General features: G+C 45.0%; 9 protein-coding genes and 4 long non-coding RNA genes across 30 annotated transcripts; 5 read left to right on the forward strand and 8 right to left on the reverse strand.

Annotated features, from left to right (window-relative positions):
- Positions 1-3808: 3808 nt before the first annotated feature.
- LOC309537370 lies at positions 3809-8886 on the reverse strand. The gene is made up of 2 exons (XR_014221836.1): positions 8472-8886; positions 3809-4833 (listed from the first exon to the last, which is right to left on the reverse strand). It is a non-coding gene; the product is annotated as an uncharacterized lncRNA (long non-coding RNA).
- Positions 8887-13897: 5011 nt separating this feature from the next.
- UBXN11 (UBX domain protein 11) lies at positions 13898-41099 on the forward strand. Of its 3 annotated transcripts, none has more exons than XM_082231736.1 (15): positions 13898-13987; positions 16005-16098; positions 16498-16535; positions 17298-17402; positions 20426-20526; positions 22413-22467; positions 23002-23081; positions 23544-23658; positions 24554-24765; positions 29753-29830; positions 33152-33275; positions 34603-34706; positions 35877-35944; positions 36578-36724; positions 37770-41099. In XM_082231736.1, exons 2-15 carry the CDS (start codon positions 16034-16036, stop codon positions 37927-37929), a joined length of 1452 nt encoding a protein of 483 aa, XP_082087862.1. In that variant the 5' UTR covers positions 13898-13987; positions 16005-16033; the 3' UTR covers positions 37930-41099. The 3 variants fall into 3 exon arrangements, with proteins under 3 accessions (XP_082087862.1, XP_082087864.1, XP_082087863.1); XM_082231737.1 differs by lacking the exon at positions 13898-13987 and adding an exon at positions 14016-14213; XM_082231738.1 differs by lacking the exon at positions 29753-29830.
- Positions 40977-46040, reverse strand: SH3BGRL3 (SH3 domain binding glutamate rich protein like 3). Its single transcript, XM_082232239.1, has 3 exons — positions 45881-46040; positions 44874-45041; positions 40977-41889 (listed from the first exon to the last, which is right to left on the reverse strand). The coding sequence occupies exons 1-3, from the start codon at positions 45926-45928 to the stop codon at positions 41824-41826; spliced, it is 282 nt and encodes a 93-aa protein (XP_082088365.1). The 5' UTR covers positions 45929-46040; the 3' UTR covers positions 40977-41823.
- A 2612-nt stretch (positions 46041-48652) lies between these two features.
- CEP85 (centrosomal protein 85) lies at positions 48653-65633 on the reverse strand. 4 transcript variants are annotated; one of them, XM_082231602.1, is made up of 13 exons: positions 65459-65633; positions 63218-63299; positions 59613-60292; positions 58530-58663; positions 57942-58059; positions 57460-57645; positions 56280-56432; positions 55909-56063; positions 54410-54527; positions 51967-52017; positions 51771-51878; positions 51030-51255; positions 48653-49826 (listed from the first exon to the last, which is right to left on the reverse strand). In XM_082231602.1, exons 2-13 carry the CDS (start codon positions 63270-63272, stop codon positions 49663-49665), a joined length of 2148 nt encoding a protein of 715 aa, XP_082087728.1. In that variant the 5' UTR covers positions 63273-63299; positions 65459-65633; the 3' UTR covers positions 48653-49662. The 4 variants fall into 4 exon arrangements, with proteins under 4 accessions (XP_082087728.1, XP_082087729.1, XP_082087731.1 ...); XM_082231603.1 differs by lacking the exons at positions 63218-63299; positions 65459-65633 and adding an exon at positions 60619-60777; XM_082231605.1 differs by lacking the exons at positions 63218-63299; positions 65459-65633 and adding an exon at positions 60520-60542.
- A 932-nt stretch (positions 65634-66565) lies between these two features.
- LOC309537395 lies at positions 66566-198773 on the reverse strand. Its single transcript, XR_014221880.1, has 3 exons — positions 198517-198773; positions 196796-197217; positions 66566-67422 (listed from the first exon to the last, which is right to left on the reverse strand). It is a non-coding gene; the product is annotated as an uncharacterized lncRNA (long non-coding RNA).
- On the forward strand, positions 69113-80212 carry LOC309537397. Its single transcript, XR_014221882.1, has 3 exons — positions 69113-69772; positions 70351-71544; positions 79173-80212. It is a non-coding gene; the product is annotated as an uncharacterized lncRNA (long non-coding RNA).
- CNKSR1 (connector enhancer of kinase suppressor of Ras 1) lies at positions 73084-107646 on the reverse strand. Of its 4 annotated transcripts, XM_082231569.1 has the most exons (21): positions 107509-107646; positions 105271-105428; positions 104332-104534; positions 103206-103290; positions 96758-96799; positions 93364-93483; positions 91969-92028; positions 91027-91098; positions 89252-89386; positions 88109-88194; positions 86165-86286; positions 83856-84046; positions 83173-83203; positions 81866-82038; positions 80222-80295; positions 78627-78698; positions 78064-78137; positions 76942-77006; positions 76037-76175; positions 75677-75858; positions 73084-75033 (listed from the first exon to the last, which is right to left on the reverse strand). In XM_082231569.1, the coding sequence occupies exons 1-21, from the start codon at positions 107558-107560 to the stop codon at positions 74812-74814; spliced, it is 2358 nt and encodes a 785-aa protein (XP_082087695.1). In that variant the 5' UTR covers positions 107561-107646; the 3' UTR covers positions 73084-74811. The 4 variants fall into 4 exon arrangements, with proteins under 4 accessions (XP_082087695.1, XP_082087696.1, XP_082087697.1 ...); XM_082231570.1 differs by lacking the exon at positions 91027-91098; XM_082231571.1 differs by lacking the exons at positions 103206-103290; positions 104332-104534; positions 105271-105428; positions 107509-107646 and adding exons at positions 98364-98409; positions 101349-101455.
- LOC309537376 lies at positions 107839-120862 on the forward strand. Of its 2 annotated transcripts, none has more exons than XR_014221842.1 (3): positions 107839-107974; positions 114052-114200; positions 117483-120862. It is a non-coding gene; the product is annotated as an uncharacterized lncRNA (long non-coding RNA). The 2 variants fall into 2 exon arrangements; XR_014221843.1 differs by lacking the exon at positions 107839-107974 and adding an exon at positions 112949-113630.
- ZNF593 (zinc finger protein 593) lies at positions 122656-126140 on the reverse strand. The gene is made up of 3 exons (XM_082232153.1): positions 125904-126140; positions 124855-124917; positions 122656-123194 (listed from the first exon to the last, which is right to left on the reverse strand). The coding sequence occupies exons 1-3, from the start codon at positions 126098-126100 to the stop codon at positions 123062-123064; spliced, it is 393 nt and encodes a 130-aa protein (XP_082088279.1). The 5' UTR covers positions 126101-126140; the 3' UTR covers positions 122656-123061.
- Positions 126626-138274, forward strand: LOC309537322 (uncharacterized protein C1orf232). Of its 3 annotated transcripts, none has more exons than XM_082232174.1 (4): positions 126626-127089; positions 134299-134385; positions 135644-135741; positions 137662-138274. In XM_082232174.1, the coding sequence occupies exons 2-4, from the start codon at positions 134317-134319 to the stop codon at positions 137960-137962; spliced, it is 468 nt and encodes a 155-aa protein (XP_082088300.1). In that variant the 5' UTR covers positions 126626-127089; positions 134299-134316; the 3' UTR covers positions 137963-138274. The 3 variants fall into 3 exon arrangements, with proteins under 3 accessions (XP_082088300.1, XP_082088298.1, XP_082088299.1); XM_082232172.1 differs by lacking the exon at positions 126626-127089 and adding an exon at positions 131532-133151; XM_082232173.1 differs by lacking the exon at positions 126626-127089 and adding an exon at positions 133239-133536.
- On the reverse strand, positions 144507-155790 carry FAM110D (family with sequence similarity 110 member D). 5 transcript variants are annotated; one of them, XM_082231898.1, is made up of 3 exons: positions 155665-155761; positions 154377-154518; positions 144507-147412 (listed from the first exon to the last, which is right to left on the reverse strand). In XM_082231898.1, the coding sequence occupies exon 3, from the start codon at positions 147082-147084 to the stop codon at positions 146032-146034; it is 1053 nt and encodes a 350-aa protein (XP_082088024.1). In that variant the 5' UTR covers positions 147085-147412; positions 154377-154518; positions 155665-155761; the 3' UTR covers positions 144507-146031. The 5 variants fall into 5 exon arrangements, with proteins under 5 accessions (XP_082088024.1, XP_082088025.1, XP_082088026.1 ...); XM_082231899.1 differs by lacking the exon at positions 154377-154518 and adding an exon at positions 155394-155530 and having other exon boundaries at positions 155665-155758; XM_082231900.1 differs by having other exon boundaries at positions 154377-154431; positions 155665-155752.
- PDIK1L (PDLIM1 interacting kinase 1 like) lies at positions 170823-180760 on the reverse strand. Of its 2 annotated transcripts, none has more exons than XM_082229151.1 (3): positions 180238-180760; positions 175883-176184; positions 170823-174281 (listed from the first exon to the last, which is right to left on the reverse strand). In XM_082229151.1, the coding sequence occupies exons 1-3, from the start codon at positions 180290-180292 to the stop codon at positions 173541-173543; spliced, it is 1098 nt and encodes a 365-aa protein (XP_082085277.1). In that variant the 5' UTR covers positions 180293-180760; the 3' UTR covers positions 170823-173540. The 2 variants fall into 2 exon arrangements, with proteins under 2 accessions (XP_082085277.1, XP_082085278.1); XM_082229152.1 differs by lacking the exon at positions 180238-180760 and adding an exon at positions 179094-179272.
- Positions 198774-202058: 3285 nt separating the features above from the next.
- TRIM63 (tripartite motif containing 63) lies at positions 202059-218473 on the forward strand. 2 transcript variants are annotated; one of them, XM_082231892.1, is made up of 9 exons: positions 202060-202381; positions 208115-208284; positions 209943-210111; positions 212182-212277; positions 212564-212797; positions 214308-214330; positions 215206-215330; positions 216687-216758; positions 217823-218473. In XM_082231892.1, exons 1-9 carry the CDS (start codon positions 202223-202225, stop codon positions 217831-217833), a joined length of 1059 nt encoding a protein of 352 aa, XP_082088018.1. In that variant the 5' UTR covers positions 202060-202222; the 3' UTR covers positions 217834-218473. The 2 variants fall into 2 exon arrangements, with proteins under 2 accessions (XP_082088019.1, XP_082088018.1); XM_082231893.1 differs by lacking the exon at positions 216687-216758 and having other exon boundaries at positions 202059-202381.
- Positions 218474-221128: the final 2655 nt, after the last annotated feature.

Raw genomic sequence — 221128 nt, forward strand, 5'->3', positions numbered from 1 at the left:
TACATAACACAGCAACAAACAAAAACAATAACCCTCATGCAATTTAAAAGGCCATAAATTGTTTAATTAGTCAGAGGCCTGGGAGAAGAGGAATGTTTTTGCCTGGCACGTAAAGGTATGTAATGAAGGCACCAGGTGAGCCTTCCTGGGGAAAGCACCCCGTAAGTGGGGAGCCACTGCAGAAAAGGCCTGTTCTTTTGTTGCCTCTCAGAGGAGGCACATGATGAAGAGCCTCAGATGAGGATCACGAGGTCCAAGTCGGTTCATATGGGGAGAAGCAGTCCTTGATGTGTCAGGTTCTTCTGCACTGCATAAATTCTGCTCCTAAAGGAATCCATGCTCGAGTCCTTTGGAATCTGCTTCCATACCCAGAGCTTTATGAATCAGTAGTCTGACTCACTATTAGGCAAACCCCCATATTTATTCATCACTGACACATGTTGCATTGATGGTTGTTAAACCAGGACCAGCTTCTTCCATGTGCTGGTTCTCAGAACCCTTGCCTCACTTTTCATAGCCGCAGCTTTGGGGGCTAGGGGAAAGACATCTATTTGCAGTGAGGAATTGTTGCTGCTATTTCTCATTTCCACCACTAGAGGGTTCTGTTTTCTTCAACAGCGCGTTCTTCCTCAGTCTTTTTGTGTGAAGGAGCAGGGTTTCGTCAGGAAGCCATTTTGCATGTAGATATCAAATAAAGGTGCTTACACTTTTCACTATATGTACATCCCACAAGACTCAGCAGAATCAGAGCTAGCAGTGGTTCCTTGGATGGATGTACACATTCTGAAAATAAATGCATGCATCTTCCTCCCCTCTTTATGGGATTCGTTTGTGGCACATACTAAATCTTTTAACAGGCAGTTGCTAAAAGTATGCAGTCGTGCATTAGGAGTTTAACAAGATCAATTATTTAACCAATGTGCAGCTGGAGGGCATAGTGGAAATAGCAGCGGCTTGGCATAACAAATTGTCCCTCCTGGAAGTTTTGTTTTTATGTATGAAGCCAGCCCATTTTCTTGGATGCAGGCAAGGGCCATTGATTTGTCTAGCCTCCTTTGGAATATTTTTGCATGTGGTTATTTCTGGGTGGGGCTTCTCCATGGGTTTCAACCGTTGCTTCAGTTCCCAGTCAAGAAAGGAAGGCAAAGGCGCAAGTCCCTTCCCACTACTCAGGTAAGGGAAGAAAGCCCAGAATGTAGGGGGTGTGGCCTCTTTGGCAGACGGTCAGGACTGAACCTGAGCCACAACTTAGTGTGACTGGGCCCCAGAGCCTGTTATGCCCAACAGGGGTCAAGTGCAGAACATATAAAATATTGATGTGCTTCCAGTGCCTTGGGAAGGTCAAATCTCCTATACCATTAGGAACAGTTTGGGATGTGGAATAGAACCTCTCTCCCTCCTGGACTGTGTTGTCCCTCCCAGGAAGGGAACTCAGCCAATGAAGAGCATGCTTCCTGATGAGCGGCATAGCCCAGAAGTTAGTTTGCTAAAGAGAATGTGAAAGAGGGTCTTGACTGCTAATAGGGAAACTGGTTTTCCCGCAGCATAGCTTTTATGCAAAGCTTTGCCTGGAAGTGTCACAGGTATCTTTGGACAAGATATTTGATTTGGTCCGCATTCAAGGCTGAATCTTATCAGATTTGCACTTTCTGAAACAAAGATGTGAACCTGTTCAGAAAGATGACTTACCTCGGTTACAACAGGAAACCCACACTTATCTGCATGCAATCTAAGACTGCAGACTGTGGCTTTCACATGTTTAGAAGGGAAATGAAACATTGGTGTCTAAGCAAGGTGGGTGGGATATATGAGTATCCTGTTTTAAGCAGAAAAATAAAAGATTTTGTTCAGGTGTAATAAAGCAATTGTTAGCTTTACTTGGGGGGGGTGCCCTTTTACAGTTTTTCAGCTAAATGCAAACTTACTGTTGTAGCATTTTGCTCAAAGGGGCATAAACATTAATTTGAGACAGCAGATGCTAAAAGGGAACCCTAATGCCCAGGCCTCATTGCCCTAATACACTACATCAGCTAGCATGATGCTCTACCAATGTTTTGGACGACAACTCCCATCAGGCAAAAGACCTGGCCTTTTTGTGACTAGGGATGTGAACTTTTGAACCAATCTCAAAACAGCAATTTAATCTGCACCATCTAGCAGGTTATCATATTTAGCTCCGTTTGCCAATGACATTTTTTAAAAAGCTTCAACTTTTAGCATTTGTATATTAGGTAAAGGTAAAGCTAATTTGTATATTCAGCCACTGTTGAACAGGAGCCAGCTACTCTGAGCCCCACCCCAAAATAAAACCCCTCGGCCACGGCCGTTCGGGAACCTATTTGTTCTGCTTCAACCTGATCTGCGGAAATCAGTTCTGTTTTTGTTTTTCATGGCATGGAGTTGATTGCCTACTGATACCTTGTAAGCCAAGCTGGGGGTGAAGGTCAGAAAAAAACAATCCCTCTCACATACGAGAATGTAAGAAGAGCCAGTTGAATGAGGCCAATGGCCCATGCAGTCCAGAATCCTGTTCTCACAGTGGCCACCCAGATGCCTGTGGGAAACCTGCAAGCAGAATCAAAGTACAATAGCACTCTCTCCTGTGGCTTCCTGCAACTGGCATTCAGAAACATCATTGCTTCCAGTGAGTAGCCATCATGGCTAGTGATAGTCTCGTCCTGAGGAAAATAGTGTTCATGTGCATGCACACACACACAACTGCTATTTGCATTGGGAAGTCTCCTTTGGCACCAAAAGGGCACTTTAAAATATAGCTTTCAACAGGAATTAGACAAATGTATGCCGGAGAAGTCATTCCTATATAATATAAAGGTAAAGGGGCCCCTGACCATTAGGTCCAGTCGTGACTGACTGGGGTTGCGGCGCTCATCTCACTTTATTGGCCGAAGTACAGCTTCCAGGTCATGTGGCCAGTATGACTAAGCCACTTCTGGTGAACCAGAGCAGCACACGGAAACGCCGTTTACCTTCCCGCTGGAGCGGTACCTATTTATCTACTTGCACTTTGACGTGCTTTCAAACTGCTAGGTTGGCAGGAGCAGGGACCGAGCAATGGGAGCTCACCCTGTTGCAGCGATTCGAACTGCCAACCTTCCGATTGGCAAGTCCTAGACTCTGTGGTTTAACCCACAGTGCCACCCGCATCCCCCCTATATAATATAATCCACTATTAATTTTGGAAAATTACTTGCCTATGCATGTGGACGCCTCTTAAGATATTGTAATCAAATTTTGCTCATTGGCACCTGAGGTCAAGGAGCAGGTTTTTGTCTATGTTTGGATACAATTGGTCGCCGTGTTTTTAATCAAGATGGTGGACCGAGCCTTTCCAAACTGCATTGATTTTAATCACTGATTTCAAACCAGCATTGATTTTTTTGGTTTCTTAGAATTCCTGAGCAATGCCAATTATGAGGCTGCTAATGTATAATAACAGTGACCTCATTTTTAATAGTAGATCCCACGTTTCCCACTACAAGAGGAAGGAGTCAGCAAACATACTTGGGCAGAGAGCAGAAGCAGTGTTTTATAAGCACAAAAGGTGGGGGGGGGCTAAAAGTGTGGGGTGGAGAGCAGACCTTTAAACACCTCAGTGAGGACTGAGCATGCTCACTCAGAGAGCAAGAAGTACTGACTCGCTGCTTTTTTGGTGATAGGAATGGGGAGGAAAACCAGAATGAAAAGGGAATGGAATGGGATATTCTATAATGGGACATGGCTGGCTGGCTGGCTGGCTGGCTGGCTACAGCCCTGCACAGGAACAGTCTAGACTACAACAAAGGCAGGCTTTCCAGCCAAGAAGCTTTTATTTCATTCATTGACCCACCCTGCGTGGGGGATTGCAGAAAACAGAGGCAGAACATTTGCAAACACTGCTTTTTATCTTGCATGGTTTATCTTCCTGGACCATCTTCAGCCAACTTCTTGAGGTTTGCCACTTCAAAGGGTTGACAGTCCACACCTGAATTTGCTGCGATTCAAGAGGTGACATCCTGAAGACCAGGAAGCGACCTCAAATGATTCCTGAAGTTGGGTGGGTGCGCGGGATGCTTCACACAGGATAGCATGGCATTAACTGAAAGGCTCACAGAAACAAGAGGTGGGTGGTCATCTTCTGGGACCTTGGATGACAGATTTAGGATGCCCATTGAGGGTGGCAGACTAGGAGGCAGAACTGAGCCACAATGCCTCACGACAGTCTCCTGACAGAACTAAACAGGAGCCTTGCAGTGCTTATGCACAGTTCCTGTTTCTTCCTGGAGGGCCTGACCGAGCAAACATCCCAGTGGATTTGTGCCTCTTGTTAATTAGTGCACATGAGTAGGTGACACTTGGGTTGCCTATCTCAGGGAACCGATACGTCTTTGTGAAGATGCATTCTAGACCTGCATGCATCGCCTGCTGAGAAGACCATCTGAGCATGAGCCCACACATCTGGATCAAGTTCAAGAAGTCCTTCTGGTTTGCCTCTCATTCTGCAAATAAAGCAGCCATTGTGGTGAAGATGAAGCCAAAAGCCTTTGGACCATGAATATTGCCACATGGCCCAAAATTGTGGGTTGGTTGTAGCTGGAGCATAGATGCTGGCTGGATCATTGGTGGAGGGAAGGTTTCCCTAAAGGCAGAAAATAGATGAATTCACCCTCTAAGGAATACCCTCATAGGAGTGACTCTCCAGGCTAAGTAAACTCAGACGAGATGAATCACAACCATCAGGAGTGGTAGCAGAAAGCAAGCTGGGCCATTGAGGGACATGGCTCTGGAAGCTGGTGTAGAAGCAGAAGTCGTGGTTTGGGGAGTGTTTGCTGCGACCTGAAGAGCAAATGAGAACAGTATATGATACGGGGTCAGAGAAGTTCTCAACAAAACTGAAGGTCTGCAGGGTACTTTGTTACGTTTGTTGACACAGTTGATACCTTACCAACATAGGAAGACTCATTATACCAAGTCAGGCCCAATGATCCATCTTGCTCAGTATGGTCTACACAGCCTAGCAGCAGCTCTCCGGGGTTTCAGGCAGGGGACATTTCCAGCCCTACCTGAAGATACCAGGGATTGAACTTGTGATCTTCTGCATGCAAAGCAGCTGCTCTACTACGGAGCTACACCCCTTTCCTTCAAACAAAGCTCTCTTCCGCCTTGCATGAGAAAACTGCTCTCCCTGCATTCACATGCATCTTGACATGCTTTCGTTCTTTTCTGGACCAAATAGAGGAAGTGCTGTTTACTCGCACTGAAGGGATCACAAACTTTTGAACTTTGCTTTTGACATTATGCTAGTGCAACAGCCCTTACACTGGCAGTCAGAGAACGCTGAATCTGGGCCAATGGGTTGTTTCCAACGCTAACCCATTTAAATGACTGAACATGACTAAGTTAGGGTACATTACTTTTAATGGGAAAACTCTGCACAAAACTTACTTGGATGCAGCCTAATGGTCTTCCCAGATTGGTTCTCTTTAGATTGGGGATGGGGAACCTGATGTCCTTCATACGTTGTTAGACTCTTACACCCATCACCAGGCTCCCCCCTTGTAGACTGCTCTCCCCAGGGAGGCTTGCCAGGCGCCATCATGACATAGCTTTAGGCGTCAGGCCAAGGCATATCTGTTTCGCCAGGCCTTTGGCTCTTAACTATCTGTGGCCTCCTTGAGTGGGTAAAATGTTTCAATCCTGCCTTTTAAAAACAGGATTGCCATTGGGCGTTTTCGTTGTTTCTATTCTGTGCTGGTCTTAATGTGTGTGTTTGTTTATAGATTACAAGTCCCTTTGCATTACCTTGGTCAAAAAGGGGACCAACAGATTTCATAATTAGAACAACAACAACTGGAGAGCCTCAGATGTGACATCAGTGTTATGTCAAGTACAGTCGCACCTTGGTTTTCAAACAGCTATAGTTCTCGAACGTTTTGGCTCCCGAACGCTGCAAACCTGAAAGTGATTGTTCCAGTTTGGAAACTATTTTTTGAAGCCGAACGTCCAACGGGTCTTCCGTGGCTTCCAATTGGCTGCAGGAGTTTCCTGCAGCTAATCAGAAGCTGCGCTTTGGTTTCCGAACGTTTTGGAAGTCGAACGGACTTCCGGAACGGATTCCGTTTGACTTCCAGGGTATGACTGTACTTCAAAATGTGGACAGCCAACCCAAAACAGACCTGGAGACAAAGGCTGGTGAAGCAACAGAGGTACATTTCCCACCTATGTGCAGTAGCTTGTGGCTACCCCCCCCCGTCCTTCATCCAGAGAAAAAGACATTTTTCAGAGTTCAAGAACACATTCAGGCAGTGGGGGAGCAGGGCCTGTAAAGGATGAGGCCTCGGTAGAGTCCACAGGAAGTCCAAGGGCCTCATTTTGTTCTCAATCCTAAGGTACCTTACTTCTGTTTTTAGATACCACAATGAGAAAGATACCACAGTAGCATGGTACCACAGAAGTTTGCTGCATATGTAATGTTCTCACCCTTATAAAAAGTTATTTTTCACTGCTATCTAATTGGAAGTTTTACAACTGACTGACTGCCTCTCCCCAGCCGGCCCCCAGCAGCTGATGTTCTGGGCCTTGAGGTTGGCAGGCAAGCAGTAAGGAATGACAGGCCCTGCTCAAGGCAGCGCCAGCACCTGAAACCTGTTTCCTGTTATTCTAGCAGAGAAGGAAACCCAGGCAGAAAGCGATGCAATGTTCTGAGAACTGCAGCGGTGGGAAGGAGACCGCGCCCCAAATACCAGGGAAATCGGATCTAGCTAGTACATCAGCCTTCTGCAACCTGGTGCCCTCCAAATGATCAGGACTATAATTCACACCAGCTCCAGTCTGCACTGGTTATACCCTGGGAATAAAGTCCACTGGACTCAGTGGGACTCCACTATATATTTAAAGCAGCAGCATGCAACTTAAAAAAGTAATGGCTTCCCCCTAATAATCCAAGGAACTGTGGTTTGTTAAAAGTGCTGAGAGTTGTTCCCTCTACAATTCCCAGAGTTCCCTGGGAAGAGGGACTGTTAAAGCACTGAGGGAACTGCAGTTCTGTGAGGGGAATAGGCATCTCCTACCAAGTCTTAGTACCCTTCACAAACTACAATATTTTTTCTAAAGACTGAAAAAAGTCATATTAAAAATTATTATAACCAGCATATCCAATGGTCAGGGATGATGGGTTTTGTAATCTAGAAAATCTCTGAAGGGCCACAAAGTCCCCCACCTGTTTTATCTCCCAAAAGATGGAAACATTTTGCAGGCATATTTTTACACATGAGCTTTTCGTTAAAGGTGTAAAAGTAGGCTATGTGGGATGGGTTGGACAGCTTCCCCTTGGTCAGATGGTAATCTTCACAGATATGTCTTCTTCTTTACACATATTTTTGTAAGGATCAAAGAAACATATCTCCCTTTGAATTCACCAGGGGTTATTTGTAAGGAGACCTGCACATTTATGTGTATGTGCCGTGTTAAAAGTCCAACCCAACCAAATACACAGGACTCGCTTCCAAAAAAAAGCGGGGGGACTTTGGACTACATTGTACATTGGACTACAAATTTCTGACATTTTGAACCACTTAATTTCTCCTCCATCCCTATCAGTTCACATTTAGAGTCAAACCTATCTAATTTTCACTTTCCATAACAATACACGAACAAAAACACAACCACCCCTTGAAATACACACATCTCTGTATTTTGCAATGCAGTTCTCCAGTCAAGTAGTGTATACAAATATGCATATGCTGTAACAACATTTACACAAATGTGTATACTATTGAAAATAACTCACCAAAATGCATTATATTAGGGGAAATTGCTTTGCAAAAATGGGTATGTTAGGCAAAATATATTAGGAGAAATGTGCACTAAAATGCTAACAAACTTGCATTAACTTCTTTTTTAATTGTAAATGTGAAGAACTGAAGTTAAGCTTGGGAAAATGAACAACTGAGAGAAACCAAAATTGGCAGAGTTCGATCTACAGAAACCAGCAGAGTCTAAGGTTACTTAACACTGGCTGGAGCATGCCTTTGCAAAATAAAAATTCCAAGTCCTACTCTAGAATTGCTTCCTACATCCAATGTACGACTCAGACTGCATTCCCCATGTGAACTCACTTGGGACAGGAGTAAGCACTTTTGAACTCCGTGCAGGACATACATCCAAGGAAATATGCACAGGACTGGGCTTTACATTTCAGAAACAGGTGGTATTAAATATGTTCAATTCCTATGTATGAATGCCACCTCCACTCCCCCAAACTGCAGCCACTACAGGACATACATCCAAGGAAATATGCACAGGACTGGGCTTTACATTTCAGAAACAGGTGGTATTAAATATGTTCAATTCCTATGTATGAATGCCACCTCCACTCCCCCAAACACAGCCTTCTTTCAGTACCCGAAATCAGGGTTTTGAAGCAACTGAAGATTCTCATTTCAATTGTCACATCCAATAAGACCACTCCTTACCTCAGTGGCAACAGCCAGAGTCAGATTCATCAGTAGCACAATACCAATGATCAGGATGGCCTTCATGGTGAAGCTGTCTCAGAGTTCTGATGGATGGAACTTTTTGCAAGGGGAGCTGCCTTCTCTGAGATAAGACACTCAAGAGGTTTCACACTGTAGATGGAAAAGAGGCAGGAGGAGTCCACCAATCACAAACTCCTCTGCTTGCTGCTTCCTACATGGCTCTCTAACATTAGCTGGTGATGTGTGTGTGCGTTTGTGTGTGTTCTTTATAATAGATTTACGGGGGGGGGGGGAGACTCCAAAACTTCCTGTAAGACACTAGAATTCTGCTAACCTAAATGGAACATAATAGCAGCAACTCAGTGCTCTGAATTCCAGCAAATGGATAAAAAAGTCTCTGATACGCAAGAGGGCTCCTTTGATAGTAGATTTTAGTTTTATTTGTAGCCTGTCCTAGTGGGACAGCTCCAGCTGTTCAACAACAACTCTCTCTTCGGAGAGCTCTATGTACTGCTGCTAATTCTGGGGTTTTTGTCTCTATAGCACTTACGTTCTGAGCTTTGCCATCATGCTTCTTGTTTTGTACAAAGTCTACAAGTACAATTGTACTTTGCCATCAGCCAACATATATACTGATAACTACATTGTGTTTTATTTAGCAAGGTTGTTGTGTAAGTGTCTGAATGCTCCCTTTTCTATTGGGTTTGTTGTAGTATCAGGATGGTTATACACAATTCTGCTTTCAATTCTTGTTCTGCTTGCAAAAATTTCTGGGTGGCCACACTGCTTCTTTTCCAATCAGCACATGTCCCAAAACTCCATGTTGCAATCCTGTAACAGTTTACACCACAAATGTTCCAATTTAGCTTTTTGACCCACGTTTGTTATGGCAATAATGCAAGGAGCGATCAGAAGTGGTGTCTGCAACAAGATACTGCAGTGTGGAGTGCTCCTCTTCAGGCAGCAGCGGGTGGCATGGTGGGGCTGAGATATCTTACCTTACCTCCTGATGAGTCAGTCGTTGCTGCTCACTGGGGGTTGGGGAGCAAGGGAGTGGAGGAGTCAGTGCAGTGCAAACACACCAGCAGAGCCATTTAGGTGGTCCTCCTAATGTACTTGCACTACCTTCCCACCTGCTTCACTTCTCTCCTTCCCTGTAAGCAACAGTAATGCACCTGCAGGGAAGTCAGGTAAGTGTCCCTGGCCCACTATGCCATTCACTACTATGTTCAGTGTTCCAGCCAGTTGCATCCTCTTCCAGGATATTCCATTCCACCCCTCTCCCCAAGTTTTCTGTTCTGTTCTGCTCTCCCTCTGCCCCTTCCACTCAACCGTAAGTCGGCATTCCCTGGCCATTCACTGAGCATGCTCATTCCTCTTTGGGCTATTTTTAGTTGCCTATCCTTAGGGCAGAGCTTTCCAAACTGTGTCATGACGCATTAGCGTGTTGGTTGCAGTGTGTAGGTGTGCTACGCAAACGCTCCCCGTGCTCAGCGTTAGGGTTTCCCCCACCCAGACTGCTGCATGTCTGCAAAAGCTCGGGGGTTCCCCAAGCATGCTGATACCTCTCTTGTGGGTGGTGGCATTTTAGGTGGAATTCATCGTGCTAAAACCATTGGTCCATCAACACAAGCATTTCTGCTTGCTAGATGGAACAAGCTCCCCTCTCTTGCCCTATGAGCTATTCTGGAAGTTCTCCCAATCTTCTAGAGTGTATCTGGGGGAACTGGAAGGAGCACAGGGGGAAAGGGAGGTAGGAAAGGCCTGTTGTGCTAGCAGGAGTTATTGGCTGACTCCTGCTAGTGCACCAAGTTCACTGAATCCAACCCTTTGGCCAGGGCCATTTTTAGATGAAGAGAAGCCCTAGGCTACTCGTGAGGCCCCTCCCAATCCCCCACCCCAGTGGCGTAGCATGGGGGGTCAGGGGGGGCCGGCCGCACCGGGCGCAACATCTGGGGGGGCCCTCGCACTCGCAGCTCTCTGCCCCTACCTGGCTCACTCACTCTCCACGGGTTAGGGGGCGCAAATTACTTGCCTTGCCCCGGGTGCTGACAACCCACGCTACGCCACTGCCCCACCCTCACGACTAGAAGAAAATGGAAGAGTGCTATAAACAAAACTGAGTGAAGCCAAGGATGATGATGGGTATTTAAAATTCTGCAACTCACAATTTCTCCTCTAAAGGACATCAGAAAACTTAATCAAAATTTGTTTAAGTTTGTCACTTCCAATGTACAGAATGCTCTTGAGACATTGTGGCTCTTAATTCATTTTTTATTCTTTTGAGTCTTGAAAAACTCCTCTCTCCCGGGCAGTTTGTGACCATAAAGCTAAGAAATAGCCACAAAATTGCTTCCATGTTAAGAAAGGCCATCTGAATTTGATAAAGGTCTATATGAGAGAGTGCTCTGCTGTAAGCCTATGGCTTTGTCTCACATACAGGTGAAAGTGCAAAAGTTCATCAATAAGTTTCAGGTCAATATCTTCTGGGTATGCTTCCATCAACAGTTCAACACCCTGCTGAATTTCTTGCTTAGATGCTATCAGAATAGCAAGGACGGAAAAACAATTGTGCAACATCACTGTACACAGTACTTCTTTTTAAATTGGCTTCAAGTGCATCTAATATAGAAATAAAGGATTTATCCTAAACTTATCTCTTGAAGAAAGTGCATCTAAGGCATCAGGTGCACTTCTGTCATTTCTTTGCCGTTTCCTCACTGTTTCCTTGTTTTGTAGTTAACATTTGGCAAGGTGGCTTTTGCTTGTTTCTCAAGCTCATCAAAATATTCTCTAATTTTCCTTTAAAAATCCAGAACTGTACAAATTTGCACAAGAACTCAGTTACAGGTCTGATTTCTGAAGGGCTTTGCTGACCTTGTGAAAATGACCTGGCACACAGATTTATATCTCTAAGATTCTGCAGACTTTGGCTGTGAACTAGGGCCCCACAAAAATATTTCAAGTTGGGCCCCAGGGTTTCATATTGGGCCCCACTGGCTGGCTCTGAGTCTCATAGTTGCTGGGTCCGAGTTGCCCTGCCTTCACATGAAGTCTTGGGTTTGCAATTTTGGGAGAGGGGAGAGCCTACGTAGCACTGCCTTTGGCTACATATGGAACAACACTCAAGATGATTGAGCTTGCTGTTAGTACACATGATGCAGGGGTATTAGGAAGGAGGAGCACCTTAAGGTCATTCGTTTTTGACAGGATTAGATATGGTGCTCAGAGTTGCCTTATCCATTTCAGTGATGAGGAAGTGGTGGCACTCAAATGTTCCTCATTCCTCATTCCTGGTAGCACTCAAAAGACAACAGAGTCAATGCTAGGCAACCTTGCTTGGGGATGACACTCTATAAATGGATCTTTACTGCTGACAGACAAATATATTGAAGCAGCTCAGTTCTGATGAAGATGCAATTTGGCACAGGGTGGTGGCAGATGAGTTTATTTTTAATATGTTTTTAGTGCAATTTAAATTTACAAATATCCACTCCATTAAAGTTCTTAATATAGGTTAATAGCAGCCAATGCTGCTTGAGAATTGTAAGAAACCCAAAAAATCTGTGCAGGTTTGAAAATGGTGGTCAAAGTCTGCAGTTTTGAAAGATTCAGTATGCCATCTCAGTACACCACCTTGATTCAAAATGGTGTCCAGCTGTATCCAGATATAATTGAAAACATGCTCTTTGATCTCCAGAACCATTGTGCAAAATTTGGTTATGATATCTTAAGAGGTGTCCAAATGCATAGGGGGAATTCCCCCCCCCCGCTCAAAGATTATTGCTTCTCAGTATGCTACAATTTTACTATAGTCTTTAGTAGGCCTTTGATATCTTACCAGTTTCATTAGACTATTCATTTTTATAGCAATTTCCCCCCTGGTCTGGCAGAATTTTTTCATGTACTTGCAAAGGTAACCCAGCAGTTGTTATTAAATATAACACACAACCTTGCATAGAACTAATTATCTAAACATGCGGGCAAGCTAGTCTGGGATGAGACACTCCTTAAAGTATTTTTATGACACATTCTTACACAAGAGAAAAGTCTACATAACAAACATCAAACTGACCCTACTTTTTGTCTGAATAATGCTGGAGGGACTGTGTGCATAGAAGTCTCTATATTTTCAACATTCAAGTTGTGAGTGCCATTGCAAATGTAGTCAAAATGACACCATCCGCATGCAAAAGAGGGAAGTATCAGCAAAGTTTGCAGAAGTAAAATAAATAAGGAGGGAAGCCCTTTAGAAGTGGGTGTGCATGTGGGAAGCAAATTGGGGAAATGTAGTGGTAGAAATGGAACATCCTGAAATAGGGCATGGCTGCATCATAAGAAAAGCCAGTTGGCCCATCTAGTCCAGCATCCTGTTCTCACGGTGGCCAACCAGATGCCAGTGGGAATCCCACAAGCAGGGCCTAGGCACAAGGACATGCACCCCTCCTGCTGTTTCCAGCCATTGGTATTCAGAAGCATACAGCCTCCAAACATAGCGTATCTAGTAGCCACTGGTAGCTGTTGCCTCCATAAATTTGTCTAAGCCACCTTTGAAGCTATCCAAATTACGGGCCATCATTGCCTCCTGTGGAAGTAGGGTTGCCATACATCTGGAATTTCCCGGACATATCCGGAATACTGCAGTCGCAAGCAGTGTCTGGGAGGGAATTGGTTAAAGAATTGCCCAGGAAAATCCAGATGTATGACAGCCCATGTCGGCAGTGTCATTTTTGCCGATTTCCCTCAGAAATGGCTCAAAAACGTCCAAAAACCCAGCAACTTTGCAAAACAACAACAAAACCTCAATAATTTTTCTGTCCAAATTCTCATTTTTTGAAATCTGGGAATACCATGGTTTAGCTATGTGCTGTAAGACTATGTACTTTCTTTCACCTGTCTGCAATCTTCCAACATTCCTCTTCCTTGGCCACAAGTTATAATGTTCTGAGAGAAGTAGAACAACTTTTCTCTAGCCACTTTCTCCATGCCATGACACCTCTCTCCTGTCCCCTCTTACTTGCCTTTTCTCTAAACTAAAAAGCCCCCAATGGATTTGTAAAAATGTTACATGGGGAAAAAATACGAGGCATTACACTTACTTCTGTAAAACAAGAAAATCCTTAATAAAATATTAGGGGGGGGGGGACAACAACTAAAAAGCCCCCAACGCCACAAGCTTCCCTCACAGGGGAACTTCTTGAAGACCTGAACATGTTGCTGTCTGCCCTACTTTTATGCAGCCTGAAATCCTATGCTCACTTGCCCGGAAGTAAACCCCACCGAACACAAGGGGGGCCTTATTTCTGAGTAAACATGCATATAGCATTGCGCCGCCAATTTGAAGGGCAAAGAAAGAAAGAAAGAAAGAAAGAGGAAAGAACTGGTCCAGGAGCGCTGAATCCTGGGAATTGTAGTCTCCTGGCTCTCCCTCCAGGCTCTGGCTTGGAGTCGTTACCTAGGCAACCGAATGTAAACAAGATGGCGCCGCCGGCCTGAAGCCTCAAGATGGGCGGGTGAGTCCCTTAAACTGTGAAGATCAGGCAAACTGTTAAAACGGGTCGGGAGGCTGCTTTTCATCCTCACAGGCGCGGCTCCTACCTAATTCACCCAGGAACCGGCGTTAAGTCTCTTGCAGCAAAAACACTGCAAACCTTCGTGGCACTTTAAAGACAAATTATGCCAGCCCACGTATTTTACTCAGAAGTAAGCCCCACGGGATTCAGTAGGAATTTATTCTAGGTAAGTGGGTAAAGGATAGCAGCCCCCACAATCCTGTGGACATGCTTGCTCAACATCCTTGCCCCACTTAAATTTAATGAGGTTTTCTTCTCTGGTAAGTGTGCAATCCTTTGGCTGCCACCCCAATCCTCCTTACTAGGGAGTAAGAGTGAGACTTACTGCTGAGTAAACATATACTGTATATAGGTTTGTGCTATTAAACTGTAATCCCATGTGCATGAAGCGGGGAGCTTGTGGTGCTCCCAATGTCCTTGGGCTTCACCTGCCATCGGCCCCAGCCTTAGGATCCAAATCCCATTGAAATCAGTAGGCTATACTGCTGAATGAACAGGGTTTTGCTGTGGAAGATTCATAGGTCAGAAGCTTTCATGGGCTTCCTTCAGCCTTCTTCATCAAATGCAATCTTTCTCAGTGGGCAGATATGAATTGTATATTTTTGCACTCTGCAGACTCACAGATAAGCATAAGAAGAGTTCCTCTGGGTGAGACTAACAGCCCATCTAGTCCAGCTTTCTGCTCACACAGGATGTCTTTACACAAGCAGGACATTAGTGCAACAGCACTTGCCAACTTAGATTCCCAGTTTCCCAGAAACTGGGATTTAGAGGCACACCACCTCTTAATACTGGAGGTGCTATATAGCCATCATGATTAGTAGCCACTGATAGTCTCATCCTCCATGAGTTTGTCTGATACCCTTTTAAAGTCATCCAAGTTGGCAGCCAACTGTGGGAATGAATTCCACAGGTACAACTTTAACTATGTGTTGTGTGAAGAAGTACTTCCTTTTTGTCTTCTAGAATTTAACTTCATTGAGAAACCCCTGATTCTCGTATTACTAGAGAGGGAGAAAACCTCTATCCACATTCTTCACACCATGCATGATTTTATATATTTCTACAATATCACCCTTTTTCTTAACTAAAAAGCACCAAACATTGTAACCTTTCCTCATAGAGGAGTTTCTCCAGTCCTTTGATCATTTTAGCTGTCCTTTTGTACACCTTTTTCTACTCTGCAATATACCCTTACAGTTTTCTTTGTGATTCCTTTTCTAATGATCTACCACTTACATTGCAGGTCTGGCTTTACTGTACAATATCTCCTCCTCTCCACTGCCCTGTATCTGTGTGTATGGTATGATATGCCACCTGTGGATAACACTTCATGCACCTAACAAAATGACCCCAAGTCCACAAAATGTTACGCTCTGTGTTCCTTTGCATCTGGCCACATAATATTTGGTGCTTTCTCCCCAGATATTTTTCCAGTGCTGCCCCTCCATTGTTATTTTGGCACATTGGTGCACGGCCCTTTCCTCAAGGAGCTCAGGCTGGAGTACATCTAAAAAAATTCTCATTTTGTGCTCACAAAAACGTGAGATAGAAACAGATGCAGCCATATTTGTAACTGACTTTAGTGCTCTATGGGCTGTCAGCCAGATTCAGATGGTATTTCAGTTTGGTACTAAATCTTACAGTCAGGAGTGCGAAGCGTTTCTTTGGCAAAAGATTGTATCGTTGTAGTTTACACATTCCTTGAGCTGGCCTTGCAATTGTCAAGTCAGTCATGTGGATGGATAGAGTGTTGGCCTAGGTTGACCCCTCACTCCATCCAGTGTGTTTGGACTGTGAGTTCAGAGATGCTGTAGGAGTCTATCACATCTTCAAAAATTAGCAATGTGCAGAGATGTGTGCATCATATAGATAAACCACATGGGAAATTCTGAGTTGCATATGTATGCCACAAATTGTAATGCATTTCTATCTCTCCTCCCCCCCCCCACCTTAGAATTTAAAACTGTAAATTCATGGTAAACGATGACGTCTCCTCTTTCCTCTCTGGGGAAGATTCGCAGGATGCCACTCCAGTTGCAGACACCAGGGTAAGTGAGGGCTCATTCATACAACCACCTGGACATGTGGGAGCCACAGAGAAAACCAGGGCCTGTTAGTTTTCTAACAGAGAATCCAGCTTTCAGGTTCATTCCAGCATTGTACGTACCTCACACCAGAAGTTGAAACTAGGAACGGTTCTATGTGTTTACAGTGTAGTTATCTAGGGGCTTTGTGGCCTTTACTCACATCACGCTCTTGAAGTCACTCTTTTCATTATGTGTGCTCATATCAGAAAACCAAAGGGCTGTGGCATGACTTCCCAACTGTGGTGTAAAATTGCAAGCATGCTCTTTATCAGTTATGTTTGCAGTATACATTTACATGGATTATCATTGATTTCTTGCCTGTTTTATAAGTGACAACTCCTGATTTCTTCTGGATTTCAGAAAAAGGACAGCACCTTTCAAAGAGAGCATTCAGAATGGTGAGTGGTAAGATCCATGCCATTGCTTTGTTTACCCTGTTCCAAATAATTATGTATATAGCAGTGTATGATCTTTCTAATTTCTCATCAGTTCCTACATAAACTTGTGGATTATTCTTTCCCCTTTACAGGCAAAGAATTAGGCTGAGAGTGTATGAAACCTAAGGCTACCCAGGAGTCAATGGCAGAGTTGGAAATTCAACTGTGCTCCAGTCAGCTGGCTGTGAGATGGGGGTGCCTGTTGTCTTTACAATCCTTGCTTCATTTGGCTGTGGTAACTAATGAGGCTCAGGGCCTCCCCCTCACCCCCCAGCAGTTACTCAAAAAATTGTCTATGTTTTAAATATACCATTAGAGATATATGAGCATTTTTACTAATTCTGAAAAAAAATCTAGTAAGCTGCAGTTTCTGGGTGCTATTAATTAAAGTGGAATAACTCTAGAGAGCTCTGGATAGGTTCCTCAGGGGAAGTAGAAGATGTAGTTAGTCTTGACAGGATCTTGATGCAGGATCTTACATTGAAAGTCCACCAGCTTATGTTGATCTAGAGATTGGCTCACTTTTTTTTTACAGCTTACTTTACTTCTTGTCAATTAGCCTTCTCAATGGAAATTGGTACAGTTGGCAAGTCTAGCTACTTTGTCTCCTCAAGGCAACAGACATTTCTGCTTGCACACACATACACATGCGTACACCCACCCACACAGCAGAGGAAGTCCTTTTTGTGCTCCTCATAATGATTTGATCACTTTTGTTCACAGAGGATGAAGCAGCAATGATGGATGAAATCCTGGGGCCCAGAGCTCAGATTCCAATCAGCAGGCCTTCATGCTCAGATGGAACTGCAGAAAAACCAACGGCATTGGGTATGAGTGGAAGGGCTGGAGATGAGATTGGTTTTGGGTAATGCCTAACATCAGTCATGCAAATTCAAGGTCTGGGATGGTAAAGGCCACAGCACTTTCCACTATTTCCTGTTTTTCTGTTTCCGTAGCTAACTCAGACATTGTGTGCTCTATGTTCTCCTTACAAGGGCTGTTTGCCTTTTGTGGTTCCTCATGTATAGATCACATTGGGTAACTGGGACAGAATTTGAATTCATGACAACCTCAGCTTTGAGTCTCTATTACTTCTAGCACTAAGGATAGTGGAAATACTTTTGAAAATGTCCAAACTCAGGGAACTCTGGTTAGTAAGCATGCTGGGATAATAAACCATGCTTTAAACCTGGCTTCTCCAAACTAACCATAATTTAAACTAGGGATGGATAACCTGTGACCCTCCAGATGTTTCTGCACTATAGGTCTCATCATCTTTTGCCATGGTGGCTGGGACTGATGGGAGTTGGAATCCAGTAAGATTTGGAAAGCCACAGGTTCCCCATCCCAAACTAATAATAGTTTTGCAGTTTGTACATAATGGGGAACTCTGGTAAGTTTGAAATTAAAAGCAGAAGCTTTAATCTCACCCTACAGTGTTTAGCATTAAATCGGACAAGATCCAGTGTTTTTCTTTTCAAGGTTGAAAGCCTTGTTGTTCGTTGTGTGAAGTCACACAGGTTCTACAGGAGTTTATTTTAGTATTTTTTAAAAACCTGCAGAACCTGCTTTTGACCAGAGGCAACAGTGGGGCAAAACAAAGATAAGTACATGTTGTGGGAAGCAAAACCTCCCTCCTACTTGTTTTCAGTTCTCTTAAAACCCATTGTCTGCCTGTAGCCTAAGTTTAGAAAGAACCATGCATACTGAGAAAGTGTGTGCAAAATCTCAGCACAAATGACATTGATTTGTGTGATGTAGTTTGATTGTGTGATTGTAGTTTGATTGTGTGATTGTAGTTTGATTGATTATTTAGAACAGAGATGGGGATCCTTTCTCAGCCTGAGGGCCACATTCCTGCCTTAGCAGCCTTCCGGGGCCACATGTCAGTGGTGGCTGGGAACAGAGACCAAAAAGGGCAAAGCAATCAACACAAAGTTTCCCTTTATACAGCAGGCTAGTTTTTACACACACCCCTCTGTAGCCTCCATTCAGGCCTCATCAGAGTTGAAGGGCACATTCCCGCTCGACAAAAACATTCAAGGAGAGTAGGGCTGCGGAAGGGTGTGGTTCAGAAAGAGCCTCAAGGGGCCTTGATCTAAAATATGAAATTGATTTGCATAGAGTATGGACAGCATTGCTGATGAAGATGTTTTTGCTCCCACGCTAGGCCAAGTGACCCACACTAACGTTGCCTCTGAGATTAAAGGATTTAGGTCCTTTAAGCGGAACTGAATTCTGGGACCTCACACATGTCTGTCCAATAAGCAACACTCTTCTTTGCCAGCATCAACACACTTTGCCACATGCCAGTGAAGCCACATTTACAGAGTTTTCCAAGTTCACCCTCTTGTTTTTTTCTGCCCATGACAAATTCTGCGCATAATTTCTGCTTCTTTTCTTAACCAGGCCCTGAAAAACATTTCCTTTTATTTTTAGTTAATCAGGTGACTAATGAACAGATAGAAACCCAAATGTTCATGCAGCACATTTAAAAATAAAAAACCTCGCAGCCCACCAGAAGGATTGGGGGAGGGGGGCTGATGCCTGAGTCAGCAGTGCAACAGCCAGCCTGCACATCTCTTACTTAAGTTGAAAAGCCAGGAGTAAACAAGATTTTCTCTGTAGATGGGGGATAAAAATTAAATAAATAGGGGTACTCAAAAGAATTAAGATTGTACAGCTGGGCAATGTAGGATCTATGTCAGGACAAATGAAATTCTGTAACCTGTATAAGTTATGGAAACAGAACTTTTGCATAACTTATTTTATTTTGCATATTTTTCTTGCACTTTTAAAAACAAAGTTGCATGTTTTTATTCTGATTTTGCTTGTCACAGGGGTTGGCAAGGAGCTTTTCAGGGCACTAGGTCTCGATCTCCAGCCACCAGAATTATTATCCAACCACCTCTCACTTCAACATGCCTTGCTCACTTTCAACCATATCTTTGCAACCACAAGGTCTAGAAACTTAAAAAAGCACCAAAAACCAAAAGCTGAGTCTCAGGAAACTGAATTCTAGGTCAAATACCTGTACATTCTGTTCTTTCTCTTCATTCCTTAAGAATCAAGGCATACAGTGGTACCTCGGGTTACATATGCTTCAGGTTACATACGCTTCAGGTTACAGACTCTGCTAACCTCGAAATAGTTCCTCAAGTTAAGAACTTTGCTTCAGGATGAGAACAGAAAACATGCTCCGGCGGCAGCAGGAGGCCCCATTAGCTAAAGTGGTGCTTTAGGTTAAGAACAGTTTCAGGTTAACAACGGACCTCCAGAACAAATTAAGTACTTAACCCGAGGTACCACTGTATATGTGAGTTGCATCTAGCTCCAGTTGTATCCATTCCTTCTTCTCTTTCCTTTTCCGCTCTTTTGGGTATCCAGAAGGAGGAAGGGAGGAGTGACAGACTAAGTTTATGCCACGGTGAGGAACATTGTTCCCTGGCTTCCTGTATGTTTTGATCCTTCTGAGTACAACATAGAAAATCTAGGGTGGTTGGCAATAGCCATATTCCCATCCTAGAGAGAGAGAGAGCATCTACAGATGTGTGCATTTGTGCAGAGAATCTGTGGAAAATAGAGTTTACCACCTACCACTGAAATGTCAGCCTATGTCTGGGATCCAACATAGCTGCACCTCCACAGTCTTCCCCCATTGGTGACCCAGATACTAGTCCTCTGTTGTTTCCCCCAAGGATTTGGGCAGAGAGCCGACACAGACGACATACCAAGCATTCTGGCCCGGTGCTCCATTTCCAAGGAGCACAACATGCCATTGTGGGGTCGGCATCTCGATAGAACATTTGACACCAAATTGTTCTCACGATCTGTTGACTTTGTGCCTTTAGGGTCTGCTCCCAACGATATGGAGCTGATGGCCTCCATGATGCAGAAGATTGCGTCCTTGGAACAGAGCATCAAGAGCCAAGCACGGGCAATATACCACAAGGTGAAAATGCCAGGCTTCAAAGGAAGTGCATTAGCGTGGCAACAGTTCAAACTGGTCATAGTTGATCTCAGAATCATGCTAAGATTTTATTTATTCAAGTGTTTATTATTTAATTATTTTTTCCTATATTGCATAAATCCGTCTGGGTGGGTGGGTGTCTCACAACATGGTATGCAAAAAAATCTGATAAAATTACAATCTGATAAAATTACAATCATTTACACTATGTATAGTGTAATGGGTATGAGTTACTCGTGCGTAAACTGGTGCCTTTCTTGTTTAATTTGCCTTGTTAAAACTTTCTGACTGCACAGCCTCTCCTCATGGTGGCTGCCTCAGTCACTGGCAGAATCCGTCAGTGGGCGTTTCTTGAACCTCTTCCAACATAAAAATTGTTTGACACCCAGTCTCCTCCTCCTCTCACTGCGCGGGAGTCTTCTGCGCAGGGAAGGCGTGGGTAGCGGAGGACCTGGGCTCTCCTCACTGATGTCCAGTGAAGAGTCCTGGAGCCCTCTCTCCACTTCCCCCGTCTGCCTCCCTTTATCCCCGGTGTTGCGCTGATTGGCTTCCCCCTCTACTGAGCTGTTTCTCCCCCTGCTGCTGGGTCCTTCGCCAGCATCATCTGGGATACTCCCCTCCGCCTCTCGCTCCGATGTCAGTTCCCTGACATATAGGCTGCCTTATAACAGAGTGATCTGTGATTGGCTAAAACAGCAATTTTTTAAAAAGCCATATGGGAATAAGAATGCAATGCCTCAAGTAAAAACACACCAGATAAGGACAAAAATATACATTATAAAAAAAAAACAGATCAGAAGAATAGAGAAAAACAATATTGAAAGAAACATAGCGTAATTTTAAAAGCCTTGGAAAATGAAATGTCCTTGCCTAGTGTAAAAAAAGAAAAGAAAATTAGCAGAGCAATCCAAACCCACAATCTTCTGCTTTTGTCCCTGCTGCACTGCTGAAAATGCAAGCAGGCACTGGCTGTTGTAGGCAGTATCCTTGCTGGCGGTCAAGAATCTTTGGATCCTAAGCTGATCCAGATACCAGCAATGTTCCAAATTTAGACCCCTCTGGTACACCATCCTGGAGCTGTTGCAGCAGAAAAAGGGGCAGGGGAGGAGGATCAAGCTGCCCTCCATCTCCCACCCAGGACAGTATAAGTGGAGGGGCTTCAGGTATGGCAGTAGCTCCAACTGTTCTGCTTACAGACTCCAAAGAGTACAGCTTACCTGAGGAGGACATTCCACAGCCGGAGAGCCACGATGGAGAAGGCTCATTCACTCCTAGCCACTACCAGTAAACTCACAGTGGGAGGAAGGATGGACTGATCAGTCTGTTTCTGATCATGTGTGTTGATTCATAGCAATATATGAATCCTAGAAAGTATAATTTGTTAAGGGCGCTGAGAGTTGTTATTCCCCTCACAGAGCTACAATTCCAGAGTTCCTGGGAAGAGGGATTGATGGTTAAACTACTAGGGGGATCACTCTGCAACACAGAAGGGGACACCCTGCAGATACCGTCATATCTGAAGGCCTGCTTCATAACATGAAGAAATCTTGCCTTTATTGTGGCAGCACCTACTCTTTGGAACCCCATGCTCCTACATATCCTACAAATGTATTTTTAGGGTCTGTTGAAGACTTTCCTCTTTGAGCAAGCTTCCAGAGTGGAATCTTATCCCAGTCAACATCTGTATTGGTTTTGAATTTGGTTTCCTATATATGCAATTGTTCTGCTTGTATTGATGCAATTATTTTGTATATGATTTTATTCTGTTGTGAAATGGCTTTGAGATGCTTCATAGGAAGCAGTTCATATATGACATGGAATTAATAGTGACTGGTAATAAATTTTGCCTTTTATATTTGGATCTGCAGGATAAGAAGATCGAGGAGCTTGAGGAGCAGATAAAAGTCCTTAAGAAAGGAAAAGGTAACATTGTGGCACATGTCTCAATGCTGCTTCTTTTTCTCTTCAACAAGAGGCAGGTGCCAGGTTTTGCTAGACTTGAGGGATGTGTCGCTGAAGGGCAGCCTCCAGGCCACAGCAGGGTGTGTATGAGCATGTGGAGAGAGCAGCTTTCGAGGCCTCACCATAATGCAGGTCATGTTTTAAGCTCTAAGGCAGTGTTCCCCAACCTTGGGCCTCCAGCTGTTTTTGGACTACAACTCCCATCATCCCTCGCTAGCAAGACCAGTGGTCAAGGATGATGGGACTTGTAGTCCAAAAACAGCTGGAGGCCCAAGGTTGGGGAACACTGCTCTAAGGCACCAGTAAGTCCAGAACCAGCCAGAATTGCCCATTGGAAGGGCGTTCGAAGGTGAAACACTAACCTTCTCTTCCATTCTGAGTCAGAACATTAATTTATAACAGAGACTTGGATTATTGCTGCTCTTTGTGCAGTTTAATATTAATCAAAATGAGGAACCCCTACATATCTTTGGGTGTGTTTTTTTCCTCTGCAAGCTGAATCTTCTTGGGTGAGCAGAGCAGAGGAACTGGAAGTGATATGCCTTAAGTTGCAGCATCAGGTCTGGGAAATGGAGGTAAGATTAATGGGAGAGAGAGATTATTATTATTTCTCTATGAATCTGAGCTTAATTTCTATTCATTCTATGGGTGGCTACTGGGTTGGACGTGAACAAGAGCCTTTGAACCATCCAACCTCTCACCATGGTTCCAGGCAGAAATGGGAGGGAGGGGAATCTCTCTTTTGCCTTTTTTTTTACTCCTTAACACAAGGAGACAATGAGAAGCGGGGGAAGTAAGATCTCTAAGTTCTGGTTGCCCTCAGGTCTTCCAGATCCCCAGGGTTTGAATATGAGTTGGGCTCTGAGGAACTTTCACATCATCCTTATTTAAAATTGAATTAATTGGGTTGCAGCCTTAAATAAAAGTTCCTTTTGGGAAAGTAGCAATTTTATTTTTCCTTCAGCATTTTTCTATTCTCACCATTGGTTAGGCTATCATCCTTCCTGTCTAAATTGTCCCAATTTCCCCCTATGCAGCTGTTTCTGAATGACTATGGATTGATCTGGGTTGGAGAAGGGACAGACTCTTTGGGAGAAGTGGCGGCACAAAGTGATGAAAGCAGTGAGCTGTCAAAGCGTTACTGGAAACCAGGTTTGCCGGGACAAAAGACTGCCCTGTTTTAGATACCTTAAGACAACAGAGCATGCTTTACTTCCATTTAGACTGTAAGCTCCTTGGCGTAGAGACCAGTCTTTTCGTTTACAGAACTCAATAATATGCTATGCACATTGATGGCATTGTATACATCATAAATTATCCCCATTGTCATTCATTTAATAACCTTACAAATCAGCATTACCAATATTCTCATAGCAAATAATGCAAACTTGTCAGGCACAAGTGGTTTTGGAAAAAAAGTTTTCAATTTATTAATTTTAATTAAACTGTTTTAGTCGTACCATAAGCCAGTTTCTGAAAGCTTTTGCCTTGAAAAGCAGGGCATAAATGGAGAAAAACTCCTAATAACTATCCTGAACCTTGAGGTATCATGTACCCTGCTTTGCAACACCTAGATCACAAAATCCATATTTGTCCTTATGGGTTGTACACAGTGTATGACTAAGTAACTTGTTACTTTAGCACAAGGATTTATGCTTGTGCAACAGAACTCCTCCCTCTCCTTTCTGTTTGTATTCCCCAAATTTGGAATAATAATAATAATAATAATAATAATAATAATAAATTTGTTCTTGGGGGTTTCCCCAACCCTCCAGAGCAGATTTGGGGAGGGCACCGGGCATGTCCAGGAGGAGGAGAGGGTAGAAAGTTCATTTGAACAAGCCTAAGTCCTTGCACTAACAGAGCAAGTGCATTGGATACCACCCTATGTAATCCAACACTAATAGTTGAAATATTGTCCTATTGACAATATTCCTCTATTACTTTGTCACGGAAATTGCTTTTCTTGATGCTGGAAAAGATTTTGCAGTTAAAATGCAATGTTGAGAGTTTCCCTTCCCCTTAGTCATTTCTCCTTTTGTCATAGGTGAATCCATCGTTTCAGAAACCAATTTTGATTTAATTTTTGCAAACCTGAAAGATTTAAATGCTTTGGCTGGGGAAGGCATGTCCCAAATTGAGCACACGGCAGGGGGTGCTAGGCTGAAGCAGCTGGACTCAATCCCCCTCACCTTCTATCAAAATGGGATTGTCATGTTCAAAGGGCCTTTCCGGTCATATGAAGAACCTTCCACGCAGGTATGAATCAATACTTAAAGAAATTTAATCACCAACTGTCTGGTTGGCTGGCAGGTGTACCCATAGCAATGGCTACATGATGACAAAGCAGACATTCTTGTGTGTGTTTCCTGATAGCACAAAATCCCTGCTTTCTGCCCAGAAATAAGTTATAGCATTTATGACTCCTTCCATTTTCTCGTAAGAAGCCTGATAAGACGACGAGATTATATACAGTTATGCATAATTAGGGCAGTCAAGGTTCAGTGGAATTGCACTCATTCACTTTGGACGGGTGCAATCTTCTCTGAAAGCTAGTGCTCAGAGCTTTGACTGGTTCTGCTAGTTTCTAGCAGAAGCTGGCTGTGCATAGTGCTGATTGGCCGACATCATGAAAGCACATCTCCCACTCTCTGCAGCAGTTTTTCTTGTCTAAAAATGATTGACTTGTAATAATAGTAATAATTTGGCACAAGCATAGACCAAATTGATGCTTTTGCAAGGTGCTTGACCTTTTTAAAAAACGAAAGCCTGCCTGAGGCATGGGTGAGGGGAAAACGAGAATAACCATAACTGGATTCAGATGCAATACCTATGTAATGTGACGGATTTTGGGCTTTAACATTTCAGTGACACCCTGTGCAATGCCAAAATTCGGCACCTCCTGCCTCTTGCCATCCATTATTTACCATTGTTGCAGCTCCCCCTGGGGAGCCCTCTCGGCTTGGCGCCCAATGTGGGCGAACTTGTTGTGCTCCCCTAAATCCGCCTCTGATGTGAGGTGGGGATGATGACAGCCAAGCTCTTTTTACAGTAGAAAAATATATATGCTGCCTTATGCTTGCACATACATCTGTATGCACCACAATTTTCAGGAGCTCAGGTGGATGGTGAAGTGGTAGGCTACTAAAGTTTGCTTTCTCTCAGACTCCAGCTTATTGGCTAAATGGGGAATCTGATCACCTAAATCCTAACAAACCAGAATCAGTGGCTTCTACAAAATCATAATCTGGGTAAACATGGGATAGGCCATCTCAGGCCCAAGGACCAAATGCTGTCTTCTAGGCTTCCCTATCTGGCTGTCAGAACTCTCCCAGACCACACACTCTGTCCCTAGGCCACACTGCTCACTGGCCCTTCTTCACACACACCCCCAAGTGTTTTTGCTGTGCTGGAATGTGTCCATGAACTCCAATGCCTGGATGGAGAATAGAGAGGGCTTTGGGAGTGTGTGTTGAAACTGGTCTCCTGTACAAATGATGAAATTTATATTTCATGCCCTGCCCACTTTTGCCTCTGGCCCCACCCAGCACTGACATGTGGCCCTCAGAAGATTGCTCAGAAGGGAATGCGGCTGTCAAGCTGAAAAGGTTCTCCACCCCTGGAACTGAGAAGTAAATCATGAAGAATTAGGGGCTGGGGCAGGAAGAGTATAGCAGGGAAGAGATAAAAGAGAAGGAAGGTATTGAACCTTGCAGGGTAGGGACATGGTGAAGGAAGCAAATAAAGATTCAGAGCTGCAGCATAACCAAATTCCCTTTCCACTGCAGAGGGCAGAGGAAAGGACTGCCAGGACGAGTATTCATAGTGATCTTGAAATAAGAGAAACTATTTAGCATCTGTCCATGAAGAGACAAGAGATGAGAATTCAGTCTCTCCCAAGGGAATTGTTCTATTAGGCTGGAGTGGGCAGGAAGTATACTGTGGCCCGTTGGCCCACTTCCAGTGGGTCGCTTAGTACCAGCTGGATGCTGAGATTCTTGCAAATAATGTTGGGCTAGATAGACTTTGGCTGGATCTTGAACAGTATCTTACGTTCTTAAGTGGGAGTGCGTAGTCAGGGTCACTGAACACAGATCTGGAGCATGCACTCTTGCTTTATAAATTTAAAATGTGCGATTGAACCATGAGATTCATCTCATTTTTTAAAAAAGAAAAAGGTAGACTACAGAATCCGGGAGTCATCCTGCCCTGATCTAAGGCGCTCCTTCAGAAACACGATATGTGCCTCCTTGAAAGATGCTACCAAGGCTCTTCAGGCCCACGTTAGCAGCATTTCTACGTGCTGCTTGAATATATTCACAAATCACACAGAAAGATGGGTTGGGTGAGCAAAAGGGAAATGAGGGGGGTGAGTGCAGTACCCTCTCCTGCCTGTGGTCTGCCCTTGCCACAACCCCTTTCTCTGGGGTTTTTACTTGAAAATTGTATCCTGCATCCCTCTCTGTGTATGCGATTGGCACAGTTTCAACCTGAAGGAAGTGCCCCCATCATGCTTACTGTGGCCATCATTCTAGAAATGAGTTACAAGTTAAGGAGGAAGTAACGGAAAGCAAGAATGAGCACAGGGCTGTTCTGCTTCTGACTTTGAAACCATTCCAACTTCCGCCCTCAAGCACAAAGTCCCACCTGCTGCCTCTGCAACTGTTTGAAAGTTGTCCTGTATAACTCACACATGGGACCTTTCTGTTTGCGGCCATTGCAGCTCCCTATGCATAATGAGCAAGCTGCTGGACTCTTCACCACATGTAAATCCTTGAATTTTGAACATCCTTCTTCAGCCCCCGCAGAGATGGTTTGCAGCAGCAAGCCGGTTGCCAGACTTTCCTCCCAGTGAATGAGTCAACTATTGGCTGAACATTTAAAAAAAGCAGTACTGTGTATTTTTGAACACTCAGTTTTGTAACTGCCCAGTCTCTACAATTTTTTACCAGGAGAAACCTGTGGTGAATAGGGAGTAGGTTCTTTTCTAGCAGATGCCTGAAAAAAGCTTGATTTTCCTTTTTTTTAAAAAAAGTTGATAGTTCTTATGGCTGAAGAGAAAGTTTAAGCTTAAGTCTCAGTCCCTGTGAAGGGAAGACATGGAGTCTAGTGACTCACACCCTCTTTTGGGAGAATGTACTTATTTTTAAGAGACTTCAGGCTGTACTCCAGTTTACACAACTTTCAGACTTGCACTGTGTGGGACTGTGTCATAGAGCCACATGTAGGGTACCCAAACAGTGTCTCATCTGCAACCTGACCAGGCCAGATGGCTTAGCTTCTGCAAGGTAACTGGGCCATGTGCCTTTAGATCATACCCTAGTACCTAGCTTGGTCTATATGCAAGTGTTTTCACTTTACAAAGATCTGAATGGTATAGGTGAGCTATGTGGAAGCCAGGGAGGTCTGTAAGCAGAGTGCTGGATGTGGGCCTGGCTTCAAATCTGACTTTTCATAATAGGCTCATTGTATGGTCTTGGGCAGATCTCAGTGGCTTCCATGCTGCATCTGTAAACATGGGGTAACAACAATTAACCTTTGTGGTGGTGGTAATGATAAATGAAATAAGGGAAATGAGCTGAGTAAACCGAAAACTAATTTGCTCTTCAAAATTATCTTCAAAATTATTTTCTGAGCATTATGATGTAAAATGTTCCCTGGCTGTTCCCTGAATATTTGATATCAGTATTCAGTGATATTAGATAACTGACAAGGACATGCAGTGAGATTTAGATGTTGTGTTTGACACCTGCTAGAAAGGAAAGCTGTCTGGAGATACCTCCAGATCTAAGGATGGGTCCCCACAATATGAAATAGAAGGCTGCCCGCCTCCCCAAATGGCAGCCCTGTATTGAGTTCCCCCTGACCACCATCCCATAACCTTTGCTGTATCCTGGTATCATTATTCTCAGCATTAACCAACCCCAGTTGATGGTGTGAGGATAGGGAAATATGCTCAGCTTTGTGGTTGTACCCCAAGGAGGAGGAAGTGAAACCCGACAGTGTTATGACCCAGACTGCCAGCAGCACCCTGAACACTGACTTGGGGAGAGTAGATAGCTGAACCAGGAAGCATTGATTGGGGCCCTGACGTAATCTGAGTTCTGCCATCAAGGCCCTTCTAAGCCAGGCATGCCCAAATCTGAAATGTTTGAGCCACTGACCCCCAGTGGCTGCAGCTCCAAGGTCAGACACCAGCAACCTAGTCTCAAATGTGCCTCCAAGCCTGCTCACCACAACAGGCAGAGGTAACGGAGTGTCAGGCTCCAGGCAGAGGACTGTCTCTTTAAAACCTATCACCCTCTTGACTAAAATGTGCTGGGTCATCTTGAGGTGGAGAATGAAATCAAGGAGGCGTCCAGAGCAAAGGGCTGGTGGGACCTGGTTTGTACCTACACTCAGGCCCAAGGGCTATAGCTCAGTTAGCACCAGCAGTCCTTGGAGCAAGTGGTCTACCCCCTAAGACCTGTGGCTCTGATCTGCCTGTCAGTCCCCTGCTTTTGCTACCTGCTACAGACCACTGCCAGAATTGCTGCCACCAGATGCTCCTGTGGGCTCATGCTCACCAAGACTGGGCACTCAGAGCTGCCTCCCAAAATTGTAGTCTGCTTCTTCCTTATTGTGGGTTTCTCGTCCCTGAACTGTTTTGAATTTGAGCGACAATTTCTCTTTCATATTTAATATTTTGCAGTCAGAATTGGATTGGTGAAATGGGGGTTGTTGGCACATTTACATTTCTTTATGTGCATTTTTTGTTTCACCTCCAGCTCTGGTAAGAGAGTATTCTGTAAATTGAAATAAATGAGAGGTATTCCTTTATCTGGACAGCTTATTGTGGTTGTTCAATCACCAGACAGCCCTGGGACCTCTACTGTGCTATTGCACCCTTAACCCTGCCCTCCTACTCTCTTAGCACCTGCCAAAGCCTCTGTTCCTCCCAGTGTTTATTTTTACTTCAAAATTTTATTTTATTTTATTTCATGCTTTTTTGGCATATTCTTTTCTGGCTGTTTGGTTGGTTCCTTTTTCCATTTTTATCTTGATTCGTTTTAATTCTGAGGGGGCTGTAGGTTTTTTAGTTGTTTCAGTGTTCTGAGCATCACCAGTTGTTCATCTGTGAAATTTGTATTTTGTGGTTCTCGTGATAGTCTCTTAAACTGGTCCCCAGACCCAAAAAATGTTTAGGGGCACTACCACCCTCAGTATAGAGAAAAATCTGACTTGTGGGCCCTGCTTGTGGTTTCAGCAACTCCTACGAGATATCATGGACGGTTACTTCCCTTCTGAGCTGCAGAAGCGTTACCCAGATGGTATCCCATTTCAGGTATGCCACCCCCTGCTCTCCTACAGCTTCTTGTTTACTGAGTTCTTCGTTTGCAGAAGTTTCATTTGCTTATCAAAAATGTGGTCTGAAGTTAGAGCAGCTCCATTGTTTAAGCAGAACTGAGAACCTCTCTTTACTCTAAGCAGTTATAATGTTTTTTCCTCTTTCAGGAACTGATTGTTCTATATATGAGGAACTAAGAGTGCTTTTTGCTTAAAAAAACTGGAACACTTTTCAGTTCTTAAAAATGGAGATTCCCTCCTTTAAAAAAAAAATATTTTCTGCGATCATCATTGGTTGTTCTGTGTGCAGTAATAGATTATCACTGACTGTGTGGATGAACATTCTCTGGAGAAAATGAGTCTGTGTTTCATTTTGAGACCCAAGAAAGGAAGAGGAATGGGAGAAGAGAGCTCTCAGGCAAATGGGAAGAATAATAGGACATGATCTCTGAGAAAAGGGCAGACCAAAAAGCCAGAAAATGTTAGACAAGATGTGGGGAACCTGTGGATCCCCAGATGTTATTGGACTCCAGCTCCCATCAGCCCCAGCAAGCATGATCAATGGTCAGAGATGATGAAAAGCATACAGGTGCAAGTTACCACAAATTAAGAAATATGTTATGTTCTGCAAAATGACAGTGCCTGAAAGTGGTTATCATATTTGGTAGGCTTGTCCCCAAGTTGTGTTTGCTTTATGGAAAGTTGAAACTGTGATAATAAATGATCTCCTGTTGTGCACAAATTCTTCTTTTAGATTATGCCCAATATTATACAAGGCAAGTAAAGAATTAGAGATTAACTTGCTATAAACAGCCAAGTTCGAAAAAGCATGTGACTGGAAAGTTGCCGCTTCATCTATTGAGAATTGATTAGAAGAGGATTAAATATATCACTTGTGGTAAAACCTAACTGATTAGGGGGCCATACTAAGCTCCCCGAATGGTCATTGGATGTTGTGGATCTCCCTCTCTCACTACAGAGAGGGAGGTCTGCGAGTAGAGAAGGTCTGCCATTGGAGACCTTCTTGGGGGAGCCATGGAAACTACACTAGGTAAAAGGTAAAGAATCCCTGGATGATTAAGTCCAGTCAAAGGTGACTATGGGCTTGCAGTGCTCATCTCGCTTTAAGGCTGAGGGAGCCAGCGTTTGTCCACAGACAGCTTTCCGGGTCATGTGGCCAGCAGGACTAAACTGCTTCTGGCCCAACGGGACACCAGGACGGAAACCAGAGTGCATAGAAACGCTGTTTACCTTCCTGCCGCAGCGGTACCTATTTATCTACTTGCACTGGCGTGCTTTCAAACTGCTAGGTTGGCAGGAGCTGGGACAGAGCAATGGGAGCTCACCCCCATCTGTGGGGATTCAAACCGCCAACCTTCTGATTGGCAAACCCAAGAGGCTCAGTGGTTTAGACCACAGCGCCACCCACGTCCCACTCTATTAATGCTCTGATGCAACTGAGGAAAGGGTGTGTGTTGGAGGCAGATTGTGGGAGGCCCTAGCTTCACAGGATACAAGGCCTTTTGTTCCCTGAACATGCCCTTGACTAGGAAGTAATATTACACTCTTGAAGCTGGTGTAGTTCTTTCCTTTTCCATTGAAACCAGTTGCAGCAGGAATGGGGGGGGGAGAGAAAAAGTAAACAGAGAGGGACTGCCACCCATCCTTTGACCAGGCCAGTGCTAGCCCAGGGGTGCTCCCTAATAAAGTGGGGCCATAGTCTCTTCTCCCACCCCTACCACCTTCCATGGGATTGCTATGCCCTTCTGTTTTAGAGAAAGAAGGGAAATGAGGAAGTCATTTATCAATAAACTATTTTTAACTTTCTAGCGTAGTGTATTCGGGTGGAACTACTGATACAGCATTGGTCTGATCCTTGTCAGCAGAAGTGACTTATTAAGATGGTGTGTTTGCTTTGTTTGGAGGCAACTGGAGCAGTTTCTTCCAAACAGGTGGGAGGAAAGTGTATTGCTTTCTTGCCCATTATTCGTAAGTAGGTGGAGGAAACTGTGTTTCTTTGTTCTCATTATTCATAGATGAGTGGAAAATGTTTTACATAAAAGAGAAAAGAACAAGAACAAGGAAATGTGGTCTGGGGTTTCTGAAACCAGCCCCCATGAGGCTGCTGAAGGGAAGCACCTGCTCCCTTTCCTTTTGCAGGTGAAGTGTGGGGATTGCCAGAACTGAACAGTCAGTTAGACTCAAGCAGGGAAGAGTGCACAAGCCGCAGGGTCCAAATGTTAGCTGGGGCAGAGGATCGTCTCCAGAGGATCATACAGTTAGAGATCCAGAACACGTGACAGCTGGGCCTCTTTGGCTTCATATACCTTTCTTGTTTCCCATTTGCTCTCACCTTCTAGTTTCTGAGAGATAGTTATAGAACCAAGTAGTGATGTATTTTTGTACGGTACTATGCTGGGTTGCCAGAGGGAATGTCTGTGTGTCATGGGAGAAAATTCACAGCACAAAGGAAAGTAACGCATTATGTAGCAGGATAACCAGAAGCCTTTCTCCCACCATGCTTATTTTCAGAGCACATGCAGAGTGTTTTTTCTATATGTGTGTGTTTCTTTCTTTTTCTAGGATAATGTTTCAAATATGCAACCCACTTCTTCTTCCCAAAGCCCAGATTGGGGCAGCCTGGAAATGAGCTGCCACTTGATTTTGTGGATTGCATAAACTGGCCCCGAGTTTGCTTCTGGATTTTAAGTGGTGGCTCTCCGATTAGATTCATATAGCTTTTCTGATAGAAGGAAAGAACAAGGGGTGGGGCCCTCTTTTCTTTTATACAGCAGCTGGTCTGGTAGAGGCAGTGGCACATCTTGGATCATTGAGACTCCTCACACAAACACATTGGTTTATGATGGCTGCAGAAAAGGCCTTGCTTGTGGTGGCTCCCAGCCGAGGGTTGTATCCAACCTAAGTTTTACTCAGAGTAGTCTCTTGAAATTACTGGACACTACTTAGACATCCCAGTCTACTCATGAGTAGGACTAGATTTGAATACAACCCTGAATGTTTTGCTTTGAGTGAACCCTTTTTGACCCACCTCTCTCCAAGTGTGGTTTATTGAGTTTTGATCAAGCATTGCCAGCTTGATAGGCAGTGCCACTGTGGCAACTGTCCTGCTGATCAGGTTGAGGCATCCCTGCTGACTGATCATTTGTTTTGCAGTTTCTGCACAAGGAAAGGATGACTTCTCTTCCATCCTCCATTTGTCACTGCTGCCAACATTTACTAACACTTCCTTGCCTAACACTGAACTCTGGAGTTTGGGGTTAGGTAGGGCATTGAATAGCAATACGGGTCTCTTCCATAGGTCACCGACAAGAGAGACACCGTATTTCAGGAGAGGAGGCTGCAGCACAAAAGTTTTCCAGGCCAGGGCCACGTCATTGGCCTTGCCAGACCAAGCGGATTAAAGGAGACAAATGAGATACCAGGTGAGATGGTGGTTAATGGTGAGTGTAGGAAGGACCCTAACTCAGCAGCAGTATTTGCCTGGCATGCAGAAGGTCTCAGGTTCAATCCCCAGCATCTCTAGGTAGAGCTGGGAACGGTCCCCTCTCTGCTGCATAGCTGCTGCCAATCAGAATAGACAGTACTGATGGACCATTGGTCTGACTCACTATAAGGCAGTCTCCTATGTTCTCGTTCTTCTTTGTTTGATTTCCTTTAATCTCTCTCTCTCTCTCTCTCTCTGTGTGTGTGTGTGTGCGTGTGTGTGTGTGTGTGTGTCATTCAGTGTTTTAAAATTCTGGTCCTCAACTTATCTCATTATTTTCTTACAACCACTCAGTTAATCATGGCTCCATTTCATGTATGACAAAACTTTTGACATTGCATTGTGTTGAATGACATTTTGTGTTATATGCTGCTTGTGATGGAAAGGACCCTTTGTTTTCCCCCACCAGTCAAACATCTTGACAAGAAGAGCTTCAGAAAGGCTTTTTGGAAAGAAGTCAATTACTAAAAATGAATGAATGAAAAAACAATGTATATACTACTACTAACAACAAAAATAGTGTAACATGCTGCACAGGGGTGGGGGGTGAGACAAAGAGTGGTTTCCAAAGTGGCTTACATCAGTAAAAGGTACGATTCAGAGCTGATGGCAGGCACTGTAACTAAATCAAAACAAGACGCAGGTCCAACCCTCAGGCTCCCAAATGAAAATGACAAAGAAAAGAGAGTGGAGTAGAGGACAAAGACAGAGGAAGATGATCCTGTCTGCCAATGCCAGAAAGGAGGGATGAGCTGTGAAACAGGCATTTATATTGACTGTATACTAGGCTGATCTCCCCTTGCTGGCTTTCTTACCTGATGAGAAGTAGCACTTTGGCCGGTGGCAGAGATGGGCTGTGCTTTGGTCAGTTGTCAGTCAGTCTCAGCAAATGGCTTGGAGCTCTTTCTTTTAGTGGCTGGCAACCAGAGAGTAATTATCTCTCACTTCTCCAGCCACTGGTTGGCAAGATCTTAGTGCAAAGTCCCAGTGTTATGCCTAGGGCTCTTTCTTTGCCTATCTACTAAAGCAGGTGTGTCTAAAGTCCATTTGGGGGGCCTAATCCAGCCCCCTGAATGGTTTAATCCAGCCCCCGTGGCAGTTTCTTTCTTGGGGTAAAATCCAAAAAAAAGCTCAACAACCTCAACCCTAAAAAAACACATCTCAACAACTTTGGTTGGCCCACTTCATCAAATCTGGCCCTCTCTGAAAAAAGTTTGGGCACCCCGTACTAAAGCATTTACTCCCACAATCCTCTGTTATGGCAGGTCCTAAGCTCACCATGGAGCAGTTTTTGAATAAGCTTCCAAAGTCACGGATTCAAGATGGGCAAGTGATCGATATCCGAGGAGAAATTAAAAAAACCCTCCAGGTAGGATGCAACTCCTTCTCCAGCCTCCCTGTAATGGGGTTTGATTCTGGGGTTCCTTCTTCTGGTCAGCACTTCTGCTAATAGCCAATACTTTGCAGCAGTATGGGCTTAGGTACCATATCCCTACCTAGAATCCTTCTCCCTACCAGAATTTAATTTCATGACCAGGATGTACCAAAAGAATATAGGATGCACATGTGGAATACCTGCCCTTTTAGGGTTTCCTTCCTTGTCCACCTAAAGCCCAGCACAAATGATACACAATGATAATTGTTCCCCTTCTGCCTTCATTTTGAGAATCAATGCTGACATGGTAGCCAAGCTGTTTTACTACAAAGGAATTTCAGAAATAGACTGGAAAGAGAAGCTGCTGAATTGCAACTCATTACCAAACCTAAAACCATGGAGAGACCTGGTTTGAACAAAGACATTGGATTCTTATCCCATTATACATGACTAAGCCATTTTTCACCTTCTCACCCCTTGCCTTTTCCTGTAAGACCTATTACAGTCGTTAAGAGTCGTCAACAGGCTCATCTCAGCTATCTGCCAATCTCCCATTCCCACCACCCTTCTGAGTAATACCCCTCCCCACCTTCTCACTATATAGAAGGATCTGGCAACTTCTGTTTCAGTGTATCTGAAGAAGTGTGCATGCACACGAAAGCTCATACCAAGAACTAACTTAGTTGGTCTTTAAGGTGCTACTGGAAGGATTTTTTTTTATTTTGACTATGGCAGACCAACACGGCTACCTATCTGTAAATGGTAGCCAAGGTTAGGGGAGAAAGCACATCTCTAATCCCAAGTATCAGAAGGACAGGAAATTGGGGTTCATATGGTCATCTTCTCACTTCCCCAAAGGCTATATATTATTGGCATTCAAATAGTGCCATCAAGCTAGTGTGGTGTGGTGTAGTGGTTAGATTAAGGGTTGCCAGCCCATGGGCAGCTTCCCCAGACTCTGAGCTTGGAGTATGAGCTGAGTTTGGAAGTTTTAATTAATAGCCAAGGACCCAGGACCAAACCCTTCAGTTCTAAACAGTACAACAAAAGACAGCTTTGCTTCGTCACTATGTTTGGATGTGCTGAGATGAGCAGGGCAGCTGATTCTGTTTACATTTCTCAGGACAGTCAGATTTTGACACAGATTTCCTCCTTTGGTTCCAGGGCTCAGGTGGAAAAAGCCACGAAGTGATTGTGGTGGAGACCCCTAGTATTACAGCAATGAAGAAGAGGTAAAAAAGAAAAGGCAATTTCCTCTCTTCACATTAATGGCTGTGGCATCGTGCAGTCTCCTCACGCTGCAGTGCAGGAGGGGGAACCTGCAGCACTTCGGATGTTGCTAGACTACAACTCCCATCCTCCCTGACAACTGGCCACGCTGGTTGGGGCTGATGTGAGTTGGAGTCCAGCAGCATCTGGAGGGCCACTGTAGCACTTTCTTTCACGCTGATGCCCTTTATTCAGAGCTGCATGGAGAAGTATGTGATTTGGGTTCTCATAATTCACCTTTGACAGGGGACAGACAAGTCCCTTACTCACCTGATTCCTTGAGGGTTTAAGACCCATCAGCTGCCTTCACTTGGTTTAGCTGGCCAGTTGAAGCCACTTCCTGGGGTTTGGCCACTGTCAGCTTCTAGGAGCCACAGGTGAGAACTGAGTGCACCAAAGGCGGTCAAACTACTGCACAAACTGTCCCCCACCAGACATACTGCTCCTTCCTTAATACCCCATATGGGTCGAACATGTTTCTGCATGTTCTGTTGAGGGAAATGAGGGGCAGATGGGGCTCGTCAACCTGGGAAGGTTTCCCCACCCTCTTCAAAGAAAGCATTGTCCCTTCTCTAACCAGCTTTTCTGATCTTCAGGTTGGAAGGGAATGAAAAAAAGAAGGCCTCCAACCCCAATGTCGCAACTCTTCGGATAAAGTCAGAGAATGGGGAGAAGACCTATATCATCAAGATGCCATTCACTGAGACCATCGGAGACCTGCGCCAGCATCTTGCCCAGAGCAGGTAGTAACAGGGATCATTCTAGCAGATAATCTTTTGTAGAAGTTTCTGGACCTTAAACTCCTGATTCTGCAACTAACATCAGCAACAAAAGTCTGTGCTCACTATAAACAGATAGGGGGAAAGTGTGTGTTTTTGCTTAATGTTGCCAATTTATTCAGATTGATCTCCCACCTAGGACCAAGCCTCTGCAATGCAATATGGGGAGTAAATGTTTGAGGGCGAAGGGCAAATAATAAACACTTTCGGGGTTATGATTGACTTTCAGGTTATTGGGGAGGGACAAGGTAGGAAAGATTCCTTGGCTTTGGGGGAGTTGATCTATCCCATCAAACAGGCATCTAGGTTCCTTGCTCACCTTCCAGTTAATTTTTCACCATTGTGTATCCTACTCCTCACTATCTGCCCTTATTTCCTTCTGGTTTTGACCTCTGCTGAGTTCTCCAGTTTCTGCCACAACTCCATAGTGGAGTTTGTACAAGGAATAAATAAAAGTGCCTGTGAGATCACATACCACGTCAGCTTCTTCCACTTTGGCATTGCACTTGTATTTTTGGTTGGGGTCATGATACCATCAAAGCAGGTAAGACTACTGCCAAGGGATAGTAGTAGTGAGGATCCTGGAAAATCGTGCCATAGGCACTGTTCATTCCATGCCCAGTATGTGTGGCTGAACCCACAGAGATTGTTATGACCACAGGAAACAGGGTAAGCTGCATTGCTCAGATGTAGAGGTACTAGGGATCATGCAAAGAATATTCATTCTTGAATGTAAGGAGCCTCTCTAGAGAATAAATTGAAGTGCGGTGTTCTGCTGTCTTTTCCTTAGAGAATCTTCCAGTGGTATTATTGTCTAGGTCCTGCGGTGACATAGCATAGTTTCTGAAATGCCTCCCAAAGCCAAAGCAACAAAGATGCTGATAAATTTAAAACAATTATTCAAAAGGTGTATTCAAATTTTAAATTTTTGCATTAAACAAATTATTTGCATTTGAATGTAAAATTCCAAATCAGCTTGCTTACAAGCACTATTCTGCTCATTTCCTAGGGGAGAAGAAATGGAACCTTACGAGATCATCAGCACTTTTCCTTATCGAGTGTATAACAACAACTTCATGACGCTGGAGGAGTGTGGGCTGGTCCCCAATGCCTCACTTCGGCTGCAGAAAAGGGCCCCGTCAACCAAATCACAAGGGCAACAAGTGTAATGGTTTACAGTGGATGATTCATCAGGCTTGGCTGCCACTCAGCTAGGGAGTAGTGTGCCTTCTTCAGGAGAGCCTGTGCAAAAATGACATCCTCTAGTCAGAGAAACAGGGAAAGACTGACCTTTCCACTTACCCAAGCTCCAACCTTTGCGGCTATTCTCAGCACTCCAGTCAAAGGAGAAAGCCGGGGTTGGGGTGTAGTTGGAATACTGGGCATAGACCCTCCCTTTGTTACCCAGCTTGAGTGGGGCTTAGCCCCAGGTCTAGGTTATCATTAGCCTCAGATGGATGAAGAGACTCTGGCCCTTGTAGAGCTCTCATCAGAAACACCAAACCCTCACTCCAAGAAAGAGCACACAGTTGGGCTACTGGTGCTAGCATGAAGTTTCCCTTTTCTAAGCTGCTGCATCACCAAATGAGCGCCAAGTCCCAGACCATGCACTGGTGCACACCATGTGCTTGATAGCACCCACCCTGTTCCTTTAGCCTACAAGGGACTAAAAAATGGGGTTTACCAACTAGTTGGTGGGGTTAGGGGCACCTGTGATGCAAGCCTGTTAATTCATCTAATGCAGGGGTGCAGAAACTTCAGCCCTCCAGATATTACTGAACTGTAATTCCCATCATCCCTGGCCACTTGCCGAGGCTGATAGAGTTATGGTTCAGCAACATCAGAAAGGCCCATGGTTCTCCACTAGTTCTAATGGGAAAGGGAGATGAACATTTCTTGCCTTTCCTGAAGCTGAAAAGGACCTGTGCACCCAACCATTGAACTTTGTGTGGCCACAAAGGCAACTCAGCCACATATAAGCTTCTTTTCCCCTGTGCAAGAGGCTAAACAGGGAGTCCCAACTTCAGCCAGCCCATACACTGTGTGTAATGCCCCAAAGCTTAGTGAGAAGTGCCTCCCCACCACCACATAGCGTGGATGCAGTACCAGAGCAGCCCATCCCTTGTCTTTGGCAGGAGTGGGGAGTCTTTGTCCCCCTGGATATTGCTGAACTACAACTCCCACCAGCCCCAGTAAGTCTAGCCAGTGGTCAGGGATTATGGGAGTTGCAGTTCAGCAAATGCTGGAGGGACTAGGTTCCCCACACATACACTCTGGCTATGGCCAAACATGGATGTCCTGCAGTTAAAAACCAGCCAGTGTATGGGAGAAATTACCTCTAGCAGGTCTCTTTTGAGGCCACAACAAAACACAGTTAGTTTCTCTTGCTCTGGCGAGTTATATGCAAAGCTGACCACCTTAACAGCAACCCACCTTGTTCAATACAATGTCCCTTGTTATTGTTTCCCTGTTTGCCCAAGGCTTGCAATATTAGGTAGCGAGTTCTCCCACCCCCTAACTGATCTTTGTAGTTGTTCAGTAAAGAGGGCCTTGACAGCCATGTTTCAGGGTGTCATTCCCTACGCCTTCTGGGATGGAATTTGCATGTTTCAGTGATCAGTCCATGTCAAAACCTCCCTTCCTCCAGAAAATTAGCTGACCAGAGAAGGGTTTTAAAATAATTATTAAGCCACAATTCTGCTAAAAAGTGGTGTACTGAATGGGCTCAGCCTTTTTTTTGACATGGAGGAAGGACTCAAGCATATCCAATTCCTCTTCATCCCCACCTTCTTAATTGTGCCCAAGTTATGAAGTTGTACTGTTCTGTGAAGACACCAGATGCTTTTTCTGACCTGTTAAATTGGTTCTTAGTGCTTACTAATCCATGACTGCCTTATCTACTTAATTGTTACTGGTTGCATGCCACAAGGAGAGATCTCCAAAGTTTGGGTGATCTGCAGCTTTTCAACAGGAACGCCAATGCATCTGGCTTTCCCTCTGCATAACACAGCACCTCTCACCCCTAAAATCACCAATGCCCAGGAGGTCCACAAATCTCAGCTATTTGTGCTCATTGTAAAACTCTGCCTCTTCTGATTTGAAGCTTTGTCCTGAGTCTCCACAGCCTAGCACCAATACAGAAACAAGACCCCAATCTCCCCTCCTTGGTGCCAAACTGGGAGATGAGGACTACTTTCCTGCCAGACTTAGGCCCATCTGCACTATATATTTAAAGCTGTATCCTGCCACTTTATACTGCCAGGGCTTCCCCTAAAGAATCCTGGGAACTGTGGTTTGCTAAAGGTGCTGAGAGTTACTAGGAGGCTGCTATTCCCCTCACAAGGCTAGCTTCCAGAGTTCCTTCCCTCTGGAGAGGGACCAATTGTTAAACCACTCTTGAGTACTGAGCACTGAATGCTGAATGATTGATGGGGAAGAATAAAAAACACAAAGCCTGGGGAAAGTGGGAACATGAAGGCATATCCCGGAAAAGAGTATGCTGGCTGGTTGGCACCCTGAGCATAAGGAACACACACTGCAACATTTTGTTGCAGTTCCCATTTGCAGTCTCAAATTAAGAAGAGCTCAAATGAGTAAGCTGACATTTTACACCGGCTTACTGCCTTCCTCTGTGGGAGGTGAGGAGAACTCCACTTAAAGAAGTAGTGCATGATGAGTTAAGGGCCTCTTCTTGGTGATCACTATCAAGGGTATTTTTCCCTACTAGCACCTTCTGCATGGTATTGTTTTCACTGGCAGGTAACCCCACACAATGAATGAATCAATCTTGCCACTAAATAGACAAATCGCAACAAAGCCTCCTTCCTAGAGACAACCTGACTGTAACTAGAAACAATTCAGTGATGCCACAGCTCCTATCATACATCCACGGCAAAACAATCCTGGGTTCAGTTCAGAAGTCTTTACAATTTACGCTTTTGTGATACATCCACTTCAGTTATTGAGGAAGGGTGCAAGGATACTATTTTAGAAATTTATGGGTATTTGATGCAACTGTGCTCAAACCATCTCAATATAGCCTACAGGGCTCTGCAACCTGTCCAACGCTTGGTCCAGGAACAAATCGTTTTGTGCTGAGGAATAGTAAATGTGATCAACCCAGCTATTAGGAAGGCTGGAAAATGGATTTCTGAATCAATAATCAGGATGGTGCTCAACTTTTATCTTCCAGTTAAAGATACACACAAAGCCACAGTTGAGGTTTTTAGCAACATTTAATAGCATCTCAAATGAGATGGCCATTTTTACAAATTTTGCTTTTAGCAAGGAAAAAAACCTGAAAATGCACTTGGTCCATATTTGCAAAAAGCCAGTTGTTGTTTTTTTTTTAAAAAAAAGAAAAAGTGTGAAACAGCTGATGCAAGAACAGACCTAGCATTCTATATACGTCCCATATGAGTTGGGGTGGGAACGCACTAATGGAGTACAAGATCTGCTCTCACCATCCTCTTGGAAACCGCTTTTCCTAGGAGAGTCTGAGCTGCACTGAAGTAATTTTTAAGACACACGTACAACCTTACCCCATCTCTCTGTCAGAAAATGAAATTTCAGCGCATCATCTTGTGCAGTACTTTTGCATTGGTATATAACAAAGTAATATTAATTATAGCAGACGGCTGCTGCTCTCATTTCCTGGGTAGGAATGAAAGAGGAAGTGTGGAAGCCAGCATTTGCAACTGGTTATAAGACAAGAGGCAACGCCTCCCCTTGTTCTTATCTCAAGGGCAGGCTCGGCACAAGGGGTGGGGGGAGGAGGTTTGGGGAAAGCTCTGCTTTCCAATGTCCTTGGACTGGTAGATTTCTCATCCACAGAGGCACGAGGAGCAAGGCCCAGCAGCATTCAAAGGAATGTGCAAAGTGTTTCTCTTTTTGACCATGCTGAGAGGGAAGCAGGCAATGAAAGGGAGCTGGAGAGGTGTCTGGTCACACAGGGCCAGGCTGGGGCTGACAAGGACATAGGAGGTTGGGTAGTGATCCATTTGGAATGCAAAGTCCAGGTTTGGGGTAGGGCAGAGGGTCAAGGGTCAAGGAACAAAGCATGCTCAGGCTAGCTTGAGGAACTCCTGCAGGGTCTTCTGTTCCACTGCTTCCACAAACAGTTCGTAGTCCTGCCGGATGGGAGAAGCAAGAAACAAAACTCAAATACAGAATCAATAATAAGGCAATATGTAATAGAAAGCTAGGAGCCTCTGAGGCCCCATCTGCACTATAAAGAAGTCTCATGCCACTATGAATAGTCACGGCTTCCCCCCCAAAGAATCCTGGGAGCTGTAGTTAGTTAAGGATGCTGTGAATTGTTAGACCACTCATTTCCCCAGAGCTACAATTCTCAGAGTTCCCTGGGAGGAGGGGATTGATGCTTAAACCACTCTGGGAATTGTGGCCCTCAGAGGGGAATGGGCGTCTCCTAACAACACTCTGCACCCTTAACAAATTACAGTTCCCAGGATTCTTGGGGGGGGGAGCCATCATACCTGTCTAAAGTGGTATGATACTGCTTTAAATGTATAGTGCAGTTTTTGAGTTTCTTGCTACTAGGGCAAGAAGCTCAACAAAACTCTTTTCTCATCAAGGCACAGGAACATGACACAGGAAGCCTTTGAACAGAGTACTCAAACAAAAGTCAAGAGAGTTGTAGGAAGAATCCTGCACCAACCACCGAAGAAGCCTCTGTGCTCCCAAATTTAGCTTGCTCCATTCTGCAACCTGCTCACACACTCAAGAGGCTCATCAGAAGCAGAAAGAGTTGGGACCACAGTTAACCAGAGGCTCATTATTAAAATTTTGTTTCAGAAAAAGTGGTTGCTGTAAACAATGGACATCACTTCCTGTCAATAAAGACAGGCAGAGTTTAGAACAGATGAAGTGACCCAGAGACTAAGCAAGCACTGGTGTGTGGTCAGGAACAAGGGTTGCGGAGGGAGGATAACCACAGAATCAAGCACCTTGGCTTCAGAGTTTTCAAAAAACCGTCCAACAGAAAGCAACTCTCTTTCAAATCTCTCTCACCCCCCAGTCCTAAAGCATAAAAGTCATTCAGAACTTGGCCCAGGTACCACGCTGGAAATCTGTCCCCAGACAGAGAGGGTGAAGCTTATTTATATATGACACAATCCCTTTTCACCATACAAGGCTTCCTATTAGCTGGGTATTACAAAGGGAGCTTTCACAAGTGACACAGGAAATGACTTCTGATCTGGAATCTGTCACTTCTGGGTGTTGTTAACATGGCAGGGAATTATAGCCTTGGGATGGGACAACACAGGCTGATAGATGGTCCTTTGGCACCTCCAATGAAGGAGAACCAAGCACTGTCTGCAGCAGTCTTGTTTCCATTTATAGAGGCTCCCCATACCTTGAGGCTGGAGAACCTGTGGCCAGGATAGGGCTGACACGGACTTAGGAGGTTGGGAAGTGATCCATTTGGAATGCAAATACAGCTATCATCATCCCTGGCCACTGAGTAGGCTGGCTGGAGCTGATGGGAGGTTCAGTAACCTCTGGAGGCCCACAGCTTCCCTGTCATATCAGGGAATCCTCAAGGTGGGGAGGAGAAAGAGGACCCTTATGATCCCAAGATCTATTCCAGACAGGGAGGGCACAGTCAGCAGTCCACTGACATATCTACCTAGAAGAGGCTCAAGAACAAAGTTTTGTTTTAATATTAAAAAACACAGTTTAGCCTAGCTCTGATTCAAAAGGGGCCCTGTTGGTCAACTAGATGGCTACGGGATAGCTACAAATAGACCCAAGTGCAACAGCAACTCTTTCCGTTTGTAATTCCCAGCAGCTGGTCTTCAGAGGCACATTGCCTCTGATTCACTTTTATTTCCTGACTTAACCTGCTGCTCGCCACACATTCCGAAGCACTTTGCAACAAGCAGCTGATGACAAAAGGAGGGCACGAACCTTTGCTTGCTCCCAAGATGTCAGGTGGCAACGGCATGTCACCTCAAAAGAGCAGCACCCCAGGGATGTCATAATAATAGCAAATGCCATTTTAAGTACACAAATGTCCACAAATAGCCAGGGTAGGCTTTTCACCCAAGGGGCATTCAAAAAAGCCCATCTGGGGGAGAAGGAGCCCAAAAGCTCAAATGTTGGTCAACTTGCAAATCTCTAAAATAATACAACGTGACTGCTCATATACTACATTTGTAATTTTTGCAGTGAGCATTTATACTAATGAATAGAAAAAAGCATGAGACTCACATATAACCCAACTCACACCTGAGCATTATACATGCATTACCCACAAATCCAATTAGGTCCATTCAGGCATATGGGGCACCACCCCATCAACACTAGCCTGCCCTCAGCCAGCCAGCCAGCCCTACCTGCCTGCCGCATTCTTACTTACAACCAGACATGGGGTGGGGGCTCTGCCTGTCACTGGTCTCTAGCCCCACCTAGTGTTAGTCTCCCTGCCTTCCATCCTACCAGCCACCACAGCCTGCTAGGGCATAACCATGGACAGACTACAATAGGGCTAGAATGACAAAGCAGGCCTTGCCTTTAAAAGCTGTAAGTGCAACTCATGCATAGGGCCATAAAGAACCTTGTACATAAACCAGGGTAGGCATCCATTAAGCCACGTTTTTGTGTGTTTGTGTGTACGTGTGATCTTTTCAGATTGAGGGCCAGAAGAAAAAATGGGCAGGGCAACAAAAAGTTTACACATATAGCTCAGTGTCGGAGCATTGGCCTTGCATGCAGAAGGTCCCAGGTTCAATCCCCAGTAAAGTAGGGAAAGTCCCAAGGACCAGGGGCGGGGGGAGGAGGGAGGGAGGCCTGGAGGCTTGGATTTGGTCCCTGACTTAAACAACAGGCCTACTCTTTTAAGGCACACAGGCCTACTCACACATGTATTTGCATACATAGGTCTGGTCTGCATTCAAGGCTTCAAACTAAAGGCCTCTTGAAGGCCATTAAATATATGAACGGTCTTACAGGTTTCAGATCTATAGTTATATATTAGAATTTGTCCTGGAGGGGGGCACACCAGTCACACCTCTTGTGAACAGCCAACTCTTCTCTTCACTACTAGCCTTGACCAGGGAGAAAAATAACTTTTTCTGCACCAACCACTCACCCCACAGTAATGGTCCCCATTGAATATCTGGGGAGGGATGGCTTTTGGGTTGCCCGATTTGGCCCTCATTTCGTCCCGCAGGGCGTTATCCTGGGAGATATCCACCAGGGTGTATTTGATGTTCTTTCCATCCAAGATCCTGGTCACTTCGCTCTGCTGAGATTTGATCTGCAGAACACACAAAGGGGGAGGGGGGTGAGTGGGAGATTAATCACCCTGTTCTGGGATTTGATACATAGGGAAGAAGGTCACACATGGGAACACAGCCGGCTCATATTGCTCAATGCAAAACAAAGAGCCAGAGGCAGGGATTGCGAGACCAGCCATGCTTTGTGAGGGAGGAGGTTCCACTTCTCTCCAAATACAGACCAAGCCCAGTAGGTACAAATGCCAGCGCTGGCGGGATTCTAGGCATCAAGGAGAGGGCAGGGCCGCTTCAGAAATGCGGGGGGAGGGAGCTGCTGCTTCAGACTGCATCTGGAAGGGAGGAGCCACCTCTAGAAAAAACTGGTCCCCTCCAGATGTTCTGGACTACAACTCCCATCAGCCTGGCGTTGTGTTGTTCAAGGAAGACACTGGGCTGCGGGGAGAAATCCTCTTTCAAATGGGAAGGGAGATCTGGACCTCTCATTCTGGTTCGTTCCGCCATCAGAGAACTGGAGGGGCTCCCAGTTTGGATTCCCCTCCGGTTTATCATAGATCATCCGCGGGGTTTGGGGGGGAGAAAACAAGATGACTGTAGCATCTGGATAGAGAAAGAATTCCCCATGGAAGAGAAGCCCGTCTAGGGAGCTAGAAGGGAGGGAGCAAGAAACGGGGGGCTCAATTCAAGCGGGAGGACGGGGGGGGGGGTTGAAAAGGCAGCCAGCTGCATGGGGGCGGGGAAGGGAGAGGGAGCAAGAAAGGGGAGCGCACGCTGCAGACGGATGGCGGAAAAGCTCCGCCTCGGAGTGCCAGGAGGGCGGGGGAGAAGCGAGGCAGCTCACCTTCCCTGGCGCGCCACTCACCTCTCTGGAGCCTGTCACCGAGGTGCTGTAGACCGTGAGGCTGGCCATGATGCTGGGCTTTGTCGCCGCTCCCTCTCTGCTTTGGCTGCTGGGTGGGTGCCTGGAAGGAAGCGGAGGAAAGGGGTGGAGAGGGAATCGGCTTCCTTCCCAGCCCCGCCCAGCATGTGATCGCGGAGGCCAATGGGGTCTACAGCCGCGGGCATGCGGGGCGGATAGTCTGCGATCCGGCCGCCAGGCGATGCTTGGGAGGCGGGTCGCTCGTTGTCCCCAAGCATTCGGTTGGGACTCGCTTTCCTTCAGGAGGCGCGGAGCCTCAGCCCAGAGGCTCTCAGGAGGAGTGTGTGTCTCTGTAGATCTTTCACGATCCACTTGCTGCTGGTCCTGGAAGTCTTAACTTGGAAGGAAGCCCCTTCGCGCGCAGACTTGCTCTCGAGGAAAGAACGCGCAGCCTGAGGTTTACCACCATCGACCGTGCATTGTTGGACAGCAGAAAGTTGAAAATACCAACCATTACTCTCCACTAAAGTATAGTTTATGGTCCATGAACTACATTGTATCGGTCCTTTATCAGTAAGGAAGAAACGTTTAATTGGTTTAAAAAGCTCGACTTAAAAAGCTTCCCCAGTTAATCAAGGAAGAATGAACTCTACAAGCAGGGATAAAAGTGCTCATAAAAATTCCAGCTGGCAAACGCCATCGTGGAAAGAGACACTCCCTGCTTTGAGAAAGAGAACACCTTTTATGATGCATAAAATATGGCAACAAGTTTGCCTCGGAATTCATACACATATTAGTATTTACTCAGCTAATAATTTGTTTTCTGTGTAATACTACCCCTGCATACATAACAACTCTAGCACTGCCAGCATGTACATTTCTGTACACCCACACCCGATATGTGGGTTTGCTTGAGCAACAAAATAACACCTTAAGTTATTTCATTGTGTTAGCATTACCTAGACCAGCAAGCGTGGCCACCAGGCAGGGATGATGGAAGGTGTACTTTCAGTAACACCTGGAGGGCCAAAGGTTCCTCACAGAGAAAATGGTATGAATACAATAAATTAGTGCCAAATTGGATTAGTCTATTACTCATGAAATGGGAGGGTAGCAGGGCAGGGCGAAGGCGAAGTGTGGCAGAGGTAAGTCCAGGATAAAGGCACTTTTTAAAAAGCAGAAACTCCACTTTATTTTGTAACCAAAATACTAAGTACCAAGTAGCCTGGCAAAGTAAGCTTTCTTTAGGTACAAAATCAAAATCTGTGACTCAGATATTTTAAAATTATAACCAAGATTTTTCTTTCCGGTAAACCTGTGGTATAATAATAATAATGATGATGATGATGATGTTTTCTTCCTTTGGCATTTTGCAGTGAGTTTGCCATGACAACAAAGAAACTATCCCTTCACTGGCTGGAGTCACACAACTCCCACTTCATTAGGAAATAGCTTTGGCAGGGGTAGCAGTTGCCAGTGGGCAGAATGTCATGTAAATGCCACATTTCCATTAACTGTCAGAAATTCAGCACTTTCATTATTTTCTGTTGGTTAAGGCTCTTTGTGTAGCAGCCTAGCATCAACAAAACTATATTCTTGTCCCAATACACAACTTTGGATGTTCCAGCTTTTCATGCTGACAACAGATTCCAAACCTGGTACAGTAATACCTCTGCAAACGTCTGCCTCGTCTAGCGTCCACTTTGGCGAACGTCTGCAGAAAACCTGAAAGTACCAGAACAGGTTACTTCCAGGTTTGCCACTCGCACATGTGCAGAAATTCAGACGCGGTGCTTTGCCTTGCATCCTTTTCAGCTAGCGGCTGGGGCTCTGGAATGGATCCTGGTGGCAAAACAAGGTACGACTGTACTTGATCAATCCATTCACTAACCTAAAGCTGTATTTTAAATCCATTTTTTCAGCAGGCTTAAAATGATTCCTCCTGGGAAGAAGTTCTAGCCACAATAAACTATGAACAAAATATTCAATTTCTACATTATCTGTTCTCAATAACAAACAGATCTAGGCCTTTGAGATGGGTTGTGTGTGCCTAAAGTTCTGCAGGTTCAATACACAGACACCTACCCTTTTCACACTGAAGCCTAGATAGATGGCTACCAAGTTCCTCACTTTCTACTTCACAATGCTCTCTCCTCCTCTCTCATATACCGATACATCTTTATTAGTAGTTTACTCAGTTCTTTATGAACGATTTAATGCACCTCAGATGGATTCAGAGATATGTAACCCACCACTTTAGATGATAGGAACTTTAAGAATGCATACATAGAAAGGGACCGCTGGTGGGATGTTAGTCAGCCAATTGCATGTTGAGGCAGATTTTTAAAAAGTACGCTTGGCGTTATATCCAGGGAGGTAAGGGAGAACAGCAGCTAGAGGCAACAAATGCTCTTTGTTAAGTTTGCAGTTAACTGCTTGTTAAGTTGGCAATTCCATGTGTATTCATAAACCTTAGAACAAGTACATGCATTGCACCAAGAGCAAAAAACATCTGGGCTACATGACTGAACATTCTTCCATATTATAAAGTTCCCATCTGTGTAAAGAAAGAGGCATAGGTTTCTTGCCAAGATCTTAAATGTTCTAATCGGAGGTTTGATGTTTTATTTTGAAACATGAGGGGCATTCAAAAACTCCTCCTCTACCTACATTCCTTAACTTGTACAGATCAGCTTAGTCATAATAACTAACCACTGATGGATCTCAGTATTTTTGCCCAAGTCAGATCCACATGATAGATCGAAAGAATCCAAATTCTGCAATACAGCCACACACCTGTAAGAATGCAGCTGATCTCAGACAGTTTATTTCTAGGAATTAAGGCACACAAGTATGAAAATCCACACTTTGGAATATATAGTAAGTATGTGCATAAAGAACAGAGACATACAAAAACAGTTTAAAAGGTGCATTTGAATGGGAACATTTTAACCCATTAAAACAGGCACTGTGAAAGGCCTTTTTACTGATGTAGGTTATAGCCCCCCTGCCCCAGTTAGACATGTGGAGAACTAATAAAGGCTTTTAAGACCAGACTCCTTGGTAGCAGCTGTACTTATAAGGCTTTTGAGAGTAAATGCATCAAGGCTTTTTAGAACTCCCAACATTGTACTCCTGCTTCTTTGGGGGTCCTTTCTAAACCCGAACAGTTCAGAGTACTGAAAAATTTCAGAACATCTTTATCCAGACCAATTTAAATGTTTCTACACATACACTGACGTAGTGGCTCCTCAGTCTTGTGCATGTCCACAATTGCACTAATATTTTTTTGCGTAAGCTGCAGTACACAGTAGCCAGAGTGATCCCTATGACTATGGTATCTAGAAAAAGTGCTGCTGCAAAAATCACAGAAATGACTTTCAGCTGTAACCATGTACTACTCCATTCACATACTTCCTCATGAAATTGCAGGCTACAAGCTGAAGAGAGGGTGCATTTACTGGCATGTGATTGCAAGCATGAACTAGCCCTGGAACTGCAATTATGTCACTGCTGAGAACTCACAGCTGGAAGGACCAGCTATTTGGTAGCCTGCCCAAAATCTTAACCAACTGCAAATAAAAGGGAAGTGTGTGCCAAACACAGACATTTTCTTCAGAGAACCTTCCTGGCAAGAGAAACACTTTGATTTCTTGGTGCAGGAAACACGCTCCACTTGGCATCAAATCAGAAGTATAATATATTGAAGGAGCTTTGGAAAATCCCACCCTATAGCAGCTTTCATGGAAGTGGAATCTTAGTCCTTGGGTCCCATCATTTTGCCTTCATTGCGTGATACAGTTATCCCCCATATCCTGTGCATATCTGTCAGAAATAGCAGTCCGTAAATCTTCAATCTCTTTGCGCAATTGTTTTACATCCTCCAGCTTCTTCGCTATCATGCCCGGTTTCTGTAAGTCATCCTTTTCTTTAACTGAACAGTGCACAGCTGTGATATTGGAGAACAAAATTATAGATGAGTGAGGTAATATTCAGGGATTGCAGATATCCCATTTAAGGCTAGAAACAGGTTTATCCCCCCCCCCTTTAAAGCACATTCTAGCTCTCACTATTATGAATACACATTTGGGTATGTCTCCAAATGGTTAAGAAAGTATACTGAGAAGTGTTGAATGTCAATGGTCTAGTGATTCTAAAACGGTATTGCAAGTGAAGCAAACATAACTGAATGATTTTGATGTCAGCAAAACAATTTACAAGATATCCTCAGCATAAAACCCCAAGCTGCCAAAATGGGGGCACCATGAGACTCTTTTCCTACAGACGTTTCCTAGTGCCCCCCCAATACTCTCCATAACCTTTGTCATTAGGAGGCAAGGGTGGAGGAAGTGAGCTACCCTCTCCTGCATTTCTTTTTTCAGTTCCACAGGCTTTTCAAGGCTTCAAGCAGCACCCAAGCAGCTAAAGGGGGGGGGGGGCTCGGGAGAGAAATTAGGGTGCTGGAGTCAGGAGGGAGAGAGGAGTGCCAGGGAGAGCATGTGGGTGCACACACCACATGTAAAATGGATCCTCTTGAAATTGCATAACGTTTTTTCAGTTCCTCACAGATCATATGTCCATTTAATGAGCCATAAGATTCATGGATCCAGTGTTTTCCAGCACTGCCATGGTGCAAACACATGGATCTAAGGCTTATGGATCATCATTTTTTTCAAGAGATCCCCTTAAAGTCACCATTGTGTGTATGATTAAAATTTGTGATTTGTACCCTTATTTAAGCAGTGCTGGCAAGCAGCTTGTATGTAATTTTTACTACACAGGCTACCAATGCAAGCTTTACTTTGAATATGCTTTTTGAGAGCTCTATGTAAGTAAAATCAGGCAAATTTATGAGGCTGTTTCAGTTCTACTGGATCTCAGTTTTACATAGACCTTACAAAAAAGCAAGGAATTTGTTTGTGCTCCTCTGTCCATTGTGGGAGCAGAATGACCCAGGGGAGTGAGGAGACACGACTAAGCCCACAAAACTATCTCAAAATGCCAAATATGCCCACAGACCTAGAAAGTGTTGGCAACCCTTGTGCTATCAACAGGCAACCAATAAAACAGGAGAAGCATTACATCTTCAGAGCCCCAAAGAAAGAACATTCATCTACTATTAGCTGCTGAAAAAACTTATCGTTTTACTTACTGCAAATCCCCAACAATAATGACAAGTTGGGATCCTTTCCTTGAGCCCTCTGAGTTACAACGCTATAGACAGACTGCAGGTCCTGCAGGCAGCTGGCTAGCTCTCTATGCAGCTCTTGAATAAGGTGGGCTGTTTCATCAGACAGTAGCTGACCCGGCTCAATCTGCCGGAGGTGCTCCTGAAGAGTCAGATTTTTTTCCATCAGTTCCTGGTTCTGTACAGAAAGCTAAAAAGGAATGGGGAAGAGAAGCTGGAGCATTAGAGAAGATCTCTATCACCCCCTAGTGTGAGACTGCAATTCTACAGTATGTCTTCTATTTTGGAAACCTTCAGATTGGCGGCAGCACCCACTTTCTACTGTCGTTATAAAATATCAGAGGTCACTGTGTGATATCAATTCTAACCATAATTACTGGGGAGGTGGGAATAAAAGAGATACTAGATCCTGAGCTACTTGATATTATGCTTTTGTAACCAAAAGCCGCCGCAAGCTACAAATTGCTGTACAGCCCTAGGAGCACCAAAAACACTAAACACTATTTCTATATGGGTATAACAAACCAAAGGGAAGGTGGATTCAAATAAGGCTACAAATCTGAGAAGTAAAACACAGACTTATTAGGCAATCAAGGTGCTCTAAAGCAAAAAAGGGAGGGAGGGACTAGGAATGGAGATCCTACTACATAGTTGTTTGGCTGGTTAATCTGTTTAACAGATGCCAATATTTAAAAGGGAGACTACCTCTTTCACTGCTATGCGCAGTTGTTGCATTACATTCTCCTGCCTCAGTGCTTCTACTTTGAGAGCTTGACCTGTGTCTTCCTCCTGAGCAATCCGATTCTCTAGATCCTGGAATACAAGAACAAACAAGTGCTGATTATCCTGTTGATGATTTGGATACATGAACCATATATCCAATCCTTCAATTTGAACTCACCTTTACTTCTGAAGATAACCGATTCATCTTCTTCTTCTGATTATCCACAATCTGAAAAAGATGAAAACCTTCCCATGTATTTATTAGCACCCTTAGATGTACTCTTAGCAAAATAATAAAAACTGAACGTTTATTGCTTTAACAAATGCATTTATGAGCACTGCACTACTGTGTATGATCCCCATATTTGCAATTAGAGAGATTACATTCTGATCTTACTCTCAACCCCAAATCGTTTGTGGACTCTTCAGAAGAGATCATTCATCCTCAAATATAACTATTCACAGGAATACACCACTAATTCAGGACCATACTTGCAGGAAGTACTAGATTGTTGATCTTAAGATTTCATTATTTAAACTCTTCCCTCTTCAGATGCTTATCTGTAACCATGGTTCCTCACGTGGTCATTTGTAGAGTCACATACGAGTTCTGCGCTAGGGTCGGGCAATATATCGTCTTATATCGATATAAAGAGCAAATTGTGATAACCATTTTTTTAAAAAAAATATCTGGCAATATATCGTAAATTGTGTGTGCGCTTGTGTGCAATAGTCAAAAAGCACAACACTGCAAAACTCAGGAAGCCAATGCTTCTTCCTGTCCTGTGCAGCCGTTACTATAGCTAACTCTGCCTCAGATGCTCTTCTGTGCCTCCTATAGCAGCAGCTTTTTCGCTTTTTGAGAAATTGTGTGTGAACTGCAGGGTAACTCTCTGCCTTAGTTCTCTGTCTCCCCTGCCTGCATCCTCAGCGGCAGGCAAAAATCCTCCTTGGAGGTATTGTGTGTGCGAGTGAGTGTGCAGCCTAACGTCGCCTGAGCAGGTGGAGCTCAACAGCCTGCAAGCAGGAACTTCCTTAGAGACGCCAGTCTCTTGCTGAAAGGTAGGCACCAGGCTGGTAGGTGGCTTAGGTAGAAGGCATGGCTTCTGGAATCTGGAGCCCCTTTCCTCCTCCTGTTCTCACATAAAAATATAAACTGGGGTAATAGTAAAAAAGAAAAACACGCTGCTCTGGCCACTTCCCTCTTTTCCCCATCTGCATGTGCTTCTTGTTGGTTTGTGTGTATGCTCAATTGTCTCTGTCTCTCCCTCATTATGCTCCTCATTTTCTCCTCCAGACCCTCTCCCTACCCTATAACTCTTCTCAATTCTCCCTTTGCCCCCATGGTTTCTCACAAATTTGTTCTTACTAATAACAAATTAATATAATAACATTAATATATTCTCCAGAAATTTGTAATGTTAAAGTTGAAGCACACTATCATTGAGTAAATCTTCATATAATTAAATGCATCAAATTTTCCTTGCAAAAATATTTATGTTTGTTTAATAATTTTTTATTTTGTAAAATTTTATCCATTCTTTCTGGTTTGGCCTGGTTTATAAAAGAAATGGAAATTCCCCTGGCATTAAAAATATAAATTTTGTTTAGCAATTTTTTGTTCTGTTAAAATTTATCCATTCCATTGTTTCTATTTTGGCCTGGTTTAGAAAAGAAAATTAACAAACAATCAATCAAACAACTGTGTTGTGAGATGCACACATTCAACTAAGACTCAATAGTGAAATATATTTGAATATCTAAAGGTGTGACTGTGAATTGTTTTTTTTCTTGTTTAGTAATGTAATCAATTTTTCAGGAAACATTATCTCACCATACCTTTGATATCTATGCTACTGAATTACTTCTACAGCTTTAATTTTAGAGAAAATGTGCTAATTAAACATTATCTGTACAGTAGTACTATAACATAACAGTTTTAACAACATGTTAAAGGTAAGTAAAAATTTATCAGTTTTGGAGTTAGACCCGTACATAGTACCAGTTGCCAGGGCATTACCATATTCACCTCTATGTAGTTCCAGCCTTATTTCAAACATCGTGATATATCAAAATATTGCGATGTTTTGCTGGTGATATTGTGATATTGAAAACCAGATATCGCCCAGCCCTATTCTGTGCCTGCATGAAACAATTTTTGGAGCGTTCTAGAACTAGACAATAACAATTTTGATGGGAAGCCTGCTCCCAACCCTCATAGTGCATATCCTGGAGACATGGCTCCTGCCTTCCTGCTCAGTTCCTAACATACTGTTGCAGGGACTATACAAGAAGTACTCAAGTGACTGCAGGTCCTAATGGCATTTGCAGTGATGAAGAAGGGTGCAAGCACACAATGATGCCTCAGTGAATGACAATCCAAGCTGTTTTGTTATTCTTTGTTATCTCTGTGCAGTTTCACAAATAGGAGAATAGCAAGGTTGCTTACCTAGAGGTAGGGGTGTGATGTTAATCACTGAGCTTGGCACAACCTATCTAAAAGAGATGTCTATCTTAGCAGATACAGAACCCATATGTGGGACTGCACAAAGAATATGATCCAATTGCCATAGAATATGAGATCCACAATAACCACCAATTCCCCATTGGGAGTAGGTTACCTTCCTAAGGAGATCACATTCATTTTGCAGAGAAAATTTTTCTTGTTTCTCTTTCTCCAACTCCTGGGCAGTGTCATCTGTTGCTGAATTCTTCCCACGCTGCATTTTATCTTGTAAACTAAGAAACAAGATGCCAATGCTAAATGGAATGACCTCAACAAGTTCACCCCTTGAAGATGGATTTCATAATACTCAATCTGAACTACAACCACCCCTTGATCCCATATTGACAAAGTAGAAATCCTACTCTGCTCCAAAAGCATACACTTTAAGTAACAAAAAACACATTTTAAAGACATTCTTAAGTCATAGTTGCATTTGTGTTAAGGAAACAAGGCCACATTTTTCTGTGAAAGAACGAAAAAGCCAAACATTGTCTTGTAGCTCTTCCCTACCCCTCATCCAACATGGGAAGAAACTGACAGCCTTACATAATCAGCATGGCAAGTTCCCTAAACTTGTTCACCCTGCCTTCACTGGATCCCAGGAGAGGCAGAGGCCTCGGAGCCTGCTCCAACTGGACTGTCCTGTCAACTCCCCAAATACAAGGCATTGTGGGAAGAATTCTGATTATTTATGTTTTTATATTGTTTATTGTGATTCTGTCAATGGATTTTGATGGTAATTGTGATTCACATTGGAAGGATTTGTATCCCTAGAGAGAGAATATAAACAGCTACAATTTTTTTAAAAAGATATCCCAACCAAGGACACCCAGTTGATGAGACAAATGCTGGGGATGGGGAACAGATTCATGGGCAGGAGGAAGGACTGTGTCCCCCCCCACCCCCACTATAAACTCCCTTTACTGTTAATCATTCAAAACACACCCCTCTTCCACATAACTGGGTAGTTTAAACAAAATGGATCTGCCTCCATCACATGCTACTAGTGTTTTAAAAGCAGCCCAAAGCCCAGTGCCAAATTATCTCCTCTTGATTCTGAAGCCAGAATGTTTACCATAATTTGGAAGACAAAACTGACATGACACACTTTTAATAGCAAGCTCACTACATGCCTATAGCCAACTATTTTATCTATCTATTGCATTTATATACTGCCTTTATGCCAAGGCACCCAAGGCAGATTTGGCCAATACCCATATACTCAGCTCCTGTGGTGTCTGCTCCTCCATTGTCCATTTTTCTCTCTCAAGCATCACGCTAACTCCAGAGTCCACTCTTTGCCCCCAAGCTCTGTTACTTAGTTTTATAGTTTTAAAAACTGAATGTTGTGCCTCTACACAGCAAGCTGAACACAATCTCTTTCCCACTCGACCGCTACTCAAGTTTACTCTTCTACAGCTATTCCCACCTCTTGCTCCCACCCTCATCCCCGAGGCTTGTACTATCATATTGTCTCTCACTGCATCCCTGATAGAAATGCATTATAGGGAAGTTCCACCACAAGCACTATACAATATAAGACTTTGAGACCACACCAAATAACATTCTCTTATTTCGTTCTGTTTCTTCACTCACAGTTCCCAAGAGCATTACCTGCGCATGGTAGAAAGCAGTTCCATTTCTTTGCGTTTCTGCATTTCTAGGTGCAGCTCCTTCTCTCTACAATTGGCACGAACATCTGCAAGCTCTTTCTCAAGAGTGGTCACTGATTCCTGCAAAGCTGTAGTTGCCTGCTGAGATTCTTTTAACTAGAAAGTAGAGAGAACACTTCAGAACCAACAGAATTCTTTCCTAGCAGTTTTTCTTTCACGCAAAGCATATGTCTCCTACATCTTCTTACAGTTCCAAGCAATTTGAATAGATCACTTCCTGAAAACAGATTGCCATTCCAACCAGCCATGCACACTCAGTAGGATGCAAAGACCTGGCACAAGCGCAGCTGTATCCAGGAGATACCAATATACCTGATGGTGGAGTTTCTTATGATCTTCCAACATTGGAAGGTCAGCAACGTAACGCTCCAGAGTCTCAATTCTCTGCTGTTTCTCACGGTTCTGCTCAAATTCTTTTTGGCACTTCTTTTTCAGGTGCTCAATATGTTTATCTCTTGCCTTTACCTGCACAAACAAAGAACAAAAGTAGGGGCTTTCTTAGAGGACTGTTTTTCACTCACTGAGTGAGTGCATGTATCAGCTTTGTGGGGCAAACACTATTTTAACCTACAAGCAACAAATAAAATATACATTAGAGGCTTCATTCAAGCAGAGTACTTCAAGACAGAATGGGCTATCACACAGAGCAGGCTAATCTCACTCCAGGCTACACAAAAGCAGCAACATGATGTCGGGGGATAAGTTGTGCCTGCTAAGTAAAAAAAATATTCTCCTTAAGACATGCTGATGAAGAATGCAACACATTTTACATGCAGAGCACAGTTAAAGCTTCATATTGAAAAACTGTAGGATTTGGATGCTCATAGAAACCCAGTTCTGTACTGGTGCCACAGTTTTGGAAAAATCTTGATGTGCTCAGCTTTCTGCCCATTGCATTTCATTATTTAGAATCTTCAACGCTGATGTGGGGTTTTGGTGGAGAGGAATTCTGATACCCCAGAGAGCAAAATTGTTTAACATGTTTATTTTATTTATATTTAGTAAATAAACTTTGAATTTGCTAAGCTTGCCTAATAAATGTATTGCAATTAGCATTCATTCATTGTTACTAATGAAACAGTACTATTTCTAACTCACATTACTGATCTTCAACATAGAAACCAATTTCCAAAAGCAATGCTACATGATGCAAGATCAGCAAGCAAGAACTGTATCAAGACTCCAGGTTTAGATGCCAGAACAGCCAAGTACTAGGTTTTCTTTGCTCCAGAGTCAATCCTTCAATATAAACTCATGTGCAAGAAGCTGTTGTACTCTTGCCTTAACCCCAAAATGCATGAGGGGGAGGATTCTGTATACCAACAGAAAATATGTATTCCTTGCATATTTTGTGATAATTTATTCTTACTACCGGCAATGTCCATAATCAGAAGCAAAACACCCTGCATACACCATGTGCCCATGTACTGTTTTCCTTTTGTAATCAAGTGGAAACCGGGAGATACCTATTGTATTAATAGAGACAGCCCACCCTTTCATCTTGTTTCTTCAGCTCTACTGTATGCTTCTGTATAGTCTCCTTATGGGCCTCCTGGATCTGTTTTACACTTGCTTCTAAAGCAGCCAGTTTCCTCTCCAATTCAATCTTTTCCTTCGTAAGAGATTCTGTTTTTTCAGTAAATTGAGCTCGTAAGAATATGTTCTCCCGCTGCATTTCCTGCAAAAGAGTTAATGAGGATCATACTAGCTTCCAAGCATTCTCAAAATCCACACCAAATATTGCACCCCCAGAAAAGCAGCAATTGCAAAAAAAAAGAAAAGAAAAAAGACCAATGGTATGGTGGATACTGTCGGATCCAGAGCTTCAGAAGATCCTGAAATGGTAGATGACTAGTATGGCATTTCCCTAATCCAACCTTCTTCACCCAAGCATTATTTCTATATCTCTTACTTCAGAAAAATGAAGGAAATAGAATCTTCAAGCCACACCAGCCATGAATTGATGGTACTTACCTGCATTCTGAGCATATACAAGTCCCCATAAGCAGCAGGATGGCTCAGGAGGGCATTGTGGACTTGCAGCTCACTTTCTCGTACTTTCTGTTCCAGCTGTGAAATGTGTTGCCTTTGCCTTCAAAAAAGGAATAACCCCAACACACATATTTACATTTGCAAAGTCAAATATTCAGAAAATTTTCAGAATATTCAGAAAGTTTTCATTAGTAGGATGGACTTTATACAAGTTTTAAATGGCATTTACCAATGCCTGCTTATAATCTAAAGACAGGAAGCAAAGGTGGGGGAGGGAGAGTAATGGAAAGGGAAAAGGTAACTGGGGATGAGGCTACCTTCCATTGTCATCCCTTAATTTAAACAATAAATATGTGTTGTCTGAAAGTGAGACAAAACATAAGCCCAGGTTTGAATATAACACTAAACCAAGTCACAGCTTAGTGTGACAACTTAAATGCCAGAACCCCCATGTTTGCCATTCATGCTAAACCATAGTATGGCTTAGTGTTACATGTTAATTACATGCTAACTGAGCGAGTGTCTCAGACTTGATCGTTGGAAATCTAAAAGATTATTTCCATTTCCTACCTGTCAATGAGGATTTCTTTCTCCCTGAGCAGGTTCTCATTTGAATTTACAATACCAACCCACTGGGCTGGATCAACAGTGTGCAGTGAAGTACTGCTCCCCAAGGGATGGTAGCAAGGAGCTTTGTTTTGCAGCTGGAATCATGAGGGTCAGAGAGAAATAAGGCATTAGGTTCAGCTCAGACACAACTTTTAAGAGGCTATTCGCTTCCATGCACCAATACATAGAAGACTCATCTTACACCCAGCTATTCCAGACCCACATCAAAACACTATGAAAAAAATTGCTCCATAAAGAACTGCACTCAATAATTTTAGATCACTCTCTGTGTTACAAAGAAATGATACACTGGACCAACCATGAAAGTTCCCTTTTTGCAGGGAATGGAGGGGATTTGCTCTAAGCCACTAAACAAAGATGATTTCATCTCACTAGAAGAGTGTGGATTTTATGACAAAGTTTTCATACAAAAAGGCAAAATGAATCACAGTCATTTTGCTAACTGTTACTTGTCTGCAATTTTTTCCATACACAGTCAAAAAGAACTCATGATATATAGCAACAACATTTGGAAAAACAAGGCTGGAATATGCACTTTGGAGAATCCCTAAACCCCTTAAAAACTAAATACAACAAATACAGGACTTCTCACTATGCATACCCATGGGCTGCCCATTTTTTCAGGAACTTCTCCTTGAAAAATGGCACAGTGCCACCTCTCCCTGTAAACTAAAGCACCACATAGACAATTCTAATGATTATCAATTCCACCCTCATTAATCGTTAGTCAAGGTAGCAGATTACCTTGTACCATACAATAGCAGTAGTCACTGACAACTGCATATTTTATGTCTATTAAACCACTATCATAGAGATTAAAGCAGAAAATAATTTAGAGAGGAAAGACTCACACTTAAATAGAAAGTGGAAACATATATATTTCAGAAAAATAAACATGCAATGGAATAACTCCGTTTATATGCAACTGTGAATAAGGGCTAAAAATGCTATTCAACTTTAAACTCTTGTTGCATCCACACACTCTCTTAAACTAAAGCAGATTGTTTCAAAAAGACCTTCTACCTGAATCTGCTCCAACTGCAGGCGAACACGGTCCAAGTGCTGATTCCAGGCACTAAGCGCACAATTCTCATGCTGATGTAGTGTGCAAGTTTCCTGCTTCCACAGCTGAGACTGAGCAGTTGGGCTGGGGTACATAGTAGCAGGATTAAGCCCCAAGGGTACCTGCTTTTCACAGACTCTGTTGGTTTCTGTTGCTAGTTTAACATCTAGCAGCACTTTGCATGGGTCTTTTTCTAGGCCAGTAACAGCAGTATCTGAATTACACATTTGAAGCTGGGACCAAGGACCAGCAGACTGCTTATCCAGAAGAGGAGATTGGTTAAACGTGAGTTCAGCAGCCAATCTAATGGGTTTCTGAGCACATTCCACACTTGTTTGGTCAGGAGCAAGGAAAGAGGATTGGTTACAGCCATTTTCCACTGAAGTTTGATAAAGATGAACAGGGTTCCTGTGAAACACCTGGGAGTGCCTCAGAGTATCAGGATCATGGTTGGACATCAGCCCTCCTGTGCTACTTGAAGAGACTGGCAGAGAGGAAGTCAGGGTGGTCCGAAGCACACTTGATTCACCCACTGAACAAGAAGACCTATCTAGCATGGAAGGCATGACATGAGCTGTAGGGATGGCCACTTGGGTTTTGATGGGCTGAAATGAAGAACCGTCACTGGAACTGCAGAATGCTGGGAAAAGAAAAACAACTGGTAGATTAGGCTCAAAACATTACACTTTAGAGAAGTGTAGCTTATCTGTACACTACGCGGCTAGGCACCTCACACATTGCAGCAGAGCTACTACAGTATATGATAAAAAGGAAAAGCCATTTTCTCATAAACAATAGCTATATTTCCTAGCTTATTTACCTCAGCCTCTGGACACAATTCAAATGTGAACATGAAACCAGACTAACTTTCATTTGATCAAATGAGATCTTAAAAGAAAAGTGGAACTTTTTAGCTGCTCATAAAAAACATATTGAAGTGTGGCTTTATAAAATGCTAACACTTACTCAGGACCGAGGAGCTGAGCTTTTGATTACGTTCCCAACCCACAGCACTGCAATTCTCATTTGCTGCCGGATACGTCAAGTGAAGTTGGCGACTACCCTAAAGCAGCAGTAGATTGGAACACCTCCTAGAAAAGTGAAGCAATTGCTGCCCTGTTTGGCATTAGCTTCCCCCCAAAATAAGCTTTGATTCTCCCCAACAGCTGTACATAATAAGGCTGTACGAATGCTGAAAATACTGACGCAGAAGTACCAGATCTGACTAGATGGAAGTGTGAAGTTATTCTTAGCAACTCTCAGGTTTCAATACAGGAAAAACAACAGCAGTTCAACCAAACAGCAAAGCACCATATTGACTAACAATATTTATTCCTCTCCATATTCTTGGGTACCTTTGCATGAATTTAAGTCAGCAAAAATACAATTTAAAAGTTTGTCTCTTTGGGATACAGCGTCTTTCCTGTTTCAGAATGATGATCTCATATTGCCACATGTTTGTAATACCCAAATGCTGATATGAAGAGGAATGCAGGGCCCTAGTTTGATTATCACAGGATTGATGCTATGCATGGCACAGTTAAGCATCTACTGACAAGATGCCAATATGAAATATGTCAGGACAATTGGTCTGCTGATAACTCCTCCAAGAACTGAAATTTGATAATGCAAGAGCTAGACACATTTCAAAAACAGGAGGGCAACAAAGTGTTGTTTAGTATTTATTAAGCCAATCATATGAAGATGTGATGGCTATATACTAATCAGAATACTGGCACTAGGAAACAAGTTCTATTAAGAGCAGAACAAAGCATGACTCTGCATGTATGAGATCCCACATTAGATTTCTAGAATTTCTTATTTGCAGAATGCAGAAGTGCTGGGGAAAGTTATTTAAGATGTCAGGACAACTAAAAGCACACATGCTGTCTCTTAAATTAGGGGCACTTGGACGTGCCCAGAGAATATTTGAATAGGAAAATTCACATCTCAGCTAAGCCACTCACCTTGGTGGCCTACTTTGCACATGGCATTTACCCATCAAGAGTGTAAAATGATGTTGAGAGGCAATGCACATTATGCAGGCTATGCAACATCTCCATAAGAACTCCTTATGAAAGATGAAAAGAGGGAAGTAGACTAGGGGCACAGCTACTGATGTGGATGACAGGGAAAGAGAAGGCACCCACAGCAGCCAGGAAAAGATGGAGCAAGTCATATCCTTTCTCCCACCAGAACTGCTTCCCCCAGGCACCTCATGAACAAGTGCTTGCTCTCCTTACCGGGACACTGGTTAACAAGTCTTTAGTTCAGTGCCAGCAATTTGGATCTTGAAGTGATGAGGCAAGTGCTTGCTTCCTTACCAAGGGAGTCTGAGTGCCTGAAGTTTGTAGGATACAGTTACAGCTGGACACTCTGAAATGTATTTAGGGTGTAGTCTACCTTCTAAACCAAGGAGACAACTTAATACAGTGCAAAAAAGAAATGGACACTGCATATGTGACAGGGTACCAACAAATTACTTTTCAACTGATGAGTATGTAAACAGCAAAATAGATGTTTCATTGACATCACACATAGCATGCACTAAGCAAATGCCTTCCCCCACATCCCATACTAATGTATATCTGTGTAGGGAAAGTTTTATATGCAAAGTTGCCCACTGCAAAGATAAGCTAAAGGGCATATCAAGTTTCCTTATACGGTACACAGTCACATCATGGATAATATTTCTACAGTCAGAAGTCCCCAAAGCCCTTAGCTCTGTAACCTTTGAAATTTCCTAAAATGGAAACAAATTTCAGTTCAAAGGAACTTAAAAGACCATGTGCAGCAAGAAGCTGATCTGTTTCCTTGTTGACATAAAGTCTCAGAAAAGGGAGATAAAAAGTCAACCAAACTGTGGACGCCTATTTATTTATTTTCAAAATCTGTATCCATTCTTCAGCTAATATACGCAGAGCAGCAAAAAACAACTTATTAAAATAGAATAAATTAATATATTGATAAAACAGAGAGTGGAGGCAAAACCAGCAATTAATATCAGCCAGTTTATAGCCTGCAAGTCTTGGACAACAGAGAACACATGTCACCAGGGGGGAAAAACAAATTTGGTGCCAGGATAATTTTTTAGGAAAAGTTCTTCAAAAGCAGGTTATCACCAGCTGCCTAGCCTCTCAAGGTAGGAGTAGTACTCAGAGAAATTAACATTAAATAGTCTGGAAATTAACATTAAATATCAGACAGCCATGTGTAGGAGAAAGCAATCCTTCAACGAGTCAGATCACACATATTTAGGGTTTTACAGGCAACAGCCAGCACTTTGAATTATGTTCAGAAAACAGGCTACTAGCAAGTGCTACTTGCAGCCAATCCAAGGCAGTTTCTGAACAGTCTTCAAATGAGTCCCACATACAACACACTGCAATAGTCCAATAGTCAGGACTGAACTTCAATGTATTGGTCCTCATTCAGTTCATTACCAATCCTAAATACAGATTCAATTCTGCCACTGTCTCATCTGAAAAAGTGTGCAATAATATGAGAAGGAACAGTAACCCGGAATGTAAAGGCTTTGTATTGGAACTTAAAAATGGAAACTTACCGTCAGTTCTGTTCGAGGAGGAGGTATCAGTTAGAGTGTCCCCAAAGGCAGCCATGCTTGGAACTGTGACCAAAGTATCTATCTGGAATTTTAGATAAATACCAAATTTACAAGACTGTATCTAGCCAATCACTCTTCTAATCTTACATAAAGCTTTATATCTATAAGAATTCCTAAACCAAGTGTAAGGAACACATCCTATTCCACAACCTATAGACAGATCTCCAGAGCATATTCTCATTCTCTTGTGTATGGTATAAAGATATCACTACAGTATGTGTACAAGGTATACAGACAAACAGGCAGGCTCTGAAAAAAAATTCAACGGTAATATGCTGTGAAGAGAGAAAGGGTGTAAGATAAGGCTCAATTCTTGTACAGTATGTTGAGTTAGTCACACACCCTCCCCCACTTCACCCTTCTAAGGTATTATGTACTGTGTGTGTGTGTGTGTGTGTGTGTGTGCGTGTGCGTGTATTTGCTGTAAGTCACTTGCAGACCTTCAGGTGACAAGTGACTAAGTCTAATAAATGAATGAATACATAACACAATCCTTTTAGTTCTGATTTAAAGGCTAGAATACACACCTAATGTCTTTCACATTCATTCCCAACAGCATTCAACAGCAGCAAGAATTCAACAGTTCTCTGTGGGGCATATTCATGCAAAATCTGGAACAATGCCTTTGAGCCTCTCTCATACGACTTGTGTTATGTGTGATATATAGAAGATCATCCATATTTTTGCCAAAACATGTTTTATTTTCACATTTTAAAAGCACATGTATAATACTTTTATCCGGTTCCCTTACCGGGGAAGTTTAAAAAAAACAACACCCCTTTGCATTACCAATGCTGTGCATGTTTATTTGAAAGTCCTGTTAAATTTTATAGGACCTAATCCCAAATGTGTGAATAGGATTACAGCCATTGTGCATATTAAGAAGGTAGGAGTCATGTAGTAGCACATTTAAATTGCCTGTCACCTAATGCATCTAACAAAATTAACTTCTGGGTTTGCCAAAATAAAGAATGCCACATTTCTTTTTATCTCTGCTCTTTACCTGAGCAGGAACTTATGGTTTCATTTGAAGTGTGTGGGAAAGAACAGGTTTACAGGCTGGGTTTTGCTTTTTTCAAAGAAATGGGGGCAGCAGCCATTTTTTGCTTCTCTATCCCAAAACCCCAAGTGTGTAAGCCAGTATCTCAGCATCTGTGAGGGACTCAGCTTGTAATCTCCATTTTAGACATTAACTACAAGCAGATCTTATAGTGAACATCCAGGGTAGTTTTTCTGGTTTTTTGCTTATTATTTTTCCTCAGCTAACCACCCCCAATTTTGTGTAACATCCTGCCCAATCAAGATTTCTATAGATCTCAAAAACTTTCCATTTTTGTGGCATTTTGGCTGGACGCAATAAAGGCATTACCCAACTGCAGCCTCTAAATATATATTGCTTCTGCTTGCAGCTGCAATTCTACATGTTTGGAACGTACCTGGAAATAAGTCCTATTGCACTCAGCTGGACTCACGTCTTCAGTGCAAACACCAAGAAATACACCTTAAGGCATAGGTTCCCTGTACTGTGGTCTGTGGCCCAGCAGTGGCCTACAAGCTTCGTTCATGTAGTCCATAGCATGTCCACATTAAATATTCATTTCGATTTTCAAATGTATTTTTATTGCTTCTATTTCTTGCATTATATTACAATTTGAGTTCTATGGAATGCAAATTGCAACACAATAAAATACAATATAAAACAAAAGAATGAATAAAAATACAACTAAAAAGCATTCAGCATCTAGCAGAGCACACTGCAATTACTACAATGGGCAGAAGAATCATTAAGTGGTCTATCCATTTTGATGGCGTTCACTTTCAAGTAAGCCTGGTTTTGAGTTTCTAGCCCATGACTTATTTAGAATCCTCTCAATCCGCATCATGTGTACATGAAGCGCATCTTTCCTTCAAAGAGCCACCAAAGCGGGGGGGGGGGGGAGAAATCCAGCAATAGTGTTTTAGGGGAGAGTTATGAGTGTATTTTAAGGCTAAATAGTGCCTATCTGAGGGCACAGAAGGACACCCATCTCCTCACTACCTCTCCCTCCACCCCGGTTTCGGGTAAAGCCGTGGTTGTTTATACCGAAGAATATACAGTATTCCAGGGTTTCTGAGCGGCGAATTAAATGGGGTCAGGGCTAAACCCACAAAGAGGAAAGTTATTTATTATTATTATTTTACCTCTAGCGTACAAATGACGGGTCCGCGAACAAAGGTCCCTTTGAGCGAGTGCTGAGGTAAAACACATCCGTTCACAACTCGGATAAGAGCAGACGACGACGAAATCTTCCCAGGCAACTCCGGGAAAGCGGAGCCTTAGACCTCCCGCCGCTCACTGCGCACGCGCAACGACCGTTGCACGCGGGTGAATAGAGCGTCGCTCACGACGCTCCACCTTCTCCATTGTTGCCACGCCCACTCCCTCGTAGACTGACCGTTGAAGGCTCGCGCCCTCGGCCTCGGGGCGGCGCCGCGCCTCTTTTCTCCGCCAGTTGCCAAGGGAGGAGATTCCCTTTCCCTTCCCATTGGTTCACAGCCTCCGAATGCAATTGGCCGGCGAGCACCCAATGAATGTTCTTTTCGGACTCAAGTCCCCTCTCCTCGAATATTCAATTTTTCGTAAGAAAAAAATTGTCCCTTCTCGAGAACCGTAGTGAGGGCAGAGGTAGTGGAGGAGAGGGCGGAAATATCTGAAGCCTCATTCCATCAAAACGGGGTTGTAGAGCCTTTCCACCGTCAGTTGTACTGTACAACCAGCAACTTTTAATTCATCCCTAAATTTGTCCATTACAGCTATTCACGGCAGGTCTCTGTAACCTGACAGCAGAAGTCTAACCATGTCTATTCAGAAGTAAGCCCTACTGAATTCAATAGAACTTAAAAAGGTAAAGGCAAAGGTACCCCTGCCCGTACGGGCCAGTCTTGACAGACTCTAGGGTTGTGCGCTCATCTCACTCTATAGGCCGGGAGCCAGCGCTGTCCGCAGACACTTCCGGGTCACGTGGCCAGCGTGACAAGCTGCATCTGGCAAGCCAGCGCAGCACACAGAACGCCGTTTACCTTCCGGCTGGTAAGCGGTCCCTATTTATCTACTTGCACCCGAGGGTGCTTTCGAACTGCTAGGTTGGCAGGCGCTGGGACTGAACGACGGGAGCGCACCCCACCGCGGGGATTCAAACGTCGACCATGCGATCGGCAAGTCCTAGGCGCTGAGGTAGAACTTACTCCCAGGTAAATAGGAGCCACCATTAATAATAAAATAGTGTTCATCTATAGTTGCTATATGTTGTTGTTGTTTAGTCATTTAGTCGTGTCCGACTCTTCGTGACCCCATGGACCAGAGCACGCCAGGCACTCCTATCTTCCACTGCCTCCCGCAGTTTGGTCAGACTCATGTTTGTAGCTTCAAGAACACTGTCCAACCATCTCATCCTCTGTCGTCTCCTTCTCCTTGTGCCCTCAATCTTTCCCAACATCAGGGCTTTTCCAGGGAGTCTTCTCTTCTCATGAGGTGGCCAAAGTATTGGAGCCTCAGCTTCACGATCTGTCCTTCCAGTGAGCACTCAGGGCTAATTTCCTTAAGAATGGATGCATTTGATCTTCTTGCAGTCCATGGGACTCTCAAGAGTCTCCTCCAGCACCATAATTCAAAAGCATCAATTCTTCGGCGATCAGCCTTCTTTATGGTCCAGCTCTCTTCCATACATCACTACTGGGAAAACCATGGCTTTAGCTATACGGACCTTTTTTGGTAAGGTGATGTCTCTGCTTTTTAAGATGCTGTCTAGGTTTGCCATCGCCTTTCTCCCAAGGAGCAGGCATCTTTTAATTTCGTGACTGCTGTCACCATCTGCAGTGATCATGGAGCCCAAGAAAGTAAAATCTCTCACTGCCTCCATTTCTTCCCCTTCTATTTGCCAGGAGGTGATGGGCCTAGTGGCCATGATCTTCGTTTTTTTGATGTTGAGCTTCAGACCATATTTTGCACTCTCCTCTTTCACCCTCATTAAAAGGTTCTTTAATTCCTCCTCACTTTCTGCCATCAAGGATATCTGCATCTGCATATCTGAGGTTGTTGATATTTCTTCCGGCAATCTTAATTCCGGCTGGGGATTGATCCAGCCCAGCCTTTCGCATGATGAATTCTGCATATAAGTTAAATAAGCAGGGAGACAATATATCAGTTGTTCCATATCCAGTTCTAACTGTAGCTTCTTGTCCCACATAGAGATTTCTCAGGAGACAGATGAGGTGATCAGGCACTCCCATTTCTTTAAGAACTTGCCATAGTTTGCTGTGGTCAACACAGTCAAAGACTTTTGCATAGTCAATGAAGCAGAAGTAGATGTCTTTCTGGAACTCTTTCTGGAACTCTCTAGCTTTCTCTCTAGCTTTCTCCATAATCCAGCGGATTATGGATTGCTATATGTATGTGCCATTAATAAATTAAAGCACTGTGTTTTTGAGAAGTACCTCCACTTTTCCAATTCTCTTGAAGTGCAAAGGCCATAACAAAAAATCACTCACATCTACAGTTGAGCAATAGTTTTAGTTTGTGAAATTTTCGTTTGTCCTAATAAAAGTATTTCACAAACTAAAAATATTGCTCAACTGTAGATTTGAGTGTGTGTTTTGTTATGGCCTTTGCGTGAGGGAGTGGAAGACAGAAGTACCTGGCGTGCTCTGGTCCATGGGGTCATGAAGAGTCGGACACGACTAAACGACTAAACAACAACAACAACAACAACAATAAAAGTATTGCCCGACTATGGATTTTGGATTTCTCTTAAATGTTTGATTTACTGCGTAAATCTCCTTTGCACATTTATCTGAGAATGTCTGTTTCAAAACCCAAGATAATTGCATATACATAATTACTTGCATATATATAAACCTTGATTTACTTACCGGTATGTTTTGGTTAGGGTTGGAGATGACCCTTGGGTCTCTTCCAACTCTTCTTTATAATGCTTTCTGTGTATTACTGCCGTATTTTTGAAAATAAAGGAAATCCCATTCTTTATGTTGCTAATAACATTAATATCATCCAGCTCATGGATGTTATCTGCTTTAAATCTAGGGGACAGGTTAGGTCAGAGACAGCCCAAGCAGCAAAGCCAGTGGTCAGGACTGGGAGAGTTGCAGTCCAGCCCCATGTGAAGGATACCACATTGGCTAAATCCTAGCTGAGGTTATAATTTTTTTAAAAAAAGTTTTTTTTATTAAAGTTCGAAAAGAAAAACAAAGAAGAAGCAATATACAAATGTTAACATCAAGCGCCAAGCGTTTTAGTTTTTAACATAAAAACTAAAGAAGGGAAAAAATGAAAAAGAAAAGACTTGTGGGTTTATGACTATCAGCTTTATAAACTTATGCAAAACCCTTGCTCCGTAATAGAATTCCAACTCTTCTCCTTTCCATAAGCCAACCTTTTTTCAGTCTTCAAACTAAAGCTCATTTTCCTTTTTGTGCAAAAAGACCACAAGGGGTTTCTAATTATTAATCAGCAATGATTTTTCTCCAATTAAACACATCAACTTGGCCATCTCAGCCAAAGCCATTAATTCCAATAACCATTCTTCCATAGTCGGTAGTGGTGCCCGCCCTGTGGAACACCCTCCCATCAGATGTCAAAGAGATAAACAACTACCTGACATTTAGAAGACATCTGAAGGCAGCCCTGTTCAGGGAAGTTTTTAATGTGTGACATTTTAATGTATTTTTAATTTTTGTTGGAAGCCGCCCAGAGTGGCTGGGGAAACCCAGCCAGATGGGTGGGGTACAAAATTATTATTATTATTATTATTATTATTATTATTATTATTATTATTCCATCTCTATGCATATAAAAATCTCACCACAGTGAGCATATATTGAAATAATAGTCCATATTCTTTTTCTGGTTATATATCATCCATTAGTCCCAACAGGAAGAGTTCTTGTTTCAGCTGAATATTAACTTTCAAAATCCTCTTTATCAATTTGTGTCAAGTATTTTTTAGCTTTTTGAACATACACCAAGCATGATAAAGTGCCCCTTCGTGTTCTTGACATTTTCAACAAATATTTGGAACATTTTTATACATTCTAAATAATTTCTCAGGCGTTAAATACCAATGGTACATCATTTTGTAACAATTCTATTTTAGAACATAGCACAGTATGTATTTTAACCCTTTTGCCTATACGTATATGTTCCCACTGTTCCATCTGTATAACCAACACTTTTTGCTCATTTAATCCTGCATTATTTAACTAGTTCTTCCTACATTTCAAATTTCAACAAACGTTTAAACATTTTTTATATAACATGTTCATCATCTTTATACAATTACTTCTCAGAATCCATCTTGTTTTGTTCCACACCTCAAGTCTTTTTTCCCCAACTTAAGTCTCTCTGCTGATTGTAAATGAGAAAAACCACTGAAAATTTTAACCTTCCACTGTTAATTGTTCTCTTGTTTTAATTTTACAATCTCCTTGATTCCACTGTGGGTTTGAAGGGAGAGGGGAGGGTTGCTTTCTATATGCATTCTATACCTTGTACCTTGTACCTAAGAAGGATCTTCTAAGTCAATTTCTGAGCTAGAAATAACTTCACCTGCAAAAAGGGCCCCTCGAAGGAATGCAAGATAAGACAGATACTGTAAGCTAGAAATAGCCTCGCTTTTTTACTTTAGGAATGCAAGATAAAAAAAAAAGACACATACGGAGGAGACGGGAGGAGAGGGGGGGGGATGCAGGACGCTTGTATAGGGAACAATAGGGAGGGCTGTTTAGAAGGCTATAGACATGCTAAAAATAAGTTGAAAACTTTCCAGTTGATTGGGAAAGTTTCTGGAGGGCGTGGGGAGGAGGGAGAGAGCCCACTCAAGGTATAAGAAAGTCTGCAGAGGCGTATTTTCTGGGCAGTCAGTTTTCCAGAATTTATTCTGCTGGCTGTCTCCTGTGCACAGAGAATAAAACTGCTTTCCTCCAAAGAAGGATCTTTCCTGGTGTTTTCTTTTACTCTCTCTCTGGATCTGAGGACGCGGGCCAACGATTCCCTGGCATGGACTAGGCTCAGCCTACAGGTTAGGTTATAAATGTAAGCATAATCATTCAAGATTAATTGTTGTGCATGCTGCTGGTGTGTTGCTTATTAATGATTAAAGGCCTTCATTATGACTGGCCATGAATAGGGTCCAGAAATAGAAGGATCATTAATATGTAACTCAATGGAGTTGATTTGTTTCATTTGTGCTATGACGCTTGCCCTCTAGGAAGTGAGCTCCTTTCCCAGTTGTTTGTAATTGCGCTTTGAAAGAGATGAAGCTGATGTGGCTACTAAAATTATCTAAGCAACAGTTTGGATTCTGATGCTAGACCAAAATTAGGGAGAAAAGCAAGTCTGGTTTAAGCTCTCATATAGGAAGGACGGACATTTTAAGTGGATTATGGCAACCGGCACCATGGTGCTAGGACTGGTGGTTGCACCCATGGGATGGGTTCTGATGCTGGCAGCTACAGTAACACCAGAATGGCGGGAGTTCCCCAAAAGACCTGGTTTCCCTCAAGATGTCTCCTTCAGTGACGGCCTTTGGGAGAGCTGTATGGAGATGACCAGCATACAAGACAAGGTATGCCAACCGGTTCCAGAGGAGATGGCTATCTCCTGGCCTGTTCAGATGGTGAGGGCCCTGACTATCATCTCTCTGCTTGGTGGCTTCCTGAGTTATGTTCTTACCCATGTGGGGACACGCTGGTGGTCTGAACATCCAAACTACTGCCTTACAGGAGGCTCTGGGCTCCTGCTCCTGCTCTCTGGAGTCTTATACCTCTATGCAACATCCTATATGGCATACAGAGTCCTATCTAACATTGCAAACACAGAGACCCCAGATAAGGACAAATTCCATCTTGGAACATGTGTCTATCTAGGTTGGAGTGGAGGAGCATCCAAGACCTTTGCTGGGATGTGCCTGGCTACAAGTTTCCAAAGGGAGCATGACAACAGCTTAAGGAATCTACCTATGCCCTACTATGTGGATTATTAAGGAACTGAATTCAGTCTTTCAGGATAATTGGTAGAACAAAATGGGTTGGTGGGTCTTTTAATCCAAACTTTGTATGTGGTAGCATGCACTCTTTAAAAATATTTGTAGGATGTGGCTCAGTGATGACTTGCAAATTGAAGATACAAAAGCTTATCAGGAAATGTGTGTTGTGCTTCATGACAGGAAGACTGGGAGATGAACCTGTCAAGGCTGAAATGGGCAGGTCAACAGGTAGGGTGTAATGGATATAAGAATATAATGTATCTGCACATTTCAACCATAATTAGAGGGGGGGGATTATACTGAGATAGGGCTGGAACATGAGGATTAAGACAAAAATCCCATTTACCAGGGAGTAAATCCAATTGAATTCAAGTCTAATCTAGACTAGACATTAGATTATACTGAAATGTTGACGCTGCAAGGATTCGTTGATGAACAGTACTCATCATATCCCTGTCCTGGATGGGGTAGCATTCTCCTGCAAGGAACAGGTCTGCCACTCATGGGTACTGCTGGATCCAGCACTGTCACTGAAAGCTCAGATAGCCACCGTGACTAGGAGTGCCTCTTTCCAGCTCAGCTGGTTTGCTAGCTATGGTCCCTCTCAAAGAAAAATGTCTTGTCCACCATACTCCATGCAGTGGTGAACTTCAGGTTGGACTACTAAAATGTGTTTTACATGGGTCAGCAATTGAAGACAATTTAGAAACCTATCCAACATGCAAAAAGCACTCCCCAAAATAGTACTGCCATTAGAACTCGCATAACCCCTGTTTTAAAACAGCTGCAGTGGTTGCCAGTTTGTTTCCTGGCTCTGTTCAAGGTGCTCACTTTAGTGTTTTAAAGCCCTAAATGATTTAGGCCCCAAATATCTGAAAAACTACATACCTACGGACCCCTCCCCATGGAAGTGAGTCTGGCATGTTCATTCTATAGCTTTCCTTGCATGCTGAAGATTCATACCTCTTTATCCTCGTCTTTAAATGAGACTCACCTCTTTTATTGGATCTATACTGCTCTGCTTTGTTCATTAAAACACTACTGTGTTTCACTTATTTTTATATAATTGTAATGCTTTTATTTCTTTTGATAGTTATATTAGTTTAACAGACTTCCCAGGAATGGGTAGGAATGAGCCTGCAATTCCAAGGATTCTTTGGGGGAAGTCAAGTGCTTTAAATGTGCATTGAATGTTCTTTAAAGATGTATGGATCTCCCCTTTATCTTGCATGTATCTTGATCAAATCCTTTACCCTTTTAAAATTTGGCTTTTTGATTTCCCTGAGGATTTAGATTTATGGAGCCTTCCTATTTTGACAAAGTCTTACTGCTAAGAGGAAGCATTAATAGACTGTGGGATTCTTTTTGAGATTCTGTGTTTATTTTGGAAATAAAGTGGTTTTAAGCTTTACTATGGTCAGTAATTTAACACTGCCACTCCCTCTCTTCCTGCCTCCACCCATCAATGAATAACTAGGAAGGAATGTTTGTGATAGAATCCTGCACTGCAATGCCAAGAGTTCCGTCTTCGGGATACTTGTTCCTCCAGCGTTGTATTGGTGCCTCAGTTTAGATAATAGTGAAGGTATGCAGAGCTTTGGAGCAAACAAAACAAAACCCATCCACTTATTGGAAAGAACTGCAGGAAATGAGAAGTCGGAAACAAATATTTATCATTCAGCACTTACAGGGTGTTGTTTTTTTAAAAAGTATTCTGCAAGTATTTTTGATCTTGCAACAAATCCCTATTAAATATTTTATTATTTTTGAAGCTGAAGTTACTTTTTTGTTTAAAAGAATGCAGTGACTTGCAAAAAGATCAACAAAGGACTTTAAACAGCCAACACAAAAAGGGCGTATTAAATTATACAAGCTCCTGGCAAAAAATATACATAATTCCAGCAGCAACATAAATAATTAGGAGGAAACTCCTTGAACAGATAGGTAACCACTGTTCCTGGTCTTGTCTATGGTAAACCAGCTGGCCCAAAGTTTTAAAAGGGGCAGGTGGGGTTTGAACCCAGATACCCTGGAACAGCACGGGGGAACTATGATTCTGTGAATCTCCAGCCCAATGAGCAAGACATATGTGACCAAGTAGAGGGCCAGGGCGTAGCTAGCCGCTTCGGCACCAGGAGCGGTGGGGGTGGGGCGAGCTGCCCACGGGTGCGCCATGCGGGGGTGCCGTGGCAATTTGCATATGGGGGCGCCGCAATGGCGGATGCAAGCCCCATGCTGCCATTTCGGGCAGCGCGGGGCCCCAGGCCACAGCGTCGCTCCCAGGAGAGCCCCGTGGATTGGGCGTGCTGCAGGCCAGGCCCTGTGGTAAGTGCCGACTCCCACGGTGTGCCATTTTGTCAGCCCCCTCAAGGATGACACCTGGAGTACGCCGCACCCCCTGCACCTCCCTTTCTACGCCCCTGTATAGGGCAGCTAAAGCTGTGGCTATAAAAGAAAAAGCAGGGGCCTTAAAATGTGCTCCTGATTGGATAGTGGGGTTTGCTGTCAGCACCAATCAGCCGATTTCCCACAATGCCTACAGTGACTGTGCAACAGGGACATTGCGGGGTATTAAAGCACATGTCCTGCCAGACACTATCTATGCATCATTACAGCCTCATCGTTACAGCCGCTTCTGCCAAATAAGCCTACATGGGCCCACTGAAAATGGAAATCTATTTGGATGGCTATAATTAACACAAACATGCTGGAAGCTGATATAAATACAAGATAAAAAGGGTGTATTCGAATTGCAGGAGATGATACTTCTCCAAAAGTGTTCTTTTTAAAAAGGATAAGCATTGTCCTAAAAAAAATACTTGATTTATTATAGCTCAACGTAACACTTCATTGTTTTGGGACTGGACAATTTGAAAGCCATCATTTTGAAGATATATGCAAAGTAACATGTTTGATAGGCTTGAATCTATATATTGTCAGAGCATTTTTTGCAGTTTAATAGTACATGTAGCCAGTATTCTTTATTCTTGCATATGCTTATCCCACCCAAGCTAGTTCCTGATGCAAACCACCGGTCATTTAAAACTGAAAACCACACATTGCTAGGATGCCTTTTTAGTTATTAAAATTACACATAAGAGTTTCAACTTGAAACGTGTCAGTGAAATTGCTGCTTTCTGAATAACTTTTTCAAGGGAAACAAAGCTACGGAAAGCAACTTTAAAATCTTGCTTTTTCAGCTTTTTTCAAGATGTTGGTCCACAGACAGCAGTTAGTGTCCTGCTCCCTTGGGTCAGGCTTCTCTTTTGCACTGTCAGAAACATGTGTCTGTCTTCTTTTAAAAAAATAAACCCAGATGAAATCAAAATGCCCGCCATGACAACAAACAATCTTCCTAATCTCTCAGTTCAGCAAGAAGTTCTTCTTTGTCATTCATATTCTTTCTCTCTAGGGTGAGAGGACCATCTGAGTTTGTTTATGGGAACAGGGAGGAAGGTAATATCCACAGAGCACATATCCTGCTGACAAAATAGTTTATGGAGGAGCAGCAGCAGCAGCAACAACAGCGTCCTCTGGGTTGAAGTCTGACACATAGTCTGTTCTTGCGCCATCCTCTTGGCTCACCCTCTTGGCCCACCAGGACTGGATTTCCTGGTACAACTCCTGATGTTGTTCTTTCCATGCTCTGAATTTCTCAGAGGTCAGTTCAGAGTCATCCAGAAGAATATCAAGTAGCTGAAGTTCAGCTGTTTTTGCCTGAGGGAGGAAGGAAGGTCCCATTTTTAATGCTGATGCACTGTTCTTTTTAAATTTATTTTTAAGTCTTTGAAGCCCAGAACTGCAAGGATTTTAAAGCTTAGGAAAATGCCAGCCTATTGCATTTCCATGCTGGTTGTGGTATCTATCACAGGTGTGGGGAGCCTTTGGCCCTCTATATCTTGCTGAACTATAACTCCCATCAGCCCCAGCAAGCATAACCAATGGCCCGGGGTTACGGGAGTTGTAGTTCTGCAACAACTTGAGAGCTATAGGTTCCCCACACCTGACTTCTAGTCCACCCCTCACTTTCCATGCTACACCTCCTCTCCCCAGGTCACCCCCCCCTCTCTGACCTTGTTCTGCACATTCCTTGAGTGTTTCTGCCTATGCAGAACATGTTCTTGAACTCTGATCATGCTTCCTGCCTGTCTGGAGGGATGAATGATCAATAGTGTGTGCAACTGTTGATAGAAACTAGCTGAGTGTACAAAGGTAAAATTCACATTTATTGCTCTGGCCACTTCTGCCTCTGGCCTTGAGCACCACTAGCATGTGATCCTTGGAAAGTTGCCCACAAGGGAATGCAGCCCTCAGGCGGAAAGATGTCCCCCTCCCCAGTGTAAAGTGATGCTCCACCCACCTTGAGTGTGCTTTGGAGGGTCCGAACAAGATGAACCTTCTCGTTGATCTCCGGGTTCTTGTTGCGCTTGACGAAGGACTTCCGGTAATATTCGCGGGTGAACACCTGCTGTTTCCCAATGAGAGACACTCCGCCTTGCTTCAGACACTTGATCAAAGACTCCAGTTCTTCTCCCGAAGGATCTTCACGAGGCAGAAGGTTGAAAACCATAAGCAAAAGCGTTCTAGAACTCTGCTGCCCTAGAGGGCAGGGCCAGTACAAGAACAGCCTTTCACAGAGATGAATAATGAACTGTCTTGTGAAGGCTGCATTTTCTTCTCCTCACATAAACTTGGAAGGGGGAGGCAATGTGAAACTCACCTGTGGGAGAGGGCAATGCTGGGCTGTGGTCTGCATTTTGTCTTGGGAGGGGACTACTCAGAGGACTCCTGCTTGGGGATTCGTTATTCCCTGCGGCTCCTGTTAGCAGCTGATCTTTCTCCAGTTCCCTCCGCTTTGGCTGAAAGAAAGTAAGATTTTATTATAGCATGCAAGAAATGGAGTAAAGAAGAGCTAAATTCATTATCACTAGGCTCGTCTACCCTTCTGCTTGTCCCATGTCTAGAAAGCACGAGTCTGAGCGGTTTTCCGCTTGAACTTCACATGTCTGAGTGGTTTTGCCCTGCTCCTATCCCAGGGAGAACCCACTCTTTAGTGCTAAATCAGAGCCAACATCAATCCGGAGAAAACCCAAATGGCTTTTGCTCCAATTGACTGCTAAAGAGCAGTTTTTCCCAGGGGGAAAGCAGTGAGACAAGAAGAAAGGTGGATAAGCCCATTTTGGCAATCTTATGCCACGATTCAGCTCCAAAGGCTCCCCTGAGCTGCTTGCAAATATCAGCGAGAAGACAGCCCCTTCCCTAAGGCTCACAATTTAAGAGTCATGAAACTGGAGGAAAAAGGGATGGGGAGGGAAGATGGGGAAATCAACATCAGCATTAATTTTTACTTGAATACATCATGCGTTGAACAAGAGGAATGAAAAAATGTGGAGAATCCCCAATTGCGTTTGATGTGAAAAGGGGATTCCCCACAGCAACATTTCAACTGCACCATCAATATAGCATTATCACAACTTTTTGGCAGGCACTGAGTGTGTGAGTCCATTCCCACTTACCTCCATAGCTCAGGTAAATGGGGATGGGCTCAAAATTTCAAACAGGGGACCTCTTTTGGGTCACACTTCTTTACTATGGGGTGCAGGGATCCATCCATAAGATACCTACCAGATCAAAGCTATGCCTAGGAGAGTCATCCTCAGGGTCCTCTGCTTCTGTTTCACTGTAGCAATCTGTTCAAAGGGGAATTTTTAAAAAGAAAATTCTCAATGTCCAATCACATTCCATTACATGAAATTCACCATGAAGTTCAGTCCCAGAAAGAGACATATTTTCTCTACCTTTCTGTAGGGGGCAATTAAAGAGAATGTGATACTGTTGTTTCTCACTGTCAAAACACATAAGTTAGTGTCTCTGAAAATCCCAAGACAGAAATGGAGGAAGCTGCCTTATTCAGAGGACCAGTTTGCACATAACACAAAGCCAAATTATGGCTTCGTGTGAACGCATGAGTTCCTGCTGCACTCCTCTCCTCAGTCTTGCTGCTGCTGCGCTCCTATGAATTGTGCCATGGTTTAGCTTAGTGTGGCGTCCCAAACCAATCTTGTGGGTTGCCTCCTCCAGGAAAACCATGAACTGTAAACCCAAGAACAAACCTTGGTTGCAGCTTGTGGTTTGCCTGGAACAAGTCAAACCGTATGCCTGCTGAACTATGGCTTAAGCTCACAGGAGCAGGATCTGAGGAGGAGCAAAGTGGCTGTGATCTCTCTGAGAACCACGGTTTGGCTTAGCGTGACACAGAAATGAACCAAGTGTTGGACCTTTGGTGAAGTAGCTCAGCGCTGCCTACAACACTGACTCTTGCCTGCCAAAACCAAATGGAACATCTCTGGACCTGAATTTAGGAATCAAGATGGATTTAGGAATCACAGGCAATAGAGTTCCTTCAGTTTACAGAGAGAGAATATGCTGAATAGGTTTTGTTTATGAAGTAGAAGCCCTTTTGCAGATAACCTTTCTATCAGAAGTGGACAGCAACTGTGGAAAGGGCACTCTCCTGCCTCTGGAATTCTCACATCCCAGGATGCTTGCCAGGCACCCAATTTAATGCATTTTAGGCACTCCTAGTAGAATAATAGAATCATGGAAGGTACCCCAAGGGTCATCTAGTCCAACCCCCTGAAATGCAGGAATAGATCTGATACTGCTGTTTCAAGGATATATTTTAGTGATTTTTGTAAATTACAAAGTTGAGACATAAACATTTTGAAACAAGTATTGAGAGCCCACCTTCTTGACTATGTGGAACAGATTTATGGACTGGAGTGTATTTCATCATAGAAGTTATCAAACGGCTGACCCACCTGGAAAGAGAAACAGTCTGTTTTGAGATTTACCCAGATGCTCAAGACAATTTTCCTCACTGCGGTATATGAAATCACTAAAACCAAATATCTACTTGAATATGATATTTTTATTTGCAGTATTAACGCTGCTTTGCCTCTCAACTCCCCTTGATGACTTCATTCCCCAAATTGTATTTGGTTATTTGCTGGAGAGCCACAGACTCAGGAATTTGTCAGCTTGAAGCAGCTGATAACAGATACTCCCTAGATTTCTTCACAGTTTTTGTTTTTCTGTGCAAACCCTGGCTGGAATTTGACTAGGGTCATCTTTCTCGGTTTATGGCCCTTCACAATAAGGTTGCAGTGAGGCCTTTAGGGAAATCAAGCAACATCTGTCAAGGATTGCAACACTACTCGAGGCAACTTAGCATGGGACGCATCAGTCCCCAAAGTTGCTTCTAGGGTGGAACCTGAGATTGCTCAGGCCACTCCCATTTGGCTACTTACATGCTCAGGTCAGCCAGGGTCTCTGCTGCAAAGATAAAGGGCTTGTATTTCTCATGGGTAAGCTGGAAGACACTGCAGAAAAAGAGAAAAGGTGGCTGTGGTGGAATTCCCCATGATTCTTTGCAAGGCCTGCCCATACCCAGCTACAAATCTGCATGGTTACAGTTGTGTGTCAAGGCTTGAAAATGTTTGCAGTGGGCAACTTCACTCTCCCAACCTCTTTGGCTCAGGATATGCTGAGATAGATCATTCTATTCTAGGCACATGAAAGAGTGATAGAATTATGGTCCAAGAACTTGAATAAAATGACTGATGAACTGAACAATATGACGGACTAGTGGGACCTGCAACAGAGCGCTGCAGCATGGAATGCTCACATTCAGGGTGCCATTCAGCCAAGCTGTCTTCCAGGGTATTCCTTTCCCTCTTCCTTCTCCCATGACGACCGTCACATGCATCAGTCAGTCATGCTCACTGAGCATGCTCGGTCCTCACTAAGCTGCTTTGCATATTCCTCCCCTTTATCCTGGGCTCTATTCTCCTTAGACCTGGAACTGGGCTCTACACTATGTCCATTTTGAAAGCTTTATTGTGCAAATCAATACAGCGTCCCAACACAGCTATACAGACTACAAACAGATGAAGTGCAGAGGAGGAGAACAAGCCCTGGCTAGGGGGAGGTAAGACATTGATCCAACACTTGACATGCGCCTGGCATCCTCCTTTTGAAGGGTGGGTTGGGCCCTTCAATTCATGCAGTTTGCACCTAGAGCCTCGGGATTGGGCAAACCAATGTTATTCCTCCATGTAGGCTGGATTTGTGAGGTTTGTTTGCTCCAGTGCTGACACTGTCACATCCTTGGGAGTCAGGAGTGGAGTTGCAGCCAGATTGATGTCAGACTTTTCCCCAAACACCACCCTGGGAGGGGAAGCCTCCCTGCTGACAGGTGGAGGTGCTGCAAGTGGCTCCACATTGGACGATGTCAGGCTTGGGGAACTCTGTTATGGGAGCTGAACTCTACTCTGACAGCCCTCTTTGGGATCCAAACCTCCTCCTCCTCCCAACCAGATCAGACACCTGAGGTCCCTGTTTCACATTCCACAATATACCACTGATGTTTTTATTATAAAATTGCTCAAGGATGTTTTACAGGAAGCAATAAGTAGGTGAAGTAAGCAAAAACAGTAAGCATCTTACACTGTTGCTAGTTGAGACCCCACGCTGGGGTGATTCTCAGAGGGTAGTTGGTCCTAGCCATTCTTTCTCCCTACTGGATGCATTTCCCTTTCATTTATGAGTAGGGCTGTAGCTCAGTGATAAGAGCATCCGCCTTGCATGCAGAAGGTTCCCAGGTTCAATCCCCAGCATCTCCAAAAGGGCTGGAAAAATTTCCTGCCTGAAACCCCAGAGGGCTGCTGCCAGTCAGTGAATTATTGGATTTATGATGTGCACATCCCTCTAGGGAACCCAGGGTTTTGTAGACAATACTGTGTTAGATGGATCAGCAGACTGACTGTAGAAGTCAGCTTCCCCTGTTTGTTCAATGTTCAAGATCTCTCCAGAGCCACCCATCAGGCTCACTGCACATACTCACTATTTCTTCTTCTGTTCCTTTTTGCTTTCCAGTCTGTACGCCGACACATTGATGAAACCCACAGCCTTCTCGTCCTGGGGTAAGAGAAGGGAAAGCACCAATTAAAACAGAGCAGCACTTCACACCTTGATTGGCTCCACTTGCTGCTACTCATATATAAAGCGGCAGCCCAGGAATGCTGAACAGGTTTCTACTACAGAAAGCAAGGGAAAGCTGTAGGACCCGCAGGCTGCTCCTAACCTTCCATGGGCAAGCTATAAAGCAAAGAAGGGGAGCTTGCAGACTGCCAGACGTTGCAGGACCACAGCGCCCATCATCCATGATCATAGAGATGCAGCCAGCTCCCATGGGCATGGCCTTCAGCTTGCACTGAAACTGACCAGTTGCAACCTGGATGCAACTAGCAATAGCAGAGAACGAATCATTTTGTGTTTTTTATCATGTAATTTTATGTTGTGAACTGCCCTGGAGATAATTTGATAAGCTGGTGGGAAATGTGCTCCAAAATGCTCCACTCAGGATTGCAGACAATTTGTTTTGGTGGTTGGTGGATCAGTTGTCACTTCCTGCTACTCCCCTTTGCATGCCCCCCATATCCCATAGCATAGTTGCCCATCTCTGTACATTGTATCTTGAATGTTGTATAGGACACTCTCTGCTCTGTAAGAAGAGAGGGAGGCAGGCAGGCAAAAACAACATTGGGGCCAGCTCCAGAGTCAGACTGCTCCCTCCCCTGACCAATTTTATGTTTTATAGCGTTCATTTGCTTTAGTATTTTAACACTGTAAGCCATTTTGGGTGCCTAGGCAGAAAGACGGTATTAGAAAGTATTACATAAATACATAAATAAGAAGGAAAAAATGTATTTTTTCTTTGGAGCTCTCAAATTTGCACAAAACCAGAAAACCACAGAGGTGTATGCTGGGAATTTACACTTGCCTGACTGTGTGCTTTTGCGCACTTCCTTGGCAGGGGGTCAGGGGAAAGTGTATGTGCCGCATCAGCACTTAATTGGAATACAGTGGTGCCCCGCAAGACGAATGCCTCACAAGACGGAAAACCCGCTAGACGAAAGGATTTTCCGTTTTTGAGCTGCTTCGCAAGACGATTTTCCCTGTGGGCTTGCTTTGCAAGACGAAAACGTCTTGCAAGTGTTCCAATTTTTTTCCGCTTTCCCCCCCTTTTTCTAAGCCGCTAAGCCGCTAATATCCTTTTAGCCACTAATCTGCTAATCCTTTAATAGCCATTAAGCCTATAATAGCCGCCAAACCGCTAATAGCTCTAATCCGCTAAGCCACTAATAGGGTTGCTTCGCAAGACGAAGAAACCGCTAGACAAAGAGACTCGCAGAACGGATTAATTTCGTCTTGCGAGGCACCACTGTAAAGGAGTCAAGAAATTAGAAGGCAGGGACAAACACAAAAGCGAACATCTACTGATATGAACAAAAAAGACAGAAGTTGCTCCTCATATACAAGTTCAAATATGTGTGGACTATTCCATTCCAATTCAGATGAGGGGAAAGTAGATTTAACAGCTTGAACGTGGACAGATGCTCTGTTGCAGCGACGACAACAACGAACAGGGCTACCCTTTGGTGATCCATGACTCTCCGAAATACTTAGCGACCTACGATGCACTCACGTTGGGGTTGCTGTACCAGTAGAGGGATTGACCCTTCAGCACGAACCAAAACCGCTTCCATTTCTGGGCCATGAAGCCCCCGTGGTCTTTCTTCTTAAGGAGCCAGCCATCGCAGTCCACCTGGCCCAGATCCTGGCAGGAGATTCGGCGGCGACTCAGTCGGGTTGCCATTCCTCAACAAAAGCGGGGGCGGGTGTGTTATTATGACAACAAGGAAGGACAAGGTGCACAATGCAAGTCACTAAAAAAAATCCGGCTCATAGTATACAGTTTGCGATTTTTCCACCACAAGAACTTTTTAAAAAAACTTTTGCTGACTTAGGGAGGCATTGATAGAAGGGCCAAGGGCAACCCCTCCTTCTAGGGATGCAGCTTTGGTCGCCATAGGTTTAAAGCACATGAATACCAGTTGAAGAGCCAAGGCTCCCCCCTAAAGGATCCTTGAAACTGTAGTTTAACTCCCACAGAGCTACAGTTTCCAGCATGATTCTCTGGAGAAAGCCTCAAGCTTTAAATGTATACAGTGTGGTTGTGAGTTTGGTCTACATATCCCATATGACGAGGTAACAGGTATTTGCAACAAAATGTTGCAGTGTAGAATGCGCCTCTTCAGGGTTCCAGGTGTCACATCCCCTGCCACAGGGACCCAGGGACGGCATGAGAAGGACTCCGATTCAGACAAACTGAAATCTGTGTGCATGACACTTTGCAAAGAACAGGACTGCCAGTTTCAAGCACAATCCCATCCCTTTGCATTATTTCCTCGCTTCCCCTTCTCCTGTTGCCTGTAGAATTGTGGCTTCCTCATTATGCTAGACCAGTATTCACCAACCTGGTGCCCTATCTGCAAGGGACTTGGAGGATGACCCTGTAACCTCACAGCTACTCCAGGACATGCAGCTGTAGAATGTACCACGGGTCCTTTAAAGATTGCATTCAGCTCTCTCAAGGGGGCAGGAGCCTCTGGAAGGGAAGGCTCTGCTAGTCTTCATAATCCTTCCGATAACTCTGGGACAACATTCCCCATGCGTGGCTGTATTAAGCTCTGGCAATCAGCTGATCAACCACGAGGGCAAACATAGGTGGCCTGGTATCATGCCAAGAGACTGACCACCCACCTGTCAAACTTGGCCCGTGGGGGGACATAAAAGTTCCCCCCTCCCTTCTCTGGTGAATGGCGGCACACAAAAAAGAACTGTTCTCCTCCTCCTTCTAACCAGGCTATATTTATGGACATGTTAGACAGCTTTAGCATAGGCTGAAATGCTTGTAATATTGAAGGATGAATTGATGCTACCGGTACTCACCTTTTTGCTTTCGTCGATATTCAACACTGCCCTGAAAGGAATCAAAGGGGAGAAAAACAATTTATCAGGATCTGCAAGAATAGCTGAGTGTTCCTGTTGCTGGTGCCAGCCACCCCACATCACAATAAAAAGTGAGTGGGAGAAATCACCCTACAATTCAGTAGAAATGCAAACTCAGTTTTACAATTTGTTTAAGACTGGTTCGAAGGCGGGGGGGGGGCTCACCAAATAGCAGCATTTGTTAAGAAATCTTACAATTGATATGGATTGTGGCTAACATGTCTATGTAGCTTTAAAAACCAGCAGTGGGAGTGCACTGGATGCAGTAAATAGAACATGCCCTTAGACTTCCCAACGATCAACCATCTATTCCACACTTTTTATGCAGTTCCCTGTCACTTTTCTAGCCACAAAAACCTCTTTCGTTTGTAAAGTGAATTTGTTGCACCAGAGCAACAGGGTGCTTTAATCCACTTTAATTGTAGAAACCCAAATTTACAGCATGTGACTGAATCGCTCCTGCAAAACGCTGACAGTCTGGAGACAATGCTGGGATAGCTCCTGCTGAATTAGTTTACATTTTTGTTTCTATTGCATCAGCAATTCAGGGAGGCCTTTTTAGACCTGAAGCCAGAGGGTCTAAATAAAACTTAGAAATAAGCAAAACACAATGCAACTCTCACCTCTTTGGAAGAATCTGCAGATCCCAGCCCTCGGATTCCTCTGACAAACCCATTCTCAGGGGTTGTGGAGTCTTCTGATTCAAGTTCCAGGGTACTGGGTCTGGCAGGGGAAGCAGCTTCAGGGGATCTGGATCCTTTAGGATCGACCCTGACAAGGCTCTCACCTTCCAGCACAGGTTCAGCAAATGCATCTGGAAGAACTAGTCAAAAACCCAAACCAAAGCTCATCAATTCATCAGTGTGGAAAAAGATTTTACACCAGAAGGATTTATTTGTTCATTAGATATTTAAAAACCCACCTTTCTGCACACTTGTCCTCAAAAAGTCAGTTTGCAACAGTAATAAATACATCAATCCCATAACAGCATAGCAGCAAACAATATTCTGAAGTTCTAAACTATGAAAGCCACCCTGATCTATGTGGGGCTCCACTTGAGCCTGGTGTTAGTGCAGAATGTTGCAGCCTGACTACTGACTGAGAGGAGTGAGATCCTGTCTGCATGTAACATGTTAATTCAGACACTTCACTGGCAATTTGTTCCCGGGACAAGTTCAAGTTGCTACTATTAGTATATAAAGTCCTTAACAGCTTGGGACCAGCTGACCTGGAAGATCACCTTACCCTATGTATGCCCACATGAGGACTTTGACCCGTAGAACTTGTACAATTGCCAAATGATGTTCATTCTGCACTTGAAAAACACCAATCTTTCAGTGTAGTAGTTACTACCCACTGGAACTCCCTGCCCATTGACATTAAGCAGGCATTTTGTTCCTTTCAGTGCCTGCTAAAAACATTTGTTTAGGCAAGTATACCCTGACATGTAAAGGTGACATGTATTTTAATCTACAATTTTAGTTCATAATATTTTTAACCACTGATCTTACTCATATTTTGATCTTTTTTTCTGAAAAAACATTGTCTTTAACTTCTATTTTTATTGACAATTCAATGTATATCTTATATTCTTTGTAAACTACTTATTTGAAATTAATCACTATATAGTATAAATAAAATATACAGCCTCAGATGCTGATCTCAAAGTTTGGGCAGGTTTGTGTACAGCTGTAAGCCAACTTCCAGAGCCTCAAATCAGCCTTCGTCAAGCTGGCACCCTTCAAGTGCTGGCTGGGGCAGATTTGAGTTAAACCCTTTAGAGTGAAGATTGCTCTAAATGGTTTGGAACCAGGTTAACACCACAGCCTTAAATTTGGCCTGGGAACAAATAGACAATTTAAACGGGAACAGAATAGGCATAATGCGCTCTAAATGCCTAGCTCCAACAAGCATTCTAGCTGCCACATTCTGCACCAGTTGTCATTTCTTTGTTGTGAGTGGTGTGCACGACAGTAATCTAGCCTGGATGTAAGCAAAGCATGCCTAACTGAGGCCTCTACTCTCTAGGCCACAGGCAATGAGCCAGCCCAAGCTGATAAATACCTTTGTTAAAAATGCTCAAATGGTGAGAGGACTGCAGCCCAGTGGCAAAACAGCTGCTCTGCATGCAGAAAGTTCCTGGTTTAGTACCTAGATCAGTGTTTCCCAAGCTTGGGTCTCCAGCTGTTTTCGGACTACAACCCCCATCATCCCTAGCTAGCAAGACAGGGGTGATGGGAATTGTAGTCCAAAAACAGCTGGAGACCAGAGTATGGGAAACACTGACCTAGATTCTCCAGTAGGGCAGCAAATGCCCCCTGTCCAAAGTCCCAGAGTGTCACAGTCAGTCAGTGAGACAATGATATGCTCTTGCTTCATGTAAGGCAGGGATGGCCAAACTTGGCCACCAGCTGTTTTGGAACTACAACTCCCATCATCCCTAGCTAACAGGACCAGTGGTCAGGGATTATGGGAACTGTAGTCCCAAAACATCTGGAGGGCCGAGTTTGGCCATCACTGATGTAAGGCATTTTCTTACCTTTGATCATCCCTGACCACTGACTAGGCTGGCTGTGACTGATGGGAGATGGAGTCCAGCATCAGGCTCCCCATACCAAAGGCTCTTCACACCCCAGCGGAAAGGTGTGACCAGCTGGGGAAATGGCCTCTGCTCTTCCTGCACATGTGGGACAGAGGGAGCGGCGTCATTTGAACCTACATTCTCTTTTACCCTAAGGATTATTGTGGGAATAACAGGGGAGTTGTGGGGGAATAATAAAAAAGGACACAGCTTTGAGCTCCATGGAGGAAGGGTGGGTTTAAACTAAAATGTAACAAACACACAAAATAATTACGTAAATTTAAAAGAGTCCAAGAAGTCACAGCAACGTGCGGCTCCCCACCACCAACAAGCCAATGCCCAAATCCTTACCTGCCCCAGAAGGTTCTTCTAGAGAGCCGTCCGAATGCCATGAATTGGTTGCTTCCTGCTCCTCTTCATCAGCAGGGAGACCTAGAAGAAAATCTGGTCTCCCATCCACCTCAGCAGTCATGCTTTTAAAGGACAAAAGAAAGAAGAGAAAACAAACAAACAAACTTGGAGCTCTATCTTTCATAGCAGCTGTGCACTGTTTACCAGAACTTCAGATCCCAGTTGTCTGGCACTTCAGCCACAAGGAGTCCAGCAAATGCCGATTTGGCAGCAAAACATGCTGGGACCCAGACAGCTACAGAGATGGATGTTTGCCCCTGCCTTCCCCCTTGCCCTTCTTTCCTTAACACCACACCTTGAGAGATCTTGGCTCTCCATCACACATACATCGCTATTCTCCCTAACCACCAGAAATCTAGAACAGGCAGAAGGTAGATCAAGGTCCATCACTAGATTCCAAGGCAATTTGCAGTAGATCAGTAATTGTTTTGTTTTGTTTTGCAACCATTTGCTTAAAACAGCAGCAACAACAAAAAGCTTTTCCTTCCAAATTAGGTTACTGAAAGGAAGAACATTTGAGGGTGGGGGAACCAGGAGTAGATTCATGGGTGAAAACTAAGATTAGTTCTGGTCCCAAAAAGAAATTCTTGAGCAGTGTGTGTGCTCTGAAGCATTACAATCCTTAATTCTCTCAAGGTTCTAGCAAAATTCAAACAAGAATGGTTATGCCCTGTGCTTTTTTCCCCTGGGGGACACACAGTGGTATGCATACCCCTAAACATTTTGTGAATCTTTGTCCTTTTGTCTTTGTACTGTATTTATTTTTCCCAATTTAAAATATAAACTGGTGATTTTCTTGAGTCAAAATGAGAGTGCCCCTAAATATTTTTTTTAGAAAAAAAGCACTGGTTATGCCTGAGATAGAATCATAGAACTGTAGAGTTGGAAGGGACCCCAAGGGTCATCTAGTCCAACCCCCTGCCATGAAGGAATCTCAGCTAGAGCATCCATGACAGATGGCCATCCAGCCTCTGCTTAAAAACCTCCAAGGAAGGAGAGTCTACCACCTTCTGAAGGAGTCTGTTCCACTGTCAAACGGCTCTTCCTGATGTTTAGTCAGAATCTCCTTTCTTGTAACTTGAAGCCACTGGTTCAAGTCCTACCCTCTAGGGCAGGAGAAAACAAGCTTGCTCCCTCTTCCATGCAACAGCCCTCAAGATAGCCCTCCCTGCAGCATGAGACCACAAAGGGATTTTCTAAGTACCTCTGCCTCTAGTTTCTGCTGAGCGAGAGGCCAAGAGGATGGAAAATATTTTATTCTTGGGATGTTTAAACTCGGACAGACCTTGGTTTGCGCAACAGGAAGGGGAAAGGTCACTAATTTATTCAAGAGATACTCCATCTGCGCATTGAACCAGAGAATGCCCCCTCCCTGGGCAAGTTCCAGCACGACCCTTTGCAGTTTCGTTCCCACTGAAAGTATGAGTACAGTGTGACATCATCAGAACTCACTGAGTTGCAGATTTTGTTACAGCTTCTAAGTCAAGTCCACAGAACCCTGGGGGTAATATCCAGTGAAGCTGAAGAAGTTGGGAGATTCAGGACAGAGAAAATGAAGGGCATCCTCACAAAATGTCTGTTTATACAGAATTTGCTCCCAAGGGGTGCAGTGATGACCCACCAACTTAGGGCACTTCTGGAGTGTCGCCATTTTGGGGGGGGCATTTGACCACATACTAGCAAATTCGAGATGAGCATTTAAAGCTGACTCGTACAGCAAACTTGCTGCCCACCACCCCACCCCCCGGCACAAAAAATACCACACTTTCTGTGATAGGGAAAGCAATCCTTGATGGACCAGACCCACAGTCCACATGTCAATATCTACATAGCACAGTAGTGGGCCCGAAACCCTAAAATCCCCAGAAATGTTGGATTCCTAACCTGGAAGTCGAAGAAGCAAAACTAGTCGGAGACTCATCACTGTGCAAGCTCAGGGGTTCCACAACATCGAACAAACCTTCCAGCACCTATGGAACGAACAGACAAAAGTCACCTATCTGTTACAGTCAAGGGGACAGTCTACACTGTGCCTTCTGTATATTGTTGAGATGCTGCTTTCGCCTTTCCATTGGGTCGGAAATGACACTCCAGGGGAGTCGTAAAAAAAAAAAAAAAAGCCTGACAAGGACGAGCAAAGATTAGTCACAGATTTATTTGGAAATGTGAGATTACTAAGACTCTGAAGCACTTGAATTTCCTTTTTGCTCACTTCAGAGTAAGCAACCCATAGCTGTAAAGATAAGGTCTAAGGAGACTACCCTAGTTCTGAAGACACAGCTCTTTACCTGGCCTTTGATACCTGAGGTGAATATTTTTAGGACCCACCTTCTTTTCTGTGATTTTAAGTTGTTTTCAACCATTTCTAATATTGTTACCCGCCCTGAGACCTTAGGTTGAAGGGAGGGAAATAAATAATAATGATAACGATAATGATGATAAGCAGTGGTAGGTCTGGCTCTAGAAGCTCTCGTCAGGACTTATACAGGGAGTAATCAGATAAACACCCCTTACATAGAATCAGAGAGTTGGAAGGGACCCTGAGGGTCATCTAGTCCAACCTCTTGCAATGCAGGTATCTCAACTCAATCATATATGACAGGTGGCCACCCATCCTCTGCTTAAAAACTCCAGGGAAGGAGGGAGTGCATAACCTCCTCTCCAGGAGGCTCCTATGCCAAAAAATGGAGGTGGAGTCAGTCCAGGATCTGAGAAGCTGCTAGCTGATGTTCAGTGGTTTACCACATGGGGCAGCTTCAGGAGGTCCTCAGGTGCTTGTTCTAGGCTGGAATATGTCCCTGAATAGGGATAATGCTTCTTGTATGCCTGGATGCAGGACGGAGGTATATGGGGGTGCAAAAACCTTTGACTTTCCTGTAGATTGAATGCTGCCTACTGTACAATGTAAGAGTCCTGTTCTTTGCTTTGCCCATGTTTGCCTCTGGCCTCACCCACCACTGGGAAGCAGCTCCCCAGAGCAGTACCCACAGGGAAATGTGGCCTTGGGCTGTTCTAGGCCTAGCTTACCTTCGGCTGTAGAGGAGAAGACTCAGGGGAACTGGGAGTCCCTGGGAAAACGAGTGGTATTTTCTTCAGCACCAAAGTCACCTGACTTGATGTCTCAAGAAGCTTTTTCACCAGATTCATCCGGGTCCAGCCCACCTACATGGTTGACAGATTGTCTTGCCTTTAATATTTTTTAGCTTCAAAGTGCTTTTCTTTAAGTTTCACATTTTTCAACATTATTCTATTTGAAATATTTTTGTATTTATCTATCTAACTACACTATTATTTGGTGAGCCGATGTAGAAAGGCAGTTTACAAATACTGTAAATAAAAACAACAATTGTCAAATAGATTAAGTTAAACGAGGGCTGCAAAATTCAGGGCTTGGGCACATCTTATGTTAACACCGGTGACGGAACAGTAGCAGGCTAGCTTAGTCATATGCCTCATCTGCACTAGACATTTAAAGCGGTATCATACCACTTTAAACAGCCATGACCTCCCTCAAAGAATCCTCACTAAGGGTGCTGAGTTGTTAGGAGGCCTCAGCTCCCTCCACAAAGCTACAATTCCCAGAGTTCCCTGGGGAGAGGGCTTGATTGTTAAACCACACACTGTTAAACTTCAGCAGCGAAACATCATGGGCCAATCCTGCTCCAACACATCAGCACCATTCCCCACCCCGTATCCACTGCCTCAGGTGGCTGCCTCACAATGCCTAATGATAAGGCTGGCCCTATGCAAACACCTGGGATAAAAACACTGACAGAACTGGCAATATTCATAAACCAGTAAAAAAACCCAAAACATTTCAGTGTGCCAGCATACTCTGTCAGTGATCTTAAAGGAATTTCAAAGGGAGTGGGGGGGGGGGCTCCAGCAGGAAATGGAATTGCAATTCCTCAAGTTTGATCTATTCATTTGGGTCTCAATAGAGATAACAGTTTCCTTTTCCATTCAAAGGAACTCAGCATTGCCAAGTTGATTGTTTTATCACCTCTCGGGGCTGTTGTAGAGGACCACCCTGCTTAACTTGCACACATTCTAGCTCAAACAGAACTTCCACTATCTGTACTATTTGCATTTCAGGTCCTTCTCTCCTCTGCTTACTCCACATGCAACACTAGCCACTCTGCATCCATCTATCTGCAACTGAGGATTACACTTCATATGCCTGATGAAGGGAACTCTAGCCCCTGAAAGCTTGTGCCACATTAAAATGTATTAGTCTTAAGATGCCAGAAGATCATTTGTTGATTTTGGCAAGTGCTAGGCACTTAAGATTTATTTTAAAAATTGTTACTGACGTGTCACACAATTAATTACGGTAACTTTCTATGTACCCTTAGGCTCCCTCACCACCACAATATTTCTGGCTGCAGACCTGAGCTGCTGCACTCACCAGTTGCTAGCTGCAAATTTACCTATAGGAGGCAACCAACTGCCATTTTTAAGGAGGTGAAGCACGATAGCCTATCTTGTTCTCCGCAAATTTGTCTGAAACCTGGATGGCTTTGAAAGAGGATTAGACATATTCATGGGGGATAAAGGCATCAACAGCTACTAGCCATGACGGCTATGCTCTGCCTCCATGACCTTCTATCACTACTACCAAACCCACATCAAAACAAGACAAGGCAGTCAAGCAGCAGCACTGAGGGGAAAATCTGAGCCTGGCATTAATGAAGACCCATTGAATTTGGCTGCGACCCACCGCAGTAGCCAACTTAGCATCCTAGTTAGTCCTGCCCAAGTAGTCAGCCACAGAGCCAAATGAGGAAGAGGCCCACACTTACCACCACCTGGTTGTTGACTTGCACTATCTCATCCCCCGGAAGGATCCCGCTGTTGCAGTGCTCAGCCGGGGACTGGAAGAGAGCAACACGTGCAACAAACAAACAAACAAACAAACAAACAAACACGTCAAGATCTCCTTTGCTGGAAGGGAGAAGGAGGCAACCTGGACACTCTCACTCTTCGACAAATCCAAGTAAGCAGCTTTCTTGGACAGTGAAAGTTGAGACTGGGGGAGGGCTGGGGAGCTGCTGCAGAGGGGATTAAGTATTAACTTCAAGCTCTGACCTTTGGGGTAATTCCTGCTCAGCAAGGAGGCAAAGGAATGAAGAAACTAGCTGGGCTGAACAGCGTGCGCGCACACACACACACCAAGGTTTTGGCCAAGCTTCGGATGACGCAGAGTCACTGTCGGGGGGGGGGGTAGCAAAGCAGGTGGGCTAAGCCACGTTCTGCCTGGCACGATCTGAGGAAGAAATATGAGCTCCCCCACCTCTAGATGAGTTGCTAGGTTTCCCACACAGGCTGATTTCAGAGACCTGAAGTCACTGTGGTGGGGCAGGGCAGGGCACTATTTTAGGACCTAAGTTAATGCTCCCTTCTTCCCTATGGGAAAACGCAGAGTGCGTTTCAAGGCTTAAGCATTCATCCTGATTTGTTGCGAGGAGATGAGGTGATGCTGGCTATGAACATTTATGCCAGTTGGTTCACAGGGAGGACAGATGACGTTGCACCAAAAATCCCAAACTTTCCAGTGCATTTTCCTTAGCGTGAAAAGTCTGAGGTTTCAGGGAAGCAAGTTTGTTGCACAAGACCTCCCACAGTCAACTATAATTGTGCATCTTCAATTTGCCAGCATGAAACCGAATCCCTGTGAAATATAGTGACAGTATGGGAATGCCCCGAAGACACAAATAACCCCCTGTATCTTCTTTCTGACTCACCTCTGGGGCAGTTCCCGATATGAAATGGAGACAGGTGGGCGAGGACTTAATCTCAATGCCCTGCAGAGGAAAAGATGTAGCAGACATGGTCGCTGAGATGGTGGCAGAAGAGATCTTAGCTCAGTAAAAGAGCATTAACTACGCACACAAAAGTTGCCTAGTTCAGTTCCCAGCAATGCCAGGCTGGGCTGGGAAAGACCCGTATCTGAGGCTTTGGAGACCCATAAATATTCACATAGTTATCCCTCCATGGAGTTCAAGGTGGCACACGTGGTTTTCCCTCTCCCCATTTTCATCCACACAGCAACCCCTGAAGTAGGCTAGGTTAAAAGACAGTAACTGGCCCAAGGTCACCCAATGAGCTTCATGGCCGAGTAGTGATTTGAACCCTGGTTTCCCAGCCTGCCTCAGTATAAGGCATCTTGCTATATCAGCAGAATAAGAGTTGTAGTTCAACAGCAGAGCAGCTGCTTTTGCATGCAGAAGTTTGCAGGTGAAATCCCCAGTATCTCTGGTTAAAAGGATCAGTTTGCAGAACAGACAATGATGGGCTTAACTGACTAGAAGCCTGTCTTGGGGGGGTGTGGGGGCAGACAGCATGAGCCCTGGGGTTTTTGCACTGGCACCCAGATCTCCTGTCCTTTCTTCTCTATAATCTTTGTTTTGTTTAAAAACACCCGTTGTTTACAGGGCAGCTAGGTGTGCTTAGAGCACAGTAACAGTGAAGTTCCAACTGTCTTAATTTGCCCAGAAGCAATTTTATGTCATGGGCTCACTGCTTTTACGTACCCAACAACATCCCTGCCTGACTCTGTTTAAGACAACTTAAAGGGAGGAGGGAGAAGAGTTCATTCACCCTGCCCATGATGAAGGTCAACATTCTTTCAATAAAGGACAATTATTCTGGGGGCTTCCAGGTTGCAGGAGAGGGACGTGACATTTTACTTTGCCAACCCAGCTTTGACAGACATACATAAACAGGGAAGGCCATACAGCTCAGGGCCAGCACACCTGCCTTGTATGCAAAAGGTTCTGAGTTCAATTCCTGGCATTTCCAGGTAGGGGTGAGAAATACTCCCTGCCTGACACCCTCAAGAGGCGCTGCCAGTCAGTACAGATAAAGCTGAGCAGCGCGAAATGCATCATGTTGCTTTGTGGGACTTTCCCATCCCCTCCGGTAGGTAAGTAAGTGCTAGTTGTTGTGATTGTTATTTATTATTGATTTCCTGCTCCTGTTTCTTATTTCATGTTGGAGCAGCCAAATTTCACAGCCGCCTTTATAAGCGCTGGATATGCACTTTATAACTGTGACTGGGGGCTTTGCACTCAGCTCTTTTGCCTGCGACAGCCTTGCAAAATAAAATAATATAAAATAAAATAGCCTGGCAGGCTCACCAGACTGTCCTCTGGACCTGCTGCCACAAGTTCCACTGTCTCCAAGATGGCAGTTCGATGCAGGAGTTCAGCTGGACTGTAATTCAAGATGTGCTCGCAGATTCCTGAGATGTGTCTGCCCTGCAGGGCGCAAAGAGGGCAAACTCATTCTTTTAGAAGAAGCCAAGTGGATTATGAACCTTCTGACAAAGGTAAGAACATATGCAACTGGAGGCACAAGATCCTCCTAGATCTTCCCCTACCCCAATTTTTTAAAAATGCATTTGCTAACCGGGAGGTTACATGCACACCATAAATTTATAGCACATTTACAGCACTTTCATGGTCATGGCTTCCCCCAAGGAATCCTGGGAACTCACTGAGCTACAATTCCCGGGACACTTAACAAACTGCATTTCCCAGGGTTCTTAGTGAGAATCAACATGCTTTAAATGTATGGTGTGGATGTGACCTGGGCCAGGAAGCATGATGCAGACCGGTCTCCTGCTGTCTCGCAAATGGGATAAATATGGTTTTGATGCAGCTTACTCCATCGTAAGATTATGCTATTTACCTAGATTACACCAAGTGTTCAATTTTGAAAGAAAAATAATTGCTCCCAGTTCACACTCTCCACACTATTCAGTTGATATATATATATATATATATATATATATATATATATATATATATATATGCTTTCGTAGATTTTCACGGGTACAGGAATGCAGGTTTTGGTGTCTTCGGGTGTCTTCCCGTGTAAGAGTCGGGGTGTCTGTGCGACGTTTCGACAAGGTCTCACTCGTCATCTTCAGGCTGGTGCTTTCGGCTTCTTGTTACTGGAACAGAGCAGAATCTGGTGTTTGAGTTCCTATAAATACTGTTGAGGGGTGTGGTGTATAGCCTCCAACGTTCTGGGCAGAGAGGAAGTTCCTAGATTAGTGTGCCTTTTCTTCTTTTGTTCCTTAATTACTTGAGGGATATCTTGAGTGATTTCATGAGTGATATTCTGAATACCACTGGGTGGGTCATTAAGTGTAGATTAGTTGCTAAAGCTTTCGTGTCTTGACCTCTTGAGCTTGTGAAGAGTTTTTCTGAGAAGATGGCTGTGCTGCATTTAGTTGTGCTCTGGCTTGGCTTCGTGTATAGGGGCGAGCTGTGGTTTTGTGCTTTGTGCCAGCCAGATCTGTGTAGGGATTGCAGGGGGGTGCAGCATCCGGAGGTGCCACTATAGTTTGGCTACTGGATGGAGTCTGTAATATGTCTGTGGAGAGGGTCTGGGTTTGGGTCTGGTGTGGTTGATTGGTGACGGCGTTCTGTGTGCCTCTGGTTCTGGTGTCGGTTTTTGTGGGGAGGGCTAATTTCCAGATGTCTGGCAGGCGGGACGTGTCGTCACGCTTGTTCATGTTGTGAGGGTGTTTCTCTATCTCGATGGCTTCCATGATTATTCTCTTGTGGTGATGTTCCATGTTAAAGAGCAATTTGGAATCTGCAAAATTAATTTCGTGTCCTGTTTCTTTCATGTGTTGGAAAAGAGAGGAAGTTTCTTGTGTTCTTGTGATACGTGCATTTGTTCGTCTGTTTGTTTGTCCAATGTACGTGGCTGGGCAAAACAGCCTTCTGCACCAACCAAAAAATAGCCAATATCCTCAGAAACCCAAAAGACAAAATCCAGCTGGAAAACCAAGGGGTCTATGAAATACCCTGCAAAGTCTGCCCAGCCACGTACATTGGACAAACAAACAGACGAATAAATGCACGTATCGCAGAACACAAGAATGCCGTCAAAAAAGAAGAAAAAACTTCCTCTCTTTTCCAACACATGAAAGAAACAGGACACGAAATTAATTTTGCAGATTCCAAATTGCTCTTTAACATGGAACATCACCACAAGAGAATAATCATGGAAGCCATCGAGATAGAGAAACACCCTCACAACATGAACAAGCGTGACGACACGTCCCGCCTGCCAGACATCTGGAAATTAGCCCTCCCCACAAAAACCGACACCAGAACCAGAGGCACACAGAACGCTGTCACCAATCAACCACACCAGACCCAAACCCAGACCCTCTCCACAGACATATTACAGACTCCATCCAGTAGCCAAACTATAGTGGCACCTCCGGATGCTGCACCCCCCTGCAATCCCTACACAGATCTGGCTGGCACAAAGCACAAAACCACAGCTCGCCCCTATACACGAAGCCAAGCCAGAGCACAACTAAATGCAGCACAGCCATCTTCTCAGAAAAACTCTTCACAAGCTCAAGAGGTCAAGACACGAAAGCTTTAGCAACTAATCTACACTTAATGACCCACCCAGTGGTATTCAGAATATCACTCATGAAATCACTCAAGATATCCCTCAAGTAATTAAGGAACAAAAGAAGAAAAGGCACACTAATCTAGGAACTTCCTCTCTGCCCAGAACGTTGGAGGCTATACACCACACCCCTCAACAGTATTTATAGGAACTCAAACACCAGATTCTGCTCTGTTCCAGTAACAAGAAGCCGAAAGCACCAGCCTGAAGATGACGAGTGAGACCTCGTCGAAACGTCGCACAGACACCCCGACTCTTACACGGGAAGACACCCGAAGACACCAAAACCTGCATATATATATATATATATATATATATCTCAATAGGTTGTTTCAGGCTTCCACAGTGTGGTACGCTCTAGATGTTGCTGGACTCCAACTTCCATCAGCTAGCATGGCCGATGGTCATGGGTGATGGGAACTGTAGTCCAACAATATCTAGAAGGCATCATATCAACTACAGTGGTACCTCAAGTTACAAACACCTCAGGTTACAAACACTTCAGGTCACAAACCCCACTAACCTGGAAGAGTTACCTCGAATTGAGAACTTTGCCCCAGGATGAGAACGGAAATCGTGTGCCAGCGGCAGCAAGAGGCCCCATTAGCGAAAGCACGCCTCTAGTTAAGAACAGTTTCAGGTTAAGAACGGACCTCTGGAACGAATTAAGTTCGTAACTAGAGGTACCACTGTACTCCGGTCCTACAGCATGATCTAATTTAGCTGTTTTATCTGTATCTAGTAAACAAAAGCAAAACTTTGAAACTGTCAAGCTTGGAGTTGGCATGCATTCATCATCCCTAATGAACTTAAGAAATGGGAAATATGCTGTTTTGGAACATTTTCTGCTGTACATCCCTAGTGTGCACAAGTCCAGAACAGAGGCGGCAGACACATTTCTCATGCCAGTAAAACATACTTGGCCATCTGAGGGGGCTTGTGTACTTGACAATGTCCAATTTAGATTAAAGGGACCTGAACATCCCACCCCCCAAAAAAAAAAATAGCTGTCAGCCCAAGAATTTAAAGCAAGATTCCACATCAGGCTTCATCTCATAGCGCATTCCATCCGCAGATTGCAGTACTTACAATCAGTAAAATCCGGTCCTCCCTCTCAGACACAGTGCAGTCCTGCAAGTACAAAGAAAACCAAGCTAGACTCTTCAAACTCTCCCAGAAACAGGTAAGAACTAGGGTCCTTCCAGATAACCTGTTCACCTGATCATTCATCCTGATTTGTTTGCAGGGAGATTAGACAAGGTTGTTTATTCAATGAGAATCCATTCTTGATTTGTTTATGGGGAAGTTAAATGCTGCTGCATCAAAGCAAGTGTGATCCCACACTTTCCTCTGCATTTAACTCATCACTTCACTTATCATGAAAAGTCTGACCTTTTTGGAGAAGCAGGTTTGTTGCACAAGACCTCTCAATCAACACTAACTGGATAGCTTGAATTCGCCAGTATGCGACTGAAACCCACCCAAAGATAGCAACAGCCTGGAAGCAATTGTTCATTCAAAAGCAGCAGGGATTCTCTCTGAGTGTACTAGTGACCAGGGAAACAAGCTCACCTGCGCAGGTGCAGTACAGATTGCATGTTAATTCCCTCCAATGTCTACCCCCGCCAGTTGCTTTATCCACACTCCTAACTCTGGGTGCCTCCAGGCAGTCCTTATCTTGCAGGTCCATACCAGAAACTTAGGTTTGCACAATTAAAGTGCTTGGCCCCAAAGGACTATCTGCAGTTAGGAAAGTGATGGGGAAACGCACCAAAATGTGTGGGGTGAACAAATGATCAACAGGAATATGTGTAGACAATCCTGCAAGCAAATCAGGATAAATGTCCATTGTCAGATAACTGCCTTGCAAACAAATCAGAAGAACACTCAGTAAAGGCTGGGCATACAGTATTCCAACCACCATGCAAGTTTTGTGCAAGCAAATCAAGCTGAATGCTAAAGCAAACAGAATATCTGGAGGAGCCATGAGAATGGTGGGTAATGGCGGCTAGATCCTAGGTTTGGCTCAGCTTCCTTCTCAGGGTCAAGGGATGGATATATTTTCTACATGGAGTACCACTGACCATTTTCCCCGCAGCATTAAAAACACACAGAGAAAAATAAGAACACCATTAATGCATTTCAGGGTTTTTATTTTGGTGTGAGAGAGACTAAAACAGTTTTCCAAAATCTGGTGGCCTCCAGATGTTTTGGTATATAACATCCATCAGCCCAGTCCAGCACAACTCTCGTTCAAAATACAATCTAGAGGGCACCAGGTTGAGGAAAGCTGTACTATAGAGGACAGCTCTGTCTTTTCATCTGCTATCCACAACTCAAGGCAAGTCTCATCAAGCTGTGCACACGTGGCATCTTAAATGTGCACAAGCGTGCATCTGCATGCGTGTGCATTAGAGGCAAGTTGCCCTGAGGGATCTGGCTTTCAGCTATGATAGCCAGAAAGACTGCGCAGTCATCAATCATGTGTGTTCCACTCGATGGTATTCCAGGATCAAGAAAGATCACACTAGGGCATCTTATCTTCAAACACTGACCTTCCCCCAGTTAACGTAGGGTATTAGGTTCCAAGTAATGCCATGCACACATCTCAGAGGGAGGTACACATTCCACAAAATGATGTGTTTTTGGATGCAATTATACTGGAGGTAAAATGACTATTTACTGTTCTGCTCACCACATGCTGATCCAATGGATTTTTAAAATATCCCCTTAGATCCCCCCTTAAAAAGAGAGAGAGAAAGTGCACTAGTTAGAGTGCTGGAATAGGACCTGGGAGACCAGAGTTAAAAACCCCAAACAGCCACAAAGCTCATATCCCAGCTTTCCTCCAAGGAGCTCAAAGTGGCACAAACAGTTCTCCCTCTCCTCATCTAGGAGAAAAGGATCTAGGAGTCTTGGTTGACCACAAACTTGACATGAGCCAAAAGTGTGACGCGGCAGCTAAAAAAGCCAATGCAATTCTGGGCTGCATCAATAGGAGTATAGCATCTAGATCAAGGGAAGTAATAGTGCCACTGTATTCTGCTCTGGTCAGACCACACCTGGAGTACTGTGTCCAGTTCTGGGCACCACAGTTCAAGAAGGACACTGACAAACTGGAACGTGTCCAGAGGAGGGCAACCAAAATGGTCAAAGGCCTGGAAACGATGCCTTATGAGGAACGGCTAAGGGAGCTGGGCATGTTTAGCCTGGAGAAGAGGAGGTTAAGGGGTGATATGATAGCCATGTTCAAATATATAAAAGGATGTCACATAGAGGAGGGAGAAAGGTTGTTTTCTGCTGCTCCAGAGAAGCGGACACGGAGCAATGGATCCAAACTACAAGAAAGAAGATTCCACCTAAACATTCGGAAGAACTTCCTGACAGTAAGAGCTGTTCGACAGTGGAATTTGCTGCCAAGGAGTGTGGTGGAGTCTCCTACTTTGGAGGTCTTTAAGCAGAGGCTTGACAACCATATGTCAGGAGTGCTCTGATGGTGTTTCCTGCTTGGCAGGGGGTTGGACTCGATGGCCCTTGTGGTCTCTTCCAACTCTATGATTCTATCTCATCCTCACAACAACCCTGTAAGGGAGGCCAGACTGAGAGAAAAAGACTGGCCCAAGATAACCCAGTGAGCTTCACTGCTGAGTGAGGAATTTGAACGTGGGTCTCCCAGGTCCTAGTGCAACTCCACTCTAACCACTACACCACACTGGCTCTCATTCATGCTTCCAGCAAAAGGACAAAATGGAGACAATGCATTGTCAGGGACAGGCGCTAGAATTCAGAGACTGTTCCAGTTAAATAGAGACAGTTTGAAGATATAACAATCCTGCACTGCAGCAGAATTAGAAGGAGAGTCTTGAGATCTCTTTAAAATACAAACACTAAGATTTAAAGTCTCTGCCCCCTTCTCCAACATGCACCACCCTCAGGCTCCCAGGCTCAAGCCCAAAGTCTCAGGACCAGAGACTCAGATTTCCCAGCAAATACTAATGACAGGAACCCAACTGCACAAACAAAACAAATACTTGTGGGAAGTGGGGAAGGGAAAAAAGAAAGAGTGAAAAGCAGAGTACTAAGAGACACTATGAAAGAATATGAAATTTTCAGAATACACACATCCAAGCCCTACCCTACAGGCCGGAGAAGGTTTGCAGATCACAGCTGAATGAAGACCTTCTCCTACCGCATTCCCAGCTTCCCTTCCCATCCGTCAAAATGAGTTGGGCACATTCTTCTTTCCTGGTCATTTGTATGTTTTTTATCTTAAAAGCACTACGGAACGAACAATACAGGCTGCATGCCCACCATATATTTAAAGCACACCCACTCCATGGATCCTGTGAACTGTAATTTACCCTTCACACAGCTACAATTCCCTTACCAAATTACAGTCCCCAGGATTCTTGGTGTGTGTGTGTGTGTGTGCGCGCGCTTTAAATGTGCTTCAAATGTGCAGGGTGTATACAGCCCTAAAAAGACACAAACACTCTCTCTCTCTCTCTCTCTCTCTCTCTCTCTCTCTCTCTCTGTCACACACACACACACACACACACACACACACAACCTTTGCTTCAAAATGCCATAAAATATCATTCACCTGGTAGGGCACCTCTAAATATCAAATGGTTTTTGTAGAGGTAAAACATTTCCACTTTATAATGCTACAATGGGAGGGGGGAACTCACCTCAAGTTTCTAGCTACTTCTACTTTGATAAAGAAGCCAGATTCTTTAGTTTCTTCTGCAACATGGCACACCTTGTCACGCCCCTCCCCTCTGCTCCCAGCTCTTTTAAGAAATCTATAGCATGGAGCTTTTGACAATTTCTTGCTATTACGACCTTCACACTTTCTTTCCTTTCCTATGCTCTCATCTAGAGCTGGCGGGATTTTCCAGTAGGACCATTTGTCATCAAGTCCCTCCAGCTCATTCCACAGATTCCATCGCAGAAGGTCACACAGAGAAGGAACATTTTACAAAGAAGCTACCTACCGCTGTGCCTACCTGTAAAAGCTTCCCTGAAGAGACTTCCTCTCTGTCTCCCGTCAGCGCATATGCTTCCTTTCACTGGGCTACATCCAACTAAAAATGGAGATTCCCCAAACTCAGCTATCCAGCCCTGACCCCGATCCCAAAGCGTGACTCACTGGATTATTTCTACAAAAAACAAGTCGCTCCCTCACCCCCGTCCAGTTTTGTTTACCTCGCTCTTCTCGGTCTCACTCCTCCCACCCATTTCTGGTCAGCTGCCATTTCCCTCAGTTCATTCAAGTTCAGAATAGGGTGTCTCATCCTCTGTCAGCCAACAATGAGCCACAGAGCTTGGCACCTTACAACCCACAGATGGATGGCCTCTCTGACCCAAACATGGGGGCGACCAACTTTCTGGAGCAGCATACCTTTAAAGTACACTCGAAACATGTTCTTTTTCTCAAAGAATTCTGGGCCCTGTAGTTTACCCCTCCCAGAGTTAAAATTCCCAGAAACCCTTAACAAACTACAGGGCCCAGAATTCTTTGAGGGGGGGGCAACGTACTTCGAATGTGCTTTAAAGGTGTAGTACGTACACAGCCTTTATTTCCTTTCTGAACAGTTTCCTAGGAAACACCCTAAACTAAGGGATTAACAATAGAAATATCAATCCAATTTCAAATCCAACACACACACACACAGACCGGGAGAAGAATCTCCACTTAAAAGGCTTGTTGTAAAAGGAAGGTTTTTTGAAAAAACATTGAAATGACAATGGAGACAGCACTTGTCTCATGTGTTGTGGAAGGGAGTTCCGAAGGACTGACCCAGTTCTTACATCATAAAACAAACCTCCTGATGCAATAGTATCTGCAGGAGGCTCATTAAACTTCAGGCCAATTTGCAGAGTGTTTCTTAACACAGCTCAGCTATGCACATACAATATATTTAAAGCACCTTCTCTCAAAAAGAATAATGGGAACGGTTATTTAGCACTATAGAGCTATAGTTTCCAGCACCCTTAAACTACAGTTCTCAACATTCTTGGGGGCAGGTTTTAAATGTATGGTGTTTATACAACCTCAGTTTTGAAATCACACCAAACCACAGTTAATGAAGTTTCCCTATTGATTATTATTGTTGTTATTCAAACTTACAGCCCACTTTTCCTCATAAGCATAAACTCCAAATGAGTTACATTTTAACACATAAAAACACTTCACACAAAGTCCAAAAAACAAAATAAAACACCATAGTAATTTCTTCCAATTACTATAACAGCAAACAAAAGGAGATCACATGAACACTTAAAAGATAGCTAGATAGAAAGGAGAAAAGAAAATTCATAGCCATGCATGTTCTGTTTAAAACACCAAAAAGAATAAAGAACCACAGCCTTCTTAGGGAAGGTACAGTATTTCACAACTAGGTTCTTCAACTGGGCAAGACACTCTTTGAACCACATTTGTCACTCTGAATAAGGCCTCAGGCACTGAATGGAGAATACACACAGGGACACCTAAATGAAGGAGGTGCTATAGTGTGGATGCCTGAAATGATAAACCATAGTTGGTCTGCTACTCCTCCCCTGAAACAGGAATGCCAAACATACCAAAAATGAAATCATAGTTTGATCACCTGTACACCGAGAGGCTCAAATCAGGATATGTGTTCTAACCTATGGTGCACTGTCCAAATGGAGCGAAGGAAATAAATATTAAATTGCCTTTCTGTGTGTTGGTGGGAAAGAATTTGGGACATACGGAGGAAGTCTTACGAACGCTCTCGACAATGTAACTGGATCACAACTCACCATGTCCCAGGGTGAGGCTTCAGTTAAGTATGTGGCCATGGTGTGGGAGCATAAGACCTGCTCAAGAGGCACAAAAATAAAACCAGCTTCAATTTCACCAAACCACATGATAGTCTGGGTGTGTTCTTCATATGGTGAAAGCCTGTGATAAGGTGCATCCCCATCTGTAGTGAGCCATCAGCAAATCATCATAGGGTACAGCACATATTTGGGGGAAACATCTGTCCAACCCCTCCTAAAGCATGCTGAATTATGAATTCTTCACATAGTGTTGGAAAGTCCACAACCTCCTGTGGACCAAACTCATTTCAAGTCAAGCATTCAGCTCATGGGAAGCCCGCAAACAGGATCTGAGCACACCAAATCAGCAGGGCTTTTCCTACTTGTGATTCCCAGCAAATGGAATTAGCAGCATAGAGCAGGTGTCAGTTTCTGGTCACAGCACAACCTGCATCTATAAAGCCAATGGCCCCCAAAACATGTAAGCCCAGCTTGCTAAGAGTGAGAAAGGACTAGAGAAGACCCAACAGAGCCAGCACACCCAAGTCACTTGCCTTGCCATTGCAGGGCAGCTAATCACCTCTGGATAGTAGTACAAAGATTTATGGCAGTCAAAGACCCACTGGACATTCTGGCCTTCAGAATACTTTCAGCTGGAGGCACAAATAGGCACTTATTCTCCCAGAGAGGGCCAAAGCTAAGCTTCCCAGAAAGCGCACATTATAGGCATTGTCTTTGAACAACTTACCACTTTCATAATCTCTGCTAGATCTCCACACAGCCAGATTATGTCTTTGCTGGCTGAAAAATCGTTAAGGTGGGAGAAGAGATACCTGCAAGAAAAGATAAATGAGCCTGCTTCCTACATGCCAATACCTCCTACTTGATACTCGGAGATCCCATTTTAATACCATTTCTGTCTACTCTCCACCTGACTTTGGTATTACAGGTAAGTAATACTGCACTGAAAAGAGAAAAACTGCAAGAATAAACAACACTGTGCTAAACAAACCATCAGTCTAACGTGGTATATGGCAGCTTCCTATGTTCTCATAGACAGTCTGAAAAACCGCTGACATCTGGCTCCAATTTGGCTCTCGGAAAAATGGCCTCCTACTTGATTATGCCGAGCTCTGGCATTGGCCCAGCAGCCAGTGGGTGTTTGAAGCTGAACACAGGACCTCCAATTTCCCTTGGTACCTTTTCTCTCAGACCAAAGAGATGAAGACACAAGCTCAATGTTTACTCCTTATCTTCCTTCGGGTACAGAACTCTACAAGTGAATCATCATTTAAACACTCCCAAACCCTTTCCATTCAACACACCCATCTCCCTTAAATCTGCATGAAACCTTTCCCCTCTCCAGCCCTTTTATATTATTTTCCTAAGTTAATTCAGTGTACAGACTACCTCCTCTCCACTGCCCCAAAGTAGATAACAAGAAGCAGTATCTGTGTGTGGGAAACATTTGGCCTTCCGGATGTTTCCATCATCCACAGCAAGCATACCCAATAGCCAAGAATGATAGAAACTATAGTTCAGCAACATCTGGAGGGCCAAAGGTTGCCACACCTGGTCTACACCAATGGGGTCTGTGACAAAACGCTGCAGCGTGGAAATCTACTGTTCAGGATCCCAGCCACTCCACTCCATTCCATCTCCCAACTTGTTTTCCGTTCTCCCCTAAGAGCCAGTCAGTGTTCCAGGACCACAGAGTATTACTCAGTCCTCATTTGACTGTTTGGGAGATTCATTCACAAACACACAGCTTTGCTCTTTTGGGTGGCAGGTGCCATTTCCATGGCATAAACAGCACCCACAGCCTGAACATTATAAATAAAGGCAATGGAGAAGATGATCATGACAATCTTTACCTGTTGAGCCATAAGAAGAGACCCTTTGCAGCGCCAATCAGCTCCACCACACAGCCCAGGAGGTCCGAGGAGGGTTTCTCCATAGTGTATCCGTCGTAGGTGCTAACTTTCCTATGGCTCAGGATGAAGGTTTCAATTGTCCTTACAATGCCTTGCAGCTTCTCAGTCAGCACCTGCAGGTTGGTCGTTGCCAGGTCATAGTTCTAGGGAGAGGGAAACAAGCCCAGCTACCCTCACTAAAGGAAACAAAGGCTTGTATACAGCTAAGTTTCACTCAAAGAAGGGGGGTGGGATTTGGTTCAGTTCGCATTGAAAGGAGAAATTAAACCAAATTCGCACTTTTCAAATCGAGAACTCAAACACAGCCATGCTTTGAAATTGACACTTCTCTTAACTTTGCAGTTTCCCAGCTAAATAATGCTTACAAAAAATTACATATAGCAAGGGGAAACATGCAGAAAAATGAAGATATTGGTGAAAATGATGTACAAAAATGCATTATATTAGGAGAAACTGCTCGCAAAAATAGGTGGTCACAACTGCACAACTGTGTTTAGTGTTGCATGAAAATGCTGGATTTTTTTTTATGAAGACACATAAACAGAGAAGATTGATGGAAGAGATCTGTATGAGAGATAGGCAGGAGCGATTGATTAAAATAGAGAAAATTCATAGTACAAAGGATAGTCTAAATAATAAAGTTTTCAAAAGAAAGAAGGGAGGGAAGGTTCCCCGATGAATCTCCATAGGGCAGGGCCTGCCACGCTAAAGGTTTGCTCCCTAGTGAAGGTCAACTGAATCTCATGGGTGGAACTACCTTAAGGGCCCCGTCATAGTTGAGGTGGAATATAAGGAATCAGATGGTCCTCAAGGTACTTCAGAGGCCCAAGTTGTTGAGGGATTTGTGAGCCGCACTGAGGTTCACAGCCATGTGCTCACCAATACACAAAGCTGCTCCACAGCTTCCAGAAGCAGCTCCTGATGGCCAACGCGCCTCATGCCCAGATCCTCCAGGTCCCGATATGACAGATGAAGCAGCCCCTTCCCAGTCAGGCCCCACGTCTCAAAGGGATAGTCTTGTAACGCTGGATCCAAACCTAAACGCAGAAGAGGAAAGCATTTGATCCTCTTTCTTTCAAGAAACTGGCCCAGAAGTTTTGGAAAGAGCTATAGCAGGGCACTTGCTTGGCATGCAGAAGGTTCAAACTTTGGCATCTTCAGTTAGGAGGTGGGTGGGGAACCATTTTTTTTAAAGCCCGGGATCCTTTTTGGGTAGCCATGCAAGGGTCACATGCCAGTGGTAGGCTGAAAAGTGGCAGGAGCAATGAATGTCATTTTTACCTTTGCGTAGTAGGTTAGTTTCCAAATACACTCACACAGCCCCCCTGCCCCCATCTTCCATCCAGGCATGCAAGAAGCATTATCAGAGTCCAAGGACTCTGTTTTCTACAGCTGATAACAAATTTGGCAAGGCTTACAGAATCTCATATTTTAACTTTGAAATCACATGTTTGGGGGAGTCTTGGGAAGGGAGCAGAAGAAAGACGTTGTCAAGCCTCATGTGGCCACAGTTATTTCCATGACTTTGATTTCTTCCCCAAAATCAGAGATGGAGAAGCTGTGCCCCTCAAGATCTAGTGTGACTACAAATCCCATCATCCCTGACTGTTGGCCATGCTTTGGGAGGTGGGGGTAGCCGATAGGAGTTGGAGTCAAACAACAGATGAATTCACAGCTGTGATTTTTCATTGCAATTACTTTTTTGCCTTTTCCTGGTTGTTGCATTTTAAAATGCAATGGCCCACACTGAAATCAGTTGTGAGGAGGAGTAGGACATTAATTCTTTAAACTAACACTTCTACAAGGCCAAGGTTCCATGTTCCTGCCCTAAATCTAATTAGAAATTACAGCTATTTTATTTTAAATGGTTTTGACCTGTCCTGAGATTATTATTATTAATATTATTATTAACTACCTTTCATTGTAAGATCTCAGGGCAGGATAAGTGAGAAGTGGGATAGAATGCTGAACTTCATTTGTGGCAACCCACCCTGCAACCTGCTGGTGATAATAATTTATAATAATAATAATTTATTATTTATACCCCGCCCATCTGGCTGAGTTTCCCCAGCCACTCTGGGCGGCTCCCAATCGAGTGTTAAAAACATACAGATGGTTGAGTAATAAATTGATTAACAGTAGCAACATAAATTCTGTAAACAAACACATCTGGAAGACAAGGCTTCTCTATCCCTGTCCTAAATCTAATTAGAATCTTATTTTTGCAAACAAATGAGGACTTGGCTGATCTCTCTTCCTCTTCCCACCCACCCCCATAGTTTTCCAGTTCTGTTTCCTTCAGGGCCAGATTTAGGTTTGATGAGGTCTTAAGCTACTGAAGGTAATGGGACCCTTTATATGTCCAGCTGTCCTTTGTCAACAACAAATTGTCACTGCTTTTTGTGTTGAATATATGCTGTATGGTAATTTATGGAACTAATAGGTATCTAAAGCCATTTGCACATAACAAATAGGAGCCTACAAAACACTGTTGCTGTATGTAGGTTTTATTTTATTAGTTTTTTATCTTATATTTTGGAAATGTACATCCAGTGGGGTGTTTTTTTCCTTTAAATTTTTCTGGGGGCCCCCAAGAGAGTGGGGCCCTCAGCTATAGTTTGTTTAGCTTATACGTAAATCTGGCACTGGTTTCCTTGCTCTGCTAGGTCTGCAAATTTGGAAAGAGAGCTGCCCTGTGTTAAGAAGCCAGAAGTGGGCAAAGGAGGAGGAGAAAGTCATGTCTTTCCTTACCTCTCCACAGTCAACCCATGGAAAAATCGGGCATGTTATGGCAATCACAACACTGTTTGGGGGAGTGGCTTCTCCTCCCACTCCATTGAACACGTAGTAACCGCCCGGCCAGGTAAGAAGGGCCTGCCCAGAGCAGGAATGTCCTCATTCCTGTGGGCAAAGAGGTCGGCTCTTATTCACTCCTGCCATCTCTGTCATAGTTGCAGTTTTATCTCAGATTTACACCTCCTGGTTTCTACCAGTTCCTCGAGTATGGGCCAGCCTCGAGTCCCCATGCAGGCGCAATAGTCGGATACAGCACCCTCCCAACAACACACACCTGTCGGATTTAAAAAGATTCCCCCAAAGTTCCGCTCTCCCTCTCACCTCTCATCCAGGCCACCACCATCTTGGTATTCCAGGTGGAGATGGGATCCATGTTCCAAGCCCTGGCTTAGTCCCTTCTGGACACTCCTATTCGAGGAATATGTTTCCGTTCCAGGGAAATCACGGATGAAACTCAAGACGCACCTGCAGGTTCCAGCAGGTAACTCCCAGCTGGGTTTCTGGTTAGTCCGCCCACGTGTCACTCGGCAGTAAAGCCCGCCTTCTCTAAAACGCAGGATTCTCTAAGGCAGTTAGTAAATGTTGTCCAGCTATCCCCCTTTGGGGAATTGGGAAAGGTAGAGGGGGCAGATCACCCCCGTTCAAAGAAGCTCTCATTCTCCAATCCTTGGGTGCTGATAACCTTTTGGCTGCTGAGAAGTCACACACTCCCTCCCCATTTTCGAGCGTCTGATTCAACAGGATGCCACACAAACCAGTTTCACCGCCTTGCCTAACTTCCTTAAAGGTACAGACAGTGCATTTATCACTCTGAAGTTTGCCTGGAAAGGTAAACCTGCAGTCTTATACACGCTTATGGGAGGGCAAGTCCACCTAAAATATGACGCGGCAGCTAAAAAAGCCAATGCAATTCTGGGCTACATCAATAGGAGTATAGCATCTAGATCAAGGGAAGTAATAGTGCCACTGTATTCTGCTCTGGTCAGACCTCACCTGGAGTACTGTGTCCAGTTCTGGGCACCACAGTTCAAGAAGGACACTGACAAACTGGAACGTGTCCAGAGGAGGGCAACCAAAATGGTCAAAGGCCTGGAAACGATGCCTTATGAGGAACGGCTAAGGGAGCTGGGCATGTTTAGCCTGGAGAAGAGGAGGTTAAGGGGTGATATGATAGCCATGTTCAAATATATAAAAGGATGTCACATAGAGGAGGGAGAAAGGTTGTTTTCTGCTGCTCCAGAGAAGTGGACACGGAGCAATGGATCCAAACTACAAGAAAGAAGATTCTACCTAAACATTAGGAAGAACTTCCTGACAGTAAGAGCTGTTTGACAGTGGAATGTGCTGCCAAGGAGTGTGGTGGAGTCTCCTACTTTGGAGGTCTTTAAGCAGAGGCTTGACAACCATATGTCAGGAGTGCTCTGATGGTGTTTCCTGCTTGGCAGGGGGTTGGACTCGATGGCCCTTGTGGTCTATTCCAACTCTATGATTCTATGATTCTATGAAAATATGCAGGGATATAACTTCTCAGTAAACACACAGTGAAGAAAAGGGCTGCGGAGGGTCTTTCTGCACAAAGAGGTGTGCCATTTATTACAATTGTCCCAGTAGGCCCTGATGAGTGATTGATGGTATTGAAAATATTCCTGAACTGCCCTTCATCAGAAGACTTCAGGGCTGGGTGCAAAACTGAAACAATGCAAACAACATAAAAAAGCAGAAAATGAAAAACAAAAATCTGAACACATAAAATGGGAGAATATTTTTACTTGTTTACATTTATATCCTGCATTTCATGGAATCATAGAATCATAGAGTTGGAATAGACCACAAGGGCCATTGAGTCCAACCCCCTGCCAAGCAGGAAACACCAACCTTCTGATCGGCAAGCCCTATGCTCTGTGGTTTAGACCACAGTGCCACCCGCGCCCCTTGGTTACAAAAATATGTTGCGGCAATAATTTCAGAGCTGGCAATGCCTACAGAGTAGTATTTTAAAATAAGGAAAGAAAGAAACCTCCACATGATCAAATAATGATCTTCAAACTATTCAATGCTGGTGTGAAGATGAGCTCTAATCACCGCTAGAGGGAGATAAATCAGCAGACAAAGAATGCCAGAGATCTACTCATCACTGAAGACATCACTGCATGCATAGCTACGTATCTATGCTGTTACATCATGGAATAATTCTTCAGTAATTTCTGTGTCAAAGTTGAGTTGCTGGATTGCTTTCAAGAGGATTAGCAAATTCATGAAGGGTCAGGCTATCAATGGCTAGTAGCCACAACAACTGTATTCTACCTCCACTGTCAGAAGAGGCACACGCCCCTGAATACCAGGTGCTGGAACTCACAAGTGGGGAGTGTTGCTGTTGCACTCAGCTCCTGCTTGTGAGCTTCCCATCAGCATCTGGTTGGATTCAGGATTCAGGATTAGATGGGTCATTGACCTGATCCAGCAGAGCTCTTCTTATGTTCTTAATTGTTTTCTGCAGGTTATTGCCACTAAAAGCATCAGAGCAGGACCAGTGAAAAGAAAAGTTGGTGACCACACTGCTACATTTTCTTTTGCACTAAGGCTGTGTATACGGTATGCCTTCGAACACGTTCAAAGCACATTCTTTCCCTCAAAGAATTATGGGCACATTCCCCCTTAATATGTACATTTTTGTTAGCATTGCTTGGAGAACTGCATCATACAATAAGTGTGAATTTCAAAGGATGGCTGTGTTTTGGTTCTCATGTTGTTTTGGGAAGTGTACAATTTAAATGCAAACTGAATCAATATCCCTTGGAAACAGAATGGTCCTTTTTGAATTATTATAATTTTTTGAATGCAGGTCAAGGCAGAGAATTGTGAACTGGCTGAAGGTGAAGTACCTTTCTCAGAAAATTTTGTATGCTCTATTGGATTCAAAGTGTCTTCTGAGACTCTTTTCAAACTTCTCTTGCAAGGGCTCCAACATCAAACTGCATGAGCAGCATTGCTGTTCATCACACCACCTTGCAGTTCCACGCAGGGGAAATGCAATCCCACAGCTAACACCAGTGTGAAACACAAAAACCAAGTTCTGCAAACAGCGAGAAGTTCCAGGGGGGAGCTGGTTTCCTTTGCCAGGAGGTCGCTGCAATCTTAGCATCAGCGTTCTGCAATATTTGTGTTTATTTACAAATATACAGGTGGAGCACAGCTGAAGATGAAGCTTGCACATTCCAAGAGACAGTCAACAATCCATAGGAGAAGCTGACCTTATACTGACTCAGATCAGTGGTCCATGTAGTTCAGTACTGCCTACACTGACAGGCACAGACTCTCCAGGGTTTGAGGCACAGAGTATTTTCCAGCCCTACCTGGTGATACTAGGATTGAACCTGGGACCACTGAGCTACAGCCTTTTCCTGGTGCTCCTTCGTAGCTTCTCTAGGGAACCGCTAGCATCCCCACAGTTCTGAGCCTAAACCTCAGTTCTGTGTCCTTCTCCAAACTGTAGCCTATTGTTCTTTGTTTTCACACCAATTTGTTCTCTTCCTCCTGACTGGCATGGATGGGTATCCGGATGAGTAATCTCTTCTGACAACCGTCTTGCCTTATTAGAGTCCCAAGAAGACAAAGCTCCAGAATCGGCTATCAGCATTCATTTGTCAACTTTCAGGAAGCTGCCCACATATTTGCCTTGGGGCAGCCTACACCGATAGTCCTGTTTGGAAAAATCTGATAGAAACGGCACACACATACACTGTATTTTTCTGGTTTTGACATTTTGCAAACAGCCCTGGAATTTTTCACAAAGAGCAGGAAATCAGGGGAAGGGCACCTATGACCTACCAGGTGTTGTTAGATCACAACTCCCACAATCTCTGGCTGAGGCTGACAGGAATTGGAGTCGAGCAGCATCAGGCAGTGATGGCTAGTGCCTATTAGTGCTGGCAGGGTAGAAGGCAAGGAGACAAACATTAGGTGGAGCCAGAGCCAGTGACAGGCAGAGCCAGCTACTTCTAGTTTTTCCCTTATCCTCTTCTTTGCTGAGTTCTACAAGGACAACACTGCATCTAAGGCAAGCAATGGGCACCTTCTAGACTGGTTTTAAGAAGACATAACAGGTGGGTGCTGGCTAAGGGCTGACAGGTCAGTGGGGAAGTGCCCCATTTGCCCTGATAGACTAGCGTCCAATCAGTCAAATTTGATGTGGGGCTGGCAGATCTGCAGCCTGTTTTAGGGATCACTTTCAGTGCCTTCTGCTTATACATTGATGCAGGAAACAAATATTGCCAAGAGACCAGAGCTTGCCTCAGAGCTCTCGTTCAAAGACAGTTAAACACTATCGCTGCTACCCTGGGCTGCTCACTGCCCAGAGAAGTGGGGGTAAATATAACAGAAGGCAGATGTTGTCTCCGTGCTTCCAAGATCATTCCACAGTAATTATCTTTTGCCCCACCTTATCTGGGGAAGATGACCAGGGGCCAGCAGATTAACAGGAAGCAGAGCATCAAGATAATCGCCAGTGATTTATTTCAGACAACTGTATGGCTCGAAGTAATCTGCAGCTGGTCCATTGATTGGAGCTGGTGGGTTTCCTCTCTGTGTGTAGACTGGAGTTGTTTCAAAATATTTCACAGTGTAGGGCCTAGGCATAACTGGCTAAATATTTGATGCTGATGAACTATCACTCCAAAACTCATGCCACTTGCAACGAATAGGTTCCACAATTGAATCACCTTATAAAATTCTGCATTTTTTTGAAGGGGGGTAGTTATGGACAGGACAGGAACATTCATCACTTTTTGTCTATGCCTGGCAGTCTCTAGGTTACATTACTGCCTCACGTTATATGTAGGGCTGCCTTTACAGATGGTTCAGAAACTTCGGCTGGTGCAGAATTCGGTAGTTAGGTTACTCACTGGGGCAAGGCATTAGGAACATATTGCACGGATCTTGACCTGACTGCACTGGCTTCCAATTAGTTTCCAGACAGACTCTGGTAATATGATTATGACACCCCTTCCCATATTTCTTACTTTCACAACAATTTCTTTTGGTACAGTTGCTTTTTTATGGATCTTCTCAGCAGGTACCTGTATAAGTGTAGGTTGTTGTTGTTGTTGTTGTTGTTTTGCGCTCCTTGGCACGATGTCCTGTGCAGGGGAACTGCCCATACCCACCCTAAACCCAGCGCTGTTCAAAGTGCTGGTTTTGACCTACAGTATAAAGCCTTAAACAGCTCAGGACCGCAATACCTGAAGGAACATCTTCCCATAGGCATTTGGTTGGTCACTGTGAGAACAAGATGCTAGTCTAAACGAGCCTTTGGCCTGATTCTGTAAGGCTCTTTTTATGCTTTTATATTCAGTTTTTAAAAAGTTGGAATGGAAAAAATACATTTCAGAGGATGATGGATGCATCTTTAGATCACCTCCCCATCTTTACACTCACTGACCTTTCCCACAATGCATCTGCTTTAGGTGGCAACCTTGTGAAAGCACTCTTTGTTGGTAAGGCCTACAGGTACAAAAGTCTGTGTTGTATAGTTATAGCCGCATTTTGGAAAGACTTAAAAGATGCAAACTTTGAATACTTGGCATAAGGCGTATTGCCATTATGGAATACAGTGGTACCTTGAGTTACAGACGCTTCAGGTTTCAGACTCCGCTAACCCATAAATAGTACCTCGGGTTCAGAACTTCGCTTCAGGATGAGAACAGAAATTGCGTGGCAGCAGCGGGAGCCCCATTAGCTAAAGTGGTGTCTCAGGTTAAGAACAGTTTCAGGTTAAGAACGGACCTCCGGAACGAATTAAGTTCTTAACCCAAGGTACCACTGTAGTATTGTAGCCGCACCAGCTGAGACTGGCAAGAGGAACGAAGCACAAAGACATCTTTCCTGGAGAATGGCAGAGCTTTATTTTGTCTGGAAAACCAAAGACCAGTCCCAAAGGTTTCTACTAACTTGTAGATCCCATAAGAGCATGTTTTACAGTTGTATACTGTTATAAATCCTGGTGTATGTATGGGAATGCTGACTTCCATAATGTACTTTAGGGGGTTCTCCAGGGAAAACTCCATTGGGTTTGTTGGGTTATCTTTGTTTCTCAGACATATATGCACATGATTTTGAAAATAATAAAATTAGAAGAGGAAAGGCCAGCTTTGAAATTTTTGCTGCATCGGGGTAGAACTTGGTTCCCCTTGGATGGTGCGAGCAGCACAAAGCCCTCACAAGTTTTCTTTCCGCAACCAAAGCCGACTCCTCTTCACACGTGGATAGCGTGCGGTCGGCAGAGCAGCAGGCACTGATCTCTTGTGACAGCTGCTCCTGAGGCTGGCTGCGGAAGGGATCGTCATCGGGCAGCGATGGGAGGAGGGCAATATTTAAGCGCTCCCATAACACACTTGCCCGACTGTACTGCTGGAACGCGACACACAAGGAACGGGATCCAGAAGCTGGTGAGTGGTGGGATGAATACTTATGAATATCACCCTTGCGTCTGAGTAAAAAATGAACAGGATGGGAACAGGGCAGGCTGAAGAATGGGGAAGATGGTTGGGAGCAATGGGGGAATGTAGGACGATGTTCCACCGTGCACCGCTGTGACCCAGGGAGTTGCCCTGCAGTAGGCGACTGATGTGGCTGAAATGTGACTTGTATTTACTTAACTCTGAAACAGTCCGTGCAGTTAGCCCTTAGCAATGGTGGGCACTCCACAAAGATAATTCATTGATTGCCAACTGGGCTACCTGTAGACAAGATCTATAGACAGTTCCACTACAAAATTTCAGTCGGTGTTTGCTGCAACCTCCTCCTCTTCTTCCTCCTTCTGTTCTTGGTCACCATGTTCTAACGAGCTCTTTCCCCTTCCTCCCACAGCCTGAATCAACTTAAAATAACTGTACAAAGCTGCGAGGGAGGAATCAGAGGGGGGAAAGGTGACAGCAACCTATCTTCTCTCTCACTTGCTCTGGGCTATGATCTTCCGTCTAAAGTGTTTAACCCCAGGGTACTTCCGCCTCCTACAAGTAAGCTCAATACTTCTTACCTTGTGGAGTGTTAGAATATTTTAAAGTCTGTGATCTTGAGCAGAATCAGTTCCAAAGTAGTGTATTCAGTAGTGTGGTTAGGTAATTTTAGACTCTGAATGAATTGTTACCCTGCCCTTTTGACACCTGTGATGTATATTTGCAGGACCCACCCTATTTTTTGTGATTGTATTTTGTGATTTTAAGTTTCAATTATTTTATTAATGTTGTGTTTTAAATTGATGTAACCTTCCCTGGGTCCTTAAGGTGAAAGGTGGGCTAATAATAATAGTAGTAATAATAGTAGTAGTAGTAATAATAATAATAATGGGAAACTCTTTAGATTTCAGGTGGAGAACCTGTGGCCTTGCAGCTGTTGAGCTGTTGCTGGATTACAGCTCCCATCATTTCTGACCATTGGCCATGTTGATTGGAGTTGATGGGATCCGGAGTTCAACAACATTTAGGAGGGCATAGATGGCTAGCAACCATGGTTTGTCAGTTAATGCTAACCCTGTCCCACACCTGTTTGCACTCTTGGGTCATCTTTTCACCAAGTGCCAAGTGCCAGATTCTATCAAGCCAAGTTCTTGTTGATAAGTGGTTTCACCACTTTCCAGTTCCTAGCAATTTCAAGGTGTGCCTGTGCCACAACTAAACCTTTGGAGAGCCTTGAGTTTTTCAGTTGATGCATTCACTGAGAACTTTCCATGATCCATCCACTGAGTAGCCAAGGAACACTTAACACCGAAGCTCAGTGGGGCTTACTTTGACGTAAAGATGCAGTTAGAAGGGTTGCAGCTCTCCGAGCTAGGTCTCAGCTGTGTCTTAACCAGAAATTCATTGATTGCGATGGAACTTGTTTCACAGCAACAGATACGTATCAACAGTGAGGATCATTTTAGTTTTGCAGCTGACAAAAAGTGACCATAGGCTGCTGCCACTTTGAGCTGGGGAACACCTTGTTTAACCTTATCACCTCTGGCTGTTCTGTTTTATTGTACAAAACCCGCTATCTCCCAGCTACTTTTCCTTGGGGAACAAAAGAGGTAAGAGCCATAGCTCAGCCACAGAACATTTGTTTTTCAAGCAGAAGGTCCCAGGCTTGATCCCTGGTGTGTCCAGGCAGGACTGGGAAAGATTGTTGTTTGAAATCCACTACAGACAAGGCACAGCTAGGTGGACCAACTCTGAGTCTGTTTAGGGGAGGGGGCACTAGCTCAGCAGTTGAGTGCATGACTTGCCTGCTGAAGGTCCCAGGTTTGACCCCCAGGTAGGCCTGGGAAAGACCCCGTCTGAAATCCTGGAGAGATGCTGCCAGTTAGTGTGGGCAATACTGATCTAGATGGACCAGTGATTTGAAACAGTGTAAGGTGGCTTCCTACATGGGGTGGGTGAATGGGGAAGCAGCATTATTCTCCACCCCCATTAAGAAATTGGCCTTCCTTAGCCTAAATCCCACTTGCACATCTTCTGACATCCAGCTTCCATAGATTTTTTTAAAAGCCTGAATATTAACTTTGCACTCTTATTAAGTTAATATGAATATTAACTTAACACCTGCACAGCTGCCTTCAAACCAGGTTGTCAGTTTAACACTCCAAGCTCACGTGAACAAGAGCTGGCTAGCAACATGCATCTCTTAGATCACACTGCCTGCCGAACAGAGCTGTGTGTTTCTGGGCAGGGGAGGAGAGGGGAGGATGCTGTGTGTGGCGGAGCCACGTGAGGAGATGCTGGCTGGTTCGTGCAAAGCCCTGCAGCGCTGGAGACTGCACTTAGTTTAACCATACTCTAGGGTACCCAAATGGGATTTTCAGCATCATCAAAAAAGAATAGATCCACTGGCTAATCCTACACTTGGTACCTGTCCCTGGTACACGACAGACATTTGGGGAACTGCTGGGAATACCTTTTTAAAACGTTATTAGTACAAACACACACACAAAAACCTCACACTACCACCACCTCTCTGCCAAACATGCCAGGCAGCTTTCAGATTTCATCTCTGCCTCCCTCTGTCAGGTTTCTAGAAATTAAGGTTGCAAACCTGTACCCACTCCCCTAGGAATAAGCTTGCTTTCGGATAGACCTATAAAGGATCATGCTGTAAATTTCTGGTTCTTGGCTGTAGTGCACAGGCGCATGAGCTCACAATCTGTGTGCACTCTCCTCCACCACCTACCTGGCTGGCAAGCATGGCTGATTTGCATGACCTGCAGGCAAGGTCCATTGCAAAATTAAACAGGCAACCCTGTTTCTCCCCTGAGTGTCATATACGGAAACAGCTCTAATCACTTAATTAACACAGAATTGCTCCAGCAGCCTGTGTAATATCAGCTACTTCAAAGTTAATGATGTACAACTAACCAAGATGACAATCCCTGAGGCAAACTCTTCAGCAAAGTTCCCCGTTTGCTAGGATGTTGAGAGAGGGTGTGTCTTAAGTCTAAACCAATGGTGCGCAATGCAGAAGGTATGGTCTAGTTTGCCAAAACACAGTGTAAAAGTAAACAAAGAAAGGCTCGTTCTTGGAAAGGGATTTAGCAATTGTTAGCTACTGGAACGGTTTCTCCCATCAGATGTCAAGGAAATAAACAACTACTGTACCTGACTTTTAGAAAACATCTGAAGGCAGCCCTGTTTAGGGAAGTTTTTAATGTTTGATGTTTTATTGTGTTTTCAATATTCTGTTGGGAGCTGCCCAGAGTGGCTGGGGAGGCCCGGCCAGATGGGCGGGGTATCAATAACAAATTATTATCATCAATCATTTTAAAAAGATAGAGGGTTAAAACAAAAACAAAAATAAACTGAAAAACCTCTCTCCCGCTGCCTAAAAGTGTAATTTGCAATACAGCATTGTATTTTGGTGTTGGGGTATAATTCATAGTATGAATTTGACCGATTTGCACTACACAAATGCCCGGTTTGCTTTTGACATTCTAAGGCAGCGATGGGGAACCCATGGCTCTAAAAATGGTGACTACATTTCCCATCATCCCTGATTACTGGTCATGCTGAAGGAAGCTGGGAGTCCTGCAGCATTGGAAGAGCCCTGCTAGATGAGATCAAAGGTTCGCCTAGTTCAGTATCCTGTTCTTACGGTGGCCGACCAGATGGCAACAGGAAGCCTGCAAGCAGACCTGAGGGCACCGCTTTTGATGCCCAACAACCCTGGAGAGCCACTGCCAGTCAGGATGGGTCAAGTGACTTGGACTCTGTATAAGGTGGTTCTCCAACCCAGTTCTAAAGGTTTACACCTCAACTTTTCCATCCCTACAGATGCAACTGGCCAGTGGACTGGAGTCGGAACCTCAAGACCGGCTGCTGAATCACCTGGCTTTACTGCTGGCCATTATGGGATTAAGCCTCTCCTATTACAGCGCCCGGCAAATGAGTGAAGAGACCAAACCAAATCCGGAACCTTGACGCTTGGGCTGCCAAGCGGCAGCTGCACGGGCCAAAGAGGATTCCAGGAACGCACAGAAAAGAAACAAGGTTGGAGAGAGACCCTGGCACGCACTCTGCAGCACAAGCAGCATCCTTTAGGTATCCTGTGCATGCGCCGGCTGGGTGGCTCACATTAGAAAACTCAGCGCCAACTTTCCTTGTTCTTTCACAGACAGTGTGTCGCTAGTGCCCCTTCCGGCCATGCCAGTTCCATTCTCTCCTCCTGGATCCTCCTGGTCAACTCAGCTATTGCCCAACTTGCTTCATTCTAGTTTCAGGGGGCCACTACCAGGGTTGCATTCCTCTGCCCCAATTCACCCCTGGATCTGATCCTCATTCAAAGCCCAGAAATGGATTTAAACCAGGATGGCCACGCAGGAAGGAAGCTGAAGAGCTAACCTCATTGGTTGGGTCCAATATTGCCTTAGCTTGTCACAGGAAGCTTTCTGCCTGGGCATCTTAAGGTTGCCCTCCAGGGGATGCAGCAGGGAATTATTATTATTATTTGACACTGTAATAGAGTTGGGTCTTTTCTTCACAGGGGATTAACAGCCACACATGGTGGCAGTTGAGCTGGTGTCACCTGCCCACCCGTCAGCAGGGTTGATCCTGTAGCCCAGAAGCTCCCTGCTAAACACAAAGGCCACCCCACTTGTTTTATGAACCACCTGAAAGACGACATACATTAAGTGATATAGCCCAACGGAGAAAAGGGGAAATTGCCAGTATCAACAACTCAGCTGCTCAGTTTGTGAAGTCAGAAGCCACCCTGTCATGGCAGAGTATGCAGGTCCTCCTCTTAGCATCATCCTAAGCTGCTAGAGTGACATGCACACTCCTGCCAGTTGCTGCCTTAAAGCAGTTATGGCGAAGCTTTTGGACCTCTAAATGCTGCTGAAGTGCAACTCCACCAGCCCCAGCAAGCATGGCCAATGGCTGTTGTTCAGCAACACCTGGAGGACCAGATGTTCCCTGCATCTGCCTTACAGCACTGATCTTCAGTGCAGTGCTAGGACCCTCACATGGGTACCAGCCTGACCTAAAGGGGCTGGAGCAGTGGTTAAGACAAGGAACCTTCAGCTCAGAGGCCAAATGTCTGGCCCTCTGAACTCTCCCCAGGCTACACCCCTCCCTGGCCCTGCTTTACACCCCGGATTGTGCCCTAGAAATCTGATGAAGCCTCTCACTTGTCCGGATGGAAGATGTAGAGGGGTGTGTGCAGATACTGTACAAAAGTTAAAATTTGCATTTGTTGCTCTGCCCACTTCTGCCTCCAGCCCGGCCCACCACCAGCATGTGGCCCTCGGGAGCTTGCCCAGGAGAGAATGTGGCCCATGGGTCAAAAAAGATCTCTCACACTTGTTTTGAGAGAATAGGAAAGAGGGAGAAAGACGACATAGATCTACAGTAAGAAATTAAATATGGATCCTTTGTTACAGATGGAGGTTTAAAGGTGGGTCTTTTATAGACTAAGATCGAAGTCTTACACAATTCCCAAAGAAAAGGGGTTTATTCCTGGAGGGCCAGGCACAGTATGCAGAGGGGCAGGGAGAAAAAGTCAGATCAGCATAATGCACTGCATTAAAAGGCAAGCGAATGTATTACAGACGGTTGAACGAGCGCATTCGCTGTCTGCTCCCTCCCACTTGACTTGGCCAAAGCAGTGCATCATGGGAAAACCAAAAGGAACTGCAGACTGCCCGTTACGTAACGGAATATGTGGCCAGACAGCCGTGACCTACATCATGCCTTCCCATGAGCAATTAAGGAGAGGGGGATTTTTAAAGGCGCTCAGCCTTCCGTTTTAAAAAGTGCACCCATGATTTGGGGTTGGCGAGGAGTTTCAAAGGGTGCAAAGGCGAGGCAGGTGAATCTTTCACCTCTTACAGGAAAATAATTGTTGCCTTCTTCAAGGAGTTTCAGACCAATTTACCCACAGAACACGAGAATCTGCCGTTTACCAGATCAGAGTGGTTTTTGTATTTGCCCAGTATTGTCTACTTTGGCAGGCAGAGGCCCTCCAGAATCTCAGGCAGAGGCCTTTCTCATCACCTGCTATCCACTGCTCCTTAAGCTAAAGATACCAGGGCTTGACCCCTGCATACAAAGCTCTGCCACTCAGCTATGGCCCCCGTTAAATCTTCAACACCAAAATCTGCCCTTGTTCTCTCTGGATTAGGCTCTTGCTAAGGCAGCTAGATCTCAAACACCACACTAACCGATTCATCTGTCTCATACCAACAATGCTAGGAATAAACGTGTTGCACTGTGTACAATAAATCTCTGTTTTAAAGAATGTTGCCTGTGTCATTTTTGCACCCTGGGAGCAGCTGTTTGCTACATGACCAAAGCCAGTCTTTCCTTAAGCAAGGGTGGGGAAACCCCAGGGGTCAAATGTGAACCTTCAGACCTCTCTATGTGCTCCTTGGGACCCTGTGCAGGCAACGCCCCTCCCAAGTCACACCCCTCACCCGTTAAAAACAAACAACACAGATTATCATAGTTTAGAGACTTGCAACAGATTCCATGATCAGAGCCATAAACAAAGGTTAGAATAGTTCTTGACTCTGTGTCCCCCCTAAATAGCTAAGGGAGAGGCAGTAGTGGCGATTAAAAGCATCCCTCCCTCTTCTTCCAAAAGCCTTTTTGTATAGAGGCTTAATCTCTGCTGATCCACAGCAAATGATGTGCTTGTTTCAGCAGATGTCAACAGCTAAACGCGTTGCAGCAATATGCACGAATGGCTGTGGCAAAGGATTTATTTCTGCTCCTAGGATGCCAACCATTTATAGCAGGGGTGGGAAACCTTTGGCTCGTCAGGTGTTGTTGGGCCCCAGTTCCCATCAGCCCTAAGGCCAAGGGTCGGGGATGATGCAAACAGAAATGTCCAAAAATGTTTGGAGGGCCGCAGGATCCTCTCCCATTATTTCCAGGGTCTAAAAGGGCTAGCAATATCTTGATTCAACAGGCATGACAAGGCACACGGCGTATACAAGATGTTAGGGCCTAACTCACTCAATCACAGCAGTTTTACGTTTAATGATACTTCCATATGGCCTAGAAAGTCGGCATGTAGCATACACCACAGTGTAACCCAAAATGATTCAATTACTTCCATACAGCCCAGAAATCTGAACCTGGTACACAGTTCCATGCTTACCTAAATGAGATGTACATTTGCAGTATCTCATTCAACCACCTAAATACCGAAAAAGGTTTTTAAAAAACCCCACAAACACATCCAGACCTTGCAATGTAATATTCCATGTTGTGAGCAAGCAGACCATTTGTAAACAATTATCAACTGATAATGTTACACAACTACCTATTTAAATGTTTGCAGGGCCCACACTTTGGAACTCTCCGTCTGTTGACATCAGGCAGCTGCCTTCACTGTTCTCTTTGCAGAGCCTGCTAAAAACATTTTTGTTTAGGCAAGCCTACCCAGACATGTAGAATGCTGACAGGTGTTTTAATCTGTTTTTAGATTATCACTGATTTTTACTATGTTTTAAATGTTTCCACTTGTGGTTTTTTAAAGAGTTTTTATTGATAATTTTGTTGTTGTTTTTCTTTTTTGTAAACCACTTTGAGGGTTCCCCCCTTACAATCCAGTGGTATATATTTTTTTCCTAACTAACCAACCAACCAACCAACCAACCATCCTGTGGGAGCAAGTCCAAAGCTATACTATGTGCTGTGTGAATTGCTCCCTTTCATCGAAACAAGCAAAGGTTGTTGGTGTGGGCATCCGTCTGTCTTGAGAGACAACAGAGGGTGCCTGCGGGCGTCAAGTCAAACTTATGCATTAGTGAAGGGAAGCCTTGCTTCTGCACGTGACTGTGGCATGATGGGAAGTTTTGCTTCTAAGCTTTTCTTCTGCACATGCTGCACAAACCGTTCTAATACTAAGACATTCCCTCATCATCCCAGATTGTTCAGTTCATATTGAGTTCATGAAAACATTATACTCTGACCTGTTCTTAATGCATAGTTGACCACATCTATCAGAATGTAATTGTTTAAGTCTTGCTATATCAATCACTAGTTATAATTTAATTAGGAGGTTTTCATGCCTGTCTAGTTCTGTGCTCCCTTTCCCAGCCTTTAATCTATTGGTGATTAATGCCTATATGTAGCCTTTGCTTTGTACTTGTGTTAACCAATCAGCAATAAGCACATACGTGGCAATGCTGTAATATTCAACAAAAGGGACTCCCCGAGACTTGCTCGGGGGATGCTTCCCAGATGACACTTGCTACTCGTCTGTCGCTTATTTCAACCCAACACATTAGCATCACTGAAGTGACCTCCCTGGGGTGCAAGCCTGGGCTGTGTGTATGGAGGTCTTGGGACAAGACCCCCCTCTCTGCCCACTGATGTGGTCCAAATGAAAGCAGAGTAATACATTTGGGCACCAGCTTGGCTGCAGGACCTGCTGGAAGGAGGCGTACAAGGCACCATCCAACCTTCTTAGGGACTCCGCTCCAGATTTGTGTAGGGTTGACTCTTTAGCCTTTTCTTCTCCCGAAGATTTCCCGCAAGGCAGCGGAGGTTTAGGATCAGAGTTTTCCTTCTCCTGGATGAGCTACCTTCCCAGGTGGACAAGCCCCATCTGCCCAGGGCAGAAGCAACAAAACCAGGCATGCGATGAGGAGGGAAGAGGTGAGGAGGGCACATGCAAGAACATGGCTTGTTCTCTCTTCCACCTGTTCTCCCGCACAAGAATACCTCATCCCATTCTAAATATCTGGCTGCACTCACAATAAGAGACGCTAAAGTCTGGCAAGATTTCTCTTAACCCACCAATGCACACTTAATGGATGAATGGAGAGCTCTAAGCAAAGTTAGTTGTTCTGAACACGGAACCCAAAGCAATTGTTCCTCAAGTAAGTCTTGCAAACTGAATGGTTTCTGTGTGTCATCTGCTGCTCTTCTTCTTCCAGGCCCTTGAAAGTCTACTTTAGAGCATTCAATCAAATCAAGCGAAGCACAAGGCCCAGCGTCAGCCCAGCAGCTTGCCAGCTCATTTATTAAAAGGGACTCATTTGGAAGCTGGAGAAAGGTCACATTCAGAGCAGAATGCTAAAAATCCACAGTCACGGCTTACAAACATGAGCCGCTATAAGAGACGCAATTAGTTACATAAGCAGGTCAATAGGACAGTGAGGAGGTCTGCTCATCCGCTCCCAGACCTCCAGATGAACTCCATCTTCTGCCAAAAGGACAGGATAAGAGTGCTGGTTCCGTCACAAAAAATAAAAGCGACACTTATGTCCACTGAAGCCATTTTATGCCCCAGTTCTACTACCATGAAATAGTTGTGGTTGAAGTCCCATGTCACATGCCAAATCACCCCCCCCCCCCGGTCTCAAGTTATCTACAGAATTTTCAGATGGGCTCCACGTCTCTCAGCCAGATTCCTCCATCTCGTCCAATGGTTGTGTGTGGACTTCGACTTTCTTAGGAGGTATATAGGACCCCATTCCAGCTGCTCTCTCTGCTTCCTCCTGTGTGTACGGCTCCTCACTCAGCTGCTTCAGTCTACAAAGCAAATAAAATCAACTTAAGTCAAATGAGCTTGCAAACTTTGGCGCTCCACCTCCCACCCCGAAGCTGATTAAACTGATTTACTTAAGTCTTAATAAAGCCAATTTCCACTACTTTTCTCCTTACAGTTGCATCCAGTGCTAGTACTACTCAAAGTAAAAAAAGGTAAAGGACCCCTGACAGTTAAGTCCAGTCACGAATGACTGTTGTGGTTGTGGCGCTCATCTCGCTTTAAACGGCTGAGGGAGCCGACGTTTGTCCGCAAACAGTTTTTCCTGGTGGTGTGGCCAGCATGACTAAGCCGCTTCTGGTGAAACTAGAGCAGCGAACGGAAACGCTGTTTACCTTCCCGCTGGAGTGGTACCTATTTATCTACTTGCACTTTGACGCGCTTTTGAACTGCTAGGTTGGCAGGAGCTGGGACTGAGCAACAGGAGCTCACCCTGTCGTGGGGATTCGAACTGCCGACCTTCCGATCGACAAGCCCTTGACTCAGTGGTTTAGACCACAGCGCCACCCACATCCCCTACTACTCAAAGTAGACCCATTTAAATTCATGGACCTAAGTTAGTCACATTCATTAATTTTAACTAGCACTGGCTACAGCCCATATTCTACCAACTGCATGGTTAAGAGCCATTTAGATGGCAGCGCTATAAGTCAAGGAGGATCCACTGATGCACCGAGATGGAAACTGTTCCACTGTATTCTTTCCCATTTCAAGACATGTACTTATTTCATAAAATTAATTAGCAACATAATGAATACATTGCAAGTCAAACTGGACATCTAGAATGGATACCATATGATATCAGTCAAATGTAAAATCAAATCAGTACCGTATTTTTCGCTCCATAGGACGCACTTTTCCCATCTTAAAAACTAAGGGGAAAAGTCTGTGCGTCCTATGGAGCAAATGCAGGGGGGAGGCAGGCAGGAAAAGCCCCCAAGAGCCACGCACAAACTTCGCACGGCTCTTGCGAGCTTTTCCCCAGGAGGGAGAAGGGACTGACGCGGCCAGTCAGTCCCTTCTCCCTCCTCTAGAAAAGCCTTGCGCAACCTCTCCAGCCGCGGGAGGCTGCACAAGGCTAAAGAGGAAGCTAGGGCACCTCTAAAAACTAGGTGCGTCCTGTGGTCTGGTGCGTCCAATAGAACGAAAAATACAGTATTTTGTCATTGTTGGTTTTTTTTCAGGTGACTCTCCCAGGAAACAGACATGCTAAAATGAGTTAACAGTTTTCAGAAGAACAATCCATCAATCCTGGTTTGCACACAACACTAACTCTGGTTCCTTTCCTCTTCTGTGGGTCCTTAAAATATGTATCACAGGCTAAAGGTTAGGGAAGAGAGAAGTACACAAAAAACTATGTTGTGAAGGTGCCAGACACATCTCTACAAAGAGGAAATCCCACCCCAAACTTCTGAGAGTAGCACAGCTGCCAAGAGGGCCCCCACTGCCATCTTTTTCACTTATTTTATAACAAACATATATTAACCAGACAGCACCCAGGCAACGTACATAAAATTAGTGAAGTGCTTTTCCAGAACGCTGGAAGGTTAAGAGAGCAGGGTGCTTAGGCAAGCCTATGTGTCTACAGGTGTTAATTCCCTAGAGAAAAAGGCTATTCTGTATAATACACTGAATTCATATTACCTCTTTTTGTGAACCTTAGATCTGAAGTGATCCTTCATGCTTTTTAAATCAACGAAGTATCGCCTGTTGAGGGAGAAAAAGGAAAAAAAGTTAAGCTGGTTGATGCCTATTGAAAAACAGAAAGTTCATTCCCAGAAATCATTTTGTTGACCTACATTTATCTGTGCCTATTGCAACGGCACCAAGCAAATATTTGAATGCATGAAAATGGACATCAGAACTGCAGGCTGAGCTTTCATGTCATTTCACATCACCTCAACCCTCTAAACCAGTGTTCGAAACTCCCATTGTTCTAGGTTCATTTTGCGACAGGGAATTTCATTAGTGCAAGCAGTTTCTGAGCTCTGGACGCAGTACTGCGCCTAGGATTTCAAATTAAAACTGCAGAGTGGAAGGAAAGGAGGACCTTTTTCTGCCTCCCTACTTCCAGCTACTCTCTGAAGACTGGAAAAGAGACCCTTTTATGAATATTAGGAGGGTGAGCAGGGGAAGAACTAGATCTTGTGAAAAATGAACATAATATTTTAGCTGCAGTTCATTCATTTTCAGCTTTGTATTCCTGTTATTAAGGTGCCATTTAGCTCCTAGCTTTCATATTTCAGTTTCTAGCAAAGCTCTAAACTTGTCCACTTTTCTTGGCAATGCAGAAGAAACTGCCCTGATTCTGCCCAGTTAGGAGTGCGGGATCCAGCAACATGTGCTCCCTCCCAGGAACAAATAGCCCCTTTCATTTTAACCAATTAAGGGATACATCAGTTAAGCTCCTAATGCAGGATTCTTCAAACTCAGCCCTCCAGATGTTTTTTCGCCTACAACTCCCATGATCCGTAGCTAGCAAAACCAGTCGTCAGGGATGATGGGAACTGTAGTGTCAAAACATCTGGAGGGCCGAGTGTGAGGAAGCCTACTTTAAACTCTCGTATCTCTGTGCTAAAAAAAGAGCAGGGTCGCGCTCGAAGCGGCTTTCTTTTTTACTCAGGCGCAGTAAGCAAAAACGAAGTCGTAGCGAGACAAACCGAACCCCGGCCCCGCCTTTCCCCTTTACGCACGCGCAATGCAGGCAATAGTGCTGGGCGCTCCCAGGCATGTCAGGGTCCGGCTCTTGGCGCAGCAGCTTGGCCGATTTCTCAGGCAGCATATCCTCGTGGATCTGATCCAGATCCCGGCGCCGCCGCTTCGTCTTCCATTGGCGCCCCAAGGAATGTGCCTTGTGGGAGCCTGTCCGGCGACACCGGCTAGGGGCCATACTTCGCTCGAGAGGCTCACCAACGAGAGAAAGAAGGGAAGGGAACTTCCGCTTCCGGCGACTGTTCACAACGTCATCACATGCCGACACCCCTGAAACTTTTTTTTTTTTTTTAAGGTGGCGATTTGTAAACATCGCTTATTAATAAAGCAACTGCCTGCGCCTGCTGACATTTATTATTGTGGATACCATAACTGAGCTCCCCTGTGTACTTTCTGTCTTCCCTCCTCCGTCCAGTTTAATGGGGCATAACTTGAACTAATATGTATCTATTTAAATTATTTATACGTATATTCTGCCAGTCCACAACATAGATGAATAAAACATATGTAACATAAGCTCAACAAAACAAGCTGAAACAAAGGAAACACAAGTAGGCTCGGTTTTCTTAATGTTTTTTTTTAAAAAAAATGTGTGATATCCAATATCATTTCAGTAGGTCCAGCTTTGGATGTCACTCGTAAAGTTACTGAAATTCAAATGAAGGACAGCAAGACCTAATAAAATAGACTTTTGACAAAGTCTTCCATGATATTCTTGCAGAGAAGCTAGTAAAATGTGGGCTGGACGAGGTAACTGTTATCTTAATAGACATAAGCAGTTGCAAGAGCAGAGTATTTTTTTATTTTAACAAAATATATATACTGTTTACTAGAACAAAATACCTCTGAGTGTTTTAAACATAAGCCTAAGGTTGCCTGCACATGGGATGGTGCCCATAAATGGTTTGAGACACTGAATGACGCTGGAACCACCTGTCCTTCCAGTGGTTTGCTTGACTGGTCATGGCCGATGTCCATTGGGACTGGTGGGACACAAGGCAGGGAGGCGAACAGTGATAGGCCAATCACCAGGAGCAGGCCCTTTTTAGTAGTGCCAGTGACTCAATAGAATGTCCTTTAGAGGGAGGCCTTTATGGCCTCAACACTGACTGCATCTGGGTGTTTACCTAAAGGACATTCCATTGAGTCGGTGACCTGGCTTTTGAGGTCAGTCAACCTGCTGACAGTTAACTTTTTTAACATAGAGTTTTCCTTATTTTTAAGTGATTACTGTTTCTATTTATGCTAACAGGGAGGTTAGGAACATAGGAAGTTACCTTATATTGAATCAAACCCATTGGTCATTCTAGTTCAGTATTGTCTACATTGCACACTGCCTGGCAGCTTCTCTCTGGGGTTTCAGACAGAAATTCCCAGTCCTAACCTGGAGATGCTAGGTATTGAAGCTGGGACCACCATCATGCAAGACAGATGCTCCACCACTGAGCTATGGCGTTTCCCCTAAAGGTTAGCTTGTTTATTTTTAATTCTGTTCTGTTGTTGCATGTAATTTTTCAGCAGTTCGTGTTTATTGCTCTAATGATTCTATTAGCCACTTGGCCACTTGTTTTGTTTTTTTTATAAGATATTTATTAAAGTTTCAAAAATAAAAAAAGAAGTCACAATAGTAATAATAATAATAAAAAGAATAAAAAAGAAAGAAGAAAATACAAAATACAAAAAAGTAAAAACAATTAAAAACAAATCAATCTTTCCATATCTTGTCTTTCATTCACTTGTTTCCCTGACCTCCTCACACCTCCCCTTTTTTGTATTCCAGTTCAGTAAGTTAATTCAGCAAATCCTTTCCCTCTTTGTTTTTATCTTAGACCTTTGTCTTAATATGTAATAACTGTATATTCTCATCTGTTAGCAGTCCATTTTTACATACTCCTTGTAGCATTACTACTAAAAACCCCTTAGCTTCATTCCAACATCATTCTAACATTCATTAATTTTACAGTATTTCTGTAGATAGTCTTTAAATTTCTTCCAATCTTCCTCCACCAACTCTTCTCCCTGGTCTCGGATTCTGCCAGTCATTTCCGCCAGTTCCATATAGTCCATCACCTTCATCTGCCATTCTTCCAGGGTGGGTAGATCTTGTGTCTTCCAGTACTTGGCGATAAGAATTCTTGCTGCTGTTGTGGCATACATAAAGAAAGTTCTATCCTTCCTTGGCACCAATTGGCCGACTATGCCCACGAGAAAGGCCTCTGGTTTCTTCAGGAAGGTATATTTAAATACCTTTTTCATTTCATTATAGATCATCTCCCAGAAAGCCTTAATCTTGGGCATGTCCACCAAAGGTGAAAGAATGTACCCTCAGTTTCTTTGCATTTCCAACATTTATTATCGGGCAAATGATAAATTTTTGCAAGCTTGACTAGGGTCATGTACCACTTGTATATCATTTTCATAATATTCTCTCTTAAGGCATTACATGCCGTAAACTTCATACCTGTGCATACCCAGGACCGCAGGCAGCTCTGCGCGGCCACCGGGAGCGGGGCGGAGCTTCGCCCCCGGCTCCCGGTGGCCGGGCAGAGCTGCGCTGGTCCCAGGACCGCAGGCAGCTCTGCCCGGCCACCGGGAGCCGGGGGAGAAGCTCCGCCTCGCTCCCGGTGGCCCTGCAGAGCTGCCTGCGGTCCTGGGACCAGCGCAGCTCTGCGCCGCCATCCCGAGCGGGGCGCTAGGTCCCGCCCCGCTCGGGATGGCGGCACAGAGCTGCCTGCCGTCACGGGACTGCAGGCAGGTCTACGCCGCCATCCCGAGCGGGGCGCTAAGTCCCGCCCAGCTCGGGATGGCGGCACAGAGCTGCCTGCCATCCCGGGACTGCAGACAGGTCTACGCCCCATCCCCAGTGGGGCGCTAAGTCCCGCCCCGCTCGGGATGGCGGCACAGAGCTGCCTGCCCTCCCGGGACTGGTGCACTTCTCCCCATCGCCAGCCCCACAAGCTCGGGGGACAGCGGGGAGGCAGAGCGTGCCTTCCCACTGTTCCCCGACCTGGTTCTTCCAGCCCCGCACCTTCGGGGGGAAATAATTTTTTTTCCTCTTTATTTCCCCCCCAAAAAACTAGGTGCGTCTTATGGGCCGGAGCGTCTTATGGGGCGCAAAATACGGTAATATAAATATAGTCTTGGCCTGCAGATTTCCTGGCATGACTATGATTCTGGATCCACAGCTCTGCCTTGAAAACAAAACATCCATCCCAATTCTTTGTCTTTCCTTGGAAGTCCACTTTAAGTCTCGGAGATGAAAACGAGTGGAATGTAATTCCATAGGGAGATCATGTTGCAGCTCACCACTGATTAATGGCCAGTCACTGCAAAGGATGACCCTTTGACCTGTGTAACTGTTGTTTCTGGTGTTCAGCTAATCCTTCGTGAAGGAAATCTAAACCCCGAGGCCTGGCCATCAAAAGATCTCGTAGCACTCTTTGCAAGCAAAGGGCGATAACCCCAGTGTCCTGGCCAGGTTTCCGTGTGGGTCATTAGATTCGGTTGACCTAAATTTCCCCTGCAGTTTGAATTGGATACGGTGTTCTTTGTTTCCTGTCGTACAACCATTCCTATATATTATTGCCTAACCGAAATAGCAGATTTATGGTGTCCCTCGAATGGGCTTCAGAATGCCAGTGGCACAAAAGGTGATGTACGTGTGCAAAATTATGAGCAATGTTTCACACTTGGGTGGATGGAGCTTAAAAGTCCCTGTGGAGGAAGACTGGATTAGAGATGTAGTCAGAATTGGTCTTGGGGCAATTCCATAGCAAGATCCCACTGATGGTGCTGGGACACTGAGGAATCAGCATTCCATAGTTTCTTTGGGCTTCCCCAGTAGTGAAGTTAAACAAATGCTGTTTATTGATTTGCTTGCTAATTCATTCTCCTGTTTGACAACAGCAGTTCTCACAAAATGGCATATTTGTAACTACAATCTATAGATGAAACACAGAGTAAAAAGTAGCTAATGACTATGTAGAATTACTGCAGTCAATTACTTGAGAATTCATTCTGACACTAATGAACTCCTTTGATGTGGACACCTAGGTGCAGAAAGAACTGTGAAACACACCGAAAAAGCAGTAGCATCGCTGTGCTCGGAGGCAGTAATGTGAACACACCCTAAATCCATCCTGGATTGGTTTCCAACCCCAAAAATTAACTAGGGAAGATGTTGCAGTGTGAGAGACATGTAATAAAGGTTGAGCTGGGCTGCGTAGGAGGGAAATGTAATGCACTTTCCCATGGGTTAAACAGGGATAGCCAATGTGGTGCCCTCCAGATGGTACTGAGCCCAGGCATTTAGCACTCACAGACCTATAACAATAGAGTGTCTGGGGCAAACCAGCTAGATGGGCAGGGGATAAAATAATAAATAATAAAATTATTAAAATTATAAATATAATACCACCACAACAGTAAAACTAAATAAATCAACAATTAACAGTTCACTTAGATATCTTTCGTGTATAACTTTAACTGGTGGTGGTAACCATTAGTTTTGTGGTGAAAAAATTCTTACTTTTTCTACCATACAGTATCTGTATTTTCTTAGAACAGAACCTGCCTGGTACAGGAAGCTGCATAGCAGCTACTGAATAGCTTATCTATAAATTTTCCCCAACTGTGTTGCAATTAAAAAATAATAATAATTAATTAACAGTTCACTTAACACATCGGAATTTAAGTGAGCATAACGCTTGCCAGTAGGTCAATTTAAAATACCCAAAGTATCATCAAAGCTAATTACTTTTGTACCTAGCAAATCCCCCATCAATCTTTTATACCTCAACTGTGAAGGTCAGAAAGCCCCCCTCCCCTTGATTTCTTTTGGAAACGGCCATCCCATGATGGCAAGAAGTTAGTCAGGTCCATTAATTTCAACAGGGCAACTCTGAGTAACACTAATATGGATACGAACTATAGTGCCCACCTACCCTCTACCAGCCAAGGGAGCACCAACCTTTCTGGATAAGCCCATCCATACTGTCACTGGGCCACAGCTCAGTGGTGGTAGAGCATCTGCTTTGCATACAGAAGGTCCCAGGTCCAGTCTCTGGGAATGTCCCCTGTCTGAAACCCTGATGAGTCATTGTTAGACAATGCTGAGCTAGGTGGATCAATGGTCTGACTTAGTATAAGGCAGCTCCCTATGTTTCTAAGTAGGTACCGTATTTTGCGCCCCATAGGACGCTCCGGCCCATAGGACGCACCTAGTTTTTTTGGGGGGAAATAAAGAAAATTTTTTTTATTTCCCCCCCCCCGGTGCGGGGCTGGAAGAACCAGGTCGGGGAACAGTGGGAAGGCACGCTCTGCCTCCCCGCTGTCCCCTGAGCTTGTGGGGCTGGCGATGGGGAGAAGTGCGCTGATCCCGGGACTGCAGGCAGCTCTGCGCAACCCTCGGAGCCGGTCTCCCGAGGGTTGCGCAGAGCTTCCTGAAGCCTGGAGAGCGAGAGGGGTCGGTGCGCACCGACCCCTCTCGCTCTCCAGGCTTCAGCGAAAGCCTGCATTCACCCCATAGGACGCACCCAGATTTCCCCTTCATTTTTGGAGGGGGAAAAGTGCGTCCTATAGGGCGAAAAATACGGTACTATGCTGAGAGTTCCCTTGAGCCCAGAGTCAACCTTAGATGAAGAACCTTTGTTCAAGTACGGGCTTGTTGTGAGTTTATGAACAGCATTGTGTGTCCAGTTCTAACACACAGTATGTGATTTGTAGGCACAAATCTGACCCCTGCCATATTTTTTTCCTCCTGCATTCACACAGCAACAGTGATTTCACTTTGAGTGATCCTTGAAGGACGAGAACTCTGTGGGTCACCACACTGCCCTGAGCACTACTGTTCCCAGCGCAACTCAGCTCGGGGAGAGGCACACAGTGGAGCATTATCGGCAGCATCAAGCGTAGCCAATATGGATCTGTGCATTTAGGATGTGGCTGTCAGAGCAGGACAAAGGAACAACCGCCAGTCAGTGAACTACTCGCGATCACGTTACTTGCACCAGGCCAGGAAATCAATAATACATTTACAGGCATGTAAAGGCAGCAGACAGGCATCTGTCATTAGCCGCGGGGAGAAGAAAGATGGGCAATGGAAAGACAACCCATCCTTTCATCGCTCCTACAATCGGAGCATGAGTTGGGGGTGAAGGAGCTAGGAGAGCTTGATAGTTTTAACAGCAAGCAAAGAACTAGCACCCCTTGTTTGCAACTTGCACGAAGCTGTTCTGGGGCAGGAGTCGAAGCTTCCTGTTTAAGGCAGAAACTAAATCTGCAAAGGAGAAGACGACACAGGTCTGCGAGGCTATCAGCCCTAAGAAATAATTTAGCTGCCAGGCACTATTTTGAGAGCCTGTTGCTGAGCTACCGCATTCCAAAGTCCTTTTTTTTGCTGGAGATCAGTTACAGGACTCAGACAATGGAGAGTAATACAAGAGCGTAGCGTTGCCAGAATGAGGCTTTCCTCAAGACTTGAAAGTAGAAGATGCTGCATGGGGGTGGTAGGGGGACTCAGGAACTGTGAGGGGAGCACATCACTCTTCTGAATAAGAGAGGACTCTACACCAAGCAAGGGTGCAGCTACTAAGGTCAATGTTAGTGAGAGAACTAGCTAAAAAAGATTCACGTCTCAAATCTGGAATGGAAAGAAGTCTCCAGCGGGTCTTTTTGGCAAAAGAGGCTGGAGATGGGATGCATAAAGGGTGATCGGAGGAGTCAGATTGTTGGGATCCGTGTCCACTGCACTTTCATCTGTTCCAGGGGCCTTCATTGACGGAATTCATTGGTATTCTGGGTCAGTCATGGATCCGATTCCTCTCAGTTCTTTGAGATGTACATTGGAAGCTTCTGAAATTTTAATGAAGACACCAGATCCGAGAAAGAGGCAGCCAGTGACAGGTGTGAATTTGCAGGGCGCACAAGCATCTGCCTGAGCTCCTGGTTCCCTGCAGAGTCTCCGAAGCAGCTGGGCACAGAGGCCCAATGGCAACCGGAACCTGACCCACTCAGACTTGGAAGAGAATCCAAAGTGGGGACTGTAAGCCCCCAGGCTTCCAAACGGCCGGGATCTCAGGGGCTTACTTACTGTGAGACGCTCTAGCTCCTGGGAGAAGAACCTGAGAGTGAGCGGGGTCAGGATGTCTCAGGGATTCTGGAAGGTCTACAAGGCCAAAGTTCTACAGACCCTTGGCGGAGAGCTGCCGGAAGAGGAACTCCAGGATGAGGTAGAGGCATCCTCAGCTGGGCCCTTTCCCCTCCTTCGGTCATTGAGCATGGGGTAGCAGCAGGCAATGGGTTGCCCTCTCTTAATTTATGGCAAGGGGAACCTAAGGCCCGCCAGATGTTGCTGGACTCCAGCTCCCATCAGCCCTAGCCAGCACAGACAAAGGATGATGGGAGTTGTAGTCCATCTGAAAAGCCATAGGTTCTCTGTGCCTGATTTATGGGGAAGAATAAGATGTCTATGAACTGGGGTCATGCCCCCTGGTTAAAGAAAACTCGTGATCACATGCATTTTAGTTGATCCATTTATTCATTAACCTACTTCTGGCACTCTCCAGGTGTTGTGCTGGACTTCATCATCCCATACCATTTGTTATGCTGGCTGAGGTAAATGGAAGTTGGCGGCCCAGTGACATCCAGAGGGCACAAGGTTGGGGAAGGCTGGCTATTTAAATCTAAGAAATGTGATGGGGGGGGATTCTAAAGAAAGAAGCATAGATCTAAAGAAAGAAAAGAGTCCGTTCTTTGTTTTCAGATAACACAGATGAGTCTGTCTTGTACATAAAAGCCATTGTCTGAGGGGAGGCATTCCCATTCATTCTCATACATGACAGAATGCTTCTTCTAAGATGGAGTTTGCCATCTGTTTTTTTTTGTATAAGAGCTTGTATTGGAAATAATTAAATGTTTACTAATAGGTAAATAAACACCTGCTGGCCGATAATTGCCCCCCCCCTTTCTTTAGCTGATTGAAATGTTTAAAGTGATTTATTTAATGGATTAGTTGACAAAAAGCTAAGGCTTTACTAGAAAGGAAATTGACTTTGGTAGGGCAGAAACTACATTATGAAACTGGTGGAGGGAGACTGGCAAACACAGACGGCAGAGGGAGAACAGGAGGCCACACCCATAACATATATTTAAAGCACTATTATACCACTTTATCAGAGAATGCTGGGAACTGTAGTTTGTTAAGGGTGCACAGAGCTACAATGTACAGAGTGGTTTAATAATCAATCCCTCTTCAGTTCAGGCCCCAGCAGGAAAAAGCTTTTTCCACACTGCCGTAGAGTATAGTCCAAAAGGGCTACACCTGGACTATTCCATCAATTCTCCTCCAGCACTCCTGAAGCTGATTTCTTGTTTCAGAGAGATAACCCTGAACTGATGGAAACCACAGACTCAACCCTGCTGACAGAGGAGGGGTCAAATCCTGTTTCTCAGCTGGCACGGCGGGTAAGGACCAGTAGTTATTTCTCTCCAGAACTCAAGTTGCTTTTGAGCTTGGAGCTGTAATCGGTGGCAGCCTTATTAGACCCCAGAGCAGGCCTGCCTGGCATAATGCTGGCCTCAGCCAATCAACCCACTAATGCTATATTGTGTGGTTTGCTGAGTGACTGACAGGTCTCAGGTAACTTGTGTTGGTGGGTGCCCATCGGGGCTGGTTGCACAGAAGACAGGGAGCTAACAGTAGGTGGCACCAGAGACAATGTCCCCATCCTCCTTCCTGCAGAGTTCTACCAGGCAACACTGAAACTAGTGACTGATGCCACTTCATGGACTGATTTGTAGGTGAGAATGCTGAGGACAGACTGAGGTTGGTGAGGCAATGCCCCATTCACCCCAAAGAACCAGCCTCTACTGCAGGCAACTAGCAAAAATGAGATGTTTACTGACACACACCCCAAACAGGCTGTGTTCAGTATGCATCAGCATATGACTGTTACATATGGGGCAGGGGTCAACTTATTTGCAGTGAGTGTCAATTGCTTATCTGTTCGTTCATAATTCCACCCTACCCCATTTCTGCATGTATCAGCATTTAAAATAATACTAACAATAATTTGTAGGAGAAACTATATTTAAAGACATATTAAATTACATTAATTAACTGTATAGCAAAATTTAGACGAGGGCAAAAACGTTGAGTGCATCCTCCTGAAAAGACCACATGAGAACCACTGAATACTGTGTGAAACTTATCTAAACTGAGGTCTATGTGGAGCTCCACTGAGCCATGACCTTGTAAAATAATTTCAATTGCCTGTTGTTTCCTGGGAGAGCTAACGAGACTGCAGACAGAAATATGAATGTGTGGTCAACGTGTTGGGGAAACGGGGCAAAATACTGGGTCAGGGGAGGGGCTCTCAATGGAAAGCAGCCACCCACCCACTACAAGTCAGCAGCATAATAAGTTTAGTAAGTGTCCACAGGCTTGTCACTCATCAGTGCTTTGCACACAGCGAAAGCAATAGACTGCAGCCAGAGTACAGGAGCACTTCACACTAAGCAATTGGGTTGAATACTCACAGCACTCTGTTCCTTTCATTTCAGCTCCACATGTAAAAAGGAATAAAGACTGACTTTTTGTTTTTAAATGAAAGCTAAAACTTCAGGGAAAGGGCCAGGGATTTCCCACTATCTAGCACGTATGACCCTGGGTGTGGCTAGTAGACCCTGATCTCCCTCCCTCTTCTCCCATCTCCCTCTGCAGGTCCAGGGAGTTGGAGTCAAAGGCTGGAGAAGTGTCTCATCTTTGTTCAGCCGGGAAGACGAACATAAGTTGCTGGCTCCTGAGCCTTGTCCCGACCAGTAAGTGAAATCCTTCCCTAATTCCACCCCTCCCCTCCCCAATGTTTCTTTCTCAAAGAACCAGCTAGTTCACAAGACTCTTTTTATCACATGAGAATCACAACTCTTCCATGGTAGTTTGGCTGAAAGGGACAGAGAAGTTTCCCACTGTAGCATATCCACAGAAGCCTCTGAGTGCCTAAAATTGCTGCTGGTTCTCACAGCCACAACAGGCTCTCGTGGCCGGAGAACCTCCATCCAGCCCTCAAATTGCCCCACACTCTGGGCTAAGAGGGAGCCACCACCTACTCACACACTCATGGCCATGTTTTAAGGAAGAAGAAAATTACAGTACAGTTTCCTTCCCCCCCCTTTTTTTAAACCTCCCAGGGTTGGCTCCTCTCTTGCCTACAGTTGGCAAGGAAAAGAGCAGGAGAAAGCTGACATTAGAAGAGAGAGAATGTGGACATGTACGGGATAACGGCGGCCAGAATTTTAGTAGCAAGAAATTGGAAAAATACAACAATACCTAACACAGAAGATTGGCAAATCCTAATGGTAGAATACCTGCAGCTAGCAAAGGTGACAGGAAGGATAAGAGGCCAAACAAAACAAATAGTCTATAAGGAATGGAGAATTTTTAAAGAATACTTTAAAAATTATGGTATAAAAGGAAACCTCTTGGTAGAACTAGAATGACCCTTGTATTGTATAAATATAAGTTCGCAGGGATGTAAAAAGAAACTATATAAGAACTATGTAACTGTGCGGCATAAGGTAATCAATAGATAAAGTACAGTGAGACTAATTGGAAGTCACTTTTAATTTTTCTCTTCACAAGTTTCATAATTATTTGCATTGTTGGGTGTATAAATGATGTTTGTTATATTATTATTGTTGTTTCTTATATTGTTGTTTGTTTGTTTTTTCTATTGTTTGTTTGCTTGTTTGTTTGTTTTTCTTTTTTCTTTCTATAAATGTGTTTATTTTAAAACAATAAAGACATAATCTCAAGAGAGAGAGATAGAGAGAGAGAGAATGTGGAAAGGAAAGTACTGGGGCAGCACCATCCTTGCTCCTTTCTAGAAACTAGCTTTTGGGTGCTTCCTGAGAATCTGTTAAGTGAGCATGCATCAATAAATTGCGCCCAAGGACGTGTTATCCCACACTTTCCAGTGCATTTACCCATAACTTTCCTTACTGCAAAATGTCTGATCCTTAGGGGAAGCAGGTTGGTTGCACAAGACCTCCCAATCTGGGTGATTGGCAGGTGGGTGCGGCTTGGGGAAAATGATCTTCCAGGCCTAATTCAGCCCATGGGCTAGAGGTTCCCCACCTCTATTCTAGACAGAATGCCACAAAGGCATAGGTAGCTTTCTGCTGTGGAACCAGCAACGCTTCTGAAACATTCTTATCGGAAGGGACCCTAGCTCAGTGTCATAACACAGGCTTCACATGCAAAAGGTCCAGGTTCATTCTCTTCTCTTCTATTCTATTTAATTTTTAATTTTTATTTATTTTACCAGGTTCATTCTCCAGGTAGGGCTGAGCAAGGCTTCCTATCTGAAAGTCAGGCCCCTTCTGTACTACACACTTAAAGCACAACGATACCTCTTTAAACAGTCATGGCTTCCCCCAAAGAAAGTAACTAAGGGTGCTGAGATATTTGGGGGGACCCCTATTCCTTTCACAGAGCTACAGTTTGCAGAGTAGTTTAACAATCGGTCCATCTTCCCAGGAAACTCTGGGAATTGTGCTTTGGGGGCAGGATTCAACTGAACTGAATAAAAAATTGCCCAAAGTTCCACTGGAACTTAATTCACAGTCATTTTGCATAATTCAGAGATTTTAGAATTATGTGAATTAGCTAATCTGAGCCAGTTCATTCAAAGCCACTGCCTGCACCTCTTTCCTTCCTAAATTCTCCTCTTGCTTTCACAGCCCACTGGCAGCCAGGCCAGAAGAGGACTCCCCTTCTGAAAAGAAGACATCTGGCCTTTGGGACGTCTTTGCCACAAAGTGGCAGCAAACTTCAGCTCTGGAAAAGGCAGCTTCGAAGGCTGAGAGTGGAGACCAGATGTCTGAGGGCATTGGGGCATCGGGAGAAATGGCGGCTGAGGAAGCCAGCTGCACCAGCCTGGACAACGACCTTCGAGAAGCTGAAGGGGTGGCCTTCAAGTGGAGCTTCCTGACCAGCAAGCTGGCTGAGATAAAGAACAAAAGTGCCTCTAAGAGCAACTAGGAATGAATGTGAAAGAAATGGACTTTGTGACATAAGAGACAACCTATTTCCATGCAGGGCAAGCGTTTTTAGCTTCTCTGCACCCCTGTTTCTCCAGGTATCTTTGACAGAACAGTCAGAGATGATGTGAAAGTCCCAGGGCCAGAGCTCAGTGTTATTTAACCCTCAAAACATTAGGATGCCCCAAATGTGTGTGTCTCGTGTATCAAACCATATCCATTCCATCTCTCCCCTTCTCTGAACATTGTTTTCTTGAGATAAAAAAAATAGACAGGTTGAAGCTTCTGCCAGAGGTTTTCTGCCCAGCAAGGAGAGAGTTTGGACAGTCTCATTGTTTTCCAGGCTTGCATGGTTTGACGACACTCCTGTGTGTTTTCTAAGGAAGCTTCCTCCTCCTGAGTGCTGATCACCCAAGCGTCCAATCAAAGTGTGGAGGAGGCAGCAGGGGATCCTGAGTCAAAATGGTGCATTGGATAGACTGAGAAGACCTGGGTTCAAATCCCAGATCAGCCACAGAAGCTGTGGGCAAGTGACCATCTCTCAGTCTAACCTCCCTTGTAGAGTTCTTACGAGGACTGAATGGAATAGCTCCGTGCATTTTGTCCTTGGAGGATGACCGGGCTACAGGGGTTTTCCATAGGAAATAAACAAATCCTTGCATCAAGACCCTTCCTAATGGGACCAGCAATGGTGCCCCCAACACTGACAGGCTGGCCTTGCAGCTGAAGTGGTGTTCAAATCCCAGGAGCCCCCTCTCTTAAGCAAAAGGGCCTTAGCTCAGTGGTAGAGCTTTGCATGCAGAAGGTCCTGGGTTCAACCTCCCCCCCCCCCGCAGCCCCAGGTGGAGCTGGGAGAGAAACCTTCCTGAAATTCCAGGGAGCTGCTGCCAGTCAGTGTAGACAATACTGAACTAGGTGAGCCAATGACCTGACTTGCTAGAAGGCAGCTTCCTAAGATATAGGCTGCTTGGCTCCGACATTTAGATGGTCTGATTTGGTATAAATCAGCTTCTCATGTTCCTAGCCTAGGAGGATCTGGCTATCAGCCCAACTGGGCAAGAAGCAGGAGCATAGTCTAAAAAGAGCCAGGTGAGACTGACCAGGGGCTGATCACTGAAAACCCCAAATGGAGACCCCTTCTCTACTGGGGCCTTACCATAGATCAGGCATAGGCAAACTCCAGCCCTCCAGATGTTTGGGACTACAAATCCCATCATCCCTGCCCACTGGTCCTATTAGCTAGGGATGATGGAAATTGTAGTGCCAAACATCTGGAGGGCCGGAGTTTGCCTATGCCTGCACTAGATACACACTCGCAATGTAGAACAGTGGAGGATTGGGGGTGCAGATCTTGCTATGGCTATCATCATGCTCCAGTCACACAACTCAAGGCAAACGTCTAGTGAGCAACTTGCCCTGACAAGGGCTAGAAGTGCCTCCAGCCCATCTTTCTTGGGCTTCATCCCCTTGTGGGGAGCTAGAGCCTCCAAAGACGGGCACTTCTTCTGCATTCTTCTGCATTCCACAGACGCCTGCCAGCCACACTCCCTGCACTATGGAATGGACAAGGCAGTTTGGGCGGCACTTGGTTCCTTGAGCCTACAGGAAGGCGCCCGGGGGGTTCAGCTTCAGCTTCTGTCAGCTGCTGATCACCAGTGTCGGACTCAGAGCCAGGAATGCAACGTCTTAACCAGTGACACTGCAGCTTCCAACTCATTGTCCTGGTTACTGCTGGACTCTGGGATTATGACACTTAATCCATAGCCTGTCGACAGCCTAGGACTACCACTCACATCAAGGAACTTAGGTTCGTTGGTTCATCCATCCATCCATCCCTATACCACATTTTCTCTCCTGCTAAGGTATTCCTTTGGCAGCAGGGATGGGGAACCTGTGGCCTTCCAGAGGTTGTTGGAATACAGCTCCCATTGTCCCTGACCATTGGACGTGCTGGTTACCTGGGCTGCTGGGAGTTGGGGTCCAACAACTTCTGGAGGACCATGTTAGCCACTCCTGCCTTAGGGACATGGCTTTGAAATGACCAGTAGATCAGTGGTAAAGCATCAACTTTGTACACACAGAAGCTCCCAGGTTCAACCCGTTTCAAAGAACCAGGTGATGCAGAAGAGAGCTTTGCCTGAAACCTGGGAGCCACTGCCAATCAGAGTAGACAGTACTGGATTGGACCGGTTAATGGCCTGATTCAGTATGAGGCAGTTTCATATGTGAACTTCCCCAATTGCCCCAAGAGCAGATATTCTTTAGTTACCAAAGTTTCCTCTTTTAACTGATGTTGTTGGACTGCAGCTCCCATCATTCCTGATCATTGCCCATGTTAGCAGGGGCTGATGGGAGCTGGAGTCAAACAACAGCAGGAGGGCCATGGCTTCCCCAGCCCTGTTCCAAGGGAACAGAAAGTCACCAAGGGAAGACTCAGGGTTTATCTACACTTACCATTTCTCAAGTCTTTCCATGCATGGTCTGTGCTTTAAAGCTCTGTGTCTGAGCACGCTTCTTTTTGCTCCGGTGCTTTGAGAAAACCCACTCTTTAAAGCTTGGTCAGAGCAAATGCCAATCCATGGAAAACCCAAATTGACATTTCCTCTGATTGAGCACTAAAGAGCGGCTTTTCACAGGAGAAAGCTCATGCTTACATATGTGCTTGGATGTAGAGATTTCAATTGTGGACCTATGCCTGGAAAAAGCAAGGGAAAAGGTAAATATGGATAAGCCCGGAGAGAGCATTGGCTTTGCATTCTTGAGTCCATCACTGAAGATGCTCCATTATCCAACTCTCCTTTCACAAAGTATCTCCATCGGTGCTGGCTCCATTATCCAGCAAGGAAGGGCCTTTGGGGTGCCCTTTTGCTGCCTTGTTACCAGCTGGCGACTGGGTGAGTGGGGGCAGTTCAGCAGCCTTCCCTGGGTTCTGGCCCGCATGCTGAGCAGAAAGGGGGCATGTCTACCTTGACCGTTCATGGTGACCCTCTTATTTGCAGTATCTTTCTTTGGATTTTCATTGACAACTGTATAATAATAATAATAATAATAATAATAATAATAATAATAATAAACGGGAATGAGCAAAAATGGTCTCTTAATTCTCCGTGCCATTCGTGGTCAACAAATTTTGAGAGTGGGGATTGTTGATGCATATTATTGGAATGGGGAGATTAAATTTTCCCAATAGTTTATCTATCTTCTGGGAAATTTTGGCTCACTTGATGTTGAACAAAACTCTGCTGTTAGGAACGGGAATTGTCCCCTGTCTGGAAGTGCTGCTGCCAGACAGTGTAAATACTGAGCTATATGGACCAAGAAGCCCAACTCCGTATAAGGCAGCTTCCTGTGTTGTTCTATGTTCTTTTTGGTGGATGAGCAGTGGTGGGCTGGTGCCCATTGGGTGGAAGGTGGGGAGCCCAACAGTAGGGGGAGCCAAAGTCAACAACAGGCGGTGCCAACTGATTTTGGTTTTGTCCTCATCTGCCTTCCTGCTGAGTTCCACCAGGGCACTTGGGTGCTGGCTGCCCCATTTGCCCTGTGGCCAGTCTCCACTGGATATGAGAATCAACAGACAATGAGAGAGGGGGCCTCCCATATCCAGTGGAGACTGGCCAGTTAAACCACTTTAAGACTGGATCCGCAGTTGCATCCAAAATACATGGATGACAAAGTTGCAGGCACCATTCTACTGAATGTCCCCCAGCTATTCAAGAGAAAGATGGAAGAGGTTGAATTCAACTTCAGTTGTAGCTGAAGATTAGGGGTGCAGCTGAAAGCAAGAGGAAACCAATCACAGGGTATTGAAGTAAAAGGTTCAGGGTGGAATGGATCAGGTCGTGCTTGTGCTTTTAGGGCTGTGCCGAAATTTATCAGAAAATAATTTTCTGGCAAATTTTTGAATTTAATCTCTTCCAACTTTCTCCTGAATAATTTAGTCTGTGTAATTTAGTCTGCTTCTACTAATTATGAGGGCTAGAAACCTGGGTTTGTTTTAACATGAAATCCAAGATTCTCAGGAGGTGGATTTGAAGAGAATCCTGCTAGTCTCCCAAGTAAAGGCAGCTACAGTCTTGACATAAGATGGTCTTCCTGTATTCCTAGGGCTGCCACAAGGTGGCAGTATTTGTACAGCCTCGGGAAGCAAAAGAGGAACACCTAGGACTCAGCTATACAGTTGAAAATAAAATGTTTTGAATGTGTTGTAAAGTTCAATATACAATTGTGACACTAGATGGCAACTGTGAGCTATAGCAAATTCAATGCATTTTTCAAAACGGTTTTTTAAAAAAACATTTTCACAATGTTTTTTAACAATGTGTGTAGATTCCACTCTATTTGCAACTTTCCATGCATTACATGGCAGCAAACCCAGCAAATACAGTTTTAGGAAATAAATAAATGGAGGCAGAGCCTAACACAATGAGACTTGGGACCACCAAACCTTTCCTCCTCCCCATGCTGCGGTCTCAGGAAAATCCCCACATTCCCTGCAAAACTTCTATTCATCTGGGTGGAACGTTACCACTGCTTCCTTCTGGAGTGAACAGCATCAGCATGAAGGGGTTAGTTTTGTTGGAAACACGGTACAGGGTGGAAAAGGTTAAACCCTCCCTCCTCTGTGGCCTTGATCACCAGAGCCCTCCTGTAGCTGCTATTTGAAAACAACCACCAGCGGCAGATAACGTGAAACGTAATCACATGTTTCATATATCCCCTAGTTTGGCCATAATCAGAGAGGCTGTGGAACTCTTAGGGTGCTGAACATTTACAATGGCATCCACGTTTACACACTTTTCAAATGAAGCCCAGGGCCAGCCCAACCATAGGGCAAAATGAGGCAGCTGCCTTGGGGGGGGGCAGATGCTGAGGGGTGTCAGTCAGGTGACACCAAACTGGGAGGGGTGGCTAACACCCCAGAGGACAGGATCACACTTCAAAACGACCTTGACAGATTAGAGAACTGGGCAAAAACAAACAAGATGAATTTTAACAGGGAGAAATGTAAAGTATTGCACTTGGGCAAAAAAAATGAGAGGCACAAATACAAGATGGGTGACACCTGGCTTGAGAGCAGTACATGTGAAAAGGATCTAGGAGTCTTGGTTGACCACAAACTTGACATGAGCCAACAGTGTGACGCGGCAGCTAAAAAAGCCAATGCAATTCTGGGCTGCATCAATAGGAGTATAGCATCTAGATCAAGGGAAGTAATAGTGCCACTGTATTCTGCTCTGGTCAGACCACACCTGGAGTACTGTGTCCAGTTCTGGGCACCACAATTCAAGAGGGACACTGACAAACTGGAACGTGTCCAGAGGAGGGCAACCAAAATGGTCAAAGGCCTGGAAACGATGCCTTATGAGGAACGGCTAAGGGAGCTGGGCATGTTTAGCCTGCAGAAGAGGAGGTTAAGGGGTGATATGATAGCCATGTTCAAATATATAAAAGGATGTCACATAGAGGAGGGAGAAAGGTTGTTTTCTGCTGCTCCAGAGAAGCGGACACGGAGCAATGGATCCAAACTACAAGAAAGAAGATTCCACCTAAACATTAGGAAGAACTTCCTGACAGTAAGAGCTGTTCGACAGTGGAATTTGCTGCCAAGGCGTGTGGTGGAGTCTCCTACTTTGGAGGTCTTTAAGCAGAGGCTTGACAACCATATATCAGGAGTGCTCTGATGGTGTTTCCTGCTTGGCAGGGGGTTGGACTCGATGGCCCTTGTGGTCTCTTCCAACTCTATGATTCTATGATTCTATGATTCTAGGTGTCAGAGTGTATAAAACCCTGCATGTCGCATGTCCTGCCGTTAAACTAACTGTGGAGAGACACCAGCATGATACTCATGGATGGCAAGGTACCCACCAGTACTGCCTATGGTGCCCACAGAAGGTTTCAGTAACTATCCCCTCAGAACCCCACAGTGCACAAGAGACCCCTTGCTCTTCCTGCTCTGCACTGGATCAGCCCCACCTACAATGAAAACGCCCCCTGAAGCAGGCCCACTTTTCACTGTCTACTTTCCTAACCATTATGAAAAGAGAAGAGGTACAAAGAGCTTCTCTCTGTGGTCATATGTGGCAGTGGGCAGCATAGGTACCTTTCCCTCTCTGAAGTGCCAGCTAATGGGAGTTGCCCCATTATTTTGTGGTCTAGCCTCATTTTCTGTGCTTTCAGATGGGGTAGCCATTTTGTGTTCTGCCATGCCTCACAGCAGCCATTTTGTGATGGGCACCCATGACACTTGCTCAAAATTCCAAATGCACCCACTGGCCCCAAAGGGTTGACAACCCTTAAATAGTAGCCTGATGTCCCCAACTGCAGCGCAGGATGTTGCCTTTTTGAACCCAATCCCTTGACCAAAGACAACCTAGCAGCTGTCCTAACTGTTTCACTCAAGTTTTATAGAGAGATGCTGGAGCTGAGGAACCCGTAGTTGAAGGAGATGATTGGAAATAGATGACCCTCGGGATTCCTTCAAACCCTGCAATTCTTTGATTCTATAAGTTATGACATTTCTGCCAGAAACCTTTGACATGGAGCGATTCTTCAAAAAGCTTCACTTTTATTAAGAATTCGGGGACAGAGGTAACATTTCTTAATTGTAAATAAGATGTTAGCTGGCCCTCAGGAGGACCCATCAGTTTCAGATCAACAATGACTTTGTTCTGCTTTGCACCATTGGAAGCAGTCTGCCTCTGAATACGAGTTGCTGGGAATCACAACTGGGGAGAGTGATGTTGTGCTTAGGCCCTGCTTGTGGGCTTCACATGGAGGCACCTGGTTGGCCACTGTGAGAACAGGATGCTGGACTACTTGGCCATTGGCCTGATCCAGCAGGACACTTCTTATGTTCATGGCCGATCACTGAGAAAAAGGTTGAGCGCTTCTATTAATACCCATTCATAAAGCTAATCCCATCATCCTGAGCTACCAAAGCTAGTTCTGAAAACAAGGAAAGAGATACAAACATGGGTTTTGCTTTGAATATCTGGAGAATGTCTGAGGAAGGAAGGCACAGAAGGAAACAGAATTGGGTGCAGCACTGGGGGCCTGCCAGTTCAGAGATTGCTCCTGTTCTTCCTGCTTTCATTTCACGGAATGGCTCAGTAGAGTCAAGGGCCTGGCAACCACAAAATGTTTCTCCCAGACTGCACAAAAACCACACAGCCTGGACTGGGGCTTGTATACACCCCACTAGCCACAGTGGTGGTTCTCCGGCAGCTTGTTGCTTGAAAACATAGAAGGGCTAAGCCTGAGAAGTGCTTTGTAACACTAATGATCTCCTGTTGATCACGTTTGCATCACACCCCTCCACAGAACTTTGGGGTTATCCCAAGAGATGCTCTGGTTGTAACTTCATAACAACTCTGTGTGGTAGGCTAGACAAAATGCATATGACTGGCTCAGGGTCTCCCAGGCAGGTTCATGGGGGATTTGAACCCAAGCCTTCCCTGTCCAACACTCTAACCCCCTACAACATGCTCGCTGTTGATAACTGTGGGAGGGGAAGATTTACTCATATTCCTGCAACTTGTGGCTCTCCAGCTATCATTGAACTCCAACTCCTATCAACCTCAGTCCACATAGCCAAGAGTCAGGAATGATGGGAAATGTAGTCCAGCGATATCTGGGGAACCACAGGTTCCCCATCGCTGCTGTAGAACGTATAATTTATATGCTGGTCACCACTACTTATAGCGGGGAAAGAGAGGAGGAAAAATATTTGTCCCAAACCCCCAAATTTTGCCCTCATAGTTTAGGCCTCATTTGAAAATCACGTTGGTCCTGACATGTGTATCCCTTTCTACCTCACAGGCATATTTGCATACAGGCAATGCAGGACTGTTTTTAAAAGCACCCATCATACACCAATTGCCATAATTCCATGGTGAGAGACTCTCCCTGCTTGGCTTCCCATGATGGGAATGTTGCCATCATCAAGATGGCAAGAACTGGGCCCTCACTTAGGCACATGACTGGCACTTGCAAGGTTATAGGAACAGTGAGGCCCAGCCACTGGCCCTCCTTTTCCTGCGATAAGAATTGCATTTGAGACCATGTTTCCATTCACACAGTGGACTCCTTGGCCACAGACAGGGCCTGCTGGCAGCTGTACAGCCATTTAATGACACGGGCGTTTCGCTCAATGACAGAGACCGATGTGAGTGGCTTCTCGCTCAGCTCTTCTACAGACAGCTCCTCTTCGTTGAGTGAGAGACAGTCATGCTCAGAACTGGCTGACCCCACGCTCCCCAGGACCACACAGGAGGACCCCAATTCCCAGCTCCCCGGCTTGAACCGCTCAGCTCCCAGCATTTCCACCAGGTTCTGGTCCAAGCCACAGTAGTTAAAAAAACGCTCTTTCTCCGAGAGAGGGAGAGAATAACTTGGTGCCAGCTCTTTCTTGGAGTCAGATGGTTCTGGGCTCGTGGAAGAAGAGGTTTGGTCCATAACCAGCTGGGAGCTAGGCTGGTGTCCCAGGGTGCGTTCAGAAGCACGTCCCACGGACGTCCTCATTAGAATGCCTACTGAACTTATGGTCCTTGTTTCCTCCTTTTCTGCTGGCACCCAGACCATGGAGGTTTCTTCCTGTGTAACTTGTACCTGTCCATCTCCCAACATTCCTCTAGAGGAAGGGGAGGCACCATGCCCATCTCTCAACGGGCCTTGAAACAGCCGCCTCACTAGGCTGTAGCCTTTGGTGTTCTCCTTGTTGACAGCCGAACAGTCCCGTTTCTGCCGGTAGATAACAAGCGAATCGGGCCTCAGCATGCGCCTGCCGCCCCCTCTCCGTGCTATGGGCGACTGAGGAGAAGGAGGCAGCTTCTTGGGCCCAAGGCCATCTTGGCCAACCTGAGAGAACTCGCCTTGCTGGTGGAGGGTCAAGGCTCTTCTGCCACAAGCAGGCGACTGGAAGGTGTAGCAGAGCAGCACTGGCTCTTGGCGGCTGTTGATGACTTGTTGGGATTTGACGTATTTGGCTTTATCGGCCTCCAGCCTTTCCACGGCACTTGGGGTCCGCCCCCCGGTACTCCCCTCCAGCTGCTTACGGAGGTAGTCGGGCCCTCGGTTGAGCAGCCCAAGAGGGGAAAGTCCTTCTCCGGGAGACAGAGGCCTCATTTTATGTCCACAGTACTGGGATAATGAGCAACCTTCAGTTTCAGAAGGAGAGTTGTGAGGAGACTTTGCGATGTCAAGGTATCTCTGGGAAGTTGGGATGGTTGCCAGAGCTTTGCCCTGAACTGGGCAATAGGTTAAGTTGGTGGTTTTACCACTCTAGGTTTTGGCTGGCTTCTTCAGAATCCGCAGCTGAACTCCTATGGCAGCGCTTGTAACCAGCTTCCTGCTTCTTACTTCCTGTCATTAAAAATTCACTCATGTGAAGATTAGGAAAATTCCTTTTCTGTGAATAGAGGAGAGGGTGGGTATCAACAGGTCAACAGTTGCCCTAGAAGCAGAGAATGTGGTCAATTAGTGAAATAATATCTGTCAGAGGAAATGACTCTAGAAAGAATGGAACAGTTGGTGACTAACAATAATAATCCTAGCAGTGAATGATTTTTGTTGAATGAGGTGAGCAGTTGTTGGTGTTGATACACTGTGGACTTATAACTGATTCGGTGAATTGCAATGTTTTGACTCAGGCTATGTCCACACAGTGCAGTGGTACCTCTGGTTGCAAACGGGATCAGTTCCAGAGGCCCATTCACAACATGAAAAGCCTGCAACCTGAAGCACCGTATCTGCGCAGGTGCGTGGCACGATTTGGCGCTTCTGCGCATACGCGAGCGGCGAAACCCAGAAGTAACCCTTTCCGGTACTTCCGGGTCGCCACGGGACGCAATCTGAAAAGACGTAACATGAAGCAAACGTAACATGAGGTATGACTGTGTGTTTAAAGCACTATGATACCACTTTAACAGCTATAGCTTCTCCTAAAGCATCCCAGGGACTGTAGTTTGTTAAGGGTTCTGAGAGTTATTAGCAGGCCCCTATTCCCCTCAGAGAGCTACCATTCCTTATGCCAGTGTTTCCCAACCACTGTTCCGCGGCACACTAGTGTGCCGCGAGATGTTGCCTGGTGTGCCACGGGAAAAATTAAAAAATTTGAAAGATTTTTTTTTAAAGTCAAATTTTCGATTGGGGCGCCGTCACTAGATGACCCCTGGGGTTCCCTCCATCCCTCCCGCTCTGCGCCTCCCTCCTCCTCCCCCGGGGAGGCCCTTCCTGGCTCTCGGCCAAGGCTTGGCGGCTGCCACTCACTCACTCGCTCGCCCACCCGTCCCTCCATCCCTGCACCCGGCCTCTCCCCCTCCGTCCCCGGCGCGGGGGCTGTCGGGATCCGTAGTCCCCTCGCCCTTGGGCTCCGCGCCCGCGCGGGGTGCGCGAACTACGTTTCCCAGCGTGGCCTGGCGGGCCGGGCATTTTGTTTGAAGCGCTCTTCTCCCGGCCATGGAATGAGCGCAGCGGCGGCGGCCGGGCGGGCAGGGGCTCTTCCGCGCAGACCTCGCGCAGCCTGCCTGCGCCCCCGCGGAGATCGGGCGGCAGGATGGAGCCCGGGGATCCCCGTGGAGGCGGAGCGGCGGAGGCGGAGCGGCGGAGGCGGAGCGGCGGAGGCTGCCCCCCAGGTAGGGCTGCGTCGGGGGGGGTTATTTTTGCAATGCTGCATCCGCGCCGGAGGGGACGCATCGGACCGCGGGGAGACCCCTTGGCGGGCGTGCAAGGCAATGCATGCGTGCAGGCGTTGCATGGAGTGCAGTGCAATGCAATGGCAACGCGGCGCCCTGCATGCAAGCATGCAACTTCCACCGGCGCTCCGGACTTGGCAGGTGAGGGGGGGCCCCAGTGGGCGGCAGAGAGAGCCGGGAGGGCGAAGGGGAGCCGGGGGGGGAGCAGCGCTGCTCCCCGAGCTGAGCCCGGGGGGAAACTTTGGCGTCGTTGCGCCGGGTGTTGGAAGCAGAGGCTGGCGGGGGCCCCTCACCTGCAAAACCTGGTCGCCTCTCATATATTTCGTGCATTGCATTCATCGCCCGCTTTCTCCTCCAAGGAGCTCCTGGGGGCGCGCGTGGTTCTCCCCGTGTTATCCTCGCAACAACAGCCCTGCGAGGTGGGTCAGGCGAGTGGCCCAAGGGAGCACCCAGGGATTGTCCTGGCCAGGTGGGGTGATTTGAACCCTGCTCTCTGCCCGGTCTTCGTCCTCATTTAGCCCCCACATGACTGTGCATGACTGAGGTTTCCCCCCCTTGTCTTGGCTATGGTGTGAGTCTGTGCTGTTAATTAATGGGGTTCTGCCTTTGGAGAAGATGAGCCAGCCCTCAAGGAGGTGATTATGTAATTTGCTAGCAATTCATGTCCCTCCCGGCGTGACGCTGCGCGCTGACGTCACGGGGCTGTAATGGTGGTGTGCCTCGAGATTTTTTTCATGAAACAAGTGTGCCTTTGCCAAAAAAGGTTGGGAAACACTGCCTTATGCCATTTAAATGGAAATTGTGATCAGCAATGAGTTTCCTATGCTGTCCCTCATTCCAAGGAAAACTAACCCTGGGTAAGTATCTGGAAGCCAATGAATCTTGCACCCCTCAGAGGCTGGGGTGGCATGCAACAATAGTGACCCTCTAGAGAGGTGACTCACAGTCGTGGAAGCATGAGCAGGGGAAGAATTTCAGTTTTGTGTTCTAGCATCAAAAGACTCCGTATGTGAAAACCAGGCCAGTGCACCTGCCCCAAGGAAGGTGCAGCCAAGAGCCAAGACAAAACTCTAGACAGCAGCACTTGAAGTGGGAATGACCCGACCAGGAAAAGGAAGCTCTACTGGGCATGTTGTCAAAGGGCTCTGATTTTTTTGTGTGCTGAGGTTCCAAAAGGAAACAAAGCAGGAAAAAATAAAGGAGCCAGCAATCTTATCTTTACGGTCTCAGCCGTCCACAGAACAAAGCAAACTCTGCCATGGAAAAGGGTATCTTTGCACTCCCCTCCAGGCGGTCAGTTATAGGAAGGAGGAGACAGCGGGAGGTTGGAAAAAGCCACCACAGTGTCATGGATTCGCCTTCGCTTCTATGCAGCTTGGAATAATCTAAAGGGGTTTTGGCTGACGCGGGACCTTGACGTCCGCTTCCTTTTCAGAAAGCAATGCCAAGAAACTCGGGAGGTGCCTTTGGACAGGATGGCTTGCCTTTGATCTCAGGGCTAGCAGGGCAGAGCTTGGGGGAATCTGATGGGTCCAGGGGAGAGGCAGGGATGGCAGGTCACTGGTGGAACCTCATCGGTAAGACCCACTAATCCATTGGCTAAGCATGGCAGAACTGGAAGCTTACTGGCTTGTCAGATTTCATGACTGCTAACCTAGGGTCTAGGGCCCTTCCAGACTGATGGGGATTATGTGCGTGCGCAGGTTTATTCTGCAGCAGTGTGGCATGTCATTAACACATTAATAGGGCATTAGTGGTGGATTTGCACTGAAATGTCCATGCACCAGTCCCCTTTATTAGTTGTTCTGCGGTGCTTCCCCAATGTTATTACATTCATTGCCATCTGAAAGCGCAGATCCAGCCTCCAAGGAACGCGTTGCTGCTGCCATTGTGGCAGCAACAGCACTCCTTGGCCTCTTGGTGAATTGGAGGCTCTGATGGTCTCCTCCCAGCTCTAGGGAGGAAATGGTGCAATCTCCTGGGCTCTGCACCTGCTGGCATAATTCAGAGCAGGCCCCTTTCCCCCTCCCCCCTGCAATGGCCTTTGATTCCCACTTCAACCACTGACTAAGGTTGATTTGACTGCCTCAAAGAATTCTGGGAATTGCATCTCTATGAGGGGTAAACTATAGGGCCCAGAATTCTCCGAGGTGGGAGAATACATGCTTTAAAGCAGGGGTCAGCAAGGTTGACCTTGCCTGGGCCGGTTCACTGCTGTGGAGCCCCCTCTGTGGGCTGGACGTGAGTGTGATTTCCGGCATCTGCATCTGCACAGATGCAATTTCCGGCGCCACGGAAGCGAGTCCCCGCGCCACACTGCTCCGCTTTAGTTGAGGGAGGCTTGGTTTGAGGGAGGCTCATGGGCCGGTAAAACAACCCCCGTGGCCGCTTGTGGCCCATGGGCCTTAGGTTGCCGACCCCTGCTTTAAAGGTACAATGTGTACACAGCTAGATTGTTAGCCTTAGAATCATAGAACTGTAGAGTTGGAAAGAACCACAAGTGACATCTAGTTCAGCCCTTTGCAAGGCAGCAATCTTTTGCCCAATGTGGGGCTTGAACCCATGACCCAGGGATTAAGAGTCTTATGCTCTACTAACTGAGCTATCCCTTGAGATGTTTTTAGCTGCAACCTCACCTAAGAACCAGCATATATGCAAATATAATTTTTTGTCTTATTCTCATGGTCCTTCCTGTTGGAATAATGCACATTTTTGTTGTTGTGCAGACTATTAATAGAATTTGATATAGCTGGGATCTCGGCAGGCCTTAACCAGGTCCCGGCACTTAGTTCAGAGGTGGCAAATGCCTCCCCCTCTTTCACTCCTCCCACCCAGTAGGAATCACAGATGGTTACTTCTCTATTAGGAGAGACACAAATGGTACAGCAACAGCCACTTCATCATACACAGGGGGTACTCAGAACAGAAGAGTAAATGGGATTCACACCAAATATCTGGCACATGCTAAGTAGCCCAAAGCCATTTGTCTCTGGGAAATGCAATGAGTATTTCCTTGCTACGTTCATCCAAATAGACTTAAAGAGTTCTCAGAAACAAATAAAAAAAGCCACACTTGGCCACTTGTTTTTGCAAATAATGTGTGATGTAAATAGTGGGGCTGGGGGGGCACTTTTGGAACCTAGGAAGCTGCTTTTTACTGATACCTTTGGTCCATCTAGCTACGTATTATCTGTCCTGACAGCAGCAGCTTTCCAGGGTTTTGAGACAGGGGACATTCCCAGCCTCACCTAGAGATGCCAGGATGGAACCTGAAACCTCCTGCAGGCAAATCATGCACTCTCCCAATGTGCTACAGCCCTAAACATAAAGTGAGATTCTAGTCTTCATCGTTCTGAAGAAAGGTCTGAGTTAAATAGGAACGTAAGGCAGCTGTCTTACACTGAGTCAGGCCTCTGTCCATCCAGCTCAGTTAAACAGGTCATTGTAGATCCAGCCTGGCTCTTTCTCCTGACCTCATGGGAATGTCTAGGAACCAAACCCAGGGCCCTCTTGAACCCAAAGCAAGAATCCTACTCCAGAGACCGATCAACCTTGAAGACCAACAAACAATACTGAGGTCGATGGACCAACAATCTGAACTTCCTCTGGATGCAGTTCTCAAATGTAGCTCCCTAGGGAATTAGGCCAGGGCTTTTCATCATCCATGCTATTCAAGATTCCTTAACTGCAGATACTGGGGGAAGGGGCGGGTTTCAAAGGAGAAGCTTCATATACGGAGAACATTTATTCTGTCACCAAACTGTGCATGACTAATTCATCTTATTTAGCAAAAATTATACATAATAGTAGTAAAACCTCTCATTGTTTTATATGAGAACAAATAGGGCCACCTAACCCCTACCCAGTGAAAGCTATTATCCTCCGGGGATGCCATGATAGACAGGTCTTCAAACACAGCTTCTGAAAGTGGCTTGAGCAACTGTCTGGCTCCTTGAGTCACCCCAAATGTGAGTCCAATGTTAATCCTTACGCAATCAGCCATGTCAGCTTTCCTGTAGCTTCCCAGCCCTATTGCAAGAGGAGAGGAAGCTGCAGAGGGTCCCCATTGCTCCATCCCTTGTAGCAAAAAGACCAGCTGTTTCCTGAGCTGTCTGCTACCCACTGCCTCTCCCTTCCTCTTTGCCTTGTGCAACTTTTTACTTTTACAGTATCTTGTATTTGCCCATGGTTTTGGGTAAAAAGCAGCACTAAAGGCCCCTCCAGACCGAGGTTTTATTGGGGATGTATTATTTAAGCCGCAGAAGATGTGCTGATTGGAAGTGCAGCAGTGTTACTTTGGCAGGAGCAAAGAATATCGAAAGCAGGATTGCATATGGCTGCCCCAATATCATCATGAATGCTGAATAGAAGGGACATATAGAAGGGACCCTAGGTATATCTGGTTATCGGTACAAAGAGAGAAATTGCACATCCTGGAAAAGGCCCAGATTCCTTTGTACAGCCCCTCAAGTGATGCCCCTTTCCTAATACTGGGTCTCCTGCAGAGCCAGCCTTGCACCAGGCAAAGTGTCAGATGCTGGGAGACTGCTTCTCCTGCGCCCCAACTCCTAGTCATTCCCACGTTTCTGAGCTGGCACCTTAGTAGGGGTCCCTCCAGACAACGTATTTATCAATCGTTCCTCTTGGCTGTGGGATATTTTCATGTCTCCTTGTTAATAATCCAAAGCATTTCCTGTCACTTTCTAAACCGCAAAAAACTCCAGTATGGATAGCCTTAGGTAGGCCACCATCTTTCATCATGTCCTTCCCTTCAACCCCAGGGGAATAATAATATTAGATTGGCATATAGGGTTTGGGGAAGGATTGCCAATATAATTTATGCTTTAAGCATAGAATCAACTGTAGAGTTGGAAAGGACCACAAGGGTCATCCAGCCCCAACCCCCGCAATGCAGGAATATTTTGCCCAACATGGGGCTCAAACCCACGATTAAGCGCCTCATTCCCTACAGACTGAGCTAGCCCAGCACTTAATAAAAGTGCTATATAGGAAGACGGGGTCCTGCTTTCAATACTGGGCCCTTCTACACTATATATTTAAAGCAGTATCATGCCACTTTAAACCATCATGGCTTCCCCGCAAAGGATGCTGGGAACTATAGTTTGGTAAGGGTGTTGAGAGTTGCTTTTAGGGGGAGGCTATTCCCTTTTAACAGCTACAACCCCCAGAGTTTCTTGAGAAGAGGAATCAATCGCTAAAGCATGCATGAAATTGTAGCCTTATTATTGTGTCCATAACATGCTGCAGAATACAAGCATGGGGTTGGGATGGGTTTTTGGAAGACGCATATGCATGAATTTGTTTTATGTGTGTAGATCAGTGCATGCTGACCAACACACAGTCTTCACACACCCAACCGTCTAGAGGAGCCCTCAACCACCCATCATTTTTTCACACTGTGGCAAAGCAAAAAAACTGGTTCCTTGCTGCCACGCACTCTGTAGGCTGACCCCAAGAGGAGGACATCCACCTCCTTATAAACTTTGCAGAGGTCAGCTAGCTTTCTCCCTAGGATGCCAGGAGAGAAGTCATCCTCTCCAGGCTACAGAACCAGACCCCCCAATTACGGCTGAACTTTTTGCCTCTTGAATCCACAGCTATAAATAAGCACGCCTGGGGCAAGCAGCCTCCCTCCTCCCTGCTACACACCCGCCAGAGGCGGGTTTTAACTACAGGGCAGCCCTGGCCAAATGGGATACCTACGTGCAGCGGACTGAGAAGAGAGAAGAACTCCAAGCTCCGTTCCCCCGAGAGGAGGCTAAAAAAGAAAGAGAGTCGCATTCTGGGTTGCTCACCACAGGAAATACCTGATAGCAAAGCAGATGGGTGGTCTGTCCAGTTCTGCCTGTAAGGACAACAATGAACATGGAGTCTCAAGGCATTAGGAAAATAGAAAGGTGCCTTATAGTGAGTGCTTAGCAATGTCTGCACTGACTGGCAGCAGCTTTCCAGTGTTTCAGGCAGGATTTTCTCCCAGCTGTGCCTGGAGATGCTGAGGATTCAGCCTAGGAACCTTACAATATTCTACCCATTTCCAGAGGGTGGCACACAAGTTTATTGCGTCCAGTGCTTCTGTACACTAAATCTCATTTTGTCACATGCATATAAAGTGTTTTCCTGAAGTTTGTGCACTGGTCTTTATTGGCTGATCACAGGGATCTGCCTCCTGCCCTTCAGTAGAATTTCTAGGGCAAGTTATAGATTTTCAAAATATATAAAAATGTTTAAAGTGAGCAAAAATACACCAAGAACAGCAGAATCTACAAGAGCAACACCAAACTAAAAGACTCATACAATGCAACCATCAGCAAAAATCAAATAGGTTGCGGCTAAAAGCCTATACACACACGCTTTCCTAGGCGTAAGCCCTATGGAACTGATTGCCTAGGATTGCTCTGTAAATTAAATTAAAAGATCTGAGAAAACAAGAAGGTATTCACCCGGTGCTCATAAAAACCCATTATTCGAACCTCCCCATTTTGTCTACCAAACGTTATGCTACCACAATGCATTTGTTAGTATTTCTTTACAGTATCACAAGACTCCTATTTGGGGGGGGGGGCGGGGGGAGGCACTGGGTTCCTAGAGCTCAAAAATCTACATGTCATCCAAATTCATACAGCACAAGATTCCTTTGGGGAGATTGCCTACAGCAGGAAGATCCTCAGTTCATGCAAGTTCATAAAGCACACACACACACACACACACACACACACACACACGAGCAGTTAATCAGACATCACCACCCTTCCAAAAAAGTATCTGCTTTGAATGCAGGAGGTCCCAAGTTCAATCCCCGTGGCATCACCAGGTAAGTCTAGGACGGTACCCTGTCTGAAATGCTGGAGAGCCGCTGCCTGGCAGCACAGAAAATCCTGATGAGCAAATGGTCTGACTCGCTATAAGGATGCTTCCTATGACCCACCCTCGCTGGCTTTGGAGGCAGGGAGCCTCTAGAAGCAGGTAGAGTTATCCCCGAAGAGGCACTCACCTTGCTATCCTGGCCAAAGACATGTCAACGCTGCTTTGCCATCTCCAGCAAAAGATGCCCAGACAGACGGGCAAAGTGAGCTCAGCAGCTGCAGCAGCAGCAGCAGCAGGCTGGCTGGTAAATATGGGCTGCCAGGGCAGGAAGACACAAACAAGCTCCCTCCCTCCCCTGCCTTAACCCTTTCTGAACTGAGCTGCCCCAGGCATGATGCTATTGACCCCTTCCATGCCACAGTCTTTATTGCCCCCCCAGAGCCTTCCTGCATTTCTGCCAACAGCATTAACCCTTCCGTTTCTCACACATCCCTCTGTGTTGCGTTAATGACATTTGTTTTCGGAAATCCAAAAAGCAAGGAGGACTTGGGGGTGTGCCATTTTTGCATGTGCTGCACCTGCAACTTAGGTGTAAAACTGACTTATTGTGTCTGCAAGAAGCTGATGAAGTATACTGATGGTCAATTCCACATTCAAAGCATGTGTAAAGGACATGGTTCCCACTACGAAACCTGCGGAATGTAGTTTGTTAAAGGTGCGGGGAACTGCAGCTCTGTCAGGGATAAACCACAGTTCCGTGTGTGTGTGTGTGTGTGTGTGTGTGTTTACACACCCACATATCCCTAAATCAAATCTTTTGGGGGTTGTGGGGACATTTTCAAATTGGAGATATTGCTGTGGGCATGACATTCCCTACAACCAAGCTCACACTTCAGTCTGTTATATAGGCTATAGTACAGAGGTCGGCAAAGTTTTTGTGGCTTGGGCCAGTTCACGGTCCCACAAATTCCGCGGTGGGCTGGAGTGTGTGTGCGTGTGCACATGCATGCATGCACAAACACTATTTCCAGCGCTCCTTCCAGCGTGGAGGAGGCATGCGTGCCTGCAGCCAATGGGAAGCCGGCCTGCGTCACGGAAGGCGGTCCCCACACATGGGAGCCAACCGAGCGGGCGAGAATCCATGGGCCAGTTAAACAACCCCCATGGGCAGCTTGTGGCTCATGGGCCTTAGGTTGCTGACCCCTGCTATAGCATAACACTTCTTTCAAGCATAATTTAAGCACACAGGATGAGTAGGGAGAGGGGACTTTGTGGATAGCAGGGCCTTTTTGGGCATATGTGTGTCCACAGGTGCCTTGGCAAGCCTTGCTGCCCTGAACAACTTGGGCCCTGAATATCTGGACACCCACCTCCATCCGTACAGACCCTCTTGAATTTTAAGATCAGCAGAGGGCCCCCCTCATGGTAGTCCACCACCCTCAGAAGTGGAAGGAATGGCAGCCTGGGAAAGGACTTTCTCTGTGGTTTTTAATCGTATGGTTGTTGTAACCTGTCCTGAGGGCCCCGTGGTGAAAGGCTGGTTTAATCAAATAAATAAATAAATGGCCTTGTTGTTGGCATTCTCCCGTCTCAGGAGACAATGGAGAAGTGTGCCTTTATGAGCAAAGTGCAACTGTTAGAACGTTGTACCACCTGCTGTGGCTGTAGAGGAGAGACATGTTTTGTTGCAGCTGGGGCAGATGAAGGCGTCTGGTTGTGCTGCTGCAGGTATACCATGGTGTTTCAACTCCTTGCACTCCTCCCAGCAGTCATTCTCCTCTGGTCACTGTGGATACATGACCTGTCTGCCTGCCTCTCTCCAGGCACTGCAGGATGAGTAAATCCGCCAGTTTCCCCCCTTGTCAGTTTCTAATATTTTCTATTCTTAAGTTCAGTTCTCCACATTTCCACATTAGTTTAATTTTAAAAAAACAACAACCCCCAAACATATAAACAAACACATATCCTCATTAAAAATAATCAGCATAAAGTGTACATTTGTATGTGATTTTGCCTGACATACACATTTTTGCACCTCAATTATCCCAAATATAACACATTATTGTATGTTCCTTTCACCAACATGGGCATCTCAATGCACACTTTATGCTGGTGTGCATTTCCCGCGCTCCCTTCAGGTTTTCTCATACCCTCTCCTTTTCAGAGCATCCCTGATATAATAAAATCCGGATTGAGGGATGGGAAAGTGTGGAAAGGGAGTCATTTGAAGGAGAACGTAAGGTGGAGAACAGAGAATTAACTGAAGTACAAAAAGCTTACTATCCCCATCAAATGAGAAGTCTGTTTGGGTGAGTGGGGGTCTGCCCTGCTAACCTCAGACAGCTCCCACTGGCCTGCCCTCTTACTTACAACCTGGCATGAGCTGTCAGCTTTCTCCCCCTTCTTGGTATTGCCCTTGTAGAACTCAGCAGGGAGGAGAATGGGGACAAAACTAGAAGAAGTTGTCTCTGCCTGTTATTGGCTCTGGCACCACCTACTGGGAGCCTCCCTCCCTACAATGCTACCAGCTCCTGTGGACACCAGCCACCACTGACCCTGAGATTACAGGATTTGCTGATCAGAAGGTCGGCGGTTCGAATCCCCGCAACGGGGTGAGCTCCCGTTGTTCGGACCCAGCTCCTGCTGGGTTTGAAAGCACGTCAAAGTGCAAGTAGATAAATAGGTACCGCTCCAACGGGAAGGTAAACGGAGTTTCCGTGCACTGCTCTGGTTTGCCAGAAGTGGCTTATTCATGCTGGCCACATGACCCGAAAGCTGTCTGCGTACAAATGCAGGCTCCCTTGGCCTATAGAGCGAGAAGAGCGCCGCAACCCCAGAGTCGTCCACGACTGGACCTAATGGTCAGGGGGTACCTTTACCTTTAGTATATAGGGCAGGTATCAACATGAGTCTCTTTTTGCAGCAAAAACAGTGTGTTTTAGCACCTTAAAGACAAACAAATGCATTAAATGGCCTAAGCGCTTATGGACCAGAAAGTCAACTTATTCAGATGCATTGATCTAATTGTGGCCCTTGGGTCTGTCTGGCACTGACAGGGTTAAGAGTGAAAGCCTCTTTTCCGCCCCACCCCACCCTACTCCCTCCCAGTCAAGAGGAAGTTTTGATCATACTCTTTCCTGGGGAGATTTAAATTGCAGGAAGCCACAGTAGAACCTATAGCAGTTGCCAGAGGTTATTTTTGTGGCTGGTCTTTGAACTGCTCAGAATGTTGCTCCTTTTTAAGAAAAACAATTATAATACCCCCCCCCCCAGTAGAGTTACTATAGCAAATGGAAAATAAAACAAGAGAAATGTTTGAGATATAAAATACAGGAGACTACTTTTAAACTGTTATCACACAATATATAATAAACAAAAGAACTGCAAACTGTTTATATAGATATTTTTTATTTTTATTTTAGACTGCTTAGAGATTTTGCTACAATCAAAGAGTGTGTGTGTGTATGTGCATATATATCAATGCTCCCAGAAATAATAAATAATAATTGACATTGTGATAGCAAACTGCAATTCCCCCGGCACCAATACATAACAAAGCAGCTCCATTTCTATAAAGAGCCTTTGGACATCATTTTTATGGTATATTCGTTATATTTTTTTGCTCATGGTGGTATCAGGGAGGTTGTGTGTAATCCAGTTTTGGGGCAGCCACACTTCGTTCCCCATCAGTGTACGTCCTATAGATTCCTGCTGAAATCATGTAACTTTTTATGCCACAAGTGCTCTGGAGGGAATTTTCATTTGGAGATCAAAAGGGGACATAGATGATGTTCATGTAAGATAAGAAACAAATAAAATAAAACCTACATACAGCAACAGTGTTTTGTGTTGTTTAGGCTCCTATTATGTAAGTAATGGGCCCCGCCTGCTAGCCTGATCCCTAAAATATCACTACAGTGGTGCCTCAGGTTAAGAACTTAATTCGTTCCGGAGGTCCGTTCTTAACTGTTATTAACCTGAAGACCACTTTAGCTAATGGGGCCTCCCGCTGCTGCCGCGCCGCCGGAGCCCGATTTCTGTTCTTATCCTGAAGCAAAGTTCTTAACCTGAAGCACTATTTCTGAGTTAGCGAAGTGTGTAACCTGAAGCGTATGTAACCTGAAGCGTATGTAACCTGAAGCGTATGTAACCTGAGGTACCACTGTAGTTTGCTCATATATATATATATATATATATATATATATATATATATATGCAGGTTTTGGTGTCTTCGGGTGTCTTCCCGTGTAAGAGTCGGGGTGTCTGTGCGACGTTTCGACGAGGTCTCACTCGTCATCTTCAGGCTGGTGCTTTCGGCTTCTTGTTACTGGAACAGAGCAGAGTCTGGTGTTTGAGTTCCTATAAATACTGTTGAGGGGTGTGGTGTATAGCCTCCAACGTTCTGGGCAGAGAGGAAGTGCCTAGATTAGTGTGCCTTTTCTTCTTTTGTTCCTTAATTACTTGAGGGATATCTTGGGTGATTTCATGAGTGATATTCTGAATACCACTGGGTGGGTCATTAAGTGTAGATTAGTTGCTAAAGCTTTCGTGTCTTGACCTCTTGAGCTTGTGAAGAGTTTGCAGATTCCAAATTGCTCTTTAACATGGAACATCACCACAAGAGAATAATCATGGAAGCCATCGAGATAGAGAAACACCCTCACAACATGAACAAGCGTGACGACACGTCCCGCCTGCCAGACATCTGGAAATTAGCCCTCCCCACAAAAACCGACACCAGAACCAGAGGCACACAGAACGCCGTCACCAATCAACCACACCAGACCCAAACCCAGACCCTCTCCACAGACATATTACAGACTCCATCCAGTAGCCAAACTATAGTGGCACCTCCGGATGCTGCACCCCCCTGCAATCCCTACACAGATCTGGCTGGCACAAGGCACAAAACCATAGCTCGCCCCTATACACGAAGCCAAGCCAGAGCACAACTAAATGCAGCACAGCCATCTTCTCAGAAAAACTCTTCACAAGCTCAAGAGGTCAAGACACGAAAGCTTTAGCAACTAATCTACACTTAATGACCCACCCAGTGGTATTCAGAATATCACTCATGAAATCACCCAAGATATCCCTCAAGTAATTAAGGAACAAAAGAAGAAAAGACACACTAATCTAGGCACTTCCTCTCTGCCCAGAACGTTGGAGGCTATACACCACACCCCTCAACAGTATTTATAGGAACTCAAACACCAGACTCTGCTCTGTTCCAGTAACAAGAAGCCGAAAGCACCAGCCTGAAGATGACGAGTGAGACCTCGTCGAAACGTCGCACAGACACCCCGACTCTTACACGGGAAGACACCCGAAGACACCAAAACCTGCATTCCTGTACCCGTGAAAATCTACGAAAGCAAATATATATATATATATATATATGCAGGTTTTGGTGTCTTCGGGTGTCTTCCCGTGTAAGAGTCGGGGTGTCTGTGCGACGTTTCGACGAGGTCTCACTCGTCATCTTCAGGCTGGTGCTTTCGGCTTCTTGTTACTGGAACAGAGCAGAATTCGGGAAGACACCCGAAGACACCAAAACCTGCATTCCTGTACCCGTGAAAATCTACGAAAGCATATATATATATATATATATATATATATGGTACCTACATTCTGCATGTGCAAATGGCTTTAGTTATCTATTAGGTCCATAAATTACCATATAGCATATATTCAACACAAAAAGCAGCGACAATTTGTTGCTGACAAAGGACAGCTGGACATATAAAGGGCCCCATTACCTTCAGTAGCTTAGGGCCTCATCAAACCTAAATCTGGCCCTGGCTGAGACAACTGCAGAGGCTGCTGATCAGGTACTGGGCAACCGCTAAGATCACTTAGATCATCTGGGGAAATTCTACTGGTGGCAGCACGCCCTACAGAATATCACAGGGCGGTGACCCCAAATGGGTATCTCCTGCCATGTGGAATGTCCTTTGCTCTGCCAGTCATGGAGCATCACCCATCAGTTGCTTCAGGTGTCTTTTAAAGACCTATCTATTTTGCTTAGGCTTCCTTTGTTACCTGTTAGGCTTCCTCTGGACCCTGTTATTTCGGAATTCTTCTTTTAACCTGTTTTTGATGTTGCATCTCTGCTTTTTTGATACTGGGTTTTCTGTTGTTGCATTTTGTATGCTCCTTTGAGATTTTAAATCACTCATTGGCTTTGAAATGCTGCTAAATGAATGAACAAGCAAACAGAAAGGAACTGGTCCCTTGCTCCTTAACCTCCAAAGATTTAAAACTCGCCAGCCAAAACCAGGGTCCCTAAGCATTACTTCCTGCTGAAAGATCCCCTTTCCTTCTTCCATTGTCATATCTCCAAAGTGGAAGATTCCACATGTCCCATCTGAAATAGCCATCCGGGGCTGGGGTGGGAGGTCTCGGTGCAAGGAAACCTTGCAGAGGCAGCTTGAGTGACAGAGACAGATGCTGCCACTGAAGCTACTCCAGCTGTCCAGATAACAAGGCCAAAGGGCAGGGGGAAATCGCACCCAGCTATGTGGAAGGATGCATGGGCATCTTGCTGAGAAAAGCAAAAGCAAACCACCAGCAGCAATATATTTACTACGGCTAGTCAAAATAAGTAACCTCCTAGAGAGCAGCCAAAGCCTTGATCTGTGGTCTGGCTTGCACAGCACAATAAGCCAAACAACGGCTTACCCAGACTGGGTGAACATGCCTGCTCCCCAAAAGGAGCTCGCAGTCACTCCTGCCAAGTATGAGCTAAGCCAAGGTTATCCTTACTAAACATAAGCTGTAGCCAATAGCAAGCCTTTTAAGCCATGTCTTTTACTAGGAACATAGGAAGCTGTCTTATACAGAGCAAGTCCTTTGCTCCATCTAGTCAACCTTTTTATACCTACCGCCCACTAATGCATCTTTCTTGATGGTAAAATTTCCTTATTGCCCACCAGTGGTCGATGGAAGGAGGATTCAGCTTGTGCTGCAAAACCCCTTACCGCCCACTTAGAACCCTGAAACGCCCACTAGTGGGCGGTAGGAACCAGGCTGACAACCCCTGATCTAGCCGGTGGTGGCTGGCGCCCACTAGTAGGGCAGAACACAGGGAGGTCAACACTAGGGGGAGCCGGAGCCAACGAAAGCCAGAGCCATCCGAAAAATTCCAGTTTTCTCCCCATACACAATCCTGCTTTCAATACTATTTGCAACTGCAAGTGTTCTGGTGTGGTCATACCGCTTCATTTCCAATCAGGCAGATCCTGTAATTTGCTGCTGAAATCCCATAAATGTTGTGGGTTTTGTTTGTTTGTTTGTTTGTGCGGCATTTGTAGTGCTGCAGCCTCTCCAGACAGCAACAATGTGGCTGGGGAACATTGGGGAAGTAAAGCAGAACTTAAAAAGCAGAACAAATCCACCACCAGTGCACTATTATTGTGTCAAAAATGAGTTGCAGAATACACTGGAAATAAAACAGCAGTGTGAAGAGGCTCCAATTCCACAGGGCCAGAGCTGATGTGGAAATTATTTCACACCTAGACTTTATCTGGAGGAGCTACTTTCCCTGGGTGGAAAAATGATGATGATGGTGGTGATGATGATGGTGATGATGATGTTAAGAATGATAATAATTATGCAACTTATGGAAAATGGTCAGTGATAGGGAAATGAGGCATTCAGGCAACAGAGCACACAGGCTTGGCAAATCCTACTTTTGGGAAGTGAGAGGATGCTGGGCTGGAAATAGCAAGCCAGACAAGAACAAACAAATGTTTAAAATAGTCTGACTACTGCCTCCTGTGGTGTGAATCATCTCGGTTTCCAATGGCTTCTTATTTTCAGTGTGGCAAAACACTCACAGAGGCAAAAGTGAATGACTCGCACATCTGCGTGAGGGATTCCCATCAGGAGAGAGCTAAGGATTTGAATTATATATTTGTGGGAAATTGCGGGGGGGGGGGGATGGGCCTAATAAGAGGCATGGGAAAACCAGCTACTATTTCCTTTCTCCCTTTTTGAAGTTTGACAAAACTTCAGGGCTTTTCCCCCCAGCTGGAACTCACTGGAACTGAGTTCCGGCACTTCTAGGGTGGGCACCATTGCCATTATAAGAGAACAAGGGAGGTGTTCTTGCACCTCTTTTTCTAGAAAAATAGTACCGCACAACTTTATTACATTTACAAATAGATCTGTGATGGAATATCTCTTATCACTGATTGCTATATAAAGATGGAATTCTTTAAAAACTGACATCGAAGTATGCTTGCTTGCTTGTTTATAACAACATTTTTATACCCCTTGATTGTAAAAACAACACAACCTGTAAGCAGTTTACAATATAAAGCAAAGCATTAAAATAATTAATAAAAACAGTTTAAAACAGGAAATTCAAAGGTGATTAAGATCAACAGTAGCTAGAAAGAGATAAAATGTATGTGAACTGTCTATGTGTCTGGATAGGCTTGCTTAAACAAAACTGTTTTAAGCAGACACCAAAAAGAGTACAATGAAGTCTTTGCCTGTTAATAGGTCGGGTGTTCCAAAACATAGGTGCTGCCACAGTAAAATAAAAATAAAAATGATTTAATTAGTATTATGTGGAACCATTAACAGAGGCAGTTCTGTGGACTGAAGCAGCCAAATGGGCATATGAAGGATAAAGTGATCCCACACAGGTAAAGTGATTCCAAGTTGTTAAGGACTTTGTATGCCAACAGTTATACATTGAACTGGGGTCAGTAGCAAACAAGCTACTCTGAGTAGAGGTTTTATATGCTGACAGGGTCTCACTCCTTTGTGGAGTCACTGTTAGCAAAGGCATTTAAATAATGTAGATGGAGTCCAGAAAGAAGAGCCCCGAGTAAACTTTGCTGAGTAAAGTTAAGAGAATCAGTGTACATAATTTGAGAAGAAAGGGAGAGAGAAGTTTTGTGCTTCTTAGGTCAGGTTGCATACATAGCAGGGAGGCATTCAACCAAAGGGAAAATATATTTGGAAAATCTCTCAGAACTACACAACCAATCAGAGCACTTGCTTCCTCAGTGAATTCGCGCCACTCTCCTTGGTTGCTGAGCAATACCTCCACTTGTCCCTCTCTTGGCTAGTTGGCTTTAACACTAACAGAATTAACCCCCAAGTTACAAACTGAACGATCCCTGCTTTCACACTTCCAACAGTCACAGCATATACAGAGCCCAGCCTACAAAACCTGCCCTGGAATGAGTATTTGGCTTGCGCCAGAAGAGGCAGAATGGCAATCTTCTTCTCTTCTAATAAATGTAACACAGGAAGGTTCGAATTCCGGCCTTTGTGTCGGTGGACAGCATTGGAGATGAATGGCAAAACTATCTATTTCCCCCCAACGTATTTTCCAAACACCGTAACCATAAGCGTGCTGTGAGCAGGCATTGTCTAGTTTCTTCCTTTTCCCACACCGCTGAGGACAAGGCTAAGCCAGTGGTCCATCTGGGCTTGTGTTGGGAGCCGTTCTCTCCTTATGGTTTGAGCCACTTCTCAAGTTGTTGCTGTTTTTAAATAAAGGTTTACGAACTTTTTGAGACTAGAGCTTTTAAAAGTCACTAAGATGTGCAAGTCAATCAAAAGAATATATTTAAAAAATTGTAACTGTAACCATAACTGTGACTAAGTGATGTAAGGCCCACCTCTCACTCCTAAAATTAACAAACTATACAAGTGTGGCTTCAGTCTACACAGGAGAACATAGCAGTGGATGGTGGTCGAATGAGCAAAAGCAACAACACTATCTGGATTTTCTGCCATGGACCAGCAGTGTGGAATCTCCATCCCATGGGCTAATACTGATCTCCCAGGGGGTCCATTTTGGTCTGTGATGTCATTTCCCCCAAACCATGCCCACCTGTAAATCAGCTGACATCACAGGGTGCTCTCTAAAGATGGTCTGCTGAGTAGGGGGAGATAAAGATCGGGCCCACTAGCCCATCATAGTTCCTGACCCCCTGGCCTGGGACATAAAAGTCGTCAACATTCTTATACAAATTGGAAAGTCAATTTTTTTAATGGGAGAGGCCAAACTGAGTTAAGAATTTACTTATTTTTTGAGGCTGCTTGGCTCTGATGTTTAGGATGGGAGTGATAATCAGGTATGTCATTTCAACCTAACAAGTAGTGGTTATTTTTGTTTGTTAAACCAAATTATTTCCCTCAATGTCTCAAGAAAAGCAGCTGTTTGGAGGTTCAGCAAAATGCACACTTTTTTCTAAATTTAAGCTGCTTAACTGGTTTGTCAACAGATTAAAAAGTCTTTTAATCAGTAGATATAACTGAATTAACTCTGTTCTGCAAAACATTCTATTTTGGATCGGGAGAGATGGCTTTGCTGTACTTAAATGAGATAGGAGCAAGCAGTGCCACACACACACACACACACACGGAAATATGTAAAATACTGTAAAATCCAACATTTATTTATTTATGTAAATACATTTAATGTGGTTTCCTTGGGCAGTTTTCTGGTTTTGTGCAACTCTGAGGGATCAAAAGTGGGGAACTACACCTGATCTCTGTGTGCTTTTGCACACTTCCTGGGCAGAATATTTTTTTTTAAGCAAGGTGTTCAAAACTATCTGCATGCATACATGGCTTGTTGTTATTTGATCAGTATGATAGAATCAACAAATTAAAAGGTGGAGACAATTCCAAAAGCGAACATCTACTCTAGCTATAGACAGAAAAGACCAAAGTTGCTACTCCTATACATGCCTGTGTGGACTACTCTGGTCTAATTAATATGGCGGGTGTGTCTGTGTATGAGAGGAATTGGATTAACAACTAACTAGTTCTGAAATGCAAACAAGCCCCAGGTTTTTCTTTGTCTCAATTTGGATCATAGCTATTTTGGGGTGGGGGAACATATCAAAACGCAGTATTTCATAAGAAGCTAACTGCACAGATGTGTATAGTGGCTTACATAGTTTGTACAGGGCTTCCCAAATCAGCGGTATAAGCTACTGGATGCAGAGTAAATGTTCAGTTGGTAAGCAGCTAAAATTGAGAGTTGGGACAGCTGAAAGCAAATTTAAGGGGAGTGTACCACCTTGTGGCTAGCCTGTATACTGCAACCCTTCCAAGAAGCTGCCCTTCATTGATATTCCATCTTTCGCTCCAAGGAGCAGACAGGGGCATACATGATTCTCACATTCCTCATTTAATCCCCACAACAACCCTATGAGGTAGGTTAGGCTGAGAGTCAGTGACTTACTGGTTGGTTGGTTGGTTGGGTGGGTGGGTGGCTAGCTGGTTGGGTGGCTAGCTGCCAGCCAAGCCCTCTTCCAGGACACTTCATTCCACCCCCTTCCCCATTTTCTCCATTTACTCAGCCCCACTTCTCAACAGGCAGTTAGCAATCTGTGGCCACTAAGCATGCTCAGTCCTCAGTGAATTCTTTGGGGACCCCCTGCCTTAAGGATTGATTGATTGATTGATTGATTGATTGATTAATACCATGGTCTTCCCCCAAACCTTCCTTTTGTGCCTGGGTTGAGCCATTTTCGCTGCCTAAGGATCCATGCTTGGAGATGGCTGAAACATAACTATGCCTGACAACCTTGGAATCATTAGCTGTGATGATATATGACTGTTTTGAAATGTTTTATTTCTTTTGTTTTATATTTTATTGTTTTGATGCTTTGTTGTTTGCTGCCCTCTGGGAGAAAACTAGAACTGTAATCCATCAACCACCGAGTTTTCAGTGAGCATGTCGGATAGGCTTCCTCAACCTCGGTCCTCCAGATGTTTTGAGACTACAATTCCCATCATCCCTGACCACTGGTCCTGCTAGCTAGGGATCGTGGGCGTTGTAGGCCAAAAACATCTGGGGGGCCAAGGTTGAGGAAGCCTGATGTAGGACATGAGGACCTGAAGCAGAGCTTGGGAAAGGGGAGGAGTTTGATTCAGTTTGTTTTTAAATGTGAACTTACCCAATTTGCACTTTCTGAAACAATACAATTCTGTGCATTGTATTAGGGGAAATTGGTTTGCAAAAATGTATGTATTAGGCACAATTGCATACAGACACGTGTGTACATTAGGGGAAACAATCACACACTAAAATGCTGGTGAAGGTTCATGAGGACTTTTACAAAAAGTTCACAAACTGCTATAGAAAAGTGGAGAACCGAATTTAAGCTTTGAAAAAATGGTAAATTGCATTACAAGGGGTTGGACTAGATGACCCTTGGGATCGCTTCCGACTCTACCATCCTCTGATCCTATGATAAAGGGGGAGAGATTGAAATGGACTGACTCATCACCGTTCCCTAAGGCTAAGCAGAGCACAGGGAAATAAGGTGAACCCTGTGCACGCCATCTTACATTGCCTGTTCTTCATACCTTAACACAAAGACTTAGCAAAAACCTGTACATTCTAAGTACAAGCTAATGCATGAACCAAGTGAGAACAGCAAATCCTCAGTCAGCCTCCACGATTCAAAACTGAACAGGATTGAGGAACAGGGCGTGACTTTTTATGAAAGCAGCGTTCCAAAAAGGTGCAGCCTCAGCTGTTGCCCAACTTCCCTTCAAAGTTTATCTAACTAACCGCACAAACCAACGGTCTAGCATTACTCTGCAGTTTCAGACGGAAGCCCTGATTGGCTGGCGTGGAGCGGAGAGCACCATTTGAAATGTGTATAGAAAGGAAACAGATTGCAATGAGGAACGAGCGGAACAGTTCTCAACACCAGCCATGCAGACTCAACACCTTGTGTGTGTGACATCTGCAGGCACATACAGGGTAGACAAAAGGCAAGAGCAAGCTCTGAATACAGGAGAATAAGTGGGGTGTCGTGGTTAGGGCGTTGGACTAGGAGACACCTGAAGTCAAATCTATGTGAGGCTACCCCTGTGCTTGAACCAGGAGCCGAAGTTAGCTCAGAATGCTGCAGCAAGACTGCTGACAGGAGTGAGACTTTGTCTGCATGAAACATCTATGCTCAGAGAGCTACACGGGTTGGGACGAAGTTAAAGGTGTTACGATTGGTATATTAAACCCTTATAACTTGGGACTAATTTACCTGCAAGATTGCCTTACCCCATATGTGCCCACCTGACCACTTTGATCTGGGGACTAGACTGTTCCCAAAGCCCTTTGTAATTACAGTGGTACCTCGGGTTACATACGCTTCAGGATACAGACTCCGCTAACCCAGAAATAGTGCTTCAGGTTAAGAACTTTGCTTCAGGATGAGAATAGAACTCGTGCTCCGGCAGCGTGACGGCAGCAGAAGGCCCCATTAGCTAAAGTGGTGCTTCAGGTTAAGAACAGTTTCATGTTAAGTACGGACTTCCAGAACAAATTAAGTACTTAACCCGAAGTACCACTGTACCAACCAAAATGTCATAAATGTGTGAGAGAAAGCTTTTGAGTCCAACAGAATTCTGCACCAGGCTGGATTCTGAACAAAAGTGGTATGTATGTCGGACGGGGGGAAAGGCTAGCTTAATACTGAAGCCATACTTCTGGCATTGGTCATAAATTTCTTTTTCTTTTCTTTTCTTTTCTTTTCTTGTTGTAAAGCAAGGACAGTTTTGTGAGTTGTCTGGAATAGCACCTGCACTTCCGATCTCTTTTGTGGGTGACTCTTTCAGGAAACACATTTATTCCTCAGGGCCCTCCCCCTCTGGCACATACACAGCTGATAATCTAAATATACCATCCAAATAACTGTCCTCCATACCGTTGGGCTTTGGAGCCAACTTCATAATTGGGCCTGAACATCTGAGAGGGTTGGGTAGTCCTTTCTCTCCCAACAAGTTTCTGAAGAAGAGAATAATTGTCAGGAGCACAGCACTGGGTTAAACTTTAAACTGCTGTTTGAATAAGGATGCATTGTTTTATGGCATTTTTTTTTAACCATGCCTTCCCTCTAAGGAGTTCAATGCTTCTTTTTCGTCTCTGAGGTTGAATGTCACAGTATCAGCTTCTGACAGACCAAGAAACCCCCATCTAAATCCAACTTCTCTTGTTTTATTATCCATTTCCTTCAAGAACAGTAATGTTCAATTTATTTATTTTTATTTTAAATTTATTTTTATTTATTTATATTTTTATGCTCAGAGTAGGAAACATGCAGAATGCCACTACGGTCATACCTTGGAAGTCAAACAGCTTAGTTCCCAAACGTTTTGGTTCCCAAACAACTCAAACCCGGACGTGACTGTTCCACTTTTTGAATGATTTTTGGAAGCCAAACGTCCGATGGGGCTTCTGATTGGCTGCAGGAGCTTCCTGCAGCCAATCAGAAGCCGCACTTGGGCTTTCAAATGTTTTAAAAGTCGAACGGACTTCTGGAACGGATTCCGTTCGACTTCCAAGGTGCGACTGCACACTAAAGCTTGGAAGAGGCATTTGAAATTGGGAAAACAGCACTGGGGAGGATGGGAATTATAACGACCAAATCTCCTTATTGTACCAGACACAGGTCATTTCTTGGACACCAATAAGAGACACTCCATGTCAAAGCTTAAGGAGCACTGCAAAGCTCTTATCCGCAAAGGTTGCATTTCTCTGGCTAAACCTGATTGGGCAACCAGAACAAACAATGTATATTAAGTAACATACTTGTTGGTGCTTGAACAGGGATAGCATTACCTGAAGAACAAGTATTTATAGGGTGGCTCATCAGTGTTCCCTATCAATAACAATGTTTCCGCATGGAGATTTCAGTGAAGCATGTGCAGAAGTTGCAGGTGGGTTACATCTCATGGGGCGGATCTGTTTCCCCTACTCTGCTGCCCTTATTGGCACCCAAAACCAGCCACTTGGAACAGCTCTCAATTGCCTCTGTCAAGCTGCCTCTAGAAATAGTAATACTAGTACACAACAGGGTTTGCTCAAACGGAGCTCCCTGCACTCTACATACAAGAAACTGAACATTTCAGGGGTTAGGAACTATTTTCAGGCTTCCAGGCAACCATCTGGGGGTGGGGAATCGCATGCCAACAGTGGGAGGGGCCAGATGCAAAAACAGGCAGAAAAAAAACGGGTGGAAAGTTTATCTTTGTCCCATGGGCTAGTTTCTACCACATTCACACACTCTTATCTATCCTCTGCCTAGACAAACAAGAGGCATTATCAGAGTTCAAAGACACATTCCAGACAGACAAAAACCCTCGGGGTATGAAGCAGAACCAATAAAAAAAACCAAGGAGGAGTGCCTTGGCCCCTGGGCCTGAGGTTCTCCCACCTTTGCTACATAACAAAGCCACCACTATCACACCCCAAGGCCACCATGTCTTGGTCCCAATGCTAATTTTGTGTCACGAGAAAGCGGGATAGTTCATGGAAATAAATTTGTATTTAGCACAAAAGAAGCATATCAAACACAATTTCTTTCAATTCAGACTTTATTTCTTTTTAAAGTCACGAACTCAATAAATTACACAATCATTTCTCCTTCCACCCTTTTTTAATAATTTTTTCACAAAATAGAGTTTACAATTTTTAACGAAAAGCTTTGAAAGTTTGCTTTCTTTCTGAAGTGCTGATGAGTATCTCAACTTCTTTGTTACGCTGGTGAATTGTTTTGTAGCTGCTACAATAGTTTTGATTTTGGAGATTTTACAAGAACCCAAAGCAAACACAAGCAACAACAACAAAAATCACACACACAGATCTCAGGGACAATTTTTCAGTGGATAATTAATGAACAATCAAGTTAGCATTCAATGCCAAGGGGCTAAGCACCATGAAAGGAGGTGACCTGGTGAGGCCTCCCCAACTCTTAAGAAGTAGCAGTGCATTTGGGCATTAACAGTTTTACTGTACGATAAATATAACTTGCTCTATTACTAGATACTGCACTGTGTCTATGAAGCACATGCAATAATGTATCCAGAATCTGGATTTGCTGACGATTTGCAAGTGCCAAGAAATTGTACACAGTAATCAGACTAGTTAGGACGTACATGACTGAGAGTTCCTGCTTTTCCAGTCCTCAAAGAAAAGACTGCCAAACTCCTGCAAGTCGTGCTCTTTTTGTTTGACACATTTTTAAAGGAAATTTGTTGATGGATAAAATTGCAGGAGTGCCTTCCTACCTGCAATATAATCTTGTCTCTAAAGGCACAGGTGGTGCTTTAAAGAGTTTTTTCCGCCTCTGAACATTTACATTGTAACTGCAGAGAAGAAATCTGGCTTGTGTATTACCTTTGCATTCAAAGAACAGACATCGATAGGATCCTCAGTTGACAAAATATACTATAGCATCACACTGAAAGCTGGGCAGACGGATATATGTCAAGTGATACAAGTTGATATTCTCCTGAAGTTTGTCTCTGTGAAATCCAAGATCATTGGAATGACATTTCCTCAGTTATTTTAGTCAAGATATAATCTGCTCCAGTGCCTTTCATGAGGGGGGGAAAGGTCAATTCACACTCCAGTTTCCAGGTTGTAGCTGATGGCATCAAGACTATTTCAATTGAGACAATACAGTTATTTTCCCCAATGAAATCAACACACACGCTATGCCAGTTTTCCCTGTGAAAGTTCTATTTACTCATGAAATCAAGGTATTTATTCCTGTCTGCTATCAAGTCCTGTATATTAATGCAAAACAACATAACATGGAACTTTTGTTTACCCCGTGCGTGGAGAGCCATGGGCAGAGTAGCCTGCATACCCAAAAACCACAGGGGGAGAATCAAGGTTGCTGAAAACTTCAGAGTAGCAGTCAAGAAAGGGAAGGGCTTTCTTGCAGAGTAAAGGCTTCAGATGTAATGTGGTGCACACAGAGACAGTAGTGAGGAAGCACCAAGGTGATGGAGGAAGGGTTTAGATTAGCCTTTGGTTGAGTCACTTCTTGACTCTGCTCTCTATGCATGGATGGAGCTGGCTGGGTTGTGCCAAATGTTCTGCATCTACTACCCAAAAGTAATAAAAAAGTGCCTTTCACATGAGAGCAACAGAATAATCACTATTACTTTGTGCAGAAAACAATGCCCACCCCACCCCAACGGGCAACATTTTCTAGCAAGAAAGAATCTGGATAGTTCAATGGTACACTAAGCTTTCAGAGTCCTTCTTCCACAAAATAAGTGAACAATACAAATATCCCATCATCAAGACCACCGCTAAGAAGCGACCAAAAGAACCTCTGCTAAGAAGGGAGGGAGTAGCTAGCATGACTGGCCTCTAAAAGTCAGGGCGGAAACAAAATATGGGAACCTTTTTCTCATTTGCAAAGTTTTCAGCAGAATTTGGGAGGTTTTTCTGTTCCCCATGATCTACATTTGTAAAAAATAAAATAAAATAAAAAATTGATAAAAAGAGACACAATGCATTAAAGGTAACGCTGGATGTCAAATGCAAAGGATGGGGGGAGGAGCTAGAGAGAGATTTAGCACAAGACTTCCTTTACCTCAAAAAAAATGAACCTGAATGCTCAATGAACTAAGAAGTGCCATCAGACTACCTATTGCAGCCTTCCAAACTAAGAGATTTGCCCAACAGTAGCTTAGTGCTAGAACCAGAGGTTCCCTTTGCATCATATTTGTTTTATCATATTTTATGCCATCAACTTTTTTTTCTTTTTAAAAAAGTGGAGAATATCTATGATGTGGAATTTACGGATGATCTATAGTCACCCAATTCAATATGAGACAATATAAATAATGGGGACATTTTCGAAAGATGGGGAAGTCAAGTCACTCATACAGACATAAATATATACATGCTTACTCTACAAAGTTGAATAATTTGCATTACCAGCATGCAAACCTTCTCTTCAATGGGCATTCCAAATTCTGCAGTATGAAACTGGAATGTTTGAAATATTCCTAGAAAGCAATCACCTCCTAAAATGTCAAGTTTCCTGGCCATGTGGATAGCATTACAGCTGCAGCTTGGAAATATACACATATGGTTCTGAAACAAGAACAGCCACCTTGAGCTTTGTTTACAAAAATCAAGAGAAATGCAATTGGGGGGGGGGATATTGAACCCTGACACCTTACATTTTGGGTTAAGTCTGTTTTTTGCTTCCACAGAGTGCTGCCCTATTGTTACAGACACAATCCTGACAAGAGTTCAAAGTACTACGGAGGTCACGTGTCCCAATTGCTGACTTTAAAAGCAATTTTAACTAACCGGAGTTCCAACTCAAAAGCATCTGGGCGATCCTGTGGATTAGCAGCAAGCATTTCCTTAATCAGCTGCTTCATACGAGCATTCATTGTCTTTTTCTTAACAGGAATGAGTAGCTCCATTTTTGGATTTTCCAACAATGCCTCTCCAACAGGTACAATTGCAGTTCCTTGTTTCACATAACTCCCCAACAGTTCTTTCTTGGTCTCTGTGTCGATGAAAGTGATCCTTTCCAACATCGCCCAGATTATAATCCCTAATGCAAAGATGTCTGCTTTGGCAGTATAGTGACCTTCCCAAACTTCAGGAGCCATGTAGAAGTCTGTGCCACAAGCTGTAGAAAGAAAACATTTATTCACGTTCACTGGCTCTTCAGGGTTCTGTCCTGAAGCTGAACAAACCTTACTCAGTCCAAAATCAGCTACTTTCAAAGTGGGCTCCAAGTCACTAGCATCCATCCTGGATTGAGAGATCAAGATGTTGTCAGGCTTGAGGTCACGGTGGATGATCTGGTTTTTGTGCAGAAAAGCCAGGGCACTGCTGAGCTGAAGCATAAAGCTAGTATTGGTCTTACGACTAGGCTTTCGAGACAGGAGATATTCATTCATATCACCTCCATCACAGAAATCCATCACAAACCAAAGGTAGTAGGCGCTTCTGGGATCAAAGGCAATTTCACCTTTCAAGGAGGTCTCTACAAGCTGTAATAAGAAAACATTTAAGGAATCTGTTCAGCAAGTAGGAGTCAAGTTAAGAAAGCAGCTGATGAAAAGGAATGCTAGAAACCCATTATCTTTTAATGCATGTATTATAAATACCCCTTTTGTGCTCATCCTTCTTCCCAACTTTCTTCTTTAAACAGTATTTTCAAAAGACATCTGATGCCACCATATATGCATAGGAATCATCTCACCCATTCAACCAACATTTTCCATGGAAGGACAGACTTAATTCTAAACCATAGTACAAACTCGTGGTTTGAACTTCCAAACATGCAGACATATCATGGTTTGGAGCTGCTTGTCTGCTTTTATTTTCTATCTGCTCAGCAAACCACAGTTAAGTTTCCTTTGATATGGTTTAGTGTACTGTGTGAATGAAGCTACAGTATTCCATTATGAGTACTATTATGAGCATTACTGACTCTGGATTAATGGAATATGTATCTAGTGGGACACCGATACACACTTTCCCCTCCATCTGCATGAATGAATGCCATCAGACCAACCTAACAGAACAATAAAAATGCACAACTACAAAAAAAATTAGAGGCCTTTGCTTTTGTTCTCAAAGTTATTTTTTTACTGCTTATTTTACTGCATGAAATGCAGATTGCTGAGCAGCTGTTTTCACAATCTGCTTGACACAAAGCTCGTTCTGTTATTCTTTAAAGAAAACTGTTTTTCCTTCTTTAGAATATCAAGTGGGAAGAAACTAATAAGAATTAACATTAGAACAATGATTTAGCCTATAGAAAGACTTTAAAAAGATGATTAATTTATTCTTTGACTGGCTTTTTATTTTTAATTTTGTTGTTATAGTGCTGTTAGACAACACAACCCTTTGGAAATAATGCAATATGCATTCAAGGCATGGAAAAATGTATTTCATTAGAGATGATTTGATCATAACATTGCCTAATACAGTGATGACTTTGTGAAGCAGATACAAAATTATTAAAAGGGTTATTAATGCTTCTTTTCCCAGGATGATCCCAACAGTACTTATTGGTATAATACCACTAACATTCCTGCCATGCAAAAATAATGTTATTCAATGTTGTGTTGGCATGGCTGTCATTTACGACTGTTGGGAGACCTATTACTTTTGGACAGCAGGACAGCAGTTTCCTATATCTCACTCCTCTTTCAAGTACAGCCAAAGTTTAGAAAAATCAGTTGTATTTACAATCTCATGCAGGTAAAGGATCCCGGGACGGTTAAGTCCAGTCAAACTAGACTATGGGGTGCAGAGGTCATCTCACTTCAGGCCAAGGGAGCCAGCGTTTGTCCGCAGACAGCTTTCCAGGTCATGTGGCCAACATGACTAAACCGCTTCTGGTGCAACGGGGCACCGCGATGAGTGAAATTCAATGACAGCCTTGCGTACAACAGTTTTGTGTGCTTTCCCTAAGTTTCTGCTTCAGGAAAAGTTTCTAACTGTAGTAAAAAGAGAAAAGCAAACACTATTCTAAAGAACACTGTAGTATGCACAGTTCTGGCATCTGTGTCTTTGTTGTCCTCTCTGCCTCCCTTTACTTCTAACCAACTGTGTTTCTTCCACTACCTGCAACTTCATTTACCTGCAAGTAAAGCGAAGAGCTGGAGCCGTGGGACATCTTCTGCACCATGCCATCTTTTTGCAAAACGCATTCCTCCAAGTGAATAACATTTGGGTGTTGGCTCTTGATGCTGCTAAGTGCCCAGAATTCACGCAGGGCAAGCTCTACATTCTCTGGAGCATGGCACCGAATCTTTTTCACCGCAACACGTGCAGAGGTTTTCCTCACTACTGCTTCATACACCACACCATAGCTGCCACGACCAACCTCCCGTATTAGATCGTACTTTGGCTGGCTACTCACCATCTTCAAGGTCAAGGTATCTATAAGAACAAAAAGCCAAGCACAACTAAGAAATTTCTGGCTGATAGATGTCCTACCACTGATTATGCCCCATCGCTGCCATCCCAGTGCTATAAATATACACTCTACCCCAACTGTGGACCTCACTTCTCAGTTCATTTCTGTGCTACTGTGTGGTGGCTGTATCTATTTGTTGATGTAGTAATTTCAGACCACACATATTTTTCTTAGGAATATCTATATAACCCACCCCACTTCTAAACATCTGTTAGTATTTAAGATGGGACAGGACTTTGCACCAATTTTTTGTTATCTTAACTACAGACTGGCAGCTGCTCTTCAGAAACAAAACATTTCAATATTGAAGATGAACATATAAATATACAAAAAACTACAAAACAGATATTAAACCAAAGACAGAACTCCCACATAGCATGGGACACATACCAAATATTTTCTATGATGCCATGGTTTAGACAAGAGTAATAATAATAATAATATTAATAATAATAATTTATTATTTGTACCCCTCCCATCCAGGGGTATGATCTTTGGGAAGGGGCATTTTAGTTTATACAGTAGGAGAAACAACTGTCAAAAGCATGTGGCAGGTACAAGATTGTTGACAAGGAGGTGCTTTATTAGATAATCTGTAGGTAATCCTTGGAAACCTATAAAACAAGAGTAGGAAACACTTTGCCCCAGTGGGCCAAATCTTTATCTCCTCCAACTGTGGAGACAAACTTTGACAGGTGGGAGGGGCCACTCACTTGTCAATCATCTGCAATGATGACATCATGACAACCGTCAGGTGCCTAGAAGGTGGGTACTCCTGCCCACCTGTCAAAGTTGACCCATGGGGCAGGGGTGGTGGTTCTGTTTCACCAGCATGTTCTCTGCAGGGAATATGTTAAAGCAGCACCCTGAAGGACTGAACTCTCTGCTCATCAGCTGATAGCAGAGAGTTCAATACTGTTCTCTGCAGGGATCTGCTTCCTCAGCACGTTCCCTGCGGGGATCGTGTTCAGCAAGACTGAGGACTGAACCTTGACCCCTTGCCTACATCACCCAGTGATGTCAGCTGATTGAAAAGTGAGTGTGGTTTGGGGGAAATGGCCTCATGGGGCAAACTGGACTCCCTGGAAGGCCACGGATGGCCTGTAGGCCAGAGGCTCCTAATCCCTGCTACAAAGCACAGAATTCTGGGTCCACTGAACTACACATACCAATTTGGTTTTGCTCCAACTCTCTTAGCTCCCTATCAGCTAGACTTCTCCCTATCTCCATTCCCCAAGTGTCGCTTTGTTTATGTATACTAGACATTGCTGTGTATCTAATGTGTATGCTTTCTCCAAGTATGCCTATTTAGCTGGTAAAAATATCAGCTTCCTTTGTCAGGAATAAATACTTTAGCAGCTTCTGGAGACTCCAGTACCAAATTCCAAGTTTTAAAGATTACATGTTTCCTACATGTTATGAAAAGGAATACACCCAAGGTAAGGATTTTCCAAAATCCTTTCATGAATCTCTAACAAATCACTGTGAAAAGCAGCATAATTTTACCATTCACTGAAAGGCAGCTCTTCCATATAATCTAAATTGAGCATATCCCTGTTTTAACCAGTGAAATAATTCAGCAGAACGAGGTCGCGGTTCCATCCCTTTGATTAGTTATGCAGAAGGAGAACTGCAAGCAGTTTATCTTACATCACTCTTTCGCAGCCTGGTGTCCTCCAGATATTTTGTACTACAGATCCCATCATCCCTTTTGACTACTAGCCATGGTTGCTGGGGTTGACGGGGAGTTGGATGTCTGAAGCATCAGATTGGGAAGGCCAGCTTACACCATCCCTGCATAACCATTAAAAGATACAGGCACCCAGATTTCTCTTGCAGAAGTTGGAAGATACTGTATACAGAGATGACACTGCAGCTCACCTGCAGCAGTCTGATTCTATTCAACAGGTTAGTGTGCACAGGGCTAGATCCACGACTAATTCAAGCCCCCATAAACCTACTCTACGTAAGACAAAGTCTGGATCCAACCCATATAGCTGCAGCCTCGTTTGCCATGTCAGTGTTTTCAGCCCCAACCTGTAAATGGCACAAAATACTTGTTTGCAAAACACATTCTTCACACAGGCATAATGAGAAGAAAATGAGGACTGCTTTGGGAGCGGATGGGTGCCCCTATATATATAAAATCACCTGGAGGAAAGCCTAGAAGGAAGGAAAGAATGACAGCACCCGGCCTGGCCTGCTCCTGCGCCTTTAACAGTCGCTTGCTCCAGAGAAACCAGCAGGCAAAGCTTTCCAGCAGAATTATCACCTGGCAATAGCCGCAAAAGCAGCAGCTGATTAGGAGACAAAAGCAGCCCGCCCTCCGCCGGATGCAAAAAAGTTGGTGACAGACCTACGGAGCTGACAGCCGGTGGTCAACCAGCGATGCCACTGCCGCTAGACCTGCAGCACTGAGCAGGTGGCCGTGTTTACTTCCGTATCATTTAAAAAAAAAAAGCTCACCTGCTGATACCCCACCTCCCTTAAAGCGACAGAAGGCCAGGCTAGGACAGCTTGTTTCGGGCTCCCGCCCAACCCAGCCCCTGGAAAGCCAACCCGGGTATTCGTCACGTAACGTTTGAACCGGCGCTCCGGACACGCAAACACTTCCGCAATTTTCCACGACCGCCTTCCCAGGACAACAAGAAGGCGTGTGAAGGGAGCTACGAAGCCTGCCGAGCGTCGAGCTGCCTGCTCCGAGCGCCCAAGGCCCGGGACGCTAGCTCGGGGCTTCCTCGGGCCCAGGCCCCTGGGACGCCCGGGGTTCCTGGCTCGGCCTCTAGGGCCTGTCACGGAGCGTCCTCGGAGCTCCGGGCGCCGCTCCCGTGCCAGGACTCGGCGCCGAGGCCCGAATGTGTCAAACATTTACCTCAGAGGCGCCGCGGCGTTCTCTTCTCCTGGCCGCCATTATCAGGCTCCCTTCCCCCCCTCCTGCCGCCGCCGCCGCCGCCTTCGCTTCTCCCGGGTTCGCCGACACACCCCCTTCTGGGCCAGCGCGCGCAGGCGCGCACTCGCGTCAAGGACAGAACGCTTGCGCGCGCACAACCAGACAGACAAGCCAGGCCGACACCAAACTCACCGCCCCCTCTTTTGATTGGCTGCTGAAAACGGAGAAAGGGGGCGGTCCGCCTGCTTTCCCTTCGCAACGCGGAGAGCGCGCGCGCGCGCGCGCTGCTTCTCATTGGCTGCTGAAGCCGCAGAGCCGGTGCTTCGAGCTCCTGTCTCCCAACCTGCGCTGAGTTTGGGCAACCTCGGGTTGCTCGCGGAGCGAGAACGGCTCAAAGTCCGCTAGGGAGAGTTTGGGGGGTGTTTTTTCAGGGGGGAGGGAGAGATTGCATGCACTGCGTGGAACGTTGCTGCAAGCAAGCGGCATTCGTTGCTACGGGTTTTGCTTATTTTTTAACGCTGTATTATTTCCCGTGCTTTATTTGCGAGACGTTTTATTACGGCTGCTGCTATTCACTGCTCCTGTCTGATGATGATGATTATTATTAATGCGGATTGCTCCTGACTTTGACTAGCACGCTTCGTATATTCGGGATCGCGATGCGCAGCTTTGAGGAGCGCGCTGACGGGCTTGCGCGGCAGCCCTTGTACCTTTGGCAAAGCGGGGGAGCCTTTGCTTAGCGCGCGGCGTGGGAACGGGCATGGAGCATGAGAGCTCCCTGCTAGAGGACGGGAAGCGGCTGGGAGACGCGAGCCGCTTGCCTTTGCGAGAGCGCAGCCGCCGCAAACCGCGTTAAAGCGTGCGAAGGAACGGCGGATTATGCACCGCTTTCGAGGCGGCTCCTACAGGCGATTCCGGAGAAGTGCACGGCGCCTGGTGAAGAATGAAAGAGGTTGCGCAGAAATGGGGAGCCTATCTGCACGCACCGCCACCCTTTCCTCCCGCCACCCCCACCTCCCAAATTAGGTGCTGAGGCCTATTTGCAATGGTGCGCAATAAACCACTTGTCACCGTTTTGGTCCCGGCTGCCTCCTACTTGCTGTCTTGCCCCCTGCAAAATACCTACCGTAGCTGTCACCCAGAAGTCTTGCTGCTGGATTCCCCGCTGGATTTTTGTGCATTTCTCATATTTATTTTTCTTCTTTCAATTAGATTGCTAGCCAATGTTTTCTTTTGTTGTTGTTGCTGCTGCTTAAAAAAAATTGGAATCTCTTATTTGTCTGCCTTTCTTAAAGAAAGGAAGGAGAGAGGAAAGAGTCAGCAGTCCTTATATAAATAGCTTTTGCAACGTGAGGAAGCTTAGTGACACCTTTTGTTATCCCCCCTCTCCCCACCAGGCCATGGGGACATGCTTCTGTGGCTGCTGCAGACACATGAAGGTTGCAATCTGATGGTAAGATCTTTCCCACCCCTCTCCTCCTGAGAATGGAGGGCTGTTGGTATCTTCCCTTAAAGGGACATCGTCTTCCCATTTTTCTCTATTAAGGGAGAATGAAATCACTTTTATCTATATGGTATCTGGGGTGGGGGTGGTTGTCTGTGCTTCAGGGAGAGGGAAGATGAAGTGCAGCTTTGCAGAAGGACCTGCTGTGGATTAGCACAGTCCAGTACCTCCATTGAATTTCCATTGTAGAGCTACTTTGGAGCAGCTCCACAACTCTTAACATCAAGTGTGCAGCAGCTGTGAAACAGGCAAATCTCATGCTAAGGATCATTAGGAAAGGAAATGGAAATAAAACTGCCAACATCATTATGCTATTATACAAATCTGTGGTGTGACTTCATTTGCAATACTGTGTACACTTATGGTTGCCTCACCTCAAAAAAGAATTTGTAGAGCTGGAAAACACTCAGAAAAGGGCATCCCTTAGGCCATGGGTAGGTAAACTAAGGCCTGGGGGCCGGATCTGGCCCAATCACCTTCTAAATCCGGCCCGCAGATGGTCTGGGAATCAGCGCGTTTTTTCATGAGTAGAATGTGTCCTTTTATTTAAAATGCATCTCTGGGTTGTTTGTGGGGCCTGCTTGGTGTTTTTACATGAGTAGAATGTGTGTTTTTATTTAAAATGCATCCCTGGGTTATTTGTGGGACACAGGAATTTGTTCTTTGTTAAAAAAAAAATAGCCCCCCCCCCAAGGTCTGAGGGACAGTGGACCAGCCCCCTGCTGGAAAAGTTTGCTGATCCCTGCCTTAGGCCCTTTTCAAAGAGGGCCGGATTTTTTTAGGATTTTACCCCAAAGTTGTTGAGCTTTTAAGGTTTTACCCCCGGGACATATACTGCCACAGGGGCCAGATTAAATCGACCGGCGGGCCAGATTAGGCCCCCCAAAACGGACTTTGGACATGCCTGCCTTAGGGTGACTCCCCAATGAAGAAAGGTTGCAGCGTATTTAGTTTGCAGAAAAGGTAAGAGGTGACATGTCAGATGTTTATAAAATTATGCATGTCATGGAGAAAGTGGATAGAGAGAAGTTTATCTCATAATGCCGTGGACATCTATTGAAGCTGAATGCAAGAAGATTTGGAACAGATACAAGCTGTTATGTGCAGGGCATAGTTAAAGTATGGAACTGACTCGCACAAGAGGCAGCGATGGCCGCTAACCTTTAGAAGACAAATTCATAGGGGAGAGGGTGATCAAAGTCTATAGCTGCCCTGGCAATTCTCTGCCTCCACTGTTGCAGGCAGTAATGCTTGTGAGAACCATCTGTTGGAGACCATGGGGGGGGGGGAGTGCTCTTGGGCTTGAATCCTGCTTGCTGGTTTCCCACAGGCATCCAGTTGGCCATTGCAATAAGTTCTTAGTTCTAGCTAAGTTGGGAATGCAAAGAGGTCATGCTTGCTCATTGAATCTCTGCAGGAGAAAGAAGCAAAGGGAAGATGTCTCCTCTGCAGAGGTGAGCTCGAGAAGGAGGAATTGCAGAAATGAGGGCAACAACCCTGAGAAATATCAGTCTAGCACTTTGGGAGAGGAGAGAGGTCAGCACAAATTAGGTCAGAAATTGAGGTTTCTCTGCCTGTCTTCTCCCCATGCAAAGCTCCATTAGTCTTAAGACAAGCTGAGTTTGCATCCCAACATTCCAGTATGGGATGAGTGCCACAAAATCCCCATCCTTGGTCTAAAAACGTGACGCAGCAGCATTGCTATAGCTAAGCAGGTCTGCTTGGTCCTTGGACCACTTGGGAACTACGGTAGAATATAAATGTAATGGATGCATCTAAAAAAAATCTGCTCTATTAAAGCTTAGGCAGAGAAAGTATGAATTTTTGGCACTATTTCTCAGCTCCCTTTATCCATACTATGGGGACAATACAGCTCTGCCTAAAAGGCTTATTAAAATAAAAACAAGGGAAGCATTTTGAACATCCCAGCGTCTAGATATAGGGACTTAATTATTACTTTTTGTCCGTGATATGCACATACATGTTGGAAATGACATGTATCCTGCATGTATAAATGATCATGTGAGATAATTACACACCTGCATTTTGCTGTGTGCTGTGCAGTGCTAGTTTCATGTTACTTTTCATGCTTACAGGGCAATCCTATGCATGTCTGCTTAGAAATATGTCCTGTTAAATTCAGTGGGACCTAGTCCTGGGGAGTAAATGTATCTGGGATGAGTTGGGATCCTGTGGCCCTCCAGATGTTGGACTACAGCTCCCATCACCCCCAGCTGACATGGCCAGTGGTTGGGGGTGATGGAACTGGAGTCCAATGACTTCTGGAGAGACAATGGTTTCCCGCTTCATATATAGGATTACTGTCTAAGCCAGTGTGAGCACTGTGGGACTTAGGCGGTATCTACATTCCCATTTACTTTGCATCCAGTGTGCACTCCCACCCTGATTTGTGAGCCAGTGTACACAAGGTGATAGCCTCTACCCTGTATCTATCCCATCATTTCTTATGGTATTCTGTGGTTGGTTTGGTAGTTTGAGTGCAACTCAGCTGGAAGAAGAGGGGCTTGCATGAAGTTTGAGCAGATAGGGCAATGCTATTTTTCTGTGGTTCCAGAACTCACCATGAACACCTCCCTTGTTCTCTTAGAATGGCCATGGCCAAGGCGTGAGTGGTGCCAGAACTGAGTTCCTATGAGTTCCCCCTGGGGAAGAGCACTGGTTAGGGGGCATCCAGGTTCCCTAGACCATTTTGTATCTTGATTTCCGATTAGCTTTCCTCTTACCTTCTGTTGTTCAACTGATATGTCTTAGGTTGCTCCCTGCTTTACAGATTCCTGCCCCTCTCATGCTTTTCTCTTGCACCTCAAGATGAGAGGTCACACTGGGACTGTCTTCTGAAAGGACAAAGCAACCTGCATGATTGCATTGTTCTGCTATAGGCTAATAAGCTAAACTAGAACCAGAAACTTTCCTATCCAAATGTGTATTTCCTACAATAAAATGCTTTGTTGTTTTTCCTTACCTATAAACAGTGCTTTTTTTCAGGGGAATTTCAAGGGTACCAACACCTCTTTTTTAGTTCTTAAAAAGTGTGCCACTTCTTGAAACAACTTTATGCTGAGTACCAGCACCTATTTTTCTAGAAAAAAAAGCATTGCCCACAAATACCTCTGTGTGTGATTGCAACAGGTAAAACTCTGGGCTCTAACCACTCCCTTGACGCTGCCTCACCCCACAGACCAAATGGGTTCCAATAGGTAATTGGCAACCAAATCATCCAATATGTTGATGCCCCCCCCCATCCAGTATTTTGATGTGTTTCCCCACAAAACTATCTTCGATTCAAATGGAGATAAAGAACTACCTAGCTGTGTTTTAAGCTCATAACATGCACACAGCCTTACTCTCAGGTTAATACATGTTGTGCTGTGAATTACATTCTTAGTAAAAACCTAGTGTTGTCGCCAGCTAAGTTTTACTCCAAGTATACTCACTGAAGTAATGGACCAAACTTAGTCATGCCCATTAATTTCAATCTGCTGAGTAGGAGAACGTAAGATTGGATACAACTCTAATATATAAAGTGGGTCTCGGTGTTTAGCCATTTGCTTATCCAATGGAGCAGCATTCAGAGCCATTTTAGAATATGCGGATTTCAAAGTAATTCTGGACATGCTGTCAGCAAGCTTCTCTCTCCTCGCCCCTTTGTAGATCCTCAAGAGGCACACACACAGCACTCAAAAATAGTCACAGCAGCTGTTAACAGAGTGCATGGTGGGAAGGGGAAAAACCAGGAGTGTTTGGGGGTTTGTGTGTCAGGAGGGGGCGCCTTGTAGCTTCAGAAAGAGCCCTTTCCCCCACCAAGCACTAGAAAGAGCTGGAGCTCTGAGGTAGGCGAAATGTTGGTTCATAGTTCCTAGAAGAGGATGCTGAAAACTGTCCAGTCAACAGAGGATGATGAAAAAGAGAAAAGAGGGCACTAAAAAATCAAGCAACCTACTGGTAGAACTGATCACTGCAGATGGTGACAGCAGTCACAAAATTAAAAGACGCCTGCTCCTTGGGAGAAAGGCGATGGCAAACCTAGACAGCATCTTAAAAAGCAGAGACATCACCTTACCAACAAAGGTCCGTATAGTTAAAGCCATGGTTTTCCCAGTAGTGATGTATGGAAGTGAGAGCTGGACCATCAAGAAGGCTGGTCACCGAAGAATTGATGTTTTTGAATTATGGTGCTGGAGGAGACTCTTGAGAGTCCCATGGACTGCAAGAAGATCAAACCTATCCATTCTTAAAGAGATCAGCCCTGAGTGCTCACTGGAAGAACAGATCGTGAAGCTGAGCTCCAATACTTTGGCCACCTCATGAGAAGAGAAGACTCCCTGGAAAAGACCCTGATGTTGGGAAAGATGGAGGGCACAAGGAGAAAGGGACGACAGAGGACAAGATGGTTGGATGGTGTTCTCGAAGCTACCAGCATGAGTTTGACCAAACTGCGGGAGGCAGTGGAAGACAGGAGTGCCTGGCGTGCTCTGGTCCATGGGGTCATGAAGAGTCGGACACGACTAAACGACTAAACAACAACAACTGGTAGAACTTACTGGTAGTTATAGATAACAAATAATTTCTACATAAATCTCTAAAATTGGGTGGGAAGGCTTTTTCAGCCCAAGGACCACATTCCCTTCTGGACAACCTTCTGAGGGCCACATACCAGTGGGGGGTGGGGACTAAAGCAAATGTGGGTGGGGCAACGAACACACATTTCCCTTTTGTCCAATAGGCTAGTTTCTACCAGAGGTGGACTTAGCAGTGCAGAGCCTTGGAGACACCACAACTATGATTTACAATGGAGCGTGAGAGGCGGAGGTGTTCTGAATTTTGGCTTTGCAAAAAACCCTGCTGAAATTGGAGACCCCAAGGTCTGCCAAAGCTTCTACATGTATTCACCCACTCCTCTTTATCCTCCACCCAGACAAGCAGGAGGCACGATCAGAGTTGCAGACAGGCAAAGCCACTTGGGAGAATGATGCAAAACCCATGAGGGGCATGGCCTGGGGAGAGTTCCAGAGCTACATTCAACCCCCCCCTCCCAGTCTCTCTTCTAAATATTGCAAGTTTGCTCCTGATAGCGAAGGTTTGGCTCCACATTTCTAAAGTGTGTCAAGATGGGCAATGCCAGTAAGGATTCTCTCACAATGTGCTTACCATTCTCTCACAGTGTGCTCCTTTATCTCTGTGGGACTTGAACCTGAAAGCCCATCCAAACTTTCTCCTAGGTCTAGGCTTATTTATCCGGCTATAATTTTGTTGGGTCCTGCTTTCACACCTGACTGCTTGTCTTGGATTTTACTCGGTTTTTTTTTCAGGGGAGGACCACTGAAAGGCTGTGATTTTCCATTAATCCTTCTAGTCCATTTTTTGGTTGCCGCCTCCTCTGGCCCAGTGGCGTAGCGTGGGGGGTGCCAGGGGTGCTGGCCGCACCGGGCGCAACATTTGGGGGGGCGCGTTTGGCCGGCCCCCCTCGAGGAAGCAGGAACCTCTCCAAGGCGGAGAGACCTCCTCCCGCCGCCAGCCTTCGGAAGGCTGCTCCAAAGCCTGGCGGTGGGGCGGAGAGACCTTCTCCCGCCGCCAGGCTTCGGAAGGATGCTCCGAAGGCTGGCGGCGGGAGGAGGGCTCTCCGCCCCACCGCCAGGCTTCGGAAGGCTGCTCCGAAGCCTGGCAGTGGGGCGGAGAGACCTTCTCCCCGCGCCAGCCCTCGGATGGCTGTCCTGAAGACTTGTGGTCGGAGCAGTGGCGTAGCGTGGGGGTGCAGGGGGGGCTGCCGCACCTGGCGCAACATCTGGGGGGCGCGGAAGAGACTCGAGTGCTAAAATCCACGGGTTAGGGGGCGCAAATTACTTGCCTTGCCCCGGGTGCTGAGAACCCACGCTACGCCACTGCTCTGGCCTCCCATGACAGCCGGGTTTAGCATGCACATTCAATTCCCGTCCACTGCCGAGGAGACATCTTTGCACTAGACTCAAGTTTCTGCAAAAAATGGAGCTCCAGCAACCACGGCGGGGGAGGAATGCCTGTACATGCATTTGATTATTTACCGCTAAAGATCTTTTTGCTGTCCCACGACAGCCAATGGAAATAAATGCAAGTGGCATGTAAATCACACTGCCACAAAGCACAACTAGCAGTGTGCAGTGGAAGCGGAGCTTGTATTGCAAAGTGTTTAATTTGCTAAGGAAAAGAGGCTTGTTGGTCCTGTTCCTTCTGCAATGTGTCTTTTTTCAAGTTACATTTTCTACAGATCAGTTTCATTTGTTGAGACATTAGTGTTACATTAGGAAGAAAAGGGAGAAAGGTGGTGGGGGCCATGGTGAGTGGGGGTGGAGTCGGGTGGCGATGTTTCTGTTTTACTTAATGTATGTGTAGGTTTTGTGTCAGACTAAGGAAAATTCCCGCAACACTAAACAGGCACACACAAACCATGCTTAAAGCATAGAAAGCAGAAATAGGTAAACTGTTTTTTCTTGATGTAAGAAGCTCACGTCATGGACTCCACCAAAATGGCCAATCTCCTTTCTTTCAAAAGGCCTCCAAGCAAAAGGAAAGTTGCATTTCAAAGATTAATTACCGTATTTGACTCACCCGACCATAGGACGCACCTAGTTTTAGAGGGGGAGAACAACAACAACAAAAATTCTCTCCCTCTCTGTGCAGCGCCCCTTCAGTGAAGTGGCAGGAGAAGCGGAGCCCTTGCCATTTCTCCTCCTGCTTCACTTAAGGGGCGCTGTGTAGAGAGGGAAAGCTGCGCAGCGCCTCTCCAGCGAAGCCAGGAGAGCAAGAGGTGTCAGTGCACAACGACCCCTCTTGCACTCCTGGCTTCAGCGAAAGCAACGCAAAGCCTCCCACTGCACTCTGGAGGTTTCGCGTTGCTTTCGCTGAAGCCATGGAGCCTGCATTCACTCCATAAGACGCACACACATATCCCCTTACCTTTTAGGAGGGGAAAAGTGCGTCTTATAGAGCAAAAAATACGGTATATAGAAATCATTCACAATCTGTTCAGAGTGGAAGCATTGGCAGGTGGTGGCTGAAAAATGGGGGAACCTGGCCATTAATGAACTCTCAAGCCAGAAGGGCATAGGAGGACGTGTCCGGACAGCTTTGGGTGTCTTCAGACAGTGGAGTAAATTAGAAGCATTGGGTTTTAAGTGCTCTCTCCAGAAGGCTATTGATGATTGAAGACTGAGTGACGGATACCAGCTGCTGGCTGAGAAGCAGCAATTCCAGGCCACTGTAAGAGAAGTTCCCAGAAGGCAATCACTTTTTAGTAAACAAGTTCCCTATAAATCCATGGGTTTCTGAGGCAGAAGATCTATTTCAGAGTACTCGCCAAGAGAGGTAAGGAAGTATTCATCAGGATATGCACAGTTTTAATCTCACTTTTGCCATTCTGTCCTTAAGTGGCCTAAGTCATCTTTTGTCTCTGAGATCTTCTCTCATCACCAATATGGGGATACTGATTTGTTTCCAGTGTATTAGTAAGGAAGGTCATTTAGTGGTATATTTGCTCTGCAAAATGTTGCTGTGCAAGAGAATGCACTAGTGGGTTGCTGGTAAGTTTGTGGCACGATGCATAGTGAAATCTTCTGCACCATGAGTTTTCTGCTAGTTCAACTGCTGCACAGCATTCCACCATTGAAACGGGTAGAACTTCACCGTAAATTTGGATATTATTGCACTGTAAGATTTCTTTAACCGGTTATTAAGTTCACACATCAAAAAAGCTCAACATAAAAAAAATGAAGATCATGGCCACTGGGCCCATCACCTCCTGGCAAATAGAAGGGGAATAAATGGAGGCAGTGAGAGATTTTACTTTCTTGGGCTCCATGATCACTGCAGATGGTGACAGCAGCCACGAAATTAAAAGACACCTGCTTCTTGGGAGGAAAGCAGTGACAAACCTAGACAGCATCTTAAAAAAGCAGAGACATCACCTTACCAACAAAGGTCCATATAGTTAAAGCTATGGTTTTCCCAGTAGTGATGTATGGAAGTGAGAGCTGGACCATAAAGAAGGCTGATTGCCAAAGAATTGATGCTTTTGAATTATGGTGCTGGAGGAGACTCTTGAGAGTCCCATGGATTGCAAGAAGATCAAACCTCTCCATTCTTAAGGAAATCAGCCCTGAGTACTCACTGGAAGGACAGATCGTGAAGCTGAGCTCCAATACTTTGGCCACCTCAAGAGAAGAGAAGACTCCCTGGAAAAGACCCTGATGTTGGGAAAGATGGAGGGCACAAGGAGAAGGGGACGACAGAGGACAAGATGGTTGGACAGTGTTCTCGAAGCTACCAGCATGAGTTTGACCAAACTGTGGGAGGCAGTGGAAGACAGGAGTGCCTGGCGTGCTCTGGTCCATGGGGTCACGAAGAGTCGGACACGACTAAACAACAACAACAACAAGTTCACACACAAACATTTCTATGCACATGGAACTCACTTTCGGGACTTAGAAATTTGAAACAGAAATCAGTATACAAATTAAATCAACTAATCACATGCACTTTTCATCTCACATCATCATTTTATTGCATTGACCAAAGTCCTCTGGGCAGTTTACAAAAAATCAATAAAATACACAATACAATAAAACCAATGAAAACCATCTCAATAATAACAATAAAAATACATAGTGGCCCTTGCCCTTGTATCGCTCCCAAAGTGACTCCCTCAAGGAATGAGGCCGTTTGGTGTTTTCCCTTTGGCTGCAGCATGTCAGTGACAATCCACCACCCGTGGCCGCCTTCCAGCTTAGCTGTTGCAGGAGAGAACAGTTGAACAGCAATTCCTGCTTTAGATTCAGTTGCAGGTCTTGCACATGATGATCACACAGTGACAGTCTGGCCATTTAAAACTTTCTATCATGCTGTGGCTCTTGCATCACTATGTACCACTAGTTGTCAATGAAGATAAACTTCACAAACGATGAACCCTTTCTGCTCTTTTAGATTCAAAGGAAGTCGTTTTCCACACAGTACTGATTGGTTAACAAGATGTATATCCCACTTAATCAGCAAAAGCAGGGCAGTCCAACGTGGTGCCCTCCAAAAATGATTGGACTACAACTCCCATCAGCCCAAGCCAGCAGGGTCAATAGTCAGTGCACAACATTGGCTACGTTTGAGAAAAAAGGGCAGCTGAACAAAGTCCTCTAAGTGGTTTACATATAACAATAAAAAGTGATAAAATCAAACATTTAAAAACTAGCAGGTATAAAATTTCTTTAAAAATATAAAGTCAGAAGTTTAAAAACGAACATTCATGATAAAATTACATGTCTGGGTTGGCTTGCCTAGATAAAAAAAAGTTTTTAGCAGGTGCTGAAAACAATATGGAGGACCCACTGTGTGGCTAGGATTGATAGAGGAGGAGGAGGAGGAGGAAGTGATTGATGGGAACCAGGGCCAGAGGAGACAGTCTCTCCTCATTGTTTCTCAAGCTGCTTTGGAAGGGGGAGCAGTGATGCCAGCTCCAGCGAATTGAGCAGATGACACCAAGAGTGGGTCCAACGGTCAAAAAGGCGGTTTCTGCACGTGTCATAGAGAGAAGTGAGGGACAGATGGGACTCGTCAACCTGGGAAGGTAGCCCGTCTAGGAGAAAATAGCCACTGATCCTAAACCTCTACTGCCTTGCAGGATATCTTCAGGAGAAGAAAAGGCTAAAGAGTAGACCCTACACAAATCCAGAGTGGAGATGATTGGGTGGCGACTTGTACACCTCCTTCCAACACCTCTTGCAGCCAAGCTGGTGCCAAACATATTGCTCTGCTTTCCTTTGGACCACATCAGCAAAGCCAAGAGAGGGGGTCTTGTTGTCTGTGCAGCCTAGGACCTCCATACACAAACTGCCCAGGCTCGTGCTCCAGGGAGGTCACTTTGGTGCTGCTAACACAGCAGTTTGACTGTGGAGACGCACTCCCATTGTCCCTCTCCATTGTCTCTCGATACAGATGGATGTCAACAACAGTAAGCATGTCAACAGTAACAGATAATGAAACTAATTGACTGGCAGATAAGTTAATGCCCATGGCCAGGGACTGATATTGAAAACTAAAACCTTGACCTCAGCCAGAGGACTGTGTCAATTTTCACTGGGGGTGGAGGAGAATGAGGAGGAGGTGGGGGAAGTCATAAAGTTCAGGTCGCAACTCATTCACTAGCCAGATATGCGAGAGCCCAGATCAACACCACTCCAAACAACAGCTGAGACTCTCCCAGGCTGCAAAACAGATGTTAGTGTTGCTTAACTCTTCTGGAAATGAGAGAGAGAGAGAGAGAGAGAGAGACCTATAAACCGATAGGTCCAAGACAGTGAATTTCTGTCTTACCCATACTGTTGCTGTCTGAGAACATGTGTCTACACTGTCAGGGACATCTGTGCCCTCCCTCAAAAGTCACAAGAACCAAATTGCACGGGAGAATGATGGTGTAACTGCACTCTCATTCTTGGAAGATTCAAACAAACAGAATCAGGCCTGGCAAAAACACGTTCTGGCCTTAGAAATAATAAACAGAGCAGGCAATGTGATCTGTGCTCCTGGGTGAGTTTCTATTCCTGGTCTTCAGCTAGTCACCTGCAAAGCCCAATCCTATGTCTGTTTACTTGCAAGTAAGCCCCATGGGGTTCACTCCCAAGTCAGTGGATGTTGGATTGCAGCCTTGGCCTTGGGATTGTTTTCTGTAAAACTTGACTGTGCTCTTTTTCTTGCAATGAAACCTAGGGGACTGGTCACCCTGCAGTTAGTGTGACCAGGTGCAAATGGGCTCCTGCACCTTTAATAGACTGTGTAGAACAGCCACTGCCATAATGATAAGCTACACCTGCTGAAATTCCCGCTCCACAACTATGAAAGGTGCAGGAGCTTTGTCTACTTTGGTCCTTGGTCCCCCTATGCATGTTTCCTTATTAGATCTGGATTGCTCAGCTTTTAGCCAGGCTGCACAGACTGAAATATTTTGCAAGCTGCTTTTGCTGCTTCTCCTCCTTCCTCTTCTTCTTTTTTCTTCTTCTGTAGCAAAATTAGTGTTTAGGCTGAATAAAAAGTCACACAGCTATTTGAGGAAAACAATGCATCACTTCCTCTCCTACTACTCCATCATATCCTTTGGAAAGCCATTTGTTTGTTCTCTGTGCATTTGGACATCTCTTAAGATATCATAACTGAATTTTGTGTGATGGTTCCTGAGCTTTTCATATATGGTTCGGTGCCATTTTGAATCAAGATGGTGGACTGCACCTTTAAAAACTGCACGGCTTTTAAACAATGAATTCAAAACTACACTGATATTTTGGTTTCTTGGAGTTCCCAAGCAACACCATGTGCAATGCTGCCAATTAGATATATTTTATTGTAAGCTAACGCTGCTACTGAGGACTCAGCTACATTAGTCCATGGAAGCGCACGTCAATTCTGTGTCCAGGGCAGTTGTTTACCAGCTCCATCTGGTACACAGGCTGAGACCCCATCTGCCCGCGGACTGTCTCGCCAGAGTGGTGCATGCTCTAGTTATCTCCCACTTAGACTACTGCAATGCGGTCTACGTGGGGCTACCTTTGAAGGTGGCCCGGAAACTACAACTAATCCAGAATGCGGCAGCTAGACTGGTGACTGGGAGTGGCTGCCAAGACCACATAACAACGGTCCTGAAAGACCTACATTGGCTCCCAGTACGTTTCCGAGCACAATTCAAAGTGTTGGTGCTGACCTTTAAATCCCTAAATGGCCTCGGTCCTGTATACATGAAGGAGCATCTCCACCCCCATTGTTCTGCCCGGACACCGAGGTCCAGTACCGAGTGCCTTCTATTATTTTTTTAATAATAATTTTTATTAAATTTTTCCTTTTACAAATTCGCCATCTCAAACAATATTCCCAAATTTCAACTTTTTGGACTTCCACCAGCTTCTCCACCAATCATCCATATTTTCTATTTTTGTGCATTCTCTAAATTTAATATTGCCATATAATATTAACCTTTCAGTTCTATTTCTTTTTTACAATACATCTTTAACTTTCACAAAGCCTCTTTAAATCCCACTAGCGTTGTCTGTTTGTCACATATGCTTTTCAGATAATCTGCAAACTTTCCCCAGTCCTTGATGAACTTGTGATCCCGTTGATATCTAATCTTCCCAGTCAATTTGTCCAGTTCTGCATAGTCCATAAGGTTCGTTCTCTACTCTTCAAGGGTCGGTAACTCCTCTTGTTTCTATTTTTGGGCCATTAATATTCTTGCCGCTGTTACTGCGTATTGAAAAAGTTTGTAATCCCTTCTATTTTTCTCTCTTCCTGTTATTCCTAACAAAAAGGCTTCTGGGTTTTTTTTTACAAATGTGTATTTAAACATCTTCTTCAACTCATTGTATATCATTTTCCAGAAACCCTTTACCTTCTTACATTCCCACCACATATGGAAAAAAGATCCTTCTTTTTCTTTACATTTCCAACACTTATTACATATTTTGAACATTTTTGCTAACTTAACCGGTGTTATATACCATCTATATACCATTTTCATAATATTTTCCTTTAACGCCGTGCATGCGGTAAATTTCATATTTTCATTCCATACTTTTTCCTAGTCAGCCAATTGTATATTATAACCAAAGTCTCTGGCCCAATGTTTCATAACCGGTGCCGAGTGCCTTCTAGCGGTTCCCTCACTGTGAGAAGCAAAGTTACAGGGAACCATGCAGAGGGCCTTCTCGGTAGTGGCGCCCACCCTGTGGAAAGCCCTCCCATCAGATGTCAAAGAAATAAACAACTATATGATATTCAGAGGACATCTGAAGGCAGCCCTGTTTAGGGAAGTTTTTAATGACTGATGTTTTAATGTATTTTTAACCTTCTGTTGGAAGCCAGCCAGAGTGGCTGGGGAAACCCAGCCAGATGGGCGGGGTAGAAATAATGTATTATTATTATTATTATTATTATTATTATTATTATTATTATTATTAAAAAACAGTGTTCTGAACGCGTTATAAACATGCAATGCCAGATGGTGCTGGAAAGCAAAAAAAACCCTTTGCGGTTTTCCATAGCGGTTTCTTTCCTTTTGGTATAATGATTTAATTTCTTACTTATTTATAGTGTCGTCCCCCCTCCCTGTGTAGATCCGCCCCTGAGTTATTACCATGTTAATAATGCTTTATCTGCAACCCTACAATATAGGGGTGAGGAACTTCAGGCCTGCGGACCAAACATGGCCCACTAGGCCTCTCTGTCTGGCCCTCAGGACTCTCCAAAGGCCACCCTCCTCCTCAGCCACACCCACTCTCCCCAGGCCTCGCCCCTCACCAGCCCTGCTTCCTACCCTCCTTTAATGCTTTTGGCTGACTGGATATAGGAGAATAGCCTTGATCTGGATTCAACCCATTATTTATTTTTATTTTATGCATTTACCACCACTTTTCAGGTATGCAGCCTCCTAAAGCAGTTCTACAAAGATTTTGAAACAACACAGCATTAGTAAAGATACAGCATAGAGTACAACTGTAGAAGACGGCAACAGAAGAGCATTTGAAAAGCCATCACTCAAGCAAAACCTCCTGAAATTTGTTTATTTGCTACATTTCTCTCCCGCCTTTCCTCCCATGTAGTGCACATAGTTCTCTTCCGCACTCTCCATTTTGCCTTCACAGCAGCCCTGTGAGGTAGCCTAGGCAGCTCTCTCAAAGGGTTGAAAGGGGTTTGCTAGACCAGCCTCTGCTAGCACCCTCCAGATGTTTTGGACTGGTGGGCCTGATGGCAAATTGAAGTCCAAAACACCTGGAAGGGCACCAGATTGGTGAGGACTGTTAGACCCGGGAGGGGGCAGGGTGAAGGCTTCGCAGGACCAGCTGTCCCCTTGGTCTTGCACCCAAGTTGCTTTCTTACATGAGGTTGGAATGCGTCCCCGGAGAGTGCCAACCCGATTAACACGAGGCTCTCTGGAATCACAGCCCTCTGAGTCACTGTGCTAAAATTGTGCTGTTGCCTCCCCTCCGCACCCTTTGGGCTGCCAATATTTACAGGTCTCCGTGTAGATCTGGAATAATAACCTGTTTATCGTTTGGGTCCCCAGATGCAATGGAATGTGAAACCCTGGTCATATGAGCTCCTGGGTTGCACCCAAAGCTTATCCTGTCCGGAGTTAGAGCCATTGAAATGAATGAACATGACGAAGTTGGACCCATTAACTTCAATGGGTAAAACTTTGTTGGATAAAAGCCAGCATTGTGGTGGTTGTTTTTGCTTGAACTAAGCTCATATCTCTTCTTCAGGTTTCAGGACGATGCTCCAGCCCAACTCCTGGTAGCTCAGTTGGTAGAAAAAGAGACTCTGAATCTCGGGGTCCTGGGTTCAAGTCCTGCTTTGGAAAAAAGATTCCTGCATTGCGGGGGTTGGATTAGATGACCCTTGTGGTACCTTCCAACACTATAATTCTATGAAATCTATGAAAGCCTCCAAATTAGCCCTTTCTCTAAGAGCAGCAGAGTGACTACCAAGCTGGGAGCATATGTATTTCACAAACTGCTGGAACAATGGGACATTTTCTATTTTTATGCATTTCATGTTATGCTGTAGGAATGAGGAACCTTTGGCCCAACAGAGGTTGCTGAACTACAACTCCCATCAGCCCCAGCAAGCATGAGCAATGGCCAGGGATTATGGGAGCTGTAGTTCAGTAACATGTTCCTCACACTGGCTAGATAGCATACAAACTGCAGATTCATTCCCATGAACATAGCCGAAACATCACCAACAGTGCACAAGGGGAGGTAGCAACTGGCTTGGGGGATCCCAAGGTTTGGAGAAGTGCAAAATATCTTTTAAAAAAAACCTCTGAAGGACCCAAAAAAACTAGTCCAACGAGTACTGAGCAGGCTTAATGACACCGACTGAATATTTGAGGGGAACTGAAAACGGGGGGCGGGGGGGCAGGGATGGAATGGAGTATCCTGGGAGAGAGAGTGGCTGGCTGGCGCTATGAAGGGGAGCACTCCACACCGCAACATTTCATCGCAGGTGAAATATTCACCTCAGCTGATTTTAAACCCAGGTGAAGGTGACAATTTTTACCAGATTAATCATTCACCCGAGGATGCTAGAGTGCTGAGCCCCAGGAAAACCACATTGGCACATCTGGGAAACCCCCCAATAGTAGTGACGGTGCTTCAGAATATGGTCATCATTTTCTCATCACATGACAGTGAGCAATCGCTGAATTTCCAGTGGTTGAGGGTGCACAAAGCAGCCCTTATGCAACTGCCAGAATCGGCTTTCCCCCAACCTAGTGCACAGCAGGTAATTCAGACCACAATTCCCATCAGCCCCTAGTTCCAGCATGATCAATGGCTCCTACTGACCATGGACATGTTGCTTCCAGCTGATAGGAATTGTAGGCCAAAAAAATTGGAGATCCTCGCCAAGTTGGAGAAGGCTGGTTTAAGTTCTTTCTGTCTTCCAGGACCAGTGGAATGAAGCTAATCATTCTAGGAACATACCTTTTCCAGGCCTTATAGTCTATTTGTCTGCCTGGTCGAAGTGTGGGGCACCTTTCGCACTCCAGAGGTTGCTCAGCTGCGACTCCCACCATCCCTGACCACACATCTGGTCTAGTCTCATGTGGTTGTCTAATCTGAATGGCCAGGGCTCTCCAGGATCTGAAGCAGAATTCTTTTACACCACCAGCTACCTGCTAGTTTTTTTAAACAACAGTACGGCTGAAGATGCCAGGAACTGAACCTAGGGTATTCTGTGTGCAAAACACATCCCTCTCATGCACACAACAATATAACAATGGTTATATATCCAACAGCTGAGCGAAAAGCATTAAGTCATGGCTGAGGGACTTGTGCCCTCCATATGTTGTTGGACTCCAACTTCCATCTTCCCTGACCATTGGCTATGCTGGCTGGGGCTGGTGGGAGCTGGTGGCCTCTAACCACAGCTTGGTTATCATTGCATCAAGTCCTTGCTAGGTAATAGTTCAGTGCTTCTTCTTTCCTAGAGAATTCGGGAAATATCCCAGCCATGGGGAAAAGGGGTGTGGCTGGTGATAGTGCCACGGACCATACAGAATGGTTGCATTTCTACATTTCATCCTAACAGCTAAATAAGATCTTTCCTGTTGGATTGCCAGCTTTTTATTGTATAAGAATTCACACCTTACCTTTAAAGCACATGGCTTTCCCCAAAGAATCCTGGGAGCTGTAATTTTGGTTGAAGGTGCTGCGAATTGTATCACTGGGAGGGGAAAACTGTCGATTTCCCCCTAAAGTTATTGGCATGTCTTCGCAGGGGTATCTGGCCATTTTCCTGAACTAGATTCTTCCATAGCATCTAGAGATCCTCGGAAAAAATGCACTTGACTGTGTTTTTAGAATAGAAGCAGCCATCTCCCCTGTTGTTTATCTCCAGGATTTGGTATTCAGGGGTAGGTTACATCTGCACATGAAGGTTTTACTGGTCAGGACAGCTAAATGAAACCTCTAGCTCCAGATGCGGTCTACCAGGTAACAGGGGCAAAGAGCATGAGAGAGCTGTTGCCTCTGTGCGCTGCTGGTGCAGTTGCCAGAAGCATCTGAATAGCTGCTGTAGAAACAGAACTGAGTTAGAGAGCTAAACTAACGGGTCTTCCGATGATCTCATCTAGAGAGCTCAGATTTCCTTCTACTTTCGCCCTTGATTCACAGCACCCAGTATTAGGGGGACTGCGGCCTTACAATTAGGTAAGGATTCTACCCAGTTCCATACCCTCCAACGTTTCTCCAATGAAAATACAGTGGTACCTCGGGTTACATACGCTTCAGGTTACATACACTTCAGGTTACAGACTCCACTAACCCAGAAATAGTGCTTCAGGTTAAGAACTTTGCTTCAGGATGAGAACAGAAATTGTGCTCCGGCGGTGCGGCAGCAGCAGGAGGCCCCATTAGCTAAAGTGGTGCTTCAGGTTAAGAACAGTTTCAGGTTAAGAACGGACCTCCGAAACAAATTAAGTACTTAACCCGAGGTACCACTGTAGTTACATCCTATTTAATAGTAGTAATTATAATACCCCACCTTTCTGACTGGGTTGCCCCAGACACTTAGCACGGCTTCCAACATATATAAAAACATTAAAAATTTAAAAAACTGCCTTCAAGGCTGCCTTCAGATGGCTCAAGGCGGTCAGATAACTCCATACCATCCAACATTTCTCTGTTGAAAAAAGGGACGTCCTAAGGAAAAGCGGGACATTCCTTGCTCAAATCAGAAATCAGGACAGCTTCTGTAAATCTGTGACTGTCCCTGGAAAAGAGGGATACAATGGTACCTTGGGTTATAGACGCTTCAGGTTACAGATGCTTCAGGTTACCGACTCCGCTAACCCAGAAATAGTACCTCGGGTTAAGAACTTTACCTCAGGAGAAGAACAGAAATTGTGTGCCGGCGGCGCAGCGGCAGCGGGAGACTCCATTAGCCAAAGTGGTACCTCAGGTTAGGAATGGTTTCAGGTTAAGAATGGACCTCCAGAACGAATTAAGTTCTTAACCCGAGGTACCACTGTACTTGGAGAGTCTGCAGCTCCTGCCATGCCTCGGTTTGTCCAGTGTCCTTAAAAGAAGTGTTGTAATTTGCACTTCTTGGGTGGGAAAGAACATATAACTGTCCCACTTCAGATAGTGGCAGTGGTGCAATGCTTTAAATTATGGCAGCAGTTTCAGGAAGAGCAAACTGAGGCATCTTATTTGTGTTTGGCAAGTTCCCCAAGTTTTGAAATTCATGTTGCTACAATCCACTACGAAAGATAACATGGAGGTGGGGAGAGTGTTCTTTTGTTCCCAGACCCACAGCTCCTGGGCTTGGCTAGCTGTCTCGGGGCAGAAATGTTAATAAAAGAAACTCTACTTCGTAACGGCTCCCGGCATTGGGCAGCAAGTTCAGCGTAAAGCTGCTAATTTTGTCCCAGCTGTTACTTGGCTCCCTGCAAAACCCATCAGCGAAGAGAGAGATGGGAACGCAGGGCAGAAGTTCTTTAAGAGGTTAGAGAGGAGGGTGGCCAAAAATAGAGCTGCAGGCGCTGAGAGGTGATCAGTGTCTGCAGTCCTCTTGAGATGCAAGCACTGCACTGTGTACATAGGGCCACCCCAGTCATTGGGCAGATAGTGCAACATTCTGCCTTGCTGGCGTCTATCATCATGCAGCCGTTTGCTGTTAGGGGGCAGGGAGATTTTCTAAGACTGGCTAGCTTTAGATTTTGAAACCTGGGTAAGGTCAAAGGGGGAGGCGGAGCCAATGGAGGCCAGGGGGTAGAGTTGGGCAGACTCAGGTGGGAGAGGGTGCAGAGCTCGAATAGCCCAAACCTTATTACTATGACTCGCACTGGCAGCTGCAGCAAACTCAAACGTCCCCTAATTCCAGCAGGGAGAGGTGCAGAGAATCAGATGCCACCGCAGCACAATACGTTTCTTCTGTTCTTTGGTTGCTCTCATACATATTGCAAGTGGGTCTCTCATATATTAAAGATTTTCTTGATTTACAAAAGTGTTTGCAATCTCTCTCTCTTGTATTCCACCCCCCCCCCATGTAACATTTTTACAAATCAGTTTCATTTGTTGAGACATTAGGAAGAAAAGGGGGAAAGAGGGGGAGGGGAAAAGATGGGTGGGGGTGGGTTCGGGTGGTGATATTTCTATTTTACTTAATATATGTGGGGGTTTGTGTCATTGTTGCTTGTGCAGGTTCTTTGCTGTTCGCTTGTGTCCCTTTGGTGGTGAGAGAGGTTGGGGTTGGCCTAGGGTGTGGTTATTCATTTGTGGTTGGCTGTGGTGGTCTTTGTTTTCATGTGGGTCTCTCATATATATAGAATTGATGGGAAAGGGTTTTTTGGGGGGGAGGCTGTTGTCCTGTCCCAGATAAATCACTGTCCTATTTTATCCCTGATTTTGTATTGGATGATGCCTTATTAATATTGTGTTGAGCTCTTAAGAATTAGAATTACAGAACTGGAAGGTATCTTGGAGGCCATCTTGTCTAACCTGCTGATCAATGCAGTTTCCTTGAACTGTGATTATGCTTCTTGCCTATCTTGACTGAGGGATGGGGCATGGAAACATCTGGATTTTGCACAGCTGGAATGGAGGCTGGTACAAAGATAAGAGTCCACTTCTCTGTGCCTTTTACCCTGCCCAACACTGTCATGGACTGGGAAAGTAGATTTTTCAGCAGTCAACAGTTAGTCTGTTCCTTGCTCCTGGACTCCCACTGGCGACACTGACCTAGAGAGAATTTCATTACAAAATTCACCACCACCCCTCCTCAGTCATGGGCCTCCTCTCTGTGCATTCAGTTTCTGCCCTATCAGAGAAATGGGCTCCCCCCACAGAAGGCTTAGAGGTGTGGCTTGTTCTGTTTGCATGGAAGAGTAAACAGGGTCATTTCATTCCAGATCTTTGTGGCATCTTGTGGGGGCCAGTGAAATCTTCCATTTATTTTTCAGGGAAATCACTTGACCCTCTTCAAAACATGCACACATGTTCCCCCAGCCCACTCTCACAGATGTGAGATCTTCCTGGGAATCACTGACCAACGTCAATAAAGATATGTCAGGAAATTGTTCTTTAAGTTGAGCAACAGACATACATAGTTTTTCAGAGGCTCTTTGCAAGGCTGGTCCAGGGCTAAGGATGAGGCCAATATCCAATTCAATTTGCATTTAAAATGAATTTACCTAATTTGCACTTTCTGAAATAATATGAAAAATGGAAACAAAATCATCCTTCGAAATTCAGGCGTCTGCAAATTTTGCATTTCAATTGTCCAGGCAAGTCAAGTAATGTGTTGAAAAACACATTTGCTAGTGTAAAGTGTGTGTATCAGTGCACATATAAGTGAAAATAATTTATCCAAATGAATTATGCTAGGGGATATTTCTTTGCAGAAATATGTAAAATTGCATACAACTTCCCTGTTTTCCATTAAACAATATTTTCACTCCCTCTCCCAACATTTTAGCCAATCAGAAGAATTTCAATTCCCCCTTAGTTGCCAGGGTTCTAGGCTTAAGGGCAGAAAGGAAGTTCAGAAGAACAGCATCCCTTTAATATTTAAAACTTTCACCTGGACTAATGGTAGCTTCCTGTGTTTTGTTCCCAATTTCCAGCTGACAAGAGTTTTGCTATAAAATGTAGGTGTTAAGCAGACTAAACTGGATTAGTCTTTGCTAGATGTGAAACATTTTCAGGATGCAGACATTACTGGGACCAATAAACAACCACGCCTCTTTCTCAGGGCCTTGAGTTTCTCTCCGTAAATCTGTGAAACTCTAACGTCCAAAGGACAGCTTCAGGCATTAACGGGTGGATGCACGGCTGGTTAGTGTCACTGGGTTCTTCTTTTTGATCTCCCGCCATCTAGGTTGGTTTCCCCCACTGCCTCTTGCCAGAGCGAGTGGCATAATTCAACTATGCACTGCATGAAGAACTACTTTCTTTTATCTGTCATGAACCTTTCAACATTTGACTTCATTGGATATCTATGAGTTCTGGCATTATGAGAGCGGGTGAAAAACGTTCCTCTATCCACTTTCTCCATGACATGCATAATTTTTGTAAGCTTCTGTCATGTCACCTTTTAATTGCCTTTTCTCTAAACTAAAAAGTCCCAAACGCTGCAACCATCCTTGCTCTATCCCCTTAATCATTTTGGTTTTCCTTTTCCAAACTTTTCTTCTGAACCTAAAATATCCTTTTTGCAACAAGGTGACCAGAACTGTTTACTGTATCCCTTCCCTCATGATCTTTGGTATGGGATTTGCCTTTTTCACAGCTGCTGCACACCAGGCCAACGTCTTCATTGAGCTCTCAACTACGATCCCAAGGTCCCACCATAAAACCTGGTGGTCTGTATTCAGTTTGGTGGGTCACACAAGTCCTGCAGACTTTGTACTCTCACTGGATACAGATCAGAGAAGAGAGGGCTGCAGTTTGAGACATGAGCAATGGGGCTGAGAGATTCCAGAGCCAACAGTAATAAGAGGAGGAGATGTTAAGAGTCTGTGGACAGCAGCCCAGCCGGTGCTGGAAATAGCAAACAATTTTGTTGAGTGCTTTGAGTTTAACCCTCGGTTTTCTGGAAGTCAGGGGTGACGGGTGGGCTCATGTTGCCTGTTTAACTCCCTGGAAAGTGTGACTGTGTTTACACAACGCTGTCTCCAATTTCTTTGTCCCAAAAGACACTGCCGGCTGCAGCAGAGGAGAAAAATAATATACATCCCTGGAAGTTGACTTCCCAGCCTTCGAACAAATTGTCCTCAGCCTTGTTTACAGACCTCTCTCTGGAGGGGTCACCCCTCCCCATGTGACAGCATGTCAGCCTTTAGGAAACACGACCCTCTTCCCAACTGATCCTGCCAGCCAATGCACATGTGACTCAGATGATATAAATAGAGCAGAGGAGCTGTCTCAGACAAAGTGCAGAAGCCCAAAGATTTGCTTGAAGGGTCAGCGCACACAGTTCTAGAACCCAGAAGCAGATCGTGAGACCTTCCACACGGAGCCTCTCTCCAGTCGCTTAAAAAAAGAAAGGATATAATTTGGAAGCACCGAAGGGGGCAATGGATTACCAGTCGAGCATCATCCGGGACTCTAATCCCATGGAGAATCTGGAGAAACAGTTGATTTGCCCCATCTGCCTGGAGATGTTCTCCAAGCCTGTGGTGATCTTACCTTGCCAGCATAACCTCTGCAGGAAATGCGCCAATGACGTCTTCCAGGTCAGTAGGGGTCCTAGCATTGTCCAAGGTGTGTGTTGGGACAACAGGGGGGGGGAGTTGTGGGTGTGTTTTAGGTGAGGTGGGAGCAGCAGGGAGTTATGCCACTTAAATGTATAGATCACCTCTGTGCAAAAGAAGAAGGGGGAAAGGGCAGAAGATCTGGGTTCATCCCCGAACAATATCCCCAGTGTGGTGTACATATCTCAGGTTTGCGGATTCTACTGGGAGGGGGGCAGTTACCAGAACCCTGAGGTCCCCCCTCCCAAGTGGGTACAAACTAATAGCTTCACTGAGCTACAATTCCCAGCACCCTTAACAAACTACAGTTCCAAGGATTCTTTGGGGAAGCAATGAACTGTAAATGTGCTTCAAATGTACAGCCCACATGCTCCTGTCCATGCTTATTCAGGAGCAAGTCCCACTGATTTCAACAGGACTTCCTTCCAATAATACTTGCCTAAGACAGCAGTCTTTGACTTACGGCCAAGTGAGCATGGTTAGGGTCATAGAAAGAGATCAACAGCCCTCCTCACATGTTATTCATGTGAAAAACCTAAGTGTACAGAGCAGGGAAAAGGAGCCCCAGTACCAGGGGCCAAATGCAACCTTCTGGGCCTCTCCCTCTAGCCCTTGGATCTCTCCCAGGTCCCACCATTCTACAGCCACACCCCCTGTCCCCAGGCCACGCCCCTCACTGGCCCCGCTTTGCAGCCCCTTGGGTGTTTCTGCCTGGCTAGAATGTGCCCTTGAACTATGATATTGTTTCTTGCTTTCCTGGAGGGGGTGTGTGAGTGAGTGAGTGAGTGTGTATTAAAATGAGCCAACAGCAAAAATTCCCCTGTGTTGCTCCACCCACTTTTGCCTCTGTGTCCTGCCCACATCGGGACACCTGGCTGTGCTGGCATACCGATCACACAGAGCCTCTTCTAGAGGGCAGGAGCTCATGCATTGGGCTTTTGTCTTCCACAACATACAGCTGTCAAGAGCCTATGTCATCCTGTCATCTTTGGGTGGGACTTTGTATCTTAAATTATAGACCTATATGTCAATAGCAACAGCAATAGCAATAGCAATTTTTGCTTGTTAACCAATCAGTCGCTTAAAAGCAGTAACAAAATGGGTATATGCAAAATGCATTAAGCCACTACAAAATGCACTATTCTGTTACAACTGCCTGTCACATATTACCATTCATTATAATCTAAAATGGTAAATGCATGAGTCTGAGAGATAGCTCAGTTGGTAGAGCATGAGACTTAATCTCAAGGTTGTGGGTTCGAACCCCATGTTGGGCAAAAGATTCCTGCCTTGCAGGGGGTTGGACTAGATGACCCTCGTGGTCCCTTCCAACTCTACAATTCTATGCTTCTATGTCTTCTGCTTCCCTAAAGCCATAAAAAAAATTAATACCCTGTTGGAAGCCGCCCAGAGTTGCTGGGGAGGCTAGGCCAGATGGGGTATAAGTAATAAATTATTGTACAAGTTTTCACAGTCCTAAGTGTCACATAATAGTCTGGTTCATCCAATATGTACTTTCTTATTTATCCACTTATACAACGAAGAATGGTTTCCATCCTAGTGTTGTTTACCTACAAATACTCAAAGGCCAAGCTGCCCCTTTTATATGAGTGTGGAAAAGATTTCCCCTGGCTCGAGAAAACCAAGCCCTTTCCCCAGAAGGACCCAAGGCTTGTCAAATGCAACGTTGCCATTTTCTAGTTGAAAGTAAATAAATAATCCCAACTCAACCTTGGTGCTACATGGCCTGGAATTTCCAGCAGGGAAATAGCTGCTTTAGTCTTTTCGTGAGGCCTTTAAAAAGAAGTAGCCAAGGTGGTGCCCGCCAGGTGTTATGGACTACAACTCCCATCAGCCCCAGCCAACATGGTCAGGGAAGATGGGAGCTGTAGTCCAACAACATTTAGAGACCACCACCTTGGCTAGTGCACCTGCCTTAGACTTAAAACTTTATTATGGGATTCACTTTTATAAACTAAAGGAAGTGCACTTCCAATCCACAAAAGTTTATGCCATAATGAAACGGTTAGTCTTTAAGGTGTCACAATATTATTTGATGTTTCATAGAATGATCCAAGTTGGGCTCGTCTCTGGCTACTTCCAAGCACAGTTCCGTGTTCTTATTTCATCCCCGAACAGAATGTTATGTTCTGAAAGAAATCACCCTCTGCCCAATCACATTAATGAATGAATTGATTTATTGACTGAATAACTGGAACGACAAGATGAGCCAGCATTGAGCAAACTCATTAGCAGCTCTGTGCAAAAATGCAAAAAAGGAAACGGAAAGGATATACTGTATCAAAGTACTTTAGTTGCGACATGAGTTGAATATAATGAAAATTGCGATAACTGTGAAATATCCTTCATTACTTTTGCCAGGGGTCTCATCCCCTTGAAAATTCAAATACAGCCCCTTTCCAATTTCAGTTTGTGTGAAGACCACTTCCCAAGAGAAGCTGTGGCCAGGAGCCAATTGATAAGAGTTCTGGGCCTTTAGGGGACCTGTTTTACTTCTGACACCGCCTTTCCAAAGTGTGTTGATCATTGTTGCCAAACCTCCAAGGCAACAAAACAAGGAGGGTCAGGAAGGAAAACCCAGGGGCAGAGGAGAAATTGGATTCTGTTTGCTAGGACAGGGGGATTAAAGTCTCCCAAAGGTCTTACAGTTTGACAGCCAATTGCGGAGGGGAAGGCAGGGACTGAAGTGCTTGTTGAAACCCAAACCAGACCTGTTGTTCCTTTATTATCACTAAGAGCTGCTTCTCGCAAGATGGCTTCCTGTACAGGCATAATTTCCATCCAGGAAAACCCACATGGCCACTGGGTCATGTGACAAATACATGTGTGAATGCGTCACTTGTAGATGGTGTGAAGATACCTCATGAGCTTCTAGAAGCAGAGTTTTAGGGAAAGCCGGTCCACAGTTTTACCTAATGTGTTTTTGTGCATCGCAACAGTCAGATAAGTGCAGATTTCAGAGGATGCTGGTGTTTCAGGTCTCATGCTGCTTTGGAACGTGCAAATTTGATAGATTCTCTTTTAAATGGGAACTGAATTGAATTTCTCCCCCATCTCTGGCTGTCACAGAGTTCTTCCTTTATGATCATAAGCCCTGCTAGATACTCTGAAGGCCTACCCTAGCCCTGCATCCTGCTCCCACAGTGGCCAACCAGATGCCTCCAGGAAGCTCACGAACAGGGCGAGACAGCAGTGACCCTTTCCTGCTCTTGCGCGGCAGTAAATGATATTCAGTGGCATACCAGCTCCAAAATCTGGAGGAGGATGAGCAGCCATGGGTAGACTTACAGAATCCTCCTTCCCACCGGCATCCATTTTGTACTGCTGGCAGTTCATGGTACAGTCACAAGAAGCTATTGTAATAGAATAAATAAATTCCAACACTGTTTCAGCTCCTCTTAAATAACAAAACCCTTCTTTCCCTTATAATCCCCCACTTTGATTGAACCATCTCTAAATGCTCTGCTAAAGAGGACTGGAGCAAGTGGCCTGTTCCTATGAAGGGTTGTCCAACCCATTCAGATCTGCTCATCAATAGGATGAAAATGAATCAAGGGCTGGAGCAGATTCTCTCACAGTCATTCTCTAATGGATGTGATTTGCAGCAGGCACAGGATGGACCAAAAGAAAGTACTTTACACCCCACACGCTTAGATGGGCTTTAAAAAAGGAATTAGATCAGGGATAAGGAACTGGGGAACTCCAGTTATTGTTGCACTCAAGCTCCCATCAGCCCCTGCTAGCATGGCCAATGGCCAGGGATGATGGGAGTTGTAGTACAGCAACATCTGAAGGGTACCATGTGTTGTCCATCTCTGGGTCATAGAAATTCATGGAGCATAGACTTAAAATCAGTGGGTATTATCCGTGATAAAGTGTGGGGCACCTTTCACACTCTCGTGGTTGCTCAGCTGCTTTGGGCCTTAGTCATATTCAGCAAAGCTATATTTGCATTCTTCAGTTCTTGTCTTTGTAAGTTAGGGATGGGGACGGAAATCTGTCACTTTCAGTTTCTCATGTTTCTAATCTTAAATTCCATTCACATTTCTGCAGCAATTTGCAGTTGTTATTATTTTAATCCTCATGAAAAGTCTTCAGCATTTTAGTGTAGATCAGGCATAGGCAAACTCTGGCCCTCCAGATGTTTGGGACTACAATTCCCATCATCCCTGACCACTGGTCCTGTTAGCTAGGGATGGTGGGAATTGTAGTCCCAAACATCTGGATGGCTGGAGTTTGCCTATGCCTGGTGTAAAGGTAAAGGTAAAGGTACCCCTGCCCGAACGGGCCAGTCTTGACAGACTCTGGGGTTTGTGCGCCCATCTCACATTTATTGGCCGGGGGCCAGCGCTGTCCGGGGACACTTCCGGGTCACGTGGCCAGCGTGACATCGCTGCTCTGGCGAGCCAGAGCCGCACACGGAACGCCGTTTACCTTCCCGCTGGTAAGCGGTACCTATTTATCTACTTGCACCCGGGGGTGCTTTCGAACTGCTAGGTGGGCAGGCGCTGGGACCGAACAGCGGGAGCGCACCCCGCCGCGGGGATTCGAACCGCCGACCTTTCGATCGGCAAGCCCTAGGCGTTGAGGCTTTAGCCCACAGCGCCACCCGCGTCCCCATGCCTGGTGTAGATCTCTCCTTATATACACATTTTTTGCAGCTTTGACATGTGCTCATTTTTGCAAGCAATTTCTCCTAGTATAATGAATTTTTGTATGTTTTCTTCACCAATACATTCATTTTTATGCACACTTGAAGCCAGTGTGGTGTAGTGGTTAAGAGCGGTAGTCTCGTAATCTGGGGAACCAGGTTCGCGTCTCCGCTCCTCCACATGCAGCTGCTGGGTGACCTTGGGCCAGTCACACTTCTTTGAAGTCTCTCAGCCCCACTCACCTCACAGGGTGTTTGTTGTGGGGGGAGGAAGGGAAAGGAGAATGTTAGCCGCTTTGAGACTCCTGAAGGGGAGTGAAAGGCGGGATATCAAATCCAAACTCTTCTTCTTCTTCTTATATATGCATTTTTGTTACATTGGTTGTTGAACTGCATCAGAAAATTTGGAGGTGTGAGTTTTGAAGGATGGCTGTGTTTTGGTTCTCACACATTTTCAGAAAGTGCAAATTGTGATGAATTCAGCTTTAAATGTGAGCCGAATCAAACTTTTCCTGCATTACTAGTTAAAGCAAGAATGGTGAACCAGTAGACCTCCAGGTGTTATTCAGCTACAACACAGGTGGGGAAATCTCAGCATCAGGAAGACATAGGTTCTCCACTCTCGATCTAGAAAGACATGTGAAATAGATAACATGCAACTATGTAATTGAAAACCTAGCTGTGGCCACTGATCTCCAGCTCCAATAGAAAGGTTGTTGTTGCAACTGTTGTTGCAACAGTTATAAAAAGGGTCTTCTGGTTGGATCATCCACTTGGTTTGTTGAGCTTGGCCAGTTTTCCAATGTCATGCTCTGATACAAGTGCAAAGCATGATGGGGTTTTCCCATCCCATAAGGACAACTATGAATCATTCTTACAAGCGTCACCAGATAACTGTGATGATACTTGAATAGCTGAGCCCTCAGGTCATCTTTTCCAGGCCAAACGATGGTAGGATTGGTTGTTTTGTGGGGTCCTTTGCAAAAAAAAATTTTTTTTAAGATTACTGAACTTTGCCCTTACATTGTTGATGGCACTTGCAGGCTGCTAACCCATACTGGCAAACAGCCCGGGGGACTACCATATCAGGGGGGCGGTTCCGCTGCCCCTCCTGCCGCCATGAAGTCATCCTGGACCGCCACGGTGTCTATGGCCTACAGAGGAATCTACTGGTGGAGAACATCATTGATATCTACAAGCAGGAATATACCAGGTTTGTATCACAGCTGCCTTCCTCTTGTTTGCCATAGCTCAAGGGGGAAGTCATAGCTCAGAGGTAGAGCATCTGCTTTGCATGCAGAAGATTCCACATTCGATCCTCAGCATCTTCAGGTAAGCCCGGGAGACGCCTGGAAAGCTACTGCCACCCAGTAGACAATACTGAGAGAGATGGGATAAAGGCAGCTTCCTATGCTTTGAGGGAGAAGCAAGGCTGTCGCTCATATTTGGGAAGGATCCATTTGTTAGAAAGTGGGCAGAAAAAAGCAGACCAGTCCAGAAACACTGGGAGGACTATAGGAACCCAGCACACACGCACCGATCCATTTCCATTAGAGGAAGTGGAATTTGGGTGGATTAGAGAGGTATCTGAATATAGTAGGGGAGGCGCTGGTGATGCTTTGTGGGGGAGCGGGGTGTCATTAAGTCCTGCCCAGAGTGAAGAAATAGCATTGGCTTCCCAAAATAAAATCAACAGCTCTGCAGAGCCAGAGCTAGCTTCTTGGACACTTTGGCACGCTCAGAAGCAAGGTCTAAACATAACCTCAGTGTGGAGGTTAATATTAGAGAGGAGGTGGGAGTCAGTCCAATTCCTACTGTACAAAGAGATGGCCAGGGTCTAGTCTCCATTACCTTCATGTCAAATCCATCCCCCATTATATTCTTGTAGAGAAGCTGGTAAATGTGGACTGGATGAGGTAACAGTTAAGTAGATTTGTAGCTGATTGACAAACCCAGAGAGTGCTCAGTGACGGTTCCTCGTCACCCTGGGAAAAGGTGACAGGCGGGGTGCCACAGGGTTCTGTCCTGGGTCCGTTGTTGTTCAACATCTTTATAAATGGCTTGGAAGAAGGAATTGAGGGGGTGCTCATCAATTTTGCAGATGAGCAAACCACTGTGAACTAAACACACAACTATCCTTTGAAATCTGCACTTCTCCAAATTTTGTGATGCAGTTCCCCATTCAAAAAGCATGCCAAAAATGAATAGATGAGTGAAAATGATCATAGAATCATAGAATCATAGAATCATAGAGTTGGAAGAGACCACAAGGGCCATCGAGTCCAACCCCCTGCCAAGCAGGAAACACCATCAGAGCACTCCTGACATATGGTTGTCAAGCCTCTGCTTAAAGACCTCCAAAGTAGGAGACTCCACCACACTCCTTGGCAGCAAATTCCACTGTCGAACAGCTCTTACTGTCAGGAAGTTCTTCCTAATGTTGTACAAAACTACATTATATGGGGGAGGGGAAGCTTGCAAAATGCATATATTAGGCAAGATGCGTACAAAGATGCATAGCTTAGAAGAAATGTGCAAACACAAAAATTGTGTGGACTCTTTAAAAGGAAAAATTGCTAGTTGATGTGGAATTGGAATGGGGAAATGAGAAGCAGAGAAAGACAGAAATTGACAGATTTGCGCATCTCTGTTGTAGCGGTTGGGTGCTGATGAAGGAGAAACACACCTGAGCCACTGTTCCCATTTAACCAAACTCACATGTGAACTCTGGCTTTATTCCCATAAATAAAAAAATGCCATTAAGATGAGAAAAGAGGAGGGAATATGTGTGCTTGTCTTTAAACAAAAGTCCATTACGTCCAGGACTAAGAGTCTCATCCGTCCAACTGGCTTCTTTTGTGTTTTCTCCAGCCGACCCCTGAAGAAGGGAAACCACCCAATGTGCAAGGAACACGAAGATGAGAAGATCAACATCTATTGCTTAACTTGTGAGGTGCCCACCTGCTCCATGTGCAAAGTCTTTGGGGCTCACAAAGACTGCGAAGTGGCGCCCCTTCAAAGTGTCTTTCAGGGCCAAAAGGTACCAGCTGTTGCTTTCAATGGCTTCACACTCATTTTCAAACTTTTTTTTCAACTTTCTGCCTCCAGAAAACGCTTCCCCCCATTGGCTGACCTGCAGGGGGACTCCAAAACCCTTGCCCTGGAAACTCTCAAGTCATTGAACCTCAGACCTAGGGGCCAAACATGGCCCTCCAGTCTTCTCCTTTGGGACTCTCCCTAGGCTACCTCTATCTTTTGCACCTCTATCCAATTGCCAAAAAAGGGACCCTGCTTTTTTCACAATGTAAATAAATATATAACCCTACTGAAACCTCCCACGCATGGCTGGCTTGTTGGTGGTAGGGCATAAGCTGTCTTTCAAGGAAGCTGTTGTTCACCATTACTGATCTTCTCATTGAGGGATCCTTGATAAGCTTCAGAGGAATCTCAGGGGGTAGTTAGATCATTTTTTATTCCAGAGTTAATTGTCTTATTGATGAGGAGTGGACTTTTAAGATGGCAGTGGACATTATTTCATGTGTGGCAAGCCAGACTTGCTATGTTTTGGTACCCACCTTCCAAGTGGGGTCCTGGATTTCTGCCCCAAACTCTACTTGGATGGACACTACCACATTAGAGCAAAAAGGGGACCCATTAGGAAACCTTGGTGCGTTTCACAAGGACAAAAGGGTTCAGTCCCTTGACCTTAGAGGGGTTCACATCTCATTGCTTGGCATGCAGATAGAGCAGGAGGGAGCATCTCCCATTTGGGTTGAGAGGTGACTGGAGACATCAGGATGTGCTGCGCTGTGCCTTTCAGGAATAGCCTTTGACCGCTAACACAGCTGGTATGGATATACACAGATGACTGCAGTCTCCAAGCAGCCACCAGCAGATTATATTTAGAGTCACTTGAGAGCCGCGAGGCAGTGGAGGACCCCTCGGAAAGGCGTTCAGTCCCAAGGGAGCAGCTGTGAGCAGGGTTGGATGGCTGGAGGTCTTTTCCCTGGGCTTCTTGGATGGGTGCCATGGAGACTGCATGAATTCTCTCACAGGAGTCAAACAAATCAACCACTGGGTCCTTTCCCCACTGCAAGCACAGCGAAGGGCCATAGCTCAGTGGTAGAGCATCTCTTTGGCATGCAGAAGGACCCAGGTTCATTCCCCAGCGTTGAGAGTGGAACCCATGTGTGGAAGTTGCAACTATAAAATAAACAAACCTGCCATGCAGGGATAAGTGGATCACGTAATGGCTTCGTCACCATTCACAGCTCACAATGCAACTCATCCTTCTCACCACAAAGCTAGGTTGAGCTTTGGCATAGCAACCAATGTCAGTTGCACTGTATGAGTCATGATAGGGACAAAACAACTGCCCCAAGGCCCACTCACCCAACCAACCCAGGTCAAGCTGTCCATGTGAGAGCCACAGTTCAGACAGCCTTTTGGATCCCTGGAAGAGGCAGGGAGGGGTGTTGCCAAGCAGCCAGGTGACAAAAGACCGTCTGTGCTGGCTTCTGCTCGGTGAAAAGCCCATTGTCTCCCAGGGGCTGAAAGGATCGTGTGAAGGTGCCTTCAGAAGCCATCAGGTCTGCAAGGTATTGAATTTGCAGGGAGCATGAGGAGAGGGATTTGCACAAGCAACCACTGAGCTGAGGTTTTCTTAGCAACATCCTCTGTTTCCTTAAGAAGTTCTGCCTCATTCTTTCAAAGACAGGGGGTCTTGGGCTGTGGTGTGCTGGGGCAAATAGCACCTTGCTGAGTTAATAATGATAATGATAAATATTTTCTACACTGTACAACCCCCCTCAAGTCCCTGCCACCAGTTTACAGTCTAATGAGACATGACATGAAAGGGAAAGGGGATAGAGGAGAAAGGGAAACAAGCCAATCTAGGCTGGAGCTGTTTGTATTACAGGACCCCCCAGCCCTGTCCGAACCCAAATTAGAGGGTTCCTCTTTATCTCCTCTATTAGGATCTTTCATTTATTCCCATAGCCATCCCTTCTTTTACTATTATCCAGAGAAACAGCATGGCATGCCCTTTCTCTCGAAGGAGAAGGGGCATGCAGGATTCCAATCTATTTTTGTTGCCTTCTCTCGCACACAGACGGAGCTGACCAACTGCATCTCTATGTTGGTGGCAGGCAATGACAGAATACAGACGATCATCAACCAGCTGGAAGAGTCGTGCAAAGCCACCGAGGTGAGGAATGCAACAAATGACTGAGCCCTTGGAAATCTGAGCGGCGGAAGGGAAACACAACTCTGAGAAATGGCTGGTGCAGGTGTTGACAGGGCGAGGGGTGCGGGGGGGAGAGAGAGAAAGAAAGATGTCTGCCTGTCTCTGAGGTTCACTGGCTTCCCTCTTTTTCCAAATCTGGGCAGCTAAATCATGGGAGAAGTCTACTACTCCATTTAGATAAAGCAGTCGCTGCAAACCCACCATGTTCCTCCCCTTCATCCACTTGTTTCCTCTCAATCCCTGGCAGGAGAATGGCCGGCAGGTCAAGCAGGACTTGTGTGAGAAGTTTGAAGCCCTCATTGCCATTGTAGAGGAGCGGCGGAGTTGGCTGCTGGAGCGCATCTCCAAGGCGCAAGAGGAGAAAGTTGGCTTCATGCAGAACCTCATCCAGCAGTACAAAGACCAGCTGGAGCAGTCGAGCAAGCTGGTGGAGAGCGCCATCCAGTCCATGGAGGAAGAGGCAGGAGCTGCTTTTCTCATGGTGAGGCAAACTTATGGGCAATGATGGGCAGCCTGTGGACCACCAGGTGTTGGTTGGACTACAACTCCCACCATAACTAGCCATTGGGGTTGCTGGTGGGAGCCTAGCGACATCTTGACAGGTTCTTCAGCCCTGTGCTAAGGAAGTGGAGTGGGTGGCCAACTCCTCTTTGTCTTCTGGCTGGAGACCAAGACCAGATTGCCCTCCTGCTCACTTCCATAGCTGCAAGAAACCCAGTGCAGCAGGCCTTGACAATCGTAATCATAACTGCAGGATTTTCTTTGATGACCATTGTGGGTCCATCACTGGCAGTAGGGAAGGATGGTTGCTTGCAGATCAGGAACCTTTAGCTCTGCCGAGGCACTGGTTTTCTACTGGAAGTAGAATTTAAAAGGCTGGTTCCACCATCCTCCTGGCCTTGATCAGGGGTGGGGGAACCCTGCCGGCCAACTTTGACAGATGGACTGGGCAACCCAGCTGTCAGTCAGATGACACCGTTGTGACGGCAGATGACTCACAAAGCAGATTGCCCTGCCCACCTGCCAAAATTCCCTGTGCAGGGTTCTCAAGATGGCTACCTGTTGCTGGAGGTGCAGCAGGAGTCACACAGAACAGCTCACAGAGCCATTTGCAAGTCTCCTCAGGGGTAGAAAGGAGCAGCACAGGGGGCCTTCAAAGAGCAGTGCTGCTGGGAGCAAGAAACCATTTACATGAAATGGAAACTGCTTCCCCCTCCTTGAGCAAGCCATCCCCCTACCACCTATCAGCTGATGGGTTGTTGGGAGCCCCCCTTACTTCAGCAAAAGAACAAGTGGGAGCCCATTTTAGTCTCCTGATCATTCCTTGGTAGCCTTGCCCTTCCCTGCTCCACACTGTGCCACCCTCTTCGCTGCATCTCCCTCCTTCCAGGAAGCAGCAGCGACTCACCTGCCAGGCCAGGTAAATGTCTCCACCCCACCATCTACTATTAAATTCTGCTGAGTGCTAGCACCAATCACAATTGAGGGGGAGAGTGACTTTACCCAAAATAAATCCAAGGGAGACTTTGCATATCCTTTTTTAACTCTCCATCTGCTGCTTTAGGAGACCCAACCTCCAAACTGGCCTCTAGATCAAAATATTTGAAAAGAATCACTAGCATATGTCAAATGCCATATAAATGCTATCTCAGTTGTTCCGACCACAACAACCCTGGAAGGTAGCCCACAATGAGACTAAAGGAGAGACACAAGTTCTAATCCCCCTTCAGCCAGAAAACTCATTAGATGACCTTGGGCCAGCCACTATCACTCAGCCTCACCTACATCAGAAGGTTGTTGTGAGGATGAAATAGGAAGAGGAAATCATGTATGTTGCCTGGATCCCTGGAGGAAGGGCAGATGATCAAAGCAGGTCAAACTTTTAAGATACTGCCACTAAAGGGGGCACAGTTTTAAAGTGAAATGTCTTTATCCACTAATGATCACTCTCTGTTTTTTCCCCTCCCCTCCCTGTTTCTTCCTCATTCCAGTCTGCCAAGCAGCTCATTAAAACGTAAGTCCTGGAACACAATTTTCTAAATTGCAGCTTCTGTGTGCAAATTCTTCTGTATGCTGTTCTTCTCAATGAATACAGGATCCTAATGAGAAGCTCTCTCTGATTGAAAGCTTAAAAACAAGGCTCCTTTTCAGAGTTGACCAGCTTAGAAGGGGTGCACTGTTTGTGTTTTTTTTTTTTTTTGGTTTCTTTGCTGAGTTGTAACACTCCTGATTGCAGAAATTGAGAGGCAGAATAAAGATCATAAAGTATGCTTGGTTCAGTTTGCATTAAAGGTGAACCTTCCATATCCCCACTTCCTCTTGTTCCGCTTCCTCTACACACCCCACTCCAGAAAACTTCTCTTTAGTGCTCTATTGGAGCAAACAGCAATTTGGGTTTTCTCTGGATTGATGTTTGCTCTGATTTAACACTAAAGAGCGGGTTTTCCCTGGGAATGGAGCAGGGTAAAGAAAAAGAAAAAGGCTCGAACCCATGCCTAGAAAGTACGGGTCAAGTGAGAAACTGCTTGGACCCCTGCTGTTTAGGCACAAAACAGTCGGAAGTGTGGATCAACCCAAACCAAACCAAACCAAAGCCATCCTTTGAAATAAATTTCAGGATGAGTTATAACCAAAATTAAAACAACACAATGGGTTAATGAAGTTCTGGGATAACTCATCTGGGAATAAGCCCCACTGAGCATACCTGTAGGACTTACTTGTGAGTGAATTACACTGCACAGGTGCAGTCCTCTACCTACTTACCTGGGGGTAAGTCCCATTCAATTAAGTGGGGATTAACTCTGAGTGGACATGTATATGATAGCATTGGGAAACACACTAAGAGCAGGAAGAAAAAAACCACCTCTTTCCATCCTGTTTTCTCTGTAGAATTATCGAGGCATCGAAGGGTGCTCAGTTGGAGAAGATTGAGCCAGGTTTTGAAAACATGGATTATTTTACCGTAGACCTGGAAAACATTGCAGAAGCCTTGAGAAGCCTTGACTTTGAGGCAGGTATGGTAAATATGGCACCTTTTCAGTGTTCTTGTTATTTAAAGAATCTTTCCCCTCCATTTAATATTAACAACAACAGCAACAACAACTTCCAAAGTAACTTACAGATCAATAAAACCAAGACCAAGTCCCTACCCCCAGAATTCCAAAGATACAACAGAAATGAAAACTAGATGAGTCAGTCACCAATACAAAAAGTCGTTACACGTCATCTCTCAAGCTTTACTAAGTACTACTGCATGCCAGCTGTCAAACACCGTCTATCAAATACTGACACCAAATTTCCTTCAGTGTTTCCTTGAAGGGGTCACATGCAGTTATCAGATATATGGTGCATGCCCAGTAAACATTGAAGATATGTCAAGTGTTCTCCTGAGCAAACATTCATAATGGAAAATTTGGCAGAGAAAATTCCTCTTGTGTCTCAACCGCCTCTCCCACCTGCTCTGTGGCTAAGGTCCATTGCTCCCTACTAAGGGCAGTTGTATCCCCTTGTTTTCTGTTATTAGAGAGGTTGAGCAGACTAATGAAACTGCCTCTACCTGTAAGCTACTTGCAAAACAAAGATAAAGGATTATTAACACAGTTAGAAATAATAGCTAATATTTTCAAATACTGCCCTTTTAGGCATAAAAGGTTTTCAGAGAACCCCATGCATTGTTCCTTATGAAGAAGAGATCACAGCTCAGCGGTAGAGCATGTGCAAAATATTCAGAGCGTCCCAGGTTCAGTCCCCAGCATCTTCGGGTAGGACTGGAAGAGACTTCAACCTGAAACCCTAGCGAGCCCCTGCCAGTCAGTGTAGACGATACTAACTGGGCAGACCAACAGTCAGATCTGGTCTAAGTCATCCTTCTGTGTTCCTTTGAAAGGATGGTTGTAGTGAGCAAACTGCTTTCCTCCCAGTGTTTTCTGCGAGGGACCACAGGTCAGGGGCAGAGCATAGATTTTTCCATGCAGAAGGTCTCCAGTTTGGTTCTTGGCATCTCTTGTTTAAAAGGGATCTGGTAGCAGGAAGTAGAAAGACCGTAGCCTCAGCCACTGCCATTCATCAGAGTAGACAATAGGGGAGCTAATTGTTGGCTGTGCACACACCGTACATTTAAAGGACACACATCCCTAAAGAATCATGGGAAATGTAGTCTGTTAAGGGTGTTGCAGCTCTGTGAGGGGTGAACTACAACTCCCCTGATTATTTTGGGCTGGTGGTGTACTCTAAATGTATATGTGGTGCGTTTGCAAGATCCTTCCTAGCTGAACTCCTGGCATCAAATGTCAGTGGATGGTTCCTTGGTAGAAAAGGTGGTTCTAAATCTCCTGCATTGTTTATCTCTCCGCCCCCCCAACCCTTTTAAGATGAGGAAGATGAAGAGCTGAATGAGGAAGAAGAAACAGAAGAGGGAGACCCACAAGATGAGAAGGTGGATGGTACGTGCATAACTGGAGCAAGCCTGAGCAAGTGAAAGAGAAATGTGGCTGTTGAGAAACTCTTTTAACTTTGGCTACTCAGAGCATCCACGTTCTTGCTGAGGACTGGTGTTTGCGTGGCACCTTGAATCATGGCAATGCTATTTTCATTTCAATACCATGAGGAAAAAAATGGCACCCATGGGATGGCTTTTTGATTTTTGCCCTTCCAGAACTTCACAGCTTTGGCTGCCATTGATGGAGGCAAGGAGATTCATAGTGCAATGGGACCCTGTCACTGGAACGCTGTTCTCAGCAAAGAACACAGGCTAGAGGAAAGAGAGGCCCCATCTGAACTATACATTTAAAGCAGTATCATACCACTTTAAACAGCCATGACTTCCCCCAAAGAATCCTGGGAACTCTTTGAGAGCTGCAATTCCCAGAGTTCCCTTAGAAGAGAGACCGATGACCAACCCCTCTTCCCAGGGCACTCTGGGAATTGCTGTGTGAGGGGAATAGTGCTCTGTGTAACTTGGGGTGAACTACAGTTACCAGAATTCTTTGTGTCAGTCAGCCAGTCAGTTTTATTGCACATAGCCAAAAGCTGCCACAATGTACACAGAAGCATTCAACAATTAAAATAAAATATACTGGATTGATACAAAGAACTTAAAACATTTATATTATCAAGACATTACTTACTCTAAACAGAGCTATAAAAGTACTTTAATATACAAGTTAAGACATTAAACAATAAAATTTATAAGCTAAAATTATCACATGGCCACTCATATATAAAAAAAAGTTAATTAATACAATGTGCAATTATATTTGGAGTTTGGTGATAAAGATAAATTCTTTGTGGAGAGCTAAGTGGTATAAATGAGCTTTAAATGTACGATGTGGATGGAGAAACAGTCTTCCCTGTTACAAGGCAATTGCCGTCAGCTGTTGGCCATGTTAGTTGGGGCTGATGGGTTTTGGGGTCCAATAACAATTGTAGGGTCCACACATTCCCCATCCTTTCCTTGTGTACTAAACTGGTTTCACTTACATGTCTTTTCCACCTTTGTTTGTTTCAGGTCCTCAGTAACCAAGGAGGAGGGGGAAATGAATTCCAGAGGGGAAGGAGAAATTCTGCCTGTACGGACTGGGAAGATTTGGGGAGGGGGAGGAAGAGGGGTGTAGTGGGGTGGGACGCCCAAACTGAATGCCCAACAAGCAGGACAAAGTTCAGCTGAAGAAGAGCCATTTGGGATGTGGAATTCTTGGCAGTCCAGAAAGAATACTTGCACAAGGACACTTTTATACACGGGTGCAAAAAGGAACCTTTCATACATTTTATATGTTGTTGGTGTGTGTGTTTTTGTACATAATTGTCATGCACTTGAATTTTTTTTGTAAAGAAAAAAAGATAAGCTTTTTCTCCCCTCAGGTTTTTTTTTGGGGGGGGAGCAGTCAGAGCACCCTTCCGCAGACCGAAGGATGCCAATTCTAGGAATTAGAGTTTCTTTGCACTGCTTAGACTGTTAGGAAAAATGGGAAAGTTTTAGTGTTAGTAGACCTTAGCTAACCAACGGTACCAATAGTTTTAGTCAACTTTTTTGATCTAGGAAGAAGGATCTGATAAAAGAATATTATCTGCCTCAATGCCTGTAGCTGAACTTTAAAAGGTGTCTGCCGATTTTACTTCTTTGTTGTATATAGTTAAAATAAAATGAATTCCAGTTTTATCTCAATTGTTTAATTATTTCAGCCAATCAATCTCTATTATTATGATCACAGATCAGCCACTAAGTTACAGTCAAACAAATGCAGTTTTCAGGCCAAGAAAAGACTATTAGGAAGAATTACCGGTACTTACTTAGAATATTTATAACCTGCCTTGCAAACAAATGATTCATACTTAAGTTATAATACTTTTGGTCCTCCTCTAGATCAGGGGTGGCCAACTCTCAAGAGACTGCGATCTACTCACAGTCAAAGTTGATCTACCGGTCAAAGTTGTTGAGCTTTTTTAGGGAGGAAGAAAAGAAGGCCTGTTTTTTAGGGGGTGCAGGGCTAAAATGTTGATAGGGGAGCTGAAGTTGTTAGTTGTTGAGCTTCTTTGTGGGGAGCCGGTTATCTGCCAGTGATCTACCACAGACGTCCAGTGATCTGCTGGTAGATCACAGTCTACCTGTTGTTGGACGTGCCTGCTCTAGGTAAAGGTAAAGGTACCCCTGCCCATATGGGCCAGTCGTGACCAACTCTAGGGTTGTGCGCTCATCTCGCTCAAGAGGCCGGGAGCCGGCGCCGTCCGAAGACACTTCCAGGTCACGTGGCCAGCATGACGAAGCTGCAACTGGCGAGCCAGCACCAGTGCCGCACACGGAAACGCCGTTTACCTTCCCGCTATAAAGCGGCACTACTTGCACTTAGGGGTGCTTTCGAACTGCTAGGTGGGCATGAGCTGGGACCGAACGACGGGAGCTCACCCCGTCGTGGGGATTCGAACCGCCGACTTTATGATCAGCAAGCCCTAGGCACTGAGGTTTTACCCACAGCGCCACCTGCGTCCCTCGTGCCTGCTCTAGATGTTGCTAAACTACAACTCTATTAGTCTCAACACACAATGGTCCTGAGTCGTTTATTTATTACATTTGTATACTGTGTACCCTCAGGTCTCAGGGCAGTTCACAATAAAAAATCACAACATCTGAATATAAAATCACAATATCAAACTACAAAATACATTACAAAAATAAGAACAGCCCAATAATCCCCCCTCCCCAACACATTTTAATAATGGCCTGAGCTTGTACTGGACAGTGGCTTCTGGCTCTAAGGCTTTATAGGTCAAAATCAGCATTTTGAATTGGGCCCGGAAACTAAATGGCAGACAGTGCAGTCGGACCAGGATTGGGGTAATATGCTCAAACTGTTTTTCCCCATTGAGCAAACTGGCCACTGAATTCTATGCTATCTGAAGTTTCCAAACAGTCTTCAAAAGCAGCCCTATGAAATAATCCAGGCACGTCCAACAGGCAGATCGTGACCTATCAGTAGATCACTGGGCGTCTGTGGTAGATCACTGGTAGAGATCCAAAGAAGCTCAACAACTTTTGGCACCCCTAAAAAAAGCTCAACATTTTTGTCCTACACCCCCCCCAATGGCTTTCCTCCTCCCTAAAAAGCTCAACAACTTTGACCTGAGTCCCCAAAAAGGGGGTAGATAACAGCCAGTTTATAACTCTGTGAGTAGATTGCACTCTCTTGGGAGTTGGCCACCCCTGAGTAATCTAACCTAGGGGTTACCAGAGCATAAACAACAGTAGTCAGGCTGTCCCTGCCCAGATAGGGGCACAGCCAAAGCTGATGGAAGGCACTCTGCGCCACTGAGGTCACCTGAGCCTCAAGCAACAGCAATGGACCCAGAAGTATCCCCAAGCTACTTACCTGCTCCTTTAGAGGGAGTGTAACCCCATCAAGAACAAGCAACTTCCCAGGATGAATGGGAACTGACTTACCATCCTGAGAGATGGGGAGGATAACCTCTCAATGGCCCTTGATCTGACGGCAGGGGGTCAGAGATGTTACAATAATCACTGTGGTCATGTCCACACCATTCATTTAGGGCACATATCTTTCCCCAAAGAATACTGGGAGCTGTAGTGTTAAGGGTGCTGGGAATTGTAGTTCTATGGAATGTAGTTCATTCTTTGAGGGAGGCGGTACTGTTCAGGTGATCTAAATGTGCTTTAAATGTATGCGGTGGATGGGAACTAGACAGCTTTGGATAAAAAAAGATTAGCCAGAAGTGCAGTGAACAAGCTAAACTGCACAATGGCTAAAAACAGAACCTCCAGTATACCTTTGATTACCAGATCCTGAGAACAAACAGCAAAGACCAGCTAGCTGAGCTACCATACAACTGTGTCATCACCTGCCAGCTCTTAAAATGGACAATTGTAGTACCTGGGGGGCTGAAAGGCAGAGTGGGTCTGGCATCCCTTAAAATTATTTTCTTCTGGTGGATTGTTGGCAAACAGCAGTTCTGACTGGGTGGTGTGAACAGCATGACCATAAGGCACATCACAGGCACAACAATGCACAGAATTTGTGGCATCTCTCCGGTCAGAAGGAAGCTCCTGGACAAACAACCGGCCAATGAAAACTGAACATTGGGGAGGTTGGAGGAGGATTTCCAGCTGTTCTTTGAACAGCAAGGAAAAAGTAGTAAAAGACCAATGTGAGCTGCAACAAAATGTTGCAGCGTGGAACGCTCCTGTTTCACACCCTCATTCCATTATGCTTTCATTTCAGTCCTCATTGGGCTATATTTTGGGCAGGATTTTAAAGAGCCAGTGGCCCAAGTCCCCTTTGTGGACCACAAGTCTTTGTAGCAA

Source organism: Podarcis vaucheri, assembly GCF_965113315.1.
Source record: "Podarcis vaucheri genome assembly, chromosome: 7".
Taxonomy (NCBI): Eukaryota; Metazoa; Chordata; class Lepidosauria; order Squamata; family Lacertidae; genus Podarcis; species Podarcis vaucheri.

What these genes read in the sequence shown, in the direction of transcription:
- UBXN11 (XM_082231736.1), top strand. Translation starts at nt 16,034, where the DNA reads ATGACGTCTCCTCTTTCCTCTCTGGGGAAGATTCGCAGGATGCCACTC. An exon ending in CACGGGCAATATACCACAAG is followed by an intron (nt 20,527 to 22,412) that starts GTGAAAATGCCA and finishes TTGGATCTGCAG; the next exon opens with GATAAGAAGATCGAGGAGCT. An exon ending in AAAGCGTTACTGGAAACCAG is followed by an intron (nt 23,659 to 24,553) that starts GTTTGCCGGGAC and finishes CTTTTGTCATAG; the next exon opens with GTGAATCCATCGTTTCAGAA.
- SH3BGRL3 (XM_082232239.1), bottom strand. Translation starts at nt 45,928, where the DNA reads ATGGCCAGCCTCACGGTCTACAGCACCTCGGTGACAGGCTCCAGAGAG. An exon ending in CGGTGACAGGCTCCAGAGAG is followed by an intron (nt 45,042 to 45,880) that starts GTGAGTGGCGCG and finishes TGTGTTCTGCAG; the next exon opens with ATCAAATCTCAGCAGAGCGA. An exon ending in ATGGGGACCATTACTGTGGG is followed by an intron (nt 41,890 to 44,873) that starts GTGAGTGGTTGG and finishes CCCATCCGGCAG; the next exon opens with GACTACGAACTGTTTGTGGA.
- CEP85 (XM_082231602.1), bottom strand. Translation starts at nt 63,272, where the DNA reads ATGGCTGCCTTTGGGGACACTCTAACTGATACCTCCTCCTCGAACAGA. An exon ending in CTCCTCGAACAGAACTGACG is followed by an intron (nt 60,293 to 63,217) that starts GTAAGTTTCCAT and finishes TTCTTTTCCCAG; the next exon opens with CATTCTGCAGTTCCAGTGAC. An exon ending in TGAAGAAACAAGATGAAAGG is followed by an intron (nt 56,433 to 57,459) that starts GTGGGCTGTCTC and finishes TTGTTTGTGCAG; the next exon opens with GTAAAGGCAAGAGATAAACA.
- CNKSR1 (XM_082231569.1), bottom strand. Translation starts at nt 107,560, where the DNA reads ATGGATCCCATCTCCACCTGGAATACCAAGATGGTGGTGGCCTGGATG. An exon ending in AAGGAACAGAAGAAGAAATA is followed by an intron (nt 78,699 to 80,221) that starts GTGAGTATGTGC and finishes CTTTTTCTGCAG; the next exon opens with TGTCTTCCAGCTTACCCATG. An exon ending in AGCATTGCCCTCTCCCACAG is followed by an intron (nt 75,859 to 76,036) that starts GTGAGTTTCACA and finishes TGCCTCGTGAAG; the next exon opens with ATCCTTCGGGAGAAGAACTG.
- ZNF593 (XM_082232153.1), bottom strand. Translation starts at nt 126,100, where the DNA reads ATGGCCCCTAGCCGGTGTCGCCGGACAGGCTCCCACAAGGCACATTCC. An exon ending in CACTATTGCCTGCATTGCGC is followed by an intron (nt 124,918 to 125,903) that starts GTGCGTAAAGGG and finishes CTCCCTCAACAG; the next exon opens with GCGATACTTCGTTGATTTAA. An exon ending in TCTAAGGTTCACAAAAAGAG is followed by an intron (nt 123,195 to 124,854) that starts GTAATATGAATT and finishes TTTGCTTTGTAG; the next exon opens with ACTGAAGCAGCTGAGTGAGG.
- LOC309537322 (XM_082232172.1), top strand. Translation starts at nt 133,065, where the DNA reads ATGTCTCAGGGATTCTGGAAGGTCTACAAGGCCAAAGTTCTACAGACC. An exon ending in TTTCTCAGCTGGCACGGCGG is followed by an intron (nt 134,386 to 135,643) that starts GTAAGGACCAGT and finishes CTCCCTCTGCAG; the next exon opens with GTCCAGGGAGTTGGAGTCAA. An exon ending in CCTGAGCCTTGTCCCGACCA is followed by an intron (nt 135,742 to 137,661) that starts GTAAGTGAAATC and finishes TTGCTTTCACAG; the next exon opens with CCCACTGGCAGCCAGGCCAG.
- FAM110D (XM_082231897.1), bottom strand. Translation starts at nt 147,084, where the DNA reads ATGAGGCCTCTGTCTCCCGGAGAAGGACTTTCCCCTCTTGGGCTGCTC.
- PDIK1L (XM_082229151.1), bottom strand. Translation starts at nt 180,292, where the DNA reads ATGCACAAAAATCCAGCGGGGAATCCAGCAGCAAGACTTCTGGGTGAC. An exon ending in ACTTCTGGGTGACAGCTACG is followed by an intron (nt 176,185 to 180,237) that starts GTAGGTATTTTG and finishes TTGTTCTTATAG; the next exon opens with ATACCTTGACCTTGAAGATG. An exon ending in GCTCTTCGCTTTACTTGCAG is followed by an intron (nt 174,282 to 175,882) that starts GTAAATGAAGTT and finishes TTCTTATTACAG; the next exon opens with CTTGTAGAGACCTCCTTGAA.
- TRIM63 (XM_082231892.1), top strand. Translation starts at nt 202,223, where the DNA reads ATGGATTACCAGTCGAGCATCATCCGGGACTCTAATCCCATGGAGAAT. An exon ending in GCGCCAATGACGTCTTCCAG is followed by an intron (nt 202,382 to 208,114) that starts GTCAGTAGGGGT and finishes TGGCACTTGCAG; the next exon opens with GCTGCTAACCCATACTGGCA. An exon ending in AAGCCTTGACTTTGAGGCAG is followed by an intron (nt 215,331 to 216,686) that starts GTATGGTAAATA and finishes AACCCTTTTAAG; the next exon opens with ATGAGGAAGATGAAGAGCTG.